Genomic DNA, 288,358 nt, shown 5'->3' on the forward strand with positions numbered 1-288,358 from the left:
GAATATAAAAGTTCATTTTTATGGACAGTGGTTTAGGATCAGGCACCAAGTTTTCAGCAACTACAAGCAGTGCCCTCTCGTGACTGAATGCTGGAAATACACAGTCAAGCTTCCAGCCACAGTTGCTCAGCAGGGCTCTGCACTAGAGAAGATAAAACGTTAATGCCCTTGCCGCAAAACAGGTAAGATGGTCTAAGCATTTTTTCCATGCCAATTCTCATGCTTTAAAAAAAATCAAATAATGATCTTACTGCAAATGAAAACTTCAGATAAAAAGAAAAACCTATTCTCTAAAAATATCCTTTGCAAGTATTTAAGACATATTTACACTAAGATGAAGATTTTAAAAATATTTAAACTGACCTCATGCCCTTAGCAATTGCCAAGTTTCCTGGAAATGTTAAGCAACTATTTAAAAAAGTCATTTAAAAAGGAACAACCCTTTAAGTACACTAAACAAGCTAGTCCAACATTGTATTCATCATTGCTTCTGACACTCACAAAAATCTGAGCCCCAAAGAAATAAAGAGATTCATCAGAATGACAATTTTAATTAATAGAGACAGCATACGGTACATTCCTTTCCAGCAGCAGCTCGTTTCTCTAACATTACTGGGGGGTGGGGGGGGGAGAGGGAAATAAGGCTAGTCCAGGGCAACCTGATACAACCGTTTCCCTAATCAATTCTTTGAGATAGCATCTGTAAGTTTAAGAAACCATTGGTGCACAAAACATGGGATGTTTATTTAGCAAAATATCAAGAGCACGGTGAAACATGCTTTGTTACAATGGTAAAAATACACTCAGCCTTCAAGGCTGCCTTTTACACCAAGTCAGTTCTGAAACCATAAAATTCTCATTTGCAGCATGTTGTGCCTTAACATTATATTAAACAGGCTATCATTAGAGACGTGGTTACCAAGTTCATCTACTCAGCAGAGTATAAAGTGCACAAGAAAAATAAGTGCATTGAAATGAACCAAACAGTTAAGATTATGAGTAATTCCTGTTACACAGTACTTGCTTAAATTGGCAATCTCTCAGCCTATTTAGTAAAACACAGTACTGTTTTCAAGCGCTCAGAACCAGTGTCACAAATATATTAGAAATATCTTAACTGAACATATGTATTTTTTCCTCTTACCATCTCCCACACCAAAAGATGGCAGCATTCTGATGCAGCCTACACTGTTCCCTACAGCAACATGCAAGGCAGCACCTTTAATTAATACCCTTTATCCCCCAGGTTCAAAATAAGCAGTAAGTACTGCAGAGATTTGTTCAGTTTTCCACTGAGTCTCAGTTTCTAAAATTGATTGGTGGAGTAGGGGCTGAGAGTTAAGAATAGGGGCGCAGTTTCTCTCCCCAGTTATAAAAAGGTACTTTATATTTTTACAGGCTGTCAGGAACTGTATTTTCTTTGTTTCCTTACTCATAGATTAAGGCCATTGTTAGCAATGTTTAAGAGCTGAACAATGAAGTAATCCTCTAAATGCTATTAATTTATGGTTAGACCTACCATTAAAAAAAAATACCCAAGAAATGAGAAGGAAGGTTCCCAAATGCACTAAAGAGAAGTTGGGTGCTTAGTCACTGGAATCATTGGGCATCACACTTAAGAGCAGGAGGTGCTTTAAAATGCAGGCTGTTTCGTCAAAAATAGCTTATTCAATTCCCCTACAATATATTCTGAAGTCTAAAAAGTTTATATGACTCCTGTATATAACTTATTTTACAGGTTTGCTGTCACAAGTGAAATAGCTTTCTGCCTGTATAACCCCTTCTAAGAAAGGAAACCAGTTAGGGTTAGTTTCCATAGCATTTTGCATACACTGTCCTATGCAGAAGCACATCACAGAGCAATACTTAGAAGCTTTTTGGATTAAAATGAAGAAAGACTCACTTGTCAAAACCAGTATTTACCCTACAGAAGACATTTCTGTCTTCTTAATAATAAACTGATCATATAACCATATACTGTTTGCAAAACTATGTACTGCTTTGCAATAATATAAAGTAGTACAAAATGCAGGTAGTATTTTACTGCCTGCATTTCAAAACACAGTATTAGTCAGTGTGTGCAATAATACATTTAAATTCCCTCAGTTTTTTGTGTGCAAGTTCTCCACGTACACCACAGCAAGATTTCAAATGTCATCTTTTCCCTTTTCAATCGAAGGCCAAAAGCTTGGCGACAAGAAGCCAGAGAGACTGTTTACATCTACACATTAAAATTCACTTCTACTAATAGAATATGCAGTCCAAAAAAACATGGCCATCAGATGTTTGCAGTTGTGAAAAAGGATGGATTACATTTTGCTATAGGATTATTCATCCAGAAAACTTTAAAATGGTTGCCAAGCCCAACTCTCCCCCTCTGGTCATAGTAGCTCAAAGATTGTATCTCTGAGCTAAGAACAGGCAAGAAGTACGTACGCGTATAACTTACATCACCTTATAGGTGATGTGTGTGAAACTGCAGGAAAAGGGTACAAGAGCTGAAGACAGCCCATACAAAAGTTAATGCACAGAGAAAACTACACAGAGGGAAGAAAAGGTCCACATCTTCAAAACTGGTGGTCTTCCTTTTAAACAGGTTTGTGCTTGTTCATTTTGTAAATCCTTTATACTTGCTTCCTGTTTGTAAGAGGGCACTGCTTTTCAATTTCCGTACAGCTGAGAGTCATGTTGGGGCTAGAGGGATGAAGATATTGAACAATGTAACCTTGTAGGTAATGAGTTAGAAGTTTATTTTATATTTGAATTATTCTTGCCTTTTTTGTATTCTTGTCTTTTGCCTGTTTGCTTTACTTAAAAAGTTCACTTATGATATCTGGAGGCTGTGGCCAGACTTCCTCTTCAACATACAGACAAGGGGATGAGTCACCATACCATCTGCTGAGGTTGCATAAATGTTCTCTAGACCACTTTAACAAACACAGACTGGCCTAGCCAAGATGCACTCTTTACAGATTATTCTTTTGGGGTTAATTTTCCCTAAGAGATGCTTCCACAGCATCACTGTCAGCAGACCTGAGCATTAGCAGCTTCTGTCCCCAAGCAGGACAGTACATGGCCAAGGAGGAGCCAATGGACAGTAACCCCTTCCACTGACGCGGACATTTACCGAAACTACCACCTAAAGCCTGTCTGAAGTTTTTCAAGAGCAGTCAAGAGCACTAAGTGGTAGTGAAACTAAAGAATCAGCAGTTTTACTGAGCAGCACAGACTATATTAATGAGGCAAGTGACCATAGAAGCCAGGAGACTACTAGAGGCAAAACAGTGAAACTTACTTTAAAAAGCTTCCTTGCTCCTGAGAGTGAAAAAATTAAGAGCACACTTCATCCAGCAGCCAATGGAAGAGACTAGTTCTCTCAGTACAGCTTTCCAGTCTTTGAGCTGACAGGTTTAGTCCTTCAGGTATAATTTTCAAATCTTGCCCCACACTGCCCTGTGGTAAAGTACATCCTCAAGAAGTATTTTAGGTTTTTCAAGAACCACAAAGTAACCACATTTTCTACAATGCAGGATCAGTCTCCATTGCCTTTAAAATAGCAGATCAAACTGGGTTTTCTTGTGTTACATTTTATGACCTTTCCTTCTAGAGACTTGATCCCAATGAGCAAGCTTTCAAAACATCTTGATGTTTCTTGAGTTGAAAATGTATAGCTTATCTATATGCAATTTATAACTTATTTGTACAATCAGATTTTCTGAGTGCACATGTTGCATGTTTGCTAATCAGTGCAGACAGAAGTATTTAACTAAAACTTTTTCATTGCAAACTGGCACCAATAGACTTCCACCTTTTTTTTTTTTTTTTTTTTAAACATTGATAGTTTTCTTAGTTTTTCTGGTTAGTTTTCATTAGCTACTTGGTATCCAGTAAAATTCTGAACTATTTTCACTTCTGGTTTTATCTTTCCATGCAAAGGTCTTGAATATTCATTAGTAATCCCAAAAAATGAGGGGAGTATGTAATATTCTGTATTTCCCCCCCCCCCAGTAGTAGCTTAACATACCATAAAAAAGTCAGTTTTGTTTTACTAAGAACTACAGTCCACTTCAGTAACATTCCCTGAGGCAATCTGTATTTTGTTTTGTCCTCCCAGTGATTTGGATCTATTTGCTGTTCTGTTCCAGTCTGCTTTGTTTCTTTAAAAATATACAATTAGAAAAAGACATCTGTTAACTTGCATTTCTGTTTCAGTAATTATGCTTCCCCTCAATACCCTCTTTTTGCCCCCCTCAAAAAATCCTAAACAGATATGAAGTCTGTGTGCTTGATTTTCACAAGAAAGGAATTATATCTTTAAATGGATATTAATTTCTTTAAAATGTGAATGTGTGACTGAATGTAATGGAGTAGACTAATGGAAAAAATATGCAATGAACAATTTAAAACTAAAGCAGTAGTTATTCTCTCCTGAAGGCAGTTAATTTATGGTGCTAGATGGATGGAGGATGCGATGGTGGCAGTGGTGCACAGGTGTTGGGGGGACCAGAAGAAATTCATCATCCTTGGTCCACAGAAATAAACCAAGTGAGAACACATTATCTTTACATTCTTAAAGGACTAAGGAGTTTTCTCCTGATACAATTCCACTTATTTTCAAAAAAGTCTGTATATAATCAATGCACTTAACTTAAAGCTTTAAGTTTTAATAACTTCATTTAAACTTTGTTTATAAAACAAACACACACAAGCACACTTCCTAGAGTGCAAAATGCTTAAATACTTCAATGACAAAACTCCACATGTAGTTTTTGGAACAGTAATCCTTTTTTCTCAGAGTCAACTTCTTCCTTGTCTTCGCATCCATTGCCAGCAACGGCTGCATTACAACTAACCAAGGAGTACAGTAAATGCAACAGCAGAAATCTCTGTACTGTTACTTCAGTTTTCCAGAGACCATTGTTCATTTGTATAAACTCATGGTTGGACTCTGATACATGCACATATAAGCATCACAAAGCAGTCTTCGTGCACAGCCTTGGATTTTCCTGGAATCCAGTGAATGCAGTTCTTCTAGAGACATCTTTAGGTATTCACCAACTTCTGGACATGGAGTAACTTGTGGAATGTTAAAACCATTCTGACCTCCTTTTATACACAAGAGGAAAAACAAAGAAAGAGAAGCAGATTAGTATAGCATGTACATATATTTACTCAATATTGTACTTAATCATTACAATATCACCAATTCTTGAAAATGCCTTCTAAGAAATTTGCACCTGTCATTCTACACTACTGCAGGGTAAATTTCTGAAAACTAGCATTCAGCAAAAACTGCAGTTGCCAGAGTACCTTGTAGTATCTAAAAAATTCAAAGCAGTTAAGTCTAGTATAAGTCTTAGCCTTTAAATAATTACTTCATTATGTGTTCTAAATGGCACAAGAACTTCAAAGTATAAAAAAGTAACATGCCAAGGATAATTATTTGCTTTTCTAAAGAAACATAATTTCTCTGAAATATCCAACTGTTTAAGAAAAAACATGGAATGGATTTAGTCTCTTATACAGAAGGTGTGCTCTGCAAGTTTGTACATTCTACGAGGTAAAACAAAACTCCACCAGAACAAGAACTTTGGGTTTTTGTTGTTAACACTAAAGTAAAACATTGAGTGACCTGAATATACACTACACCTCAAACTTTTTAAATAAAGTGACAACTCGTAACAGTTGATGATTATTATAGGCCATAAGCATCTGTTCTAAGACAGAATTTGCTCTTGGCCAGTTTCCATGTTAAAAAAAAAAAAAGCAAATTTAAATAGAAACATGGATATCAATGACACTGTTCCCTAGCAGAAACTTATTTTTAGCTTTTAGTATCTCACCAGCTAGAGAGAAATTTGTGACACAAAAACTAATTCCAGAAGGACAGATATCCACCAATTATCTCATATGATCTACATTCTTGAAATCAAGTATAATAGGCTTAAGTCATACATATTTCAAGCACTTCAGAACAAAGCTTGATAACCTTTTGGGTATAGGGAGATGACTGAGACCTTAATCCTGTGGCAGTTTCATCTTTAGCAGGAGGCAAGAATCTTCTCCACACCCCAAAGAAATCACAACACAGAGGGGCTCAAGAATTCTCCATATAAACAACTCATAGTAAGAGTGACACTTGCATCTATTACTGTTTTTCTCAGGCACTAGAATTGAACATAGCGTCCTTATTTCAGTGTTTAATGCAATAGTATCTAAGAGAACACTTGATATCTTGACAGTCCTATTATTACAGGGCAACAGTTTCCCACTGCTAACTCTAGAGATTTAAAGGAGTGGCATTGATTTTGTTATTTCTTTTTATTCCAAAGACAACAGGTTCATTTAAGCAAAGCTACAGAAATAATATTTGCATGCTGATAATTGTGTACATCCACTGAAGTGTAGACTGAAAGTTCCTGAAACTGTATTTAAAATAAAATCTCTGTCAAACTTGCTAGGTATAGAAGAATGCACAAAGAGTACTGCTGGAAAATTCCTGCAGTTACTTTTGTACTTACTGAGGCATCTGGGTAGAATTCAGACCATGCAAATTAGGGGCTCCTACGAAATCAATATACTGAGGAAAGGCTGGGTCAGATTACGCTGTCCCTAGATCAAATACTTAAGTGATGTTAATATCTCCAAATTGGTTAAAAATAGGCACTGAAGTTTAAAATACAAGTAATACAGGTAAAACTTTAAAGGAAAATTAGTAAGAGAATAAATTAATGAGCTACCATCCCGATCTGCCATGCTGTCAAAGAAAAGCCAGGCAGAGTCATCCCTCCCATATTTAACAAAAGCGACGTAGTGGCTTGTTTCTATGCAGAGAACAGCGAACAACTCCATCTTCTGGTATGGGATGCAACCATGTCGCCAATCCCAGTCTGGCAGATCTTTAGGAAGTGACAATGGATTGAATTTATGACTCTGTCTCTTGGGATGAAGATGAACCTACAATTGAAGCAATATTTCAGAAGAAAAAAACCCACACGATTATTTGTTTCAGTAGCAGACAAAGCTAAAGAGAATAGTACTGCCGAATTGAAGATTAACAGCATTAGAGAAGAAACTGCAACAACAGTAGCAAACATTTCTTTTTTCCCTACCAGCACAGTTCAATAATGCCCAGAAGAGTCAAATTTAAGGTCAGAAGAGAGGTCAGACTTAATGCAGCAATTTTCTGCTATGCTCAGACTTCAAAACAAGCCACGAGCATGACAGCTTCATGCAATTTACCAAACAGCTCTAAATGTCAAATGGTTGCATGTCATAAATTTATTGATTCAAACAAGGTAACATGTGTGCAAAATGGTGATTTAAAGCAAGCCACATGGAACACATTCCAAGCTGCTTGCTCTTACTACTTCTCCACTGTATTCTGTGCTAGATAAGGCAGTTGCCATGTCTATAGTAAAAAACTGATGAATGCATTGCAGGATCAAGTGGAAATCGTGATTTGTTGCTGAAGGCTACACTTTACTTGGCAGAGGCAATTATAGCAGCACTGGTGAGAAGGTCTCACTACAACCCTTATATCTTCCTTTTGATTATTACAGTACACACCATTTAGGTTAAACCCTACATGACTAAAAGAGACAACTTACTTGGGTGTTGCAGGTTTTGCAGAACTGCTTGATTTTCCCAGCAGAAATATCAGTATCTTCATAGCATTCTCTGCACTCATACATAGCAAGCCCTCCACATATACGGCACTGTCTGGGAGCTGCATTTTTAAACAGGGCATTAGTCTCCTGATTTGGGGGCTTTTTTTGTTTAAGGAGAAGAGTATAGAAAGGAGTGCAAACTATTACTTAAAATGTGGGTAAAAAATCCTAGATTAAAAAAGCTTAAAAACAGATTGCCCAGTAAAGCAGAAATACCATCATATGACCTAACTTCTCCCCTAAGACAGAACATAGAATAAAATAAATGGTTTAAATAATGAGTGAAAAATAAAACAACAAACATTAAGTTGTATCAACTAAATAAAGCAAGTAAGAATATACTTTTCAAATCAAGTTAGTTCTCTCATCATACTGGTAATAGCTAGCTTAGCTTTTAAGTCTGTCAACCTCAGCAAGCAAATAAATAGCATAAACTGGTGAAATTGCCATAACAGTGTTTCATGCCATAGCTTAGATGATTATTCTAACTAATCAATAATTTATTAACTCTTATCTCAAATATATAACTAGATATTTTGCCTTAGGTAATACAACAAAAGAAATAGAACTAGGCATTAATAAGGCCAATATAAACAAAGATGACATTTATAGTTGAAAACATTATCACTACATGCTTAAAATTCACACAATCTCAGATCTCTTCTGCTTTAAAAAAGTATTTTTCAACTAATGATTAAAAAGAAAAGCTTAGAGACATGCAATGCAAACTGATGAAGACTAATGAAAATGAGTCAACATAAAATCCCTGTTAACCAACCTTGGTGCTAACCCTTGCTTTAAGTTTACTTATCTCCATTTAATGAATCATTTTGCTCAATTTTAACAACTCTGTCTTGAAATAACAAGTATAGTTTTATATGGACACAAAAGTTAAAGAAAAACATAATCAAGCAAATTACATTCTATACATTCTTCCAAATTACAGCTTTCAATTGACATGAGGAAGAGAATAGGAAGTTTACTGGTTATAATAATTCCTCCTCAGTTTAAGCCTCGTACTAGTGAAATAGAAAACGCAGCAGTACTTACTTTCACTGTGTAAGTCACTTTCAGCAACTCACTTTCATTATACATAACATGTTATACTTACTGTCTTCAAGTAAATCTGTTATATTTAATTCCAGAGAGGGAAAAATTTTGTTGAACATTTTGAAGTCTTTCCCAAATCGAGGCATCTGAATAATCAGGCAAGAAGGTGCCTACATAAAATGGCAGAATATAATGTAATGAGATGGATAGTTATCTAAAGTTATAGAGCTTTATAGGAAATGCTATGGCCACCTTCAAGCTACTTAGAATTCATGGCTCACTGACTTTAAAATTAGTGAGACAGTAAGCAAAATAAATTTGGATGTTTGAAACTAACCAAAACACACACCCAGGAGACTATCATCCAATTCTTTGTCAAATGTAATAAAGTCCAGTTGTGCTTGTGCTAAGTTAGAGTTTTTCTGCTTAGCCAAAGGATACATGTCATTAAGGCAACTTTAAACTATTTTTCTAATATAGGCAACCTGTACCACTGACCTACTACTTCATTACCAACATGTCTGCATTCTCTCTTCACACCGAATCCCATTTTCATCCCACTGCCAAATGGGTAAAAATCTAAGTATCATCATTTCTAGAATTAAGCTGTAAGATGCAAAGCAACAGCTGTCACCAACCTCTGCAAACTTCAAGTTGCTGTTAATGAAAGACCATTCCAGTAACTGCTGGATTGTTGGGACTCCAACTTTCTCATTTTTGTCCATGAAAATTTGATAGAAGTAACAGTCTTGTACCTTCTGACCTGCTGATCTAAAAACAAATTAAAAATTCAGATCCTGAAAGTCTACTCTAACAGCTATATTTTACTGGGAGAATAGTATTAGCTACCAGAAAATCTACTATACATCCCCTGCATAGATCTTCTATATCCTACACACTATCCTCTCTACTTTGAAATACACTGAGAAATCCTCAAATGACAATGAAGCATTTAAGCGTGGATTCTCAAAGTGCAATGCACAAAGGTATTACTATTAATTTTTAGCCTATCCACACAGTTATTACAGGGAGAAAAAAAGCAGACTTCTGAATTACACTCAAAGCTATATACATGCACAGTACAGCATGTATCAAAATATATACCAACTTAGGTACTAAAAGCAAAATGAAGGAACAAAAGCCTTGGAGGCCAAGCTTTGCAAAACAAGGATTAAACATATCTAGAAGATAATGCAGAAGTGACAAGTGAAACAGGAGGTATCTTTTCTTTCTTTTACTTCACTCCTTTTAACTCTGATTTCTGTCTCAGCAGCACTTGTTAACTACCTAAAACTATAAGTGTATTCTCACATGAAGACAACAGTACCCCAGCTGTTTTCATTGGCAGGGGGGAGTTGGGGCACTGGGGAGTCCATTAGCCACAATGGTTCTTCAGCTCATTGTACTTCACAGAACTGAAGTGATGAAGTAATAACTGTGCGCGTCACAATATGGCAAGTTATTTTCTAAAGACCTGTCCTATATAGGCTCAATTATACCCTTAAAGCTGTTGAGGTGTTTAGTTTTCATAAAATTAAGTGGCCAACAAACAGACTTCTGTCTAGGCAGAGATGGCAACAGAGTTCTCGATTCATGATATGCCTTGATCTCTCGCCTCTTCAAACTTATTCAAAATTTCTCTACATAAGTACCACAGACAACAGCCACAGTAGACCTAAATTATGTCTGCATAGCGGACTGCAGTACTGCAGAGAGACACTAGTTAGTTCCGAGTGCTGTTTCTGGAGTTCACATTCCCATATCTCTGAGCAGCCCAACAGTTCATGAACACTGCATATATACTACAGCAACACATAATTAATAAAATTCCTTTCATGACTGAAAAACTATAGGGAAATAACTGGTAACATTGCTGATGTCACTGAATGTGTCAGGCACATGGGCAGTGCAGGTATCAGCAAGCAGAACAGCAGTGGGCAACAATCCCCATATCTGTTATAGCTCCATTGCCTGAGTTTAAGCAATTGAACCTTTTTAGCACTACAGTAAGAACAAAGACATATATAAATGCTAGTATCTCTTAGTTTGAATAAAGAAAAAAAAAAGCTCGACTAAGGTAAACCATTCAAATATTTTTTTTTAAGACATGAGGAAACATAAGTTGGAGTCTATCACTTAAAACACTGTTTCAGAAATTTCTGCAGTTTGCCCCAAAATAGCTATAAACTGAGGCCATAATACAAAGTGCTGTAGGGTCCTCTTTCACACACCCCTCTCGAGCATTGCTAATAGGAAAGAACAAGGGCTCTCAGGTAGACAGCACGAGGGTAAGGGATCTTTGTCCAGTCCTTGTGACCATTTTCATGAGCTTTCGCAACAGACAACTAGCAGGACAAAACCACCAACAGTAAGCAAAATTATCAGGTTTATTGATTTAACTTTACTGCATCAAATCTTATTAGCAAGTCAAAGGTGCTCTAAGGTGCTCTAAGGGCTGTCTCAACATGGAAGGCAGCAGCTCCTCCCTCCCCATCAGCCTCCACAGATAGATAAATTCACTTCTAAGAGTTCCACAACAACAAAAAAAATCACCTTATTTTCAACAGGGGCTCAACTCTTAAAATATGGTGAAATAAGATATTCAAAAATTCTTCTGGATCTGGGAAAAAATAAAGTTTTGTTAGCATGTAAAAACAGTCTTTAATACAGATTTAAAAAGGCAATATTATTATAATGATAAGCTTTATGTTAAAATGAAAAATAAGTGTTTTATTTTTACAGCTTCAGTAACACTGTAAGGTTATGACAACCTATGAGCTTTTTCATGACACAAGTCTTCATTTAATCTTTTAGAGTCAAATAGCTCTAATAAAAGATACAGCTTTAATGTGTAACAAAGCTTGCCAGTAAAGGTTAAAAAGATGTTCTGTATTTCAGAGAAATCACTTGGTACCACAGAATTTTTCCAGAAGAAAGAGCACTCAAAATAAAACAGCAGAATGGCAGAGTAGACTTAAGGAGTAGTGACAGTAGCCCTTATAGGAAAATAAGCTGTATTACAAAATTCATCTATACTAGAGACTGAGCGCTGAGAACGTAGCAAACACTAGCTTCCCAGAGGTCTATTCTCCATAACACAATGTTTTCTGGCTTATTTCTCTTTCTGCCACTAACTGCAATAAATATTGGTTTCTAGCATTTAGCATTTACAAAGAGCCTAGTGTTCTCCCAGACAAAAAAGAAATAGCTACATAACACACTGATAATTAATCATATGCAGAAGATCAAAAGGTTGGCATTTAGTTTTTCTAATGTGACTTACACTAGCTTATTTCTTAAAACACTACACAGACATAGTGATGAAATGTGGTGGTGGGAAGTTCATTCCTCGGAGAACAAAGTGACAATCTGAAAGAGGATAAAGTCCCCAACTTTATCAGTGTCTTCATTTCTGAAACGAAGCCTTAGATCTCTCCTACATACTAGAAGGGAGTTTCCTTTTTCAGAGGCAGTGAAAGGTTGTCATTGCAGAAACTGTTAGGCTAGGGTTCCTAAACACACCTAAGGCAGTAGAAAAGAGCTTTTTACTACCCAGTGTTCATTCAGGTCGCTGGTAGGCAGATTATTGCTACAAAGAAATATTTGCATGTTTTATATTAGAATAATATAGAAAAGTATTTAAGTTACTTCACAGTATAATTCTTACAAATCCCAAAGAAAGGAAAACCTCCCAGGTACCTTTTTCTTCTGAAGTGAATCCTGATGCAGCCTCAACTTTTTCAAGTATTTTCCTCAGTTTCATTATTTTTGTAGCACAGACATATCCATATCTAAAATAAATGATTCAATAAGCTATTAACTAGTTTCTAATCAAGTCAGAAGAGGGGAAAAAACCCTAGTCAAACGTTGAAACAAGCTCTCTGATCCCTCTTTAATTGAGAACAGAGCTATGTATTGACTCCCTGTATTCAACCTGACTCATTGTTTTCCAAATGCACCACCACAAATTAAGAGTAGCACTCAGGGTTCTTGCAAAAATTTCAAGAACTTTTTAAAAAACACTTACCAGAAGGATAACTATTTTCTGATTAGTCAGCTACATAATTACTCGTTTTTGCATTTTCACACAAACATGCACTGCTTAATGTATCATTTTCAGAATGACGGGTATTACAGTAGGACTGCAGAAGTCATTTAAAAGTCAGCATTTGAGATACAGAACTGTATTGCTGACCTGAGAAACTGAAGTTTTAGCATTCAATCTTTTCCCCTAAAACTTTAGAGAAAGGGCAGAGAAAGTTTTAAACATGGCAGAAAGGTAGGAAAAGTAAGACTTTGTCTTCCTTGAGATTTCTGCTACTCTGTGTATCCTACTGTCTGTATCACAGAAACCTGAAATACAGTAGGTAGCGTACAGAGATCCTTATGAAGGGTTCAAAAGCCAGCATTTATTCCAAGAATCAGAAGAGAAACTTGATAAATTGTTCATTGACAGTCTACAATTTCAGTTCTACAACCATTAACTGCAAGTTTTTTAAAAAATAAGCTGAAGTAACATAATATGCATTTTTGCCATATTTCCTTTGTTCACTGTGCCTAAAAAAATAAAACTCATGTTAAGTTTAATAAAAATGTTTTGGCTACTTGCATTCCCTATGCAAAAATTAAAGTTTCTTTAAATGCCCTTCCAAATCTAACAACTTCTGCAACTCCACATAAGATAACCCAAGCACTTTTCTTGTCAAAAACATTGAAAGCATGTTCCTCCACAACATCCATATTTACATGACAACTTCTATTTATCAATGCTTTTGTACTCATACCTATACAGATTTTATAATCACTTCATGCTGACTCCATTCACAAATAACAAATGCTAATAAAAATATTTAAACATTAAAAATGAATAATTACTTCTAACCACATTAAGTTTACCACTAACAACTAAAAATACTCTAAAAAATTAACAGTTGAGCAGCAGCAGCTAGGGAAATTCAGATTTGTGAAAAGAACGCATACCCAGCAGGATTTATCATAAAATTTATATTAGACTAGAGACTAGCTTTTTGTCTTTCACTTACATTCTAAGAGGATTCACGATCTCCGTCCGCAACAGCTCTTGAGTCTCACTATAATACTCTACATCATTTTTTTCCTTAGGTCTGAGTAACACTGTGTCTAGAACGGAGCTGAAAGAAAACAGGCTGCAAAGAAAAAAGGAGGTTATTTTGATTCTAAAAGATAGAACCAGATGCCTGAGCAGTGTAAGACAAACCAACTAAAGCCACAGGAAAACCAAAGATTTAAACAAGCTCAGAAAGAGATTATAGACAGAGGACAACACAGTTGTATGAGAGCAAAGGTCCACTAACTCTGTATCCTTTCTCCAGTAGCAGACAAAAGCAAATGTCCAGGCAGGACTAAGAACAAGTATAAGAGATACTTCTGCCACAGTACACTCATCCTGAAACCACTTGCAGCTCTGGGACTCCCTCAGTCAAAAAGCATATAGATACCTAAGACCAGTACAGTTTGGACACTGGGAAGATCGATTAGCACTTCACATTAGCCAGCACATAAACTCATTGAAATTGAAGAAGTTAAATGCCAAAAATTACAATGCTTGACTTTATAAAATGCACAGTAAAGACAGTCATTACAACTAAAGATTATGTTCTGCATTTCTAGCATCCCTCCCTCTCACCCATACGTTGGGATACTACTATACAAATAATGAACTTACCAGAATAAGGTAGAGTCTAAGTAACAGGAGTTGTAATGACCCTGGATACCCTTCTTCTTTCCAATCATTGTCTCTAAACCTTCTTTTTCCATTTTTGGAGGAGTGTTTTCTTCTACCACTTCACTTAAGTATCCTCCAAAGGCTGAAATGTTTTTTGAAAAAAAATACTTTAAAGCCTCAAACTTTATCCTCTTAAGATTTTCCTATTACTTTTTTATGGCTTTTTAAGTTTTTAAGTCCTATTACTTTTTTATGGCTTTTTTATGGCTTTTAAGTGTTGTCTTAGTGAAAAGCATTCCTTCTCTGGACTAGAATGGCATTTATTGTAACAGACACTCTCTCTCTTTAAAAAATAGGGCCTTAAATTCCACTGACAAGGCACATAAGAGTACTTTTGAAACCACGAAGCACTGAAGTAGGCTTTATCTATCACGAACCAAGTTCTCCCATTTAAGTGCTCTGTTTACACCACCTTACAAGTACAGAGAAACTTTTCTTTGCTGTTGACAGGAGCCCAAAAATCTAAAACATTTCAAGTCAATCTAAAACTATTCATGTTTTCCATCACTAACCTCCACAACTGTAGACTTCTCTATTTTAATATTTAGAAAAAAGATCATCTGACATTATAGAAAAATAACTGCCTTTGTCTCTGAAATTCCAATTATGTAATGCTGGAGTTGCACTAGCATTTTTGGCAAAATTGCTTTACCCCTTCTACAGTAAAAGATGTAGAGCATAAGAAACCCTTTAATTCCATAAAATTTAAATATATGAACATTTTCTTGTTTTAAAGTATAAGTAATTCAGAGAAGTATTATGTTCTATACAAACTGATCTACTCAATCTCATTTAAGCAATATCTGTACAGGTTTCCAAGCATTCAATATTAAATACAGAAGGCAGCAATAATTCAAACTAAAACCCATGTCAGTTCCCAACTGATAAATAAGAACAAACTTGATACCTAGAGAGTTGCAGCGTTCAATCTGGTTGGAAACTGGCTGCAGTGAGGCAAACCTGGAATCTGGCCTGCAGCTTTTGAGTTTAACAAAAAGAGCTTTCTTTGGAGCACAAGTGAAGTATCGAGTTCCTTTAAACGTTCCATCTGTACAACCTGCACATTCATCTTCCTGAAAAATGAAAGTGATAATTCATTATTTTTCTCATTATGGAGTTCTAGAAAGAAGATGTTTGATAAAGTAGCTACCCATAAATCATCCTTCAGTTATTCTGAAGTTTGATATACAGTGTTCCTGCAACTTACTATATTAGGTTTCAGCTGAGGTGTTCTTTAGCTTGTTTTATTGAGAAGACTGAGACATTTCTTCACATGTACTTTTCCCTCCATACAAAATAAAAAAACACTTAAATTTTTGCATAAGAGGAAACTTGTAGGGGGTGGGAAAGGACAGTGAGAATTACACCTGGTCAATTTTAAGAATCTAACTAAGCTAGTCAGTTTCCCCAGATCCTCTGTAAAGTTAGAAAAAACATGCACAACTGGACATCATTTAGGGTTTAAATAAAATCATCAAGCTTTGGGCAGAGTGAGTATTTCCAGCATAATTTAGTCTGCACAGAAACACTGCCTGCTTCAAAGCACACAATACATACACCAAGAAAAGGTAATACAACTTAAGTCTGAAAAACAAGTTATTTAACAATTGAGATTTTAGAACAGAAGTGCAATACAGGCAAGTTCAAGGCCCAAATTTAACATGTACAACCCATAAATACAATCTCAGAATGCCTATGTCAAATTATAGTTTGATCTTCATCTTAAAGAGGATCAGGATTCTTTGTACCAACAGAAATCCCAGTCATATCTCACTTACTTTACTAAAGATGTTTGTTGTTTTACATAAAAACCTACACAGCTTCAGCTAGAATTTTACTGAAAGCTATCCCAGAATAAAAAAAATTGTACATCTCTAACTGCATACAAAGGAAATTAATATAATTGATAGCCATTCACAACTGGGGAAGAAATCACCATAAAGTAAATTTCAGTTCGTAACAGCAATTCCTCTTTGTAGCAGCTACAAATTTACAAGTGGCCTATAAAAACACAAAAACATGTCTGTCAGTACCAAGATTACTACCACTGATTACAGAGATCACTGTTACCTCACTGACTCTTTCTGACACAAGTCCATCTTAGAATAAGGCCTGATGCAGCCACAAAAGTTAAAGCTCATTTAAAGTTCTACCTAGGTTATAAGCAGATCATAAGACAATCTGTTTAGACAGACTCTTTCAGACTTTTGCAGAGTATACAGACTCTAATACCCAGGTACAAAACTAAGGACACAGGTAATTAATAAAATTGACTTTTCAGATTATATTTACCAGTTCTAGTCCAGCTAATACTTCGTTTACTCCGGGGGGCTGGCCAATCCAGCGAATTACTCCATAGAAAGGAGGATTTTCTTTAACTTCAGCCAGCGAACCTGCTTCAAGACCATGCGAGTTACTGATAGGACCTGCTGTTGATGGACTGTCCTGGTTAGCTGTAGTATTTACATCACCAATGACTGACTGAACAGATAAAGAGAGAGGACTGTGTCCAATACTACCATTAGTACTCGAGGTTTTTGTCAAACTAAAAGGGAGGGAGTGAAATCTGTTTTCTGTAGACACAGAGTTTGTTAAAGGTGGCTGCAGAGGTGGTGAAGAATGCCCAAATCCTGGAGAAGAATCAGTGAGCGATTTTGCAGGGTCTTCAGCAACTGTTAAAAAAAAAAAGTTAACTAAATTTTTTTCCCCGCTAGCAAAGGGGACACTCAGCTGCCAAACAATAAATGTATCTGCAACTACAAGCCAGATCGAATGTAACAGGTATCCCGGCTAGGATCTAGTAAACAGTGGGGAACATAAATGAAGAAGTTTGCACAGGGCAACACTAGAGACACAGGCTGCCTGACCGAGGCAACACAACTGTAGCCCAGTTGCTTTCACGACAACAGATGGAAACAAACAGCACAGAAAAAGGAGCACTGTTGGACACGGCCAGCACGCTGGAAAACTCTCTAGACATGAGATTTCCCAGGGAAATACTTTCTGTTCCTTCTGGTGAAACAGGGGAACTCTGACCCACCTGCCTTTGAGACAGCAGTTCCTTTTTTTTTTTTTTTTTTTTTTTTTTAAACTCAGTCAAAATCACAGATCTAAGTGAAGATGCAAGCAGCCCTTGTTGAACAGTCATCCTGAAGCAGCATAATTCCACTAGTGGTTACTTAGGAAACCAAGAAGCAAAGAGAATAGTTCTTCTAACACAAGTTGTGAGATACTAGCCAGAAACTACGGGAAGGTTTAGATCAAAATCAGATTTTTCTTTTTATTTTAACCTCATGCCAAAATTTGTGTTTGAACACAAGCTAATAACTCCCAAGGATTATTACTGTAACAGGCAAAATCTAGTGAAAAATCAGTGGTGTGAATCAAGAAAGGACTTGGCTCCCAACTTAGAGATGAGTAATTGCTTGCAGACTTGAGATGAAATTGGAAGAGTGCTTATTCCCCGGCTGATATCACAGGATACTTTGGTTCTAGCACAAGGAATCTGTCAGTACCCATAGAGAATAAAGGATTTAAATAAGTCATGACTAATACAGTGCTTGATAAATGAGATCACAACTAGATGTACTAGCACAAATGTTTATCTTCTCTCATCTCTCTAGATGGTCTGTAATAGACAACTGGGATTTACAGAGCAAGTAGCCTCTACTTCATTACCTTTTCTTCCCATACTGCTTTATAAACTGAAGTTAGTATCTAAAAATTACAATAAAAAACAGAAAAAAACTCTTCAGTTTCACATTCCTTTCTAAAATGGATACTTTCCCTGTTCCTTTTAAATATTATTAAAATAAACTAATTTTTAAGTAAGTTCTAAGATCAACATTTTTTTAGGCAACTAAAACCAATTTAACACCCCCCTTTTTAAGGCTCCTGGGATGACTTATGTTTCTACGGTAAATTAATATTACTACAATCTAGAATTTGCTCCCCTCAGCCACTGAGCGAACTAGCCACACTTTGGCAAAGCTAACCAGCAGAAAGAAACACTACATTGGATCTGGAAGCAAATCAACGTTTACTGATTCTTTGGGCACATATACCTGTGCTTCCACATAAGAATTCTGTTATTCAAAGTTATTTTAAAGAAATGACTTTAAAAAAAAAGCTACTGAAAAAACCCAACATATGATTAGCCATTTTCTTTTCCTCCAGACTGATCAGTTGGCATGGCAGAATATTAAAATTCCCTTAGATCTGTAATATTAACTACAAGACAATCCAAAAGATAATCACACTGTACACTTGGAAAGAAGACTTACATTCCCTGTAGCTAAATAGTGTCCTTTAACTTTTCGTTTGCCTGCAAGACACAGACATCCCCACATAGCTTCACATATGTTTCCAAGAAAGTAATCTACTAAAAGGATAAAACCAACAGGTCTGTCAATTAAGACAGACTATGTTTTCATGGGGTTCCATGATGCAATGTCTTCTGCTAAGAAGCTACATTCCAACAGCTTTTAATTTAAATTCCTTTTTGCTTTATTTAAAGAACAAATACTTTTTTGAAATAAAATGCATGTCTACATAAAAGACTATCATCTCTTATTACCTTCATCAATATACCATGGAGGTTTTGTTTTCATTTGAGGTTGAGAATCAACTGATGAGCCATTTAATGTGTAGAAGACTTCAGATCTGTTTCTATTCCCAGGTTCAGAGGTAGATCCTAGAAAACAAAGCATGTTTTACTGAAGATATATATCTACATTTATAAAAGGCTAGTTAGGGTCATATTTCATAATATAAATCTATTAATGTACTTCGAATCAGACAGAACTGCCTTTCCACAAGACAGCAAGCCTTACATCAAAGCTAACACAGTTCTAAGCTTGCAACAAGGTAGCAGATTATCCTAAAACTAGTTAATTCTCCAAACTGACATTTCAAGTCAGGAATCTGAAAAACAACACAGAAAATACCCTTTAAGTGTTAAATTCTTATTAGTATAAATTATGGGCATAAAGCAGTTTGAAATGCAGTTGAAAGTAAGTATCTTTTTAACTTTGTTGTTAAGACAAAGTGTTTCAGAGTAATCAAACTACAGACCCAATTACACACAGCTGTGTGTGTCAACATGTAACCATAGTTACTTCAGCAAAGACCATCTCTGTCAATGCTCAATGTCAGAATGGAACCAAGGTTTACACAATATTACTGTCATTAGTATTCTATAACCCAAAATAGCCACTAGTAAAAGGAGAACACACTGATGGGGGGGTTATTATTATTGTTTTCTTTCCAGTTCCTTCTTCATGAACATGAAGATATTTTGAGTAGTCTTGACTTCTGCTTGTACTTTAACAGAATCTGAAAACTAACAGGTTCATAATGAAAAAAGGAAGTACTTGCTAATATTCTAAGCTTTCACTACCTCACAGAGAAATTTAACTTGCTATGTTACAGAAGGTATAAAGTGATAGAAAATACAAGGCCACAGTTTTATTCAAACAACAAATCTGTTATCTGACCTGTCTAAAGAAAGCTACTTCTCATACATACCTGCAGCTTTTGGCTTACTGTGGTTGAACAAGCTTTTGTCACCACCACCTCTTGAGGTATAGGCAAGCTTGGGAGGTCTCCTGTCCTGCGACACAGTTTCTAGGACGTGGTATACGAATAAAGTATTAGTTTTTCTCTTCTCTGCCTTACCATGTCAGAGAAATTTTGCTTGAAATTTAACTGGATCTGGTATGGCAAGTTTCAAAAGAGAGTGAGGCAAAATCCTCTCTGGTACATAACCAACACTCTCGAAATAGGAAATGCTTCCATTGCATCAGCAACTACTTTACTTTGAAGTCTACCTAAATTTCTTGAAATGAACAAACTAAATAGACTGACTACAGGTTCTTCAATGTACCTTTATGCTTCCCATACTGGAAACAAAAGCATGAAGTTCTGATTTTTTTCCCCAAACACAATTACAGCAAATGCTCTTTTCCCCAATAACACAGGAGCCCCATGAATTCTCCAGAGAAAAGAGAACCCAAGAATATGCCTCTCAGCTAAAACAAACAGGTGAGAGATACAAAATGAAAATTACAGAAGAACTGAGCATATGTAACATTTAACACTGCATCTTTAGTCTGACTGTATTAAGAAAGCAGAGTTGGCCAGAAGAGAGACAAGGCAATCACTACAGATTACACACGCTACAAAGCTGCACTCAGCATTAGCCCATGATTCCAAACAGAACTCAAACAAAAATTTTACATGAATTTTTCTTCAAAGAAGAATCACAGAATTACTTATTTTATAGCTACCTAAGGACTTTGTTTGGGCCAAACGACCTAGACAAATCTTTATAGCTGTGCCTTTTTCAAAGCACCCATGTGTAACAGAAGAACTGTACTGATTACGAGTTAACACGATTCAATGAGTATTTCTCAATAGAGAATTTGTGCACAGTCTTTTTATAGATTTCTCAGAAACAGTTTTCAAGTGTTTACTCTTTCAAATGCATACTGTCACTAAGCTGCATAGAATGCATAAATAATATTATCAAAATGTTTACATCTCAACCACAGAAGAGAGCTTTCCAATTCAAGATATGTAAATTCACTGAATAAATGTAACAACATTCAAGAGTAAGATTCCTGCTGCAGACACTCACATATTCAGGCACACTGGTATTCCGAATACTATACGATATGCCATTATATACTGTTCTACATTAAATCCTTCCCCCTAGTAATATTGTGTCTGAGAGAAAGAGGAAGCTGAAGAGAAATATCAAAAACATAGGTGAAACTAGTTCAAGTGAATTTAAGATGATATAATCCCACAGCATTCTTTTAGTCATGTAACATGCCTAGGTTGAGATGTTCCAAGCATGTTTTCCAGTCAAGAAAATAGAGAATACCTGGTATAACATCATTAATATGCAAAAGGAGTGTACTTTCAACACTTGCAAAACTGCACAGCTGTATTCCGTTATATCTTCCATCCCAGTTTCCAATAGGATTATCCTAAAAATAATTAAAAGAAATCTCGCATGTTTCCCAAGAAAAAAATTTGCCTCTTACAGAATGCACATATTCAACTCAGAAACGTGTTTGACCAATGGTCAAGAAACAGGAAATGAAAGGTTTAACAGTAACTTTTTCCTTGTAACAAAACTTTGTATTCAGAACAGTCAGGCATTATAATCCTTTAAAAAATGCAAAAATATAAGCCTAAAAAAAACTTCCTACTTCAACAAGCATTCCTCTAATAAAATACATCATTTATATGCAAGTTTGAACAGTTCCAGTGTGTTATCTAACTACTACAACCAAGAAAATGAAAGCATCTAATCTACAAAAAACAAAGAACAAAAAACAACCCACACACCTTCAACTACCAAGAATTTGCAAGTAGTTCATTTTAAAAGTTCTGAGGCTGCTAGAAATAATTTTAAATGGCAATTAAATTTCACATTTTCTAGAAAGATTAGATGTTACTCTTAAAGTTCAGCATCTTTTACAATAAAGTCATACGAACTGAACAGTTCCATGAAGAAAAAAAGCGATTCCAGCCTTTAAAAAAAATAGACAAGACAAAGCCAATCTCACAAGACAAACATTCAACTCTAATACTTGAAGACTGATATCTAACATTGCAAGTAGCTCAGTGGAGGCTCCTCAAAGTAACCAGAGTACTTCTAAGCTGTCAGCATTAAATAGGATACTATTTGCCTGAGGTCAAAAACAATTATCATGGGGTATTTTTGAACACAAGTCTTTATTTCCCATTTTTATGTCAGCCTCCACTGAAGTAGCTTGTGAATAATGTCTCTTCTTCTATATTGCATGTAATTTACTAGCTAACACACATGCAAAAAATGATTAAAGTCAGATTTTCTTACCATGTCCACTCCAACAACGTATCCTAAACTTTCGTTTCCTGGTAAGACATCACAGAATATAACTGTCCCATACTCTATACTCTCTCCTATCTTCAGAGAAACCCTAGAGTTGATCTCCAGAGGAGGAAGTTCTACCTGCATTGTGTCAACTGGAGCTGCATAATCACTTTCCAGTTCATTGTCATCATCTTCCACCAGCTCCAGTTTGTCCAAAGCAACAAAAACCCCACAATCCTCATCACATCTGAAAAGCTGCTTGCCTTGGTACTGTCCATCAGTAAAGCCTTGGCCACGACCTTCTTCCTAAGTGTCAGAGGGAGAAGAAAACCCAGTGTATTTTGTGCAAAATCAGGTTAGTACAAAAACAGTAGCATAATACTTTGTTTTGGAGAAATCACAATAAGAATTTGCCTGACAAATTACCATCAGAGATTAAGTCAGAATTTGTGGCAAAAATACATGTTGTCCATATTAGGTGAACAAATAAGACACCGTTAGATGAGAAAGCAGCTACAGGCAGAAGGCTTTTCCCATCCCCTCTTAGAGAGGCATGCTTTCTTTAGCTGCAGTCTTGCTTCCATCATCTAATATTGCCAGATCGAGGCAAGACTTCTTCATACTAGACATGAATCCTAAGCATGCAAAAATACCTCTGAGATGCCACATAGAGAAGAGATTTTCAGAAGTGCTCAGGCCTGATATTCCCTAAGGTTCTTAGTGGAAACTGCTGAGAATTTGCCTAACATTTAAAGAGTTACTATGAAAAATATAGTGCTAATGCAGGAGTGGCACTCTCCTAAATCTAACCCTGTATGCTTGGAACAGACCAGACATTAACCTTCACAGGAACACACAACAGCCCCATCCTCTAATCTTAGCTAGTTGTCATTTGATCTCCAGGGCCTTACAAAAAGCAGTAAACCTAATCTCTAAACCTACGTTTACAGATGATATCCTGTACATGCATTGTTGCCAGATGTAGGGAAAACCAAAATACTCAACTCCTTTGCTTAAAAGGGATCTGAGAGTCCGAGTACTTGTCATGCTCAAAGGGATGAGAATATTTGTGAAAAGAATAAAGATTACACAGTTTTAAGGAGTGACAATGTTATATAATTTATTATGACTACCTGTCCAAATAAATCTTATAAAATATATATCATGTTCTCTATGAGCAATAAACTTACCAGTAGCTCTACTCCAAAGTATATCCCTGTTAGGGACCTTTCTTGCAACAAGGGTCCTCTGAAGCGAACAACTCCAGGAAATTTCTCTTCTCCTGACCTCAGCTGTACTCTAACAGCTGAGCCAATATCTATTTGGACACCTTTAGTTAACCTGTTTTTGCTCTTAAACAGGCTGTATCTTTCCTCACAGTTAGTAATGGCCAAAAGTAGCTCAGCCAATTTTTCATTTATTTCTGTAACATCCTTCTCATCCACAAACAGGATTGCATGAGGTTGTTCCAGAATCTTTAATCCAACCTGCAGTTTCTTGCCTTTACAAGGAATATTTCTGGAGTGCCCCATAGAAGAACGGTCTTGAAAAAACTGGCCTATGCTACCTTTCGGCACTTTCAAGAGCTTTTGAGTCTGTTTGTCTATGACACTGCATTCTTGGAGAAGCAAGTAAAAGATACGCTCTTCCCAGTAGGAGGAACTTGCTTTTTCTTGACTCCATAAACCCGAATTCATTGTGATTAAAACTTTAAAAGTTGTGTAGATGCTTCCAAGTAGAAGGAAAAAAAAACAAAGCAGATGTTGAATTTTAAAACAAAATTTTAAAAAATTCTACTGGAGGGTCCAGTCTTTAATGGTTCAGTATTCATTTTGAAAAGAACCAAATCCAGAGCAGAAAGCCTAGGATAAACAAAAATAAAGTTAATATTAAGTTGAGGGAACTACAGTTAGATCTAAGTAGAACAACAGCAAATCACTTAAACATAGTGGTGCTATGACCAGCACCACTCATATACAGTAAAAATACTTCAGTGAGATCTGAGACAGTGAATACAGTCTCATAACAGCCAAAATTCTGCAGATCATGCACACATCCATTCCTACTTATTATTGCTATGGGTTTTTTTTTAATTTTCTGTTTCTAGTTCCTTGAAGCAAGGGCCTATGGAAAAACTGTAATGAACTGTAAGGAAATGGAACAATCACATGTAAGTGAAAAGGAAAGAAACTTCATTTCAGAGGAACAGAAAAAAATATTCTCCTTGAGTTTACAAACAGTATTCTATGAAAGCTACCCAGTACAAAGATCTTTTCTCATCTTTAACAACCATTCATTTCTGTCAAAGTGTACAGCATCTCTCATCATAGGCATATCATTTGAGCACACTAAAGTAGAAAACTGTGTCCATGTAATAGAGGATCAGAAAATTGAAAGTTAAGAACCTGTCAGTTCTTTAAATAACAGAAATTGTTTATTGCTAACTTGAATAATCTAAATATGAAAAAAAAATGCATCTGCACTGCAACATCCAATTCTGAAAACAAGTCCAGAAGCTTTCTTTTTTACCATTTTAGAATGATAATTCATTTCAACAATGTAGGAAATGCATCAACTTCTGTTATATAAATACTCTGGAAGAAATTATCTTAGTAAAAATTACAGGTCACAATCAATAAACAAGAACAAGTTGAAAATATTTCATTGCACATGGTAGCAGATATGCAAGAGGGGGAAAAATAAACTTACAGTATACAGCATACTGTATATGAATAAAAATGTGTATGAATAAAAATTTACAGTACTTTAACAGGGTTTGTTCATTTTTCCTTAGATAAGACAGGAAAGGGTACCACACAAACTAAGAATATATGCTCAGCTGAGTTGTCCTGTTACTACCTTGTATTCAGTTAAAGGAAGAGAATTTCAGCAATTACTGATGGTTTTATCTTCAGTATATAAAAAGCAAGTACTCTTTGTCTTTTGCCTCTTCTTGTTACCCTCTTCTCCAAAATCTTTTCTTTGACAGCATTCAGTCATGCTGCAAATCTTTTGCTAGTCTTTCTACTTAGCTTGCCCAACCTTCAGAAGCTATTGGGAAGCAAAGGAAGTCAGTCATATTGTAATTATTTTCATCTCTTGTTTAAAAGAGTATTTAACAAAGTTCTTTCCTCAAAGAAAAGTAGTAACAGCTTCAGAGGATTTAGAATTTAAGAAAAGTTACATTTTTCAACCACTAGGAATTCAAACATTCCTATGCTGAACTGCTAAGCCTCCTACTTACACCCTTGTACAATGTAGCCATTCAAATCCTAAGTATGCAGGCATTTCATCTTCACAGATATTACACATGGGCATCAGTGTCATCACACTAATGCCGCAACAACTTGTTGAAGCTATGTGCTTTGAAGCGTTTGCATTTTCAAAAAAATTCACATCTGAGACACAGCATCTGGACAGTTTCAAACCTCCTTAAGATAAAGTCTGGTAAACAGACTGTCAAACTGTTTTCAAGTTTAAAAGTATTTTCTTCAGTTTTATTTTAGACACACACAATCATCAAGAAAGATAAAGTACATACAGACTGTCCAACATCACTATCAGACTGAAATAATACTCTATACTGGAGTTGAGAAGAACACAACAGATCTATTTATTTTTTCCCTCTGAAGGAGGCACATTTAAGTGACTATAATCTTTCATATGTCTAAGATAGTAAGAATCAAGTTTCATCCACTATTTCCCTCTCCTTGCTTTTTCCCAACACTGGGGGGGGGGGCGGGGAGGAGGAGAAGGGAGTGGCTGTAATATACTGTAAGATACTGTCCTGTTCTTCACAGTTGCCTTTTATGTTCTCACCTTTCAAAAGCACTTAACTTCCCATTTTGCAAGCCTTCCACAAAGTTAATCAACTTCCAACACATTGCAAACTTAAATACCTCTGACATTACAGGGGTCACAGCCTTACCCACTTCACTTGCGGAAACAATTCATTTACATCTGAGAAAGTATGAATGAAGGCAAGCTATTAATAGAGAATCTGTTCAAGAATTTAAACAAAAAAGAAAGATGAATACATCAAGTGAAGCTTTCTTTGTAACTATTAAAAAAAACATAGTCTGCTTGCTGGTCCACTGCTGCAATGTTACATAATCTTAATGTGTTTAAAACTTTTTTTTAAATTGAATTGGTTATACTGCAGGTAAAGTACATTCAGTCCCCTAAATAAAAAATACACCTTTGTCAGATTAAGGCCAGACCCACTGTTAGGCCTCAGTATGAATTAATTTGGAACTAACAAATTATAGTTAGCGGCAAGTTGTGCATTACACTGCACAACATAACAGCAACTATAAAGCCTCCTGCACACCTGCAAGTGCTAACCACCTTCTCGGACCGGCAAGCATTAGTCAGTTCACTTACATTGTTCTACCACACCTACTACCTGAAACATTTTTATGTCCAAAAGATTTGGGGAAACAACAGGCAAAAGGCTTAGAACTATGACTACAACACTGGATATTTTCAAAAGTGTCAGACATAGGCCACGATAAACTGCCCAGCTTCAAAGCTTCCCTAGCTTCCCTTTTTGCCCTGCCTGAGTCACTGCCAACAGGGAGGGTCATCTCACCATGAAGAGGTTTGTTCTGAAACACGAGAACTTGGTATCTACCCTGCAATAGCCTTGTATGAACCAAACAGATGTTTGAACCAGCTATCAGGTTTCAACATGAACATGTAATTCCATAGCCTTGATTCAGAACATAAAGAGGCTAGAATAACCTGTTCAAATTGTTTCTTATAAGCTTTTCCCTTTAAATACTAAGTTTTAAAGGACTGAAGAGTAAAGCAATATTCTTAAATAATCCAAACAAACATTTTCAAAGGGATAAAGGTAAACTATAGCAACAAGTAAATACAGCTGCAGTTTAAGGTATACAGAATTACATCACTGAAACAGAAGTCAAGAGTGGAAAAAACAAATTCTTTCTTTAAGTACAAGTTAAAATATTATCTGTTATAAATGTGTGCACATTAGTATCACATGTTTAAAATGACGCAGTTAAATGCAATTAAAAGCTCTATCAATGCCAATTAATTTTGAGTTTTGCAAAGCTTTAGCATTTTGATAAAAATACTCTAGAGTAAACAATTATCAACTGCCAAAAGATTACTCTGGCATTACTAAATTTTGTTAAGTATATGCAATCAGCGGTTGTTCTGCTGACAACCTTTTTGGCAACGCTACAACAAACTGCAAGTATCCGTATTATGAAACGAAAACCAAACTATATTAACTTTGTTCAGTAACGAACAGCAGTGTTTAATGAAAAGAGTGATGTATCTGATCATTTCCTGACAAGGTAACATGGGACACACAATCTACCTGCAAGCCACAGTGATCAACGCAAAGCTAAGTTTTCGGAAACACTGTTTTTCCCCCTCGGATTTTCAGAATTTCCCGTACTCCTCCAAACGTTTCTGACCAGGAGACGAAAGCTCCGAATCACTTTTTAAGGAAGAAACGGCGGGAGTTACCGCGGCACCGCAGGGGATTCACGGCAGGGCCCGAGCTGCCCCCCACCCCCCACACACACACACACCGCGCGGCGCGGCAGAGCCTCAGCGCGGCCCGCGGGCTGCGGCCGCCCGGTGCGGCGCGGCTCCCGGGCTGGGCCTCTGCCGCCACCCGCGCCCCGGGCGGCCGCCTCGCTCCTACCTGACGCCGCCGAGCAAGGCGCCGGGGCGGCGGAGGCGCCGCGGCCCCTCACTCACCTCCGCATCGCCGGCCCGGCTCTCGGCCCTCCCGTGGGACTCCCCGGACCCACCTCACGCCCCCGCGGCGCCCGGCGCGGCGGCCCGGCCCGCACCCCGCGCCCTCATCGCCGTCACCGCAGCCCGCCGCCTCGGCCTGCGACACGCACCCTGCTGTTCCGCCGAGCCCGCCCCTTTCTGCTCTCGGGCCCGCCCTGCGACCAATCACAAGGCGGGAACGCCGCCGCCTCGCAGCGCTATTGGTGAAGAACGCTTCCGCGTGACGCGTGATAGAGGGGGTTTCTGCTTCATCAGGTTTGCATGAGAGGCGGAGGGGGAGGGGGAAGGGCGGGGAGGTCAGAACGGCGCGGTTGGCGGAGCGCTGCTCGTCGAGAGCGCGGATTGGCTACACAGAGCGCGAAGGCGGAGGGGGGCGGGACCGCAAGGGCTGCGCAGGGGATGATTGGGCGGCGGACGTGTGTTGCTTGCCGCCTATTGGCGGCGGGGCAGCCCTCAGCTGAGGGGGCAGCCGCGGCAGCGCGCGGAGCCGGCGGGGCGCGGGCCGTTAACGGTCGCCGGTGGCGAGCGCAGCGCGGCGGCGTCCTGGGGTGGGGTCCCTGGGCGCTGGCTGGGGGGCTGGGGGGGGGGTGTGGCGGGTCCCCGGGCCCCCCTCTGCTCACAAATACAGCTGCGCGAGTGGGGTGCGCTGGCGCCTGGGAGTTCCGGCGCCGGCTGGAACAGGGCGGGCAGCTGAGTTGCGGGTGACCCGAAGCTCGGGCGTTGGGATGCCGGAGATGCTCGTGATGCCGGTGTCTTGATTGACGGGGCACCCTGTTCTCCGTCCCCACGGCGGGGCGAGGTAGAGCCCCTCAGCGGGAAGGTTGGCTCCGCAGAGGCCCTGCTGTTTCTCGCGGTGCGCGTCCTCGGCAGAGCTGCGGGCTGGGCTGGGCTGGGCTGAGCTGGGCTGAGCTGAGCTGAGCTGACAGAGGAGCCCCGCCGCGTTCAGCAGGCCTTGGAGGTGGTGTGAGAGACCCCCGCTCCGCGAATCTGCAGCCCTCCAAGCACAGCAGCTGTGCAAGGAAGAGAAGGAGGCTTGAGGACTTTACCACAGCATAGTTTGCAGTCAAAAACGTCTCCAAGTTAAAAAACTTTTGACTGAATGAACTTAATTAGCCTCCAGTGCTTCCTGCGGAAGATCGTAACAGTTGTTACTGCAATGCTGTACAAAATGCTATTTCCCCAGTATATAGGTTTGCCAGCTGCTTCCTAAACTCATGGCGTAGCTTTACGTGATGCCTCATGAATTACTCAGTGGTAGAGTTGCCTGGAGAACTTCTAATGAATATTAAGCTTGGTATTACTTCAATACCTAGTTTTGAAGTATTTTTACTCTCAAGAAATGTAATGCTACTGGATATTTAATCTAATACAAGCCAGATGTAGCTCCTTTTTAACTGACCTACTTTTGAATGTGACTGTCATCCAAATGCTGTTCTATTTTATCTACTTAACATCAGTTTTTTATGTGTATAGTGAGCTCGTCTTAAATAACGAATGAGAATGAACTTCAGAATAGAAAAGAGTTGCTCAACAGGAAGGTTATGTTTAAATGCTCTACTCGCACACGAAGCATTTGCAGATGACAACATTTATTTTTAAACGTCTTTTTTTAAAGCACATCATACTTTAAAATACTGGTGAAATAATTTAATAATTATTTCAATTTAAAAACACCAGGGGCTATACTAATGTTGCCATACAAATGAACACTTTGCTATTTTATTAGCATCCTTAATATTTCTATTTTTTACATACTTAAGTCTTTAGCTAAAATAAGGGCTGTTTCAGTTAATCCTACTTCCCATGGGTCTCCAGAATGTAACAGAGACGCAGAACAAGCGGTTGTGGTGCAGCCTTGGACCAGGGCTAGAGAGCCTACTTTGCAGATGAAGTATGGTGCTACCACTATTTTCGAGGCATGACACAGACTTTTGTTACTGGCAGTTAAGTGCAGATGAAAACAACACAGTCTGAATGTCAGTAACCAGGGTTTTGTTGGTTTGCCTAAGGAAAGTATGTGTTTGCATGTATTGTGGAGTCAGTGTTCCTATAAATCATTTAATTTAATCACTGAAGAGTAGAATTCCACTTTAAAGTCATACTTAATTTATAAAGAATAAATATTACTGAAAAGATACTAAGATTTATGTATTACATTTCCTTTGTTTTGTGGAAGGGCGCACAATAAAACACAGTTATACTCTGCTAATCCTCAAGGTGGCTATCTATACAAAGCTGCATTTTCCTCCATTTGTAGAGTTGCCTTTTATGCTGCTTCAAAAGGCATTAGTATGTCTGCTATAAATCCTTTTATCCCAAATTTCATGACTTTTACATTTTGAGTGTAAATAAATTACATCTGGAACTTGACATACAAGTATTAGCCTAAGTATAGCATTATCATGTTCAAGAAGAAATGTTAGCAGGCAGGTTATAAAATACAAAAATATTAGCTAGGAATGACTGCATGTGCTACACCTAGTAACCCAAAACCAAATATTTTAAAAATACTTCTCCATGTTATTATGTATTTAACCCTCCGTTATTTCAGCATACACCATTTAGAAAATCTGCCATTCTATCAACAGAATAGTGCTTGTGAAATTTAACTTGAGTTAATATGCTATTGACCCGTTGGGTTTGCATTGCGGCACTGTGTCACTGACAGACCACAGATGAAAGAAAGGCCAAGGCTGTTGTTTATGCTAAAGCTCCTTCATACTCCTGTAGAAGTATAAAGGAATTGTAAAGTGATAACAGGGCTTTGGCAGTGTAAAATGGGTCTGTTATCTTTCTTTCATGTTGAAAACCCTGTCTATAACATCAATACAAAGAGGTGTTTGCCATTAAACTGCAAATTATTTTTTTTTATACCACACTCTTGATAAAAGAAACATCTTTTTAATAATGGAAGTATGGTAAACAAATTCCACTTTCAAATGACACAACACTCTACAATTAAACATTATGTAGATAACATGGAACAGAGTTTTGTGTTGTGCCAGGATGGTGGAATTTATCACAACATCATCCCAAAAGTGCAGAGTATTCATGGACAGCTGAATTTTTCTGCTACTTCAAATACGGAAATAGCAGCTATTTATCCAGCTGCATTAAAAAAGAGAAGAAAAGTTCTTGTAGAAGCATCAAAGACAGCACTCTAGTACTTTCTAAATATTAGTTATGTGATAGAAGAGGACTTGGATAAATACGTTAGGTATTTCTGCCTCCCCTTGTTTTTCTTCATCATCCAATAAATGATGAGATAAAAAAAATAAGTATTAGTTACATAGTTTGTGGCCTCAGAGGAAAAATCAGCACAGACTCTACCAGGTCACTTGAAGCTATATTTATCAGGGCAGAAGCTTAAGAGTATTTTGTAAAAGACATACTGCAACCACAACTGAGACATGATATTCTATAACTAGCATAAGGAACACTTCAGTATCTTCTGTCTTTCACCATGATAAGAACTTGCTACATCCACTACAATGGTAAAAATCTGTCAGTATACTGCAGTTTGTGTGTAGCACTGCTTTTTCTCATAATTTTTCAAGATGATACGAGCTTTGTATGGTTAAATGTCTATAATTAAATATTGTGTTTATTTGGGTTTATGTAATCTGTCTGACTGGTAAAATGTTAATTGCCCAAGTCAGATTAATGTTATTGTAGGCCCCAGAGAAAATAGGCAAAAAAAAAAAGTAGTTATTAGGAAGCAGAATTATCTATCTGAACAATTTTTTGAACATTGCTGTGGATTTTTCATCAGGGTATAAATCAAATATAGAGTATAACTGAACTGAAAATCAAATATAAATCAAGACAGGATATTTTACATTATTGATGCTGTCTGTTCTGGCCCTTTAACCAATCAAAAGCATATACATGATCTTTTGATATAGGCATCCTTACATAACATCACAAGATTAGCTCATGTGGTGGTTGATTACCAAGTGTTAGAGATAAATTTTCAGGTTACTCTTCCTAAAACAGACTTTTCTAAAGCGAGTACTTCCATCCCAAATTGGTAAGGAGGACCTAGCAGAACTCCTGTGGCCACCATTTTTGTGCACTGCAGTGTTAGGGTTTCAACCTTGACTAGCTCCAGTGTTACAGCAGAATACTCTTTCCATATCCCTCAGTGAATGCATTTTAGTACTGTGCATTTTTTATGTGTACCAGATAAAGCCAGGGCTTCCCATTGGTGGAAGTGACAGAACATGCTTTTCCATTAAAATTTACCATAGTTTTCTGAGTAGACAGAAATGAATTGACGGTGTAAGAGCACTTCTTCATCCCTCAGAATGTTACGCTGCCTTTGTTAAAATTCTCCTTTTCTACTATTTAATCCTTTACACATGCTGTATTTGACTGTTGAAAATGAAACTGAGGCTATAAAGAGAAAGATATTCGTTCTGCATTTTGCTAGCAAGCATCGCTGTATGTTGTTGACTTTTTTGAATGTGCTAATCCAGTAGACATTTAGAATAGTAAAACGCTGCCAGACTAACAACAGTTGGTCCCAGTGAAGGGCCAGGGGGCTGTGTGGACCAAACCTGGGCACATGAGAGGAGGCGGAGGGGCAGCAGCCTCATAAACCCGCTATGGGGTGACCCAGCATGGGATGACTCTTGGGAATAAGTTTAACAACAGTCCCGCGGATGTTTCCTACAGCCTGCTCAGGAACCGGCCGTAGCTGTAACAGCTGGTTCTACTGAGGCAGGCAGAATTCTTGCAGGGCACCTTTGATCTGCAAATTAAATTTATATCTGTCAGTTGTAGTCGTAATAAGAGATTTCTCATTTTTTACTCATTCAGGTTAATTTAACTAGGAATTACTTCTAAAATAGTTGACCACAAAGGTTCTGCTTAACGTACTGAAAATATACTTTCCTCTTTCCTTCAGCTGTATCAAGAGCAGGACAATAGCACTAAGCATCACAAAATAATATATTGCTTTTTGGCTACACATAAATCAGCAAATTCAAAATAAAAGGCTTGGATACATCTGTGAACTGTCAGCATGAATGAAATCCCCCTTGGTATTTGTTCACAATTGTAACCAAAAACATAAATCTAACTTTAAAGGAATGAGACTTGAGCCAGAAACTCATGCCTTGTCTATACATAAAAGGGTTGGCTAGTATAGCTACACCTTAGAGCTGTGTTGGCAAACACAGATTTGTGGAGACACATCTTACACTAGCAGAAGAATTCTTTTCTGGTATAACTTAAAGCCGTTTCCTGAATGGAACATGCTATTCTGGCTAGGGGACTCTGCCAGTACAACGGCATCGACATAAGCGGGGCTTGCCAGTATGGCTGTGGCCACAGAGAAGTGGTTTTTCATCGTTCTGACTGCTATTTTGGCAAAACTTCTACATTTAGACCGAGTCCAAGTTAAAATTGGCATTGTTTTATGCTGAATAAAACAGAAGAGAGACATTGCCAGTTTATGGCCCCAATTTTACATTAGTTGAAATAGTTTGTTTTAAAGGAATGTGTGGGGCAGGATCCATGTGGTCCTTTGGATGTTTTCCTCTCACATTTGTGCTGCATTAAAATCTCTTGTTTTTTCAGTGAGTGAGCTTTGGCAACCGAGAAACTTACATTGCTTTAAAAGATAATGTCCGTATTATTTACTCCAGAAATAACTATCTTGATACTTTAAGCAGTTTTCCAAAGTAAAGTCAACTGCAAACCGAAGCCTCTGGGCATTGGACATGTGGATTAACATGTCATTTTTCTTCACTTTGTCTTCAGTTCAATAAAGGATTTAAGCCTGGGATTAATTTTAGGCACACACATAAGTCCATTTCAAGTTTAGTAGTCATGTCGGATATAATAATGCTCCTTTCTGAACTTTAATTAAGCAGATATTTTAAATTAATCATATGCTTAAGCACAGTGTAGAATCAGGATTTCTGTCAAAAATGTAAGTTTATATAGAATGAGGCTACTTATTGTGGTACTATCTGCATTTTTTTTCCTGAACTGCATGGTAAGTCTGTCTTTTAAAGATGTCCTACCGGGTCTATTTTTGCACAGAAATACATTTACATATTTAGTTCTTTTCTTTCCTCATCTCTCCTTTGCTAATTTTATTATTTTGGTTTCCGACATTCATGTGGAGCAGTTTTCATCGATTCTGTAATTGCTGTTGAGCTCTCTCCTCTGCCGCGTTTTGTGTTCGCACATGTATTACTGACGCTCGCTCGCTGCATTGCTGACACCAGGCCGTATCTTGCTTGCAGACGGAACAAGAACTGTTCACGGCACATTGGAAATTTCGTGTGTAACCAGTCACTGCTGAAACAGCGAGCCAATTGGATGAGGAAGTCTGATTTAATCAAGACTTCTTCCTTCCTTTTTGTAAAACGGTATGCGCCTCTTACAAGAAAACACAGGCGTATTTTTCTGCATTTTGAAAATGAAAAGCAAGCCTTCCGTGAACCGATATAGACTATAAATGCGCCACAACTAAAATCTCTTCCCAAGTTCCCAGGTGAGCATTTTGCATACTGCAGTTTCTGATGTTACTTATAACTCAGTAAAGTGGTTGGAATGGCATTTATCCTGAAAAAGAACAGGCTGAATATTTCTCCAAAATATAACTGTATAATTTGTTGCAGTTTTCTTTGTATTGTTCTGGATATTTTTAAAGTGTAGAAATGAACTGTACCTTAGTTAAAACAGCTTACAATGACTTTTAGATGTGAAAATGAAACAAAATTTTGATATGAGGTATAGACACTTTTCAGAAGCAAATGCGCAACAGCTTGTACGTCATACCACTCACTTCTGCATCCTTCTATTTACAGTCATGTTGTATTTCTGTGGTAAATTATGTTTTTAAGCAGTATTTATACATAGATAAATTATGTATATTATTTATAATATAAATTATATATATCCAGTTTTGTATCTACAAATGAATAACACATTTATAAAGATATGTATCTTGACATAAATATAATTTTGCTTATGTAGTTGTACCAACTCACAACCTACAGAAAAGTTATTTAAATTATTTGGCCATTTTCGGATGCCTTATTTAATCTAGTATAATTGAGATAATCTTCATTTATCATTTAAAGAAAAGGTATTTTCAAGTTTATATCCATGGGATAAACTGTCATGATTATTAAAAGGTCTGAGCAGCTGGAAATTAACTGTCCATTCTTAACATCCAAAGAGCAGGTGTTAAGGAAGGCTAGAAGAACAGGGAGAACTTCCACATCCTGGGAGACCTAGTACAAAGTCCAAATATAAGGGCTCCATGAGGCTCCTTCTAAGGAGCAGGGGGACTCGTATGTGTTGCTTGTCCAAGCCCCGCAAAGGAAAAGATGTTTGTTACAGGAAAGTAATTTGCACTTCCATTTTGCTGCAGGGAAAAGCCTATTTACTTAATAATCTCTCCTCCAGCATTATCTTTACATATGTGCAAAGAAGACTAGAACATTTAAAGGTTACTTTATGTTACTTGATTTTTCTCCCCTGTTGTCTGACTTGTGAGCAGTTTCTCTGTCGTGCTAACTAACTGAACACAGCACTCTAGCAAAGTTTTTAAGGTGCTCTTAAAACTTTTTCAAATGCTAGTATATCATAATCATGTTATAATTAGTTACTTTTAAAAAATCCACTCCAGGGAGACAAAAATATGGCAAAAAGGCTAATCCAATCTATGGGCCATATTGTATTATTCATTTTATGAACATGTGGTAAAATAGCAGTCCTAACATAAGACAGACATACCAATCTGTTACACACCCAGTATATGGGTGAAAAAAGACAAGTAAAGGGAGAATGCTTCTGCATAATAATTAGAAAACTCGGTTTTCCTTCTACCTAGCCATTGTGAGATTCAGTTATTTTGTTCTCACAGATCAGAGACAAGTCTCTGGAGGGAAAATGAAACAGAAATATGACAAAAGTATTATTTCAGAGTCCACCGTGTTTTGCCCTACGGGCCAACATAGTGGTTAGGAACAGATGCCAAATTCTGGAGTCTTAAGAAGAGCAAATTCTAGTAATACAAGAGAATCAGACTACTAGTCATACAAATTAGCTGCAAGATTTGAGTTCATCCATACTACTACTTCAAGGTTAAAGGCAAAATACAAGGAGCAAGTATTTGTCACCACTGAAGTTTCTGACAAAAATCTCACTGATAAAAATGGAGTCCGAGTTCTCCATCTAATCTTATTTGCATAACTTCTTATTATGGTTTCCACATTTTATTTTAATCTGACAATGAGATTTCAAACACTTTCAGTGGCAATAATACTACTTCTTTACTAATAGCTATGTGTGTATTTCTATTTATTACTCTCTTTTTTATTAAATAAACTATAGATGACTTGAAATTTGTTCACAGAGATCAATGAGTAAGTCTGTAAAAAGCAAAATTACCGGACTGGATCGTCTCAAGGCCTGCTATTAAGAAATGTCATACTTACTGTATTCTTTCAGTGATAGCTTTGCAATGGACCAGGACCCACACTATACAGCAGAAAGAGAGCTGTTGGAAGCTGTAAGCAGGATTACTCCATTCTCTGCCACAACTCCATCTGATGAAGAACAAAATCAACCCAGAGCTGAAGTTTCATGTCAAGTGAGCAAAGAAAACCCAGGAAAAGATAACCTTCAAGGTTGATGCTATCCTTTCATTCCATGTCACATGTAGCTATTGGTGCTATTGACCTTTTACATAAAAACTTTTGCTTTGTTTATTGCAGCAATACTCCAGATTTATACTGCTATTCCTCCACTGAACATAAGCCTTGATTAAACCTGTAATAATAATATAGTAATAGTAAAACTGGTGCATATCCTCCTATACATAAATGTAGCGTTTTCCTTTACAATCCTTGCTCCTAAAATGTGCTCCAGATTTAGTTCACACACCAGGGACCAAAACAGTGGCCATCAGATGGTCTGTCTTGTGAATGTGCTTTCTGTACATCACAAAATCTGAATTTCTTGGCAGTATTAGCAAAGGCACCAAGAACTGGATTGTAACTAAACTCAGGCAGTGGTCTATAACATCCCTTCGGAAGAAGCTACACTGAACTTTTACTATGCCTAAAACTGCTCTCATCTGTTATTAAGAAAAAATGTTAAATATAATCCATAATATATACATTTTTTTCAAGAACCGCCCCCCTGCAAAGCTGTCCTAAACAGCACATGACTGATAAGAAATAGATGCTTTGCAGAGATTCAGCCAAACCCCAATGCGGCCACCAAAGGAATTTTATGATGCACTTACAGCTCTATTTCTGTATCAAGCAGTTATCTTCCCATTCATTTATGATCATTCACTTCCATTGTCTGAATGTCACACACGTTGCAGACAATGACTTCAGCTGGCTGCACAGATACAGCCAGATACAGTCAGATTCAGCTGACAGATACATCATTTCAGGAAATGGAGGCTGATGTGCCCACTGAAATACAAATATTCCATTCATATTACCCGCTTTGCTATCCTAGATGCCACCTGATGAAAACTGTTGTCACTAGATTTCAAAGACAGAGAAAACAGCCTTGTGAAAAGCTACACTAAATTCTCCTATACGCAAACTCTTCAATCTCTTGTCCTCCATTTACACACACACACACACACATATATATACTCATATATATACGTATGTATATATGCATGTGAGTGTGCATGTGTGTGTGTGCATAGAGAGAGGTATATAATAAGTATCTCTGTGGTGTCAGCTCCACTATAAAAGAAAAAGAGGAAGTGAGATTTCCCCCTTTGGCTCTGCTGCTTATCTGAGTTTCTCCTTTAGGGTTAGGATATGCACATTTTCTCATCTCTCACCTGTTACTGCACAGCTCCAATCAGGAAAGGATTTGAATATGTGTCTGAGTTTGCAGTTGTATTATATTATCTCCTCCTCTTAGCAACCTAGAAGCCTGCATGTCTAATTCAGAAGACTGCCTGAGTCAGGGTTTCCTAGGGCTACTTCTGGGATGGTGAAGCTTACATCTTGTTCAGGCTGTGCCTGAGGTTACAACCTAGACACGTGAAACTTCTTGTCAGTATTTTTGCCTACTTCAGGCAATTGCCATCATGTAGGTAGGTTTATATTCTGCAGCCAATTTAGTCTCTTTCAAATTTCAGAGCACTATAGTCTTCTCAGTTAGAAAATCTGAAGCTGTCCTCATTAGCAGTGGAATGACTTCCCAGTTTTCAGGTATTGCTGTCATAGCATTAGAAATTCTAGGCCCTACTTTCACAATAAATATGTAAGAGTTTTCTTTCCAGATGCAAAGGTTACAATCTGAAATATTAAATATATTGTTTTCAGATTCCAGTGCATTGCTGAGTTCCAATTCTTCAATGACCACTAAAGAGCTTCAGGAATATTGGAGAAATGAAAAACGCCAATGCAGACAAGTCAATCTCCTTTTTGAAATCCCATCAACCAGAATTGTAGAGCACCACTTATCTAAATACGTGGTAAGCAAAAATGAATATGTAAGAAGATCATTAATTTTTACTCACTTTACAAGGGTCTGCACAGCATGGCTCACTAGATGAAAGTCTCACCAAAGGCTGGGTTTTGCAAGCCTTGATCATAAGGAGTAGAACCTATTCTCAGAGTAAGATACTGTTCATATGGGCATTACTGATACAATCTTTCCGTGAAAAAACATTGCAGCGATAGAAAAGTGATATCAAGTAAAATAGCAGTTTGAGTATCCTTAACACCCAGAGGCTTGTCAACACTAAGCAAATTCACGCAGGTATAAAAGCAGCAACGTAGTTACACTGGTTCTAAGCTAGGCTGGTATAACAGGCGGGTTGTATTTGTATAATTTCCATATCAAAGTTGTGCGTTAGCACAAATGCAAAATGCTTTGATGTAGACAAAGTCTAAGACTCATCCTCCAGCTCGATCTCCTTTGGGATGGTTCCTTGTCCCTACCTAGAGCTGCACATTTCTATCAGATTTTTTATGCTGAAACATAATCATGAGGGACAGGAAGAACAGAATAGGTTAGATTCTTATATATTTCCTCACAGTACTGAGACTTGGGTTTTGTTTGATTTTGCTCATGGACTTCTGGTGGACTCATCTAGAGAAAGTTACCCCGTGTCTCTTTGCTTCTGTACTCCTTTTGGTGAAATTCAGATAGGGATGTTTTCCTCCTTTGCAAAGCCTTGAGAACCTTAGATGAAAAATACTGAGAATTATACTGGCATTGCTCATACTGGGCGCCTAAACTCAGTAGGATTTGAAGCAAGTAAACATTTCATAAACTGTCCTAACATCTTGTTGCATGCTATACACAGCTAATTAGATGTTGCCATTCTTACATGCACTGAATAGTTGTTGAATAAATAAAGTTTTTTTCAGTAAAACTGTATGAGGGCAAGGGTCTTACTTGTAGCATACAGTAGTTAAACTTTGTCACAAGTTAAATGCCTAGGCAAAAAGCTTTACATTACAACAAAATTATGCTGATCTGAATATTAATTTGATGAAATGGTATTTCTTCTCCTTCTCTTGAACATTCCACAAATAAAAGTATTTACTTAGCTGTCCTTCATAAAATGGTAGCTTAGAAAATTTCTCTTGTATTTTTGGATATGCACTAGGAATATATACACTTTTCAGCAGAGAGCAGGGCAAAGTATAGGAAAATGTCATAGTGCATACAAATAAAAAGCAATCAGTGAAGTCAGCTCAAATATACATATCTCTAAAGGAATGGTTTGTGAAGATTAAAACTAAGAATTTCTCTCAAGTTAAAAAAAAAAAAAAAAGAAGAAGAAGAAGAAGAAGAATACCAGAAAGATACCCGTGCTAGTATTAGTTTACATGTTCCAATACCAGCAAACAAAGCAGGTGACATAAGTAAGCCAGTTCCTGTTTAATTCACTGGGAACACAGTGAAGCTGACTGAACATCATCATCATGCAAAGGACATTAAGGTCAATAGCCCATGTCCTTAGCTGGTGTACAATGACACAGCAGCTAAGATGACCGCAGTGAGGTTTCACTGGTTTACATACGTTAAGGTTTTGACCTGGCAAAGAGATTTCCTCCACATTACTGTTCTTGGATCAGGACTAAAAGGGAATCTATTTGTACAACACATAACACTCAATTTTATTTTGTAATTATTTTTCTAACATCACATTTATTAAAGTCATTTCCTTTCTGAGGCCAGTGAAGAGCTGAGAACTTACTCTTGAATACTGTTAGAGTGGGAGAGTGTTGCTGCTAACTGTTAGTGAAGGATTTTGGACAGAAAACACATATTTTCTTCAGAAATGTCACTTTATTTTGCGTTAATTTCATGCCAAGTAAGCTTGAGTAACAGGACAATGATTTAGAGGGGAATAAGTCTTTGGAGCGATTCCATCTGATTTTTGTTTACATTGACCATTCCTGCCAATTATTCCCTCTTCTTTCACCCCCAAGTCCTGAGAATTGTCTGATAAAAACAGCATTTCTGAGTATTATAACTAATGTAAAATACACTACACTCAATATTAAATCTGGGAAATCTATTCTCTTCACTGAAGATGATTGATTGCCGCAGCCATGGCTGTTACAAACCTAGTGCAGTTACAGAAATACTCTGCAAGGGATTTTGTGTGCTTCAGTCTTTGCTAGCTCCCCAGTCTAGCACCTTGCAGGACAGAATCAGTTGGTGCTTTGCTTATCTACAAACTTATTTATATATGCCAAGGTAAAGTCTGGTGATAATAGTCCAAAACAGGAGCAGGTAGGAATTAAATATTTGGTGGATACAGTTCTCAAAGGTCTCCCCTGGGCTGAGAATGCACCATACTCCTAACCAGCGATTAATGCAGCAGCACCACTACAAGCCATAGCAGTATACAAGATTACTCATGCAAGATTGGTGCAGGAAGGTTTCAGCAGTAGAATATGAAAGCATGAAGTCTTTTTGAAGCAGTAACAAATTCCAGCTGCTCTGAGGCTGGAACGGTCATTCTAATGCTTCTTTTTCTGTTTTGTTGCGTTAGATGTATAAAATTATCATTCTGCAAACAGGAAGTTTTGACCACAACAAATCTGTAATTGAACGGCGCTATTCAGATTTTGAGAAACTGCATAGAAATCTTCTGGAGGACTTCAGTGAAGAAATGGAAGATGTGAGCTTCCCTAAAAAAATTCTGACCAGGAACTTCACAGAAGAAATAATCAATGAGAGGAAATTAGCCTTTAAGGACTATCTGAGACTTCTGTATTCTATGAAATATATCCGAAGATCAAAAAAATTTATTGACTTTTTAACAAGGCCAGAGCTTAAGGAAGCATATGGTTGCCTGCGGGGTGGCCAGTACACCAAAGCTTTGGAAATTCTGTTAGACGTCATCGGTCTGCAGGAAAGGCTAACGAGAGGCAACCCTGTCTCGGTTGTCCCAACTCTGTGTGCTATCGTGGTGTGCCACAAGGACCTGGAAAACCCAGCAAGTGCCTTTGAATACGGAGAGAAGGCTCTGCTGCGCCTTCGGGTACACACCAGTCACAGGTATTACATTCCACTGTTAGAAACAATGATCACTCTGGCATACGAACTTGGCAAGGATTTTCTGTCTTTGCAACAGAAACTGGAAGAATGGAAAGCAAAAAAACATCCAATAAAGACTTTTACCCTGAAAGAACTTGCAGTTCGGGAGTATGTACAGTGAACACAAGGAAGGATTTGGATTTCATTAAAGAGTAAAGCCATCAGCTCCTCATCCTGAACACAAACTCCTGACAGAGTAGGAACTGGAAATCACCTGTTTGGATAACATAACTTTGTGCTTAGCAAAATTTAAATAAAATATCTTTCATGTTCAAAACGGACACTAATGTTTATGTTGGACAATATTGTACTTGCTCTATAGATAGAAGAAACATCTAAGCTTATCAAAACTTTTGGAAAGAAATTTGTAACAAAAAATTCTTCATAATTTGCTTATTTTGATAGTATATTGAACATAGCCGATTTCATGTGTATCTTCAGAACAGAAAAATATAATGAATAAAATACTTTCTGCAGAATCACAGGCATTGCTTGCTTATGTGGAAATTACTTCCTTTCAAGAAAAGAAATATCAGTCCACACAATCTAAAGGATGCATCTTCAGAAACAGTGTAATTTTTACTCCTCCAACTGAAGCACTGTCAGGGAGCACTGCTGGTTCTGAGGATGATGGGACAGTTCCTATTCCCCCTGAAGTCAACTGGTCTGAGGGGATGGTTTTAGGGGAAGGTTTACAGTCAACTTCAGTAGGAGCAAGAAATACAAGCGATGATGATTCCATTAGAGACGAGGGAATATGCTTCATTTCCTTTTTGTAAATGATACAGTTTAATGACTTGTATTGAAGCCACATTCTTGTTTGATTTTTAAATGCAGCTCTGACCTGAGTAGAAAATTCATACTGCATGCAATATATACATCATGAAAAGGAACCACAGAAGGATGCTGTGGAGGGGAACATCTGGCTAATATAATGGTAGTATTTAATTCTAATTATCAAGCTGTGAGACACATGGTTAACAGACAATCTGTGCTGAGCTTGTACTTCTTGGTTGTCTTTCAGAGGTTTATGTAAAGTGGGTGTTGCCTTAGGTTTACAGCCTGGTACACACAACGGAGATACCATCTTGCAGGCGCTGCAATGACACAGCTGATTCTTGCAGGGACCCCATCCACAGATATGAATACTGAGCTTTTCTTGGCCCTAAAGCTTCTAGGAAAGTTTCCTAATTGCTGGAAAAGTCTGTATTTACCTGCTGCCTGGAATTCTCAGCTCTATTATCTCTCCCACATCAGTGTTTTAGCAATCCTATAAATTAATTCCTCAAAATATTGTAATTAACAAGGTCGTGCTTACATTGGTCATTACTCTCCACAGAGCACAGTCCACTGGGTACTTCCAGGCCTGTCGATCAGATACGAGTACTGCATTCACTGCTGTGACTCTGTCTGTAAATTAAGAATAACTGTATTAATTTACCTCACAGACACATAAAAGAATCAGCTAATTAAAAATGCATTCGATCTCAAAAACTTTGCTGTGTAATGTTACAAGAAGGACAGCTTAGAGAGAATACAAAATAATAGAAGGGTCTAGAATGGAAGGTTAATATTTTAAGTAGTAATTAACAGCTTGGCATTATGCTCTAAATATGTGGATTATTTATTTATCTGACATACATTATTATTTTTTCTAGTTATACCAAAAGTAAGAGAATTAAGAGTATTTAGTTAAGAGACTTGAGGACTAATCTTCCCAACCATAGCATGTTGCAGGACAAAGGTAACATCTTCTTAGAGGATCATGAATGAATCAGTAACAAAGCAGTAGAGAAGAAAGCATGTCTGCAGACTGCATCCCAGGCTCAGGCAAATGGGAGTTAAGGCAGAAAGGAAGTATGGCCATTACCCTGTTCCATCTCCACAGCAATTTACGGTGAAAGATTGAAATAACAGGGAAAAACAATATCACTCCTTTTGCCCTCTCCCTTTACCATGTACCATGTCTCTGACATGTTGGATGCTCCTCAGCTTCCTACGGGACTGGGCTTGAACAGCTCATTGTATCCACAGACCTTCATCCTACAACTGACTACAAGATTACAGGGGTCTGTAAGTACATGCCCTCTAGAGAAGACAAGCACCAGGAAACTGGCATGTCAGGGACAAGAAGTAGCAGATCTCAGTTGACCTTTACTTATGGTAATGCTATAACTTTCCATCACTGAAGGATTAACTGATCCAGTGCTAACCAATTTTTGTTGGCATGGCTGTGCACATTAGGAATGTAAGGAGGAGCAATTTGGCTAACAGTAAAATTTATTTCAGTCAGAAGGCCCTAAAGTAAACAGTTCCCAAAAAGCACTCTTTCACTGGTATAAGCCAAGTTTCTTCTGAGAATACATTTCCTTACAAAGTACTGGCAGAGATATGTCAGCAAAATGCTCGTACAGTAGGTCACTTTGTCCCTATGCATCAGCAAGTGCTTCAGAACACAGAGACACATCAGTTTCCTTGTATTATGGGGAAAAAAGTGGACTAAACAAATACAGGAATGGTGTGAAAAAAAAGCAATGTGTCTGTTGGGTAATTCCCCCATACTAAACATCTTTACTGGAGAGCCTTTTCAATGATGCATCTATGGCAACCACTCAGCCATAGTTTCTTAGCATTCCTCAGAACCAAAGTCATTCATCTTGAGAACTGTTCAAGGAGAACGTATCAGCTGCCTCACTCAGAGGGCTGATTTCATTTTCTGCTGCACTGAGATTTCCAGACAAGCTGCTTCACATACGAATCCACACAGCCAACAGTGTATGTGAGCAAAGGGTCAAGTGCAGTGTCCATAAAAGGCTTCAAATCAACTTGCCATTTCATTACTATTGGAATATATAAAATAAAAGTCTCTCCACATGCAACAACTCAGCTCCCTCTCAAATCACATATGTATCCCCTTCCTGAAAACGGCTGAGCCTGTGAACCTCTGATCACTGCAGATGCTGTTTATTAACCAGTTCAGAGCTGGTACTGAAAATGAAGACTTGAGAAGGCTGGTACAGTGATGGCACTGGACAGGGACTCAAGGGGCTGTATTCCCCTTGCAGCTCTGCCACAGGCTTCATCTGACCTCTGCACAAGTCACTCCAGCCTCTGTGCCCTATTTCCTCAGCCAGGACTTCCCCAGTAGCGTTTCCTCATTCAGCTTTTTACCACAGTGATCATTGAATAGAAAAGCCATGAAACAAGACAAAATGACATTTAACTAAAAGCCAGAGGCATTCCTGCTCCCGTACTGACCCTACCATCTTTCACTTGGAATGACAGTCTGAAAGGTCCAGGTTCCCCTGCCTGTACATGTGACATTATTTTCCACAGCTGAAAACCTGTAACTGGGTACAGCAGATTTCCTGCAGAGAGTCTATGAAAATTAACCTCTTTCTGCACAAATATTGCCCTGTGCAGGTGTACAGTAGTGGCTGCAGAGCCCCCATTCATGAGCTGAATCTGCCCCAGCTTTTTCATTAGATGTATGGAAACTAAACAGTTGTTCTCCACTTGCTACAGCATCTTGTGTTTACTCTGGGTAATGTTTTTGGAAAGGCTCACAAAAGAACATGTTTAACATTTTCTTTCGAATCTCCCTGGCTTGCCTATCTGTTGCCCTCTCCCTCAACTCTTCTTTCTCCAGCAGCTTCTTTGCAACCAGTTAGGTCCTCCTGGCTTCTGCAGCGGGGCTTGCCAGCCCGGCTGTGCTGTCCCCGGCGCACACATCCCCCCGACACACCGCTTGCCAGGCCAGCAGCGGTGAATGCTACAGCATCAGTGAAGCTAATTTGGAAGAAAACTCTGGCATTACCGCAAATGTGTAAATAAAATACTGCGAAATGAGTGAGCAGGTAGTTCCTGCTTCCAGCCAGCCATTTTACTTCTACTTTTTGTTGGTACACAATATCTAAGCGATAAAAGCCACTAAATTCATTTCAGTAAGAAAAACTCTGTCTCACAAAACAACATGTGCTTTCTACAAAGATTTTCATCAGCCTAATTAAATACATGGAAACGAACCGTTGCTGGCATTTCTGCTGTTCACATTACCAACGTTGTCACTCCATCTCCACACCCCCAGGCAGTTCGATTCAGCACACAAAGTCTGGGGACCAAAGCTGTGTTCTTGCCAATGTCACAGGCCTACTGAGTGACCTTGGTTAAGTCTAATGATATCTCAGATTTCTTTTAAATACTAGTCCCTAGAGTGCTTTGCCCTCTTTTATAAAGCTATGTTTTGTCCCTATGTTCCAAAACTCCTTAGAAACAACATGAGTACCATTTTCCCTACTTCACAGCGGTGAGAATTGCGGTGTAAATAAGAGAAGCAACCTGCTCTAATACAATGGTCTGGAGATGACATTAATTGTTTGGAGAAATAGTTAATCCTTACCAGCTTCACAGATCTGCAAAACAGAGCCTTGGCATGGGTGCATGCTTTTAAATTCATCTTGCATGGTCAAATAAAACACAGCTTGATTTTTGCCTCATTTCAGATTCCTGGGACAATTGCATGTGATGTCAATTGTAGAAAAAAATGGTTGAGTTAATCTGACTAATTAAAACATTCAAAGAAGTAATAAGTGGTTGAATGGGGAAAATATTTTTTATCCTCTATTTTATACAAATGACAAAAGAGAAAGTATAGTGTTAGGGGTTTTAGAACATATTAAAAAAAAATCCCCAGGTTTCAATATCATTTTCCACAAGAAGGAACAGAAAAATATTTTGAAATACATTTTTCCATTTTTAAGCAATTCTTCTTGGAACTCTGGTATTTCTTTCCCCTGCTCCTGTATTTTAAATTACCCTAAATATTAACAATCTGTTATTATCTACTTTGTTCAACCTTCAGCTGAGATACACATCACACTACGCATCAGAGCACAACAGATAACAATCCAGATATATATTCACATTCAAAATCTTCTTTAAAAAAAAGTCAAAAAAAGAAAATGTTGCCCGGCCAATATCTGCCTAGCATGTCTGACAAACCACAGCCTGCATGCTCACCAGCTAGAAGAAAATTTAAATAAAATCTGGGCAAAAATCTCCAAGAGTCCATGGAGAGCTGTACTACAATCTATTGAGCTTTGCCCCATTTCCATATCAATTATTATATCATTTGGGGCATTAAGTAGATAATACTGTTTACACAACTTTCTAAAATAACTAAAGAAGCCCATGAGGATGCCTAGTTACTTATGAAACATATGCAGACAAGATGGTCTCTGTGCAAGGCAGCATCTTGTTTACAGGGAATCCTGTGATCTTTATCACATCCTTGTTATTAACTCTTGTTATCTGCTGCATCACTGGAGGATAATATTTGCTTTCCTGCATCTTAATAAGGCTAAATATATTTATTGAATTCAACAGATTTGTACAAGCAGCATGGGAGTCCAGTTCAGGACATAAGTTGAAATCTAGAAAGGTTTTGTGGCTCAGACAGCAGCTGAGCAAATCAAGACAAGAATGTTTATTTTCTGATTAGATCAAAGGCAGGGGCAAGATGTGTTGAAAAACTAAACACAGTTGTAATGGTGTAAAATACCGACTGTCAACTCCCATCTGGATGAGGTGAGAACCCCAAAGAACCAACCTGTTTACATTAAGATCACATTACAACATATGTTCATCACACTTTGTGAGTATATATTTGCTGTATATACAGATACACAAGACACTAATTTTCATGTCAGACCGGGGAGAGCTGAGAGTAACTACACTAAAATAAATTAGGTCTAAACGAAAATGAGAGCAGAATGAGGTCTACTGTGTGTATAAACATGCGCACAATCTCGGTACATGATGGATGGATAGGTGGACAGATGGATGGATGGAGCAGACAGATTTGGATGTTTTGATGCTTAATATATGTTTGCCAAGTGCTTTAAGAGATTTAGATGAAAGCTACTATTATAAGGGCTACACAGCTAGATATATATACACAGTACTTAAACCTACTACCTCATTTTATTAGAAGTAGGAATACATCTATAAGTCTATGACTATGTAGGCAAGGAAAATACCAAAGAGAAACAGACTGGCTGGACATTTGTATAGTAATTTCTCTAAAGTAATATCGTTTGAATACTGTTTCATTACATCCAATATGCAGGTAGACTTTAACAGTGATATCTGAAAGGAGATCCTGAAGAATTTTCCTGAAAATACAGAGTTTTAACTCCTACCACTTTTCTTAATTACTAGCATTTCTTAAAATATTTGCCTTCACTGTGACAAATAGCTACAGGACCACTAGATGGAGCTGCAGCATTTGCAGGAACTCAGAGGCCCAGCAAGCTGAAATGAATGGAAAATAAACTTTTTTTTTAACAACAAAAAGGATTAAAGTATTTGAAATTAAAAAAAACTACTTTAAAGTCTAACATTTAAATTTTAATATGTTTAATATAAATATATATTAATTTCTTTAGCAATTTCTTTGCGAGTTTCAAACTGTAGCACCTAGCTTTCTAGTTGTCCTTCAGGATAATTTAACTACCGCTTTATCAGGCAGCTATATGAGCTGGCTAGAAAGCTGAAAGAGAAAATGTTCTTGCAGGCTTTTAAGACCTGGTGAGTTCAAAGCCAGAGCCAGTGCAGTGTCTCAGTTCCTACAGTACCTTTTCCTTCTGATCAAAAGAAACCAAGTAAAACTTGCAACTCTTAAAAGAACTATCAAATAATGGGAGGAGGGAAGGAAAAATAACTGAACCCATAATGCGTTCTGAGCAGCTGGGGAAAGTTTATTGACTCCATTTTAGAGAGCTGCGCTCCCAAGTGTGAAAATGAGGGCTGAGCAAGTTTTGAGACTGACTATTTTAAAATATTTTAAAGCTCCATTAATTATATAAAAACAAAAATACACTCCAAACACCACACACAAACACACAAATGATTTGAGCTTTGTTTCGTTGCTGATAACCCTGAAAGGGAAGGCACGATGACTAAATTCAGACTGAATCACTAGTCACATCTTTTGTCTGTACTTTAAGTAAAAAAACATAGAAATGCTTTTGTGCTCAGCCACTGAAAAACAAGGTAGATTTGGCTAGCATGGGCCTGAGTTTCCACAAGTTGTGCTAGTGATTTTTATCAAGCGGCTGGACCGGGCCGGGTTGGGGGGCTGCCTTCTCCCCACGCTGCGTGCCAGCTGCGCACAAGAGTTTGAAAGCAGCCTCCCCTTGCATCAAGATTTTTTTTTCAAAAGGTTTCTGAAGAGGCTGCCAGCTTTCAAAAGTGCTTAGGAAACAGCTTGAGGGAACTGGGCAGGCCAGCAGCAGCAAAAAGCAGGAGGACTATGCCAAACTCTTTAAAAGCATACTCTGGGGAGGTGAAGGCTTTGAAGGGGGTCTCCTTCCTATTCAGTTTCTTCCAGAAATCCTGAAAGGAAGAGAAAAAGAGACAGACAGGCAGACAGAAGGAAAGAAAGAAGGAGAGAGGGAGAGATACAATCTCAGAAGACGAGACATGGATTTGGTTGTTACTGTCACTGCACCTCACCTCCAGGAACAGGAGCTTAGTGTGTGCTGAGTTGGCCGGGGTGGGGGGACTTCTGTGAATTCAGTAATAATATACAGTGCTTTTATAGTGCTTCGTATGTTTAGAACATTTTATAAATGCTAGGCCAGATTAATCCAGGCTTTAAATCTGCATAAACCTTGGCAGAGGGCTCTGGTGCCCCTGAGATTATAAAGTCTGCTACGAAACTCAGTTGTGATGATCTACAGAGGAGACTCAAAGAGGGCACAGCCAGGAAGAAAAGTTCGTCATTTGGGAACCATGAAGAGAGAAAAGAAATCTGGGAAGAAGTAAACAAATGCCTGGGCAAGGAAGGAGGAACTCAATCGCATAGCAGATGGCTGCCTTTTTAGGGCTCGTGTTAGAAACCTTTGGGAAAGGAAGGACATAAATTTCCGGCCGTTTCATCTCCTCTGGAGAACAAAGGGTTGCGTTTTAAGGAACAAAACAAAAATCCAGAGACTGAAAGGAAGAATAGGGGTTTGGGTTTTGTACTTATATTTTGCTTATCCTAAGGAGAGAGGAGATAGCAGTGAGGACACTTGCTTGTAAGTAAGCACACACAAAAGCATAAATTATGTAGTCTTCACAAGCAGCAGTGAACCCAGCTAACTTGTTCTTCAACATGTTCCATGTTCATCCTCAGAGCAACTGTAAGAGGCTTGATTTGTACTGTATCACCAGAACGTATTTAAAATGTACTTACATTTTAAATGTATTTAAAATTATGATTTGCCCTGCTGTGAGGCAGCTTAGTGAAAACTGACCTCATTTGCCAAATAAATCTCTTGTGTAGGAAAGAAATTCATTCCACTTGGGGAAAACAGTGCACTCTGCAATACCCTGTGTCCCCTGTCGCTCTCCCCAAACCCTTTGATACCTAAGTTAAGAGGCAGAGCCTCAAGATAGCATGCATCTGATCCCAACATGTTTTGCGCATTTCTGCCACTCTGCAGCACGCCATTGAGTCTAACAATAGAGAAGAGGAGGGAGAAGTAAGGACAATAAACAAACAAAAGAAGGAATGCTGAGGCTGAGAACAATTATGTAACTAATCACAGCCATCAGAGGAAGCATATGGTACAGTTGGGCAACTTATTTGTATGTCAATTCAGGCAGACATCTTTCTGCTGAATGTGTTTATAGTTACTGGTTTGCATCTCTCTCTCTCACCATGTGGCTCCACATACCTTTGCTCTGCTGCTTCTTCTTTGCTTCCTCCTGTCCCATTCCCTCCGCCTCGGACACTGCAATTATATTTGCAGTAAAACAGATTATAGCTCCTGTGGCTGGATTTAGTAGCTATGGAAAGGCCTCTAAATCGGAAACAAAATACGTGAGAGACCATCTCTCACCTCACTCTTACTACGTTTGGAAATGAACGTTAGGTGGATTTGCCACAGCATGAAGTGTCACTGGCAGCAGGACGTTCTCCAGAGGTGCCCTGGACTTTGTATTGACGTCTTGCATTGGTCTTTTCTTGCACCCAGACAGGGACTCTGTGAGTTGGGAATTTTTCACTGAGCATTGTAGCCCAAATGTACACAGCCTCCACATTTTGTCTTCCTATTTTGGTAAAATTCTTAATTTAATGAATGCACCTTAGCCTTAGAGATCCAAATACCTCAGCCTGAGATCAGGTTTTCAGGCATACTCACTAACTTACGGTCCTTCCTGCCATACTGCAATACAGCTGGGGTACCCATATTTTCAGCTACACCCTGAGGCCATTAAGTGTTAGAAGGCATTTAGCATTTCTCATGGAATCACAAAAAATGCATCTTAATTGCATAATCAAATAATAGTGGTTACAAGCACTTCTGTCTTCTTGTATAGTTTTATTTAAAAATCTGACTTTTCTCTAAGGATATTTTTTTCTTTTTTATAACAAATGCCAGGTTTCAAATACTGTCTTTCCTAATCGCATGGATTTAAAACTTCTGTTCCTTTTGTTTACTCCCACTTAAGGCTTTCCTACCTGTTCCAGACAACCCTCAAGCATCTGCCCTGGTGACATAGTTGCCATGATCCAAGGCATGATCCTAATATACTGATGAGCTTTGTTTCACTGCTCACAAGCAATGGAGATGGACCTCTGCCAGCCTGACTACTGTCTTTGGTACAGGCAGGGCTCTACAAATGTGCATGACTGCTAGTAAGAGCAGCGAGCTACATTCTGTTCCCTGCTGGGGTCCTCGGCTATGTAGCTAATTCAGACCTCCAACCATCACCTGGCGGCTCATGCTGCAATCTGCTCTGATTTCTTCAGCTGGGTTGATACAGCCTCAGGCCCTACAGTTCTCTTCCACGAGGGAGCAATGATGGTGATCAAAACTGCTTCCCTAAAGAAAGGTTTTATTTATATAGAACAAAAGGCTTAAAAGAAAGTCTTACAACAATGAAAGAGGTTATATGCTAGTCTGTTTTTCATAACAATCTTAAATCTGAGGAAAGATCTAGCTCTTTTAGCCTCCCTGCTCAGAGTCTCTCCCTGTGTCATCCTGTCCCTCCTGACAGCTTCTGGGAACAATCTTCTTTTTTGTATTCCTGAGAAACCAGCTGGAGTTAGTTTTTATCTCTAGGCCTCTTTCTCTGGCAAAATGAGATTTGTATCACTTCGGATCCATGATTCAGGTCCCTCAAAGCTCTCTATTTATCCCTCCACTGTCTTTCTTTCTAGTGCATGATCAAGGCCATGTACCAGAACAGATTGTGTGGCTTTCCCGCTTGCTTATCAGAAACAGCATGTTAGAACAACATGCACATACAGGGAGATCTGATAACCCATCTATATATTACTTCACCTCCAGGCCATTTACTGTATTCATGCTGTTCATTGTGGTCAGTATTGTTGGAGTGGTGGCATCCATCACATAGAATCATCCGTACTCCAAGTCTGTTAAAATGAAATACCTTGATCCACTTTCTCCTCTCTGTTACTCTGGTGTAACAAAGTGGAACTTGGCCTCCTGCCTGTTGTAAGTTTGAACTGTAAGCAAATGTTTCTACCTCCTATTTACCAGTTTTTCAAATGAATCTTTTAGGAATTTGTATGTAGTTCAGAGGTAATTTTGCCTTGATCAGAAACTACTCTGGGGATGCTTGCATAAAAGGTGCTATAGAAATATACTATATTGCATCATATCCAAATCAAGTTCAACACAGTTAAAAATTAGCTATGGTAGTAAAAAATACTGCAGGGACAAGGCTAGTACAGAGTCTTCTCTGGCAGAGAATGGCTAAATAATTATGGCCTCCATACTTACACAGGTTAAGGAAAGGGCATTCAAGGGCAATGCAAATCTGATGCTTTGAGATATGAGCTCTGACCTGCAGAAATCAAGAACTGATTTGTAAGTAGTGGATGACTAAGCTGTAGACTACAGAATGCTTGAAAGCTGTGGGTAGGAGGGTGTATTTATTCACTTTTTCACTACCTCATTGTTAATAATGCAAGGCACGTGATGAGGGCAGCATGCTACGTGAATCAATGCTCAGAACCACTGAGACAAATCTTATTTTCCCGCAGAATGAAGAAGAAACAGCACATTGAGGTCAGAGTTAGGCAGTTGGGTATACATGAATAATTGCAAGCCTTGCAGTTCACGTACGCCATCTTCACAAACATATATTGATTCACCACAGAATGCCTCCAAAAGGAAAAGAATTCTTAAGATTTTTCAGCATTCTCCCATGAGAACATTTTTTTCAATCCATTGTGCGACCATTTCAACCTTATTTTTATTTCCAACAATTTTCATTGAATCACAGAATTCCTCTCTGACACAGCTCACCTTTTAGAGATATTTTCCAATTGATCTAGTCCATTCATTCTACCTAAGAACTGCTTTGCCCGTTTTTTTTTTTTTTTTTTTTTTTTTAAAAAAAAAGGATGCATGTAAAATGTAGCATCATTAACAATTCTTTAATATATACAAGCAAATCTGGCAACTTTAAATCATGTTACTTCTTTGAAACATGCCACAGACTGTCTTTTCCACTTTCTACTTAGTGAATCTTCATAGGATTTTTAATACTCTTTCTACTTTTGCCATGATCAAAGGAATTGCTCTCCGTTTGCTTGTTCCTCTGATAAGTGATAAAAGATGTCAGTGAGACTAATGAGAACTGCCTCCAGCTTCCTTCATAAAGCCCTGTAGAAAAGAAATCACAATGCATCGTCAAACCTGCTAGTCTTTTAGGAAATAAAGTGTGGAAAAATACTAGGCACAAAGACAACAGGGGGATGGGAGTGGAGGAGGAAGGAAAGAAAGCTTTTACAAAAGAAACAAAACAGAATAACGATGAGTAAGTAGAAATATTATTCCCATCAAGAACCTGTGCTGGGGTAAATCGAGAAACAGCTGCACAGTCAAACTGCGTATGAAAATGTGGAGTTTCATTGCTTTGTGTAATACCATTTGCTTTCTTTTTCTGCCGCATTACAGGTGCTGAAAAGGTAACAAGTTTTTTTCTTTTTTTCCCTATGAAACAGCCGTGCTGAGATCAGAATCCAAATCCAGATTAGGCCTTTACCCCTGAGTGCTGAATAACACCACTTCACCTTCTCAGAACAAAACCCTCTTCACCTTCAAAGTTAATTTTGCCCGGTAGCGCTACGGCCCTCCTTGCAGCGGGGCTGAAGGCAGCCAGCACCTCCTCAGGCCCTAAGCTCAGGGATGTGGTGCCAGTTACTCGCACTGCACATGGCTAGAATAAACCCCATGGATCAAAAGAAGAGACATGTGGCTGTCTTGAGACCGGTCCGAAATGAGTGAAAAGATTATCATTTCTGCTATGAAGAGCTGCCCAAGTTTCTGAGTGAATTCCTCTTTCCAGTTGCTGTTTCTAGTTTGCTTCTGCAGGTTTTCTGACTGGTATCTCATCATCAGGGGCTGCTTGCTTATGTTTTCTCTAACCCAAATAGTGATCAAATGCATATTAGGCAAATACCTCGCTGAGGTAGGGCAGGCAGTTTCAGTTCTTTGAATTAAACAACAAAAATAAAGGTGCATGTAAATCGTACACCAGGCTCATTTCCTCCAGCCACCACCACACACCCACCATCCTCCCTCACGACAACATGCTCTTCTTTTTCAGGACGAGGACTGGACATGCCAAAAGGGCACAGCGGTACGGCGTTTGCTGTGACTAACCCGTGCTACGACACGGGCTTGGTCAGTCCGGTGTTCAACCATGCTGCATTGGCCCCGCGGGTTTTTAGCCACGTCTTTGAAGGCTCAAAAGACGACCAGCCTGGCAGAGTTTTCTTATTAGTTTGAGTTCATAGAAAATGGAGATTTTCCACCTTTCTAAACACCTTTTTCTGCTGTTTAGAGCGAACAGGAAAAGAGTTAACAGAAAAAGTAGAAAACTGTGATTTCCTTCTTTCTTGTTTTACATTAATGCTTTTCTGTTGTTTTCCTAAAGAGAGACTGATTATCTCACGTAAGTAACTTTTAAAACATGCTGATTTATGGTAAGCATAGCTATTTTATTGTATCTGCAAAACTATACACATTTATTACAGCAAATACAGAGTGTAATAATCTGCAAAAATGCATATCAATATTTATAACATAGAATACAAATTTCTGTGAGGTTCCCCTCACATATGAAGTTATCAAAATACATTTTGCACCTAAAACTAGTTGCTTTCATCAAGAAAGGCCTTTCAAAGGGAATTGCGGTGGTTGTTTCTAACTATCATGTCATTCAAGAGTTTAAAACTAGTAAGCTTCATCTTAAATCTCATTTTTAATCATAGGTGGTAGAGGAAAAGAGGCGTTCTGCTTTGTCAGAGACTCAGGTCTCTGAGTGCCCGATACGGTATAATGGATATATTTAAATACAAAGCAAAAGTTTTAATATTACTCTCTCTTTGGGAAGATAACTGAAGAATACATAATAAAAACAAAAATATCTCAAGATTTTTCTATCTATTGTAGTCACTGAGTGAAATTAAGAGAATAAATGGAATTTACAGAACTATTTTCTCTGCACTGCTAACAAGAGTAGTGAGTGAAATTAAGAGAATAAATGGAATTTACAGAACTATTTTCTCTGCACTGCTAACAAGAGTAGTGGCTCACTGGCCTGACTTGAAAACTTTGATAGCAAAACATGGTTCTGGATTTCTTTCTTTCTTTAAACTTTGAATGATTTAATACATAGAATAAATTGGACTTAATATAGGCTTAAAACTTAATTTTAAATGGTTTTATTCAAGAAAGGTCTTTTAAACTTAAATTAAAAACCCAATTTACTTTTTTCGCCATTGATTTTTATCCATCCTGCTGTTCCTCTTCATTAAGGGAAGATCGACTGTGATGCCTCAACAGAACAGAGCTCTGATCTTTCTCCCGGGGCTCTGTTTCCCCTTTATACTAATATTAAATATGAAGGGTCTACGGAATCTTAAATAAGAAAGAGAAATGAGTTTCTAGGCTGGCGAGGGGAGGGATTAAGCCAGGGAAGCAGCCTGCGGGAGAGAGGAGCTCCATAAGCAGGCAGACACCCCGGGGCAGCTTCCACTGCCATTAGCTTCACCGGGCTGAACCACCAATTAGCACCAGCCCTGGCTTTGGTCCATGCCTCCAAAGCCACAGTAGCACATATTCGCAGGCCTATGTTCCTCTTGTAAAACAGTACTATTTGTAATAAATGAAGCACAAGGTAAACTGCCAAATAACAATAGACTGGCTTTTGGCTTTGTTTTTGATTGTGGAACTGTTATCTCATGAGAAAGCGAGTCAGAGAGTACATGTACATTTTACCATGGGACTAAACTGATGTTTGAGCCTACATTTCCATCGTGATCGTATTCACTGGAAGAATCAGTGGTCAGGGAAGATACAGTTTGTGACACAGTTCTCTGCTCCTTATTTACAGCTCACAAACGCTGCTCTTACGGCTTTCCCTAGTGCAAAATACCTGTGGAGAAACAGTGGCCCTTGGATTCAAAACAACAGATCTTTTATGTTTTCTCACCTGAGCTGGCCATTTCATGCATTTTACTAAAGAAACAGGATGGTTTTTCAGAACAATAGAGCACATTTTTGGCCAATCTTTACAAATCTCAAAGTTAAGAATGGTTGAGGGCATTTAGCAGGGACTTGCCAGAAGAGTTCAACACTTGTAAAAGGGTTTTATCAAGAAAAGCTGATTAAACTAACCAATCCTGCTACAGGAATAATTTCTCAGGGGAAAACAGAATGATTTCTCAGAGATTCAAAAAGTACACCTGTACTAGAGTGAATGAGGACTTAAAGGTTTTTCACCTCAAAAGATCGAAAATAGAAGCTCTAAGCTGTTGAAAAACAGGTTCTTCTTCCATCTTTATCATTGTGGGAAAACATACTGATTCTGTTCTAGGGCCATCTCAAGAAGATTCAAGTTTTCACTTGATATTTTTCTTTATTTTATCTAGCAAAATTTTCCAGGGCATATCAAACGAGCCCTGATGCTGTTTGATGAAAATGTATGTATAATTTCCATACATATAGAGCAAAATGCCAGAGATGCATCAGAGAGGAAAGAGAATCTCTAAATGAAGAAAGGAAATGGCAAAAGCAGGAATATTGTTCTGCAGAGAATGAAGGGAGACCAAGTTACCAAACTGACTTGCTAAGCATGCTAAGCCTGTCAAGCACTCAGAGAGACAACTATGTGCTTCTACCGCTCGCAAGGTGACCTTGTGTTAGCCCCCTGACTTCCAGCCCCTCCACATCGCCACAGTTCTCCAGTACTTGAAAATATACAATCTCAAAAACTTGCTACAAAAAGGGAGAACCCAACCCTCAATATCTAATAGAAGATGCTGAAATAGCTGCTTTGTTCTGTGCCGGCTGAACTGATATTCCCACTGCCATCTATCAGCACTCTCTTCCCCCACGAGCAGTTTCCCTTGAATCTGCCAGAAGAACAACTCTTCTCCTGGCCACCTTGACTAGCAGCCTTCCACTGGGACAGAAAAGCATATGAGAAACTGGAATGCAGTAGAATTTAAAAATGGGAGGTAATGTGAAAAACAGATGGAAGAAGAAATGAAAGAAAAGGATAATGAAAAGAAAAAAGAGTAAAGAAATGTAGTCAAACAAATCTAGAGAAGTTTAAAATTGTGGAGGAGGAGGAAGAGAGGAAGGAAGGAAAGGATTTAAGGAAAGGATTATTCTTATAATGAAATGTTGTCATAGAATTAAACTTTAACAAATAAAGTGCTCAAAAATTAAAAAAAAAAAATAAATAAAAGGAAAATAGAAAGGTAGTTGTAGAAACAACCAAAAGAAAAAAGTAGAAAAAAAGAGAAAACAAATGAGAAGGCTAACTGAAGATGCACAAGTTGCAGTTACTGTAGCTTGCTAAGGTGGAATTGGAAACAGTCTTCCAAAGCTGCACTGTCAATCAGAAATGTAAAACTTTCTCCTTTTTCCTATTTTTTTCAGCAAGAAAACTATTACTCTTTGCATTTTAATTTTGTTCCAGATTGACTGGAAAATTCCTTCCCACTTCCTCACAAACTGCAAGAATTTTCTTCTTGAAAGTAAAATTTACAAGTAATAAGTCTATTTAACTCCATATCAAAAGATTTTAGACAATTCTAGTAATAACATTGACTTTCCTTTGTTATAAGAAAGCAAAAAAATCTCAGAATTTTGCTCACAAATTGCTCAAAGTTTATAAGAAGAGACGGGAGTTTTCAAAAAGCTCTTTTTGTTATCCTCACATAGGCAATCTGAAGTCAGCCTAGCGGCTGCATTTTAGATCTGTGGCGGAAAAGAGATACCAGATCTCTGTACCACCTGCCTAGTGCATTTTTGTTACTCTTTATTCAGGTAACAGCTCCTTCCTTCAGTAATTTCTATGGAAACCATTCCAAAACTCTATTCCAGAAACTATATTACACTGAGAGAAACACGTTAAGAAATTGCTGCAGTGACATGTATAAGTGCATTTCTATCGAAATCAGTTGATTTTATTTTTGAGGTCTCACTTCTGGGAAACATCTAAGTCAAGGTACCATTTTATATTTGATCATTTATTATGTTATTTCTTTCACTTAGTAGGCTTTTCAGTATGCGTATAAGATGAGGGATTTTCCTGTGCTATTTCTGGGATATAGAGACAGGGAATTTAAGTAAAAATACTAGCGGTGAGGGCTTGTAATAGGAATGTCACAGAAATGCTTATTTTTGTGATAAGTTCCATTTCAGAGCTATTAGCCAGACCTCTTGTAATAAATTTAGGTTTTCCTAAACAGGAAACCTCAGGAAAATTCATCTGAAGGAACTGAAGTTGTAAACTAATGTTCCCTAGCATCTTTACACAGACAAGTACTTGAGGGCTTAACACGCCACATTGCAGTACAGTTTGGAGATCCTAAGGATATAGCTTGGGGATACTACAGCTTATTGGGTCATCATTTTTTAACAACATGGTTCAAGTTGGAAGACCCATACTGCTTTTAGTATCTTCAACACCTTAGTTTCACTTAAGTTTCACTCATTTTTAAATATTTATATGAAGAAATACTACAGTATCTATTTTACTAGCTTCCCAAACTCACTAAGAAGTTTAGAATTCTTTGAGGGCATGGAAGAGTTCCAGCTCTAATTTTCAGTTTATGTGGAAACCTTATCGCTTCCTAGAAAAATTAAGAATCTTGGTAAGAGTAAAAATGAGGATAATTTATAACCACTACAGGTCTCCCAGGTTTATAAACAAAAAACTTCTTTCTGTTGTGAAAGAAGTCAATTGAATCTGAAACAAAACCCAGCAGGGATTCCTTTACTTATACTGTCTATATGTATTCATCTTACCAGCTCCTGTTTATATCTTCAGAGGTCTGGGAGACAAAAGTATGGTGAGTCAATCAGTGCATTAAAATGATATAATTGTACAAAGTATTATCATATTAAAAACTCGCTTGCCCTTGCTGAATTGTATCTTTATGTAAAAAAAAAAAAAAAAAAAAAAAAAAAGGAAAATCTTGACCAGATTCAATCTTTATGTAAATAGGCATATTCACTTCACTGGACTAGTATATATGTATAAGCAGATGCAAGAAGCAGCCTGTGATAGTTCTTCATTTCAAATTTTTAAATTTCAGTGTGTAACATCCTATAAATTAAAAAAAAAAAAAAAAAGACTGTGGCATAGATACCAGAGCTACAAAGTATAGGAGCCAGACAGATATTTAGGTCAACATTTTCTTTTCTTCTTCAGGTGGCACGCTAGGCATTCAGCCTGCAGCTAGAAATACCCTTGACTCACACAGGATGCACGAGGAGAGAGCATTAGCTGACACATGGTACTATCACCCTAATACTGGGGAGACTGTAATCTGCCACTTTTGTGGTAAATTGGCTCCAAAATATCCAATACCTCTTTCACATCTACAGCATTTATAATCTGATATTTGAAAATAAACATTCCCTACATTTTATTTAAATTATGCTGACCCTAACTGAGGTCTCTTTTTGTTGTATTTAGCACTTTTCAGATCAACAGCAGAGTTCTTACCGGTTCCAACAGGGTGAGAATGATACTCAGCAAGGTTTCCAGAGGGAAGCTTTTCTCTGGTTCGTAGAACATTAGTCTCAGCTGTAAGAGCTAGGATTTATTTCCCGCTCTCCATCACCCTTAGAACATGACCAAAAAGGATTTAAGTCCATCACAATATACTACCTTATTGCACAGAAGCTCTAGAGAAGAGAAACACCTGCAGAACAACAAGGCAAACGTTTGGCCTAGAAGTTGCAACTTGTCCATTTATGCTTAAACACAAACTCCTCCAGAAATATTAATGCCCTGCATCTGGTAAAGGAAGGTATTTTGAGCAATTTGGAGCAGAGAGACCATTATGGCTTTAAGCTCATTATATTAAATAAAACATACTTTTTAAATTTATAAATAAATTTAATGTGCTCACAGAAGAGAGCAAATTATTAAATATTGAGAACAGATGGGGAGACATCAGACCATGGCTACTTGTATTTCCTGCATTTTACAGCTGGTTTGCAAGTATTAAGCATGCAAAGCTTTAAGCCCCTCAGATCAAGTGATCGCAGTGGACCAAATCCTGTGTCCTTTATGCAGGCTGAATTCTTTCTGCCTCTGATTCAAACAGTGGTTTAGCTGAAAGCTACACCTTCTTGAAAGCGCTTTCACTTAGGACTGATTTTAAAACCTCTCTAAGATGGTTTAGGAACTAACTCAGCTTTACTAACTCCCCCAGATCTTTTGCCTTCTCCTGTACATCAAGGATACTGTCTGTACCATTCCTAAACTTACCTACAATCCCTCACCTTTTCCTAGAGGAATTGGTATTTACAGCAGGTCCCTTCCTCTTCCTCTTCAGCATTTTCAACCTTAGAAAATATGAAAGGTATCTTTATTTCCTTGGAGAAGAAAAACAGGCGCTGTTTAGTACTAAGAGTATTTTCTCCTTGTTTAGGCTGTTGTAAACACAGTTCATGTAGAAACAAAAACAAAAACAAATCAAAAACCTCCCCAAGAACAAACTGCTAGTGTCATTATATTTAAAACAAAAAATCGAGTTGATAGATGCAGCCAAATGCCATGAGAGAGCTCCTTTTAACCTGAAACTCTGCCTGTGGGCCACATCATCCTACGAACCCTTTGATACAAGATAGGAACTAATGCTAGGGGCGGATCCAGACTGCACACAGGTACCTGCTGATCTGCCAACTCGTGGGTTTTAAAAGTCTCCTAGCCTGCTCCTGGCACCTCTTGTCAGTCACTGACAGGAAGATGTTCTTCTGTAAAGGGCGATTTGCACAGCGGGGGACCTGCAAAGCAGCTGCCGCAGGTACTGTAAAGAAAATATAAGAAGCAAATCATGTAAAAATGAGATGAAAGAAAAGAACACGAGAGGGAGGGGAGAAATTTGCTCTCATAAAAAATGGGGCATAGAGCAAAGGGGGCAGAAAAGAAGAAAGATATGGAAATGTAAAAACCTCAGAGTGGACTGGATGAAAGATGTCAAATGCCACCGAGCAAAGAACGGTCTGATCACCCGCAGGAGGTCCTGACGTGCCTGAAGGCTGTGCAGCAGTGAGCTACTTCTGTGTCCCGCTTCGTGGCCAGCCTGGGCCGTAGCAGATCATCCTCTCGCTTCTCATGGGCTACGGTGTATGTCCTGGTGCTCCTGGCAAGGCGGCAGAGGCCAGGGCGCTGCGGTCCTGCCTGCTTACAACGCGCCGGAGGGCTTTCTATGGCCAGGAGAGGGACCACCTGCACATCTGCAGCCTTCCCCCAGAGGCAGGGCTGAACCACTTAAACGTACCAAAGGGATTACATTAGCCTCAGTTTGTCACAAATGGGAAGGAGAAAACAATGTAGTACATTCAGTCTTTACAAGCCACAAACCTAAAACCAACGAGAGGATAGGTTTAGGTTTTCTGCTTTATAGAGCAATATTAGAATTTGGCTGGAATATGGCTTCTCTCTTCCATTCCCAAACCTATTTCTTTTTCTGCAGCTAGCTATCAATTTCTTCAGTATTTATATCGCTTTCCTGCCTCTGTCTCCTCCTTCCTTAGATCTGCCAGCACAAAAAAGTCTTCTCATAAGGAAAATGAAACCTGAGAAATCTATCCTAACAAAGTCTTCATGAAACATTGCTTCTTTCTAAAGGCTTTAACAATAAAAAAAGGTATCTTTGTCATGCCAATATAAGCAGAAGATGAACAGAATAAATCAAATAATAAAAAATACACACAGACACAAACAGCTGAGTAATCATACATTAAAAAAAAAAAAAAAAAAAAAGTAAGTTAAGATCATTTAGTCTACAGGCTTGTAAAAGGTTTTCCTGCTCCGGCTAGCTGAGATGCTTGTAGCTATGACTTGTAGGGTGCCTGGGAATTTAATCAAAGCATATTTTCTGTGGATAAAGCAATCATCTCACCAGCTCCAGGGAAAGCAGGTGCTGGCATGTGTGCTCTGCAGTACACTGAAACGGACAGTTAGACAACACAGCCTAACTTCATGCTTGAGATAATTATGTTTTGCAATGATGATGAAGATGAGTGGGATGATGCCCTTGAGTAATGCCTTGAGAGGAGGGAAGGTCTCAGAAGAGGCAATCAAAAGGCACGCCAGTCTGCTACAAGGAGCCCCCCCCCCCCCAAAAAAAAGGGGGGAATGAAATGGCAGTTGCACATCTCTCGGTTGCAACTACCTCTCCCTACCTGCATAAGCACTCGAGATTGTTTTTACTTTTCTCTACTGAGTGAAAAAAGTGCCTCTCTCCTGCAAACTGCCAGAAATATAATTAAATATGAGAACAACTAGTATCCAAAAGCATGACTTGATTAAGGGGAGGCTGAAGGTAAACCAGATCTTCAAATCTAACAATACATAGGTCTTGCCGTATTTAAGACCTAGGTCCAGCCATGACATCTACAGCTGCAAAATCTGAAATTCTGGCCCAGTTCAGGCCCCTAACTCCAGGCACGCCAAGTTTCAGGCAGATTCAAAAGAGAATTTTACAGCTTTTTTTATTAATTTAAGTAAAGAACAAATTGCTAAGAATCAGAAGAGAAATCAGTGTGCATGAACGTGATATCTGAAGAACCCTTACTGACCGAGTTAGAGAGCCTGTCCTTTTTTTTTGCTTGGCTATTCCAAGCTGTCTCCAGAAATGTGTACTAACAGTATAAACTTCAAAATATGTAATTTCATAGTACTGCAGCTGTGTGCCAGCTCCTTAAACAGTTCACCTAAATAGTTAAAGTGCTCCAATTCTCTAAATTAGCTGGGAAAGATATTTCATAGCAATATGGAATTAATATTGACCAACTTGTTAAAATAAGTCATAATTACAATTAAGAGCATGCACATGAGTGACCATGGGAAAACCAGGCCTTTTAAAAGTATTTTTGGAGGTAAAATTACATACTGATCCCCAGAGATAATGGGATAACACTTCGAGTTTGCAGGCGGTAGTACGGGGTTTTTGAACCATGAAAAATGAGCACATCAGAAGCTAAGTGAAAAAGCTAGTAAGTTATAGGTGAAGCTGGATATTTTTCTGGATAGGAGATGGAAAAATTCACTGATTAAACTGAAAGTTTAGTGAAAATAGCAATATCAATATTCTTACAAAATTCTGAGTAGAACTATATCTGAGTCTTACATCCTGTATAACATCCTGTCTTTGAGTTTGAGACTGCAATTTCTACTGTCATACAAGACAATATAATTTCCTTTTAGTACAGGAAATGTAGCTTGACTGACAATTTGGACCACAAGTGCAAAGACAAGGCACGTCCAAGCCATCAAAAGCTCTTATAGAAAGGAAACAGAAACAGATACCCTGTTTCTCCTATTTGCATTTATTTTGCAGTAAACAAGTGACTGTAAAAGGCACACAGATTCTAATACAGGCAGTGCTGAGCGGTTGGACTATCTGTTAGCAGGGAGGGGCATGCTGGAACTGAAGTGTGTCTTTAAAATAAGGTTGATTGCTAAGCTCTATGAAATGCCTTAAACTTAAGCATTTAAAACTGACTCAAAGGGAAACAAGAATTTTTTGTCATTTATCACCAGTTGTAGTTGTGACAAAAAAGAAAGGAAAAAAAGAGAAAGAAGGTGGTTCCACAGTGGTATAAGGCCAACACGCTCGATACCTCATGGCAGTGCAGACCTCAGGAGCAGAGCATGCTCGTAAGGCACCCTGGCTGATAACGCCTCTTTGCAAGGGCAGCGGACCTTCCCAAGTACAAAATACAGCGGCTGGGGGACAAAGGATGTTGACCCATTTCAGGTCAGATCCTCTACTGCTGTATGTTGACCTAGAGCTGCTGATTAAATTGTTTGCAGCTCTTTCTATCACTAAATAAGAGAAACATTTGAGAAGATTGAGGTTAGCCACTAAAAGCAGCAGTGGTTAGCCCACAAAATCAATGAATAGTTTAATTATGTTTTGTAATGTTTTGAACTGAGAGGAAGAAAGGTCAATACAAGCCTGTAAAATGGAAAACCTTAAAGAATATAGTTCTCAGTTAATTCTCTAGCATCAGGCACCTTCTTTCATCACTCTTCCCATTCCTTCTTTCCCTAACTCCTGGGAACAATTATGAGACATTATAAACATCTATACTTATCAGAATCATAGAAAATATATCTGTTGTTTCACATAGAGTTTAGCCATAGACAGAAATGTCATGTCAGCTTTTCAGCTCTGACAAATCTGCCTTCAGAGATAGCAGTTTTCACCAAAATGCCTATGTGGCTTGGAAAAGATTTCCAGAAAATATGAAGCCATTTTTCCTCCACTTTGCCAATTACATGAATCACCCTGTCCTTACCTCATCTAATTTAGAAAGGTACAAGTAACTAAGCATAATTTACAGTTTTAATATGAATGACAATTTAGCCAAAATTTCTTTTTCCGTAATCTAAATGTCAGCACAGATTATGAAACACACAAGACCCTCTGCAGAGTCCATTAGTCTCCAGTTGCAACTCAGACTTATCCTCAGGTGTTCCAGTTTTACACTATTCTACATTGACATGGATCAGTACTACAGCAATAGCAGAACCAAAGCTACCTTTCTCACCAGCATAGTAACTTAAACACCAGTGCAGATAAAATACCACAGAAAGCATTTTTTAAAGATGTTTTGCATTAGACTTTCGCTACTGGTAGTTATCTTGCTGGAAGGCCGTGTTACAGAGAAGATCATTGTAGCTGGTGCCTTGGTACCCTTGCCTGCTTCATGCCTGCTTCCCATCTTCTTCCAGGCATTTGTATGAGATTATATCTGAAAACCTGTCCCCCTTAAGTCAATGGCAAAATTCCTATTGACTTCAATGGGGCCAGGATTTCTCCCTATGAATGTCTTAGTGAAGTCCCTTGATTTCATTCCAGGTTACAAAGTGCTTGGAACACAGCAGTTCTCCGCTAATTAACAACTGTATGACAGTGGTGGACCTCTCTGGAGCAAGGCTCCTGTAGTCTTCTGTCCTTAATTCCTTCCTTAAGATGTCGGCCAAATTGTAAGGTATTCAACCTCCAGTACTCTGAGCTCAGATAACATGAGTACTTCGAATGGATAGCCTACAGGATTACTCATGCTTAAAAATAAAATGTTAGCTTGAATGATGAACTGTTAGGATCATGTTATCTAGAATAGCTAGATTAGATTAGCTAGATTTCATTAGGGTGTATTTGATAGCTTTCTACTGAAAGAATTGAGAATACTGTTACCATGAATAAACTCTACTATAAACTAACAGAAATCAATAAAAATAATGAGAGGAACAACCTTTGTCTTACAATTTATCATTCCACTGCTACAGGAGTTCAAAAAAGAGTTGAATAAGCCTGAACAGTCACTTGAAAAATAGACCAGCATGAAAGTAGACAAAAGGGACAGAAAAGCAGAATAAACATAGGAAACCACTCAAAGAGGAACCGTATCGGAAGACCCCCTACCAAGTTTCAATAAACGCGTACAAGTCCAACTCCAGATTACAAATGGTGTCACAGACTGTGAAGGGCCCAGTCCCTTTGTGTACAAAAATCCATGGCCATGGAGATCCACACTTCTTTCACAGGCCTTTTGAGAAATGTGACTCTGAGGCATCTCATTTGAACCACCCAGCCAGGGAGCATTAGCTCTCTCCAAAACCGCACTACATGGATGAGTGAAATATCAAAATTTACGACTTCTGCTCTCGCCTCTCTGCAGTTATCCTAAACCTCACATTGAAAATAACAAAGTAAAGGTTAAAACAAGTATTTGTAAAACTTTCTTCCTCTGCTCCTTGTTAGGCTATGTGGATTAAAAGTTCTTTCAAGCAGGCACTGTTTATTTTTAATGATTTGTCCAGAGCCCGTAACAACCTGGCTCTAGGAATTTCAATGCTTCTGCTCCTATTAACCAAATAGATATACTACTGCTGAATGTTGCAAACGTGATTTTAGGCCAAAGTCTATGACTTCACAGGCTAAAAAAGCAGAAACATGGCTTATTTTGCCTTTCTCTTTGTCAAAGTATGAGGATGTGTACACTGGAAAAGAGGCATTTTCAAAGAACGCTTTCATACAGAGCTGAATTAACCAAAGCAGTGATGCAATGACTCCATTCAAAACTCAGTAGTGTAGAGAAAAATTTTAATGGAAAATCACTACCCCTGAACCTCTGTCAAAGCAGGGCTCCTCCAGGTGCTTGCATGCATCTCTCTCTCTCTCTCTCTCTCTCTCTCTCTCTCTCTCTCTCTCTCTCTACCTCCCTCTCCCACTGTACGTGTTCACCAGGGCATGGGCTGCACTAACATACTGCCATCCACTCTACAAGCTAGACATGTAGGACTGCACTCAAAAAAATCCGCTTGTTGATCTGCATACTGGTCTTGTAATAGCTCATTAATTTTAAGCTTCACTTCCTTGCTTGATCTGCGTCAATTGTCAGTGAAAAACATAGAAAAGGAAAAGGAGCCATTTATATTCCTCATGCTTTCAAGACAGAACATAAACTCCAGAAGAAAGTAATGAGAAGTCCAGAATGGCTCTTCTGGATATCCTGATTTAAAACATCCTGATTTCTGGGGCCTACCTATTTTTGAATGCTTGGGGTTAGTAACATTTTAAATTCACTCTGAGACCTTTAGTAAAACATACAAGATGTATTTAGGTGCTATGACTTATGAGTAGCTGTAACAGCTGGAAATGCTGGAAATGGAATGCATAGTATACTAATAGTGATGCAAAATCAAAATTGCATCCAAGTACATTTCATACAAAGGGAAGAGACACTCAAGTAATGTTAAAACTAAATTTTCAGGTAGGCTGTATGTTTGCAATTTATGAATGCGTCTGAGCAGAGAACACTAATGCTTCTATAGGAAATACATGTAATCTACAAATTCATTGGCTGGAGAAAACCAGCATCTGAAAATGCAGGTGTTCGTAAGTGACTGTCCATTTGCCCATTTGGAAGGGTTAAGGTTGAAATACATAAGAAATTCTGTTTGTAAGACTCGTACTGAATCTGGTAATAGAATATCCTTAACTTTTACTATATATTGCAGAGAATAGTCCTGAACCCTGGGAAGAAGCAGGTAACATCTTCAGACAATTCCTAGCTCTGGATTTAACAAGGTGTATTTGTGATACACTACCTAAGAGAGATTTTCCTTTGTTGCTGTATCAGATAAAAAGCCAAAATGTGACTGATTAACATGTGAGGCATTTTGCCTTCATAAGAATCAAAGTCAGTGTAAATCTGAAGAAGACAAATGCCCCAAATGCTGATCAATCTGTTTTTTGTGTTTTCTCTGATGCAAAAATAAGGGTAAAATACACTATAATCGCATTTTTGTTTGGCAGGCTACCAGGAAATACTTAGCAGATATCATGATTAGCTTTACCTGTCTACACAGATCTTTTTCTACAAAGTTTAGCAACATCTGTAGCTGAAAGACTTTGAAGCTGGCCATAAAGACTTTGTAGTAACATTTGCCCAAAACGCTCAGTGACATTCTCCTCTGCATGGTGCTGGACTCAGATCATAGGTCAGGATGATCTGAACAACCAATATTGTGATTAGTATATTTACAGCATATTTCACAGAAAACCTGGGATTCTTTATTAAGCATTCAATTTCTGTGTGTGACTAGGCCAAGATATGTCAAGGTAAAAAAACTAAGGGGTTAAAACATTTGTGGATGTTTTGCATGACAGAAGAAAGAGATGTTTGTTCAGTGAGTTCTAAGATGTTTCAAGATTGTCTCAAAATCTACCCTCAGGATGAAAAAAAAATACAAAATTGAGTTATTTTTCGTTAAGAAAAACAGAACAGATATGTCCTCATTGCTCTCTTTACTGCTAGCCTTGGAAAAAAGATGAGGCAATAAATTCAGCGTTAACATCAACTGTAACTGCCTCTTCCAACTGCAAAAGCTTTGTCTCTGGCTGTTTAAGACTAATATGTAGAGTCAGCTCGTGGTGTCCTCCTGAACAATACCGCCAAAATACTGGGACATTATGGGGAGCACGGATTAATATGCTGTGTAAGAGAAAATATTTCTCACTTTTTTCAAAGCACTAGAAATGAAGGGTTTGTGGGAAATGGTCCTTTAACCTCTCAGTGCTAATGTGCCAGTCCAGCAAGGCTGAGCTTGTGTTAAGCTTAAGGGGGTATGAAAATTTAGTAGATGCTTAGCATTTTCCTGTATCAGAATATCTGCCCATTTTTATGCCCTTCTCAGTTCTTCCAGCTTATTTTGAGGTTGTTGTTCAAAACTTTCCCAGATTTGCTGATGCTCACTAATAGATGCAAGAAGATGCAAAGATATTTAAACATTTTTTGTAATTTTAGTTACTTTTATTACTTAAGTTACTTTATTTTTTTTCCATAAATAAATAAATCATAAACGACTTTGGAATGTACCTGTATATTATTGGCTATGATTTTGCAGTCCTCTGAGGAACAGATGTAGGATTCGCTAGGATCCTAGACAATTCCTCCTCTTTTCACAGTCCTGACTACAAGATAGTGCCACAGATTCCTTCATTTTCTAAATCCTACTACAGCAATTGCAGAAGTATGCTCATCCAAGGACAGGATATGCAGACAGCATTTTTGGACTCTGAACCTAGCTCTGCAGCTAATTTTGAAATCTCATACTACTTGCTTAAAGTACTGTCCCCACGTACAAAATCAACCATACATAGAAGTGCTTTCAGCATCAGGTTTTCCACCTCACTTTAACAACCTACAGAATGTTTTCAATAAGCTCCTCCAAAGTAACACAAAAACTTTTGGAGGACTAATTAATTTCTAAGAGCACTGAGGATCTCAAAAAACAGGCACCAGTCGAGCCCCACATATCTGTAGAAGTCTCAGTAAATTTCATTACTGGTAAAATCTTAGACCAGACAGATAATCTTACTTGCCTTTCGGCATCCAGCCGTTAGAGGTGAGAGGTGATAACGCTGCTCTGGCTGAGCTTTTGTCTTGTAAAAAGGATATTTAACATGACACACTGTTTCAAGCCTCACATTAATAAATGGTGCAATTCATTTCAATCAGAATTATTGCCATAAGCACCATAAAGTGTAATTAATATCTTCTAGTATGCCTTGTCGCATAATAGTTTTTATTCAACATGAAGGATCATTAGGAATTATATCATTCTGAAGAGAATGCCACATCACAAACTCCTTGAGCTAAATTCTAGTTTGAGGATTTTCCACCATAAGAAAATCAGAAGTAAAATATTTATTACAATGTTTTAAAATACCAAGATATGTTAAAATGAGTGGTGCTATTTATCTCAGTACGGTGAATACCTTTAAAAAGGTTTTGTGTTGCTCAGAGCCAGATTTCTGAAGCTGACAAATGAGCAGGACACATTTCTACTTTGGAAAACAGTGCTGTCAATTTTTCTAATACAAACAATGTTTTTTTTTTTTTTCACTTCATACAGAAACACTAATTTCCTTCCAATTCTTGTTTATTATCTATATTGTGATACTGTCAGCAACTGCCTAAGAGTACCAGCATATTTTTCTGTCCTGAGAGGTTATAACTGGGGGGAACACCGCAGGCACTGGGAGTCTGCAAGACGAGGTGCTTGCCCTTGGAGCGACGTGCCATGGGGACGTGCCATTTGCTCTCCCCACCCGCTGTCCGTGACACCAGTGTCACCACCGCCTGCCTAGCAATGGCCACATCCGCACCAGTGCAGGACTGCAAAGTGCAATTAAATTCTCTGCCGTCATGCCAGCATATGTATACCTACAGATTCTCGGTGTCCTGCGTAAAGCTTTTTCCGTGGATATAGTCAAGGAACATAGCGTATTTTTGCTACACACACTGTAAAAATAATATCTTAGGAAGTCAGTGCCAACTGAAATCGATGGAAATTGTACTCACCACAGAGGATTTTTCCAGTGGGAAGAGCTCGAGCGGCTGGTGTGTGATTTTCTAAGTTTGATACAACACTAGGTGGCAGTAGCTGTTTTAGAAGCTTTTCTTTCTTTCTTTCTTTCTTTCTTTCTTTCTTTCTTTCTTTCTTTCTTTCTTTCTTTCTTTAATTTTGGTCCATAAATAGAAGTGAGGAAGCACACATACTAAAATCAGTGCTGATTCCACTGCCGGTTGATAAGGCGCAGGAGTGTAGAGACACAACGCCAGGCAGCAACGTATAGCTTGAGAACCAAGAGAAAGATACATCCAAACCCAGACTGATAGCTGGTCCCAAGATTTTCTTGAGAAGTCTCTGGGAAGGACAACAAAACCTGCTAAGGAGTCATACAGCCTGTCATGGGAAGGTTTCTTCTAAGGCATTCCCAGAAGTAACTTGTCATTTCTTTTCCTTCTAAGGCCAGTTACTACATTATCAAAAGATTATGGGCTCTTTTCTCACAGGTGGGAAAAATGCTGAAGGTTCACCTTTTTCTCTTTCCTCATTTGGAGATAAATTATGTTAGGACATGAGGAGGTACGTACATTAATCCTGAACTGAGAGGTCCACTTTCTAAGTTGCATGCAATAAAATTTTTCACAAATAGCTATCCAGAAAAGGAGTATGACATAGTCACATCACATAATTTAAATAAATATCTAACAATAAATAATAAAACAATTCTTTACACTTTTGGAATTTCAGCCCACCATATTCTTCAAACACTAAAAAGAGTGTCTTCAAACAGCAATACCTTGTGAAACGGTGTATATAGAAATAATTTTAAAATGACTGAATTTTCAGTATACAAAAAGAATAAAAATAAAATAGGTCAGATCTAAAAACTCAGGAGTGTTCTAAAAATGTAATAAATCTCATGGTTTCCTGTGCTTGATTTTTCCTGATCCTGTAAAAGTACATGTAATCAAGTTTCTCTCCATATCCAGCTTTATAAAATGAGGCACTTACTTTTTTATGAAAACTAAGGTTTTCACCTTATCACTTGTCTTAAGGAACTGAAGCTTTTAAAAAAAACTATTGTGAGGTTTGCATTTATGTTGCAAGATTAAATAGCAATGCTGCAGTTCAAGACCTGCTGGAATGCTGCTCTCTGAGCTGACACGTATCAGCTGTTCAGTGGGACACAGCAATATGCTATACCCATTTTGGGTAGGAAGAGAAGCAAGTAGTGGCTAGGTGTGCAAAGGGGATTCAACCATTATCCATGTTGAAATCTGATCAAGATTCCCCTACCTTTATAAAAATATGAGGAGATTTTTAATGACAACAAGCCATTGGGAATCTGATGTTTCATCACACAAAAGCACAGTGCACCTTCAGCAGCAGAGTTCTTCCTCGGGTCATACCGGGACATTGGCTGTGAGCAAGCATGAGCTTTGAACTAACACTGTCTTCAGGGCTGTTTGAGCACTGCCTCTAAATAATGAAACCTGCTGCAGGTAGGGCAAAGTAGCTCTGGCTAAAAGATGAGCCGTCTCTCCAGAATATTTCACTTCTGAAACTACTTCCATGTCCTGAGAGAATTGAGCAGCTAGGAGAGCACTGAAGATCACAGCATCCCACTAAAGAACAACAGCACTACTGGATTTCTAGGAAATGCAGAATTTCTGGCCAGAGTTCATACAGCGTTTTCATTTCTCTGATCCCAGTGTTATTTGTCATCAGACCAGATATTTGAACTAATCTATCCTAATCTAGTTCTTGCATTCTTCTGTTCTCAAAGAAAAAAGAAAACAACACATTGATTTTTTTGTCTTCAGACTGACAATGACACTGTGCAGACTAGTAGTGATACAGTTATGAACTCCAGCTGTCTTTGGTAAGGAAAAGCCATTAACATTGGCTTTCCCTTTATCCTCTTCTTTTATATCTATTCGCTTGTTAGTTGAACTTTCTTTGCACCTCTTCAAACCCACTGTAATAATTCATACAGATTGCAAAAGACATGCTAGAAGAAAAGGCAGCAAACCCACTTATTTGTAGTTACCTCAGTTGTTGAGCCTAGCCAATAAACTGCTGACTGATTATGGCAAATATTTCTGCCTATAGGAGACACACAGTGGGCTGATGCTTAGTTCACGTAAGCTTCTGTTGCCTATAGGAGACGTGCAGTGAGCTGATGCTTCTGTGGCCACCAGTCTTCTGGCATGCCAGCTGAAACAGTGTGGAATGCCCCAGCTCGGGCCACACAGCAGGGCTGCACCATGTCTCGGGGCCCAGGGATGCCTCCCACCTCATTCGGGCCCGTCTCACAGATGTCACCAGTATCACCTTGGAAATGCACTGTGAGCTACTCTTCCAGCTGCTGCAGCTGCAGATGGGAAGTGGAAGTATATAGCCACACTTCCAGGCCTTAAGCATCACACCTAGTATATCTTAAAGGAGATAAGGAAAGAGGCAGAAAATATCAAATGTGCATGCACACACAGTGCAGGAAAGAAATGGCATATCTTAGGGACTACTCTGATTTCTACTGACAGCTCTATTCTGCTCAAAGGAATAACCAGATCCAGGTTTCCCTCTGTTTCGGGCTTACCTTTACTGTGCTCATCGTGGTCCCCCTCCTCTATGGGGCTGGCAAGGTGCACTGTACTCCAGGGATCCAGCTGCCAGCCGCAGAATGGAGCCATCGATGCCTTTTCATGAGCAACCCTGTAGTATATCACCCTGCTTCAGCATGAGGTCCTCTCTTAGTTCCTGTATTAGTCTGTACGATTTCAATACACATCAATGGAGAAATCTGAGGGAGCAGAATCTGGATATTCAAAACACTTCGTCTTTGCTTCTCCATCACATCTAGAGAGGCACTACTTGCTACATACAGATGCTTTTATCTCCTAAACCCAAATGGCAATTTTATCCTTTCATATGTTCTCAGTTTGGATTCTCCTGTCCCAGAGCAGTGCTAAGCCAGCCTCTGCGAAAAGACCCTCTCCACAGCCCCTCCTCCCTTTGAAGGCAACGTACGCAGTGCACATAGCAAAGTGCACAGTCAAACAAATCAATATTGTCATTGCTTTTTTTACTCCCTGCCCATCTACTTCTACCTGCTTTCCTTTGTCTTAAAAATGGCAGCTTTTGGCAAATGGACTTTTTGTTCTTTCTTTGAGCTAGACCTGAGGCTACTAGTCCACAGTCAGAGCTCCTACACGCTGCAGTGCTGCAGATGACAAGAAGCAGTGAGCAGAAGCACGTCTACCAGCAGGCACACACGCCTGAAGCCAGCCTTTTAACACCACCTGGCATCTAACATTGAGCAGAGCTTCATCGTAGGAGATAAGGATGTAGCTGATGCAGGTCCGTAGCAAGGGGGTACATTCCAGCCATGTGGAGGATGTCTCCTATAAATAAAATAAACTGTATGGGTCAAATATTTATTTGTGGAAATGCTGGCTATTTTAGAAGGAAAAAAACGAAACTATTACCCTGAGATAAGCAACACAAAGTATATTTGTATTTCCTCCAGGTTTTATTTATTGTTCATTGGTATATACAACACTTTCCTTTTTAAAGATACTTTATAAGCCACATACTCTCCATGTGTATTTTTGTGGAACTGCTATTGGAGCTGGATGAAACTGCATTTGCAGTCAAGGCAGAAATCAACTCTCTATATAATCATGCCTAATTTGTTGGAGCACTGAGTATTTAAATAAGATTATTATAATGTTTACAGCTCCCACAACCCCCAAATTGCATGATAATTGTCATGTCATATGCAGACTCTGCATTAAGACTGATAGGACCATTGTGTATCTCATTAGTGAAACATTTGTGAATTTGAAGAAATGAAGAATTCGAAAGAAATCAGAGGAGCAGACTGTTACTGCCACATGCACTGTGCGGTTTAAAGTAAACCCACTCCACTGCATTTCTGCTAGCGTGCAGTCTTTCTGCCATTTGAGCTCCTGGAGGAAGGCTTCACCTGACATGTTCACCTGCTCAGGTGCTAAGTGGCACCAGAGTAAATAAGGGCTGGTGAAAGTCGAAACACTCCACAAATGAATATTATTTTACTATTACGAATTTATTCAAGTTTATTCCTGTCGTCAGGGAAAAAAAGTGAGGATTGTGAGGTGCTTATTAAAGAAAGTGGCTCCTAACTACCCGGACAACGTTCTCTGTACAGCCTGAGCTTCAGCTCTGCTCCCTCTGCAGAGGCAGCTCTTGGTGGAGCTCAGCAGCTGACCAGCCTGCCAGGGAGCAAATGCTGCCAAGGGAAATGCTCCTCGCCCATGCGACAGCACCTCTCCCAGCGCGGCAATGCTTCGTGAGCGAGTTTGAAGATGTCACTGTACCATCCTTAAGACTAGTACTCTCTGCTTAAGGGGCGGAGGAGGGAGGGAAAAGCAGTGACGGGACAATGTTCTTGTCTGTCCCCAACCTCTAATTCCCGTGGTTAGAAAACGCACGCAGTCACTAGGAATCCAGTGGTGATGCCACTGCCAAAAATCTCATGTAGAGATCTGGGAGAAATGCTGCACCATTTTTTGTTTCTCAAAGGCAGATCCCGTTCCACCTGCAATTAGCGGCACTCCCCGAGCTGCGTGGCTGGTGGTGGCTCCACGGTCTATTCTTTCAACTGAGTAACAGTGAATTAGTGGGGAGCAAAGATGAAGGCAATGTAGTGATCAAAGAGGCATTTTTGCAAGAAGGCATGTGCGGTTGGTGGCTAAATGAAACACCAGGTCAGCGGTTCCTTTTGAACAGGAAGCAGATCCTTCTTTTGCTTACGGAAAGGAAAGCCTGACGGAAGCCTTGGAAACCCGTCCCGCGGGAACGTCCTCCCGGAGGAGCTGCGGCGTGCTAGGCGCAGCGGGCCGGAGCGGCGGCGAGCGGCTCGGGCTCTGCAGCTGGCGAGGAGATGGGCTCGGGCAGACCTCTGCGCGGGGGCCCCGTCTGCAGCAGCGACGCGATGCCGTAACGACTGCGGAGGCCGGAGAGCAGAGGAACAGGTGGTCGGCAGCAACTGCCAACGCACCATCTTGACCTCATCAATAGCCAATAAAGCAATGGAGCAGAAACAAGTTACAGATGGCAAATAACTAAATAAAAAGACATTGAGCTGCCAAAAGGAGCTGTTCTGGGGAGTAAATTGGCCCTAATACCACCGATTCTGGCTAACAAAAAGAAATGAAATTGTTTTTGCATAATTTGCTCTAAATATTCATCACACGAGTAGGTTCATACAGCCCAGCACTCAAAAGAGAAACAAAGTATTTAGACAGTCTGTGCTTATAAATAATGTAAATATTATTTATAAAGATGTAAAGACATTTTAATTTCAAGGAAGCCTAGTCAGAGACTCAGAAAAACAAATAGTCATCCACTTCTAATGGAAGATTGTTCTAAAACAAAATGGAGAAATGGTAAATTCAAAATCAGATTTGAATTAAAAGATTGAAAAATCAAGAGTACAAGAATGTTAGGCAACTGTACGGGTTTTTTTAGAATTGGAAAAATTTCTGTTCAAATACATAAGCCAAAGACTGAAAATTTAAAAATAATCTGTGGGACAGAGCAGTAAAATACACAAGCACATAATATCTATTGTGATATATTACAGGAAAAATGTGCAAGATAAACGATACAACAGCTTAGGCACCCAAGTCTCTCATGAGCCATGCCAGACACTCAGCATGAGTGTGGTGGACAGTCACACTCAGGGAGCCCAGAAGCTCCAAAACACAATGAGAAGACATCTGGTTAGTAACAGCCATTTCCAAAGGGACATTGTTATGATGGTACTGCCTTGCTAGAATTTATTTAAAAGACAGAGGAAGGCATTACATGCTGCATTTTTGTTGCACAAGATAGGAAAAAGAGTGGAGAGCTGCAGGATTTTGTACATTGCCAGTGCCTCAAGGTAGCTACATCAAACAGCAAATGGAAGCAATGTCCAACAGAACTTCAAGATGCTAAGACACAAATACAAGATTTGGGAAAGCATCTGTAATTCTAAACTCTAGTCTAATACAGGTCTTCAGAATTAATAACAAGTCTCCAGAAGTGCTTGATGCGTGGAAAAGGGGGTGCTGAAAATCTGTCCAGCCTGGCACGCTTACTGGGATACTCTTTCCTTTTAAAATCTCTCAAATAATAGATGTATTAAACCTTTCTGCTAACATTAGTTTTCTTGTTTTGTGCTGGTTTTACCACTCTCCGCTTTGGCGGGGGTGTGACAAATGCACAGCCCCGCTAACCGCCGTAAGAGTCCATCCCCGCATGAAGGCACCCCGCCGCTGCTCGGTGAGCTCGCCGGCACCCTTGCAGCCCCGGGCTCAGGCCAGCGCAGCGGCCGTGCAGACCGAGCGCCCGGCTGCGACACGCAGCAGCACACAAACACCTCGCTGCAGCGTGTGCTCTCTGCTTCCAAGATGCCTCTAGGTATCACACGTTACCATGCTCAAAAATTCACTGATTTTCTTTTAAAAACAGGTAACTGTTTGTTAAAGGTTACCATTAAACTTTAAGTTTCAGCAAAGACATTTAAAACACAATATGTTGTAGAAGCTCATATAAACTGCACCTGTAAGTGACATCTATGCAATGCTCTTGTACATAGGAGGCTCAAAGCTATTTCTTGCCAGCAGCAGTGATCCACAGACTTAGATGTTGTTAAAAAGCTTACAATATCAGCAGGGCAACTGCTGCCTCCATTAGAAACATGATACTAAGATGCTGATTAATACCAGGAGGGGGCTTTAATCAGCCAAAGCCATATGCTATTTAACTTAAGATGAAAGTGCAAATGATAATCATTATTTCAGAAAGGATGTATTTAAAAGAAGAGCAGAACAGCAAGTGGCATCTTTTTATCATTAGAGCTTCTTCATGCAGCCCCCTTTTTTCTAACGCTTTATAAGCTTTTATGAACATCTGGATCATTTCTTCATTATATAGGCTTCCAATATCATTATGTTTGATGCAGGGGTTTTAGTGGAGCTATGCTAAACTTCTAAATATACAATTAATTCCTATTAATTACAGTTTTCAAACTGGTAAAATTATCCATCATTAACTTAATCACTTGTATTTTATCTTAAAATTGTATTCAGTCTTTTATAATCCCTACATCTAAAGCCATTTCTTCCCTAAGCTTTGTGTGATGTTTTGCATGCTGTTTGTATAAAGGTTTGCCAGCCATTTTCAACTGCTTGTAGAACTGAAGCTGTCAGCGGCAGACCATTTTAAAATAGAGCCTAATTCAGCTTAGTTGTTTTACCAAGAAGTGCTTCAGAGAGAAGGGGGGAAAAAAGAGGTGAATTTGGATCTGAAAAGGGCAAGACTTCATTAGACATGATGAAACTTTAGTGCTGTATTCCATATACCAATGGGGAGAAAAAAGCCTTAACAAGAGGAGAGTAAAGCAAGAGAGTTATTCACTGGCTTCCACTCCATGTGGCAGTAATTCAGTATAAATAGAGCCAAATGATTTAGAAGTCTGCACCCACTGTACTTGAAGAATTAGGAGCATCCTTAATATCAAGTTACAAAACATCTGAAGAAAAAAGAAACTTTTTTCAAAGCTTTTTCTGAACACTCTGGCCTCATTTTAGGTTTATTCTGTGACTTAAACTGGAACTTAAATTATATCACCTTCCCTGAATGTCTCCCCCAGCCTCCAAGCCTAGAGTTGGATGGATGTCTCCTTTTCTTTGATATGACACATTTGCAGGATGAAAAGAAAAAGAATCAAGAGGGTTAAAAGCAGCAGAACAGACCTGCTTAGTTCTTGTCAGCCTGCTTTCAGACACTGGAAGTCAGAAATGGTGCAGGGAGCCAGAACTGCTATTAGCACTGATGAGACACAAGTATCAACTTTGTGGGGTATGGTATATCCATATGGGGTAATCCAATTACCATCACTGTCAGACCTTAGTTCTCAGCACCCCTCTTCATTGCAGAAATACCTGGAATGCCTGGCCAGGTTTGACTATTGTTTTCACTTCAGTCAAAGCCTACTTAAACCTTTTCTGGTTTTTCAAATCTTCTTAAGCTCTTTTCTGATGGCTCTTGGGCCCTCCCATCTGCAGTCATGCAGCCTCCATGGAATAACAGAGCGTGGTAAGCTGGAGTTATGGGAGCTCCAATGCAGCATGGAGCCTGTGCAGCACTGCAGGCCAGCCTGCTAACCCAGGCTTCCCTGACAGCACCTTTGGGGTTAAACCTGAGCCCGCAGCAAACTGCCCACCTTCTGCACTCCTGTCCACTCCATAGCTCGGTGCCTTGTTTGTGTGCTCCTTGAGGAATGTAGCCATTGGAAAAGACTATTCTTTAAAGGTTCCTTGCTCCAAGTAGGTATTTTCTAATTCCATCGCACTTCTTCATTTTTGCTATTTTTTTTTCTGCTGGACCTGGAGGAATTAAGTGACACTCATATGCATCTTATTTTTACAGAGAATGTAGAATTACTTCAGTTTTTATAATATAGGGCTATAGAATATCTCCTCTACTTGACTTTATCCAAGAAGAGTTAAATACATCCAGAGCATGGCACCTTCTTATTCTCACAAATAAGACTGTCTTTCTCCTTGTCTTTGTTTTCATAACATTCCTTGACAACACTTTAAGCAGCTTTAACTTAAATTCTTTAAGTTAATCATCTCTTATAATATTATGGAGCTCCAGTCATGCTTCTGCATGTCTACATGTTCTTCTATTCAGGTTAATTGAGGTATTTTTCTGTTTACTCATACTATGGAATATTGAATGGTCATTTTGGGCTCAAGATTCCTTAAAGTAATACCTTTTATTTACAGTACCAGCTGCTTCTCTATCACAGAACCATGTGTTCCTGCTGCGCTTGTCTCCCAGACTCCCATTTTGAGAGGATAACATACTTAAAAATACGATTCCAGTGCCTCAGATTACAAGGAAGCTGCTTCGACATCACTCTATATCTCTTCCATGACATGTTGGAAAAATCTTGCCTCTGTCAAACAAAGCAGCTTGACTGACACTGGAAATTCATGTTCCAAAAGAGAGGCTGAGCAGGAGCTAAGGTTTGTTTTATTCCTTCTGCAGTGAGACAAGCTTGTCGTTGGTTTTGAAAACTTGTGGCAGCATGAGAGACCCAGCAGCAAAGCTGCTCCTGCTGGGGGTGGAATCCTTCAGTCTGTTTTAATCACTGCTCAATTTCCTTTCAGCTCCTACCCCTCCTTCAGCTCTGCTCTCATTTTTGCTCCCCTCCTCTAAACGGAAATTTTCAAAAATAAGGCTCAGGCTTCCGACCCATGGCTCACCTCCAGGTGTGCCACAATATGCGTGCTCGTCACAGGGGCTGCTTTTGCTCTGGAGGGCAAAGCTTTTACCTTTGATCGCTCCAGATGTATTTTCTCCTCCTAATAAACTGAAAATTACAATCATCCCTTTTGAGTCTCTGACAGTTCATTTGCCCATTATTTCTTCAGCAAGGCATATGATGAACACAGTGGTAAAAAGCTGCATAGGCTAAGGCAGTTTTAAACCAAGATGCAGGAACGGTGAAAATGAACTGTCTCTCCACAAGTAAATTAGCTGCCAGGTGCTCCAAGATCAAGACAGCAATATCCTGATCCAACAGGTTTGGAACTTAGGGTTTACTTCCAAAGTGCCTAAATTAGACTAACAGGGATATAAACAACAGCCCAAAGTCAACTCTTTCTAGTTCTGCGTAACATACACACCTCTTATCTGCAAATCAACCCCGACTAAACACGCCAAACAGAATAGTCCCAGTTGCCTAAGGTGACATGGAAGACATTCGTATGGCCACCTTACAGACATACCCTACAGAAGAGACTGCAGCTTATTTAAGAACGTAAGACATGCCCTGCTGGGTTAGGCCTATGGGACACATAGGCTAGTATTCTGCCTCCAGCAAAGGGACCATTAACCTTTTATTTCCTGTCTTTTAACCCATTTTCAATCCATAAATAACCTGTCTGGCAATCTCAAGGGAACTTATTTTCTTCAATAATCTTTTATATGGAACTTTGTAAAAGGCTTTTTGAAAATCCAGGTACTGATGTCTACTACCTCTCCTTTATCCAAATGCTTATCAACACCTCGTTGAACTGCAACGGCTCAGGGAGGCAGGATTTCCCTTTGCAGAAGCCATACTGATTCTTTCCTAGCACATCGTGTTTCTTTGTGGCCTCAGCGATCTTTTTCTTTATGACAGCCTGCCCTCCCACTGGCCTGCTATTCTCAGGATCCCCCCTAAAGCCCACTTTGTATTTCTCTTGCACACCAGTTGAGTAGTCTCAGATGCAGACACTTGGATGGGGTCTGAAGATTCTCATGTGCTTCAGGCTTTGTGTACCGAGAGTGCCGCAGCCAAGGTTTGGACAGGCTCTGAGGATTAGTGCAATCTCTGCTTTCAATAGGCTCAGTCCATTTAAGAGCATCAAAAAGCTGGCTCTTGTACCTTCATCACTGCTCCAAATCAGTCCCTCCTGAAGACTGTGTGTTTTAATGACAAGGATCTACAGAATGAACACCTAGAGCTTTTGAACGATTAAGATGCCTAGCTCCTAATGGTCTCATTGCTTACAGAGAAGAACCTGAGCCTGCTTGCAGGCTAGGGGATCCAGGGCAGATGGCCAGTTCAATCAACAACAGCAAGGATGAACAACTAAGATACTCAGTTTGTAGTAAGAAGCCCTGAGCTGGAGTCCCAGTTCTGCCTATGACAGGCTGTGGGGCCCTGGAAAGTCTTTCTATATCCATTTCACTCTGCAATTATCCTGTCTGTTTAGATTGTGATCTCTGTGTAAGAGTGATTGACATGATACATTTGTACAGTGCCAGTAAAATGGGAGTGGTAGAGCAGGCCAGGTTAGGACCCTGAGGTGCTACCTTAGTAACAACACGCACTCTCATCTTAGGACATTGCTATGTTACAACAGCCACCTGCTTCAGGCCATCTGGTATACATAAACGTCCTTGTGTCTTTTTACATGTAAATATAACTCTTTGAAGGCTCTTCTTATTGTTACCAGTCATTGCTTGTTAAGTGCTGTCAGAGTTTTCAGCACCATATGAAACAGAGAGGTGGATTCAAAGAGCCTTACAGTCCAAGCAGAGAGGCAAACCATTTGGAGACAACATGCAACAGATAAGCCAGGGGTTGTTTCCAATTCAAAAAGTTCTCCGGGAGCTGACTGCATTGGAAGTTGCAGCAGTTTTTCAGGGAACTGGTAAATAACACATTCAGCTAACAGCTAGGTTTTCAAGAATGCGGGGAGGCAGTAGGTTCAGGAAACGCAACCCATAGCACTGGTAAACAAGGACGGAAATACTAAGAAAAGAGAGTGTGAGGTGGGCAAGAGGATCCAAGTGAGGGACCGAGCAGAATCAGAGCTATTCTGTAGGGAGCAACAAAGGAGATCAAAGCCTTTAAGATGAGGCTTTAAAAAAAAAGAAAAAAAAATTGATATAAAGGGAGTAGATTACTGATGGAAAGATTCAAAATAGTGGAGAGGGGAAAGCTGAGGCAGCTGTAAAATTAGGAAGACTGCTTTGGTTGTCATATACTTTCTAGTGTTCAGCATCCCATGTATGTCAGAAAGGACAAAAGCCATTTGAGACACCACCGTTTTCTCTCTTGCACACAGACACAGCACCACCCTGTGATAAGGTACTGCAGAAAGTGGGCCCTGAGCTCCTGATCTAGAGCAGGATGGAAAAGTAATTGGGTAACAGACATCTGTTAGGATGCCAGGATCATCTTCACAAAGGTATGTATCAGATGCCTAGCGCAAATGAGGCTGAATAGGGTTTCTAGCCCAACTGCAATATGTACGATAATAAAAAAAAAAAAAAAAAAAGGAAAAAAGAAAAGAAAAAGAAAACCATCATTACTGGAAGCTGAAGCAGTGTGGCATCCTGTGGAAGATTACGACAGTCCAACTGATCGAGAGACAGACAGAGACACATACTTTGAAGAAATTAATCCACTGGTTCTTCTGCCTTTTCCAGATTCAAATGCCAAACTCACCCTTTACCTGCCAGACCTGTCTCGATTTCCTCTGTCTGGAGAAACCGAACCGAGAGAGGATCATAACAAAGTGAGGTGATTAAGCCTCCTAGAACAAATACAGCTCCTTCTGCACAAGTGCTGAGGGGTAAAACTTTCTTGCTTCCAAAGTCTTTTGAGAGTCCTGAAATTCTTTTCTTCTGTGTTGCATTTTGAAGTTGCTCCCCACGAATATCCTTGTCAGACAATACTAACTCTCCACCTACTGACTGTCAGTAGCTTTCCCAGAGCTGACATTTAAAAGACTCAGAGCTTGAAAGCTAATCTTTCCTCTCAAAAGTTATATTTCCCAGCAAATATTTGGATATCTACCAGACAAATAAAGTGTGCGTGGATGTCTCTTTGTAACAGTTCGACCACAGAGGTAAAGGCTGTATAAGACTGGGGGATTTAATTTGACTGAAAACATACTTGAGACAAAACGCTGTCAATTGCAGCCCAGAGTTAGACTTAACTGGATTTTTTTAAAACTCAAAAATCTGAATTAAAAACTCAGTTTTTGAATGCTCTGGTAAGGGTGATGCTGCTGTCTGCGGGAATCAGCATTCCTATGAGCATCGGATCAAGTCCGTCAGCAATTTAGGATGGCTTACAGCACAGAAAACGGCTACAGTGCCGGAAGGGTGTGATGGCTGCTTTCAGAGACCTGCTAAGTTATCCTTCACCCAGCCTGGGTACAGCTGAGTGTTTTTGTGATAGCATTGACCTGAGCATGCTCAGCCTCTCGGCCGGGTTTTATGGGCTCTACTAAATTCCGCTTCACCTCAGCTTCCCTGCTAGCTGAACCTGAGCTAGCTGAAGTGAACCTGAGAGTCTACAGGATCCCCTCACTGCACTATAATCATATGAAAAGTCCTTGAAAATGTCTTGGAATCTTTCCTAATACATGGTCATTCTTTTTTTTTTTTTTTTTATCAAACTGCTAAATCTAATTGCACTCCAAGTTAAAGTCTAAGTTTTGAACATGACACACTGCAACGAGAAACCTTGGCCATTTCTTTTAGATTCCAAGGAGGAAGATCTTGGATGTTGCTCACCAGCTTAGCGCACGACAGTATTTCAGCTGCTGCTATTGCTATGGACAGTCTGCTCTGTAATGAGTCAGTTCATTACAAAAGCTTTCCTTCTACTTGTGTTACCGCAAGTAAACCTGAAAGTATACAGTTCATTTGGAGAGCTTTGGGAGAGCTTGATACTTGGTAAAGAAGCCACCCAGTATCTCTCTATTCTCACCCACCAGTAAGTTTTGGCTCAGCTCCTGAACCCACTACTGCACAAGAATCTTCCTTTCTCACTTGTACAACCTGTCAAGCCCCACAAGAAGATCGTGGAGACCAATGGTCTTCAGTAGGAATTCTTCCAAAAGCCCTTCAAAGGGCTGTGCAGCCACACATCATTCCCAGGAAAGCTTCTCCACCTCTTGAACTTTCCAAGGCATTTCTTTGATTTTCCTGTGGATATGAATTCCACCAGCTGATTGCAGTAGTTCAAAAAGTACAAATGTATAGAAATTATTTAACAGCTGAGCCTTGAAATGATGCTGGATCTCACCTTCTGTATCTGTGAATCTGTGAATTCTGAATCTGTAAATTAGCATGTCTTGGTAGCTCATACTACTCATAATCAGATGGTTTGAGTATGATCTCTATTCACTGCTGTCCCACCTTAGCCAAGAAAAATGTTTCTTGGCTGTTAAATTTGGACTTTCCTGAGTCTTTTCCACATCTAATCTTCTTCAGCCAAAAAAATCTGTAACTGACAAGGAGATCTGGATGAAAGAAGAGGTCACCTTTTATCCAGATTTTTTTTTTTTTTTTTTTTTTTTTTTTTTTTTTTTGGTCTCTTCACATTATTTTGTTAAAGTAGGATACAGAGAGGGATAAAATACAAGAGATGATTCTCAGGAGTCATAGATAGCTTTCCAGAGAGAAGGTAGGCATGCTCAGCATGCTCTCTACTTACATTGTTATCTTTTCACAAGATGTCCCACATGTAAGAACAAAAACAGATAAGGTGCCAATGTTCCCATGCATTATAACCCACATTTTTCTTTTATGAATCGGCATCCCAAGGCTGCAAAGTTTTGGGGAAGTACTGGGAAGCTCTGTATAATACATTTTTATAAATGGAAAAAGTAATTCCGTGTTTATACTTGTCTCTTCCTCAGAGTCTAAGCCTCAGTAAAGATTATTTCATTATAATTATTCCCAGCTAACAGATGAAAAGACTGCTAAGAACTTTAGTGTTTTGACCAAAGTTACAGAGTTTTTGGCTCCTGTTTGCCTGGATTCCTGTGGATATCCGTTCCTCAACTATCACATGTGTAAGGTTTAGTCATCTCTATTTCCTGATAAATATTTCTGATCCTAATGGACAGGACTTATTTTAGTGGCGTACAGGTCAATACACACAAAGGAAGCCTGGCTGTGTCTGCAAAAATCACCTTTATGAGTCAGTTGTTCAGATGCTCCAATGCAACAGGCACCCACTGCCAGTGGTCTGCTGCCCTGTTAATTATTTAAAATCAATTAATTAAAATTAATATGAAGTCTCAGTCCAATTTCTAGTGGACAAATGGTAATATTAAGCCACTGATATGTTTCAGGCTCAAACCCTCTTCAGCGAGGTAGAGAGCCCACTGGGCACTGCTTCCTCTTCCAGGGCAGTGTAGCCAGTGCACCCGCTCCACAGATAAATCCAGCCGAGCGCACGGGGTTCATCTAACCGCCCTCATCAGCACCAGGAACAGTGAGCATGAAATGTGAATGCAGTGCAAGCAACAGGACAGTTACAACAGTAACACAGCCCTCTACAGCTAAGTTTCTAGTGACTTAAGCAGGTGTTCTGTGACAGAAAAATGTGGGGTTTGTGTCCAGGAAGGGTCATCTCCTTCATCCCAAAGCTGCTTAGCCTCCCTGAGTGACTATCACTTAGATATTGACTCCATTAAAGTGCATGAACTGTAGGTACAAACCGAGTTAAATAATTTCTTGAATTCAACATACAACTTTTGCCAGTGCTGAGACACTTGATACCATAGAATAATCACTATAAATTTCCAAAGTATACTGAGCCTAGTTTTATACTTTCCTCTTCATTTTTTTTCCCAGAATTAATGCTGTATCTTCTCAAAATTAGACATTATTATCAGTTTAAGCACAGTGGGTAGCACATTTATGATTGCTAAGTAAAACCATCGAAAGGACATTCAGTTCTTTCAAAACAACAAGGATTTTTACAGAATTCCTTTCTTGCTTCTACACTTAAAAAAAAATCCACTTTTTCTTAATCTCTTAAACTTGGGCTAAGCAGAGTTTTAAGGTTTGCAAAGCTGTTCTCCAGCTGAGTGTTTCCTTTTAGATATGCACACCTCCTTGTTGGACATTCATTATCAAACCTTGTGTTTGCCTTTTATCTACAAGTCCTCTTCAGTGTTCAGCATAAACTACATGGACACCTTGCAGATTGACATTTCTTCATTCATGCTTTACCTTAAACAGCATGCGAAGACATCAAAGAAGAGGAGTCGACTTTGATGTTACAAAATGAAAAACGCCTCATGATTTGCCAAGACCAGGGGAACTTGTAGTTTGCTCTTTTTCCCTTAAAGAAAAACTACTACTTTCACTACGAATATGTGAAAATCTTTGGCATTTTCACCAAACTTGTATAAACATTTTGTTCCTATTAAACACCACAAGCCACATCTTGTTGCAGTCCAACAGAACGTGGGTCCCAGTGTCTAAACTACAGCAGCTTGGAGGAACGCACCCATATTATTTAAAGAGCAGATATTTTTTTCACATCTATGACTTTTATTCCCTCCAGGTGTCACGACCCCACATGTCACCTCATTAATACTGATAATCACCGGGGCACAGGTCACAGAGAGGGTCTGAAAAAAGCGCAGCTATTCCTATCCTAGAGATGAAAAAATAGTGGAATGAGAGATGCATTTGGTTCAGCCATGACAGCAAATAGCCAGGAATAAAAGCAGTCCCCATTCCTGCATGGGTGCTCTGCTCAGGGGGTCACTCTGGTCATGAAATCAAAGGCGATGGTGCTCAGCACCATAACTGACACGAAAGGTGACAATAACCCCAAGAGGATGCCAGTCACACCTCATCAGAAGATATTCCACATCACCATAGGAAAGAATTGATTTGGTTCATAATTTACGTTCCCATTGCTCTGAATGCTATCAAGGGAGGATTTCTTTGCATGTTTTATTTCATTTTGTTTGAAGCAAAGAACTGCACTGGCCTTATAAGGACAATAGGAATGTGTATAATTAGTCCAAGGCTAGAGAATAGAGCCATTCAAAATGAACATTTGTTATTGATTTCCCAGACTGCAATGGAATTGAGAAGAATATCACGAGAGGAAAAGATATATAATTAAATGTGATTTGCTAGAATGCTGTCTAGCTAGGTCATTGCATATGTATTATTCGATTGCATTGCTTCAATGTACAGTGCACAGTTCCTCTCCCTGGTACAAATCCTTTGATTAACCAGTCTCCCTTCCTTGGCGAAAGGGGCCAGTCCTTTTGTTGTTTTGCTGCCAGCAGGGTTGCTTGTGCTATTTCTTTAAGACTCTTCATCAGATGTGATTTGTCAGGAACATGCCTAGACTGTAAGTCACAATAGAACTCATTTAATAATGTGTATTTGTAACGTGCCTGCTCCAGAAGAAGGGGGATGAAAACTTTGGTCACACTGTTTATCTACAGGAGCTACCTTTTAAGCAAGCGAATGTGAGTAGCCCCTGCACGTACCATAGCGTCAGCTATTTTTCTCGATCAGAATTCTATTGATAATTGGTGCCAACATACAAACATATGTCAAACATTTGCCATAATTGATTCAGCAGGAATGTGTTTAGCCCAGACTTTCTGCTGTAGAGAGACCTCTTATTTTCAGTTTAGCATTTGAAATTTTCCAAAACAAGATGCATAGCTAGTCTGCTTCATTTTTTGCTTAAAGAACAACATAGACTGAGTCAGCCTGACTCTGGCTCAAGTATCATAGGTTTTGTACTTTATCACTGAGCAAGGGCTTTGCATACCCAGAAAGCTGAAAGTGAAAGGGTTACACTTCCTTGAAGGTCCATTTGAATGACTGCGAGAAGAGAGCCAAAATGGTAATCAGATCCCTATGAGCTCATATTGAAAGCAGCCATGCCTATTTCACAGAGCCTTCTGATGTTGCGGGGTCTGTAAAACATTTAATCGGTGGAGTTCCAATAAGTTGGGATTTGTTGTGAGTACTGTAGAGAGCACTCGTCTTAGATAAAATGCTGCTTGGTAATGCTCTTATTGCTACATGAGCCAGAATGTGATCAAATATCCATGGTGATTTAGCCTTGCATCGTCATCCCAGCGAAGGGGATGCAGGATTTTCAAAGCTATATAGCAATGGATTAATGTAACTGTTCCTTACAACTCAGGAAGGTCTGATCCAGCTTCTGTAAAAGTCAAAGTTAAGATTCTCTTTGATTTCACCAGGAGTCTGGACTGTATTTTTGTGTATCCAGTCCCATAACTGCCCTCCACCACCACAGAAGCCTACCAATGTCTCCTATTAGGCTTTTACCCAAATGGCACCTATTTGAACATTGGCCTGTTCTTACAACCCAGTGGAGCACAGACGATTGTAATTCTATCAGACAACTTGTGACTGGTACAGAGAGTTTTAGTAGCTAAATCTTACCTACCTTGCTTTTTCTTAACTCAAACCCATGAAGTTCAGTGGCCTGGAAATTTGAGTTTGGCGTAAACCATGTTGATATCTATCTCTGAAATAAGTGAAGGAGCCTGTTCGCAGAGGTGGCTCTGCAAAAATACACAATGTGATTGTAAAAGCGAAGTAGCATAGCTCAGAATGCTATCATTTCACCCAGCCCAAAGGTAGCAGGGAGCCAAGAGACAATCCTTGTTGTCCTATCTTCGTTAAACAGCAAACAACTGTTATTCAGTTAAGGTTGCACCAAGCAAACCTTTTATTAAGCCTAGCTTTTAAGAAAGCCCTTCTCCACTAATGGATATGATTTGCAGATTAGTTTGAGAGACCCAGAAACCATGCTAAAAATGGACCAAGATGAAAGCGCAAATTACAACAGACAGGTCAATCCAAATGACCTCTTCCAGTTTCTTGGAAAATTCAGACCTGTAGGCTATCACTGGACCTTATAACACTGGAGAAATCTGAAAGGTTGTTTATGTCTCTCAAGTGGTTAAAACAAAGCAGAACATCTGAGCACATTTTATGCTACAGTTTATCTTTGCTGCCACTACTGAGCAACAGACCAAAGAAGTTTATAGGTACCAAGGCTAAAAGATGGTTCAGTGCATGGTTGCATTGCATTCTCCTGCCTACACAAGCAAAGAAAAAGATACAGACGGTCACAGAGGGAGAGAGGCAATACATTTAAAAATGCTTCTTTTTTTTGTGTTATAGCCTAGACCCTGTAACAATAAGATAAGCAAAATCTATTTTCCTGATTAGGAGGGGCTGATGAATGGCGGGTATGCATGAATGTCGAGAAAATAATGCCACTTTAGCTATATACAGTTTGCAGTTAAATGTTTGTTTTATTAAAAAATCGGCTTCATAACTGGTGGCTTTATAATACACTAACTCCTGCTCTGTAATCACTGAGAAACTTGTTGCTGAATATGTTTGCGCTGAATACTTGGTTCCTACTTATATCTCTGTGGAAGCCTGGACTACTATCTGGGCTGCTAGAGCCAACAAAATAAAATAGACATCTACGATCAAAGAGCGTGAAAGTTTCTGGAGGTGGCTCGTGAAATACTCCAGCTTGGGAGCATCTCCCTCGGCTGGCAGGCATTTGCTAGCGAATGGAAGAGGTTTTCCAACAGATATCTTGAATATCAAGGGGGGGGGGGGGAGTGAATTAACGTGGATTTTGAGAGGAATGAAAGTGCCCCAAAATACCATCGTTAGCGCGGGGTGGGGGGGAAGAGGGGAAGGAGATGACAGGTCGGCAGATTTCTGCAGCACCTTTTGTCTGTGTGTGAGACTTAACGTGGTTATTCCTGCCTTTTGGAGCTCCGTCTCTCTCGCTGCGGCCCTCCGCAGACTCAGTGCTCCCGACACTCGTCGTTACTCCGCTCTCCGCTTTCAGCGTTATTCCGGCAAGATCCCCTCCCTGTGAAAGCACGCGCTCTCTCGGCCTTGGAGGGCTGGCTGCTGATCTCTCAGACACGTACACGAGTCTTTCTAGTTTCACTATTGCTATTAGCTGGCCAAGAGTGCCAAGATTAGTGTTTAACAGGAAAAAAACCTCCACTATGTTTTTTTTTTTTAATCACTTACACTGTGGTGATAGAAATATCACAGCGAGCTGGCACCGCGCCGGTCCCCTCTCCACACACCGCTCGCCGCCGGGGCCCGCGCGTCGCAGCGCGGCGGCGCCGGGCGGGAGCCCGCCTGCTCCCCGTGCTCCCGGGCCGAACCGGTGGGCGGGGAGGCACGCCGCTCATAAGCCGTGCTTATCCTTCTCTCTCTCGAACCCGGAAGAAGGCCCGGTCAGTTCACAAACCGGCCTAGGCATCCCCATTAGGCATCACCCTCTTTTCAAAGAAATAATCGTCAGCGGCAGCTGAACGGCCGCTCGGCCTGTAATAACGGCAGCACAGCTCTGCACCAGCACCGGCACGCCTCACGCCGGGGAACCTCCCGGTCTGAAGGTGCTTCTGCGCGGCTACAAGGCCGCGGAAAGGTTACCTCGCCGCGCAGGTTCGGTTTCCGAGGCAGCACGGGGCTGCTGCAGCTTCCCTTCACCGTCATCTCCTTCGAGTCTGTAACAGTTGATTTATATTTCAGGGAAGAGGGCAGGAGGGAGAAAGCTGGGGGGGGAGGGTTGCGTTAAGTGACATTTCCGCAGAATTTGTAATTTTTCTAAAATGTTCAGTAGTATTCCTTAAGCGCATTGGAGAAGACCAAAAAGATTTCAATCTGCAAAAATTGACCTTTTCTGTTAGAATTAAAAACTAGGGACTGTTTAGACCATGAAAAGTTGACGCACGGAGGCCAGGCGGACCTCCGCACTCCCTGGAGCCCTGCCGGCAGCCCCGGGCGCCCAGCCCGAGCACGCTCGGCGGCTGCCCGCCCGCGCTTACACCCCACGCTACCCGGGCTCTTTGCGAGAATACTACCAACAAAAGCAGGAAACTAAACGTGGTGCAGGCAGCAAGGGCAGAGAGACCCACCTGGACGACGCCGGCACGGATCGGCGGCAGACAGCTAACCGCCACCCAGGACGGTGGGCCGGGGGCCCTGGAAAGGGCCGGATCGCCCTTTGCGGCGCGCAAGCCGCGACTGTGCTAAGCGGCACTGGGAAGCAGCTTCTCAATGGTTAGTTTAGCCCCATCCCTTACACACACGCAGCATTAGCTGCTGTCAAAACCAGGATACTACACTGATTTTTCTGCTGGCCTTACCTACTTTGCTGATTTTTACTTAGTGTAGATTTGGGATCTTTAAGAGGCAGCATGAGCTCTGGAAGTTTCAGAAATAAAGCAGTTCATTACTCACCTAATTAGCTGATGTCATGGAGCTGGAAATCCTGGCCAAGAAAACGGGTCTGTTTCCTCCACAGAGACAGATACAAGCATTACATAACAGTGACCCCAACATTTCTGTCAAATCTTTCCAACATCTCTGGAATTTCACAGAAAATAATGATTTTTTTTTCTCAGCACTGCAACTTTACCTAGTACCACTGTACTGTCAGACTCGCCAATTTACCTTTCCCCAAGTATACATGCAGTTGAGGAAGCAAACTAGTTCATGTATCCTTAGACACTTAAAAAGTGCTATTGCACTTTGAACCATCACACCCCATAATCTAAAAATATCATCCGCGGAAAAGCTTTCTTATCTGAGGATCTTAAAAATAGGAAATAGAAGTGTAAATTCCTTCAGCAATAAGTCAAGAGAGCGAGAGAGAGAGAGAGAGAGAAACCACTACTGCAAGCGGCCAATACTGCAAATTACAGCTGACAGCCTTATTGCTAATTGAGTGCTACTATATCAAACAAAGTGATTAAGGACTTAACTGGATCTAATCATCTATCAGTAGAGATATGAAACTCATGGCAATCATGATAAAGTACATGAGCAATTTAGGCTCTTGCAGTAAAGAATAGCTGTGTCACTTGATGTGGTTTATCAACAGCACAGTGGCAGCCCTGACCGCGTGCGCCGTACGCTGCGGTGAGGGCTGTCAGCAGGCAGGCCGCCAAGTCCCCCGCATGCAAAGATGCAGCTCTGTTGGTTCGTAATTCCCTAAAGCAGTCAATTTTTGTGGATTGCAGCACTGGAACAAGTGTAAACTGAGCGTTTAGGTCCCATAAAATGAAAAATGCGGCTGTTAAAAGATCAAAACAGAAACATTTTAGGAAATAGGTGACAATAAAAAGAAGTGTAAGAAAGTTTCGATTTCATCAGCTTAATCACTTGTGAGCAGGAATGAGATCACCATCAGTGCTATTACTTCCTGAAAACTCCGGGTTTCATCCGTGGAATTAAATCTTGAATTAAAATGGAGTTAAATTCAAATTCCAGAGTTCCCTGGAAACTATATGACCTGAAACCAGCCCTATGCTTCTAATTGAGGCAGCTTGGCAATGCAAACCCGGAGCTGACTGTTACAATTAGAGGAAAGAAAGAGTATCTTTTCACACTGAGCATTTTCATCTTTCAATCTTCGTCTGAGCACCTTTACAAGCGAAGAATTCAAACCTGTCACAGTCTTTCAGCTTTAAGGCTTATCACCTGCTGCAGCACTAAGGTTGAGCCAAACCTTTCTCTTGAACATAGCAGAGCAATTCATTGGTTTACTGCCCCAAACGGCCCCTTCTGCCTCCTGCTGGAGTGTGAGAAACTTCTGCTGATTTAGTCTAAAAATAGTTTTCAAAGTGGAAAATGAATTTGTGATGTTTCAGATTATGAAACAGAAAAGGAGATCTGGACGCAGTGAAAGGTCTACATCATAAGCCACTGGAGCTATAAACCAGATAGGAAACAAGCTGATGGACTTAAGAGAAGCTGGATGGGGCCTCCTGAAAAAGAAATCACTGGAAGGCATCAAAGGAGGAAAGTAAAAACTAAGGTCCATACTGGCACGCTGAGTTGGTCAGAGCATGCCATTTGAGGAAAAGCATCTGAATTATAGCTGGCTAAAAAGAAAAGTACGGTTTGTCCCCTGCGGTTTTGAGGTGATGGTCAGACAAATCGAGTCTTTCTTCCCTTTAAGCAACACGGTGGCTTTGCATGACCTTGTCTCTGGTGAGGAAACCCTGTTAGATGGGTACAGAATCCCACAGCAAAATTCCCACCTGAGCTGTCCACACAAAATCCCTTACAACACAGGGACGCCAAAAAAAAGTCACCCCAGCAGCACCCTGGTCAGGAACACGCAGCACATACAGCCCCGGCAGAGCGCGGCTTGCTGCGGAGGTGCTGAGGAGGTGGGGCAGGTCACCGATGCTCAGGTCTCTCTTGTGGGAGGTAATTTCCCCCTCGGGTTGCCGACGCTTTCCTCCAACACCGAGCTGCTGCCAAGAAGCCAAAAGCCGAGCGGAGCACCTGGCCTGCTGTGCGTCCGTCGTTTCTCCCGACGGACGCAGCGCAGGCCGCAGAGACCATGTCTCTGTCACGTGCTCCTCCTGGGAAGTGCTCCTCCTCGGGACGTGCCTCCCGAGTGCAGTCACCGCACGGAAAAGCTGCATGAACTATCGGTTTGCCACAGTCAGTGCGGGTGGGCTATAACATCTGGACGTAGTGGACTCCTGCAGCCGTGCGGCGTGCTTCGTGGTGAGGCTCAGGCACCATGCAACAGCAAACATCCACCTGATATCCCACCACCTAAACGAGGAGGAAGGAGCCCTGGACACGAAGCATATTGTGAAGGCATGAAAAGAAAACAAACAATTCATCTTAAATATTCGTTTCTGTGTTGCTGAGATTCTCCTGACTTTAAGCTGATTCCTTCTAAAAGGCATTCACCTGGCAGAGCAACGCTATGCCTTATTTCAGGGTATCGAGGTATGGCAATTTCCCCAGAAAATCCCGTCATGATTTGTTACTAAGTGTCTAGGAAAGGCAGCAACCAAGACTGTGCAAGGATTTAAAAGATGGGAGAAAAAAATCCAAGACTGAGGAGCTCCTGATGGCTCCATGGTCCCTCCAGTCTGGAGTGGAGGAAAGAGCCATCTATTGAAGACACCACACTGCCAGTCGAGGCCAGACTTGAGCAAACGCTCAGCAATGAGGCATGAGCTCCCACTTCAGGTTCTCTCTGTGTTCAGCATCGGGATGAGCATTAGCGCCCCATACCCAGATCTCCTGCAGTTTTGGCTGAGAGCACGCTATAAAGATTTTCTTAGGCTGGCAATGGCAGAAGGAAATGCACCTCTTTGCAATAAATGAGATTCTTCAGAATCCCTTTGCTTAGGTCATTTTTGCACAGACTTGCAATTAAGACTTGCACTTTCAACTGGAACGGTTGTAATGATCAACTGGAGAGCAGCGAGCACCTCCAATCGCAGCAGAATTGGGGATGAACCACACATTCCAGAGAAAAACTACTCTTCTGAGCAGTTAAGAACTTAAACATTCATCCACTCCCAAGATTTACCACATCAGCACCCTCCAACCCCTGCCTCCCCACGCTGGTTTTCATCTCTAGTAATCTTTTTTCCTCTTATACTAGAAATTCCTATTTCACTACCTTGACAGCAATGTTAACATCAGGTGCTGCATATCATGCCACACTCATGAGTTTTACATTCCTACGACATGGCAGACTTTGATACAATTACAGCTCAGCTACATATCTTAATTTATGTTACAATATTGCTGTAGTGATATCGGAGACAAATGTTTAATTCACGGAACCACAGTCTCAAACTACAGTCACTGAATGCAAACAGCAGACTTCAATATTTTTTTCATCAATTTCTTAGTTCATAAAAATCAATTTTTGCAGAGTTTTTACACTGTACATAAAAGACTGTGGCATCAATTAGCCTTAATTCTTTTTTTTTTCTTTTTTGGAAACCTCTTTGTAGGAAAATCTCATATTTCAGCAATTTGCATTATCCACACAATCTGCTTTGAAGTTCTAAGTTATGGTAAGAAAAGGATCCACTTATCTGCACATAAAAAATGTTCAAAGCTTATAAATTCCCTGAAACAGATGTACATTATCATTGGATTTGCCTTTCTCTCTTTGCTGTTGCATGGCTAATAGAGTTTCATGTGCCCCCTCACATCCTCCCCATTTAGCATCTTTTCTCTACAGAAGCATGCACCCTACTGTGCCAATCCACACTTCAAAGATTTCTGTCTATCTATTAGAAACAAAGCACAAAGTGAGAACATATGGCCCCTTTTAAATTTCCCACATTTAAGTCAATATCGTTTCTTTTCTCCTTTGGCAAAGAAACATAATAAGGTTTATCTTCTCCCTTCCTAAATCTGCTGGCTCTCTCAAACTGCTTGTGCCAATTCAGCAGTTACTTTGCAGTATCAGACTTGGCAGCACATATAAAAACAAAATCTCTAATTTTTTAAATTGCTTTTATTTCTCCAGATCAAGAAGATGCATTTAAATGATGAAAAAGGACAAAATGTAACTGCACACTTTCAGATAAGTGGATTTTAAACCCATGAAAGGGCACAGCAGAGAGTCAACAGCAAAAATTGTCTTGTTCAAGTTCTTTACACGGTGACATCTTTCCAAGTGTTTCCTGTCACCGACTAAAGGGATGGAAGAACATTTCTGACTCTTACGCCTTACTGAGTATGATCGTTCACTTGTTTCTCATTTCCAAAGCATCCATAGAAGCCCAGAGAAAGAGCATTTAGAAAAGCGGTCAGACGATAATGAGACATTGCTGCCTCTCTTGAGGAAAAGGAATGGTTACTTGCCTCAGAACCCCACTGGCTCTTCAGTTTTTTCTGTTGGGGTCACAGATACAGCCAACGTATCTCTCAAGTGCCTGGAAGCAGAATTTTCTGACCATTTCTTTGCAGTGACTCTGTCCTGTATATCCCCGGGGAGGTGGCCAAAGGAACAAGCAGGATGTTCAAGGTGAATTTAGCTGTTCAGAAGAATCTTTTTTGAGCAGGGCCATTAAAAGCAGTATCTATAGGAACAAAGGCTAAGTAGTAAAATACAGTTTATTACCTCTTATTAGAAAGATCAGCAGACATAGACTGCCTACCTAACTCATGAATCAGTTATAAGGAAACTGGGGCCGCAGTGATGATGCTTTTAGCAGAATAAGGAGTGCAAGTCTTGCCCCACTCCTGGAAACACTATGACTTATTTGTTTAATTCATCATCACTAACTACGATGACTAAGATGTATCTGGGACTTATAAGCAGTTGTTTGTAATCTTTAATTTAACTGATTTTAGCACCCATTTATTGGACCAGGAAAATTCTTAGAAAAATCTCTCCCATCCCAGTGCAAACTATGAGTGCCTCAGGGCTCTGATTCTAAGCTAGTGTAAATTGAAGTACCACTGTTTACATCTGCTGATCCAGTTAAGCTGCACAAAGTTTCCATTGAAATCCATGGAAGTCATATGTGCAGAGCCATTGAGGGATATGGCCTTAACAGATGGCATACTCAAACAGCAAGAAGTTGTGATTAAAGACATCAAAAGTAAAAAATATTCCCCAAGAAGGCTGTAAAGAGACAGGAGGAATGTGAGGCCCACAGTGCTCCTTTTCCCTTCACTTCATACTTTTGCACTTACTGGAAACTCCGAGTCTCTTTAATTGAGCTTTTCCTCTCCTCCACTGCTTGCGGGGTGAGAGGGTTAATTGCTTCAGACTGAAACATTACAATTTTCATACTCCTGCTTCCTAACGAAACATCGAGCGCGCGGGAATGCTCTGCGTGTGCACCATACAGGAGTCCATACGGCATTCGGAGCAAGGATGGGGTAAACAGGTCCAGACCCCATGGCCAAGGTATCAGTAAAGGACTGTATCGGCAACTTTAAAAATCAGCACTGTCCAAGTGAGACCCTAATGCTAATTGCCACGGTATTTCACTGTTTATCTTAGTTGAACTAGCATTACCAGTCCTGGTTGTTAACAACCTCAAGTGGCACTTTATTCGTCTATCAACAGTCTTATCCTGTGAACAAGCAAGCGAAGAACTATAAACACCCACTGCAAAGTCACTCTGTAGGGTTTAAGCTAAAGCCCATGGAAAAAGGAAATTCGCAGAACTCCAGTGAGAACAGAGAAGACACAAGCTCCAAAACAGTGTTTTAATCTACAAAGTTTTATTTTTCTTTTTAATCTTGTAAACCATAAAAAGAGCTTATCAATTATCTGAAATTAGTACAAGAAGAAACGACAACTTGTATAGCAAACCATATTCGAAGGCCCAAATTCAAAGACATGCATGGGGTTCTCCTGGCTCTACAGAACTCTGCTTACAAAGCTGAAGACAAATTTGGCCCAGCTTGAGGCTTTGTGAATTTGCCAGTGAAACGCCTAACAATGTGCTATACTTCATGACCAAACAGAATGGGAACGATAAGTGCAAGTAAAAGCACTCAGAGCCAGGAGGATCTGAACCCCGTATCTTCATCCACAAAATACAGGCTCACCAAAACAGTACATCTCTCGGCTGGTAGTAATTACAGGCTGTTTCGTCTATATGGACCAGGCACTCAAAGGAAGACACGAAACCTACTTCATAAGCATGTTGTGAAAAAAAAAAAAAAAAAAAAAAAAAAAAAAGAAAGCGCAGTGCACATAGTTATCAGTTTGTTAAATTAATATTTGCCCATTGAAAAATTTATATAAAGTCCCTTAACATTATGTCTTCAGCATTCTTAAAAGCTTCTGGAACTTCCTACTCTCAGACCCAGAACACCAAACTGACTAGGCAACTGATCTGGTCCAGTCTGACATTTCTTGTGGTATCAAGATTAGCGTCAGTAAATTTCCACGGCGTAGTCAGTGCTTAGCATCTTGAACACCAGGACAGACATCGAAGCACTCGGCCAACCGATGTGTGTTTGTAATCAAACAGAAAAGAAACTCATGCTACCATTCAAAGCATATTCTACAGACTATTAAAAACACCTGCAGAAACACCTCAGCTTCTGAAAAAAAATACCCTCAGATTGGACTCAGGAAACCTGGGCATCATTTTTCATTCCACCACAGCCCTATTGGTGATTTTCTGTAACTTTCTTTCCTTGTGTCTCCACTTCTCCAGCTGCACACTAGATGTTGACCTCTTCTGGAAAGTCTTTCAAGCTCTCCCAGAGAAAAATAGTTTATGATCTATTGTTACAGTTTTGTGAGTGATAAATATACCATAAAAGATTCAAAATAATACTATGAATACAGTACTCCATAAGGTATTTTCTTGTCTCTTGACTGTCTTTTCGCCTTCTGGTAATTAGTTCTTTGCTACCCCTCCTCTTCTCAAATCTTTCTATCCCTCCCTTGCCAGTCTTCCTTCATAGCTCTAACCTTCACAACAATCCATCTGTGTAGTCCTCAAGTCCTTCTATTTTAAAGCAGAGAAATTAAAAGACCTCATCATATAATTTCTGTTATTTTAGCTGAATAGGATTGAATTGTTCAGAATTATATAGAGATATAAAAGTAAATTATAGTGTCATTGAAACCTCATTATTTAATAACTGTAATCCCAACTGCAAATGAGATGGCAGTTCAATGTCTGTTGAATAATTTCAATAGAAAATTATTTACTTTTCTAAGCCTTATCTTTTTAGCCCATTTTCAGCACATTTTAAACGTATACAAGGCAAAAAATTCCAAGATAACTTCTTCATAAGTCAAATCAACCAAACAGCTGTCAAATATGCAGGGAAAATAAATCACTATGCAATAAATTGAGGCTGGTTTTACTGTTAGGTGCATTAGAGAAATCTTCTCACAGAAATTATTTAGAAAATGTATTAAGTAAGTTCAATTTTCATTTCATGTTTCTGCTTTGGTATGTTTTAAAAAAAGTCTGACAACTAACATGGTGCTGAGTATGACTTGGTTCCCAGCGAAACTGTGGATAAATCATGCTTGAAAACATATTTCCAGATTTTGATGAATTACATCAAGGTAATTAAAGGTGAGGCTTGACTAGCTGACACACTTCTAAACACGAACATTCTTGTCTACGCTCCAGGCAAAAAATCATGTTGAATGATTCGGCAAAGTTGTTTTCTAGCATGATGAATTTTCTCAAGGGCAATCTAGGCCCCAAGGGAGTCACTTTCCTGTTAATTGGAATACAAATGAAATCTGTCATTCAATAACTGAGGTACACAACGACATATGGAGAACAGCAAGCATCCATCGTATCGATATATTTATGTGGCAACTTGTAAACTGTTGAGTATACACAGCAGTTATCCCTTACCAAAGATCACACCCGTCAGAATCCATCTTGTGGCATTCAATACCTAGCTTCTGGCAGAGGACACATTTTAGTACAACCACATGTTCCCTTCAGGGTACTTCTCCAAAGCTTTGCTGTGCTCTGCTCTGCTCATGACGACTACAGCAGGAAGGCAACAGTGGAGGTCAGAGTGGCGTTTTCATTTGGTTTGGCCTTACAGGGCTGGTCTGCGAATATGCCAGGAGAACCTCTACTTCAGCATCCGAGGGCAGAACCGGCCCTGCTTTTCAGTAATGACTATGTGGCGTTTCAAGGACATTTGGAAGCGCCTTGAAATCCTCCAGTGATGTAAGTATAAAGCTCAGTAATTGCTGCTGATCTTAATTAACTTACCAGCTTGATCTTTTATGAACTTCTATATAATTTTAGCTACTACAAAACCATCAACATTAAGAAGCAGAAATATAAATACTGAAATCACTGTCTGCACATTATGCAGACTTCAAACCTGCTCTCCTGGAATGAAATTATAGGCACCCTGAAGCCAGTGGGAGTCTGGGAGTCTTGCCAGAAATTTCACTGGCACAAAGATTTTACTCTGCTATCCTTAGCTTTGTTTACTTCATATTAGGTGGTCATAAAGTTGTGAGAAAAGTTTAGACATCCTCGTTTTCAAGACCCTGGCTATCCAAACATTGTAGCTGTAGAGTTGAGCAAAATTTTTCAGCTGAAATTTTCTTCAGCAAAAAGTGCAAGTTTGGGGATCAACTTATTTTTGCTGAATTGCTTGTGTAAGGACAGAAAAAATAAGTGAAAAGGCTGGGTTTTTATTTGAAATGACTTCATGCCATTCCACTTTATTTTTAAATAGTAACAATACGCTCAACTCCAAAAATAAAATAAAATAAAATAAAAATTCTGGGAAATGAAATGTTTTATTTAACCAGAAACTAATCTATTTTATACAGCTACATTTTTGAACAGCCTGACACAAATTTTATTTTATTTTTTTTTAGGTTTTTAGAATTAATACCAAGCTGAAAAATTGGTAACTCAACACAGCTCTAATAACAGGGGACAAGAAATGTAACTTTGAAACTTGACAGTTTAAATATACAACCAAAGCATACCCAGTCCATACCTTACGGCCTGATCCTGTTCCCCAAAATGTTAATGCAAGCTCTTTCATCAGTGGGATCTGTAAGCACTGACAGCAATTGCAATATGCCCCTGAAATCCACAACAAGGAGAAGGAAATATACTTTATGTACTAGTAAAACTTTAATTAGCAGGGGGTTCTCTTGAGACAGTTTTTGCTGTTAAATAAATAGAGCATTTAGTCAAAACCATCTATATTTACTATACAAAATACTGAAAAGCAAACATTTTTAAGAGATACGGAAACTTAGGGTTCTCTGAAAAGAAAACTGTGCTACATGTAATTCACACTTAATGCACGTAACACAAATGCAACACAGTATTTAAATACTGTATGTTCACACATGGCTGGTGTAAAGTTTTAACATGGGGATGCCACGATATTAAAATTCATTTGCATTCCACAGAATCTAAGCAAGGCAGGCTTTGTCTGTTGAATCTCCAAATATAATAAAACAAAACGAATCCACACAAAGTTGTAACCAATGCTCAGCTGTGTCGTATTTCAAAGCTCACTTGCACAGCTAGTAGTGCACGCCCTTCAGCCAGATGGGATTTTGTGATCGCTGCTGTTACCTTTTCTAGCAAAATATCTTTGGGTGAGAGACCACTTAAGCCCCTTCACTGCCCTTTCTTAGCAAAGCCCTTTCTGCTGAGAGCAGTCTGGTCTTGTAGCACATTTTCTAGTTTTCAGCAACGATCTGCACTAAAAAAATTGACCAAGAAAGAAGCCCCGGCCTTTCGGGCACTGCTCTGCTGAAAAGAGAGCAGCTTTAATTACATCGTCAGAACAAATAGCATGGCATCCCGTCCTAGGTGGAATGTACACTCGGGTGTTTGCATGCGGTATAACGTAAGTCACTTGAATACATCAGACTTTGTTAACACTATAATATAAATAAGCTTATTCCTTCTACTAGACATATAAATGCCTTTTTTTTTTTTGCAGTCCATAATTATATATACATTGAAAAGAATGATACACAAGCAGCAAAAAAGGCTTAGACTAGAACAACTCAGTGGTAACTAACCAAATTTGCGGCCTTTTCATATTTTCAGTACAGAAAATTCTGAATATAAATATTTTTGGACTTTAGGAATTTAAAAAATAAACAGAACAGTATAGTTGTCACACAGATCAAACACATTTTTAAAACATTATGTAAGATTTAACAGAACACACTGTTGACAGCTAAAAAAAATAAAATAAAATAAACCAGATTTTTTAAAGAGGACAATAAGTCTAAACAACTGCTGATTCGGAGAGACAAGAGATGGACCTAATTACCAAGAAGCAATGATTCTATTCCAATTCCACAAGAAGGCAAGGCTTTCAACTTTATTTTCTTTAGAAGTCGATGTCTCCATGTTCTTAGAAAGGACAACATCCTTCTAAAAGTTGCAACTGTTCAGCAGCAGGGGAATACCCCATTTTAAACTGATCAAAACCGTAGTCAGAAAAAAAAAATAGCCATAAAGGTCTTATAATAATGTGGGATAGTTACATTTTACAATATATACTATAGACAAAATACCACAACATTTAAAAGAAATTGAAACCAGAAGCACGTATTTTTGATAGCACAATTACGCTCTGAGGCGAGGAGTTCTCTGCTTTAAAGTTCCAAAAGCAACATACGTGTTTTTGAGTCGCTTCCTACCTGCAAAATGGTGATCTGTACAAAACCCAACTGAATGTATTATAAATCTGGGCCCCACAGAAAGTAAAACTTGAATGTTCTGACTCTTCCTTTTCACTGTTCCAATTTGCTTTTGGCCTTCAAATTTCTCAGCAGCCAGTAAGGGCTGGCGAGTCTGGTCTCAGTCTCCTTCATGGAATGGAAGCCCTTTGAAAAGAAACAAGTACAAGAGGCCATAATGACCATGAATGATAGTTTCCGAATGCTGAATTGTCTCCAAAAAGGGAAAAGCACAAATTTGTAGGAACTGGGGAAATTTAAATTGGAGGCACCTAAGAAAATGCCACGACATACGTTTATCATAACATACTTTAAAAGTCACTGTTGTGGCAAAAAATTATAATGTTAATATTCAAACCACAGATTTCTAAAACACAACAAAATGTACCTGAGAGTGTGCATATTTATATATATATATATTTATATTTATACTTTTATATATATTTGCCAACATTTAAAGTGAGAAAGTATATTTTCCTCAATTCTTTTGCAAAACAAAGAATTGCGGATTTAAACAAAACAAAACCCCAGAACAACCCCTCTCCTTCCCAACCTCCCTCCTCCCCCCCCAATGAATTATACTTATGGCCCAAGCACTAAATCCTAGTGATGGTTTTGAAAACCCCATGTCACATCCTCCTCTTTTCAGATGGTTTCCCAAAACAGAATGGAGAGTAAGCAATAGAAAAAACAAAAGTAAAAGAAGTATATTTAAATATTACCCAGTATATAACAGACTGTACTTGTGTCAGTAAAGACTCTCAAAGAAAATAAAGTGTAAGTTGTACAAATGTAGCTCTGTTTACAAGTATAGCTAGTATTTCCTTCTAATTATTAAGATAGTTTGAAAGGATGTGAACACAAACAGGCTACATGAATGCAGTATATTAAATCCCCCTGTAGCACATTACAATCAATAAAAAGAAAATAAAATTTGAATAATACTAGAGGTAGCAGCTGTTTGTTTTTCTGTTATTCTGAGTATCTCTGGAGTCCAAACCTTCGAACATTGCTCCCCTGATAAAAGGCTTGTGTGCGATCAGCCGACATACAGCAGACTAGTAAGCTAGATGTCTGCAATAGTGTTTGAAGTATCTTTTCTACTACAGTGGAAGTAGTACTTGTAAAGAAGTGCGTTGACAACCTGCATTAAATCACAGCTCAAAAAGCTATGGCTGTTTGCTGTTTTACAAGCCACTTAAAAAAAAGAAAGAAAGAAAAAAAAATAAATCAATCCACAAGTTGTTTAAGCAAGCTATGCAATTCCACAACATATAAATAGGGTAAGTTTCAAGAGTTCCATATAATCTCTAAAATATATGCTAGCTGAATATTAATGGAGTATCAATAATATTAATCATAGTAATGCCTTAATTCTGGTGCCACAAGAAAGTGTTTCCTTCATATGGGATGATTCCTGGAGGATGCTGGTGGGATCTGTTTTATGTCTGGTAGAAGTGATGGTAGTGGTGGTGGTGCTCATGGTGGTGGTGGTGTTCATGTCTCTGTATCATTTGTCCAACTTGGCCTTCATATAAAATGACTGTGGGCAGGTCTCTCACATGTTCCTTTTCCACAACTGTCCCGGGAGACTGAAAAGTTTTGCACATTTGGTGATTCTCCTTTGCTCTCTGCTTGTGCTTCTTGTGAACCTGTTGAGACTGCAAGGGGAGGTAAGGAAGATTCTGGCCCACCCGTGCACTTGGGGAAGCCACTGGCATGGGCGCCCCCTGAAAAGGTTTATTTCTTACTGCCCTTCCAGGATGCACAGAAGCAACATTTTTGCCCTGGGCCTTCGGAGACCTTACAAAGTGCTTGTTTGAGTCCTGGCTCCGGAGCCTCTGTTGGATTTCTGCAATCTTGGCGTATGAACTCTCAGCTAAATTGATGTAGCTTGGATCCACCACTTGAGATTTCCTATGATGAGCATGGAAGTTTTCAGGTTCATGAGAACGGGATCTAGTCTGATTCACAACTCTGCTTGGTGGATCATGCTTCTGAGCTGCTGGAGGAGATCCTAGGAAATAACAAGCTGACTTAGTCATCTAGTATTTCAAAGGTTTAATTAGTAGCATGCAGTTGGCAGGGATAGCATCATTGGCAGAGTGAATTTTTCCTAAGGAAATGAATGCAATTATAGCTGTCTAGTTTAATAGACATTTAATAATTCTGATTAGTAAATAACATACACACACACACAAAAGTCTTTAGATTATCTTCTCTTGGTCATCATCCGTCTGATTCTTCAAAATAACTGAGTGGAATAGTAAAATTCAGCAGAGGTCAGGGAAAGGGAGGAAATCCAGATTCCTTGAATTTGGGGGCAGATGTTCAATTTCCAGGTATGTACCCACACTCTTTAATTTTTGGGTCAGCAGTGGCTACAAAACCCAAAGTATGGGCTGGTTCAGCTCAGGAACAACCTGTGCCATCCTAGCTTTACACATAGGCTAAACTTAATAGATTAGACGTAAAAATTGGTCTCCTAGGCTCACCTCCAAGTTTAGCTACATAAACAAATATTTTAAAGCACTCCATTGTGATTTCACCTTTACCAGTAATTATCCTACAGTATTCAGCCCTACTACTTCCAAGAAGTTGCTACAGACCAGTCATACAGGTTCAAAATCCATTGCCCCTGATTTGGAATAAATACGTAAGTGAAGAAAGAAAAGGCCAAAAGGTTGAACCATAAATTACCAAATTACCTGGCCCAAATTTTGATGTGTAGTTTTCTATTCCTGCAAGATCCAAATAGTGGTTTCTCCTTTCAATGTTCTCATCAACACAATGACGATAGCACCCACTTTGCTCTGCATTGTTCTCACTCTGGTGATATCTGTCAGCAGGAAGCAAAGTTACAATTCAGCAGAACTTCTTTAAAATTGTTATCACCATCTGCAAAACAACAACTAATGTGCCCTTTGAAGTGACAAGAGTTGCTCACAAAGCAACAACAAGCACTTGAAATTCTGCATGACCGGATTTGCTAAGTCAATAGGCCTGAACTGACTGTTCTTTCCCCTCGTATAAATTGACCCCGATGATGAAAAGCAAAGGATGCTTTCAAATTCTATCAAACATGCAAAAACAAATGAAAATGCTCCAAGGGTTTATTACATTCTGTCTTAGGGCCAAATCATTCAGCTAGTTCTCAATCTGGACATGCCAAAGAAAACCTGCTGTTTGATACAACTGTTCCCACTGCTATCAGGAAACACTGGGACAAGCCTTAATATCCACATATATCTGCTTCAGAAGGCCAGGTAAGAGTACAGGTGTATTAACTAGAGAGCACCTGAGGAGAAAAAGCATTGGCAGAGTTGCTGGAGGTAACTGCTGCCTTCCGAAATACAATTAAAAAGGTCAGATTAGCCCCTGGCTTCAGCAAGTTGACTCCTTTTCCTGCTCAGCTTTGCAGTTTTATTTATAGCAGAACTATTTCCTGAGAATGAATATCTGAAATACCATTCATTTATGAGGCAGGAAAAAAAATCAGCCAGAGGTTTACAAAATTGTAGCCAATAATGCCAAACAATTTAATTCAGCAATTTAAATGGACTGGCTGCAGATATTAGTGTCTTCAACGGAACAAAAGGGATAAGCAGAAAACTCCTGATTAAATCACTGCCTGTCATTCAGATACTTCAGTCTTCAAGACCATAAAGACATTTGAAAGACTTTCATTTTATATGCTCTGTGCAAATGCACTGAAAGACCAGAATATTGCCCTGTATTTTACACCAGTTGCTAAATACAGGTTCCATTCCATAAAGTGCCAAATATACTGTTTCTAGTCTATTAACACATTTGCAGATTTCCAGAAGCTAATAATCCCACTGAGCTTTGGCACAGGCTGCTCTCCTGGTTTAGGGTCAGAGGGTTTAGGACACTACAGAACTGAGTCCCTAGTGTCTTTGTCAGGCACAGATCTATAGTTTCTTTGATAAAAGTCACCAGGCTTAACCTACATGGAAGATCATGTTTGCTGCACTTTGAAAGGGGTAGATTCTCCTGAATAGAGGAGAGCCCGCCTGGAAAAGCAGTGAAGGTTTAAAGACTCTGCAGTCACCTTTGAATACCAGAAGTGACATGAGGTACTGTCAAAAAGAGGGATTGTCCTGACATTTTTTATTTTTAGGTAGATAGCCAACTCTTGCACCTTTCCTGCCTCAGACACACCTTTATAGGACCATACACTTTAGCAAGCCAACTTAAAGATCTTGGGGCTAAAACCTGGCTACCTGAAGGCTGCCATGCTTGAGTTGCCTACAGAAACCAACGGGAGTCGCACAAGTGTTAAGGACAACGCACAGCTAACCCAGAAAAAGCATCACTGGGTTTGATCTAGCATGATGAAGCAACACTATATACAGTAGTGTCTGTTGAAAGCCGAGTTAACAGAGAACCTGCTCTTCTTTGTTATTGTAATAAATTCCATCTCTCATCAAGACAGAGAAAAACTACACAAGTACTGCCACAGCCCTGCAAGCTAATAACCTTCTTACACACAAGATGACGTTCAATAATGCAAATATAAGCCATGAAGCAATTACACACTGATGAGAGATGTGCCCTACTGTCAAAGAGAACTTAAAGTACTTCTGAGAAATAACGCTTCGGCATCCAGCTCCCGAATGCTTTTTTTTTTGCATATGTATGGGAAGATACAGGCATCATGCACTACATCAAGCACAGGCCGTAAGAATATACATTGTTGTTGCTGGTTTCTGTCTTTCTTTCTTTTTCCAACCGAAAAGATGCCTGTTTAAGTATTTGTGCAGTATATGAAAGCCCTTTCTAAAATTCCCACATTATCCACAAAGTTGCCTGCCAGTGCTCCTCCACCATCCATTTTATAATATATATGCTGGGGAAGACAGCCATAAATCTGCTTACTTGATCTTGATAGCCCTATGGATGAAAATTCTTTCCTGTAGCTTCCAGGGGATGAAAAATCCCACCCACCATCTATCTCCCACTTTACAGATAAAACCACCTCTATCCATTTTATCTTGAATACTAATCACATCTTCCCTAGAATTCCTAAGTGACTGAATTTGCAAAGTGTGTGTACTTCACACAAGTCTTCAGTGCTGCTCTCAAGGGGAAGCCTCTGCATTAACACCTGGAGCTACTGCTGAGCCTTGAACGGGCTTGGCAGTTTGGCCAGAGTGCACGGAGACCCAAACGCACGCACAGGGGCCAGGTTGTGTCCTGGCGACATTTAAGATACAGCAAAACCTGTCAGAGGCTGACAGATGCCTGATAGCGATCAGCCCAGCTCAAGATTCAGGTTTGTCTTAAGAAGCCTCTAACTGAAGGGATGACAAGGACAAACAGGGCTGAGCTCTGCCCCAATATTTGACGCATTTATGGCTGCAAATTTAAGTGGAAACGGCTAACATTCATAAAACAATTACATTTATAAAAACAGGGCTTTAACATGGATTGTGGAAGGAACTTTGAACTGGAAAGGGATTTTTGCTATAAATTATCAAAAAAATCCCAGTCCATTAAATTCAAATAGAGCAAACATTTGCTAATGGGCACAAGAAATCTGAGCACCACATCCAGGCCAGCAAGTAAAAACATGGAATATTCTTCAGGTAGGAAAAAATTTACAAAGAGTTGTTAACAAAGGGTTAGAAATCATTTTATAGTCTGAAATTTGATCTTACTGGGATTCACTCACTAGGATAATTCACTAGCATTTATACTCAATCTAGAAAGGGGAAGCAGTTTTTGCTGTTATTTTTAAGAAAACTGAATGCTTCTCCTCCCGATAAATTTATTAAAATACATACATTTCTTTGGACAAATTCCTCTAAATCCATGAAAGGCCTAAACTTTTTTTTTTTTTTTTTTAATTTGCAGCCAAAGAAACAAATACTGCTAATGATTTAATTCTATTACTGTAGTATCTGTGCAAAAATTTCCCTTTGCCTTAGCATGAAATCTTCAACTAAACAAAACCTATATACTCACACAGAGATGAACTATCTAGACCAACTGACATATGTTGAAATATATCAGAATTACCTGCTTTTGTTTTGTTTTTCTACGCATTAAACCAACAAATTCAAAAAAGGAATAGCACACCTACACTCAACTGAGAGACAAGTATCATTGTCAGCTGTAAAAATTAAAAAAAAAATACTTGAAAGATACATTGCAAATGACTACCACATAATCTGGAGTTCAGTGGAGGTAATATCTAAAACACAGATGGAACTTAGGATAATAGGGTGTTCTCAGGGTACGTGCTCTTGCTAACCTTGCAAATGGCATAGTAACATCCTTCAGAGCAATAAAGCCTATTCCAGATTGGCATCCAAAATAATGTTAGACATTCTGTTAAGGGAGAACTAAACCTCCTTTTCCTTTTTTTTAATCTAATCTCTAGACGGCTGCAAGTATACCTGTAGCTGTGCAAAAAAGAAGTACTGGACTTGTACTTAGTGGGAAATAGATACATTCTGAGTCATAGAGGCAGAATTCCATCAAAGACAACAGATGTATTTTTTCAAGTGGTGAAATGTATTTGGAAACGTTAAAAAAATAAAATAGGAATGATCCAAAATTTCTTTTAAGTTTAACATAAAGGTAGAAGTTCTAAGCAAGCAGCTAATTCCTAGCTGGGTGTTACCTCATGACTAATCCCCTAAGGGAAAAGTTGTCCTAAAGATTCTGAGATAATGGGGAAGCGATGGGATGGGAGTCAGCTGAGGTAGCTGCTCTGCAAAGCCACTGTGAAGTAAGGAAGGAGTTTACATCTCACACCAACGGGATGAGCACACTTCAAAGCGGACACGAACTCCCCTACGGCTGCTCTGCAGGATGGACCCTACGCACGGCACTTGCCGAGATGCTGACTCTGTCTGCTGCTCTGCAAAGGCTGCCTTCCTCCTTCCTTTCCTAGATACTGTAGCCAGTGCCTTTAGGAGAAAAGGCAGCAGAAAAGAGGCAGGTCTGGTTAGGACCTGTTAAACAAGACAGAGACAGTTAATAAAGCTTGGAGCTAATTGCATTAATCAGTGAAGAAGATGGGCTGAAAGGAGGACAGAGATAGGCAGGAACTGGTCTCTAGGAAGATAAAAAGATTTTAGGGCACTCCTAGCTGAAAGGTACACTATTCTGCATTAAACTCCACTAACAGGTACAGTATTTGCAGATGGCATCTAAAAGGACAGTGAGCATCCTCCCAAAGAGCCAAAAGAAGAAGAAAAATTGTAAATACCAGAAACTACAGGTTTGATTTTTTTTTTTAATTTAATAAAAGACCTAAATGCAATTTAAATGTTCTTGTTGCTTCTTTTGTACAGAGCTTCCACCAGTGGAATCTGTTGCCTGTTGCACGGTGAAAAATCATACAATTTCTCTGTTTTAACATAATAAAAAAATAAAGAAAAGAAAAAAATCAGCAGGTGAAGTTTCATCAAAGCTAGCCCTGTCTCTCAGGAGACAGAGTTCTCTGCTCTTACCTGACAGAAGCCCGCTGCTTCTTTTCAGAGCTTCTTACTTCTTCATTGGCTTTGCTTTCAGCTCTGTGCCGGGCACTCTGCAAATCTGCCACCAAGAAAAAGTACATTATTCTCCTATGACTGTTGTTGTTAGTCTGTCTGTCTAACAGGCTACCTTGGCTGCGGGATGTGAGTCAGGGCTAGGCTGCAAGCCATGCGGTAGGTTAGACTGAGCCACATTTGCACTTGGGAGCCCTCGGGAGCCCTTGTTAGTTTGGAGCTCAACACCGTACTAATGCATCATGCAGCTTCCCAGCAGTGCAAATTTGCTTGTAACTGCACTTGACTGAGTGGATGCATATATTAAAACTCAGATACCATATATTAAAACTCAGATACCAAGAGTCTCCTTTTCAATAAGGTGCTCACATTTTTCTACTGAAATATTACTTTAGGTACTTTCACTGTTTGAATTTAGCACTATTTTATCTACTGAAGTGACCATGCTGATACACCTATTACTAGAGAGAACACAACGTGAATAAACCACCACAGTATAAGTCACTTTATAATGGTATATATGGCAGACTCTGCCAGTATTAAAAAATGGTGCATTTTTTATGCATAGACCAACCTTGATAATAGATGCCTCATTGTTAACATAACATTGTAGGCTAACACTGTAGCCTACAGTGCCTTCCATATTTCCTGTGTGTGTCTGGTAACAGGGCTTGGCCCACTATTTTTCCTTAAAATCGATCAGCACACATCAGCCATGATCTTTTCATTACCAAGTATTTACTAACTAACTGAAAGACCTGTCCAGGTTTCATACACTTCAGAATTTGAAGTGAAAGGGGCAAATAATGATTTTTCTCCTCCTACTACTTCACTGCTTACAAATTCAAGATGAGAGCAAGAATTTAAATCAGAGGTATGATTTTTATAGTATTTTATCCTTACTGAGGTTCTAGTTTAGAAATAGCTACAGTGATAAAAGGTTATTTACACGGAACTATTTACTCTCAGCCAGCTGTAGTGATAGCTATGCACAGGCATAAAGCATTTTTACATTGATCCAACTGTTTCCATACAAAGTGAAAGCTTTAACTATACCAGTAAATCTAAAGCAGTACAAACAGAAAAAAAACCCCTTAATCTGCCTTGCAGCACACAAACACAATCACACAACACGTAAGGTGTCGCTGCTGCCGAGAGGAAGCAATCCATCAGGATGGAGACCTTAACTCATTTAAGGGACACTGAAAGAAGGATAGGCAATTTTGCACCTGAGATCTTAAATAGGTTCATGGGGACTAAAAAAACCCACAAAATTACCAGCCTTGACTAATGTATATATTTATTTGTATTGACAAAATACAGAGATGAATCTTTAAGGTCTCCTTAAAGATGTTCAAAATTTTTTCCTAACAGCTGATTGCACACAGCTGATTGCACACACTTACCAGAATGATTTAACAAGATACTCTTTTTCTTCTGGCTGCTGTCAGGTGCCACAGTAAGTTTCACTCGCAGAGTTTTGCTGGAACTAGGAGAATGGTTTACTGATGCATCAACTACCTCATAGATGGTATGAAGCAAGCTGGTAATATCCTATAGTTGGATTAAAACACAAAAAGACACAATATTATGAAAGTGGTATGCAACCTACAGCTTTGATGCATAAAACTGTTTTGGATCTGAGACTATTAAATCCTGAAGCAACCTCCAAACTCACTGAATTTTAAAGGAGCAAAACTTCCTACAACCTTAGAGGAGTAAATCCATTTTCTCTTTTGTTAATCCTCATCTTTCCTAGCTCAGACTGTAATTTAACTGACAGTCAGAAGGAAGGGTTCAAGCAGATAAATATCCTTCAGCATCAAATGATGCATGATTTATGAAATAGGGCAAACCAGACCAAAATAATAACAAATGCACAACTTATTCCATACACTGTGAATTAGCCAAATGGTATTTCTTTCCTTTAGTTTCAAAAGAACTGAGGGATAATTATTCATGCTGCACTAAAAATTGAGTTCATATGACCAAAACAAATACAGCAACCAAAGAAACATGGCACCTTCAGGAAATCTTACTACTACTTGTTATTTTCTTGGAATCATTAAATGGTAGATTGCATAGAGAAAAACTAGTTAGAGATGTGGAAGGATCATAAACCTTAGGTGTGGAATTAAATTAGATCTGAATGTCATTCTGTCATACACATACTGTAGTCTAGCCTGCTTTGCAGAATTCAAATCAATTCTAAACTTACATTTTTAAACAACAGAGATTATCCACTCTGGCCTATGAGAGGATATTCTTCATATGCCTCCTTGAAGGCAACGGGACATGAGCAAATGCTCAAGTGTCCAGTCGTATCAGAAGGAACTTTAGCCAGTTTTGCAAGTCAGTTGTCTCCACTGGCAGTAGGAGGAACACTACACTCCTCATCGCTTAGCAGCTGGAGATGCTAGAAGTTCTCTCCTGCTTAACTAATCCAGGCAGGCTTCAATAACGTATCACTTTAAATTGCCAGGATGAACAGGAAATTTCTTGGCTCACTCTTTCTCCCCAAAGGGATTTCACACAGGTTTATTTCAGGCACCAGCCTAGGGCCAAATTATACTGGTCATAGCAGGCTATAAGCATTCAACATACAACTGAAAAGTTTTCCATGCTGGTCTTCCTGTTCTTTGATCTGTCCTAGGACCTATGCTCTTTCCAGATGCCTGCAAGCACAAAGGAAATATCCAAATCATCCTTTGTTAAGTATAACTGGTTCTTAGGAAGATGAAGTCAGTTCAATAAAGACTGAAAAATTCTAGGATTTTCCTTTGCTCAGAGGTGATGCTCTTAGAGGCAGGCTCAAAGTTTAGCATGCCCTACAGCCCTAGCAGCCAATATGCCATACACTCCTCATTATCTGACCAGCTTTAAAGGGGACACAGAAATACTAATCTCTGTTCACATAGAATATTTTGTCCTTAATAGACATTTAGAGAAATACTGGCCTTACAGCCACCACAAACGGATTTTATAATAATTTTCCAGCTCAACGGGCAGGATAACTAAACCCTAGAGGGCCCAGATTTTGTCTTAATATGTATCCTCTGCAACTTTCTCAAATTCAGTGGAATTTCTCCAGACTTGTGACTTCAAGATCAAATATTCATAAAACACAGAAAAATTTGGAGTCTCTCCATTCTTCCCCTACTGAAATTTTTTTCTACCATTGCTGTAAGAGTCTCTGTATGTAGGCTGTCACTACCATGTCCTGCTGGACAAGTTTTGAACTGTGATTGAACTGTCCTACCTGCAGCTGCTTTCCATCCTCCTGACAAGAACCACTGTCTACAGTCTGCATAAGGAAAGGCTGCTCAGTGACAACCTGGTGGTCCCCTCACAGCTCTTTAACACATTTCACTTCTCTCACTTCCACTCTGATTTGAAACCTAGCCAGACCTCTAAATAGAAAGAGCACTATCTGTCCGCCAGCTTCAAAGACTGGATTCTCACTGTATCTAAAAGAAAAATTCAGCCAAACAAGGACATAAATAGACAAGCAAACAAAACATCCATTGATGGCACCTTCTAGGAGCCTTGTGCTATAATGCTACACACCTTCATAAACCAAATCTTCTCTTTCAGCAGAATACTTACGCACCATGATTATATTTAATGGGACCTCATCCACTCAGCACTTGGATGAAGAGACTCTTCCTGGACAGCCCTTAGCGAGTGCCCTCCCCTTGCACCCTGCTCTCCAAGCCGTGCTTGGCCAACGCTGCAGCTTTCTGCGTGAGACTGCTCTCAAGAGATTGTTATAAATAACTCCTTCCTCAACAAGAATCTAACCCCCTCTCTTTTTTTCAGTTGCACCACATTTGTATGAGCTGACCATCTACTCTCTCTTTACTTCAACAGGCAAAGAGCAGAAGCCTTTACTCCTTATGTTCTTTCAAATAATACTTTTTTTTTTCCTGGTGGTGTGGTCTAACTTGCTAACTTTATAATCTGTCCTTGTATTTTCCTTTTGTTCTGCGTGGGTCTTTCTCAACAAACCACTTGTCTCAGCAGTTTAAAAAGTATTCCCAAATACTGCCAAGGAAGGCCAGATGCAGCACTTGTGTGACATAAGCTTTGCAAGTCAGAAATATGTATGTGTATGCATCACATCAGGACAACTTACATCTCGCAGACAAACAGGCCTGAATTAACCCAAATCAACATCCAGACACCAGGAAGCTGAGGAGACTGCACAAAGATATCAGAACACCTTGTGGTTTTATAATTCTGCTGCTTTTGCACTTTGTTACTTTTCAATGCTCAGCTTCCTCCATGACAATCTGCTCTGCTGCACATTTTGGAACTGAACAAACGTGGTCGTCAGACTGGATGTATACCAAGATCGAGGTTAGGAATATACATAAGTAACCACTTAATGCTTATGCTGATCTTTTAAACACCAGTAGCAACATTTTCATTATAGGATTCATTCACTTGTGGTCCTAAGTCGGGGTTGGAAGTTCAGGGAAACTGACAGCTCTGATTCGGTCACACAAGTCTGCCGAGGTCACTAACCACTTGCCCATCTGTCAAGCTTCTGGCCAAGTAGCTACCCGCTACAGGCAGCTGGAATCTCCTGCTGCTTTCTAGTTATTTCTTCACGATTATAACATCCAAATTCCTGAGGTACTGATCTGGTAGGAACTAAAACAGTCATTCTTCAAGTTTTGAACTGTGATTGAAAGTACCTTCTCACAGCCCATTTCTGGGCAGCTAATATGGTATTGGCCTCTTGCCAAATTAGTAGCACTAGACAACTACAATATACATTACAAAATTTGTGTTTTATAGCCATGGCTATAATTATCCCCAAAGGAATTTTCATCTTCCAGCAGGCCTGCCATGAGGGTGGCGCAATTTATGTTTCCCTTGAAACCTGTCGCACTGAACATTACTTGAATTTAAATTCCTTAAAGAGCTACCTACAACTGTTGAAACAGCTTTACCTTCCACTCACGAGCTTGTATACTAGTGGTTTCACCTTCCTCAAAAAAATTCAGTGTCAACAATCAAGAATAAAAACTATTTAACTTTTTCTTTCTCCTGGTACACCAACCAGCATGTCTCTTTCTTTTAACAAAGAAATCAACTTTTCTGTACTATGCATTACAATTTTACTGGTCACATGATTCTGCAACTGCTTGATATTGCTAAGACTTGCGCAGCTGTTCCTGCACAAAAACTTTCATCTCACATTTCTCAAACTTCCTCCCTTTTTCATGAAAAATAAAGAAGAACATAATTTCCAGTTTCCCATTTTGCCAAAAGTACCATTTTTATTGAAATAGTTTAAATCAGTTTTAGTTAAAAATTATCATTTTTTTAAAAAAAAAGTATTTTAAAGAAGGAAGAGAAATAATAGCACAAAAGATATTTCTCCTTTATAGCAAATTAATTATATTTAGTGGAGAAGTAGCCTGTGTGAGCCCAAATGACTTCTAAAGGGCTTCTGGTGTTCAGAATTTCTACTGGAATAGTTATTTTAATCAAGTAAGAAAACTGAAACTGTGATATTTTTCTTCAAAGAGAAAAACAAAGGCTTTCTGGGTAGCATTCAAGCAGCCAGCACATGCCATACCCTGATTTGTTTGTGTCTTGCTTACTGAAGACTACAGTTCTTTCTAGGGCTGAAGGATTTAACAATGTTAATCTTCATGTTTTTCACATCCTATTTTATCAAAGAGCTAACACAATAAAGTATACTAAAAAGAGCAACTTCAACAGATTGCCAGAAATAATTGCAATAGAAATATCCAGAAATGTGTGGTTAAGGCCAAACACGTATGGTGCACGCCAGAATGTTACAGGTCTCCAGTGGGAGACTGGTGGGAATTCAGAACATCCAGGGACACTAACGGGCCCACAAAAAAGAGAAAGAACAAGTGACATTTAAATATTCATCACTCCTTTCAGAACTCATGTTACTGAGAAAGTCCTCATCCCAGGTATTAATTTTTTGCTTCTAAGAAATATTAATGGTAGAGGAGCACTCCTTTTTTTCCAGCCTTAGCACTGCTTCTCAGCAGAGGACTAGCTGTTAGCAAACTAAGGATTCTCCTGAGGAAACTAAGAGGCTTTTCCAGCTGAATTAATTTAACAGAACAGGACATTTGCACAAAGAGAGAGATAACCAATGAGTTTTAACACTGAGAAGAAACTTTCAATTTGGTTCTTTATAACAAAAAAGTTAGAAGGATTCTTTCTTAATATTTCTCTCTGGTGCAAATTACCAAATCTAATGGCTGCCAACGATGGGCCCTCTGATACGGCAGATAGCCACCCCTATCTGTCAGCTCCATTGCTGATCTTTAATTAATACAGTAGTGACAAGCACAGCAAAGAAAATAAGCTTCAGGAAAGGGGCCAGGCTGATAAATCATAGCCCCAGAAAACCAGTGTCCTTCCCCAAGTCAAAGACTTGGTGCTGAGTTTTGAATGCAGAAATAACCTCAAATCTTCTCAGTCATGAAAGGACATGAGCAAAAAATAATCAAAAAGGGGAAAAAAGAGCAAATGTAAGAAAGAAATTGGGTATTTAAAGCCAGATACATGAAACACTTTCAGTGTTAAAAATAGATGAAGAGAAACATCAATATGGGTTCTTTATCTTTCCCTCACAAAAAGTACAAATGCCGCATTTAGAAGGTTGTTTGTAGTCTCATTTTAACATACAGCAGGATGTTTTTATTGAACCATCAACTTTGTTTGATCGCTTTCATTTTTGAATAATTCTTATTTGGAATCTGAAAGAAGCATCACTTGCTAACTACTCAACAACTAGTCCAGAAGAAATCCCCTTTCCTTTTACTCCTGACAAACAACTTCCTAGAGTGTTTATTCCTGCCCAGCCACTCACCAAAGAAACTAAATTTAACAAGAAAGAACTAATTGCCAAAAAAATAGCTGGTGTCTCTAAAGCATAATTACATTTAGAAAGCTCAACATAAAACCTCATGGATGAAAACACATTAGCTCAATTATCCAAGTTTCAAGACCGATTACAAATATCTGTGTGAAGATAATTACTGTGCAGCTGTCAGTTCTAACAAGGCCTTACAGTACATACAGAATTGTACTCTTAACAGTCTGTGAATGAAGGGAAACATTATTAGCCAACTTTTGTAATACATATAGTAGAGCAGGAAAGTTATTGCCTACCACACTGAAAGGACAATAAAATGGTCTTCTTACATGACAGCAAAAACAGTATTTTAAAAACGGGTGCTAAATGCTAATTTTATCATTTGCCATCCCAATAATTATGCTTTCATAATGGGTGTATCCCTTCAAGAAGCATGATTAGATCTGAATTTCTAATTATAAGGACTAGCGAGTATGTCATATAGACTCTAGGAGGAAATCAAAGCAGTATTAAGTTTTGAAGATGTTGTTATGATCCAGAAGAAATTTCACTAATATGAAATTTGAATGTTTTTGCAGTGATCTGTCATTGTGCAAAACCCAAGGGAAATTTTGTCCAGTAACTAAATCCACATCTTATTTACAATTTTCAAACATTGTAATGAAAAAAGGATTTAGTGCATTTGCAAAAATTCACCCCACCTATATGTATTTTACAAAGTTAATTTAACACTGTGTATTCCTTTAGAAACTCCCTGGACATAAAGCCCAAGCCTTTAAACACACAGTGACTTTGAACCAAATGAAACGCACGGGAGCAAGTCTTTTCCTTTCTCAGTGTCTCACTTCTCCAGCACAAACAAGGACAATAATGCTGACTTCCCCTTGTAAAGCACTTCAAGATCTACAGAGAGAAAACTGACTTAAGAGCGTGACATCCAATTTTATCTCCAACCACAGTTGGAGACAACTGTAGTTAATCCAACTACAAATCCAGGAAACAGTCCAGTAAAATTTTCAAAGAAGGGGTAAAGTTTCACGCTAAGCTTTTCTCACCAGAATACTGGACCTTTGCTCAGACCAGCTGGCTGGTTCTGAAAGTATTTTCATCAGCCCACTACTACTTACAAATCAGCCACTTCCTCGGAGTGGGCTCCACGAAAGAGCTGTCCCTTCCGCCCCCATCCCACAATGTGCCTCGCATACTTTTAATTTAAAGCATGCGTCTCGTTCATTTTAATGGAAACTGTGTTTCATGTGTTTAGTATTCCCCACCGCTTTGCTGGATCTGGAGCAGAACTGCTTAACAGACCACAGGATCAAGGCCACTATTTTGACAGTCACCTCTCAGGGGCTAACAAAATGAGAAATTCTACATCATATGACGAGACTGAAGTTCCTTTTTGTGGCCAAAGTTATCTATGAGCTGCTATCGTTAGTAATCCTTGCACAAACAACTCTGAAATTGCATCTGGATTCAACCAAGGACAGCCAGTGAGATAGGTTATACAAATGGCACCGGAACAGCTTGCAGAGTAAGTGTATAACATAACTAGAAAACTCTGCAATGGTGCATACTATTCGTTTCTATCTTTGGTCACGTGTAAAGAGCTGAAAATTATCAACCTATTTGGTCCCTTGGTTTAAAGAATTTTTTTTGGCATGGGTTCAAGCCTGAACATAGCAAACTCCAGACCTCAGAGCAGTATAATTTTCAATCCCTGCACAGATTTGGTTTCACTTAAGCTGCAGTCTGCTCTTCTAGCAGGGAGAGGTAGAATTTGGCTGTAATATATTTTCTAAGTACAGTCAAATTAAGCTCTTTGGTGTACCACATAATCACAAATAATTATTGTATACATACTTAAAAGCATATTCTTGTTATGTTCAGCACATGGAACTCCCACTGACATTAATAGGAATTCCATGCCTCATGTAAAGGACACCCATGTGTGCGGGTTTGGGGTTTTTTGTTTTTTTTCCTATTCTTGAGAGTCAAGATAATCTTCTAAGCAAGGCTTAGCCTTGGGTCTCAAAAGATAGGTTCCACAAGGTTCTTGTGTGACTTCAAGGAAGTTACTTAATTATTCTGGGCTCAGTTCCCAGTTAACAAAGACAATATATTTCTTTTTCTCCTTCTTGTCCTTTCTCTGTATTTCTCAAAGATGCTCACAACATACATGTCAAAAACCCTGAACAACCATAACATTTGTCAATTTGTTCAAAAATGCCAGAAGAGACTTGCTTCGGTCTTCTAGGAAAACATACCTGCTGTCATTTGATGTCTAACACCACTACACTTTCAGTATTCACCCTACTCCTTTCACTCAGTAATTTTCATAGGATCAGCATAAGAGCCATAGAGAAACTGCCAATTTTCAGGTGACTATCTGAACTCACGGGAGGTAGTAAATATGCTTCTCAAAAAAATCAATGACAGTACAGTGCAGTAACTCTTGGAAAAAGACACTCTTCTAGAAACACTATTCAATCTTGATAGAAATAATTCTGAAAAAAAAGACTGTATTCTAATCTATAAATCTGTACTGATTTGGGCTTCTTATTTACACAGGAAATATAAGTTGAAGACATTCCGACAACACAAGATACACACAGGTATTCTTTTGACAGCCATTCGGTATGGTTCTCCAGCAAGCATCACCAATGTTATGGAGAGAGAAGGCAGAGATCATGGCCTAATATCCACGAAAACAAGAGACTAGTATAGTTAGCACTACTGGAAAGAATTTCAGAAAGCAAACTTGCTATTTGGTTAGCTTCACTCTGAAAAGCAGGACAGGAGCCAGAACAATATACATTTGCAGGGGTTTATTTTGACAATGTGTTTAGTGGCTCAGTTGTTTCAGATATTTTTCTCCCTAGAATGCCAGTACTATTTTTTAAAGGCTAATCACAGATATTAAACAGCAACAGGCTTAAAAAGTGGTATAGTATGTCTGAAAAGAGTAAACTACTGGTGGGATTGTTTCTAGGAGGGAAGGGTCCATGGAAACTGCTGTTTGGGTTGGCAGGATACCTTTACTTCATAGAAGAAAAAATGTTCCTGTTATAAAACACTTCTCGTGTTAGCAACGCTGCACACAAAGGGGCAGCTGTACTTTGCTTACCTCACGGGTGACTCTTCCGTTGTTATCAAAGTCATACAGTGTGAAGGTCCACTCTTGCCTGTTATCTTCCTCTACAGACACATCACATTGCAATTCCTAAGAAACATGCAAAGAGCAGCTGATTACCTAAAGCAAAAGGCCTGTTTGCAGAGGAGACACCGTAGAAGTAGGCTGCCTCCTTCCTCGCTCCCTCGCGGGAGGAAGCCTCAGGACGCGTCCCGGGAGGCCTCGGTCCACCATGCTGAAGGAGCCTCACTGCAAGCACGTGACAACCCTAACACCCTCAGGCTAGACTCCTGGCAATCTGCAAGATACTTTCTACTTCATTGTATGAAACACAAAAAGATACAAGAAAACTAATCTCTGAAGCTGTTGGAATATAATAAGATTTACCACTAAAAAGTGAGAAGAAAACTCTGCTTAACTCAGGAAGAGCAAGATAACCAGTACAGACGCACAATACGAGGTAACATAGCACAGAGCCAGGAGCAGTCACTAGCACCAAGTGGACACGTGGCACAAGCCCCACCAGCGAGCCCTGTCCTTGACTTCCTTCACGCAGGGGCTGGAAGAGTTCACAGGGTCCGGTATCACGCCACTGCAGTTCCCGAAATGGTGAAGGGGCAGGTAAGAATGACCTGGGAGTGGTGCCCAACTCTTATTTTAGCTGGGCTACTGCTAGAGAGAGCGTGATCTGGGGAAAGCCTGAAAGAATCAATTTGTTAACGGAAAAAAAAAGATCCAAAAACTAAACCCAAAAGTTCAGCCAAGAACAAAGGATGCACTTTGCCTGACTCCAGTCACCTGGGTGCAAACTGTTTGCTTTCACTCAAGACGGTGCAATCAGACTCACCCAGAGCCACAACAAGGCAACACAGAGAAGTTACAGTGCAATTAAAATGAAAGCCACTGTATGCAAGTAAAATAAACAGCTCCAAGTAGCTTCAGCATGATAGAGCCCAAAATACCTGGCTGATCTTCTGACTTGAAACCAATTCCCTACAGCAGTTACGGGCACCCCCCCGTCCCCTGCCGAGTTCAAAGGCAGGCTTCTCTTCGTCTTAACAAGCCCGCCTGAAAGCTGCCAAGTGCCCCACACTCCGCTGTGGAAATACAGTTTCATATTACACAAACATTCCCAGCACCTTTAAAAGCCAAATCACATCCACCTCAGATTTAGACCTCTGGTGTCGACACTTGCATTTCTCATTCTTTTTATACATGGCCATAAAATGAAAATGTTTACCAACCTCTTAGCCCCTAGCTGACACAGTTGGAAAACTTTGATTTGTAGAACAAAGGAAAAAATATCAATACTTGGTTTCTTGTCACTTATTAATAGGTCCTATGCTGCCTAACATAACACCTTTACATGAGGATGTGCTTTGCCTCGTTAAGAGCCACGGCAATCTTCCCTGCATTAGTCATGCAGCCTGGTACCAGGTGCTAACCTTTATGGCATGCCAAGAACTACTTGGGCAGAAATGCGGGCTTTGCTGGGACGATGCAGTTCCAGCTCTGCTGGAACCGACCGTGTGGACAGGTGCCCTCCAACAGTCAAACATCAGGGCACTGCTAATTGCAATTTATCATGCCTTTTCTGTGTGCAAATATCTGCTCTGCAAAGTAGAATATAAAATGTGCCTAGAGAAAGAGATCCCTGTGCAAAAAAGGCAGGAACAAAAGTCAACTTCCCCCATCAGGCACACAAGCCCGTAGCAACACCTGAACTGCATACAAGAGAGCTACTGCCTCGTAATGAGCCTTAAAACAGTAAAGAGTAAATTGTACCAGATCACTAAACATTCTCAAGAGAAGGAAATGAAGACTGCAGCCATGCTGCAAGGTGGCTGGATGGTCTTTTAAACAGCACTGGAGGAACGCAAAGCTCATTAATGTGACAGGCTGACAGCCCTGAAAAGCAGAAGTTTGCCATGTCTGCGAGTGCAGAGAGATGAAAATTCTTGCTGTTGCTTGCCAGTACCAGAGTATCTTTCTGTTCACCAAGACAGACAGCCCTCTAGCTGGATGACAGCATGTTTCAATACTCATATTTATTAAATCGCTCCTTATATAAACAAAACCTGCCAACTATGCACAATGTCTGGCAGTTTTATGATGTTTATAAGTCTACAAGGAAATAGACCATCCAACTGATTCCTCTTGGGATTCTTCTCCTCCTCCCACCTGATCAGAGGGATTTCCAGCATGGTAGATCAAGGTTATTTCACTCTGGAGGCACTGGTGGTTAAGTAAGCTCTCACTAACATCTTTTATATTAGGAAGATTTAATCAAGAGCAATCGTCCATGAAAACCAATCTAAAGATTTGATAACTTGGTGGGTGGCATAATAAATTACTTCTGAAAGGATCACAGACAGGGGACGAAAACAAACAGCTTTCTTTATGTTTCAGAGCCTGCTGAGGGATCATCATTGTTTGATCCTATCCGAACTTGGAAATAAAACTCAATAATCACTCCATAAGGAACAATTCCACTGATAGTAAGACACAGACTCGTGACAATTCTGCTCTCTCATTACTCATTACAATCAACACAAGCTACACATATACACCAGAGGGCACTATTTGGGCCACAGGTTATTTATCTACCTTAATTACGTCAGTATAGTGAAACTTGAAAATACAGAGGACTTACTTCAAATTTTAGTTGCTTCTTGGAACCTGTCCGTGCATCACTTTCTTTTTCCACTTTCTTTTCATCTCCACTGCAAACTCCATCTGTCTTCTCCGGAGGCAAAGCCACTGCAAAAAATGTATTTAAGAGAAAAACACTTATAAGGGACTGTGTGATTTCAACAAACTTGTATGAGAGGATCATTAAACTTGATTTGCCTTTGTGTTCACTGCATACCTGGAATTATTTCAGCAGACTATCTACCACCAGCTCTTGGTGCCCAGCCTCTCCTACTAACCTCTGTAGAGTCAGAGAAGGTTCAAAGATAGCATTATGAGAATACATATTAGTAGAACCATTACTGTAAGTTGAATAATTCTGAAAAACATTGAATGCCTGTGTCTTTGGCTTGTAAAGAGGCACTCAGCCTTGTAGGTAAAGAAGCACAATAGCTGAAGAAAAGGAATTCTATATTCTATAGTCATTATACCTATGAAAAATGCAGAGACTTTCAACTCTGCTCTCAATTCTTTTTTTTAAGATATGTATTTTCCATGTCTAAGTGCTTCTGCCAATAACATTATGCCCATATTCCACTAGGCATATCAGTAATCCTGCCTGCCTCTGTAAAATAGAACCAGTTACAAGAATGTAGGCCTTAAAGTCTGCATTTTTATTTTGCAATGTGGCATTTGCATTTATCTAAGACATTTATCCTAATGCTATGTAGGAACCATTTCTTGGTGATGCCTCTGCAAGTAAGATCTCACATGAGATCTCACATGTCAATTTAGTAGAGTCAGATTCCTTACAAAAAGGGAAACATGATCCCTTTCACTTCAGAGTAAGCCATTTCAAACAGGGTTTAGTTTCTGGCTCTGCTGGTATTCAGTGCTACCAAGATGCCTCCCAAGCACTCTGCCAGGAAAGTAAGGCACCACCACACCAGACAAGACAGTTGCATTTGCCATTTTTCAACATTTTCTTGCACAAATAGGAACAAGACGTTTAAAAAAATCTCCCCTTACCATAGCCTTCTACTCTTAGAAATTCCAAAAGCTAAGGTTTCTGCCATAACACTCAGATTGCTACACTGCAATGAATCACATTTTCTAATCTTACTTCTTTGTTTGGATTTAACACATTTTTTTTAATCTATGATACACTACAAAGACCCCAGATAAGCAGTGAAGACAAGGGAGCAATGAAGCAGAAACCTTAACCTTTGGAATTTCCCAACTTTGATACTCATGGGCAGTTTTGATGTTATACCAGTGCCAGCTTCCATAGAGATGCACAATGTACTGTACAAATGCAAATAATCATGTAGGTTATGATGTACATACTCACACATTGATACACTTTGATTTCTACTACAAGCCTTGCTTGGATTCCCTATACCACACACAAGCTAAGGAGGAAGGTCAGGCTCAAGCAAGAAAAAGTTGCAACAGTGCCTTTCCTTGTCCATCTAACTGGGCATTACTGGACAAGCACAGACTGTTTATTAGGAGGTTTTTGTACAGCGCTTACCATAATGAATATAGCCAATATATATTACCTATGATACAGAACTTTGAAGTATATCTGAAGAACAGCCATATATACCTTATATTCCCTTTGTCCATAAATACAGCTCCATGTTCCTGGAAATTCAAAACTAAGACCAAAAAAAGACCCTCATAAAACAAACAAAAAAGATCACATCTGGAAACAGTTTAAATGATCTACCTTTATCCAGCCTCGTAGCTTCATTCTAAAAGCAACTAGAAACGAAAAGGTAAGAAGGGCCTTCGTAAGAAGGACAGTTACACTATCAGAGGTTCTTTGCAACTATTAAATATGCCTCTGGATTTTGAGTGGCTCATTTCTATCAGTGAGCAGTTTCTCACAGGAATGGATCTAACCAAGATAATAGAAATACTTGTTGTCAGGGACTTTCTACAGCTTCACTGTCAATCTCTAGGGACTGTGAAGTGAAAGCTGGGCTAGTATGACCCTTAGCTCTTTGGATTAATGGATAACCAACTGAAAAAAACTTCTATATCTATTATCACACATACTTTTCAACATATAAAGGTACATAACAGCCAAAAAATTTCTACACTGTTCTTTTGTCCATTAATGCTGTAGCTCAGCATCCCAGACAACATTAGGCTGAAAGAACTGAGGAGCAGATTCTGTAAAAGGCAAATATCCCCTGCCCCAATGCTCTTTGCTAGGTTTTTCTGTCCAAGTGAAATATCTCATCAAGTATTCTCTGAATTTCACTTTTGTGCTCTTCTGCTGCAAAGAGTAAGAACAGAGCCACCAGCACCAGGTCACCTTCAGGCTGCAAGAACGGCACTTTAACTGGCACGTTCAGTAAGCTTTCTGAGTGGAGAGCATGCGTGTTCAGATAGGAAGCTTCCACTTTAATGTATTATTTATGTAACAGAGGAAAAAATGTGCTCTGACAAATTACCCTTCTCAAAAAACAAGAGTTCAACTATTGGGGAAGGAGGGGATACATCTTGCAGTACACTCCTTCAGAGAGTTTAAATACTGTATGCCAGAAATTATCCTCTTTGAGCTTCGTTGACCTTTGATCTGAAGAACTCTCTGGCCTTGCTTCTCCAGGGAATTATCCTTTGAAATCAGTTACTCATTTCTGAGCTCAGATGAAATGGGGAAATCTGGTGATCTCATCTCAATGTCAGGTTTCATTCAGGAAAAGAAAAAAAAAAAAAGGCCAAATGAAGAAACTTTAAATGGGAATATGAATATATTAAAATAATACTTACGGGTGATCAAAAAATGTGCCTGTGCATATATGTGTGCCTTATGCAAACCCAATGAAAACTGAAAAATACATACTGGAATACGACTTTTTTTGTCTGAATAGATAAGTACATATGTTTGATATCTTGTTTCCATACTTAGCTTTGATTATTGACATGCTGCTCAACTTCATGAGGGCTACAAACACATGCTGAAGCTACTTATAAATAAAATGAGAATGTCTGCTTGGGACAGTTAAAACTGGCAGCCTGTAAACAGAGATCCACAAGTGAATTGCATGCCAAGGTTCAGATATATTCACAATGTGAACTTCCTTTCAGCTCTGCCAATGATATTAAACTAGACCAGACAAGATTGCTATCTCAAAGGACTGTGGAGAATTAATAGACTTCAGTTTCCAAAGCCTAGGCCATCAGAAATAGGTCCGTGTACAATATATCATCTGTACAAAAATACATACTTACCTCCCCACTCAGATAACAAGTCCTGACAAAGAGAACATACTATATAGACAAATACAAAGAGAAAGCTACCCTTGTTGTTGTGGGAATCCACAACTGGAAAAGAATGTATATTTATTACTTCTCATGGGAATAACCATATGCTCTCAGAAACAATGTTCCACAACAGAATGTTTCATGAATTGAAATACTGCATATGTTTTCTTTATGATGTTCTCTTTTCTTGTTCATTATTAATGATCTTGTATTCACTTCTATAACCTTAAGACACTATAAAAATGCGTCTGGACAATATTTTAAATTGGAAAGACAATAAAGGAAAAATATTAACTTGGAAAAATTGTGAAATACCATTCTTTCATGAAAAACAAACTGACTGGCTTAAGTGTACTAGCAGATGTTTCTCTCTAAGGATTGTTAATTATTACCACCCAATTGCTCATAATTGAGGTGGGGGAGGAAGAGGAGGAGAAAACGATCACCATTTTAAAGGTATTAAGACTCATCCCTGAAGAATTAGGTCTTTTTTCAAAGGTTTATTCATCCTTAAGAAAGAAGTAGGTAATAATTCTAACTGCTTCTTAGGAATCACCCAAAAAAATCACAGAAATGAGGTAAAATTGATTGCTGTACTGAATATACTGAGTCAGTATAGAAAATTATACTTCAGACAGCCAAAGCTTTCTTCACTCACCTCTGTCTTACACCTTAGATGGAGGGGTTGGGGGGGGGGGTCAGAAAGCCAATATAGAGCTGCAGTCAAGATGAAAAGTGAGTGTTTAACTTTCACTGTCATTCAGGTGGCTTGTCATTTCAGGTTTCTCAAAGCCCCATTCAAGCAAAGCACCATACTTTATAGCAAATAATCTTTCTTCTCAAAATATGGACATAGTTTCACTTTTTTTTTTCAGCTGCACCAAGCATTCTAGTTGGTGAGATTAAGAGCATCTTGTAGTCAGAAAACAAAAAAGGATGAAACTCCAATTGCTCCTCAGGCCTAAGTTACAGCTACTTAGTTAAAATTTGCATAGTAGCTACGAGAATTCAGGCTAAAGATGAACTACTTCAGAGCCTCTCTGGTATGGCAGCCATTTAGAAGGGCATCAAAAGGATCACAGCGACCTAGCTCAGAAAGCAGAACTACAGGAGAGGCTATGAATTTCATGTCAGGGTCACTGCTATGTAATTTTTGAGAGAAAGCAAAATAAAGGTAAAATTGGAGAACTGACAAAAATGCCACCTATGAAATTCAACGTCTGGTATACCTGAAACAAAATGCTTTGAAGTGAAATACTAGTTTTCCCCTAAAGCTGGGTAGACTAGATTCCACAGCAATGCTTTAAAAAGACTAGCAGAAGCAATGGGACAACCACATTACATCTACATGGGCAAAAGCAACAAACCACACATCAGAATCCGAGACTTGTGGGGGAGTAGGATAAAAAATGCACAGAAGTAACAAGACAAAGAAACAAAGACATGAGCACTTCTTTAAAAGCTCAGACTGAACTTCAGTAGCAATATTCAAGCTGGTCGAGTTGAACACTGAAGAGCTGGTCCAAACGAGCTCAGCAGTAAAATTCCTATTGATGTCAATGGGGTAAGGGTTTCATTCCAAATTTACAGACCTACTAAACGCAGTAACTCAGAGGCTATGACAACAGAAGGGATAGAAAAAGAACTATGCTTCTTTTCCCGAAGTCTGATGTCTAAATTATCTGGTTCTGTCAACACTCTTCATTGCAAATCAGGTTTGACAAACATGACTGACATTCTTTGCTGACTGCACAATGACAAACAGAGCAATAACAACTGTGCTTCAAAGTCCAAATTGAGAAGTCCTTTAAGCAAACAATTGCATTCACATTCAGATTTCACTTTCAAGTTCTCCAGGAGGCCATGAACACAGAAACATCACCCCCATTAGGCACACATTTCATCTTTATTTCAGAGTTGAATGAAATACATCTCTGAGGGTAACAGCTTTACCTCTATGGAGGTCCTCTTCTCCAGCGCCAAATAACACATGCAGAACAGGACCAACGGGCAAGTGACACTCCCGGCCCATGCCACAAGAGGAAGGACATAGAAAATCAGGCTCATCCTGGGTCAGTGCCAAAAGCATGTTTTCAGCTTTTTCTGGCTGAAAGCTGAAGCTGATGAATTAGACACACCCTTCAGAACGACAAGGCTCAAGCTGCCTTCTCTGAAGCTCACTGCAGGGAAATTAATTGTTCTTTTTAAGCGCAGTGCAAGAAGGCAAAACCAATTTAGCAAGAGCTGTACCAGTGGTGCTTCATATTAGTCTAGGTTAGACATTTCAACCTGAAAACACGGAGCAAAGTCATCTTGTTCCATTTCTCTGTTTCCTGATGGTCACAACACAAATTAAAGATTCAATTATAGACCACAGAATGGAAGGGAAAAAAAAAAAAAAAAAAAAAAGGATTCATAGTGTCACAAGACGTACTGCCAGCTCCCAACCAAGGGAGCTGGTTAAACAGTACACACCAAACGGCGGGGCTGTGACTCAGGTCGTGTGACAGCTCACAACAAACAAAAATAGACAACCAAAATATGCTTGAATCATTCAGGCATCAGATAATGATTCTGACTGACTAGTCACCACTAGGATATTTGAGAATTGCTAAACTGAAATTCACTCAAATGCGATCAGACAACAAATTCTCCCCTGAATAAATATTACTCAGACTCACAGGTCTGTGCAGCAATGCCTCCCTCAAGCTTCGATTCCAATTGCCAGCCCCAATAATGTGACACAAACAAACAGAAGTATTTCCCAACTTTGATACAGAAGCACAACAGATTTCGTTTGGGTTTGGTTTCTTGTTTTGGTCATTGCTTGGGGAGGAGGGGAGTTTCCAAGGAAATATTTCTAGTATCTCTCTACCAAAGAAAGGATTATAGTAACAGTACACATGCAAAGGACAATACAGTCTCCCTTGGCTAGCTAGCCAATATCTCACACGCATTTAAACACTAAACCTGGCCTTCCCATGCACTCCTTTTAACAAGGGAGTTGCTGAATTTTGCCAGATTACAATTCTCTTTCCCAATTAGTTCCCCAACTGGCTGTATTTCATCAACAGCAACTGCCAGATTAAGTGCCTTACTTGACCATCTTCACCCAATACACTTTGATGTTCAGTTCTCAAGCTTCAAAATACCTTTTGGATGAAGATCAGACAGCACTAAACAGAATTACTAATTAATTAAGCAAAGTTAAATTTTAAACACTGTTTGTTGTGTTAGCCAAAAGCCCGAACAGAACAGCCTTTTTTTCCCCTTCCTCATCGCAGATCAAAGGAAATCATTTCTCCCTCCCCTCCCTAAAAAAAGGGGGGGGGGGATCTCCATAAGGTTTGGTCAGAATAGTTCAGGATGATACCTGTAGTAGCAAGATTTGCGTTTGATCAGCAGGCATATCAAAAGCCACATTATCAGAATGCAATCTGCTATAACAATCTATATCATTTAATACAGGAAAACGCTTCCTAAGTCAAAACTGTCACTTTCATATGGACCACTTACAGTATTGTGTGTCCCTAGAGCTCTAAATGGAACTGCAAAGTGCTTAACTCTTTCACTGAAAAGTGACAGATAGAGACACCAAGTGATAATTTGTAACTTAAAGGAAAAGAAGACAGACCTCTCTTCTCTAAAGAAGACAGACCTCTCTTCTCTAAAGATGGCCATACACTGATTTTGATTAGTAATAGGTGACAACTGTGTTGTTTAAATTCCCTTCTCAGTATAAATTGCAGATATGTGCCCTCATACAGAATTTTTTGTCTTTAACTTTCCTTGTCTCTTTGGATTTTTTGCCCTCGAGATTCAGAATGGAAGAGGAGCTAAAAAAAGGGAGGGGGGCTAAGTAATCCTTTATTCAAATGAAAATGGAGTAGGTAATGTTATTAAAAATGAGGACTCTGATATCAAACTCACTCCTATCTGACTTAGATGTTCAATGGGAAAACCGTGTTTCCACCACCTTTGCTATGATAATCGGGCCTCTGAAGATATTTGAACTGTAAGATTCATTTCATCAGAATTGCTTCCCTTGAGAAAGAAAGTCGCTGTGACCCTCACAAAGCTGGCCCGTTACAGAATGCACAGTTGTGGACTTATATTTTAATTATACACTTATATTTTATGTATATATTAATTATATGTATATATATATATATATATATATAAAACGTATATATTAATTATACACTTATAATTTAAGTGTAATGACTCGGTTGCACATCTGGCAACTCTTGTAGTTACGCTTCAGTAGCGAGTTCAGAGCCTACACCTCACTGCCAAAGAGGAGAGGGGGCTGAGTGAGAAGAGAGATTTATCTCCAAGATACTGTACAACTGGAAAGGAACATAGCGACTAACAGGTCTGCATGTCCGTGTGCACACACACACGGGTCCCCTTTCTGTACTTCTACTTGCTAAGCGATGGTACTTGCATTGTGCATCACACACTGGGCAACATCCAGAGAAATAAAATTCTGGAAACACTAGACCCCACCACCAGCTTAAAATCTAGCAACCACACAGGACCTCGTTACAGAAAACTCTTCCATACAGCAAACGCAACTAATTGCTCGCTGTTAATACCCGTACAATGACCTGAAGCGCACAGCCAGCAGTGGAAGTCCCCCGTGCAACAGACCATTCCCAACCCAAAAGAGGAGACAGCTCCATTTTGGAGCATTCTCAAGAGCCTGCACATCGCAGCGCCTCAGTCAGCTCCCCCTTGAGCTACTGCTTTGGTGGAAAACCTTGCAATACTTTTTCCTTCAGCACGTCATTGGGGATTTTTGTTTAAAATGCAGTATCTCAAAATCTGGGCTACAATAACTGCTTGCCCATGGCATAAGGCAGGGGTGCAGGGGCTGGGGCAGCAGGTCAGGGGCTCCACGAGGCTCGCAGGTCCCGCTGACAGCAACTGCCTTCAAACTCTGCCTTACCAAGAACATCCTTCCCCACCCATGACTCCACGCTCCGCAAAGACTCATTAAAATACTAACCAAAAAAGAAAAGAAAAGAAAAAAGGTCTTCAATACCAGGGGTTAGCTTCCTGCTTACAAATCCTTAGGAGGGAATATAATTTGCCCCTAAATAAGTCTTCTGCACACGCAGTCCAGGCTGCCCAGACAGGCCTCGCCAGAGCCCCACTGGCGCTGAGCCCGACTACACCGCATGGCCGCGCTCCCCGGCTCCTCCGCAGCCCCACAACAATTCCTCGTGGGAACTCTCCTACTTCTGGGTATTTTGTTTTATAACTACTATTCCTTCTCTCTCCTTTTGTCACCTTTGCAGCTTTCAATCGCTTTCAGTACAAAGCTGGGCACTTGTATGTCATCTTGCATTGCTGAAAAGACCTGGATTGCTGCATCAGATTTATAAAGCAAGAAAAATCTGATTACTGAGTTTTTTTTTTTTTTTGGGGGGGGGGGGGAGGCTGGGGGTTGGGACTTTCCATCTAATAAGAACAGCTGGACTCCAAGTTCTTTCAAGAGCAGAAATGTTGCTTCAGGTTCATTTCCACAACCCCATAGCGCTGCATTTATTATTTGCTTTTACTCACAAACTAGTTGTGGTTACAAAAAACCCTTCTTCCAAACAAATGACATTTTATCTTTTTCTCCACAGGAGAATAAGGTTGACTGCTACTTGTGCTTTGAGGTTTGGATATGATTGAGATGAAACATCTGTTAAGAAAAAAAAGGTGTGTGTGGGGGGGGACTTTTTTCTGCTAAAAATATCATGTTTTTTTTTTCCAACCAAACTTGAAACATGTGATGAAATTCAACTTTTAAAATATAACCCTGGAGCTACTTGAAACTATAAAAGTCTCCTCAGTATCTGAGGCAAGTCAGAATTTCCACTGTTCAAGCTGGGCTTTTATGAAGAGCAGACTTTAGAGAAAGCTGTAATCTGTCTAGGTAACAAAGGGCACTTGTTCTGCCTGGCGAGGTAAAACTTTGGGTTTCTGTAGCTACTGCAGCAGAAGTGGAGTCGAAGCACACAAAAGCACCCTGACTGATACACACTTTGAATTTGCAATAGCAACTGGCAACAGCAATCTGCTTTTCACTGAAAGTGCCTCTCTGCATCCGGATGTACATGCTTGTGCATTTGTTCGGTTCAGCAAGATGACAGGTTGTTGTGTCTAAAATATCCAGCCCCAAGGTTCGGGGATCACTCTAGCTTTTCAAACTATATCAAACAATGGCTCCTAAATTCAAGCCCAGCTAGACAGTTTCTACTTCTGAATGCATGACAGAGAAGCAAGAAATATTTAAACGTGAGATGCTCAGAGAGGTGAAATCTCTACAGGTAGGAGAGAAAGGGACTTACAGGAGCATGCACAGGGGATCTAAACAAAATCCCACTGCAGAAAGCCGTCACAAACCCAGCAATATGAGCACTCCAAAAACTTGGTTGCCTGGCTGTGTCAAGGTCAAGTCAATCACAAGAGAACCGGTAACTTCTGGAATACTTGGAAGTCACAGCAGGACATATTGTCTACTAAATGCAGCCACTATTCAAGTTTCTTAAAATGAATTTAATGTTTCATGTAAAGGCAATGAATTTGAAATGAATATATTGTCCTCTGAAACAGCAAGGGCCAAAACTTCTTTCAACTACAAGAGCATAAAACTGGAATGATTCCATGAACACCAGCATGAGAGTATTATCTGGCCCCAAATCTTGCCTGGAAATATGCTCTAGTTTTACATGGGTAAAAAAAAAAGTCACAAGAGAGTCAAAGAAGAATGGCATTTTGACTCACTTTTCAAAAACATGTTTAATAAAACCTCCACGAACTGTGGTCAAAGCTACAAGAAAAATAACTGGTAATAATCGTTGCTGGGAAATTAAAAGTAGAAAAGGACCTTTGTTCTTCAAGTAGAATAAATGAAACCACTGGTATTCATCATGCTTCCAGAGAGATTGTTTTCAAACTCCTAACTGACTTGTTCCCATATTTCAGTCTTTGTTCTTGGTGATGGATGTCCTGGGGCAAAGTTCAAGTACTTTTTTTATACTGCTACACACGTACAGTGATGTATCTTTATCTCTATACCTTACACATTATATTGACAGTCTCTCCTAGATGCTCCTGAGCTCCTCAGCTTGCCAAGATGTAACTGATAATAGATCTTGCCTTCAAGCTTTGCTGCTGCTGCAGAGGCAGGAGAGCAGGACACAGAGGCAAACACGGCTGGTCATGTCTAGCCAGCCCGAATGATGATTCGGGTTTGACAGCAGGTCTACTCACAGGGAGCAATTAAGCATTGTGATTGCCACCCAACCTAGACTAGATTAACAGCTTGCTCAGATACATCCACCTGCACTTGCTACAGATCCTCCTCTGATGTTGACAGCCCAAGAGAAATGTCAGCAGCCCAGATCGATTTGGTGAATCCTGATTACTCAGACCCAATCCTTGCCAAGTCTCATATGCTGAGCACAAGACTCATGTCACTCCTTTCTCTCCACTACAGCTTAGGCCTTGGCTCAGCCCTGCTGCTTCCCACCAGCTCCACTCACAGGTGAGCACAGTATGGCCTGTGAGCTGCTGAGCAAGTGCAGAGGCACATGGCAACACCAGGGAGCTATGTGGTATCTCTGCAGTGAGCAAGGAAAATTGATGAGACCTCCCTATGCTGCTTCCTTCTGCCCTTCACTTCTACTGCTCCCTCCAGGCACCCAGATGGTCTTGGTCTCCCGTGCTAGAAGAGGAGCAACTAGAGAGATTGCTAGACCTCAATTTTCAACCAATACCCACCAGAGCCTTTTTGCCCCCCAGCAAATTGGCTCACGCCTGGCTGAGGGTAAAGGAATATTCTTAGCATTAACTGATCCTTTTTTAAAGACAACTCAGACCATCTCAGCTTCTCTATGAAGCAGGAAAAATTGCCAGTCCTGGGTGGAAGTAAACAGTATGGAAAAACAATTTTGTTATAAATATCTGAACATGCATATAATATTATTTTAAAAGCTTTACATCTCTTGAAGTGTTTGCTAAGGATCTACTCTTTGTTTTTTGAAATGCTTGCTCACTTCCCTTTTCACTAACCCAGTTTTCTACCAAAATCTTATTTTATACATTATACAAAATTAGTATTTTTTAAGAATAGATAGGCTTTTAGGATTGGAAAGGCTAGTTGTATGCTATACCTTTAAAACCTCTGTCCATCACCATGCAAAAGACAGAAGAACAGATCCAGATTCAGGAAACTTCAGGCTGTGCTCTCACCTCTGCTGTTGTGTCCTTGAACCAAAAATTCAGCTTCCTTGTGTTTGCTCATAACATCTTTCCAGCACTGTAGAACAAGCTGAATATGGAGAGTAACATGAAACTGTTACTTAAAGCAGTTAGGATCTTCCCAGCCTAATGCAGAGGATAAATAACCCAGAACAAAATTCTCCAACCATAGACAAAACACACCATTTAGCAAAAATACCATTCAGCATATGTAGGAGGTTGTGGGATGTCAGCTAGAGAGGGTGATATCCTACCTACAGAGATCAGGCATGGCATGGGCAGAGAATGCACATCCCATGCGCAACAGCGGTGAGCCCTGATGAGAAAAGTTCATCCTCCGCAGCGACCAAAGAGCTCGCTTTTCATTGCTGCTTCATCATGGCACTCTGTGCCCCACTTGCCAGCATGGGTGGGAGCTGTTAGGCACCATAAAGGTCCATTTGGAAACACCTGGAGACCACTAACTCCTTCCACACAGGCTATGGTCAGCCATGGGATGGCAACAGCCTTTCATCACTACGAAGCTGGCTGCACTTGAAACAGCAGCTCTGTAAGCAAAAGCTTCTGATCCAAATACCAATCCCCCTCAACTGGGACAGCTAATGTTAAGAAACACTTGTACTTTTTTTTTTTTTTTTTTTTTTTAAGTGCCTTATGCCATAAGATTTTCCGCCCACTCATGGCACACAGCCTACCTGCTTCTTATAATTTCCTGGATCTGTGCATGACCACAGGAAAACTTCTGCTAATCCTACCAGTCTCATGTTCTTTGGCGACTTTTATTCTAACTGCCAAACTAAGCAGTTTTCTCTTGGCACTTTCCACTGCTCCCCCCCCCCAACCCATGTTCTTTGGTACTCTTTGCAATTCGCAGGAACCAGATATCGGCTCCTCGCGCAGGTAGGGGCCAGCTGCTGGCCCGATAATGGGGGCTGCTGGCGGCTGGTCAGGCCTGAAGCTGAACACGTTTGTCAGAGTTGGCTCTGCTTCATTGCAAGTAGTAGGAACGGGAAGATCAGAAACTTCCTGACAGCCAAAAAAATGCAGCAAATGATCACCAGCTAGAAGCAACCGCATACCAGAAATTTGCTTTAGATGAGTATATGCTAAGTGTATAGGATTTTCAACAACTCCTTAAAATGCAACATTCCCACGCGATATCCCAGAAGACCAACCACAAGAGCACTTTTAAGGTAGAATTATTAGCCCTCCCTTTGCAGTATCGGTGATGAACAGGAATTTGGTTTAAGAACACAACAGAGATGGCACCTTCAAGTTCTGCTAGGCACCATGATTACTATGTCCATAGCAACTGTAACAGTGCTGAGACAAAGCAACTTGTTTACGTGACGCAATCGATGCGTTTTCTATAATTACACTGAAATTTCTTGTAAATAATACTTAGAAAATTATTTAAGCTTTAGATTATAAAAGCAATAAGAACCATCACAACTGAAGGCATTATCTAGAAAGGCGCAGGTAGTTTGAAAGAATTGCCTTTTGTTATACGTTTGTAATTCAGCCTAGCACAACACTTGAAGTATTACCACTAAGATTAATACACCAAACCACGGTAAAAAATGTTTTACATGCACATAACATTTCCATGACACATTGCAGAAGTCAGCTAAAATTTGTTGAAATGTCTGCTCAAGTTTTCCCATGCTGATAAACTTATAATCTACTTGGGCCCAAGGACCATACCTTGCCACCTTTCTCCAAGTTGATAACCCAGCAGATAATCTTCCAATTACCAATTTTGTAAATAATTGCTTACCATGAACCAAACTCTTTCCTGTGTTTTTCCTGACATGATAGGGAAGGGGAGAGGAAATTATCTCGCAGTGCAAGAGAGCAATCACTGGAGTGCATTGCACCCCAGCTCATCTGGGCCAGGATGGTGGAGGAAGCATGTGCGCCTGTGCGCGTGTCTGTGAAGGTGGCAGCATTGGGTATAATTTCAGCAGCCTTAAACCACTAGTTCATTCTTTACTACTGATTTCCTGTTTGCTTATCAGTTGTTTTTAAAAGCCAAGAATATCTATACTGCTCTTGACAGTGAAACCCTGTTAACCATGCCTCTGTCCCTGCTTGACCACAGAGTCCAAGGATGCTGGATTCCGAGAAGAAAAGAGATGAAGGAACAACAGGATATACTGGTAACACCTTGAAAAAGAAATATCACAAATATAATGAATTACTATAAGTAAATTAATCCTGTTTCCATGATTGCGCACATGCTATCCTAAGTGACTCCAAAGCACAGAACAGTCCCTTTGAAAGTCGAATCTCAATACCCTGGTGTACCAGTGACTGAAATTCTGCTTTGCCGAATACAACATGCCTTACTTGAAGGTTTAGAAATTCCATAATGCCTTGTAAATGTGTGAAAAGAGCTCCAAGTAGCTTTTTTACAGAGATAGATTTTTTTCAGCAGCAGTATGTGCTTTGAACTCTGTTGGAGGGCTCTCTAATATTTATGGGCAAAGAGATGACCTGAATAATTTTGTCCTTTCTGGTACCAGACTAAGGAATGTCTTATACCCAGGGCGTGGAAGGCTGACAGTAATCTAAATGCATGTGGTCTAAGAAAAATGGGTTTGTTGATTCAGGTGAAGCTCTGTTATCACCTTGGGCAGGACCTTTGGATATCTTATACAGATAAGGCACCAGAACGGCCTGGATCTTCTCCAGTCCTCTGCTGAGAGGATAATAACCAAGACATTGCCCCCAGCTGACAAACGAAACTGGGAGGAGATTGTTACCAGCACAAGAGGCAGCTCCTCTAATAGGTACAGCTCTAGACTGGTCTCTCTTTGAGGATTTCTTGTTAGTAGAAACACTTAAGTCAAATTTTCAAAAGAACAGCAACATGAGAAATTATATTATCACAGGCACTAACTGGGGAGAGAATCCTGAGCTTAAGGACTTCACCTTCATTTCCAAACGGCAGCTGAAGCAAGTGGACAGCTTGGTCATGCGGGGCTCCACAGAGTGTCCTTTGGCGAGCCAGGAATCGCCTCCCTTTCCTTGGGCCAATCTGTGTTACTGGGAGACTTTCCTGCCACTGGTTCAGATGTCACAAATGGGGAGAAAACAGGCTACACTAAGATACATCTTCTATATGTCCAAGCTGTAAGAGGGAGGAACCCCAGTTCACTTCAGCATATGGACCTAGGCTAAGAAAGCCCCCTGGCTTGCAGGTTTTACCCACAGGAAGCTCCCAAAAGTAAACTCAGGGGAAAGGAGGTAAAAAAAAAAAAAAAAAGTTCTAGAAAACCAAGAGCAAGTCTCCTGAATGATTCATTAAAAAGCTTGCTTATGCCTTGAAGAGTAGAGGGGTAACATGGATGTCAGCACTGAACACACTAATTTGATAGCACAAACACTTCCTGCCTAGTATTTTGGCTTCCTCACTGAGATGAAATGAAGAATATCTTCCAATATTTGTGCTGTTTCAGACTTATTATAGGACTGCCTAAAGTTATTCAGTTCTGGTGAGCTACTATTCTGTCCAGGGACAAGAAAGAAGAAATTCAAGCTCTTTTATTCTAGACATGAAGAGTGACGAGGCACGTGCCCCATCACATGTCCAGATACTGCTGGACCAGAAAGTTTGTGTTCAGGCACAAAAAAGCGTACACAGCCACAGGGTCCAACTGCACATGATACAAGTGCCACACGATAAGCCAGTGGAAATCTCCAAAACAAAGAAGGAAAGCACTGCTAAACTTGGAGGAAAACTTGCAAAAGAATCCACTGTAGAAACTCCATTCAGTATATTTCACTCAATTTTTGAATTATGAGTGAAAGAAGAAGAAGAAAAACAAAACAAGAGTGAGTAATACAATAACAGAATGAGGTTTCCATTGGTCTCTCTTTTATCTAAGGAAGTCAGTGACCATATAAGAGAAAACCCCAAAATTTCAACTGACAGTGACTCGTCCAGCAGGGAAATCAAAGGCAGGTGCTGGATATAACAGACAATGCTGGTCAAACTGTTTCTTTCTGCACAGCACTGGGTAAACAGAGTAGCCACCACTGAGTCCGAACCTCTTGTCATGCAGCAACACTGAGTCAACAATCCGCTCTCATGGCTTAATGCTTTTGATGTTTACTTTGTTCTTTCTATAGTTCAAAAGAAAGCACTAATGCACCAGTCCTCTTACCAAATACAATCTTAATCCCAGAATCCCGAGCCTTTTGCTGTTGGCCAGTTAAGTCTGTTAAGACGAAAGGATTTGATCAAGCTTTACATAACAACACAGAAGTTAAATCCAGCAAAGAGAGTTCTTTTTATCTGTACTGCTCAGACGGCTAAGAGGGGGGGAAAAGGAGAGGAAAAAAGAAAGTAATGAACTTGGCTATGTAAAACAAAATAAGGAATTCAATTATTTCTCTTATTCTCTTATTGCCACTTTGTCTTTTCAGTGAGAGCCTTCTGAAGAACGCAGATTTATTCTCCAATCAAGGCTCTGAGTGTGAATGCTATAACTCTCTCCTAACCCAGAACTGTGGCACCTGCTGTGCTTTTTTTTTTTTTTCTTTTTTTCTTTTCTTTTTTTTTTGCAAATCTGAGAAATATTTCTTTTTCATCAAGCATGTCTTTGATTAAAAAAAAAAAAAAAAGAAAGAAAGAAAAAAAGCAACAACAAAACCCCCAAAAGCCTTGTCTAAACTAAGTATTGTAGGTCAAAGGACCATGGGGGGAGAGGAGAACAAGTGTGTACTTTGGAAACAGATGGGCAGTTTAGAGGAAAGGCAAGTGAAAAACAACTTCAAATAATTAATATTATGTAACACTTAATTCAAGAACTTTCCTATCTCTCTCCTCCTCTTTTTTTTTTTTGGCTCATTTTTTCCCATCCTAACTTTGTATTTATAAAGACAGAAAATAGTCCAGTGGTTAGATGATTGCCTGGTACTTGGCAGTTCTGGGTTCAAGTCTTTGTCTTGCCACTAATGTCCTTTACAGTCTTAGTCCAATCAACCACGTTTCAGTTTGTCACTACTCCCCATTGGTAAATTCAGTTTATCACATCTTCTGGATCACATACAAATGTAGACACTTTGAGCGTATATGTTATGCATGTACATATGGAAAGACTATGGGTTAGCATAATAAAGGTAGTAAAATTATTTTAGATTGAAAGATTAATATACTTTCTAAGATATTAATTACATTTACATACAGAACATTTCTATACAGAAAAGAGCTATGACATAGTCGTCATGTACTTAAGCCACCAAGAATTCAAGCTGTGCCTCAACAAGGGTCTCCAGGCATGTTTCAGCTTCACCAGGATGTACTTTCTATGCTAATAGTCCTGCAACTATTATCACGATCATCTAACAATATTATGCCTACAACAATAAAGATATATAAGAAATAAAGTCCTGCTCTAACACAATCCTTCTAGTATACTATGTTAATTATAAGCTGATCTTCAATACTCCATTCAAGAAGTGGTTCTGGAAAACTAAAGACATCACCAAAAGATGAGGTCCAGGAATCACGGTATATTCACACACGTCACAGGTAAGGAATTGCAGTGCAGCCAAGGAGAATATTTCAAAATCTATTCCAGCATCCTGACTACAAAAACTTCCAGTTTTCTTATTTCTCCACATTCTAAGCTCACATACATGTTTCATCTGGTATGACCAACATATTATAAATACATACAAGCACTAAGTGATGCTAATACTGTAGCAGCAATGTTGTTGTTGTAGTGATAATTCATGGAAACATATTTTTCAATTCAAAATGAAGTCACTTTTACAGTGGCTGATGCTTAAAATAAATTTCTTTCCAGTAGATCTTTGGGCTTGCTTGCTCAGTCTTGGCAACTCCCAGAGAATGAGATAGCAGCAATTTTGATTCAATAGTGGCGCAATTTCGCAGCCTTTTTAAAGTCCTGATAACAGATTCACAAATGAGAGCAACTGCTTAAGATTTCTGTGCTACAAATCAATGAGTAGTCCCTGAGTGGAATTTGATAGCAGTATTCACGATAATATGGGTAAAGAGGTGCCAAAAAAGTGAATTTTCAATTTCTCGAAGGGAGCAAGAAGTAGCTAATCAGATAGGCTGACCACTCAGAGAAAAGAAAAAGGAGACACTAGTAATTTAATCAGTCCATTAAATAAAAAAGTAGTAACAGTAGTAAAAATAAGGTCAGAACACCATATTATAGGCATGAATATTTTTGGTATCCACAGTGCAGCAACATATACAATTCCCCTAATATACAAGCAGATAGTGACTAGAAGGTTACTGATGCAAAAAGTCACATCCTTGCCTATACTTTGAACATAAATTTACAATTTGATTCTGGCAATTGGATTTTGCCAATATAGAAAAGGGAGGGAACCCTACCCAATATTTATACACTGTGAATATATTCCACACAGCAAACCGTTACAGCAAACAGGCTCTGAACAGTATCTTATGCTTCTGCTAAAGGACGTGCAGCTTGTAATTCCACATTAAGTCTTCATGACTTCTGTAAGTGCTACCTTCAAGTTTCTCTTTTTGCAGGACAAGAGACATTCTTATGGGCTAAATTATTTAAAATGAAAACCAGCAAAAACTTGTTTGAAGTCTGATAGGATCCAAGTCATCTTCAAGACAGCAGTCTCTACCCCAGAAACAAATAACTGAAATATAAGAGGGCAGCACTTTCTAAGCAAAACTTGACATGATTCTTTGCTCTAAATAAATTAGACAAATTGCTTCCATTCCCTCCAAAGCAAATTTAGCACACAGTCCACACAACCACTTGTTCTGCCAGAGAAATCCTCAAAGACTTCCTGAAGCCTCATTTCCTTGTTTGTTGACAAGAATGATGGACAATGTCCTCACTTCAATCTCTTATGTTCATCAGCCCCCACGTGCCCCCTCAAGTTCAATGTGCTTCAAGACAGCATCCATGCTTGAGGTCCCAAAATCCTGTTCCCACCACAACAGTGGTTCAGTTTCCATTGCAACAAGAGCCCTGCCTACAGAGGAAGAGATGAGCTTAGCCTCAGGAAGAAGAAATTATCTGAGGCAATAAGGATTTCTGACATTTTCAACAGAAATGAACTGATTAAGATTTCTGATCTTTATTAGGAATGAATGCAGGAGATTCTAAGCCTGGTGCATGTGCCTTAGAAGGGCCTCCCACAAAATCCAGTGCTACCATCTCCAGTGACCACCACTGCTGGTGACAGTGAGAGTCACCATGGCTACCACTGTTGATGGAAGTATCTGAAAAAAATTGTGAGTCCCTGAATTAATACACTTGGTCTCTATGATACAACTGGGCAACTTTTCTCAGTATTCAGAGGACAGTGGTGAGAGAGGCAGAAACACACCCTACTCCTGTCCTATCCCGTTTCACAGATGTAAGCAACAGACAAGAGCCTCACTGCCCGGGGCATATGCCCAGGTGGACTTTTTCACTGGCTTGTTCTAACATCCCTTAATATTAACCAAGAAGTTTTGCTCTTTAAATACCTTCTAGATGAAAGTGTTCATCACCAATTGTGTCTCGGTAGCCTTCCCCAGACAGATCCTGTAAAAATTAAAAGAATAAAAAACATTAAAGCAAGAAAACTTAACCAAAATTTACTACATACACAGAATTGAGACAAAGATGACACACACAATATCACCAGAATTAACTGTAAGCATCATTTTATTTCCAGGAAATAAGTCCATCACTTTATTACAGGCAGTCAATAGATTTGGTGTTGTTTTAGAATGTGTTGGGCATATTTTATGGAGATTAATAGATTGGAGAGAGGAAAGAAAAAAGTGATATTCAAATCCTTTTATGAAGTAGATTAATATTTAGCATTTTAATGTTCTGTCAATCAAGCAAGATAAAAAAAACTCCAAATGGAAACGATAAAGGAGAAAAAAGCCCTTCCTACCCATAGAGGAATGTTATCACTTGGTTCCACCAACAAACAGAAAACTTTCATATGCCAGAGGTCACCCAAGAAAAGCAGATACCAGCCTCTGAAAAGCTGCCTGATCCTTCAGTCCTGAAATTAATGAAATTTTGTCAGCCTCAGTACATCTAGGGCAATAAAGGAGCAGAGACCATACATAGGCAGATGATCTTATCTCAGACCAAAGAAACATTTCTCTAATGGTGCTGAAGTAGTAATAAAGGGCATCAGGGGGATTTGGAGCTAATCCTACTTACAAAGAGCCTGAAGAGCATTCTCACTCTTATTAGCAGGTACTTCCAGCTGCCCCCCACCAAGCAACACGTGGTCACCTCTCCTTTGCTTCCCCTTCTCCCACTCAGCCCAAACGCTCTAGCACTGCTGCAATGCCGCTGCTCTGACATGACGGTCACTCTCCCCAGGTTCTCCATAAACACCCTCTGCCACTGATAACTATTTATGGTGATAAAGAAGGATATGGTCCTGAAAAGCTCAAATGTTACACTCCTGGCCATTTTAACCTCCCTGCAAAAAACAAAGAATACAGAACCAGTATGCACAGCATTAACTTGTGAATGGGAAGCAGACAGTAGGGAGTTTTGGCATGAAGTAAAAATAAAAGACTAGCCTGTGAAAAAGAATGTGTGGTTGTATTCATTAGCTTTACTTTTAAGCCATTTAATCATGATAAATGCATTTCATCTCTTTTTCTTGAAGCTGACAGGGGCTCCTTTCTAATTTCCACATCTTTCCATGTTATTCTTTGAGATTAGTTAGCAGAAAGTAACTAGACCACAAAAGCAAATCCAACGAATTCTTCGGGGTCAGCTTCTGCAACGGCTTTTTCAAAATCAGATTCCACAAACTCTATCGGTTACCTATGCCAGAGACCCTGAAAATACCATTTTTTCACCAGCAGATACACTGAAACAAAGTTGTAACCTGTGGGCTGACTATCACCGAGAAATGCTGTCACCCTGGTCCAGACAGCTAGTATTTTACATAGCACAATATTGCTCTAAGAGCCATCAGTGTGGATTTAGCTTTCCAAGGAGCAAATCACAAAATCTTTTTCCCCTCTTGAGTTTTTGTTTGAGCAGAAAAAGTCTCTTTTTTGAACACGTGTCAATTAACATCAATCACCACCATTACCTCAAAAATTATGGAAGAAAGGGACATAGTAAAAGAAAAGAATCTATGAAATGCTGGCATAAATTACATTGCTGCAAGAACATGGTGCTTCCAGGGGCTTGTAAAATTTAGTAAATTTTTGTTTGATCAGATTCCCCCATGTCTTCATTTTCTATGAAGCTCTGAGAAAGTACCTCCAACTGCTCTCCAAAGATAATGAGATGCTAGAAGCAACTGCAAGGATATATGGCACCTCTGCTTTCTCCTACAATGCTAGCTACTAAACAACTGCTTTTTACTAAACTCAATATTCCTACTCCCTTCTGCTCTTTCAGAAAGAGACCATAAATATTTACTTTTAACCTTATCAGCAACTACATGATGCGCAACTACAATTCTACTTGTGTCATTCCTCTGAGGAGGATACTATCTAGTTGGTAGCCTCATCTTTCGAAACTTTAGCAAGACGAGCAGTGCACCTGCATATCAAATTTTGCCTATTAAAATGTTGCTATTAATCTCATCCTCTGCAAAACCCACAAGTCATTAATTTTTATGATTTTTCAAAAATGTCACTTAAAAATGAGAACACATTTGCTTATGTAAAATACACCATCAAATAACTCATTGGAAAGGAGTGGAGGAAAAAAGTATAAAACAGCAAGCATTAATATTCTATAAGCTAGGTCCCTTAATTTTCTCACTTTTAATCATTACCTGGGTCTGTAAATATATTTTATATTCTAGTCTAGTTTCAGTCCTTCTCTAGCTCAGTTATGCATTTAAGCAGTAACTTAATACAAGCAAATTTCCAAGAAGAATTTTCTCACTTAAACCAAATGATTATAAATTACCAAATTCTAGAAAGTGCTTTTATGATTTTGGTTGAAGAGCACATGAATTCACAATTCATCCAGAAACTGCTGAGTTTACCTTTTGGACATTTCAGTGACATATCTAGAGAGTCAAGAATTTATCAGGTTCCATTTAAATGTGTCCTTTGGTGTCAGTAAGATTATGACATGTATTATTTTTGATAGACAGACGCATATTTGGGAAAGGTGTGGGCAACTAGCCTAAGAGTTAGTATGAATTTTACAGGCAAAACAGGAAGAAAAAAAGTGAAAACTGTTTCACTGATGTTACTATCACTAAGGCATCTGTCAAAAAAAAATGCAGGAGAGTTACCTGAGTATTTTTAGCACCAGAGACAGATGTCACAACCTGGGTAAATACCAAAAATAAGCCTGCATGAGAAAAGGATTCTGGACAGCTGATGTAAACTCATGCTCAGAAATGAAGAAAGCAAGCCAGGGAAGTCTCCGAGGAAACGGTTCGGATTGCAGCTGGGCACCAGGAGACAGAGGCTGGAGGGGTCGGGAAGCGGCGGCAGGTGCCGGCGCTGGCCGTGGGGCCCTCGCCGGCCGCGCCGCGGGAGCCGGGCCCCGCAGCAAAGGCGGCTGTACATCACCGTCCTGACACGGTGATGCTTTAAATCACGGCCCTGCCTTTGCAGGCTGGAGCACTGAGTCACAAAGCAACCAAAACCAGATGTACCCTGTGAAATACTATACAAATGAGGTCAGCAAGCACTTGAAAGAATAAAGAAAAGAAACATTTATGTAGAAGGATTATTCCAGCACGCCGTTTCTACAGGTTGCCAAACAGGATGCCAGTGATGGTAAGCGACTCTACCTCACTGGGAGTTTCCCAGATAAATAAGCTGGCCTCCATTAACTACAAATCACACAAAACGACTAAAATCCAGGTTCAGACATCTGCTGCAAAACCATGAACTGCCTGGCTTCCGTAGAAAAGGACCTCGTGTCCCATCCTGTGCTGATAGGTGCCACTGCACGCGATTCAGATCGAAGCGGGTGGGGGTGGAGAGCAGATGTAATTAGCCCGACTCCCTCCGAAATGCTGCTGAGTATATACAGTATATATGTAGATGGGGAGGAAAAACAGCCTTGAAGAACTCCCACATCCCAGGGTTTCTTTTCAGCTGGTTGCAAGGCAGTCATCACTCGCTCCCCACCTTCACAGAGCAAACAGGCTCCACTGAATGCTAACTCACTGGCAATTTTATATTTTTAACCCCAACTGACCCTAACAACCCTGCACAGATTTCTCACTGCTACAAGTCTTGGGAAGCTAAGGCCAGATGCTCGCTCCGGGGCTCCCGGCTGCCTTTTCCCCAGCTATCTGAAAAGGCTGCGTGCAAACCCTCACCCCTCCTTCTGCTAACTCGCTCCACACCTTCAAGCCCTTTGCAAGCTCCCTCTCTGCTTCCACGTTGAGGTGAAGCTCCCCATAACCTGCCAGGCTCTGCCCAAGTGCACGTGCTTTCACCTCCCCGCAGGAGGCGTCTCCTGTGCCTACCACTGCCCTTAATCTTTGTCACCATGAGGCCACTTGCCACCAGTCCTGGCTCTGAGTCTTCTTCATGTCGCTCCCCACAACGGCCAAGCATCCAGCATGGAATGGCCAAAGCCACATAGCGAAAACGTGGCATATACTTTAGCAAACGCATTTGGACGAACATGGTGTTGAACACAACTTTGCGCTTAGTAGAAGCACAGTCCATAGATGTATTAAATATATCAAGGGATAACCCTTGATTTAGGCAGATTATCATGCTAACAAGCACATTTTAAAAACAAAGTTTGGGTCTACCCACTCCTAGTATTGCATCACAGTCAATATTGTGTTAATTAAGATTTTTCTAAAAGGTGTTGCTTTTCTCAAGTAGAAACAGGTCACTTTATCTCCTCCTTCATACATCTCGTTAAAATCCTTTGATTTAGCTTTGAGTTGCTCAGTTTTCCACATTTTTGACATGAAACATGTCCCCATTTTCTGTTTTAGTTGAGTCCTTCTCAAAGCATCATACCCACCACTTTCCCAGGTAAAACACATGTAAAATGATGAAGCAAGCTTTTCTCCCTATTTCTGTCCTGCTGAAGAGAACATGTTAAATATTTTTTCTCTCTTTATTCTCATATTGATACAATTAAGATTCCAGTACTTTTTGAGCAAGTAAATTTGAAGAAACATATTTCACAGCAGGACTGCAAGGGATAAGATATGTGGCAACTCTAATGTCTTCCTGGAGTAGATTTTATGGGGGTTTTAAAGTAGCTGCCAACAAGAATGTCATGTCACCTATACACTAACTTTCATTTTTGATGTAGACAAAATGTGATCCCAAGAAAGAGATCTGCGAGGCAGAGGGGTCCCCTTGGTTTGGGACCCAAACAACTGAGGGCTCTGTCAACGCTTCACTCTGACTTCGGGAAACGGCTTCCCAGAGAGGTCTGATTTTCGTACAGCAAGTCTTTAGCCTATTTTGAAAACCAAGAATTCTCCTGAAGATTTTTCAGGAAACCCATCCAAGCCCCAGAAGCATTCATTTCTTTTTTTGTGATTTTTTTTTCTTTTTAATTCTATCCAAATTTGAAGAGAAAGACATTTTAGAAGAGCAATGGATGGGAGGTGCCTAGTCAAATACTCTTTGGGTTTCTGAAATTTCCCATGGATCAGAAACAACCTTTTGTAACTCTGGACAACTCAAGCCTAGCCTTTAATACTAATGAGCCCATACATACCTCAAAAATGGTACCATTTATTTTAGAATAACAAAAGTAAAAACAGATGTTCAGGTATCCGAGATGATCATCATTCCTTACCAATCAGCTTTATAGTCAATTTTAAAATTCAGACAAATCTAAAATACTACTTGTAGTCAAATGTACTTGAAGATGACCTTTTTGATAGGTTAGCAGCTTCCATGTGTGGAAATCTATGCAGTCAAGTATACATAATCACTGCAATCACTGTAGCTACATCCAAAAGTCAAGAACATTTGGGGGGCATGCATAGAAGTGCAGCCCTTGAATTAGTATCTTCTTTCACGGATGTTTGAAGATTCCCCGTAACAAGTCTTTTCAAATGTACTATATGCTTCTGCATTACAGTTATAAGCTATTTAGGACAAGAGATTTCTTTCCTTCCCCATTCATAAAGTAAAGCATGGCCTTACACAAATATAGCATATTCCAAGCCTCACTATAAAGACAACAAAAACAAGACAAATATAATGAACAGTTAAAGCATAGATCATATAAAAAAGACACTCAGTTGTCTTCACAACTATATAGCAACATATTTTTATGCCTTACTATAAGCAGATTTTACTTTCTGTCAGCAAAAAAAATTTCTGGAAGTTTGCATTTCTAGATAACTTAATAAGAACAGAATTCAAGAGGATTCAGCTTTCTGTAAAGAACATGCAAAGCAGCTCACAGTTGGGAAAGAAGTCAAGGTGACTTCAACTAGATCAACATTAAAATATACATAGTAACTGTAATAATGCAGGGTTTTTTAGGCAGAAACAGCAAGCTCAATGTCTGTAATGCTTTTTTTTTTTTTTTTTTTTCTGAAATAAGCATCTGGTGTTTTGTGATCCATTATAGCTAGGTTATTCTTCCTCTACCAAGCATGAAGGCTTCTCTCAGACAAATGTTTTTCTTAATATAATCATAGCATGTAAAGTTGTTAAGAAAACAGATTTCTCCCAAAACTTCTCTCTTGCTGATGATTTTGAACAGACTTACTTGCAGTAGTTTAAGATTATGCTGTCCTTCACTGCCATGATAGCCTTTAAGTCAGAAGGTACTGTCTTCCTAATGCAGATGGCAGAACACAACAGGTGTCCACAACTACTGAAATTCACCCTTTGATCTCGTAGTACAAAGTTTAAACTAAGATACCAGCTCGGAAAAAAAAATGCTGGTGAAACACATAAATAATAAATACATTGAGTTCTACTGCCTCTGCTCTAGCAAAGGAGCATGATAACAATATGGTAAAAGCGTTTGAAATTCCTGCATCTAAACCCCTTGATGTGTCAGAGTTGCAGACCCCTCCAGTCTTGCCTTGCAGAAAATGGCTGTAGAACAATTCCAGCCACTGCCAAAATACTGCAAAGATGAAGAGGAAATGACAAAAAAATTACCCAGACCTCCAATCACAAAGGATTATGGACTATTAGAGGCTTATGGGGCAAAAAGAGATCCCCAGTACCCTTACATCCCTGTTACAGACATTCACAAGGAGTACCTGTGTGATGTGCTGTCAAGGATCTCCCATCTACAGAACAAGACTGATGAGGAAGTGCAAAGTAGAGGGACACTTACACAAGAGCCTTCATGTCGCCTGGATTAGAAAGAAAGGAAATGTGGTACATTTTGTTCCAGGTGGTTTGCAACACAGCTGAATCTCTTTTGTCCTAATCCATCACCTGCACCAGGCTTTCCAAGAGGATAAAACACATACTTTCCATATTATTTTCAAGTATTAATTTTCCAACCTATGAAAAAAACACGCAGTTGCAAGAAATACGCTCTTTGCTGGCAGCTTTTTCATTTCTGCTGCAGTGGGTAAATGAGCATCCTTTTAATTGCAAGTCACTTCAATGTGCATTCAACAAAAGCTAGCAACCTGCTCATTTAACTTTAAACATGAAAGATTCCTATGTGTCATGACACAGAGTAAATATACAGGATGCAAAAGGAAAAATACATAGCAGACAAAAAACATTAATAGCTTAAAGTAATTAGGACCTGCTTAATTTTACTTGTAACTTGCAAAAAAGTGCCAACAGCTAAGATGATCCAAAATGTATTAAAACTGGTAGTCAAAGGACCCATTTAGGAGAGAGTTTGGCTTAAATCATTCCTGTTTCAAGGTGGAATGTTGTTATTTCTATGATGTTTTAACCCTGGATTCTATGGATCTTTAGAAACTCTTGCTAAGTGCTCCAAAGTGACATGTTCCATTAATACTATTATTGGAATTCTGTAACTATTGTGGCTTCTACTTTTCAAGGTAATGTAGTGAGACACAGTTTTTCAAGGACTTCTGTCAAATAAGAGATAATGTAATTGAAAGCAGCTGTATGAATAGACCTATGGATTCAGCAGTTACTTTCCAACTGAAGGGTCTGAAGGGTCCAAGCATTTCCACCTAAAAAAGATCACCAGTCTTTGAAATGAAATGGGACTGGAACAAGAAATGACTGCTTTCTGCTATATTTAAATTCACTTTGAAGCTGCTTCAGAAGGATAGGTGAATTCACTTTACAGATTCAGTTATTTACTTTACTTTGTTCTTCTGGCTATCCTCTAACCTCTTTTGTGATTGCAAAATTAAGTGTCCTGTGTCTCCCAACACCTTTTCTTCAACATAGATTATACCAGTAAACAAGTTTAATACATGTTTAAGATAAGTTTAAGACAACATGTGTGACATCTCACTTCCAGCCTGGACAAGCTCAGTAACTTGTCCAAATTGCATCTTTTGAGCTTCTTCACCCAAGAAGTGGGTGAAGACAGATGGTTAGACAGATAGCGATAGCTATGTAAGAAATCTGATTTTCTGTTCGATTTGCTTTCACAATAGATCTGGTTACCAAGAAGCTCTTTAACAGATAGACATTTTAAGTGCGATCAGGTGATTTTACCCAGATGTATGCCAAGAACCAAGCATGCAAAACAATGGCTACACAGCTCAGCTACAAATTAACTTGGTCATTTAAGATGTGATCACTGAAATCAGTGGTACTCTTTCCATTGGCTTCAGTGATCACCACAGATCTAATGTGCTGCATTTTGAACTTATCTTGCGGTAATACCCAGTGTCTTCCTACACGGCTGAGATTTTCATAAGGCACAAGGGTTTACAGCTCCTCTACAGTGATAATCAATGCTCCTCTATTATGCTTATGGCTCTAAGTCTTTTCCTGCTAATGGATGACGTATATTTATGCAGCTGGAGGAAACCTGGATTCAATAACTGCTCCACCACAGACTCAATGTGTGGTGCAGGGTAAGTCACTTAAATCTCTCCGTGCCCTCATTTTTCAAGTGTAAAACGGAATTCTTGATGCCTACCTTTGCAGAGAGCTCTGACTCCTCAGGATGAAAACACACGCTGCTAAATAACATTACCTTGTTAGGAAGCACAGGTGTGTGACCCCGGACACATATGCTAATGGGGGTCTATAAATCTGTCAACAGGAGGTGCTGACAAAACAGATGGCTCACGTTCCTTTGCAAGCCACCTCTTTGTCCCAAAAGCCCAGGTATGTCGACTACTCGTTCCATACCGGGTCAGGGCTTTCCTGGGCCAGGAAGCCACAGCGCAGAACAATGCCAGCAGGACGAGGGCAACCCACAGAGGTCCCATCTACCCATCCCCTCTGCTCCCTGGCACATAAGACGAGCGTTGCAAGGCTCCGCAGGAGGAGAGAGAAGAGCGGGCAGCCCTGTCCCCACGCGGTACAGCACCAGCGATCGTGCCTGAACGCTGACTGATGCTATGTACATAGGAACAGACACGTGTTTTTTAATTACAGGCAATAAAAAACCACAGACACACACCATTTAAAACCCTGAATTAGATGAACAGTTGCCTGTTGACCCGCAGGGTCAGGAAGATTAGAACCGAGTAAGAAGTTCCCTTCTAAGCATTTTTCACTTGAAAGTTGCCTCCAAATTCAGGCATTTCTGTTCCCCACCTCCAGGGCGGCAAACGGAGCGCCGCGCGTTTTCCTCGGGAACGTTTCTGCAGCAAGGAGGGCCGGAGGACGGAGGGGGCCGCAGCGCGCGCTCGGCCGCCGCGCCGGGGCCCGCAGGCCCCGAGCAGCACATCAAAGCCGCCGGGCTGCGCAGATTTCCCCTTCCCCTCCCCCTGAGTCTTTGAGACTTCGTACTCCAGAATTTAATATCTTTTGCCTCCCTGCCCCCCTCGGCCCCTTTGTCTGCCTCTCTGTTCTCTAAGAGCTAACAGATGTTGATGCCATATAGTTTCAAAGAAAACTTTTGATGCCCACATAACTCATTAGAACTAATATATTCCAAGAATGCTTGTAGCTCAGGAAACACCGGGGTGAAAAAAACAGAGGAGAGGGGGCAAACGGCTACACTGAATAACCCTTGAGAGAAAATAAATAGTTCACTTCAAAGTCATCAGGGAATTCTTTAACAAGCTCTTTCTTCCGCAAAACACAGAACAAATTCAGCTGAGCCTACAAGTCCCAAGGGGAAATAAATAAATAAATAAATAAATAAATGAAGCCGGCCCCCAACTCAAGGGGGGAGCAGCAGGGCGCCCCGGCGAGGCCGCCCGCTTTGCCCGGCGCCGAGCAAGCGCAGCTCTCCCGGGCTCGGAGACCGGCGGCCAGCAGCGCGCCGCGGTTTGCCGCAGGTGCTCCGGCGGCGCCCGCGCAGCCAGCCCGGCGCTCCTCGCCGTCTCGCGGGCTTACACCCGGCCTCCGACCCTTCCCGGCTGGCGGCAGCGGGTCCCCCCACCACCACCCCCGGCCGGGAGCCGGCGCGCAGCTGCGTCCCCCTCCCGCGGCGGCGGCGAGGGGCCCTCGCGGCCCTCCGCAGCCGCAGGATCGGATTGCGCCGCCGCCGCCACGCGCGGCCTGGGGCCCGCTGCGGCCTCCGCCGCGCACGCCTTCCCCGGGCAGCCGGCGGGAGCCGCCTCAGCGCCGGGGCGCCCGGCCGGGCGGTCTGCGACGGCAGCGCCCGAGAGCGCCGCCCTGCCCGCCCGCGGGAAGGGTGGAAGATGAGAAGGAGTGCCGGTGCTCCCTCCCCGCTCGCACGCACTGCCAAAAATCCGGCGCTGCGCTCCACCTACGAAATCTGCCGAAAGTTCCTGCAGCAAACGGGAGGTTTCACACAACACACGGCGACGAGAAAGGACTTTTACAGGGGGAAAGAAGCTAAAAAAAAATAAAAAATAAAAATCTATCCTCACATAGAAGTCCTCATCTAATGGTGATTCAAGTAGAATCTCTCAGCTAATAATTACAATGGAGAGGGTTTTAGAGGATTAAATGGAAGAGTAAAACCGTGTATGAAAACTCTGCAGTCAACTACGCCGGCTCTCTTTTTCGGAATGGCTCAGAGAGAAACCCTGCTTCCATACCATAATACACAGAATTACTGGTTTCTCACTGCTGCTTATTTCCAAGCACCATGCTATGCATGCACTTTCCTCTGCAGAAAAATTTTCCTCGTAGGAGCTTAACAGCTTCCACACTTCAGTTGCGCCTACTGCTACGCACAATGCTTTTCCCAAATAACTGCCCCCCAAAAACAGCGGTGAATAGCTTAGGAAACCAGAAGCAAAGTGTTATAGCAGATCTGTTCAGGACAAAATGTGGTTCTTGGTAAAAATGATTCTTTATTATCTCTCCTGCCTACTTTGTTGTTCAGGGATTGCTCATTTCCTCTAGGGAATAACAAGAAAGGCGTCCTCAAGCCTTGTGGCTTTGCAAGTGAAATGCCATATTGCTGAGATCATCCACCACAATTCAAGGTGGCAGGAAGTTTCAGCAGGAAAGCAGACAGCAGGGCTGCTCAGGTGACCCGCAGCTGATCTGCAGGCTTGGAGACTTCCCCAGGAGCAGAGTGGGACCAGGTGGAAAACGGCAGAAGAAAAGACAGGGGCGAGTACAAGAATGAAAACTATTACCCGCGTCCTTATTGCTAACTGAATGGAGTCAGAAGACTCAGAGATTTGATTCCATAGGTTCAAAATTTCCCTAGACTTTCCAAACAGCGTACCTGTAAGAGCTGGGTGCTAAGCTTCCTCAAAACATCTCAAAACCTCCAGACTCAGGACTATCCAGGGTGCTAACAGCCTTTCACACACAAGACCCCTGTCCGCTGCACTGTGAGAGCCCTCCAGTACTCATCAAAATGCAGGTTCTTAGCTACCGCAATGCATCGCTGGGGCCAGACCAAACCACAAGAGCAGGCACTGCCTTCAGAGCGCGTTGCACATGTTGTTCACATTTCTTACAACTTTCACCAGCACAAGGTTATCACACTATTTTGTTGTATGCGAGAGGAAAGGAGAAAGAGAAAAGAATCCCAAAAGACAATATATAAAATAATCCCTATAGCCTGGTTTTAACTCCGGTTGGATACTATTGTGACTGTGTTGTCACAACAAAATCAGTTGTCCTTTCAGATGAAAAGTTAGCAATAACATAAAGCAACAAAAACTTAATTACTACCATTTACAGTACCTATTGCCAGCAAGAGCTAAAACTTCCCCAGTATAAGACTATACACAACAATAACAGAAGCACTTCAACTGAGATTTCACATACAAAAATAATAGGGTTACAATCTTCCTACTTTCTAGTAGAAAGTACTAACACTTTATTCAGGCAAAGCATCCATCAGCCTTTGTAGAAAGGTTTGGAAACCTGCACTTACAACACTACGCTTGACTTAGAAAGCTGAACTATGGTATTTTGTATGTTCAAGCATTAACTAAAAAGGAAGCAATACATCCAGCTTTCTAGTAACTTTGCTGGACTCTTAGCTGTTTCTGTACATTTACAATTTACATTAAATAAGTCAAGTTATTTTTGCTGGAGTCTGTCAGAGAAAAAAGCCCACAGACAAGCCAGAGCACAAGAGCTTTCATGTGCATCTCCTTTGTATGTCTCAACACTTAGGGTCCAGTAGTATTGACTGCTCTCTGCAACTTGTAATTCCTTTCCAATCTTAAGCAGACAATTTAAAAGCAATTCAAATTCTTCAGATTTTTCCCCAACACTTCTTTTAACTGCCAAAGATACCATCAATGTACTTTCAACCATAAATCTTTGGCCCACAATTTAGAGATAGCACTGATAGGCATCTCAGGACTGTAGACTTAGAATTTAACTAAGAATATCTTTTTTTTAAAAAAAAAAAAAAAAAAAAAAAAAAAAAAGAAGCCACCTCCTGGAATCCTGCAATATTTGTAACAGTTGTACATGCAAACAAAGGCTCAGAATGTGACCATCAGTGATATATACATACACATATATAAAAATATATATGTGTGTGTGTGTGTGTATATATATACACACACACACATATATAAAAATATATATGTGTGTATGTGTGTGTATATATATATATATATGTCTTAAAAGCCTATGAGGCTAGATTCATGACCTGCCATGAAGCAGCATTATAGCAATATTCCTCAGTAACTCGCTGAGTGCCCCCTGCACACTGAAGGTCTAGACAGAAATCTTCCAGATGTGTTTATCTTCCTCAGACAGGACTCCTACCGATATACACAGGAACAAGGCTACAGACTGGAGAAGAAAACAACTTCAGTTCCCTGTGGTGGTGGAGATCCTCACTTTGACGCAGCTCCGACATTCACGGCATGGCAAACTCTGGGCACAGGGCCGATGGTATGGTTCATTTCCTGAGCTGGGCAGAATGATGATGGCAATCCAAAGCCCTTAGAAGGGCTTTTAGGTCTGGTTTCCTCTGTGGTGTTAGTTTGAAGGAACGATTTGGAGAAAACGTTTGGTTTTGTGTTCTGTTTTTGGAAGAGTTGTTTTGTTCTTTACATTGCAAGGAAGACAAACTTTTAAAGAAAAAAGGTTAATTCTGCCAAAACTCAAGTTTCTTGACAAGAAAGACAAATGGAAAAATTTAATCCAATCTCACAAAATATGAACTCAGCTCCATAGTTAGCCTGAAACAAAACAATTCATCTTGCAGAAACAAAGCCAACCCTTGGTTTCCAAAGCACTACTGGAACTAATATTCGTAGGAGGTATCTCTCTTCACCTCTTATTACTTGTTTTACTATTTTCACCAACCAATATTACTGCTCTCAGTTCCACAGCTGCAATGTGCCCCAGTAGAGACCACTGACAGTTCCTCCCAGTGCTACAGAGCCCAGAGCCCTCCCGCAGCACAGGGGTCCAGCTCCAGAGGCACCCGGGTGGCACGTTTGCCACCTGCTGTTCCTGGCCGTGGATGGGACCCCCCAAGCACTGGCATCCACAGCAGCTCTCTGTTCCCCTCTAGCGGTGACTGTGCCACAGGGAAAGATGGGTCCACAGGCCCTGGGCAACCACTGGGTCTTTTATCCCAGGTTTCACAAGTGCTTAGGCCCCACAAGACCTAAGCAGATTCAATCTCAGCTACTAGCGATCCAACTACAGGCAAGACATTTGGCAGACTGCAGACAGTGCATGAATTCTACAAGCACTGGCCATGGCATCGGGCTTCACACAACACAGCAGAAGAGGCTGAAACCACCACAGGAAGAGACCAGTCAAACCCCAGCCAGACATCCAGGACACTGGATGTTGTCAAAAGCTGTAAGAGTATCATTTCTGTGCAGTGAGCACATTAATAGGGTCAGGAAGTCCTTGGTGTGCTCCCCTTGGAAGGGCATAGCTCCCCTTTAAACCAATGGCACTGAAGAAAAAGACACATAGCACCTTTACCAAAAATAAAATACAGCACAACGCCCTCGAGTCACGGGCAGCAGGGATCCTGAGTTAGCGCCCCGCAGTTGCAACCACAACACTGCAGCCAACAGGGCCTGATCTCCTCAACCATCTCTGCCAAGTTTGCAGCCCCAGCTGTCTCTCAGGCCACCAAGTGCTTCAGGACCAGCACAAAATGGTTTGACAAAAGTGGCATTACTGGGGGTCAACAGCTACTTTCTCCTTCCATAAAGAGTGGGGAAAAAATGGAAGGAAAAGGGTTGCAGTACTTCAAATTTGTCAGAGGCAGTGACTAGCAGGTGACACAAATGGGAGTTTTAGGACTCTGATCAGGTTACCATACTGTTTTGTTGTTGCTGTTGAAGGCCACTCCATCTTTGTGGTAAGGGTTTAACATCTTATTTAAAGGCCAGCTGAAATCCTTTAAGATGTTCACACAAACTTTAATATTTTCCGTGAGGACAAGACACATTTGGGAGGGATGGCGGAAGGGACAAGGAGCTGAATGCAGATTACATGTAGAGGAGCACTCCTGATCGAGCCCCACGCCCTAGTAAAGGGGCAGCATCATCTTAAAATTCACATTTGCCTGGAAAAGTTTTACCTACCCTTACACAAGCACCTGAAAGACATTAAAGAATAAAGGAAACCTCAGCATTTCCAGTCAGTTTACTTTGCTCCCTGGCCTTTACGGAAGACTGTTGCCTTCCCTTTCTCTTTCAAGCCTGTTGGTTCGTTTAATATGCTGCAGTATGAAAGATGCACAAAGAGGAGTGGTGCAAATAAAGTATTAAATAAAGGAAATGACAGAGACTTTATTGCCGCAAGCTACCCATTTAAATTTTTAAATATAAACTAGAAATACTTCCTCACAGATATTACTGGCATCTCAATTTACATTGCTATTTTAATGCTAATTGGTTTTTAATACCGCTAATTTTGAATAATACTGCTCACAACACTGGCACCATAGAGCAACCACTATTGCCCAGGCTGGCCTGGTAAGACATGAAGCTTTGACTCTGATCCCACTTTTACCCTGCTTTTGCATTTCTGCAACTTATGCAGAGCAACACCGGAGTGGCTGAAAGCAGAATTGTGCCTTTGCTTTTTGCTGGAGCATCGGGGAGCAGTTCAGTTTATAGTTAGCTACAGCACCAAGACTTTTCATCAAAGTAGCTATTTTAACTTAAGTTGAAAACTCTTTACATTTCTCCACAAGCAAAATATTAAAAACCCTGCCCTAGAGAAAGATGAAAGGAGCCAATCTCCCCTTTAAATTACGAAGCAAGGCTGGGCCTTGACTCCCTTTTCAATGGGAAGTCAAAACGTCTGACTTCAATCAGTTTGTATAAACCAGCTTTTGTTTTTTCTTTTACCCAAATGACTCCACTCTTAAGGATTTATTGTAACTGGATTGCTTTTCTACCCAGCAGGGAGCTGTAGCACTAGCAAAGCTGTTCCACACAGTAGGTTTTCCGCTGATTGAATTTCTAGACTTTCAGCTCTTCGGAAATGTTTGCTCTTGTACAAGCTGTCAGAGGGAAATTGTGTGCAGTCGATTTTGTCTCAGCTAAAGCCAAGCGGGGTTCCACATGCAGCCAGCCAATGTGGGATTGAAAAAAGGAGGATCAATCAAATTGCTAAGAAAAGAGTCTCAGTCACAAATGAAACAAAAACCAACAAAGAAATGGGCAGGGGGAAGCAAATGAGAGTGAAAACCATTTCTGGAAATAGGTGCACTCAAAGGAACCAATAATATCTAACACACAAGAAAATTCTTATTTAAAATGACTAAAATAAAGGTGGAAGAACCATTTGAGGAAGCTCTTCCATCCAAACACGCACAAAGCCAGCACCATTACGCGCACCAAGCCACCCAGCACACAAACCCTTACCCAGGCAGTCCCCCCGACGGCCACGGCTGCAGCCGCTGGTGCCACGGCCACGCCGCTGCATCGGGTCTGGGTTGCCCGCTCAGCCGGCCCCGCACCGCGAGCGCTGCTGCGGCCCCAGCCTCTCACACCGCGGCAACACGTGCTGGGAAGACGCGGGAAGCGTTCCCAAAGCACCTCGGCTGCCATGCTCATCACGGATGGCTGAGGGTGACTTAGCAGGGTGCAGTTTTCAGCCACGGTGTTCTCAGTGTTTCTTACTGACGTCCTATAATCACCTCCACTTCCTACGTGTGCTGCAGCCGTTATCCACCACATCCATGGCCTGATGGTTCAAGCTGCTGTTCATACTTCATGGTCTGCTATTTAATAATGTAATAAATGATTAGGACAGAAGTGTCCAAAGGGGCCAACACAAACAAACAAGTTTGAAGAAAGAAGGCCGAGATTGAGACATCTGTATTAAAGACTCAACAAAAGGACTTTCAGTATAAGCAACATTGACGATTGGCTGGTCTGGAATAGCTCTTATTTCTAGCCAAACTGCAAGGGCAAATTTTGGTTGTAACTGCAATACATGGCACAGAAATGCTTTGGGGAATAAGCGAACCCCTCCCCACGGCACTGTAACCCCTGAGCAGGACAGCACAGATGAGGATCAGATCGGAAGGCTCTGCCTTGCCATCTCCATCAGGTACACTTGGGCTGCCAGCAGGCACCCCATCCTGAGTCATTACTTGATGTCTGCTCTTGGATGATCCTATGTCAGAAAACTTGAGCCACTTGATTTTTCTTTTAAGAAATAATTACAGCTTGTGGGTCACTTTTTTCAACACACAATAAAAAACACAGATGCCATACAACAGGGCTTTTGTTTCTAATTAGTCAACCTGACTTCAAAAGGCTCTTACATCCTACCACCTCGTATTAGTCAGGACTCATCCTCACAGGCAAGTTCCATGAGTAGTCAGCTAGAGCTGCAGCATCCTGAGTACTCATTAACCCCTTGCAAAAAGGGCCTTCTTAGTACACCCAAAGAACACCCACAACAGTGATCAGGGCTGTAAAAAGTGAACTTTCTATTTCCTGCATGCTGTTCTTCCTCAGAAGATACTTACTACACAGTGACAAAGGGTGACACTTATCATGAAATAAAAAACCATAATGAGGATTTTTGCCACTATACCTCCCCAGTCAGCTGACTTTTATTCCCAGGGGTTTTCTCTCCCAGTCCCCTCCGTGTTTCACACATTAAGTTCAGCTCAGTGATATTCCTGCTGGGCCTCAGCTCAGACACGTGCTCCTGGCTCAGCACACTGACAGCCTGACACTCGCCTTCCTCATCAACAGCACGCCTCACCACAGCCCGGACGATGAAGGAAATTTCCTGGCTCCAAAGCCTTCTAAAAGGGCCACTTGAGTGATGAAGGCATTAGGCCACACTGTTTGCAGCAGATTTAATGAATGTCATTAGCTAAGCAGTCATCTGCTCGTGCTAGGCACAAAGAACTGTAGAGTTTCCTCATTTCTTCTTTACCTTTTAGCAAGCTATAGTTCCTCCTTGACCGTAAAGAAAAACATTACAAATGAAAAAAGAAAGAAAGTTGATAGTAAGTTATTCTCGCTAAACAAGCACAAGGCTGCAAGTGACCTGAAGCTTTGATGCACCTTTACTCCTGACCTACTCAGATTTACTCCAGCTGTCCCATTAGTGGCAGCAGTGCCCTGGCCCACAAACCTGACCCTAGGGCTGTAGCCCTACGACAGTACAATAGCTAAATAAAGTATTTTCTTAAGATAGAAATTAATTCACAATTCCCAACAATGAAACATTATTGCTCTCCAATTAAAGATACATTGGCAATTTGCAATTAAATGAAGATCTGATTTAGAGAGACATAGAGTATAAGATAAACTGTTTCAAATGCGTAACTTTCAGTGTTTTATAAGGAAAAGCAGAACAAAGATTGGCTTGACACTAATGCTTATCCCTGATCAATTGCTCCTTTTCTTAGATCTAATCCACTTTTAGGTCCTAGAAAACTAAAAGACAGCAACTGAAGACAACAACCTGAAGACCACTGTCTGTCAAAGGGTGTCGGGGGGGTACTGTTCTTTGTCACAACCAGCCTTAGAGTACTGCAGACTTTGCTCTATTTGCCTACTTTGGACAAATGCCTGCTTTCCTCTTCCTCTTTTATAAGGAGAAAGTTATGAGAGGGAGAAAGAGGAATGACTGAGTGGAGCAAAATGACACTTGGGTGCTTTGGGAAAGAATGACACTGTTTGGAAGCTCACTGAGCGCCTCCAGCTCTCCCCGTTCAACCTTCTTGCCGTTATTAACTCACCTATGCACCGCACTGGAAAATAAATACCCCTCATAAAAAGTTAAAATAGAAGTCTGAATGTCTGAGTCACTCTACTCTCACATGTGTAATTATACAAAATAAACACTGAAGATCTGCCACTTCTTGCATTTAAGTAAATGAAAGTTTTGCGATTGATTTTAATGGAAGGAGTCCTCATTTGCACTGCACAGCATAGGGCCATCGGCAGATGCACATCCTGGACCATATGTCATGCCTTGCAGCTCTCACTTTAGAGTACAATTATCTTTCATCCCAAGAAAATTGCTGTAAATCCGCCTTTATTTATTTCAACAATTACCTTACAGTTGTTACTGGAAATTACCAACTGTCTTCTTTTGAAGGAGCAAAGTGGTTTCACACAGAACCAGGATGGTAACTACAGAAGGAGTAAGAAATCTCAGGAAAGTCACATATCTTTTTTTTATAAAAAAGACTTTGAGGTTAGGAGACGTTAGAGACGAGGCTTAATTGCACAAGACGACTGGAAAACAGATGCAGAGGGGAAATGAAAGGCATTCAGTCATGGAAACCTTTGCACAAACGCTAAAGCTTACTCAACTGAACAGTTCTTTTGAAACTGATGTGACTACTTAAATGAAAAATTTTAAGAGTTTGCGGGATCAAGCGCTAAAATTAATGCTTAGAAACAATGAAAAAAGATAGATGGTATCTGCAACTGAATGAATAATGACACATGAAATACGGTATCACACCAATACTAACACTAAATGTCCCTCATTAAAAATTAACTTCATAGTGAGACAAAAAAAATGAATGGAAAAATAAGCAGGATTTAAAAGTGAAGGTGGGAAATAAGGCATATATTAATATACTCAGTGAGAGGGGAAATCAGAAAGGCTACAGCAAAAACAAGGCAAAGCAGCAATGACTACATTACAAAAAAGAGGAAGGGACAGGTGTAGAAAAAGAACATGTCCACGTGTCTCTGTCCCTTATCTATTTAGTGCCACATACTACTCAAGGCCTGATCAAAAAACTAATGCCATGCCCATAGCCATGAATTTCAGTGACTTGGGTCTACCTTTTAAAGGCAATCATAATTTTGGAGTTCCAGGGACTGTTCCCCTGAACAGGGGGTCCTTGCAAATGTGCGCACGCACACACACACATTTCGGCAGGATGTGGTCCTTAGCTCACAGCCCTTTTAGGGCTGCACTTGCCTCATACTGTGGCTCCACTATTCAGAGCCCTATTCAAGCAAGACTAAATTGCAGGGAGTGTGATGGCATGAGGTGGGATGGAGAGACACCGATATCCACTGGAGACTGAGGTTAAAGAGAAACTATGGACAAACTCTACCGCTCAGCTGACAGAAGTGAGCTGGGCTGCTGGCAGACACTTCAGAAAACACTAATACTACCCCAATGAAGAAACTTTTTTTTTTTTTTTAAACGTGTAAATGAACTTTCTTCACATCCTGCCCATATGAAGGTAAAGTTAGGTATCAGCACTGAACATACCCATAGAGCTGCTTTGAAACACCTGAGAATTCAAAAGAAAACTCTGTATATAGAACATAATTCTGCAGCTGGTGTCTTTCAGTAAAGCTCTTCTACAACTCTATGCTTTTGAAAGAGACACATTAATTCTCCATCCACACTAGCAGACTTCTGAAAACACCCAGCCTGTAGAGGGGTGCTGCTAAGTGACAGCAGAGGTGCCTTTACCGACCACTGAACAGGTTCAGCACACAAATCGCAGCACAGGCGATCGCTGCCCCAGGACGGGCCGAGGGGTTTCCCATAGGCCTGCAGCATACCAATTTTGCACAGGAGTATGAGGTATCTCCATTTACTTGCACTGAGCTATTTCCAGCCATTTTATTTTGAGTTTCTCAGCTTTTATGGCAAATAAACAACTATATGTACACCAATATTTGCCAGTTGTAACGTGGTAGCGGACTGCCTGTTAACAGCTTAATTTGGCGAGTCTCTTGCACAATGCCTGCAAAGCAAACTCTGTGGCTGCTGCCCTTGTTCTGGGTTGGGTACTACTTTGCATCCTGACTGAATCCTAAATGTGCCCAATAAAGCTCTGTTTATTTTAGCTGGGAATCTTTTCAGAGGCCTGTTTTGATGGGCAGGGTTCCTTCTCCTCTGCTTTGGTGTCTTTTCCATTTAAGAGCAACAAACTTAAAAGACTTCAAAATAAATAAATAAATGGAACAGAAAACTATCATAGCTTCAAGATCTCACTTGCTGGATAGAATTTAGGACAAGAGGCAATACTAACAAATACAGTTTGTACTAGACTTTAAAGCTGAACTGCTCAAGCCAATGATCACATGCATACACAAATTCATGCTGTGAATTCTCTTACGGGTTTGCTGGAGATAACATGCAAAGTCTTGTTTAGAGACCTCTGCGCTTTTTTTTTTTTCCTAATGTATGATCGTTGCATTTATTTTTGTTATGCTCCTGCACCCTCAGCCTGAGCTCTGCACATAGCAATGTGCATTTTGCTCTTCTCCCAGCAACCAAAGGGCATCAGCGAGAACGCCAGCCCCTCAGACGCGGAGCAAGGCAACCTGCTGCGACGACCAGCAGCAGTCGTGCAGCCCTCCGCAGGCAGGACTGCATTGAAGCCTTCTGATAACAGCGTGGGCACGTCACTCTGGACATATTAAACTACACCGACAGAAAACAGTGGCTCCTTTGAAGGGAGTCTGTGTACGCAGACACGGGCTGCATAGCAAGGCAGAGGGAGCTGTCACAAGCCCTCTTGCCTGCCCACGCCAGCAGGAGCAGGATGCAGCCAGGGAAGGATCCCAGTTCAAAGGCCTGAGCCCAAGAGTCAATTCTAAAAGAAAAAGGAAGAATCAGAACAAAGAAATCTGAAGCTGGTTTGTCTGTTTTTGAATTTACACAACTGTAAACAAATTCAGAGGTTTGTTGCTTTAAAATGCTTTTTGTGGTCATGTAACTCAAATCTGAGCTTTGATTTAAGAACTGGAATTTGGCAAGTTTCAAGGCAGCCTACTCACTTTACCATTAAGAAGATTAAAAGAAGAATTCAAAATATTTATGAGTAATAAGTTCTGTATTTGTGTAGCAACTAATCTGGTGCTCATGCACATCTCAATTCAGTACTGCACTTGCTTAACTTTAAGCATCCAAGTAATCTCACTGACTTCCCGCATGCTTCAACACATGCTAAGTGCTTTGTTGAAATGGGGCCATGATCAGATTTAAACAGAGTGTCCCTTAATGAGGATTTACACATTAGCATAAAAGGCCTCCGAAAAAAGCAACTCAGCCTACAGAAAGCTAGCCATTCACCTTAACCAGCAACTTTTTATTTAACTTAGCCTTTAAATAAACCTATGCTACACACAAGGAAGGAATTCAAAGAGTTATTTTAAACAGAACATTTCAAGTTTAGCTAAATGCGGGAAAAATCAGGGCCTGGACTCTCAACTGTATCCCGACTCATCGTGCCTATATGTAGAAGGCACAGCACATAATCCCTTGTATACCACAGCCATTTGCGCATGCAGCCTTAACTCCGAATGTGCTGACTTGCTTTTGAAATCAAATGGGCAGCATCATTATTTTCTGGTCAAATTCTTCTCAGCTATGACCTCTTCCAGATTTAAATCATGTCACTCAGAATGCACACGGGTGCAAAGGGAGTCAAATTTGAACCTGCATGCTACAATAGACTTTAATTACAAGCACCATATACTTTTAAACATTAATCATTCTTGGGAGCAGTAAATGAGCAATTACTTGGCTTTTAAAATACATGATACAGTAGAGAATATAGGAAAAAGCTACCAAAGAAACGCCACCAAGTTTCCCATCACAGGGAACACCAGGATTTTACACTATGAAAATACTTGGTTTGCTTTAAAGCAGACTTAGGTCTTTGTCACAATTATGATTATTCTGTTAGTGCTGTAACCATCTCTCTCCCTCGTGCAGATTCTATCGCAGAGAAACGTAAGTCTTGATTTCACAATAAGTAACTCCAAAGAAATTACTTACCCCACATCTGCCTATAGTAATGCCCATTCATTTAACTATTGGGAGACATGCAAGGAAAGCCACAGAAACTGCAGCTTTTGCTGCAGTACAGATCCAAACTTCCCAACAGCGACAGCGGCGAGCTTCTCTGAGCTGGTTGGAGCGGCCGCTCAGCACAGGCTTGGCTGCAAAGGAAAGCTGTGCTGGACTGAAACGGGGGCTTCAAACTGAGGTACAATGCAAAAAGCTGTGCGGATATTTATTTGGGGCAGTTTATTTTAAACTTAGCCTAATCAATTCAGAATCATTTTAAGCCAAGTAGAGAAGACAGGAGGATCCTTAACGCCCACAACAGAGTCCTCACCATTCAATTCGAATTAAACTAGGGATTTATTTAAACTAACCTTGTGCCACGCATGTGCGTGGACGAGGGGAGCGGGCTCCCCGCAAGGCAGGGCTGCCGGGACTATTCCTGCACCAAAGCAGCACCCCCTCACCATCCCTCCAGCACCTCATCCAAAGTGACCTGTGTGAAATCTGAGAACAGATATAAATCAAAGGGAGAAAAAGTAATAAAAAGCTCCCGGCAGACTTGATGACATGTTGATAATGTTCTCGTCCTGGAGTCAGGGTGACACCAGCCCAAAGATGATATATAGAACTAAGCCCACATACCGACGATTTACTGGCCTAACGACAGTTTTCATTGATCAGAGGCCAACAATTACTGGATCGCATCCCACTGCCTATTTCAGTATCAGGCTCTGGCGCGCAATCAAAACACTAGCCCTGCTTCTCCACAGTTCATGTGCCAACTTTGCAGTGGATGCTCCAGCCAAGCAAGAATGATATGCAAATCTGGCAGGTGTTTGGGGCATACCAGCGCTGCTCAAAAGCCCAAAAATAAAAAAGGAAAGAGCCGACCGGCGAGGGGAGTCCCGGCCGGCTGCACCACGGCCGCGGGCTCCGTACAGTACGCAGGGAGCCGCTCCCAGAAACGGGAGACGGGGCTTTCAGGCGGCAACAGCAAAGCCCAATTATTTTTGCTCGGTATAAACAAAGCACGGTCTTTATATCCCCTCCAGATTGTCTGTGTGAAGGTCTCTCTTGCCACTGAAGCTTATTTCAAAAAGAACAAGAACGTACAAACAAACAGAGCAACTGGTACTGGTACCAATCACATAACATTCCTTTGTTTTTTTTCTTTTGCTTTGTATTTTAATGTAGGGAACCAGTAGAAAGAGATTCCTTTCCCAAGCGTATGGAAAATGGATGTGTCAAACTGAATTAATATCTGCAATGGCACATTCAAATGGCCATGATTAAGCTGCTGGAACGAGATGAATCAATGTGGGAAAGGTGCTGGCAAAGAACTGTTTTTTCCAGTTTATTACTGTCTCTTACAGACAGGCAAGTGCATGTAATTTGTCTTGGTCTATCAGGATTTACCCATCTATACCGCAGTCAGCATAGGGGGATGCTGAAGATTTCTAAAAGCTTCTGACCACCATCTTTGGGACCTAAGAAAATGTTGGGGAAAGACCCCAGGAAATAATTACTCTGTTTAACAGGAATTGTTTAACAAATTCCTGACCGTAAACTCTGGGAAGATATATATTTAGCAATTACACAGGACCACAGCCTACACGAAGACCGACACAGCACAGTGTTTGTACAGTGCTCTTAGGACTAGTGACACAGTTAAACACTTTCCTTCTCTCTTTCACCTCCAATCCCTTTATTTTGTTAATTCTTCCTCAAAAATCAATTTGGCCAAGTTTTTCAGCAGAAACAAGAGCAGCTCATGAGTTCAAAAAGGAGAACACTGTTTAAGAACTCAGGCAATAGAAAAGATCTTCTCAAGACCAGATGTCATTTGAATACCGACTTGACTGCTGTTTCATGAGGCTGCAGAGTTGGGTGACTATCTTTAAACAAAAATAAAGGCATGGGTTCTTTTATTGATTTTTTTTTTTTAAGTAATATATGTAAAAATGGAGCCATTACTAGAAATGCCATCAGTATTTGGGGAGAACAGCAATCACCACCCAGACTCACTGGAAATTCATATACTCATTACTTCCAACCATGTGGTCTTTCCTTCCTTAAAAAAAATAAATTTGCACCAACATCAATAAAATAAATCGGCACAATCTCTCTTTAAAAAAAAAAAAAAAAAAAAAAATCACTACAGAGGTATCAGAATCAGATCCACAGTAATATCTGTGTGGAAGGAGGAGGTGACACTGGTAACCACCTTCCCTCAACAACTAAAATCGAGGGTTATTAACCTGAGGTCAGGAGCTAAAGCAAAGGGACGCTGGCGAGTGCCTCCACCGGACGCGCGGGATGCGCCGCCAGCGCGGCGCGCACGGCCGGGGCCCGGCACGCACCAGGAGGGCTGGCAACCCGCAGGGCGCTTTGACCACATACGCAGAAGCCAGAGAAGGTTTTTCAGAGCGTGTTTTCCCAGCCCAGGGTTTGCCAGCAGACCCTCCTGGTCAGGCATCTGTCTCAGCTTCAACTGCTCTGTGGGGGGAAAAAAATGGCTCTTAGGTTCAGAGAGGCCAAATTACTACCTGAAGAGGCCCCCAAATTGTAACTTCCGTAGGCATGCTTCTAGATACCAGATTTTTGGAGGAAAGAAGAAATAATCTCATATATAAAACTGAAAGATTTATCCATATCACGTACCTCAAGTGCTAAGTCTACCAATCAAGGTTTTTAAAAAAAAAAAAAAAAAGAAAAAAAAAAAGAAATCCTTTTCAGATGCAAGTCTCCCTCAAAACATTTGCTTTACAATTTAAGGGAATACACAGTACCTGTATGCTGTTCACTATATGCTGCATGCCATTCTGCAGTATTGCCAGATGACACTGCATCAACATATTATTTCTTTTCACTAAGATTAACAGGAACAAAAATCACAATCCTATTATTCACAAATCCCACTGCTATTTATCGAATAATATACTTGGCAAAGTAAACTAAGACCTGCTACAGAGCTGGTCCAAAACCACATAAAAGTATTTTCAGACAACTTACTTGAGGAACAGCAGTGCAATTTGTTGGATACTGTGTCAGCTAAAAACTACCCAGACAGCCCTGTTCCCAAACCCTCTTGCTTCGTACGCCTCTCTCCGCCTGACTTCACACTGCCTTCTTGCTGCGGTTACAGGTCACGACGCACCTTCTTCTGAATTCTCTTCAGTCTTCAAACCCCTGTGCTTCCCTCCTCTCGTATTAGTCTCTATCAATAATCTTTGCCATTCATTCACCTCTCATCCCCCTTTTACTTACAATGCTTTCCTACATGTCATCTTTAGAAACACTATGGACTATAAATATCAGACACAGAAAATGCCACCATATAGAGATAGCATCCTGGTAAATAACCAGCCCTCCTTTTTTTGGTTGCTGGGGGTGCCGCATTCCTGGAGGTTTGCCCTCTCTGGCCCTTTTTCAGGGTGCCCTGTCTCTTCTTCATTGTGTTGGACAGATCGTAGATGAATTTGAAGCATAACAGTGGGCTATGTTACTACACTACGTGTCAAAATTTGGTGTACACTAAATTCACTCTATACTTTCAGTGACACATGAAGGATTTACAAGTTTCTCTTAAGCAGCAGAGGATTGTTCGATGCTGTTCCAGGCTATACTGGACACACACCGTTCACACTGCTAAAATTTAAAAGCGCTGGGGCAGCAACAGAGGCTCTGGTGTTGCCTGCAGACCGAGGTAAATATTAAAACATTATGTTTAGTTGTACTCTGTTCAAATCTGGAAGGTTAGATTAACTTTGCAGTCAGGCAAAGGATGTTTATATTGATCAAATGGCAAAAGTTCCATAATGCTTTTTTTTTTTTTCCCTCTCCCCTTCAATTAAAGCCTTTTCTCTTGGCTGATGCAAGGGAAATTTTCCAGGCATTATTTTCAGAGATGGATTACACAGTGAGCATGTGAAAGCACTCCAAAGGCGAGCTGGTAGCCTTCACAATTGGTTCCTGTATTTTTAATTTTGCTAGGCTCTTCCCTTCACCCTCTATCCTGTGTTTCAACTTCTCTTTTCAGATCTTAACCTTTTTACTGAATTAGTGTCTCTTCTTTTTGTATGGTTAGTGGCTTGTATTTATATACAACAAGTCACAATATATCAAAACCTTCCAATCTGCCAAATGTCATAGACCCAAGAAATGTACCTAAACTGAGAAACACAAGAAATGTGCCTGTGGATTGAAACTTTAATTTAAATAATACACCAGTCTGGCTCCTTCAACTTCACGGTATCACTTAGCCGATTCCAGTAATTTACAACAGTATGTGCAAGGCAAACAGCAGGTCTGCATGGAACAGAAGTACACATAAAAACAAAATGAAGGACGGCTGAAACACGGCGTCAAGGTGCACTGTGCAATTAGGATCACTCCAGTTTCTTATTACTGAAGTAAGTGAAGGTTGCATGCAGGGCTGATCTCTGCAAGTGACTGCAAAGTAAAAAGCAATTTTCAAGTATTTATGCTCTGTCCAAGTAACAACAGAATAAAAGGCATTTAAAATCCTTCTTGTTCACAACTTGACAGCATCTGACAGAACAAGTTTCTCCATACTACTATGTTAAAAAATAAAAATCAAAGCAATTTTCCTCTTATTAAGCACCCATGCCACCAACCAGTACACTCGGGAGATCTTCCGGCTCCACCGCACCCTACCTGCCCAAAAGGCATTTCTTCCCTTTATGAGTCTCCCCAGGAAATGGTGGGGCTGCAGCTATATATAGCCATCTCCTGCTGGACTGGTTCCCGCTGTCTTCAAAAGACATATCAGGTGTTGATGCCTATTTTTAAACTGGAGGCCTAAGCTTCCCAAGTGTGGTGACCCGTGAGTTTGGACATTCTGCTTTTAATCAACTGAGTTAATTAACTACAGGTCCCTAAAGCGGAAAAAAGCATCAAAGAGGAAGACCAGGCTACAAAAAGGCAGATGAAGATCTGAGTGATAGGAGCCCCTCCTACTTCAAACACAAATTTTCAGGGAGGGATTTTTTTTCTTTATCTATGCCACAAACATGCAGGCACATGGTCTTCCTTCCTGCAACAGGTTGACATCATATTTTGTTCAAGAAACTCTCACATGCTGATATGGCTAACTCTCAAGGGAAAGGTCACTCAGCATACAAAATCTTGCCCTTAAATTTCAGGCTACTGAGAGAATATTAACAAAATACTGAGATCCATGACTGAATATAAGTAAAACTGCCTTACAGACTTTAACAGAAGCCTGTATAATAAGTAGGACAAATAGCTGTGATAGTGGGCAGTGATGGCAGGTCACTATTTTGAACCACTCAAAAAAAAATGCTTCTCAGTCTGTTCAATGTAAAAAGCAGATACTGAGAGACACTGCTAAGTCACAGTCTTGGCACAAGATGGGAGGTACTATGACTGCTTATCCATGTCTCTGAAACATCCGCAAATACTGAAGACATACAGAACAAGATGATCAATGGACAGAAATCCTCTACCTATGGAGAAGACGGACCCACTGTTGATAGTGGGTGTCATGCACTGGGCCTCTGTTTTCCCTCTCTGACACATGCACACACAAACATACTGTCCGTTAAACGCACACACTTACAGTGCAAGGGAGGACAAGCTTTGCAGTCAGAGGTTCCTACATCTGCCCCTTTTTGGTTCCCCAAGCTTAGCGCTGGCACGTCCTTTTCTGCCATGCCAATTTGCTCTCCAACCTAACGGCCTCCTTTAAAGCAGCAACAAGCAGAGATCAGTGAGCACCTTTGCTTTCTCCTTTTCTTGTCATCTACTCTTCTCCTTTTACACTTCCTCTCTCAGATTTTCACTGCATTATTTATTTTAATAAATTTCTTCTTTCTCAGCCACTGACCATGCTTTTTTTGTTGTTTTCCAAGAGAGAGGATGACAGTTTTGGACACAGTACATACAATGGACTAGAGTCTATCCATGGAAACCTGTTATTTCTCCTCTGGTTAAAATAGCACAACTAACTAAAATTTCAAAGCAGTTAGAAACCGAGCAGCTAATCCTACTTACTAACCTCCTGCTACATATTCAAAAACAGTAACATTCTCAATGTTGTAAGGAAATTCTCAGCCATGGTCTATATATAGGAGTCCCACCCAGTGGAGCCAGCCAGAGGTGAGGTGTCATTCCACTTTGGGCAACACAAACGGCGAGACAGACACTCCTGTTCACATGCCTGACCAGTAACAGTCGATCACGAATCCGATCTCACTTGAGTTTGTTTTTTCAAACTGATAAAGGGAGACTATATGAGCAGCTCAGATGTCGACATCTACATTGCAGATATTTAAAGTTAGCTGAGATGAACCAAGCTCAAGATGTCCCAAGAGGTACAGAATACTCACACAACTGCACAAGGCACTAAGGAGACAACAAGTAACCATAAAGTAAGTGTGGATTCTGTATGTGAGTACACAGACTATAAAATCTGGAAGATTTCCTAAGCCTATTTTATATAAGAGATGACAAAAACTGTTACTAAATTAGTAACAACTTCCTATTTGTAGAAGCTGGAAGCCTTAGGAAAGATGCTTATGGTAATTTATCTGACCAGGTTTTGACCTAAACGTTACTGAGTTGTAAGTAGAGCATTTGAAACTTTTCCAGCTCAGTTATAATCTACAAAATTCTTGATAGCTCAAGTTAATCATTCTAGAATCATTTTCTGTATCACATCATAAGCAGCACATTCATCTTTGTTATTTTTTGTTATAGACAACATTCTTGCCCCCAGTACCCTCTTTTTCGGTAGCCCTCTTCTGTTTTTCCCCCACTTCCTTTCATTTCTGGCCTGTAACAGTAATTTTGTAGGCTTACCAATCACAGTATCATTTTCATGATTGCGTTGACACAGCATGGTGACGTGCTCAAAAAAAAAAGAAGAAAAAAAAAGAAAAGAAAAGAAAACCTCATATCATCTTCAAGAAGGCTTTTCACTGAAGTCAGAGTCTCCCAGACAGCTTTTACTGGTATTATTGTATGCTTAGCTTTAGTTAATAACCTAGTCACTAAGGCACAACATTATGAGGCCATCAACCATATGAGGAGTCAACAAGTCATTTCAGTCAGCCTCATTTCTGAGCAATCAAGTCAGCTGTTTCAACAATATGTTTTCACTTCAGCTTGCTGCTCCTCATCTTCAAGGTAAATTACTTCATTGGGAGCTGATTACAGATAGCAGCATCTGCTGTGATTCAATTAAAGGCAGGAGTCAAATTATCCCTTGCTGTTTTACAAACATCAAGCAGTTGGGGGTTTTTTTGTTGTTGTTGTGTTTTTTTTTTTTTTTTTTTTTTTTTTTTTTTTTTTTTTTTTAGAACTAACAACAACTAAAATTTTCCAAGCATGGAAAATCGTTATACAATTTAGGAAGAAAAACTTTCTAATTAAAACACCCCTATCTGGTTAGATATACAATAAGGTACTACATTATCTTGCCCACCCTGGACTTGCCTTAGATAACAGTGTTCAGAACCTACTCCATTATCTACTGCACTATGTAGAAATTAAAAAACAAAACAAAAACTCAACACCCTTATGTTCTCCCATGATCACCAAAAAAAGCCTCACAACCCCAAGCCCTCACATCCTTCAAACCGCTTTGGCCAGTCATTTGTACAAGCCGTAGGGAACACATCATCAAACCTAGAACCTTGAAAACAAGTGTCCAGTTAGAACTCTTAAGTTTTGCAACCCAATTTTTTCCTGGCCTACAGCCTTTCTCAACAATATAATAATTCATTCATGGATCTGATTTAGAGAAGAACAGTTGCATCTAGCAAAATGAGTCACAAGAAAAGGCTGTAACAGCCACATCTATGCCCCACTCAAAATGTCTTCCCAAACAAAAATTCCATTCAAAAAAATGCAACTGTTTATTTTATAATCCACTTACAAATTGGTTGTGCTTTTATGCCTTGCTTGAGTTTTCTTTTCACTGTGCCAATTATGCAAACAATTAGATGTCCACATTAAAATTAGTAAGCAGAACAACATATACGATACAGGCAAATTCTGGGAAATGCACAGGAAAGTACTTTTAAAAAAAGTATTCACATAAAAGTCAGGCACATTCAGAGACAACTATCAAATTTAAGGGAAATAAAGTTGCAAAGGAACTGTTCTAAGTGGGTATAATCCTGACAGCGCAGCTCAGGTGTCATATGGAGAATTCCTGGTAGATGTTGCACTTACCATAAATCTCTCGCCTTTTTCACTGGTTGTTGCGATTCTCCCATGTGATAAAAAACTGTATGTGAGCAGGTTTGGACAGACAGACCTAGTTAAACCTCAGGAAAGTGAGAACAGGTTTTTAAGGTCCAGACTGCATTTGGTTAGCAGCTTTCTAGAAGCACATATGTAAAGGGATACTGCTGCAAAGGAAGCAGCCTCGCTTCAACTCCCATTAACCCTTGACAGGTATGACTTAAAGCTGAAATCTCACACCTTCCCTGGTTTAGTGCTCAGTGCTCTAAGTGCTCAGATGTGTACACAGATAATTCTCAAATTCCCACGGTTTACAGTTCCCAGCTCCACCTAATGAAGAAACTTCCTCCCAGTGTTTATTTTTCGAGCACGCCAGCAAGCCCTCCCTCCTCTTAAGCCTCTGAATGCCCATTTCAGCAGGCCACCAGCTCATGTCACACTGTAACAAGCGTGAAATCTAACTATAAACCGCACTTGGCCAAATTCATATTAACAGAGACAGAGGAAGCAAGACGGGCGTAAGGGAAACTCAGTTCACAGCTGTGAAGATCATAACCAAAGCGCTACACACGAGAACAAGATAACATTTCCTATCAAATTCCATAGGGATTAAATAATCAAAATCGGTCGGGTAAGGAGGACAGCTACTTCCATTAAACAAACCTGATATATACAAAAAGGAATCTATTTCTTCTAAAATGAACAGAATGTCAGAAAGATGCGGGAGGTATCTTTTATGGCTAAGACAACAGCGAGAGGTATGCTCATTTCTATGAGCATAACACTCACTTCTTTGAGCTGATAACACAATTAAGCAAACTTTGAAAATATTTTTCATTTCGAAAGTGTCCAAAAACCTAAATAATCTCCTACAAAGCAGGAGATATATCCTTTCCTACACAGCTTAATAGACAAGAGCCGTAAGTAAACAGTAGTGGAAAAAAGATCCACAAGCAGTGAAACTACTTGTTCTCCGTCACATTGTGGTTCAACAGTACTGCAAAAGTCCCTCCATCCCACCTTCTGGGCATTGACCCTGAAGCTGTACGCAATCTCAGAAGTATAGTAAAACTTTCTATACAATATTCACTTTGTCACTCATTTTGAATGTACATAGTGCCAGACAGTTTCAGCTCTTATTCAGGGAAAAGTTAAACTTCCATTCTTTCCCAAATCTCCAGACTGGATATTTTACATCTCTCAAGGAGGAGGCAGAAAAGCCAGACTCAGGTCTAACTTCTGTGCTGCTGAAAAAAGCAGAGAACTCTCCATGTGTATGTGCTACTCTAAAAGCAGATGGAAATTGGCTCTTTTTCAGAAAGCACAGATGCAGAGACAGATGAGCATGGAGGGAAAAAGACCAGGCATGGAAGAGGTGGTGAAAAAGGAATTTCTAGAGAGGCTGAGCTGGAAGCTGAATTGGAAAAAGGAAGAATTAGAAAAAGTGAGGAGAGATAAGAGAGGCAAATATCAGTTCTAAGACCTAATCCAGCCAAAAGAAGTATTAGCCTATGGCTTCAGGGGAATTTCTCTTTTTGAAACTGGATTCCGTAAGCCAGCTTCAGCAAGGTGTTTTCATTTCTGTGGCTCATTTTGCAGTGATACGGAGATAACCTGAGACTGTGGTAAGAAATAGCTCTGCACTGAGCATATTCAGCCACACATAGCTTCATGGTAGTTGAGCCAGTGGACAGACCTGCTGCTACACTACTAAGTGCAATGTTTTATTACATGGAGGAGAAGAACAGGAGAAAGTGGAAGGACATGGGAAGCAGGCCTTGTTCTCCTTCCCTGACATTCAGAAGTGTCAGGATGGCATATGAGCCTATGTTGGCCCATTCTGACCACAATTACAGCCACTTGGAGAATATATTCTTTGCCAAATACAATAACCTTCCAATCATCTACACTGCTTGCCATTTTAGGCAATCATGCTAACCACAGTTGCATGCATTTACATGCAGTTAATATATTGGTAGCAGTCTTATCACCAAATTAATGCAAGCTGCTGCTCCAACATGGATATCGCGTTTCTTTGGGACAACGATTAGAACAGAATAACCAGATTTTACATAAAACATAGATCTGCCAAAGGATTCACTTTCCATCAGCCACATGGTGCTATAGGCTTTGACAGAAAATGAGAGCTGACTTGCGATTGCCTATAAATGCTGTGACCTCATCCCAAGGCAATATCTAACAAATACTGATCAATCCATTATGTAAAGATCTCCTATATTTTCCTTTCAGACAGGGCCACAGTGTCCTTCTGTTTAGTGTCTTAGTCATTAATTCTGTTAGTTATTAAAACTTCCCCAAAAAAGGAAGCAAAGACTTATTGGAAAGCAAAGACATAAGTGAAGAGAAGACATTTCAAGACAAACTGAAAAAATAACCCGCAGTCCTCTTTTTGATGCTTAACTTGGGGTATCTGAAAGGAAGGATTAACACAAGGTGAAATATGTAAACCTTCCTGCAAAACTGTTTCTCAGTACTGCCAACTTAAAGGAAATGACTAGCATGCAAAACCAGCCCCCTAGTCTGGCAGGGGAAAAAAATGAAGGTATACAGCCACAGAAGCAGCATCCTGCCTCTTGCCTGGCAGATAATGAAAGAGTTAAAAACCTGAAGCAGAAACAGGAGCCTCACGGGGCTTCAGCCTGCTCGCTGCCGGTGGTCGTCTGCCAAGCCGGCCGAGGGAATGGTGTGGTTTCTCCTTGGTAAAAAGGAAACCAGAATTTGAGTAAAACATGCCACAGTCTCAACAAGTGCTCGCTGCCAGAGGAGCAACATTAAGGAAGAGCTGGCCTCTGACGCGATGGTGTTCAGATGGATGCCTCCCTCCAAAAAGGACCAGGAGGACTGTGACTGATGTGGAAAAACATTAGGAGGATGAGCAGGCTCATCCAGAGTGGCAGCAAATGCTGTCCTTCAACAGGACTGTAAGAGTTGCGAGGACTCTGCGAGGGCTAAGTACCAGGGGCTCCCGCTGTGTAGATAAACCAAGGCTGTGGCTAGGGTTTGCTGAGGGAGTATCTCCTGAAGTTCATCTGGAGTTTCAAATTGGCCTGATCCACGAACTCGAAGCCAAACTCAACACACAAGCACAACGCCGCTTCAGCACGCGTGCAGGGAGGCGGCGCGACGCCCTGGTAAAGCTATACCCCGGAAAGGCGGGCGTCTGTCATCATCTCTCCAGGACAGGACCTCCACGCGGAGGTGCCGGGCACCGTGTGCGGCAAACCAAACCCCTCCCCGGCTGCCCTTCCCGCTCACCGGCTGCCGTCCTGGCACCGCAGGGCGAGCTGCTGCTGCTGCTGCTGCTACCCCGGCAGCCGCTCGCTCCACGAGCGAGAAGAGGACGCAAAGCAAGAGAGAAGCAGAGAAGAAAAGAAAGGTCTAGGGAAAGGCAGGAATCGAGAAAAAGCAGATATAGAATACATTGCACAACCGCAAGGAAAGAAAACAAGTAGTTTGGGGTGAGGGGGGGAGCAGTTAAAGAGTTCAGAACTGCTGAAGATGAGGGTAAACAGTAACACCACGCATCTTGGAGCTTAGACTGATCTTTGCTGTTTGGGCAAGGCTTCGTCAAAAGCTTGGAAGGCAAATAAGCCTTCTTTCTGCTCCTCTACTACAAAAAAAGAACAACGAGTGAACTCAACCACTGACGAGCTAAATTAAAAGACAAGCGTCCTCACGAGGAGACCCTGCCCAGGTGGTCCCCTAATACTTACTAGCATCACTTTGACTTTTTAAAATTTGACTCACTGCTGCGTCTCAGCAGTTTCCCAGATTGGTGCCTCAAATACGTTAAATGGCTCCAGTTCACAGGTCCTCCCTCGTAAGCAAATGATTTCACCACGTACCTTTCTTGAAACAGCAACAGAGCTTACAACACGCTAAACAAAAGCCGTGAGCACTCTCCAGGCTGAAGTGACACGGAACGGCTTCAAGACTCCAGACAGCCAAGGACAGCTCATTATTTGCAAGACTGCAGTTTGAAACTTTTTTTTTTAAGGTGTCTGTCTATTCTGAAATAAAACTAAATTCAAAAGAAACTACTGGTTCCTGTCTAATAATTACAGGACGATACCCCCACAAACAAAAATCACTGGCCAAACAGATTTTAGACATCCCTATGTACACATAGGTACCACTCCATTAATGACCAAGATCGCAGCAGTGGCACGCAGCCTGAAAAGAGAAATAAAATAAAGCCAACAAATTAACAAAGCTTTCAAAATAAAAAACCAGGACAGCCCTTCCACGTCAAGCAAAAAAATTAACTGCACAGTGTCTGCAATTACCGAACAAAGAGTGGCCCAAGGAGAGCACAAAAAGATGCAAACAACTTAATTATAAGGACTTCCTATACAGGCGTCAAATCTTTAGAATAACAAAGAAACTATGAGGGATCAAAGGTCTAGAAGAGAAGTTTTGCCCTGGCCAAGGTGTTTCCTCAGTTCCTCATTTATTCATGTTTTACAGGATTTTTCATAAATGCTCAGTGTCAGCTCAGAAGAGATTTTTTTGTTGAGAATTTCATTGTAATGGAAATTGAAGACCAGTTTGCTCCATTTTAGAAGGGATTTTTTTCTAAATCTCTGAATTTCTATAAAGTGTACGTTATGCTCCAATTCAGCCGAGCTATTGCTCTGCAGATAAGATGGCCAATGGTTTCTGTGCCAGCACACGAGGGACAGCCCGCAGAACACACACCACCTAGCAAAATGCATAATTAACTGCTTAAAAAAAAACCAACAACAACGGTCATATTCAACAGAAACGCTAACGGAGGTATCAAGGAAAGCCCTTCTCCGAAGCATCAGGCAGGTTCGGAACAGCTTGAAGGGGATGTGCTTCTTTGGAGGGGAGCGATCTCTGCCCTCCAGAGGGGGGGACGGCAGTCCCCGGGCCCCCGCCGCTCGCCTCGGGCGGCTGCTGGCGCCCACAGCCTGCCCCACGGCGCGGTCCTGCCCCGACGCAGCGGCGGCCAAGGGCAGCGACCGGCGTTTGGCCCTTCTGAAAGGGCATTTTCACCTGGTAGCGCAGCAGGAGCTTCGCAGGCTGCTACACAGCTCCCAGGTGCGACAAAGCAGCGTATTCACGCCCGGGGTGAAGAAATCGCCGTGTTCATTTGGACATGCCTGTTAAGCCTTAAGAAACTCAGTAAGTTTGAGCAATCGCCAATTTGAAAGCCTCATGTTTGCTAATAATTAATTTTTTTCCTCTCAAATTAACACAAAGGACCTAATCCATATTACAGGCAACTATTCTGTAAAATTTAATTAAAACCCCGAAGCTGGTAAACAAAGCGATAGCATGACACCAGAAACACAGGAGTTAGCTAGGGACGCGCGGGGCTTCGACGTAACCCAAGCCGCAGGTTGCCCACAACGCGCGGTCCGCTGCCTGTCCGCAGTAACCACCTGCTGCATCCTTTCGGGCCGCGTTACGCGGTGCGGGCTCAGCCCCCTCGCTGAAACCCGCAGCGGGAAATGAAGTCGTTCTCTTGATGTACGCTGGCCTTTCACTAAACAAGAAAGTATTTCTATTTCCATTCCCATCCTTGGGGATTTCATATGCCCTGGAGTTTGATGGTTGGGAGTACCACACTAAGTACTAAGCCAGCTCGTAAAAAAGGTTCACGCTTTTCTCGAGGGAACCATTACGGTGTGAGCTCACTATTTTCCCAGATAAATTTCACTGCATTGTTTCTTTTGCAGCAGTTTTAGACCCATGTGAATGCCGTAGCCAGTACCAGATGTGCCGCCGTGCACTTGCAAGAGAGCTCTGAACAAAGAAAAGCCAGGAGAGCGCGAGCGCTGTTTAATGAGAACAGCCCTGGGACAAAGCTTTAATAGTTTAACTAAAATTACATTCAAAACTTAATTAGCAGAAGCTCTGAACTCACAAGCCGTGGCCCATGAGCTCTAATACTCTAATTAGCTAAGACACCCTTTAAAGCCAAGTATAGCTGAAACCTTCTTGAAGGGATGTCACGTGAACCTTTAGATCTGAGGCAACATTTGTGTTGCACATGGAAGTTGAGTATTAGCTCCCTGCAAAGCACTTGGATGTACTATTATTGCTGGTCCCAATTATTTTGGGTAAAAAACAAACCATAAAATGTTCATGGCATATAGTTCTATATACAAGGCAAGGTCGAAGCAGACTTTAAAGTTGGACTTCCATACAATAATGTGAGCCAAAAATGGCTGAGAGTGCTAGATAAGAAATAAAAAAAAAGACATACTCCTATACTTATTTTTTAAAATACACCTAGGTCAATCAAATCACCCCAAAATTATTTTAGATCATTTTTAAACAGTTTTGTTTTAATTTTAAACTCCTCTGCTTGTTCACTTGCTATAAATGAAATCCCTACACAACAAGTTGTTTAAGCCTGAGAATGAGATTCATTTCAAGAATTTTTTTTTAAAAAAAAAAAGTTCTGGCAATTTTTGTGCACTAGAAAAACAAATAATATGAAATATCTTTTGAAATCAAGCTTTAATCTCGCAATGTTTCTATTTTGACAAATCTTTTGTCTGGGAAATAAAATCCTCAGGATTCCAAATCAGCTCGGTGTTGTCCCACTATCTTTATTGTCATTATTTAAGCAAGAGTAATGCTTCAGTATAAATTTTACTTAAATTTGTTCCAGGATATGAACCAACACTGCAGTCAACTCAAGTGATGCATACTGCTTTTCACTGTAAATCTTTTCTTTCCACACAAATTCTGACAAAAGTTCAAGATACTTTTTTATTACATGAACATATATGCATTTCAGTTTAATTATTTTGCATGTGAATTTCCACAGCACACCAATGCATGTCAGGGACATGTGTGTCTCTGACAGACAGCATTTAACTAAACTGCTGAAACCAATTTAGTACGTTATACAGTGGAGAACAGGAAAGAAAAATTTAAATCAGGGACATCAGGACAAGCCATATTTAATAAGGAGAACATCCTGAGAAGAAGCACAAAAGGAAATTTTACCCTTACAGGACAGATCTCCAGACGGTGACATCTATGGTACTTAATTTATCTGCCTTTGAAGGACAAACACAGACACTGCCAGGATTCGGATCTGTTGTGCCAAGGCATTTCAGTGATTGAAACCTGATGCTTCCATGCACCAGCCACATTCTTCCTACTCTGATGCCTTGCTATACAGCTCTTTAGCAGCAAAAACAAGGCATTTCTGAATAACTAAGTAATTTTGGCTGAAATTAGAAGTAGATTCCTACCTATCAAAGTTAGGCTATGCAACATCCTTTGAATAGGAACTCTGATAAACAAACAAAACCTGGAATTTTTTTTATATTCATTTATATAAATGGAGCTTCCTCATTTTAAATAGCTGTCTACATGGCATGGCTGTCTCTAGCCATAGAGGACAGCCTTGAGGACCCAGAGCATCTTTCCTGCTTTTTGTCTTAACTTTTCTAATGCACATGAAATATCCTAGATTAAAATACAGGGTTTTTATTTTTAAACACATGGCAAAGTAGATAAGAGTCAGCCCCTGGCTGTTGCTGGCCTTGTGCAGGCAACCTTCTGGTAAAGCCTGAGTGCCTTGTCTTCCCTGTGCTCTTAATTCAAGATAGCTCATGCAAATACCCTGAACTTTAAAAATAAGCTTTTGGAGGAGTAAAGACCACTGTATCCCACCTGTCAACATGCAGATTTACACACTTACAACACAAAGAATAGCAGCAGACTATACAATGAGCTATAGTAACTACCAACCACACACACACAGGCTGAAAACTGGGGTCCTGGTACTGCATCTGATCAGAGACCCACTGAGTCTCATTTGACACATGAAGCATCAGCTCAGCACACATCCGCTGGTAGGCTATGGGGCATGCATTCACCATTCAGCAAATAAGGCAAAGAGCACGCCATAAACATTAAATATTACACGTCGCAATAACCTTAGCACATCGAGGCAGCTGCTTTACACATGGAGCTGTATAAGACTCATACTGACACAGATGCATAGCTTACAGCTATTAGGATGGTTACTGTCTACAAGAAAAGTCCTTCATTCCAGTTTTATAGCATACATGAGATCCACACAACATCAAGCGAAATCGTAACCAGGATTGCAGAAAACCTACTCCCAACAGGTTGAAAGTAATAAAAAAAATAATAATTGGAGTACATCAAAGTACAGTATTTAGTTCTGCTTGTATGTGAAAAGCACTAAGTTTTCCCTTGAGGATACACAGTTGTGATGTTTGCTCCAGCACTGTGCTGCTCCTGTTAAACCCATACAAAGAGTTCAGGCCTCATGATAACTTTCCGACTGCTGATCCAGTAAGCCGCTTAAAAGACTCTTGATCTCTCAAAGCAAATTTTTTGCTTCCAGTTTCAAGTTACATCCCCTATTTCAAATGACTGAAAATAGGAAGAATCAAGGGAAAAGAAAAATCAAATATGAAGAAAAATTAAAATGAGGCTCTCTACGCAGAAATCAACCAGCAAGAATTCAGCCAGTACATTATACAGATTTTGGTCCATCCTGTTCAAGGTAATATACAGGCAGCAAAATGAGGTTAATCTTTCCCCCTTCCTTTTTAAGCACATGAAGAAAGAAGTCTAGCAGCATCTGCATCACAAAAATGAGTTTTGGTTGCCTCCGCAGTACTGACTGCTCCTCTCTAGTCCAAAGGAAACACTTTGGATCACAGAGGCAGGAAGAAACCAAAGAACACTCATGAGGATCATTGCTGCGGCCTCTGTCCAAATCTCTTCACCCCAAAAGAAGAGATAATGCAATCTAAAGTTGGTTTAGATTCTCCATCAAGTCTTGAGATGCCCATCGCAAGCAAGGGGACACTACTACACAGGAGCCAAGAAGCTTTCCCAGCATCTCTGTGGCTCTCTGTAAGGCTACAAACAAAACTTTTTCTTCTTTCAGAAAATAACTCACATAAGTCATGAAGTTTACCAAAAAGGTATCTAAGGTTTTTGCTTGTTTCTATGTACCTTGTTCAATTGATTTCCCACAGACAGAGATGATCCAATCCTCTGTCATGAGTCTCCAGTTCTCTTGTAGGAGAACAGACCGTCTCATGAACAACACTCTGCAAGCTAAATACAGAGTCATCTATTAGTGGTTTTTATTTCTCATAAGGGCCTGGTAAAAAAAACATTAAGATATCATTCGAGCATCATTAAGAAAGTAGGAATGCACATCTGATCAAGGAGTGAGCCCTCGCTGAGAAAACCACAGAGAAACACAGCAGGGCCTCTTCCATGCACTTGCACTACTGCCAGTGTCAGTCCAGAAAAAGTGTAGCAATTGTAGGGGAACAACAGTTATGTCATACAAGTGAGAACTTACTCAAAAAAATGCTTAAAAAGTTAGATTCTGTAAAATCCTGAGAATTGATTGGAATGCTGCTCTTTAAAAATGAAACAGTATGTGGAGGGTTTAGGGGCAGTTTGAGTCCTCCTTTAGCTGCATAATAATTAATAATGATGACAACTCTCACAGAGTCTAGCTTGATCTTCCAAGGGGGAGCTCTTATTATAGCCCTCAGCTTTAGTCAAGGCTCTGGCAAGTGCAGGGGATCTTTGGAAACCGACAGCCTGTTGATTTCACAAACTGTTGTCCGCAGCCTCCTAGGGGTCCACCAACTACTTCTACAGGATCTATGCCAACATATCAGCCTTAAATTCATGGTATCTAGCCTCTACTCTCATTGGAAAAAATTATTCATCCTAAGTCAAAAAGGGTAGAAAGTCATGTATGTGAGGCGAAACATGCAACAATCTTTCCTGAAGAAACTGGAAAAGAAATTACAACATTTCTCATAAAGAAGCTACCAAGTACCTACAAATCAGTAGGGATCCCAGCTGAAGCGTTGATCTTCAGGTAAAAGGCTCATTTAGCAGTGTCTTGTGACACCATAAACGCTAGTATCAAATCCTTGAGGATGATCTTGCTCCTAAGGAGAGGTTCACACCAACCACTTCAACTGCACTGAAAAAATTAGATGGGCAATTTGCTTCCCTCTCCTCCCTAATTCCATTCCCCACTTAATCACTCTAAATCTGTCAAGAGAAAGCCTCCATAAATGACATACAAATTACAAAAATGCAATAATAAATCAGGATGGCAAATAGCATATTACGAGCAGTCAGTGAAAGCAGGGCCTCTTGGCTTGCAGAGTGCTTTACTCTGCAGACCTCCAGGTCTGCAGCCAGGAGGTTGCAGGCCTCTGGAGGATTGGTCTGTCTGTTTTACCCTCTCCCAGCATCATAATATCCCTTCCTCCTTCATGCATTTGCACAGCTTGTAAGATCAGCCAAAATCCTGTATTTATGCTACTTTGGTGACAGTTGGCTATGCTGTATAAACATCCACCTGGGAAGCAGGAGAGCTTAAATTACAGAGTAAGTGGTCTGTCAAAACTGAGTTCTTTCTATCCTGGATGAACTGTTAATGAACTGTCCTGTAACAATGATGCCCTCAAAGCCCCTCTAGTAATTTTATTTAGGTAACTTCGTTTCACTGTAGTAATGATTCTATTCTTTCTCATTGAAAATTATCAGGTGTTACTGTCAACCCTCTCATTCCCGCAGATTATGCATCCAACAGCACTGTCTCCTAATGTTCAAATCTGCTTTGTCATTAATGGAGTTAAGACTTTGCAAAAAATTGAACAAGTTGTATGAATAGTGTTGAAATGTAAAAGCCACAGGCGTGCTGAAACAAGCCTCTCATGTCTGCACGTTCAATCCCAAAGTAAGGGGCTATGTTGGCCTAAATAAGAACAGAATTTAGCTAGTTTCCGCTTTATTTAGAGTGCAGGAAATCAGGAGGTAGCAGTGTTTGGATGCTACCCTCCTGCTCTCAGATGCAAAAGTGATGAGCATCAGAGAATAGCAATAAATAAAAAGCCTATAAATAAAATAGAGGATTGAAGTGAATGGGAACAGCACACATGCATCCAATGACTGTATTTGGCCCATAAAATGGAAAACCAGCATCAGCTATAACCACAACACAAACGGATACAATTTGTCAAGTCCCAATGCAAGAAAGCAAATGGAAACGACAGAGACGGAACACTCCAGCCTCAAAGAGGATCTGTGACAGACATCAAAACATTTACAGAAATTATAGAAAAACATCCTAAAGATAAATGGCTGAGTATAAGTCTGTTAATATAATTAAATCCTCCAGTGCAGGAAAGCTGAAGCACCGGACAAAAGTGGAGATGTGAAAAAAAGATTTATCACCTGTACAATGTTTCTGCTTACAGAATCAAACCATAGTCTAATTAATGGTAACTTCCCTGTGCCATCCCCTTCCTCCTCTACAAGGGCACGCCCACCAAAAAGAACAGATTTACTCCTTCTCCAGGCACCACGCCAATCACATTTAAGCTGTGAACAAATCCAGCAGGTTATCTTGCCAGCTAGATTAACTAGTGATGTCACCTTGATGGTACCAGCCTAATGCCACATGCTTTTATGCAAAATAAGATCTACAAAGCGTGCAGTGTGTGAAATGAATCAATAATTGAGCAAATCTCTCTCTCATGAATAGTCTTCAAGTTTATGCACGAGGTAAAGCATAAGCAGAGTTCTTTGGCAGGTAGAAGAATACGCTGCTGAACCTTATGCAGCCAGAGTAATCACACTATAATGCTGAGCTTCATCTTCTTCCTTCAACTCAAGGCTTTAAAGCAAGACTTGCTCCTGCATTACACTTTTGAAAACCTATAGCTGTCTTGCTGTCACCACTTGATGAGCCCCTGTTGGAGATAAGGATGCCCCTGCAAAACACAGGCAGAACTAGTCCCATTACTGAATCTCTTCTGGGAAACGGAGGCACAACAAGTGCACGCTTCTACAGCTCATGTTACCAAGTGCCTTTCCTGCACTAAACACTCAAGATAAATACTATTTTACTTCAGTAGCATCTAGTAGGTGCCTGCCTTCCTTCAGATCTCAAAATATCTTTGAGTATAGGATGACTGCATTTGTCCACCAGGAATTCTGTCAGTCTGTCAAACATCTAAGACTTTATTAAATGCCACTCAGCTCCAACATGCATAGTAGTGTGGCTTCAAGCCCTCTTTTCAGAGGGCAATCTTATGTGCACTAAAGCTCTCCTCTTTCTTGTGAGGAGGATTCAGATCTGGAAAGAAAGGAATTTGCTGGGATTTGTATTTCTTCACTGTTTTTCTGAAGCTTTCAGTATCTTTATCTTTATCTTTCATGTCTGATCATTTGAATATCACTGTTCTGACAGATGCATCATTTCACTACTTGTGAGGGCTTCTATGACTCCTTCTGGCTTAGAACTGATCATCTTTCTTATTTAAACGCAACATTTCAACTAACAAGTTGTCTAAAAAGACAATCAAGCCTCCTTTTCCTACATTTTCTCATCATTTAGTAGCCTGCAATACTCACGGGCTTCTCTATCAAAATGTCTTTGAGTTACAGCTCCTCATTTAATCCAGCTGTGAGCCACCTAGAAATAAACTCCTTCCTGTTATGATCTTAATCTTTTTTCTGTTGTATTATTTATTTTTTCATTCTTCATACTCTTATTTATTGTTTGTGTTTCAGTAGCACTTGGAGGTCCCAGTGAAACTGTAGACGACGGTTTGCACATTACAGCCACAGGACAAGAGGCACTGTGCCCCGGGAGTTTAAAACTAAAACAAACAAGCAAAGGATAATTATCTTGGTGGGAAGGATGAACAACAGGTCAGATACTGAAGGAAATGAGACTTGTCCAAGCTTACAAGGAAGTCTTTGGAAGATCTGGAGAAATTAAGCCAGATCTCTTGAATCTGAAAAGTTACCTTTGTCCTCTTCGCGATGCACTATTTTCTAGGGCATCAGTGCCTATCTGGACTACTTAATTATGCTGGGGGCTGTCATTTGCCTTTGCAGTCTCCAGAACCTGTTTTTCCAAATGCCAAAGACAGTATTGCAGTAGGCCAAAAGCATCTCAGTTACAAAAACGAGTAAGTGGAGTTAATTGGAATATATGTTCCCTTTTTCCTTACAGCAGCACCCCAAGGTGCCAAATGGGCTAAAGTGACAGTCCACAAAATTTGATATTAAATATCAAACTTAAAAAAGAAAAAAATCACATGCTATAAACAAAGAAAACATTGCTTCTGAGCAAGAATGAGATATTATTTTCCACAAAAATACATTTACAGCTGCATGTCTTATATAAAAAAAAAATCCACAAACCCAAGCCTGCAGCATATAGTGGTTTATGCAACAAATACTTGTGAAATGCCTACTTAAAAAGTTAAACCCCCTGGAGGGCTCGTGAATCTTTTAGTTGTAATGTACCCCTCGAGGATTTTATTTTGTATCCGCCTAGCCTGAAGTTAAAGAGTACTTTTTGAACATGTTTGCTTTACTTGAAGCTAAAATCTGGGTTACTTGGGGGAGGGCAATGGAGAGTCTAATAAATCTTACAACATACTTCTTGGCAAGAAAAGTACTTACTGGTGTCACGAAGAAACAACTTTACTGCTCTCTAAAGAAATATTGATTTCAGAAGTTACTATTATATTCAAGACACATGGAAGCTGCATTAAATCAAGTTGTGAAAAGTACTGGGGTTATACATGTAAAAAAAAGTTAAATCCTGAAACAGATCCTGACATATAAAGAAAAAGGAAAGCATTTCTGAGGCTTCCATAAATTCTGAAAGGAGGAAGTTTAAAACTTGGGTGTTCCATTTAAGTCACATTCCACAGGGAAACAGATTGATTTTACATATATACTTTTACTATTCAAGCTTCAGTACTTTTACTTAAACTCAGAATTTTTATATATATATATATATGTATGTATGTATACACACACACACAAGCACATACATACTGGATACACATACACACATATATATGTATGCAGAGGAAGCAAACACTTAGCTAAATGAATACGAAAAGTCTCTAGTTTCTTTAAAGAATGCCTTCCAGTGCATGTTTTCTTGTTTTCTTATTCACATCTGGGCAACAGCCCTAGCTGTTGGCCCACAACACTCCATTACTTTCTTCCCCAAACATTGTGTCCATAAATGCATCAGCTAATTAATCTAGTCACGATTAATCAAGGCCACCAGCAGGAACTAGTTCCCTATGTGTCTGGGTCTCATCCTACAAGCTGCCCAAGGGGGGGAGGGGAAGGAATAGGAGGCCCAAAAAATCAAATGCAAAGAGAATAAAGGGATTTTATTTTCTACTTGGTGGAAGAAGATCTATTTATCCTCAGAACAGACTCAGCTCAGATGAGAGCAAAGTTTTGTTTGTCCATGCTGCCATGTTGTCCTGCACTTGAGGGACAATCTGAACAGAGAAAACATCCCTGGATTCCTACACCTTCTGTAGGATGATACCTACAAGGACATGAAGTGAGAGCAAACGCCACAACTCTCCTCCTGTGCCATACTGGGTAGACCATTAACAAAAGAATGTTTCTTTGGAAATGCCATTTGTAGCAATACAGCTAGTTAAGAAACAGCAACTTCTAAATTCTTCTTTCTCACATGACTAATTCTGGCCTGAAGAAATTAACTCAGTAAAATAAAGTCAATAATTTCAAAAAGAAAGTGTGGGGGGGGGGTCCTGAGTGAGAGCTAGATTTCCGTACTTGTAGTCCAGACCTACGTACTTGCAACACAGTACTCTTTACCCAGCCTTAGGAAGATATAGCCCAAGTTCGATTGTCACAAATCTTGTCTTGTTATTCCTCTGTGAATTCAAAGTATGTTACTGATATATGGGTAATTAGGCCAAGTTTATACGTTTTCAGAATTTGGCTCTAATGATATCAGTTTCTTTGGTGTTAAAATGCATCCACTTTTAGAGCAGAACTAGAACCGATAGCTGTTGAGAGACGCAGTACATCCTTGCAAATGAGGATCCTCTTCCCCAGTGTGACAGGATTCAAAATTATGTAAAGAACATTTTTAATGTATTCATTTCATGCAGCTATGTTGTGCAGATCCTTTAAAGTGGGAAGAATGTTCCCCACATTGGCCTGTTTTGCTGCACTCCTCTCATCACTCCCAGGGCGCTGTGTCCGGGTGAAAAGGGGCAGGGGAAAAAAAAAGGATTAAAAAAAAAAAAAAGGAAGGGAAAGCCTGCAAGCCTGCCTTAGCCTGCCTTTCAGTTTGTCACATTGCTTCATGTAAAGTGAAGGGTGTTGAAGATTTTCCTCAAGCCTTCCAGAATGTCTTAGTTTTGATGCATCTAAATCGCAAACTGCCTTGCTGGTTACTAACATGAAATTAAGAGTGGCAATTTTGTTAAGAAAGAATTTTGTTAAGAAAGTAGCATATTATTAAAGCTTCAACTTCCAAAGCAAAGTTTACCATGAACATCAATATAATTGTCTTAACACTGCAAATTAGAATGGATATTTAGTGTTACAGTGTAACCCCACAAAAGGTCTATTTCTTTTGATAAAGACACTGATTTATCTCAAAGTGTTCGGGGAGAGCGAGGCAGAAATACTGTAAGAGAAGCTGGCTTGGATCTAGGTTTCAAAAAGGGGGAAAGAAGCAAAAAACAAAACAAAAAAAAAAAAAAAAAAAACAAGCCTTACTCTTAACTCTCTTGCATTCGCCTTCAAAGTTAAAAGGGGGATTAAAAACACCACCAAGTAAAACAAGAAAATACCAGACATACTGAATTTCAAACAGAGTCCAATTTTATCTCCTAATTATTTGAAACACAAGCTGCCAAATGCACCATTATGACAACAGAAACCGGATCCAACTTTGCAACAACAACAACAAAAAAATGTTTATCAGCGAGGTCTAAACCACGGACTCGTTTCGTAAGCTTGGAAGCGGATCCCGGGCTAGCGCGGCGCAGCTCGAGGGAGAACGATAGCCCCTCACTCGTGTTTTTATGTAACGAAACAACAAACCGATCCACGGTCTGCATGCAAAAAATAAACTTAAAAGCCCTCGCAGTCGAAGCCGCCAGCCTGCAGTAACGACTAGTTCTCGTCAGGGCGGCTCCCGGCAGCGGGCGCGCGAGGCAAACCTGGGCAGGAGCGCCGGGAGAGGCGCCGGCGCGGCCCCGGCCCCGCGCAGCCTCCCGGGACGGAGGTTCATCCCCCGCCGAACCTGCTCCGGCTGCCAAGGGTTTCGACGTGGAAACCGAAGCCAAACGGCGTTCGAGAAGTAAAGACGGAAACTTCCTGGCTTAAGCAGCGCGCGCGCGAGCGCGACGCAGACCGACAGGCGAGTTCCGCCCGCCCGCGCGCCCCGCCGCCCGCGCTCCCCCGAACGGCTCCGGAGGCCCGGGACGGAGCAGAGCTCCCGCGGCAGGCTGCGCTCCAGGGCCGGACCCCGAGGCGGGCCGGCGCGACCCCACCTCCCCTCTCCTGGGGCTTCCTTCACCCGGGCCGTCAAACGGGAAGCGGGAGCACCTGCGCGCACACGCCTGCAATAAACACGGGCGAGGAATTCCACATACCCGACTTGCTCCCGACCAATTCCAGCAACAGAATACGTATCTAGCGCATTTAGACTATACAAAGCACTACTGCATCCAATTAAACCTGACCCGTAACTCTCCGACTTCGTTCCCGGGCTGCAAGCGAGGCGCTCCAGGCGCCTGCCGCGCGACGCAGGGCTGCAGGTCGCGGAGCGGGAGACCGAGAGCTCGGCGCTCTCCCGAGGAGCGGCGGCGCGGACAGGGCTCCCGCGGCACGGCCGACGGCCTCGCTCGCCTGGAAGCTGCTTCTCCGAAACACAGAGGCCGTCTCGACGCCTGAAGCCCTACGAGAGCCCCTCTCTCGGCAGGCGCAGGCGCGCTACCCGGGCCAGGTGGGACGAGGTGGGCTTGCACACCACCACCTCCCTTCGGCGTTCCAGCCTCCGCCTGCTTGCCAACACGCCCTCAGCCAGACGACCTATTTTAGGCTTCATTTGGGCTGTAACTCTCCTCCTATGCTTAAGGAGAAAGGTAACCAGCCACCCAAAAGAAAAACACCCAGGAGAAACCAAATAATTAGGAGCACATGCTTTGGTGCAGAACGTGTAGCAAACACTGCTTCCCCTCCAGCACACAAAAAGGGAACATCTTGGCAAAGCTGGGAACAAGACCCTGTATTTAAAGCAATATTTAATCTAATTCATCTCCCATATAAGTTAAATTTTGCATAGAGAGAAGTAACCTATATAAAGATTCTGTATTTTTGTTTATATCCTATCCAGTGTCTTTCTTTGAGCGTATTCAAAAAAGCTGAAAAGAGCAACAAGTCCTCAGGTCACTCTATAAAAGCAAGTGTTTGCTCAGCCACAAAAGTGAGAATCAGACTGCACTATTTCCAAAGCTGGGTTTCCATCTGCATATTATTGATGGCCCAGAGACAAACATTGTCACAACTCTCTCGTTTGAGAGATGCTGCCGTTCCTCTCTCCCTTGTAAAACTGGGCCCGTGGCGTTCTAGAGGATTCAGCATTACAGTAAAAGCAAGCTGTCAGATAATTTAATAAACTGTTAAGCCTATGTATCTTGTGCACGTATATGTATATTCAAGAAAGAGAAAGTACATTTAAAACAAGTATTTCAATAATAAGTGAGTGTTACAAAATAATATTTTTCCTCCTAAATGCTTGGATAAAGAAACTTCTGCTAGTCTCTGAGTTTGGCTTTCACAGCTACATCACCAAGCAATGTCCTACCCAATAAAAATATTTCTGCAAAATTTAATAACTACATCTATAGCACCTTGTCTGAGGTTCAAAAGCCTTGGAAATTAAAATACGGCAAGGACAGAATTTACGACAACTCTGTGAAGTAATGTCTGTGTATACATTCCCTCTTAATATCATGATTAATTTGCTGCTGGGTCTATACTGTAACAAAGTTATTGGTTCTCCCACCAAAACAATGCCCACCCGCCGAAGGCCAGCTCCTGGCCACGTGGCTGCTGGACTGTTCTCTGCCGACCGAGTGATGCTAACCAGAACGAAAATCAATGCTCAGATGTGTTAACAGCTTCAAGCTCTTTGCAACACTCCCTGTAAGCCATAAGCAAATATGATATTGCAAAATGGCTTGTCATCACCCTCTCTCCCTGCCCTTCCCAACACGTATATTCCTCTTGAAGTGATCTTCTCTCTCCAGGAGCACCTTTGAGATACTGAAACCTTACTGCTCTAGTATTTTACTTCCATTCTGTTATAAGAAATAGCAGGGGAAGATGTCCACTCTGGCACACGCAATTCCGTTTACAAACCAAAAATTATTTCTAGCTTGTTGGCTTTTCCTATGTTTTAATATTTCAAGGATAACTGATCTCTATAAAGTACGGATCTCCAATTTACAACTACCTGTTCTCAGCACAATCTGCTAAAGTTACACCTAAAGTAACAGAACTTCTACACTGAATGGTATCACGCACAAAATATCACTCAGAGAGAAGAAGTTCACTAAACTGGATGCACACAATTAATCTACCTTTTCAGTAGAAGAATGTCAGTTAAATGGACTTAACTTGGAAGATTTTCCCATTACACATTTGAGAAAGTTAGAGGTGTAAACTGTGTAGTTTTAACTATTCTGCAAGCAAATTAAACCTGTATCATTTCCCAAGATTATTCCACAATCATAAGGACCTTCATTAGTATGTTTTAATATCAAATTCTCCTTAATTTGCTCCTGTTACTATTCCTAATCATACTTTCTTTTAAGTTCTAAAAAACTTTTTTCAAACCTCAAGCAATATAGGCAGCATTCACATTTGGTCATTGCTTCAATAGTATTTCCAGGCACGTTCATATACGGCAACTGACTCGAACAGGTATTCCAGAATAGCTGCTGTGGGAACAGTGTCAGAACGAAAGTTTGTATAAGCAAGCACATAAATTACTTAGAAATAAAAGGACTTTTGTTTGTATAAGAACAACTATTTAAGAACAGTTCTTCTCATCAATTTCCCTACATACACAAGAAACAGAATTATTTAATCTTTCAATCTTCTTAGTTCAGCAACTCTTAGTTCTTCTATGAATTTCTTCCAGTTTGCCTAGTATCTTTTTTAGGCTTCTTTGGGAGTGAAAGGATTTTCTAAGAGTGATGGAGAACCGTAACTGCATACTGCTTTTGGGAAAAGATCTCTATATGCACTCAAACTTAGCCGGACTTGGGATAGAAAAGATCTCTATATGCATCTACAACAGGCATATATTCACTACGTGTGCTCTTACTTGCAGATCTAGTAGGAGGGAAGAGTAAGAATACTATAAGGCTAAGCCAGTTTCTGAAGAACTGGTGTCCCCTGCAATGCTCCAAAGGAACAGCAAGTGACATTTCAGCTAGGACTGCTGCCTAAACTCATTGAAAGTTCCCACTGATTTTCAATAAGACCCTAATGAGGGGGTCAAAGTCGGCAAAAGGAAAGAGGATTTCTCTAAAGGTCACATTCAAATGCTTCTAAACAAATGATTATTTTCAGTGCTGACCTCTCTGGTATCAACTGGAACTTTGCCTGAGAAAATGGTTTCATGACTCTGCCACTGGTTTGTTTGTACAGTGGTACAGGAAATATGTAAATAGATTAAATTTATGACTAAGTGCCAAGCATCTGAGAGCGCCTGTATACCACTTTCTACATAATTCTCTGCTACACAATTATGACTGCCAGAACCTAACTCTAGAGAAGTCAGCACTAAAATCCCTTTTGAAAACAGACACCACCAGCGTCTGATGGGCTTGCCATCATCTCCAAACCATAGCACATGTTCACACATTATCAGTCTTTGCTTGGGATGAAGCTAGTCTGAAATTACAGTAACGCTTAATGGTAGGACATTTACTTCTCCACAGAGGGCATACTAACTTGAGGTTTCACTTTGAGAGAATTTAATACAGAAAAGACATTATTTTACATAAACAAATTTCTCTTTATATTTGCATCTATACTAGGCCCAGGCAAGCTGTCCTTCTTTGCCAGAGTAGTCAGAGTTTGCCCAGTAAAAGAAAGGATCTGATCCCAGCAGAAAGAAGTATTTTCTAAAATACTTTCTGAAAAAGCAAGACTTACACTACTAATACAGCACAATCATGAATTCTACAGCCACACGGGTAAATCTTAAAATTCAGATCCCTGCTAACTAGAGACAGGCTCAAACCAAAACCACAAATATGGAGAAAGTCTGAATTCAGGTCAGAATTTTGGAGCTCACGCCCCAGCTCTGCTCTTAACAATGGCTTTTCAGAACTCCTCTAGTATTTGCTTCATGCACAGGAAATGAGTTTAATACAGCTTTGGGGATTAGTTTGTTTAACTGGTCAAACCTTTGATTCAAACACTTTGTAACAACTCAAATACCATCCACAGAAACAGAGACGTATTTTCTGATGGGATGCCTCCCTTGCTCGGATGGTTATTCACCTTAATCCTTTTTCGCTGTACAGCTGACTACACTGTGCGTACTACTGCCTGTGGTACATTTCTTGGCCTTCTCCTGTCCGTAGCATCAAAACGATGAGGATAAGTACACTACTGAAGCACAGAAAATGACAAGGCGGATAAAAAGCGTTACATTCTTGCAGAGGAGTTCTTCATTTCTAGACGATACAAAATGGCTCCTGAGAACGAATGTTCTGCTTAGGCATATTGCGTGATGCTACAGTCCTAAACTCCACTCTAAGCATGGCAGCAACTGAGAGTTGCCCAGCCCCTGGAGCTGCTTGAGAGATGACCAAATCATTGAGTCGCACTTTTCCTTTCCAGTTTCCCCAATGCCTCCAGGAAGACAGCAAGCAGGGCTTCTGCACTGTCCCCTCCCGGAAATGGTCATGCTCCTGCATGAGGGACTGCTCCACAGCTTCCCAATCACAAACAGAAGTAGCAGATCTGAGGAGAAATTGGTTAAGCTCCCAGAATATATACGGTATGTGCACGCGGTTAGCCATCAGTATGGCACGCATGGTACAGTTGTGCAGTACGTACTGCACATAATCCCGTTACAGGTCATAGCACGGCACGGCACAGCATGCTAACAGAGGGTGCCCAGCGCCCCACACCCAAGTGCACGCCCCGCTACTCAGATGCCCATCCAGCTTTGTTTCTCCACCACTCCTGAGTTTCTGAACCACATAGCAGCTAAAGGACAAAGCTAGCAGCTCTTAAAAAATGTAAGTATCTAATAGATTAAGTGTTGAGACCTGAAATAACTGGAACGGGGAGGGAAAGAAAGCAACATGGGACAACTGCTGAGGAAGTGCAACGCATTGGCATTAGCTGGACATAAAACTCTAAACAACAACAAACACCCATATCTAACACACAAACTACGATTATTCCAGCCAGACTGATCAAATTCCTCAAAACCACAGAACCATTAGACTAAACCCATCCTTTTATTTCAATATTCAGAGCAGTCATCTTTAAATATATAACAATGGGTTTAAAAAATGCCATTAACTCCTCTGCCAGGCAGAATTCTTCTGTCATCTCTTCATATATGCGAGGATGGGGGATGGGGAAGATGTGTTCACTACCATTACACTGCAACAGGACAATAACATTGTCTTCAGCACCATACACTGAACTATGCTCGTTGTTGTTTAAAAGAACACCATTCTCAGCAGAAAGTTGAGTGGCAACAACTAAAAGCTTGGAGTATCCATCACTGACCATCACTCACCCCTTCTGAACATGAAAAGGTGGGTGATACATCATTGCCAAACACCACAAGGCGGAGGGAAGAGGTGTTAATTAACCTGTAAACCTGCTCCACTTTGTGCTCCAAACAGTACAAAGGCCCAGTGGAATAGGAGGCAGAGTTCACCCTCATTATAAGGCTCTCCATTACAGAGCCAGTGCAAACAAAAGGCTACTGCTTTGACTCACCACTCCACTTCAGCTCATTGTAAACATTTTGACACGCATTTCACTCACGTGCAAACTCTGCTGCTCCAAAAAAAAAAAAAAAAAACCCACGTTCAAGAGAGGGTAATTTCATTACTCAAGTGAGCACCAGAAAAGCTCATCTCCCCCACGAAGCTTCAAGTCTAGTTGGTGCATCTGCAGTGACGATCTTCAGTCAATGATGACTTTTTAACAAGTGTTTTTCTTCCCCCTTCGGTAGCTTTTGTGCAGTCCATCTCAATTAGCAACAGTGGAAGTGCACCTTTTCCCTCATACACATGCTAGTCATATACTCAATTCCTAAATTTTTACTACTCTTGCACTGAGTTTACATGTCTTACCGAAAGCAAGGTAGAGCAATAGGCAGGAAGCCTACAAGCATCATCACTTGAATGCATACGTCCTGTAACAGGGGCCTCCAACAAGGAGCTGAGATCCAGCTCAGGTACTACCGGTCTGCCACTTCCACCGAGCAGCAGGTCAAAGGCTTTGTTACCTCTTGTGCATATGAATCCTAGACTCATTTGTTCCCATTACCAAAGGAACTCAACTCTGCCCTTTGCCTTTTTCAAGGAGCAGGATTTTTGTGCCCCTCTGCTCCCAGCTGAAAACCAGCTCTGCTTGCAGCTGGCTTCCTCTGCTCAGGGGCACAGCTCTAGCCCCTCTGGCACCCAGCTCTCCCTCCTCCTTGGCTTTCGGAGAGCATTTTCACTCCATCTTAGAGGACTGCGCTTTGCTCATTCCTGTTCACTGGGAGGCAGGCTCATATGAGACTGAAGGTCCAGAAAACCCCATGCTGTGTGTCTTGCATAAAATGTATTTTCTATTATGCTAGAAAAAGGCTTGCATGACATTTTTTAAAAAATATATATCTATGAAATTTTGAAAGTAGGAAAAAACATTATAATATGATAAGGTGCAAAAGAATACAAAACAAAAAAAAACAGTGAATAGCATACTTAAGAAGAGTGTGTAACAAACTCTTTCATGAATTCTCTTTATACTTTCAACAACATATGTGCACCATTCTGCTGACACAATTGCTGATGCTATTGAAAAAGTCATCCAAGGAGGCTGACTTTAAAATAAAATTTTATAAGGAGAGGAAATTGAGATTTGTAATGGAACATTTCCTTCTACTTAATCACAGCATCATTAGTGTGACAATAAAAAGACCGCTTGGTCTTTTTAACTGCTTCAGTGATAAAGACATAGCATTTTGACACTGACTGCCACAAAGATATCCAGTTAAAAGATAAAAATCTTAAAACGGCAGTCGCTTTTAAAAAAAAAAACAGAAATAATGCCAACTAACATAAGAGATTCCTGTAGTAATTCTGTGTTTCTAATATTGCTATTAATTTTTAATACTACCATCAGATTCCATTGACTCTAATCACTGAGGAATTCTTAAGTATTTGCAATCATCTGTCAAACAAGGAAGCGTTTCAGCTCTTTGCCCTTAGAATCATGAGGTATAAACTTTCAACTTCCATACAGAAGATATTTTTAAGATGAAGAGCACATTTCCCAGAATAATGATGCTCTAATACCAAACAGCAGCTCAGTTATTTTGTGTTAAGAAACCAAAGCCCTTCTTACACAATTTCAAAGCGGCAGCTGTGACTTTGAAACCAGGAATTCATCCCGGCCACCTGCTTTAAAACTAGCCAAAATAAACGTGGCGGGATGGCAGGAGAGCCCAGGTTCGTTTGCTGATATGGCTTTAGAGCCTGGAGATCACCAACTTCTCCAGGCTCTTGGCTGGTCGAGGACTTTGGGCTCAAGCTGCATCTGAAAGCTGGATTAATAATTAAGCGCGAGGCTGTGGTGTCCTTGCCTGGGGAGCGAAGCTTCCCGGCACGGCGGAGCTGTCCTGCTCACGCAGCGCCACTCGCAGTCCGACGGCCTATGCTGAGCGCAGACCCTCCTGTTCAGCCATCTGCCATACGCAAAGGACCGTGCTCTGGTTTGTAAGGTATTGATTGCCTTCTTTGATTAAGGGTCTTTTTTTAAAAAAATAAATAAATAAATTCCAAACCAACATGCATAGTAGTAATAACAATAAACTAAAAATCTATGACTTTAAAAATTGAGACTACTCATTGTCACTGGTCTGCTTGTCTGCTTGGTCTAGTTTTAATGAAGGCACCAGCATTTCCAAAACCAGCGTCCAGCGCGTCGCTTACCAAGCGGCACTTCAGACCTCCCGGATTCACAGCCACTGCTGGCGCCACACAGGCCACCTCCGGAGATGCTGCAGAGCCCGGCACTGCTCTCATGGAGCCAATGGACTCACCAGGAAAGGGATCTGGCCCCGAGTTCATAGAGGCTGAGTTGCTTCTAATTCTCAGCTCCAAAAAGAAAGTAAATTTTGTACACTAACTTGAAAGCAATCCCCTTCAGAAACCATACTGCAGAGTACCACGTAGGGGTGGGGGGGAAATAAAACTTAAAATGAACAAACTGCTTCCTAAAAGTCTACCTGAATATAGTGTTGCTAAGGAAAGGAAAGGAAAAAAAAGCAGTCAGGTCAGCGCTAAGTGTTCCTGGCTCTCCCTGGTTTCCCCTGCTGCAGGCTCCGCGTCCCTCGCGCGCCCCGCGCAGGGGCAGGCCCCGGGCAAGGGCACCTCCTGCACCGCCAGCGCTGCCGAGCTGGACGCACGCTCCGCTCCCCCAGGCGAGCGGGGGACCCACACCTTCACCGAAACACCTAAAAAGCTGCTGTTTATTCCTTGGATTTTTTCCCCTTTTTCTCCCTATAAATTACTCTTCCTTTTGATGTGTATTCTTGCTTAAAAAAAAAAAAATACACACATCAGGTTAAGATGAAAACTGCCCACACGCCAAGTTTGTGTTTACAAGCTTAAGAGCAAGTTTCATTTGAACACAGGTCAACGCTGCTTTAAGAAAACATCACATACCAGGGAGGAAAAAAAAAGGAAAGAAAGAAAGAAATCACACATGGCAGAACACATCACGAGCAGAGAGGGATTGTGGACTCAGTCTGCGAGGCACCGAGCCAGCCTGAGAAGCCCTTTGAAGTTAGAAAAACATCCTCTGGTCAGAGCACATTTGTGAAACCGTGGGACAGGCGCTTCAAACAACATTCGCCGGGCGATCACCTGCGGCGCGCCGGTGGAGCGGCGCCTGGGCAGCCCCGCAGCACAAGCCCTCCCGCCCGGCCGCGGCCGCGCGCTCCCGCGTCTCGCCCACCCGCGGCACGCCGCCCAGCGAAGCGGCCGCCGGCCTGGCTCGCTTCGCCCCGGGCCAGGCACGCCCCCCCTTCTCCAGGAGGAACGTTCGGGTGAACCCCGCTGGAAACGGGACGCGGGTAACAGGAGGAAGAACCAGCGCTTCGCCTGGGCAAAGGACGCCGAAGGGAGGGCCGCTGCGAACCAGCGTGCGTTAACGCCCGCGAAGGATGCGGCTGCTGCGTCCTTACCTCCTTGGGAAGGAGGATTTTAGCTGTGGATGACTAAGTCCAGGTAACACCTTTGGTCTCTGCTTGCAGACAGACAGACCAAACGTCCGCAGACGGCAGGCTCAGCCGCGTTCGCTCCCTGCGGGCGCTGCTGCGTACTGACCTCAGGACACCGTAACACCACGCGTGGAAGGACCAGGGGGAGAAAGCCTCCCCCGCAGCCGAAGATTAGGAGACCCTTGGACCGTGCCGGAGGGCAGGACGCGAGGAAGCTCGGACCACTGCTGCAGAGCCACAACGCCAGCACCCGGGCTTCCTGCTGCTCCCAGGAGACACGACCTAGCGTCTGCTCCTCATTTACTGGCAAGTCTAGGGGGGTTATCACTGCGCTGCCTTCAGCCCCATCATTCCCGGATGGCAAAATTCGGAGGCGGCCACAAATTACAGATGAGTTTAAACAGCACGTCACGTGCTCATTGACTAAGCAGCGGCACCATCTGCACACTAAAGTTATCCCCACCCCTGCGCAACTTAAACTCACCTTACTTTTGACTTCTGCCACACAGCTCAATTTCATTCAAGTTTTTGAAGTTACATTTAAACAATACAAAAAAAAAAAAATCAAGCTAATAGCTAGAATGGCCCATCTGGGAGAGAGCGGCATGTTAAGGCTGATGAACAAATTCCAGCGAAAACTCCTATGTGGCATCAATGAATACAATGTGGCATCAATGAATACAATGTGGCATCAATGAATACAATGTGGCATCAATGAATACAATGTTGTCCCCTCAACTGGTGTCTTTTCTTTTTTTCTGTTATCTGCCACCATGTTTTAACCCAGGAGTGACTGCTTTTCAACAAAAAGCCCAGTACAATAGCTTAGACAGTGACAGATCTCATTTACTTCTTCATGAAAAAAAAACTCTTCAAACAATGAAAACCACATGGTACCTTAATAAGCTCTACGCAATGCTGCGGGAATAGCTTTCCTCAAAATATGCTTCTTTAACTTTTAACTTTTTTCATCTGCAAAATTACATTCTCATCTATAATTAGCAACATAAGTGGCAATAAATTGTGAAAACTTTTATGAAGCTGTCTAAAAAAAAACGATCACACAAATTGCCTCTGCAGAGGAAAATACATTACCATTACACTATCAACGTAGCTTCCAGACAAAGAGACGATTAGTCTCGCCATTTGAGCCTTCCTCCTCTTCCTCTGATGCAGCAAATAACCTGATACAAAACCTCTGAAAGCAATGAGAGGTTCCCCCTCCATTGCAGCAGGGCTTTGGAATCCTAACTTAAATGTCCAGAAAAATATTGCAGAATTTTTCAAGATGATATAAAAGTTAATTGCCCAAGTGCACCAACTTAGTTAAAAATATACTTCTTGAAGTAGTTTGTTTATATAGTAGTTTATCCCGAAAAGCTTCTTTTACACATGCATGCACACCAGGAACAAGACCTTGCACATTAGCTTTACCTACACGCAAATGCTTTAACTGAGATAACCTGTGAGGTTTACCCTCAAAATAAAATTAAATATTCAGTGCGGCTAAATGAGGCACAGTTTTTCCATGGGAAAATATCAAAGCATTATTTATTTTTCTGTAAGTACTTGTTTTGAAAAGCCCTTCCTCCCCACCTGGGCTTCGGCTAAAAGCCACAATCTACATTTAAACAGTGCGTATGCTTTAGAAAACTATCAACCATCTTTTTCTAAAGCAGAAGCATATGAAATTATTTGATCCACTTTTCATATAGAAAGTCTAAGGCTGACCATAAAGAAATAGGCAGGCTCCCAGTATAAACTTACCAGGATTACATCAAAGGCCTTCCTCTAGGATCAGACGATTGATTTCTTCAATGCTTTTTAGAATTTCTTCCAGGACATTTTGGGTTATTGCCTTAGACCTTGCTCAGCTGGAATGACAGATATTCTGTTTGCTGGACTATGATGTTCTCTCTTTATAGGGGAATAAGTGTCTGTAGCTTATACACACGTACGCTATGTGAACACAGAGAGACTTGGAAAGTTCACAAGCAAAATTATTATTTATTGTTTCAAAAAGAGAGTGGTTTATTACAGAAACACTGATACAGGCTCAACCACAGCATCTTATGCAATACAGAGACTGCTTGTTATTCTGCGAGCTCAGGACTGGGGCAGTCTGTGCTCGGAGAAAATTCCTGCTCCCCCAAACAGGCATTTTTCTTTATATGGCACTTAAAGCATAAGACTTAGTTTTACAGCTACCTAACTCTTTTGAAATTAACCTTTCTAGAATTATAAAAGGCTTTTAAGACAGGACACAAGGAAGAGCCTTAGTCCTTGCCTACCACTAGGAAATCGCTGGGGAATCAGATAGCAAATTCTCTCCGAGGACAGTGCAACATGCTATCCACCATCCTCCTTCCTCCCCCAGTACAAACCCATCACCTCTGTACCACTCATCAGTCACATCAGAGTAGGGATCAAAAGAGCCGAGGCTGCTCCCAAATCCCATTTCTCCTGCAAGACAGCACTTTGTTCTGTCACTTCCCTACTGAGTCTATCCCCTTATTTTATGCCTCACAGCATGTGTGGCTGCACCCCAAGATCAAACACCCATGCATGATTTTCTTTCACAGATCTTGAATCACAGTGTTACACTTTAATAGGAACCTCAATATACTTAATCCCTTTAAAGCTGCCACAGTAATGCTCCCAAATGCATTAAATTCCACCCTAGTCACAAAACACAAAGTATTTCTCCGGATGGACAGTGCACAGACTGTTCTGACCACATACCGATCCATCTATGAGCTAAAGTTACATAGGCTGCATACAGTTGTTAGCTTGAAGCCCAAGGTTACGTGGCTGAAAAATTCAGGCATTTTACAAGTTCTCTGCCATAAATTTTGCTCAGAACATAACTGCTCTCCTCCCATGTTTTAAAGAAGGATCTCTCGTTCTCAAGGAATTCTCACTGCAAGTGATACAGAGGCCAGCGCAACTGAGCATGCATTTAAATGCAGATTCCATTACAACCAAAAATGAGGTTAGTAGTCTAGCAAATGCAGAAGTGCAGTGCCAGGGCAGATGAGTGGCACACATTCACAGTGATCTGTGAATGATGGCTCTCCTCCCTCCAACCCCTTGCTTTCAACATATCTGCAGTATTTTTGGTATCTTTCTATTAACAAAGACAGTCAAATCTCATGCTTCAAGACTTGAGGTCATGGGCATGAATCAGAAAGGGACAACATTTTCCCAAATTTTCAGGACAGAAATGGCACTTTTGGAGACATCTTTTCACAATCTGCTGTATGAGTTTTGGACTTCCACTGCATTCAGACTGACGGCAACTGGAGAAGGAAACTGGGAGAAAATGATCTAACCCTATCAGGGCTTTGAGAAAGAGCAGAAAACCTGCTTGCCTGATGAGTCTTGCTCACAGCAATTTCAGATTTAAGAAGTAACTTTTTCTCATGTCTGTTTGGCAGGGCCCTTGGCTTGAATCGGGATGGGGGGAGGTGTTCCCTTATGCCTGCCAAGTGCAGTCTGGTAGGACCTTTCAGGTATGTTTCTACTGATCTCTTTTTAGTCACTGAGATCTAAGGCTAGGATAACATTTCAGTCTCTCCTGGCCACAGTCTAGTTGTCTGAGGAGCAAAAGGATTTAATCTACCAAAAGTCTTATAGCTTAAAATAACAGGATCATTTATTGCCCTATAATATGCAATAGGCCACAGCACAGGAAGAAAAATCAGTGGTACTCAACTTTACCTCCCAACAAGACACTGTATCATTTCCTTCCTTAAATGATTAGATTCTGTAGGACTAAAACATAAGGCTCTCTCACAAACGATGGGCACATGTCATGTGTATGCTTCTCACATGACCTAGGTATTAAGGAATCCAGCTGGACACTTTCTGGCAGACATAAGCCTGCCTGAATGTCAAGTCACACAACAAGCCAATGGACCTGTCCTTATTAACCAGCGGACATGACCAGCATTAACCAATTGATGACAGCAGTGTGTTTGCAAGAAATCATACAGTATTTTCCAACTTGAGAAAGGACATCTCATACCCTCAAAAGTGTCATTTCTATTCTGCAAGTGCCAAGGGGGGAGGGGGAAAGAGTGCAGTATCTGTGATACAAATAAAATTAGCAGTTTACAAAGGCCAGATACACTGTACAGCTCTACCCCTTGCAAAGGGACCGGGACAGCAGTAGTTGAACCATCCCAGGTTGTTTCCCCCCTCTCTTCAATTACGCAGTAGTAAAAGTATCTGCACCAGCACAGCCCTTTCACCACAGCTAACACCACTGGCATCCCACCACTGCAAGACAAACGTCATGAGATATTCCAATACAAACACACTTTGCTGGCTCAGAAATCAGACACAATGAAGATTTTGCATTTGGAACTTAGTTAATAATTCTTGAATGGAATACAGTCCAACTCAATCTCCCATAGCTGTAGTTACTCTGTAGGAATAAATACGAGCTTAGTTTTGCTGCCAACATTGGCAGATACAACTAAATAAACATACAGGAAAAGTCTATTTGACCATTTCTTCACATAAGATTTTTCAAATAAAAATGACACCTTATTTTGCAGTAAAAGGTATTTATAGCTGTCACAGTCTGAAGACCCCTGATTTTTCAGGAAAGCCAGTATACTTAATATAAACTAGAAAAGCAATTAATTACCAAAAATTACTCCAAGTATTTTCTACATTTCAACATCTATCATTTAATTCTCAACTAGGTTTTGATGCTAACATTCATGAAGCATAACTCATCCATAATATTTTCTATAAAGGCCAACAGCTGCAACAAGCGGAGAAATGTTTCATTTTGATTTAAATATCATCATTGAACAATTATTTCTCAGCTTTGGAAAAACTAACTCTTACAAAGTTTCAGTATTCAAGAGACTTTTCTTTCCTCTGTTCCTAATGCAATTCAAAAGAAACCGTAAAAGTCAACTAAGATCATCTTCTGAAGGGTGCCTACAAATATCCACTTACTAAGCTCCTCCTGAGTCTTATTATAGATCTCACAAAAACCTACAGAGGAACCTTCTGTTAATGAATTCTACTCTGAAGAACATTCCCATATGTCGAGAATCATGTGCAACAAATTTCCCACTCTTGTTATAAGCAAAGTTTAGTGTAAAGCCTGGACTAAATTATTTGCATTTAAAGTCATTAAAGAATAAAAACACACATTAAAGAATGTAACATTATAGAATATAACATGGTACTTTTCATCCTAATTTACAGGAGAAGAAAATGTACTCTGTATCCAAAGCCTTCTCATTCAGAAGAATTAAGGTTGAACTAAGCCATAAGGAACTATTCAGTAGCCCAAGAGACATAGCTTTCTCACGTCACTTAGAGGAGGACTTCACTTAGCTACTAGCCAGAATATGCTTCCTTCTTACAAACATCAACCTAAGTAATCCATTCTAGAGCGAGTAGGAGAAAAAGGGTTGTTACAGATTTAAAAAGTTGCTTTAATTAAATTGTTTGCAGAAACTTCATGGGCCATTCAGCTTTCTAGTCAACTTCCCAAATTAAGTATGCACCACATTAAACCTGAAATATCTCTAAAACAAGACCAGATGAAATACAGATTGTCTTCCACCCACCTCCTCCATATGGCTCAAGTGAAGTCAACTTTTAATTTTGTAACACAAAATATTTAATTTATGCTTTTCTTCATATGTCAATTTAACCTCCAGCACATAGCTTTGAAACCATGTAAGGATGTCTAACACTTTCCATATGGCAACTGAATTGTGGCTTTTAATTGCACCAACTGGTATCATTCAAGGATAATTCCCTTGGAATCCAGCTTGCTACTATAGTATTGGCCAATTCACTAATCTCATCACCATGGCACTAATACGTGCAGAGACTCTTTGAGTGTTAATATTCATATTGTAATTTTCCAAAACCATAGCTGTCAAGATGTACCATGTGCACTACTAATTAAATTATCTTGGTTTGTTGGCACCAAATTTCAACACTACATAAGACTTTGCTTCTCTCTCAATATAAAGTTTCACATTTTAAATACCGTAAACATACATTTTATGCATAAAAATATTTTTCAGTTAAACCAATATCTAGCACTGCTGAGTCTGTTGTTTCTTTTAATCCTCAGAGTCAATACAATTAATTAGCTATACAATACCTACATTAATGTACTTGAAAACACTTGAGTTTAAAAGATCCCTTAAAATAGTCCCACAAGACCCAAGGAAATTTTAATTGATCTCATCACCATATTTAAAAGAAGACAGTCTGTCCAGTGTCACTCTACCCATGAAATGACCCTGAAGTAGCGTTACAATTAAATCTTCTACTTAACAGCCTTCAAGACATAGTGGATACAGATCACTAAAGTCTCTTTTTTGTATTTTATTATTTGCATTTTGGATACAAAAATCTACACAACTATGTCCTTCATGCGGCTACATGCTTTCATATGCATACATGCATGCACATCCACACACTGTTTAAGAGTGGAGGGTTGGGAAAGGTCTTTGGGGAGGAGGGTTTTTTGGTTTTGTTCTTACTTATTAAGAAGGACCCTGCTGGAGGGGCAGTGAAGCTGACACCGGCGCACTCTGCTCTCAGCCACGCAAGGAATGCCCATTAATGTCACTGGCAGTTACAGGCACAGAACAAATGGAGAACAAGCCCCACCTCAGAAGCAATGAGGATGTGCCTCAGCATTTTACACTAGATTATTCCCAGACCAGACACGGAACTCTTAATTAATATCAGTTGCGGTTGAAGAGAAGGATCAACAGCACCAAATGGCCCTTACAATAAATCTGGAAAGCTAAAGTCTTTCCTCTTCTTCCTAAATGATAACTTCCAACTGGGTTCAGTGTGAACTGGTCAAAAATTAATTAAAAACAACAGATTTTTTCCAATCTCAAACTCTGATCTCAATGAGACACGCAAGCAAGAAACTAGTAAAATTTCTTATGGCTTTGAAGATAAAAGTAAATTGAACTAAGCAAACATCATATTTAAAAATTTTCCCCTCTAGCACAGAACCACCTCTCAGTTAAATAAATAAATAAATACAGACATATATATTTGCAAACAACACTGATCTGCAGAAGTGGTTTGCAAAAGTAAACACACTGAATAAATTAAAAGTTGCTCAAGATAATCCACATAGTGTCACAAAACCTGTCCTTTTCTCCAGCTGCAAGTTCACCCATCCATAAAGTAGCAAAAGAAATATATTGCTCTCGGTCTAATGGATTTACAGCCTCAGTGGTTTCAATTTGCTTTGAAAATAGAAGATAACTGAGGACCTCACACCTTTCACAGATGCCACAAAACCCCCTTTTTCTTTCGTTCTGCCCGGCAGAAGGGGCAGGCTGCAGCTCAGCCCTCCACCCCCACCACAGCTAGAACGCTTGGGGCAGAGCAGCCCCTGCTGGGCGGGTGCCCCTGCCTTAAGGAGAGCCCAGCTCGCAGCCCCGGACCAAAAGGCTGCTCACACACCTGCAGCGTGTTCAGATAAACTCCCCTTACGCTTCTTCTTGCCCTCACCCAACAGCATTCGGCAGTCACTGGGCAGTAACTGGGGCCCCACGACCTGCTGGGGTCACCAGCTGAGGGAAGTCCACTCTGACCAAGACACTCTCAGCACAGCAATTCAGGAAGAGAAGAGCTGTCGCTTACTTGAACCCTTGAGGGTCTCACATAAAGGCTTCCCTCTGCTCCACACGTATTTTTTTGAGAGTTATCCATGTAAATTCACTCTTATTTCGGAGTGCACAGACTAAATGTTATATTTTCCTATGTTAGTCATTCATTCCTATTTCTTGAAAGCAGCTATGTGAATCCCTCTGTACTCCAGCATCATCCTCCCTGGAAGACAAAGTGAGGCCAAACATTTCAGTGTTTCAGTGTTGTGGAGGAAAATAGCCTTCTAGCTCCAACCGGCACAGAATTTTTGGCTTTTATAGAGCAATATAAGTCAAATTTAACTATCACTTGCAAGTTCTAATCAAAATGATACACATCTTCAAAGTTTCAGACTTGGAAGCAACTGAGTGCTCTCCTCTCCCATCAAAAGGTCACTGGAAGTACACCAGATTTCATAGAGAAAGGCCCTAAATACTAATGAAACCACCATCAACAAAACTCTAGTTAAGGATTCCTATGAGGAAAATTACTTCTAGCACCATTGTTTTTTTTAAACTCACTGGATGTTTCTCTGAATCCAAATACCATTTTCATCAGTGTTTGATCTAAGTATGTCTGCCATAAATCACAGATGCAGCAATTAAGATCTATTTCAGGAAAAAAATGTTTTAATGAGAAACCAAACTTTCAATCATGACAGAATAAAACTGTACCACTCCATAGAGCCTTGTAAGCTAATTGAATAGTTCAACTGGAATTTTAAAACAGTAAGGGGAATAGCCCTTGGTTGACTCAAGTGCAACAATACTTCACTGTTTGGGAACACCCAGCTGTCCCACTCAATTGCATGCGATTGACCATTAGAAGTAAGTGACCAGTATGATGATTCTACATCTTCAGGTGAATTCAGAACTAGAATCTTAAGCTACAATTCACTGTGCATCTTGGTACAATTACACAAGAGATCAAAGAGAAATCTTAAAAAGGAAACAGTCTTGCAACCTCAGTTATGGAGTCAACAGTTGTGACTCCAAAATCCTTGTCATATGTGTATATACGACACATCTGTTTCCAGTGTAGGATTAGAGATGTATCCTTCCACATTACTAAAAGTTCATATTTTAAAGGAACTGTAATGTAGCTGTCACAGCTTTCCTGTGATAAGATGACAAATAAATTAAAACACTTAGCAGACCATACATGCAAGCAGATACAACTAGCTGGATTAGGCAATAAGTTGTCAATATTTCCAAACATTCTGGAACATCTGTATCAGGCTGACAGCAAAAAACCTCATGGGAACACTGCATTCAAGCACACTTAAACCTATTTACAGTTTTATAATGCAGTATGGGCTAATTTTTATAAAAGTATGGGCTAATTTTTAGCTAATAGCTCACTAATTGCTGAGCTTTCATGGGGAGGACACCTTGAGTCAGAAAAGAAACACTTAGTTCCACTGTCATTCTAGCTGTGCAGATGGCCTGGAATTGAAGAGTTTTGTGAATAGCAAAATACCTTTGTTTTTTTTTGTTTTCTGCAGATAGCCAACTATCTCTGAAGAATAAAATATGTTTCACAAAGCCAAGTCACTGTTTGTGACTTTTAAGTGTTGTATTTTAAACCTATGTTTTTACCCCTGTTTAATTCGGCAAGTTTAGCTTTCTTTCCTAGAGAAATATATATGTGAAAAGTAGAACACATATCTGAGAAGCTTGACTCACAAAAATGGGGATGATGAAAAAGAACTAAAAGCAGACTTTTTGTTCTTCACATCTGTAACATATATATATGTGCCATTTTTTATGGCAGTTTCTCTTTTGACAGATTTTATTCTAACAAAACACAATAAAAATCACTTAAACCAACAATATTTGCAAGTACTTGAACATGCAGCAAAGTGAATATGCTCATCAAACACTTGCAATACCTTATCTCCTTCTTTCACCTTACTTCCAGTGACTCACATACATTTATTCTCCTCTATATACAGCACTGCTGGAATCTAAAGGGTCATCACAAGCTTCTTCCATTCTACATAACTTTCGTGCACTTCAAGACCCCACCTAAGAAGAAGTATGTCTCTGAAAAACCTTCTTCTCGACTCTCAAGCTTATCTTTCCTCCTTCTCCCGGGACAGTCTACTGACAGTAAGGTGACAAGCTGCGGAGCTGCCAGGCGGTGGTGGCACCGCTCTGCCCGTGCTCTCAGCCCCTCACCGCTGCTCGGGAAGCAGATTCCCATCTCCCCGTCTCTCAGGTTACTTTTCCACTGATCCAGATCTAAGGGCTTGATCCAAAACTCACTCAAGTCAATGGGAGTCTTTCAGTAAACATCTATAAGCCCTGGATCGTACCCTGCAACACCATGAGGACCATGTCGGAGAACAGCTCAGTTTGTTTATCTCCCGTCATGCCTTTTTGTTTAAAGAGACAACATGAGAAAGCAGCAGCAGCAAGGCAGCTCGCACGTTTCCTCCAGCCAGCCGTACGCGGGAGACCCGGCGGAGGGAGAAGGCGGGGCGGGGAACGACCAGCGGGCGCTAACAGCCAGGACAAATGACATGTGCAGTAACTTAGGGAGCAAATCAGCCGTGCATTAATAACGAAGAGCAAATACATGAGGCTACACTCTTTGAGGACCTCTCCTTCCCCGAATCCCTGCGCCGAAGCGTCCCAAACGCGCGCGGCCGCCGGCCGCGGGATGCTGGCGGCCTCCCAGCGGCGGGCCGCTCGCTCCCGCGCCCGCGCCCGCGCCGCCCCGCGCCGCGCCCCCTCCGCTCCTCCGCCCCCGGCGCCAGCCCCAACTTTGCTCCGCGGCTCCCAACTTCAGCAAAGCGCCGCACGCAACCGCCCACGGGGCGGCACGGCGGCACGGACAAGCCTTGCTTTGCCGCCGCCGCCCCGGTCCCTGGGAGGGAGAGAGGGATGCAGGGGCGCTGCGGGGTCCCCGGCTGGGGGGCGCGGAGGGGCGGCGGGGCGCGGACCTACCCTGGCGCTGGAGAGCCTGCAAGCGGCGCGCTGCGGGCAGCCGTGCGGGAGCCCCGAGCTGCCGCCGCCGCCGGAGGGTTTCTGCTTCACCATCCAGTCCTCGAGGCCTCTGCGAGCCAGAGAGGCGCTCACGGCGAAGCTGTCACCTAGGGGGACAGGAGACAAGGCAGAGCTGAGCGGCGCGCCGAGCCCACTGCCCGCGCAGCGCCGCGGCGCCGGGGAAGGCGCGGGGGAGCCGGCCGTACCTTCTGGGCTTTCCCGGGGCTTACAGACGGCAGCTGGGCAGGTCCAGGGGAAAGGGTGTGCGAGGGGAAATAATAAAGGAAGAGCGTTAGACACCCGCACGAAATCACAGCAACAAACCGAGTACAATCCGAGGAAGGGGAAAGGGCTGAGGAGTAGCAAGTGAAAGGAACTAACCATGTTTCGAGTGAAGTTTCCCCATTTCTCTGCATTGATCTGCAATTACGATTCATTGGACTGTTTTCAGTAGGGTCGGGTGCTCCTGTTGTTATTTTTGTAGATAGATAAAATCCCAGCGTGTTTAGAAATCCATGTGCTCCGCTTCTCCCTGCCGAAGCACAAGCGACACGAGCTCGGAGCTGCCCTCCCGCCGCACGGCACAGCACCGCACGGCACAGCACCGCACGGCAGCGCTCCGCGCCGCGCCGCACAGCCCAGCCCAGCGCGGCGGCCCGCTCCGCTCCGCTCCGCGCCGCGCCGCGCCGCTCCAGCCCGCCGCCTCTCGCCTCTCTCCCAAAGACAGAGGCGGTTACAAAAGACCTTACTTCACCCACCGGGGAACATGATTGACACCTCATTGAGATTAGACCACTTGCAGGCAGCCTCCGCCTTCCCATTGGGCCGCGGCGGCACATGAAAGGGGCGAGCGAGCCTTTTGGAGGCTCAAAAAAAAAAAAAAAAAAAAAAAGGAAAGAAAGAGAGAAAGAGAAAAGGAGCAGCCGGGGCGCGCTGCACTTCCAGCCAGGCGCGGCGGCGGCGGGGCCCCGCGCGGCTGCCCGCGGAGCTCCGGGCCGCCCCGGGCCGGGCCGCGGAGCTCGCCGCGGAGCGGCCTCTGCGCGGGCCCCGGCAGCCGCGCGCCGCCGCGACTCGCCGCCGCCCGCCCCGCGCAGCGCCGAGGCCGGGGCCGGGGCCGGAGCCGGAGCCGGAGCCGGGCGCCGCGGGCGCTGTTTGCCGCGGGCTCCCGGCGCGGGGCGCGGAGCCCCGCGGCCCTCGCCGGCGGGATCTCCATCCCCGAGCACAGCGGCCGGCAGGTCTGGAAGAGCGGCGGCGCTCCGGGCTGACGGCTTACTCCTGCTCTCTCACCCAAGCGATCCCCCTGAAGTCACCGTTCACGCAGAAACGCGTTTTACGGGGTCAGATCCGGAATCCCTTCTCGGCGCTTCAGAATGTTTGCAGTGGGAGGACAGAGTCTTTACCAGCTTTTTTTCTTTTTTTGCAATTGAATAAATTAGACTTAAAAAGATTCTTCTCTTCTTTTCCTTTTTTTAACATATAGAATAAATTAAAAGGAAACTTGCTTTTTTATACGGAGAATTCTCACAGTCATTAAAAATTTGTTTCCTTCCTTTGCTGGTCATTATTTTCCAGTTTATGAAAATCACATCTCCCTTGAGATCCTTGTAGTTCAACTAGGAGAGATAAAAGGGAACAGGGGAGGAGAGTGTGTAGTAGATTCTGAGCAAGGGAAAAGGAAGGCTTCTGAGAGTTTTAGTCAAGAAACTACTAGTCAAACTATATGGGATTGACCCAGATGGGTCAGGTCCAAAAAATTCAAGGCCACATCTGTGCTCCCAAACTCATAAGTTTCAAGCATAGAGAGAAAGGAGTTAGACTTGGGAGCTCATCTGAAATAAAGATTTGAAGCACATGTAGTAATGCTCCTGTCGGGAATTGGGATGGGGAGAGGAGGGTCAGGCTTGGAGCTCATTTCTAGAAGAAATTCCAGAGTGCATAGATGTGGTGAAGGTCTGGTATGAAATGACTGCACAACACAGCCAGTGTAAAGCCATTAAATGAACCATTTCATGTCAAATTGTTCTTTGGATGACTGCAAAGTCATTTCACACATTATTTCAACTATTTATCTGTCTAGCAAAGAAAACTCATGGGCTGTGAAATGCAGCCATTGCAACAGCATCAATAGCTTGTCAAATAGCTTGTAATGTGCATCTTTGGGGGATCTTTTTCTTTTTATGTATTTTAATAATTTATTTGGCCCATTTTTGATGATGTGCATTTAAAGTGAAATATTTGTTGCTTTGAAGATTGCCTCTTCTTTTTTTGGGGGGGGGGAGGGAGAGATTTAGATCAAGCGGACTCCTTGGGGCATAAGCCTCACCTAGACTATGAAAACTTGTGAAACTTTCTGATGGGTATTAAGCAATTTGAAATTGTAATACCAATTTTATTTTCTTCTCAGCTCACACTATACTGTTGAGTACCCTTTTTAACAACATCAGCAAATGTTTTGTTGGGATATTATCTATCATCTCCCCCATTTACAAGAAATAGAGGACACCTTTCTGGAAGTGCCCCCAAATGGTATGGATTTACTGGGTTTTTGGTGAAACAGTGTCCACCTCATTCAGCCATTGGGAATTAAGACAGCAATTAGAAGTGTCATGAGTTCAAAGGGGTCTGCACCAGCGAGCAGCGACCAGGAGAAGAAGCCACCGCTTCCACCGAGGCCCCTTGTGTCATGCGTGTGGCCGCTAAGGGACCTGCATTCGTAAGACAGTCACTGTTGTGCCTCACTGCTTTTGCTCACACAACACGTGCACAAAAGTTTGGGATGAGCTATAAGGCACTTTCTAATTACAGTCAATAACATATACTGCAACAACAGGATTGTCACAGGAGAGCAGATCTGGTAGAAGACCACCACATTTCACTAACCACCTAGGCATACGATACAATTCATAAGTACAACGCTTGGGCGCAGGAATAGAGCAAGTAAGTGCACAAGCTGGTTACATTACACTGAGTGGAAATCACAACTGCAGCTATTTCTTCCTCCCCACGGGAAAAAGAAAGTTTTAACTATTCTTAAAGGGCCAAATCTTGATGTTCTTAGGAAGTTTTCCTAAGGAAGTTTTCAACAAATTCCAGTTGATTTCAGTAGGATTTAGCATGATATAACAACCAAAACGAGACCTCAAGATTTGGCTAAGTAGAATTACAATGATCCTCAAAACTACGGGGACTCTGAGGCACACAAAGTTTTTGTTTTTTCTTCCATGGAGTCAGAAGTATGTTAAGCAGTGACGTCTAGTAAAATATCAGAGTGAAGTACGCCATTCATAAAATGGTACTGATGATTAAAGGGTCTCTAATTCAACCCAGTGACCCCTGTGGAATTTGTAAAGTTTGAGAGCCGTGACGTAGAGTATTATTCACTGCCCTTTCATTAGTGCTGACTATGCTCTACTCTTTCAGAGGATGGAAAATGTTTTACAACCCTGATATAATATAAATAAGTTGATGATAGGAAATAAACATATCTTACCAAGAAATAAGTGAATAAGATCACCCTGGGAATTAATTTTCGATGTTCAATGGCATAGCAAAATTAATGACAATGCTTGCAATATCAAGAGCTATATCATTTGTTAAACTGAACAGAACCCTCCCTGGACCATTGCAGGTTGTTTTAATGTCCTCACAAAAAGTGGAGTATTTCTGTGCAAAGATATCAGACAAAACTACGTGTCTAGTTTGAGTCTATATTTGCGTATTCGCTATACAGTGCAGGGTTCAAATAAATGCTGGCCTGGTGCAGAGCAGTTAAAGTAAGCCAGCATTAAAACGGTTCAAATGTAATAGGTACCTATAGACTAAATATGGTATAAGCCTGTGTGAAAGAAAATGTCTTAAAACTAATTGCACAGAGGCTGGGGTGGAAATACTACAACACACACAAACGGTGTACCCAGCCTCCGAGCAGTAAATTCAGCCGGAGATCACCCTAAGACACTCATCTGCAAACCTGTCAAGGACAGTCTGAACAGGGGATGGAAACCATCTCCCCTCATCAGCCGCAGGCACGCTCAGTGGCCAGTGGAGAGAGGTGGAGACCGGCACAGCGCAGAGGCCACGTGCCAGCGTCACCGACACTGCGGCCGACCCAGCATGGGGCCCTGCTCAGTGCCAGCCCCTCACCCGGACTGTTTCCTACGGGCAGGAATAGAGGGAGGAGAGCAAACGCATGCAGCAGATGAAAGCATCGTGGTGTTCTGCCTGTCTGGGCAGTGGTTATACGTGGCAGGATGCCTCAGCTGCATCTCCTCCTCCTCTCTCCTGCCACGTCCCCACCAGCCCAAGAAGTCTGGCGTTGGCACCACCAGGTCTCAGGTGGGTGCTGCCCTCTCCCACCCTGCAAGTGGCACACACCTCATGCTAGACCACCTTCAGCAGAAGCGAAGGTCAAACTGAGCTTTTTGGAGTGACACAAAACATACGTAATTCTCCAAAAATTGTGCACACAGAGGCAGTTAGTTGCAGATTGTGCTGCCCCTCCACTTCCATTAAATCTTTGTCATACTTCACAGATGTTTAAAGAAAAGACAGCTCAGTTGTTAAAGGAAAAATATATATAATCTATATATAATCTTGCCTTTCTAAAGACGCCACCAGCATTCACAGCTCCATTATCTGGAAGGGACATTTGGAGTGTATTTAAGCTCTGATGCTTTTGGGGTCACTATGATCGAGCCTGATGCAGGATTTTGAACCCTGTTACTCTCAAAATCACAGAGCGGCACACTACCACACTCAACCTCCATTTCAACCATTTCCTTTTTTTGACATCAACAAAGAGCCCACAGTAAAAAAATCTCTTCAACAATCACATAAATTTCTATCCTGAGGGTCAAGTCCTGGACTTACAGGTAGGCCTGATCCTTTTAACTCCATCTAAATATAGATTTAGATTGGTTTGGTTTGGTTCACCAAACCAAAGTTTGTTTTGGTGACCAAATGAGTGTTTTAATCGCTCATGCCAAGACACACAAACGGGATGCCTGTTTCAAAAGATGTCACAAGACACACTGTTTCAGCTCTTGGAACTCTGTCTTTGGTACCTATTGTTTTGGCAGATTTTTCAGCGCTGTTGCTTCAGGCATTTTTTGCAATTTGGCATGTCAGCACCTACTAGCTTTAGCAACTCTGGAGCCTTGGCTTGTTGCCTCAAAGCTTTGGCATGAGTCTGCACCATGGCATCCTTTCAACTCCAAACCTACCTGCTTTGCAGGTTTTCTTTGTATTTTTTTATTATTTTTTTTCTTTGAGGATGTCAGCAACTGCCCTGACCCTAGGGAGAAAGGAAGACTGATCAGCAAGTTCAAACAGTGTCTGTGCAGCAGAAAGATGTCTATCACAGATGAGCACATTCACTGCATCACCTGCCCAGGGAACAGGCATTCTGTGTCGGAGTGCCAGATATCATTGCACACACTCAAGTATCATGAGGAATTTTTCCAGGCCTCCTTCAAGATTATTTCTATTCTTCTGAGAGCCTTGCCAATCTGTTGATGGGCTGGAAAAATCCCTGGCAAGTTCCACAGTCCCAGACTGTTAAACTTTATGCCTCCACACTCTAGTGGATGTAGTTTCCATCAGGAAAGTATCTTCTCTTTCACCTCTCTTCAGAGCTGAGAAAATGCACCCTGTACAGGTGGCTCTTGGGTTTAACACATGATGATGGTGGGTCACAAGTGCTGATTCAGCAGGTGAGGTGATTCCCAACACGATCACAAGGAGACAGCTGAGTGTCCTTTGATCTGCCCCCATGAAAGTATTTATTCCCTTTCAGGTAGTAGCACATCCTCATTGCACTGTGCTCAAGGAAATGCATCTAGGAAGTCTTCAAATGGAAGAATTCACAGGGATGAGGATACAGCATCATGCCCAACTGATCTTTGTTCTCGCCATCTGGTACCCAGGAAATCCACATCAGTAACTGCCTTTGATGGAGGTCTGAGTTTTGGTAAAACTGGAGGATTTTTCTGTTGTTGTGAACTGCTAATAGCCACCTGTTTTATCCTGCAGCTTTTCTCTCAAAGGACTTTGCATAGCCATTTCAATAATCTGGATTCCAGCTCATCAGAAAGGGGAAAAAGGCAAAAAAGACAACAATGGAGGATGCCTAAGAACAGGCGGTACCATACATCTCTCTATATCATAGGAAGAATAGTTTAGCTGGACCAGGGCTCCTCCCGCAATTGGGAAGAAACAGGCTCTTACAGTACTTTGTAATGGGGGCTGGATCTAGACTCCCCTCTGGCCTGGAAGCAGACTGCAGATCCACCAGAAAGAAGTCAAAGATTGTATAGAGTTACTAAGAATTTTTCTGTCAAAGTGTCCCCACAGAAAACACAGCTCCTTCCCAATAGAAGGGACTTGCAGTTTATTTACAAATCCGAAACACTGTGGGTGTCCTTCATGAAACAGGCAATCCTTGAGCTATTTTAAAGATGTTTTTTTTCCGAGGTTTCTTTCCAGTGGATATTTTGCTGAAGTGAAATTTACTAACAACTATAATAATAAGCAGAGAAAGTAGAAAAATAACTTTAGCTGACATCATGTACAGCGTGCTACACATAAAAAGAAAAGAAACCAAGCAAAAAGTAGTGCCGTGACTTCAGCAATCAGCAGCTTTCCTTTAGCATCCAGGAACTGACAAGTGAGAAAGTTTTAATATAGGAGAGGATTTTTATTTGCATTTCTTAACAATAAGGGTGGTTTATACTCCACCTGGTGTCTTTTCTCACATCATCTTTTATGGGCTTCTCTCAGCGACAAGCACCTTTGTACAAAGGTTCTCCTGGCCCCCCGCGCCCCGGGTCGCCTCCCTCGCAGGCTTCAGCGTCCGAACACAATGGGCGCATTGAAGGGGAGACGGTGGGACACCGCCTTTGATCCGCTCCTCTAACGACTAGTGCATGTTTGTGTCCCAAAACAATGTTCCAGGGCTTTCCTTGGAGGGCTGCTGCTGCCGCCAAATGAAAAGAATACTCATCACAGGGGTGGTGTAATAGTTAAACCGTGCTCAAGAGAGGGAAGTACCGGCGAGTAATGTAAACAGCAGACTGTAAACTCTGCTAGACGCTTTGATGACCGAAGAGAGCCCCGCTCCTGACAGCTGACAGCATAGACCACATAGGTCTGCTCAAAGCACGGCACTCGGGGTCACCGTGCACCATACAATTCCCTGATACTTTTCATATCCATTCTAGAGGATACTCGCTGCACACGGACAAAAGAAATGTGTCTCGCATTAGAGCAAATGGCTACTGTCAGATGAGCCAGCTGAGCTCCTCCACCGCGGCTTGCTCAGGGCTGCCGGGGAGATGTCAAACTACAACCACCTGGATTTTTGCTTTCATTTTCCATTTTGTAACTTGCTGCTGATGTTCTTTCTAAGAAGCGGGTCTGGTAAAAGAGCTGGCATGAGAACAAAATAGCACCAGCTGGACCTTGCACAGAGGCAGAGCACACTGCTTGGGTAAAGTCACTTTGGAAGAAGTGACAACCCAGAGTGACAGCGACAGAGGGGTAGAGGAAGGGGGGGGGGGAAAGAAGCTGCTGGATCAAAGTCCTATTATTTACAGCCACGGCCTAGTAAAGTCTTATACACTTATTTATATTGACACATATTGACACAGCTGTGAACTTAGGAAAGAGTGTAAGAATCAGGATCTGCATCTCTATTTTGTATTTTGGCTCTGCAGCAAGCAGAGTCAAAACCACACATGAAGACACCCAGGCCTGTTTCCAATATGATAGCCTTTGGAAAATTCTTTCATGAAACATGAAAAGCTTTAGGTTCAACATGAACTGGTTCAGCACAGGGCTTCTGTGTTGGTTTTGCTTGATTTTTTTAATAAGCAGAAAGTTTGCTGAAGTTCTATTGCAGGATTTTCTATTGCAGGATTGATACTGTGCTTACAGACTAGTGTAATAAGTATTTAAGGTAATAAATACCTGAAAAGAACAAAAAAAAAAAAAAAGCAAAACTATACTTTAAGCTCTGTGTGAATGATAACAGTTGCAAAGCATTGGTAAACTCACTCAGAACCATGTCTTACTGGGAAAGATGATTTTACTCTGAAAAATATGCCTGGCCCACTATGTCACTGCACAAAGCTGGTAACAGTAACACTTTCCGCAATATTCTGTCATTTTAAAACAAGCTTGGCCATAAAATAATGCCCTCTTCTGAATACGAAAATATGGCAAAATAAACCTTCAGGTCTACTCTTAAGTTGCTTACACATTGACTCTCTGGTTACTATTGATTTCCTCTGCTGATATTCTATTTACACTGAGAAATGGTGTTGATGCAAAGCTTGTAACGCAGCAATCACGTGAGGAAGGATAGAGGTGAGGAGAAGTTGCAGAGACGAGAGCCATCCTCCGTTTCAGAAGATGTGTTCCTGGACTGCTGGTTGCCTGTAGTCTGCAGTCACCTGTGACTCAAAAGGAAAAGATCTAATTGTTAACCCCAGGTCCTCTATAGCTTCGCACAAGGGACAGGGAAAGCAGGGTCCCGGCTCTCTGGTCAGCACTGGTGCAGTTTACTGCGGCTGCTGAATCAGCAGCGGTCGTGTGTCCGACGTGGCCCCGCCAACGTGGAGGCACACAACAGAGCCAGGAGCCCTTTAGCATTACCCGGTACACGCACGCTATGGCAGTGCAACTACATTGGTACAACTGGCACAGCACAAAAAAAACTTGATCTTAAATTGCCCCTGTTATTTACCCATGTTCTCCCACTTTGCTGCATTAACCAGTTTGGTTTTTAAATCCTTTTTTTTTTTCTCCTTACAAAATGCTTTCAGTGGAACCTCAAGACTGCTCATACAGATAAAAAAACGTAACACTGTTCCAAATGAGCTTAAAATCAAAATCCTCTTCACTGTTAAAAGGAAACTACTAAAGTCTTGCCAGGTGGATAGATACAAGATGACCAAAGAAACCCTTTGAGTAATTCATATTTCTTTGATTTTTCTTTCCCTGTTAGCTGTCAGTGCTACAAGACCTTGTATCTATACAGCACATTGCACATTGATCTAGTTGGTATACGTGGCCTCTTAGCTGTATCTCTGCACCATTTTCTTGTGGCATTAATGACATAATTACTGCATTCAGATAGGCTGCAGTAGTGTGAATGAAGTGAAGATAACCCATGGAGATGCACTTAGCTGCTCTGCTCCACACTCTGTGTCCTTTTGCATTGTGTATTTTGAAATACATGAAAATACATGACAGAAACTACAGGAATTCTAGGATTTACATCAAACTAACAAGCCCCCAGTTCTTCCCCTGGCATCCAGTAATTTTACCATGGTGGTTTTGAATGAGTGCCAGACCACGTCTAACTGAGCCATTTCTGCCAGCATTCTGCAAAGGCAGGAGGCATCAGAGCAGGGCTTTCACTTTTGTCTCTCTTCTTTCAGCAGCAGGTCACGTAGGTGAAAGAGCTGTGGCTCACAAACCACCCATCCTGCGCTTCCTCACCACACTGCTTAGTGCTCTGTCTCGTGGCAGCTTCCTGCAATATGTTAAGGGACTCTTTCTCCAGAGGTCTTTTCAGGCAATTATAGGACTACGAGCTGGAACAGTGAGGCTAATGCTGCTTTTATGCAATGACAGCCTGGACTCTTATTTATGCTGCCAAATTTAGATTTTAAAAATCCAAATAAATGCCTGAAAATATATGAGGTAGAATTCATCTCCCTCTATAGTCAATGGATAGAAATAGGTGTTTCATGTGACCTATTTTATGTCTATATTAAGTTGAGATGAATCATTTTCTAAAAGTGCCTATTAGAACATGATTTGTCTCATCTTAATATGGATATTTAAAATAGGTCAGCTGAAATGGCTATTCCCTCTCCTGGCTACAAAGAGAGCCTAGGTGACTAGGTCAGATGTAGATACTGTTGATAGCTAAGTTAGATGAGATGAGGTCTGCTGCCTGTTACCTAGTGTAAGACTCCATTCCTCCCAATCTCACGTGCAGAGATCTTTATTTACTCAAAAATAGTATTCCTGCTTGCTACATGCTGCTGAACATCTAGAAGATCAGAGGAAGCAAATTGCTTCTACGTTGCACTGTTCAAGTGAGCATGTGTAAGCCTAAAAGATGTCACCATGCAGAAGACAGTCAATGTGTGTTACATATGTGTTAAGCCAATTTCTGTACGTGCACTTATGGCTGGTGTGGAAGTTTTTAAGTCATATTTTCTGTTTCTGCAAGAAGGAGAAATGTCATCTTAGAAAACTTCAATTGCATAAAAAAACACTACAGCAGTGAAAGATTTTCTAACTGCTCTGATGTTAGGGCCTGATCTTCCTCTAAGCAACCCTCTTGTGCAGACTGAGATAGCTTGTCTAGCTACCTGACCAGCTAGATCTTCACCACTCCCAATAACCTCCAGCAGAAAAAATGCGTGAAAGAAAAGCTCTGGTATCTCTATTTCCCCAGTACGCCAAACCAGCTAAGGAATGGCCTTAGCTTCCATGAGCTCAAGGGGAAACTGGGCATAACTCCCTAAGGATCGCCTTCTGATTAGTTTTAGTACTTAGCCCGTAAGGGCAGAGTTGTGTCTACAAGCTCTTACAATAGCAGTAAGTACTATAATTAAGTAGTACGATGTTAATGGTGCATGTAAAATTGTGGACAAATAATCCCACAATTACCAAAGGGATCAGTTAGATCCCTTTAGTAGATCCCTTAATTAGCAAGTAAAGTATGAGCTGCACATGCTTTTGCTTTTACTCTAAAGCATGTGATTAGGAGCTGATTCATGTTCGTATTGACTACACACCCATCCTACGTATGTACAGGCAGCAGGAGTGTATTACGCTTTATGTTTCCCAGGTGTTGAAATCTCAGAGGATTTGCAGATTAATTAATCCTAGTTCACCACAGGCAAGCCCGTGCCTTTCAATTTTTTCTGTCCAGGAGTCATATGAGAGGGAGAATATGCATAAGCTTCAGAGACAGAGCACGCGTCTCTCTAGGACACGTGGCCTTTGAGGAAGAAAACCTAGAAGTAACCTACAGTATCACCTTTCAAGCAGGAAATGAAAACATAAAAGTAAGTTTCAAGAGAGGTGAAACCTTTTCTTCCTCTACAACAAACATGTAGCTCTGTAGTTAAAAAGAAAGTGTATCTGTCGTTTATTTGATATTTAATTTAAACGTTCTGATAAGTTTAAGTCCGTTCTGACCTCTTTTCTGTATGAAAATGTTTTCAATAAAAACTATGCATGATGTCCTGTTTGACAGTGCAATCTGCAACAGTAACAAAAGTACCAGGACAAGCACCTGCATGTCGAACTGGCATTTATCAGCTGATTCTGACATAACACTATTTTATACCATGTTCGCATGATATATCACCAATGATACCGAAGCAATACAAATACTGACTGGCTGACAGACAATTATTTTGCTGGAATAAGAATTCTCAAACGTTTCTGAAATGTGATGTTTTTTAGGAGAAAGGAACCATCCAGGAACCACTTCTCTTCATCCTCATGATTTTTGTAGGGCATCTCCATTCTCCTCTGAAAAAAAAATGTGTGCTTATATATGTATATATACATCCTTGAGGCTACTACAGCAATTATAAACCTATAAAATAAGGGTAGAAATCACTTGTTCATTTTTTTGGCTTATTGAAACAATACAGTATTTAGACTAGAGGACTAGGAAGAACACCAGTATCCACCACTAGCATGCCCTTTATACCAGATTTCATCAGATCAGAGAACAGACTCAGATCACTGAGTATCTACAGCATTCAGTGACACAATAAGTATAAATCAGAATAGTGCTGGTCAGAAATGTTTTTTTCATCTCATATCCTACTACATGTCACAGAATCACAGGATAGTGGTGGTGAAAAGAGACTTCTGGAGATGGTCTAGACTAATTCCTCTACTCAACGCAGCGTCAACCAGAGCAAGTTGCTCAGAGGTATGTCCAGTCAGGTTTTGAATATCCCTAAGATACAGACTCCACAACCTCTCTGTGCAACTTGTTCCAGTGTCTGACTACTCTCACAGTAAAAACTATTTATATTATTATTCTACATTCTTATTTTTTATATTACTTATATTGCTACTTTGCAATGAAAAGCTGTTCCAATCTGAAACATAAGAGAGGACAAGGATTACATTTACAAGTAAGTTTTGTATCTTCACTGACATTACTCATCCCTTTCATCTCATAAGGGTAAAGATGACCCAGAAAACCATGACTGAAAGTCCAGGCCCCAGATATAACCAATATAATAATTATATTAATTATTTTATCATATTTTAAAAATTTAAGCTATCACATGAAAAGAATGATTTCCTTCTTTGACTCATCTGGCTCTTTATTTACCTTACTAAATTCATCTTCCCAGTGATTTCAGTGAAGAAGATACCCTTTCATTCCAGAAGCATTTCAATCTCTCTATTCCAGTCCTACTGTAAAGGAAGAACATCTAATTTCTTTGCCAATTTCCTTTCCATGTGGTAGAATACTCCAGGGTGCCTCTGATTATGTGGAACATTTTAGCTAGTTAAAGACAATTAGCTTTATTTTACGTATTTTTATGCTGAAGATATTAACAGATTTCTTTTAGAATGCCAGGACTTTTTCCCACAGGATATGCAAAAAATAATAACACTTTGTTTGCTAATACAGACCTAACAGTCATAATGTACAGCATCCAAACTAACCTTCAACAAGAATTAATGTTCCCATCAGATGCTATAAATAATAGAGACACAGTCCTACAAATAATATAAAATAACATAAAAGAAAACAAAACAAAAGCAATGTTAAGTATGTGTATTCCTCTTTTGGCTTTACAACTGTACAGTCCCTTTGAAGCCATCATATTTCATTTCAGTGGAGTTTGCTGGTCCCAAACTCCTTTATAGAAAAGGAGCTTGCATATCCTTGAGATTTTTTCTACGTATTCAGCATAGATTTCAAGTCTAGAATGAGCATCTGACCTTCAAAAAAAAAATCTTAAATTCAGAATATATAAAACAGGCTGCTTAGCCATTCTTCTTATTTCTAAAGGAGATTAAATGCAGTTGAAGAAACTCTGCCGCATTCAGAAACTGGACCCTTTGCAAGAAAGGGTGACATTTTCTCAAAAAGAAAAAGTCCACAGACTAGGACTTTTCAACTGTTTCAGTATAAAAGAGCCAAATATAAAGAGCAGGAAACCATTCTGTACTTTCCGAATAATGTGAAAAAGACAACCCAAGAGAGCTTTAATACCTGAAATGCTCTTAAACCCTAAAGAAAGACTTTTTGTAACACTATATCAAAAGGGGAAAGGGAAATAGCCCAACACAGTGCTTTCCTTTTCTCAACATGATATGGATGTGGAAAGTATGTTAATTCCTCTATTCTCAAGGGAAAACAAATAGCATAAACAGACAGACAGGAGAGGAAGAGAGCAGTATGTTTAAAATAATAGAGAAACCCACCACTCATTTAAGCTGTTAGCTGTGGGAAGGCTCGGGCTGTGTGTCCTATCACAGGACCTACAGTTTATGCCACGGCTCGTTTCAGACGCATTCTGCACCAACTCCACCGAACGCAAACACAATTAGAGCATTCAGCATCAGACAGTAGGAGATCCCCTTTGATGTTGGGATAAAATGAGGATAGGCATGGTTTTGTCCAAAATGACAACCATCCCAGGTTTACTAATGGGTATCTAATAGAAAAAGAGAACTTTATGATGCTCATTAATTACCAAACTGTCATGTGCTTCTGGCAGAAAGAAAGTAATCCTCTTCTCCAGATTAGACAGCCACCACAAAGGACTTCAAAGAACTTTCAGTCCCCTCCCTTGAGAGCTGCCTTGCATAAACCTCACAGCACTAACCATGCAAATTAAAAGAAGGGAGCAGTTGACAAACCCTCCTGATACATGCGCAGTGTATTCCTGTCGGCAGTTCAGACCCGAGCCCTTATTCTGCTGGCAGATCTGCACGTTTTCTATACATACAAACGCACTCTCAGATTCACACAAAACTTTACGAATTATCGGTAAACAGCATTTTCCATTCTTGCTTTCAAGCCTGGAGATATTTGCACTGAAGATTTTTTGGTGGTGATAAAAATTCCTTTTCAAGAACATGAAAATATAGAAGAAATACAGCTGAAAGTCTATTTCACAGAAATTTTCCTCAGATGTTTTTCTTAATGAGGAGCAGCTAAAGTAAGCCTTGTTCTGGCAATTGGCCACGATGGGTACAAAAGGGCTACAGAGATCATCTAATATGAGAATGGACATGTTAGGGACTATGAAGCACTTTTACAGTGATTCCCCTAGTCTGAAACAGTCAAACATTTGCAGATTCGGGCATTTCTCTTTCAGTACAAATTCCTTCCCTAACTCCTAAATTTCTATAAACTCTTTATATGTTACTTATTTTTTTCCCAGGGACTGAGCTCTACAGACTTCAAAGTATGCAATACATTTCAGGTATTTATGATTGTCACCCAAACGCATGTATTTATGGCTGTTTCCACAAAGGTCTGGAATAGTGATGAAGTCTGGATTGTCTCTCAGGAAGAGAGAGGGAGACCAGGACTTCTGATGTCTGGATGTCAAAGGAATTCTAGATGACAGGATCAGGTTCTTGAACATACTGACGTTGTGGTTTTATACTCACTCATGCAGATTCAAATCACTTTACTGACAAGGTGAAAAATGATGAGGCCCATTCTGATCCGTAACCTGAATATTCTTACTCAAAGCCCTTCCCAAGCAGCATTTGCTTAAAGTTGCATGTCCTGGTCTCACTGGATAGACCAAGTTTTCAGTAGGGGGTCCCAAAAATTATAAATACTTGCTTTTTCCAAACACTTTGACTTTTTTTTAGTAGAAAATAATTGCAAGAAACATACTACTATCCAAAATAGAACCGGCTTTACATTTACCAAGATCACATAGGCCCCTGGAAGTAGTGTTGAGTGACAAATGGTACTAAGAGTTCAGGGAAAAAAATAAACAATCACAGACACCATCAGAACTGTTTATTTGCTCACAACACTTTTCAGATAGCACCTCTTTGGTATGTCATGATAAACTTACTCAAAATCCTGAACTGTTAGAAAAATTTCCTGCTTCCCAAGTGATTTGTGTGGTGCTTCTCAGCTGGATTTTTCAGTAGTAACAACATACCTTGGGGAAAAGGATGTAATTTTCCTTTTGGGTGAGTAATTTAACATCCTTGAAAACTCTAGAGTTGTATCAGATGTGTCATGTGTTTTCATCCCAAACTCCTAACAATTCTAGTTTGGACGTACATAGATACTAACGCTAAATGGCTGGCTGAAATTTGTTGTTCAACATTTTTTGGTGAAAAAATCTTCTTATTGAGTAAAAGAAACCCAAACATTTCTATGGAAAATATTTGTTTACAATATAAAAAGTTAAGAACTTAGAAAATAATGTCAGCAAAAAACTGAAAAAGTTAGAATTTTGTCTGAGAATTCTTTTGTTTTTCAGTTTCCACTGATTTTACTGAGAAACCAAAATATATTTCCTGATTGTCTCTGCTGTTAAGCTCTTAATTGTCTTTTTTGCTCGGTGATGGGAGGATCACTGCTCGCTCAGAAGTCAAATGAAATTTGATCATGATCATTAAAACGTGAGGGTTCTGTTGTGCTACAGAGACTTTCCTGATTGTATCTCTGCAGATTCTTTCCTCCCCAGCAGGGCCTTTCAAATACACGTCTCAATATGAGCTCTTGCCGCTGCTACTTCCATGTATTCTACTGTTTTGTCTAGGATGAAACTATCAGAAATGATTTTAAAGAACTGCTAAGACTGATAAAGTATGGATCAAATACCTTAGTTTGTAAGCTTGCTAGAGATGACCAGGATCTGTAAGCTGAACATTCACAGGACTTTTTCCTTTCCATTCCTTCTTAAAAGGTATCTACTATAGCTGGAAATCAAATGCTCACCCGTACTTGGTGCCTGTAATTCAGCTGATGCAAAAAGCAGGACATAACCTCTGCCACATCATCTTCTGTCAAGAACATCCTCCTCCACCTTCTACCCCAAAAGATATTCACGAAATATACATCCAGTAACATTCTTCTGTGGGTAAGTCACTTCCAGCTCACTTTCATGGGCCTGAATTTCTGAGATAAGTCCTTTTCTTGGAGAAATGAACAAAAGTGAGCTCCAGTGACTGCTTGGCAACAACTTGCTTGGCAATTTATTTTTATTCTACTTTAACCTCCACAAAATTTATCCATAACTTTCACTATAATAAGACTGAAATCCCACTTGGTTTCTAGATAGGTAAGTTTATGCAGATACTCACCAGCATTTTGAAGATGTCCACAGAAATAAGACTTGTTAGACATTTGCTGTGGTGAATGTCAATGGAGAATTCCTGTCTCAAAACACTGTACTTGGCACCAGACAACCAACTCATTTTACTGAATGTGAGCTAATGTCCATTAGTTTTCCTTTTGTTTAGTGACAGTTGAAAGAAAAGACGACCTTGAAAAACTTGGGAATGGGCTGATCCTTGAACGCACAAATAATATCAGGGTTCAATAAAAAAATACAAGGACAATGGGGTTTTACATTGAATTTTCCCATTGCATCTTGAGTACATGAAAGAAGCACTGAAAGACCAAATGAAGGCAGCAAAAAGAAATCCAAACCAAACAGAGAAGTGTTTGGGTCAAAGTCTGAAAATAGTTAAGAGAAAGAGTTTTAGAGCAGAGGGCTGGCTCAAAGAAGGCCCGCAACTCTGAGCAAAGGAGCGGAGTCCTGTTGTTAACCCCAGCTGTGCTTGGGCAAGCAGAGCCCTGTGCACATTCTTTGTAACCAAACAGATTTGTCCCAAAGAAATACTTCGCTCTGCAGTCCAGTTCTCCTCCCAACAGAAACAAGCTAAAATTGGTGAGCCCTTTGGGTCAAAAGGGAACTAGTGGTGTTAGCAAGGAGATCTGAAGTATAAGCACAGAAATTTCAAGTTGCTATTCCTGCTAAACAAAAGTGCAAGCTCTGGCATTTGTTCAGCTTAATGTCAAACTCAGATGAATGGTTCAGAAGATGATGAGAAAGGGCAGGAGGTTTTTTGGCAGCCAGTTGGTCTGATCTAGTACCAATGGTTTTGCAAGATATTTTGCCCCTCTAAAAAACTGAATCATTCTGATCCAGCACCAGCCTTGATATGCTGAACCATCCAGCACTGGGCAGAGCTGACCACAGCACAACTAAGAAACAGAAATCAGGAGGGAAGAGACCCCACTTGAACTGGCAAAGGACTTGAAGAAATTTGCATTTTTGGCATATTCAAATACTTGCAAGGTCTTCCAGGATAAACAGGCAATGAACCAGTTTAGACACACTCAGATGCATCTGGACTTGTACATCAAGATCAGGGGGAAAAAAAGAAAGAAGAAGAAGCAGCAGATGTCATTTCAAGAGTCTGTGGATTTGGCCATAGTTCTATGCAGCTGGAGCATAATCAATACTTTGGGGAAGAGGAAGTCTGATGTGTTACGAGACACTTCTCTGAAATTAGCAAAAGCAATTAATTATTACAAAAAGGGAAAATGGGAACAATGGAAACACTAAATGAAGTCATTAAATCTGTTAACATGAAAAAAGGATGTGGATCCTAAAAAAGAGAATTGATCAAGTCTTCAGATAATCACAGATATATAGAGCTTTGAAGGGTATAGGAGACTTACCGTGAGTTTGTCAGTATGTAAAAATTTCAGCATAGGTTGTATAAGAAAGAGAAAGCCTTTCAGTGCTCAGTAAATTGTCATTTGGCAATTTTAGCATTTATTCCCCTGCCTCCCCCCCACTTAACATGCACGCACAAATAGCATACACACACAAAGACTTTGCTCCTGTGTTTTGCGTACCCATACCCAAAGTTTTTACAGACTGTACAGAGATTCTACTGGTGGAGGGCAAGCATGCAACTGAAGTAGGAGAGCGGTATTTCAATAGCGCTAATGCCTATATTCCACAGCACTGTACCTCCTGATAATGGATTTTAGATCAGTAGGGCATTTTTACTGCTATTTCAGGACAGAAAATTTATGATTTGGATGAATTACATGTTGTTGCTGTAGCTTTTTAGTTTCAGGAATCCAAAGGTGTAACTTCTATGCTGCTGGAAAAGCTGCCACATTATCGCTTTAAACCACAAACAGGTCATGTACGTGGATAGTAATATGCTTTGTGCATTATCACTAGGTTAAGACATTAATAGCATAAGCTATCCCAACCAGAGCAATTATCAGGTAAACTCATCCAAGGAAAACTCCGTAAGACAAAAAACAGATGGCTCCTTATGCCTCCGTTAACTCCTGTTAATCTCTACAGTAAATATACCTGAAAGAACTGGTTCATCAAAAACCCAGAATTCACACAACTGCAGATGTTCCCACTCCATTCACTGGGACAACAGATTTGTTCTTTCAAGAATAGACTATAGTGCTAAAACACTCCCTAAAAGGGTCCCAGATCAGAACAGTATACTGCAGATGAAGCACTCCACTCCAATATGCAGTTCATTTCTGAAAAGCGTGGTTAATGCTTTTTCCATCACAGAAAGAAATCCTCATATTTCAAAAGGAAATAAGGCGCAGGATATGGAACTATGTGTGAGTAACTACTGGTCCTTTTAAGAAAGTGAAACATTCTGGTTTAAAGCTGTAGCTGTTAGAGTCAGCTGATGCTGGCAACCTGACAAACACCTACTCTCTCATCTGTGCGATAGTTTAGACAGTATGTTATTAAAGACTCTGCCCAGGAATTTTCCTAAATAACCAACAATGAATATTCCATAATATTTGAAACAGAGGTAGAATTAGCAGAAAAGAAGGAAAGTGAAAAAAAAAGAAATCACAAAGCAGCCCAAACTCTCCAGGTATGGTACAGATAACTGAAGAGGTTCAAGCAAGATTTTGCTTCATGATGAGTGTGAATGACACTACAAGGGAGAAAAAAAATGAGTATTCTGATTATTCCTGAGTATTCCTGATTAGAGACTGTAGAATTAATAGTGTAAGGCAGGTGAGAAAGAGCAACCTAACTACTAGACCAGCTTAAAGAAGTAAAAAGAACACTGCAGTCTTAAAAAGAAAAACAAACTTTTGAAAAAGAGAATGTTTTGTCTAAGAAATTAAAGTAACATTTGCAACTTGTTTTCAGTGGATATGAGATATCAAAATTAACTAGGTTATTTCGGTGGTTGTTCAGAATCCTTAATTTAAGATCAGATTTTGGTGACGATAAGACTGCTAAACTGAGGAAAAGACTTGTAGGCGATCTTGCTTTAAACCTGTAGAAAGCAATGAGAAATTGCAAAATGCAAAGCAGAATCAGACCAGCTGACCAGTTATGGAAAGAAAACAAGACAACGCTACACTAATCACAAACCCATCAGAACCCATTGTCCATGCTGGGGCAGGACAAAAGTGACAATTCCAAGTAACAGTCTTCAAAATACAATCAAAATGAGTTTGCAGGAGGCAGCATGCACGAGAGTACACAAGAAGAAAACTCCAATCTAATCAGAGTGCAGCCTATTAGAATAGTTAACTAATAGTTTTGCTGAAGCTACAGCAAAAACATGAAGATAAAATCTACGGTGAATGAATTCACATTATATACTCATGAAATGATTCTTACTCTGTGCGCGTATGTGTCAAAAAGAAAATGATATTTGTAATTCTTTCAGAGAGAGCGTCCCTCACTGTGGTAGGGCTGCTATCTCTCCAGAAACTCTCTCAATGGAAGAGAATAAACTGCGTAAGGACCAGAGTCTCTGATGAAACAAAACTTAGGGAAGAAAAGACAAGAAGTCAAAGCACAGAAATAGAGGGAAAAAAACGCACTCCAAACTGAAAAACCAAGAAGAGAAAAGAGAACAAAAAAAATAAAAGAAATATAGTACTATCATAAAGAAAAGGGAGAATAAGATTCAAAATCTTAAGTCCTACATATGAACATAATCTCCATCTACATGTACATATTGTAGATCCAAAGTTTTCATAAACTTTTTTTGTATATATCATAAAAAATATGGTAATCTGCCACAATTGATGAAAGAAAAGAAAAGAAAAAAGAAATGAGTGTGTTTTGCAAGAGCGTGATACTATATTGACTGCAAAATATCCTAAGTGATCCATGGAAAATGCTTTTAAAATTGTTGTAAGGATATAACCTCTAATATTAAAGCTGAGGATAGTGCAAATTCCTATGAAATATCAGGAAGAATAAACTAGAAAAAGTACTGTGAAAAGTTCCTGTACTTTCTGAATGGTACAGATCTAATGGCAAAGCATAGACATAAAAAGGAGGAATCTCTTTTGAAGCCATTTGCTCATCCTGTAACGCGATCACTAAGTAAAGATAGACCTGCAGCAAAAGCAAGGTACCAACCCCGCTTCTTTCAGAAAGGGGAACAAAAAGAGATTTCAGTTCTGAATTTCTAAATCCAAAACAGCACAGAGTGGATGCGCCCCTGAACTGCTAGTCCTAGATCTAGAACAAGCATTTCTATGACAGTGTCAATGGGACACTTGAGCACGTTTTTGTCTTTGAGACACACATTCACACAGCCCAGACCTCAAAAAGCTGCTCCTTTCTACAAAGTATGGCCTTTGTGCTCAAAGTAATCTTCTAAGTTGGTCTTTCTGCTAAACCAAGACCAAAATGTTCAAAGAAGCGGATTTGAATAAGGGCATTTTGGGATAAGTGGTTGTCAGAGGTCTGAGTGCCAGCAAGAACTGCTGAAAAAATTTTATTTCACAGACTAACATTACATAACTCTAAAAAAATTTATTTTTTTAAACCTCTGGAGTCTAAGATTTCTTGGTATTTTACATCAATGCTTTGTGAACCTTTCTGTAATTCTCCTTTTTATCAAGGAACTTATGGGCTACAATAGCAGCTCTCCAATCAAGTCATCTCCATTTCTTTCTTATTTTCAAGGCCTACCCAAATATTTTAGCCATTTCAAATGACAGCAATGATTCACAGAGATCTTATTCTGTAAGCCCTATTTTCACTGCAGGAAGGAAAAAAAAAAAAACATGCTAAGCATAATTAGAGCCTGACACAGCCTTTTACAACCCACAGTATCCATACAAATTGCATTTTCCTTCCACAATGACATCTTGCCCTGCCTACATTTACTGTATTCTTCAAATGTACTAATGTCTTTGAATTCTAAAAAAGTCTAGATATTATTCCAAATAGCATCATGTAGCAAGATACAGAGCCAGATCATTTGCCGCAAAGACTTGTGATGGAAAAAAAAAAAAAAAAGAAAGCCAATTGGAAATACATGGTAAGGAACAGTTGCCTGTACTAAGGAACTGTTTTATGAGACTCTTTCAATGGTCTATGCTACAGCCTTATTCAGGAAGAAGGTCTAAATGAATGTAAAGTCATGTGAAAGGGATTTTTAAAACTGCCTAAGCCAGTTACAAGCCTCGAATGCATTCAGGTGAAGACACTACAGTTGTTCAGACATAGCATGCAAGGGAGCAGACACGTTAGCAGCATCACTGTAGTGACACTGATGGGAATCCAGGTATATACCAGCAGCATCACATGTAGAAGTAGATTATTGAACAAGTGGAAAATAAGAGCTCATAACTGGATAGTGGGTACTTCTCATAGCAGAAATGGTTCTACAGTTTACAAAAAGTGGATTGTTTCCTCAAGTAGTTCACTAACTGGGTGCTTGGAAATATGTTAGACACCCTTAACTTAAATATTAACCATGTAGATGTTTTCATAAAACCACAAAGCATCCAGTTATTGCCAAACACTTACTAAGCTTGTAAGCAATCCAGCAAGTATGCAAAAACCTTGATATCCACAATGCATTACAGCTCCAGATGACTCTCCAGTGTACAGCCTATGACTATGGGAGGATAGTAACAGACGTTGAGAGGATGGTCAGAGCAGAGGTACTCAGTCAGATTACATTCATTGATATAAAGTTAATAAAAAAGGAAAAACAGCTCTATTCAGTTTTTCAGACTGGCTGACTTTATTAAAAAGCGTAAGTCCTTTAAGTAATGCACAATTATAATTTTCCTTTCAGGTTTCTGTTGTCCGTGAAGGCTCTTCTGAGTTTGGAGCGTGTTTATATTTTGAAAATACCCTCAGTGTTAAGGTACAATTGAAACTGAATTTTCTATTAAAAAGTAATCGATATAATAGTTGTTAAGATCTATCTAACAATCTCCCTGCAGGTCAGAATAGTTTGTCTTTTCTTAGAACAGTAAAGATAATAGTAAGGATGCAAAGAAGCAGCGACTGGTCTGGACAAAGCCCACAGCTAAACTGCCCACAAAAAGCTTTAGCTCCTGGTCCATATACACTGATAGCTACTTATATGGATTTCAGCACTGGGAACATAATCTTTAAGATATTTTTTAGAGCAGCATTAGTTCATCGGGATGTTGCCAAGTTTCTCTGGCAACCTAGTCTAGGTTTCTAGTTTTACATTTCAAAGAGGCAAAGAAGGTAGAAATGCTAGTGCACTTTGACAATGAGATCAGAAAAGCAAAAACTGGAGGCTACACCTTGTGCTGTCAAAGAGCTCAGAACGTCAACGGTACAGGAAAGGCCCATGGCACAGCGAGCGAGTACAACAAATACAAAAACAGCTATAAAATACGTCTAGAATTCAATCTCTTCTTGAAACTCCAAGATGAATATCACGAAGGAAACAACCAGATATGGAGAACATCCACTTCAAACCAAAGCTCTCCTTGTGCCTCTAACGCAGGAGTATCAGACTCGGGCGCTCTGAACGTGAGCTGGCCAGCCCCGCCAAAAACACTACAAGCAGCTGCTGAGCAACTGCTCAGCTCTGTGTCATTTGCTGACCACCTTTTCTTTTCCTACTCTAGAGTAAACGCTGTTGACGAGAATAAATATGTAGGACATTGACAAAAAAAAAAAAAAGAAAGAAAAGAAAGGAAGAAAAGAAAAGAAAAGAAAAAAAAAAGACAATAAACCAAAACAAGAATACTGGCTCTGTACCCACAGGGGAGCAGCCCTACAGCCTATTCTTTTGCAGCCAGGCTTGGCTATGAAACAAATTCCTGTGAAGAGAAATTACTGTGACAGAAAAGTGCTGCAAACAGCAGACACAAAGTTCTTCCAAGCTGGGCTGCAAGGAGGGTGTAAGTTATCAGGGTCTGTTCTTTCCGCTTGGGAAATGAAAGACTGGACAAAGGCATCAATTGCTCATCTGGAAAGTCATTAAATCAACTAGAAATCAGCAAAGTGAGCACTGAGCGGATGTAAAATGTTAAGACTGATAATATTCCTCTTGTGATGTAAAGAAGTACAGATTGCAAGATTTGTACTTTCCAAATAAAACTACAAACTACAGTACTAAAAAAACCCCTCCATATTTAGTGAAATATAATAAGATAATAAGCCAGGTAAAATAAAACTCTCTAACTTTTAGACAGTATTTAAATTAGATGTTCCTTTCAAGTGAACACCTATATAATACACCAACATTGCACACATTGGAATAACGAGGGAGTTTTTTTGTTTCATTTTAAGTCAAATACTTCACAAGTGGACTACAGTTAGGAAACGAACGCAGCCTAAATTATTCCTGAAAAATACAAGGCAGACAGAAATATATATGACATTAATATAACATTTTGGGTTCTGCAAACCATAGTGCAGATTTAAGACTAAGGAATTACTATTTTCTTGATGTTTTTCCTCCATGGAGAAATAGGTCGTTTGATGCTTACATTTTTGCAGACCCATGAGTAGCTTAGGGCTTCTCTACCAGCAAAGCAGAGCAGAGCTCAACCATATGTCTAACAAGGTAAGCACGAGCACTACAACGGGGCTTTGCAGGCAGCGCAGGAGCCTTGTTGTGCTAGTCTCGGAACAGAGGGATAACGAAGGGAAGCGGAATCTAGTTTCAATATTTATGAGAACACAAAGCACGCAAAAACAAAAAGGAAATCAAGAAAAAGTGCTAATTCTTTCTGGTAGGCTTACTAAAATCTAATTTTGGCAAACTTATTCAGTTACAGGTCTCTTACAGTTGACACCCCACCAGAAACTGCTATTATTACTTTTAGTGGAAGGAAGAGAGTGGTCTCCTCTGTCCCTCCCCCCGAAGTGTGAGTCAAAGGACACTAGTGCTAGAGAGGTGACATCTGCTCCCTAGTCCCATGTGAGGAGGAAAACAATAGGTTGTAACTGCCATTTAAATTAGAACAACTAAACCTAAACTGGAGGAGGAAAGAGCAGTGCACAACTCCCCTCCCCCTCCCCCCCCCACACACTACCAACTATTTTGAGGAGGGATTTTAATCAACTTGTGAATGAGGTTGAAGAGATTGAAAAGGGGTATTTCCTGCAATAGCGATGATTTGGACTTAATGATAAGCTCCTTCCAGACTGATAATCATGGAATGATTTGACAAGCTTGGTTGGAAGGGACTCTACAGGTCATCTAGTCTGAACACTTGCTCAAAGAAGAGCTAACTTAAAAGTCAGGCCAGGTTGCTGAAGGCCTTGCCCAGTTAAGTTTTGAGCATCTCCAAAGACAGAGATGCCACAGCCTGTTGGGTAGCCTGCTCTAATGCTTAACTGCCCTTGCTGTTATAAATGTTTCTCTTTATATCTACTCTTTGTGTAACTTGCAATGACTGCTTCTCATCCTTGCACTGTGCACCTCTGGGAAGAGTCCCGTGAGGATTAAGAGCATAGGAACTGCTGCACTTTGTCCAGCTAATGAATTAGTATCACATTTATACCACATTTCACATTTAGGAAAGAACAAAGCAGGCATAGAACATCCTTGTTATCCTTCCCGCTTCCAACAAGCCGGAGTCTAGGAACTCCTTGAGTCAGAGTCTGTGACCCAGCAGTGGTGCTCAGTTAGCCATAGGTTGGATCCTTTATGAATCTATTTTGATCTCCACAAAATTCTGTGGCAGTGAATGCTGTAGTTGAATTATGCATCATGTAAAAGCGCTTCCTTCATTTGAACTAAAAAACTACTGTACTGGAAGGTAGAGACACTAAATTGCCCAACTGTGTTAGCTGATTCACGTAACTTCAGCAACAATGGATCTTGAGGATGTTTCAAACCTTCTGGTGCAGGGAAAAGCTGTCCAGATAGCAAACGCTGGCACCTTCCAAGAATTTCTCTGCACCCTGAAATTCACCATGAGAACTACCTCAGTGAAGATACTGCACTAGAAATGGTATAATTTCTAGTAATAGAGTACTAAAAGAGTAATAGAAATAGACTTTTTTGCACTAAATCACAACTCCTTCCCACTTTAAAGATCAAAGACAAACTGCAGAGATATTATCAAGAGAACCAACCACAGCTGTGTTAGTCTAAAACTAAAAATTAAATCTGGTGTTACAATTAGTCACTGTAAATGCCATATGTTTTCTCCTATACTCCTGCCCTAGTCACTATGGACCAGAACATTGAACTCTAAGTAGAAAATCTCTCTTTTTTTATCCTTTTACTCATGCTGACTTTAACTATCATGGCTGCAATCCATTCTGCTTGATGCCACCATCCCCCCATCCCTTTCCAAGCATTTCAGTGTAGTCATAATAGCATGTGAAAGAATAACCATCAGATCTCAGTCAAATAATGTCTTATCAGCCTAACAAATTCTACTTCTATGTGCCAAAAAATTGAGTTTATATTAACTGTTCATTTTCATGTTCTGAACTGACTCTTATGCTCTTTTTCTCTTCTTTTTCTAGACTTTCCAGTAACTATCTGCAAAACTCTCTACTATGATCCCTACCCCCACTTTTATTTTAATGTTGAAGTATTCTATTTACTTGACAAACTCCCACTGTAGTAACAAACTGCCTTTTGAGGAAGCTTAACCTGTTTAAGAATGCTCTTTTGCTGTGAATCTGAATGAAATTCTTGGCAGAACATTGCATACACCCTGGCATACGCCATGCCAGAGTGTTTGCTCCCATATCTGACTCAAAGGCACAGGACTTGAGTTCTGATTTACCCGCTTCAAAAAAAATCAGAATCAGGCCAGCAGTTCCTGCCAAAAGAGCATACAAACTGAAAGGCAGAGAAGATAAAACAGACTCACTCCAAGGGATTCAGAGAATGGAAGTAGCATAAAGCTTTTTAACTTTTTTTTGTATTAGTAGGGAGTGATGCTAGCCTGTGAGGAGTATTCATAGACCCTGTAGAAGCAGTGGGATTTCCAGAGGTATTAGAAGGGAGAGTAGAAACAAGAATGAACTGTTAAAAAAATTAGAATTAAAACTTTAAAATATCTTACCCTGTTTCCAACAGCTTTGTTCACATTTCATGATGCAATCGCATCCATTTGCTTGGAGAAATCACAACTACCCTCCTGGTACTTAAAAGCTACGCTTTGGAGAATGTTTGACCAGGAAGCGACTCCCTAGATTTAGCTGCTGCTATTGTGTTATCAGTTCCTCCAACAAATATCTTCTCCTTGCTAATTGAGCAAACAGGAACTAAGGCGAGAAGTGCTCAAAACTCGCAGTGCAGTCTGGTCCCAAAGGCAGCTGCGAGGTGGGTGGAGGCAGTGCCCCTCGCAGCTTGCACCGAGCTCTTGCAGGTACAGGGGACAGTATTCTGCAGACAGCAAGTCTGGCTCTTGTCTGGTCCTGTTGAGTCTTGACCTCAACAGCTCCCATCCTAAAGAACTCCCCCTCCAATAGGTTTTTTGTCCTTACCCTTTGTATATTTGCTCATAGGATATGGCCACTATATCACCAGCAAAATGGCGATAACTGATAATGCCAGCAAAACGCACTTCCAGGGCTTGGCCTAGCCTCAGTTCATACTGGAAACCTCGGGCCCACGTTAAGAATCTGACTTAGACACACTTTCAGGAGGCAAAGGAAAAAATAATGTCTGCAACAGGTTACACAGCAATAATAAATCAGTTTTAAGATCTCTTTGTTTGATAGTAAAAGAAAGAAAAATAAAAGGTACATTTCAGACAGAGCAGGAAAGAATACCTATAGCTGCTGAAGATGCCTGGAATTTTAGTACAGGCTCAAGCTATTGTTCATAAGTTTGGATGGACTGGACACAAACAAATCACACACGATACAAATTAGACTGCCAAGAGATAACCTAAGCCAGCTCTTCCTAAATATGTGAATGCTCTAAGTCAAAACTGCAGCTGGGCTAATAGCCATTGGGAAAGAAAGCATGAGTCATAGGGTTCAGTAGGCTTAAACAACTCTTCATGTCACAGTGTAGACATAATCCCAGAACCTCACAGTGTAATTCCTGGACAGCTGGAGAAAGACTTTGGAGAGAAATACGATACACTTTCTTTCCAAAAGCCAAGGCCCTACTCCTTTGACATCTCTCTCCAGGCAATGGAAAGAATCACAATCTGATCTCTGATCACACAGTTGGAGCTGTTATAAATAAGCTGTGTCCACACTGCCGGACAAGTGCACTCTACAGTGAGAGTATGCACCCTTGCTGCAAATGAAGATCTAGCTTAGATGTGCTCCACCCTAAGGGAGTGCAGGGCCTGACTGCAGGTGTTGAAGACAGGACTGTGGGACACAGGTTGGAGTTCTCATGCTCTGCCGTGTGGCACAGATTTGTTAGATTAACTAAATAATTATGTCTAATTTTGGTCCATATGATGTTACTTCTTACTCTGTCTGAAAACTGTTTTACTTTTCTCACTTTCACCAAGAAATGAAATTTGCATGGATTATCTCAAAATGGCTGGCCTTGATTTACTCCATGGCAGAACCACGGAGAATGTGTAGACATTACCTCTTCTCATACCCCTTAAATGGCTCCTTTTTCCAGATGCAAAGCACATACTATTTTCAAAGTAGCCTGCATTGCATGACATAAAGCATGCTAAGTTTCATGAAAATCTCAATGTGTATATAAACTAAGAGTTGGATGATACTCATACATTAAAAGCTGATCATTAAAGCTAATTTCTGTTTGTTTCTAGTGATTCTGTTCACCCTGAAGTGTTTTTATGTCATTCATTGAAACTGATTGCAATGAACTCTGTTTGCTAAGCTACAGTACATCTTTCTGCATGAATCTATTGCAGTTTTAGAGGTTTTTTAAAAAACTTTTATGACCACAAGAACAGAAAAATATAATATATATTGTCTCATAGCCATTTGCTTAGTTTCAAAGTGACTCAGAATAACATAAGCCATCAGTCAGTCACCTTACAGTGGAACAAGACACTGTCACCTCATGCTCTCCATATGTGGATACTGCCAGATAAGGTTAACTACTGCTCAACTAGCAGCTTTTTAGATGAAGTATTGTACTGCAGTCCCTGGATTTGTTTTGGTTTGGTTTTCAAACATAGGCATTGTTCCACTGCCAGCCTCAGGCCCCTGGGTATTTTGCCTTTACAATATCCTCCATCAGTTAAGATTTTGATAATCCCATTTTACAGGGCTAAAATGTTGGATTCTTCCAAATATGCCTGATATAAATAAGCCAAGTATTTTGGAGGGGAATCCAGAAGTAGTTAATCAGGCAAAACTTCCATTGATTTCCATGGGAGTCTTGTTGTAAGAACTGAGTCAAGACTTCAAGACTTGGCACATTACCAATCCCAGCAAATGACGGGCGAGAGCTGATGCCTAACGCATGTTCTGGGGAGGAAACAACTTGGCTCAGGGACCATATTTAAAACATCATATACTGTAGTTTAAGCTCTGCAAGAAGTGAGAAGAACAAAGCTTAAGTTAGTCTCTGAACACCCAAGACAGAGTTCAAATACAGTGCAAATATTCTTTACATATCTCAGTGTGCCTTTTACAGTAAGTGTGCCACTAGACAAGAACAACGGATAAAAAATAGGCAGGTTTTGATGCAAAATGAACCTCATTTATGCATAAATGCCTAGAGGAGGAATCATAATATACATTTTTTTCACAAACTATTGATGATTGGATAGTTCATGACTGTAGGATGACAGCATTAGTTAAGAATCTCTCAGAATAAGGAAAACTGAGTACTCTATACAGGTATTCTACCTCTTCTTTATTCCTGAACTTCTCCGATGCTCTATCTTGCATAGCTTTGTGGAGGAGCTTGAAATTTCACATCTTCACATGAAGAAGAGAAATGAGTAATTTTCTTGCAGCCACTTTATGTGCTAACAGCCATAAGTAAATAAGATTTTTTCCATCAGATATTGTTTGCAGTGCATCGTTTTGCCTTATAAAGGCAAAATTTGCAATATATTTCTATTAAAAAAATAAATCTAACAAATTAAGTTGCTCAAGAACTCCAGCTCAATCATCTTGTCTGTTCCATCATAGGTAGCACTTTTCTAACGTGCCTGATGTTGCCGTTCAGCCCAAGGACTGACAGAGAGCTGTCTGTCTGCCAAGATGCTGTAGATTAAGAAACTGCAAAAAATCTCTTTGCAGAGATATTACATATTACAAACATATTATAACCCTCTTCTCACACTCCTGCATACAGGGCATTGCTTCAGTAGAGGAGAAAATTATAGGCCATGTAAACTCAGCTGTTTTTGAGTCTTCTATCAGGAATGTCTTACTTCTCAGGGTACATTCCACAGAGGGGTTATATGACATGCCTTCTTGTAGCATGGACATTAAAGCATGAGATGTGTGCATTAATATGTAGTAGTGTGCTATCACATAGATCTGTGTTCAGAATACTATCAAACATTTTCAGGACAATACAGAGAAAGAGAGACAGAGCTTTCAAAGCCTTGATGACCAGGTGCTGGCAAATGAAAAGCAGGTGTTATTTAGAGCTCTTTCTAGGCAAAAGTCAAAATCTGAATTGCACTCAAAGCAGGAAGATTTTTCTACTTTATTTCTGGTCGGTCTGACTTGCTTCTTTCTTCGGTAAGTGCACTTCTCTTAGAGAAATACCTTTCAGCCTGCATAAGCATTTGTCTAGGAATTAAAAAGCAGTCCTTCAGAAAAGACTTGAATGATGACCTCAGCAAGAGACTAAAGTTATATGCAAATTCTTTATACAAACTCTTTTTGAGTAGGAGGTTGACACTGTAGAGAATTTCATAGCATGTGAACTGGACAAACACATCCAACCCCCACTGCTATGCATCTTGACCATCAAACTGTACTTTCTCTTTAGGTGGGGGACTGAGTCTGTGACAAGCCAAGTAAGCAAGCCACTTCAGCTTATTCAAAACTCCTAATGGCACATGGACTCCTCACATACCACTCGAACATAACAAAGTCTCATAACTCATACATTTTAAACAGTTGATTTTCTTTCCCTTTTAGTAACTAGGAAAACAGAGGGAAACACCTTCTGAGTACTATCAGTATATATCTACTAAGGTCTTATAAGGCTGCAAAACCTTGAACAGTTTCTACTATTTTAATTCCAGTTTCATGACCTAAAGTTATTTTTTAAAATATCTTCAAATGTATAGATATTAATTGAAATGCATTATGACTTCTTTTCCACTCAGAAATGATATGGTCATCTACCATTTTTTCCTCTATAGATTTGAGATAAAAATCCCTCAGTTAAAAATAGTTTCCACCTACATGTGAAAATTCTGTCTCTAATAAAGACATATTTTTCACCATGTCTTTTACAGCTCCAAGCTAGGCTGCTTTCACTCCATATGAACATGCTTCCTCCATGTAAGCTGAAACACTGCTTTCCTGCCTCCTCTAGCACACTGAAATCTTTCAGAAAAAGGAAAAGGGGGAAGAGAAATAGCTAGAGGAACACAGGCATAAAAGAGGAATAGGCAAACTGGAGGGTTACTGTCTCGGGGAGTGAAAGACCTCTTAAAACAGAAGAGTTAGAGATGCTTGACAGCAGGTAGACTGCGTTTGAGACGTACAAATTCTGTGAGTATATGGCAACCATGGTGAACTTTCTAGCTGAAATCACTCCACCTAGAAGCATCTTGGCTGGCATGTTTAGTGAACAGTGATTTTCTTTTTAAGTTAAAAAATTCAAAAGGCAGAGGAAAAGTAATAGTCAAATTGCATGATTTTTAAAATCACTTCATGCTTTTCTTGGAGCTTATGATCTCTAAGCTGCTGCTATCGGCAGCTCTGAAGCACACAGACCAGCCCTAACGCACCACGGAGGCACTTGGTACAGTGCCTGGTGGCTGGCATGAAATGATCAGCGTACTCTGTTGTATGTCGTAACGTGTGAGCACTGATCTTGGGGGAAAAAAGCTGAAAACTATGTTTTCAGTGCTGGCACGATTGCTACCTTCTCGCTACACCTGATCAACATTCACTTATATGCTGAAAATGTTGACCTCGAGGCCATGCTCAAAATTTTTCATGCATAATGAATGAGATCTTTAATTTTCATTCATTTCAGTTGGACTTCCCAGGCTTAGTTCCATTGGGACCTAAATATTTGTCTTTCTGACATTATAGCCATCACAATTCATATAATGTAGTTAGTACAGATTTAAGCAGTATTGCAGAAAAATGTCTCCTTTCAAAGAGAGCTTTGGTTAAGTTGTAGGTGCTCATTCTTTGAACCTCCTCTGTCTCATTAAGCTTGTAAGAACGTAGCCTCATCCTGCAAAGGCTTACTCACACACATAGTCTTCATGTTCCAGGGAATAAATGCCTTCAACATCATGCTTCTAGCTAGGAGTGTTATATGCCAACATTGTCATAAAAAAAAAAAAATTGTAATTCTCCTGGATTTAGACAGTTGAATGGCTCTGCCTCATGAATTGCAAAGAATGAAACAAGAGTAGGCCTGTCTAAAAAGAAAGAAGTACAAACATTAAATTTTCTACAGGCATTATTAACTCAGTCTCCCTGTAGGTCATGTGATATGTAATTTTGGAACATGAAAACAGATGTACAAAAATAAATGCTCCTTCCTCTGATTTTCTTATTAAAATTATGACAGCTGGCAATATGATGGTGCTAAATTTGCTGCTGGAATTTCTTGTTTGCAGGGGAAGGAACTACTCTGAAATTTAAGTACATCTTTAAGAAGATGTGCACTTTCATGACAGCTCCATTATGGGATGTTACAGGCTGCTGCTGCCATTGTCCTTTAGTTCCAACAGCTTGTTACTGAAATTTCTTTTTCAGACTTTGCTACTAACGGTAGAGGTAGCACATATTGGGAGCTGCACATCAGCTTCTCTTCCTTCGATGTGCTTTGCAAAGGAAATTCAATCAAATCTGACCAATACTAAAATCTCTAATACCTAGTTTCTAGACAGGATTACAACAGATCATACAATTCTGCCTATAAAAACACATGCATTCAGCATACAACTGTGCTCCTGAAGACAGCTATGTCCTTAAGAGCATATATACACGTAGTACTTAGATCATTCATTTTTTTTAAAACACTCTTCAGTCAGTTTTACAGCACTACAAAGTGCTGAGTCCTAGCTCATGTGTTTCCCCAAGGATACTGGCCATTTTGCAGAACAGGAATGTAACCTGCTCTGTGCAATAATCATTTTATTAATGTTTTTATGTGAAAGGCCACAGCCACACATCTCCAGTTTCCCAGAGCTAGGCAGCTCTGCTCAGCAGATACTAGCACACCTGCTGAAATAATGGATCTCAACGGCTGGCGACGAGAAGCCCGCGGAGCGGTGCAGAACGCTACATGCTGTACATATGCCAGCTATCAGATGCTGAGTGCTAAAGCCAGATGACTGCATCTCCACGGCAAGAAAAGACATCAGATCCCATGCCTGCAGGCTGAGCCTTTTTCTTTTCTTTTCTTTTTTTATGAGAAAGGAAAAAAAGTCTTTCTCTGGCAGTATCACAATTAACAGGAAACAAGGACCAACAGTAACACAGCGCACGATGCCAGGAGTGCTGATCCTCTTCCAACTTCTGAATCCATTTAGCACGTCCCAGAGGGCCTTGCACAGATGAAACTCTTTGATATGTTTTTAACCTCTGAGAGCTGCACAGGTGCAGCCCATTTGGAAAGCAGGCAGCTCCCATTTTTCCACCAGGGGCAATGTTACTTTGAAATTGTTCCATGAAGTCATTAGACATGAGTTTGTTATTACTGTTTTTAAAAGGCATAATTTATTCATTTTCTGCTTTCAATAGCTTAAGAACGGTCGTGAATTAAAAAGCCATCTCTGAGACCTATTAAGGTGATTCACCAAGACCTAGTTTGCTTTGTTAAACAAATTGACTTAAGTCCTTATAGTTATTACTAAAGGCAAAATAAAATAAAACAATTAAAAAAACCCTCCATGCAGTCAGTATACACGTCCTTTCCAAATTCCCCCACACACTCAGTCTACACATGCTTTTCAAATTCCATGTATGGAGATTAATTAAACCTCTTTGTTAAGCTGTCCAGGAGAAAACACAAATGAAATACATTACTATTATGTGGACAAATTTTTAGGGAGTTTTATGAAAGTAGAAAATCTTGACAATGTAACATCAGAAATTATTGCAATGGTGAGCTTGGAAAACCTTCATATGTTAATATAATCATTAGATCTTTCCATCTAATAAAATAAAATATATGTAGCAGTATGCCTGTTAAATTGCCTGTCAATCTGCTTTTTTTTAAAACAAGGTGTCACTTTTCTTCATTCATAAAATGTTGAAGACAAGCATATTTTATATAAGCATCAAATAAATGAAAGCTAAATAGCTCAGTATTTATTTGTCTATACCTAATTTACTGAATGCATAATTCGCTCACTAAATTAATAGATGTTATAACAAAATAGACTACTGTGATCACTGCATTTGATCTCCTGGGTAACATAGGCCAAAGAACCTCAACCATTAATTTTTGCATCAAAACCATTATTTTTGTTTGATCTACACAACTTCTTTTAAAAAGATATCCAGTCTTAATTCAAAGACTTCAAGTGATGGAGAAACCAACATGTCCCTAGGTAAATTATTCTAAGGATTAATTTACGGCTGCAGTTAAAAATGGGCACATTACTTCAAGTCTGAATTTGTCTTCAAGTCCAGCTTCTAGAGATTAGACATTGTTATATCTTTTTCTGCTTAAAAAGCTAGATTAAAGATGTCAGCGGTAATTGTGCGAATTGATCTACACTAACATATAGCCTTTGGTGTCGACACTAATCAAGGTTAGGGGACTCCAGCAATATCTAGATACACAGCAGGAAGCAAAGGTTCAGTTAATTCAGAATTCTCTTGCCTTTGTTCTTTTGATGAAATTTTAATTCAGTTTGGGTGCAGGTCTTTTTCTTTTATTGTTTAGTGTTTGAGATTATTAAAATGAATGTTGAAAAGAAAGACTCATTGCTAGTTTTGATTAATACGGTGTTATTTACTTGTATATGTTGATACAAGAAAACTCAAACCTTCTTACAGACTGTTAAGTGTTTGTAAAATAGAGTAATTACTGTTGTCAGAACGTATGACTGATAATACTTAGTCTCTTGTCTGTAGGTTTTGCAGTCTAGCAGAAAGGCACGAGGCTCACCCCGAACAGCTGTAGGCCATGGCTGGTGTAAGCTGACAGAGTGTACCTCTTTACATCAGCAGCAGATTTCATCTAAATACAATTAACGTAAATTACTTCTCTTTTTTAAAGGATTTTGGTTTAAATACTCCAAACTTCTTCATAAACAAAATGAAAACATGAAAGATGCTCAGACCTAGATGTGTACTAGGCAACTCTGAGAGATTTGTTTAAAAATTTAAAGATTTGTTAACAAAAGGTGCCACAAAATATAGGGCAAATGGATAAATACTGCTTCTCTCTAAACAAAAAAAAAAAACAGTTTATATAGATTTAAGATTCCAAGTTCCTCTGGCCTACATCCTTTCAAATGACCAAAGTCTGTTTAAAATCTAGAAATAGGAGAACCATCTTGGACAAACTGTGTGTCTCAGAAAAATGCAAACAGAAAAATCAAAATACTGTCATCGCATAATGCATTAATTTTGGGGGGCTTTTTTTGAGAAGAAATCAGCAATGACTGTATAATTAATGTGGAGACATGCATTTAAACAAACAGATTTCAGTCTTGCTGAAATACATGAATGATTGGATTTAGTCCCCAAACACGATGCAGTAATTCTTCCCTGGGCAATCTGGAGTGCAGCTGTGGGGAGCGGTGGAGGGGCAGGAAGCATTCAAGGGGGAACTTGGAGGCATCAGGACCCAGTACGGTGGAAAATCTTGTCAAAAGCAAGTGTTAGTCTTAAGTTTGCCAAAATAGTTACCTGCACTCTTCCTAAAATTGTAAAAAAACAGGTCAGCTACATACTTGTACTATCCACAAAGACAAAATAACCTAGCAATCATGGACTGAGTTCTCATCCCAGCAAAGTATAAAAACAATTTTTCTTTCTCTGCAGCACTCCTGCCTGCTAAGCGTGAAGAACTCTCTCCCCCATACAACACGGCAACTGCAGCCACATACACTCAAACGGGAAGGAGCTGCTAAACTTATTTATCAGGACTGGTATTAAATGCTGTTACACAGGAATCATGAGCATTAATACAAGCTGAACAGTACTCAGTACAAGCCTCTTCTTTATCCAGCCTTCAGTACAACACACTTGAACATAACTTGAACTGAAAGCCTGTCCACACATTAATCATGTACTTCAAAGCCACAGTCAGCATTCCCGGCAATCCAAACATAAACTTCTAAACGCTCGCTCTCAGTGGGAATCAAGGTTTGGGCGGAGGGAGCAGATATGTGGGTAGTAAAAACGGGCTAGGTTGAATGGCAGAGGAACAACTTGTAATTGGGACTTCAAGGGTTGGATAAGCTAAACTGGTGATTCTCTCTTTTTTCTAATACTTGTGTTGATAGTATGTGCACTTCAGAAACCTGGCCCTTAGTTTCCCAGAGCAGGGAGGGAATGTGGAACAACAGCTGCACTTCAAAAGCCACATGGCTTTCCAAGCGTTTTGTTCCCCTTCACACGTTTTTACGCCAGAAGGGAACATATGGCCCACTGTTTGGAAATTTCCCAACCTAAATTTTTGCTTGATTAATTTCATCCAACTACTCCCAGTCACAAGGCCTCATAACACCCCAGTTATTCTCCTTCCTTTACATTTATACCCTTCAAATAGCTGTAGACACTTCTGTGCTTTCTTAATCATCATATAGCTATGCATGCCTAGGTCTTTTCATCTTTTCTCACCATCATCTTTTCGTGCTCTTTAATCAAGTTTGTAGCTCTCTTCTGAATTCTCTCCAACTTCTTGATACTTTTGTCTGATCTCCAAGTGTCCAGAGTAGTACAACCTCTTGTAGGTAGAGTGTCACCTCTCTATTGAGAATCACTTTCTCTGCAGACTCTGCCTACACAACAGCTATCACAGTAGTAGCTGAGCTGTTGTTAGTGTGCTAGAGAACGTGAGCAGTTATCAATATTCCCCTCCAGGCCTGTGGCACTGCATATCCCTGATTTTTTGAACCTTTTACAGCATCCCTCCTCAAGTTCACATTCAAGTTCCCGTCCAGTGCAATTCTCCAAAGGAAACACGTGGCAGTGCAGGGAGCCTGCAGCCACCTGGATGCTTTAACAAAATGATAATGCTAGGCACAGATTCTCATGCAAGCCCTTTGCATGGCAAAGAACTTCCCTGGGTATGGACTGGACAAATGCTCGCACGTGGTACACACGCAGGATACGCCTTGGCCCTTAAATCATACCTGCTATTTACATGGGGAACTAAATCACGGTTTAGTTAAACAGAAAGCCAGCTTGACCCATCCAAAACTCCAGCGAACTAATGGTATGCAGTCTCCTCACGTACCGTTTGAGTGTGATCTAGAGTCTCATAATTTATACATTTTAAACAGTTAGTTTTTCTTCCTCCTCAGTAAATGGGTAACAGGAAACAGACAAAGCTCCTTAACTTTTCTTTAATCTTCCTCACTAGTGAAGTGAATATCAAACGATAATTGTCTGGATGATCTCATTATTGTCAACAAAACTGAAACCTTGAAGTCCACATACACTGAAATGCTGATACATTAAACAAAAAAGGGAACTGTGCTTACATGTTGTTCAATAAATAAATAAGAGCTATGAGAGATTCATGATGAATGAGCACCCTGGGAGGGCTTCAGCTTGTCAGAATTATACAGTGACATTAATCACAGCATAACAGGATTGCTGCAGGCTTCCAGTGCAAAGTCCTCATTATATCTTCAAAACAAAACAAAACAAAAAAATCAAATCCCCACAACTTCCTCAAAGTGGAATCATAACTAACAGCCCTTTTCAGCAGAATACAAAACTCAAAATAAGCTGGCCTTCATTACACAACATGACAGTGGAAACCTAGCAATCTAGTTGGACCATCCAGCCAGGCTGCGTTTCCACATGATCACTGTACACGTATATTAAATTTGCAAAGTGTTCTTCACGGGGTCTCAGCTACGTTAGCAGAGCTAAACTTTCTATCTTTAGAGCACTTGACTGCTCCCACTCCAGTGGGACAAGCAGTATTTATAAAGGCAGTCTTGTTAACAGATTTATGTGTAATTTAGACAATATTCTTATGGGAATTGCACCTCTTTAGCACCTTGACAGTTGCTGCTGGAGGGCAAAATCCTACAGCACTGACTTGGCTTCAGAAATTCAAAAATATGGGTACCAGAAATGACTGTAGTATCTCCAACTGGTTCCAATTTGCCTGGATAACTAGTTTTCAATCTAAGAATTAGATGAATGGGACCTAAGAGTGTTGACCATCTTATGAGTTATGATCCACTAAATTCATCTCCTTCCCCAAACTATACATGTGTGTGTATACCTATATATACATATATATATATGTATATATATATTTATACACACACACACCCCTCAAACACAAGAATTTTAATAGATCTTTCCAAAGACAGTCACAGTAAATTTCTATTTCAGGCCAAGCCAAAAGCCTCCAATCTTTCTTGAGCAGGTTATTTTGCTACTTTTAGAATAAAGTTTGTGTATAAAACTTGTATGTCTTAAATTGTCTACTCAAGTCTATTAAAATCCTAGAAACAGGAACACAAAAATGTAATAATATGAATGACTAATAGAAGAACTTTCAAAACTTCAAAAAGGTTTGTGGTTCAAGTTTCAGTAAAGCCTTGAGCAACAGACTGAATTACTTCTAATTCTTTCCTAAATAGTTTGCTTACCTGCAGCCTGGATCTGCGTAAAGATTTTTGCTGATGAAATTTCCGTAACAGCTGACCAGATTGTAGACCAGGTTAATTGCACTTGGCTTAAGTTCACAGAAGCATCACCTATGCTACACAGCTGACATGCTATTCTGAGGTATTAAGAATTTTGAAAAAACCTAGCGCTATATTTCCAGAGAGAAAACTTCAGAGTCCAAGTAAGTGGATGGATTTTCAGGAGTTCACTACATTTGGTGCTGAGCTGTTTCTAATGTCTTGTATATACTTAAATGTCTAGTGGGATTTGAGTACTATTGAAAATCTGGTCCCAGTTATGGGTACTGAGAACATAAAAAACCTACCCCTGATACAGACAAAGCCTTAAATGTCATTGATCTTTTTCTTTCCCATTGAGCTCTAATCCTGTATCAGCAGAACAAAGAATTAGTAGTGCATGGTTGGGAAGTGAAATTTTCCTCCACACCTGCAGGTCATTTCTCCTGGGCTCCCTCCATTGATAGCCAAAAAGCTATTTGCTTAAAAAACTAATCATGTGGTGCAGCTGAGCTCCTTTTTCTCCCAGAAGAAAGAAATCTGAAGTTAGGTCTCTGTTTCACTAAGAATTCATGCGAGAGCTGGGTTCAATCAATGGGATCAGCTTGCAGAATCAGGGCCATGACTTGCTTACTGTTTGTTTGGTCTAATTAAAAACAGATATCTTAGATGCCATTTTCTTTCTTTCAAGGAAACACATTGTAATTTGAAAGCTTTTGATAAAAAGCATCACATGAATGCAAAGTATTCACAACACAGTAAAAGATTTGCATTTAAGAGAGGAAGGAAATGCACTGATTCAAGAGAGCATTTCTTTCTAGATAATAATTTGGTAAAAGCCACCATTTTGAGGTGGGATGAACTGAAGAAAGGTCATATATAGTCCTTCATGGCAACTGATTCACCTGAGAACCTAACATCCTCTTATCAAAGTCTCCTCTGCAAGGAAGGACAAATTTACTAAACATGAAAGAAAGCCATTAAGAGCAGTAGAGAATGCTCACATCTCTGAGTCAAAAGAATTTGAAGTGCTAAACCCCCTTCTAGTCCATCAACCCACAGGTATGTTCCAGCAATGTTTCTCTTCCCCCAACCACAGTAAAATACAGGCTCAGGGAGGGAAAAAGGATAAGACAGAAATTCTGTCAGCCGCTTGGAAGATAACGTGAATCCTCCTTCCTTACTCAAGCAAGTAGCACAAAAAGTGAAAGTGTACCCACTACTCTCCGCACCCCAAGGCAGAGATTCAGATTTCAGCAAAGATAGCAGTTTCAGTTCTGATGCTGAAGACCTGTGTTCCCTCTAGTCCCATTAAACTTTTTTGCATGCAAGGTCATTCCTAGTTCTTTGGATTTTCATGTCAGATTATATGCTGTGATAACTCTGGCCTCTGTTGTCTCACATTCAGTCACTCATTTTCATGCCTTGGGGCTAAACTCATAGGACAGATGCTAAAGCAATGCATTGCAGGTTCCTGTTGAAGCCATGGGTCTGACTGCATATGAAACATGGTGTGCTAAGCATTTTTCCTTTTTCCTAGAACAGTTACTACTAAGAACGGTTGTATCTCAGAATAAGCGTGAAAGCTACTTCTCTTCACATTTATGGCTCAGAACAGGAAAGCTGATCAGAACATGGGCACAGTGATTCCCAGAGACAATTCCAGACACGTGTCCCCAGCCTGAAAGGGCAAAACTGATCTCCAATAGGTGTGTTTTAAACTGATATGCAACTTGTTAAAGGGATTAGATAAGCGCTCATCTACAGATGGAACTGTGGCTGGTCAGACTGAATGATACTGCTTTAGAAAATACTCAAGTCAGTAACAGTGAGACTGCATTAAAGTAACAATTCATGTGAGCTGTCTGAACAACTTCTGCTCCTTCACAGTTCAAATGATCCAAGGAGCAAAAAAGAGTCTATTTGGTCTTCTTTCTTTCTGTTCTGAAAGGCTTAACCAATTCACAACAGGGCTGCAGTGGACAATAAATTAACAGATTAGACTACCTCCCAAAGAAAAATTACTTTGAGCGTATCTTTTCTCCAATAACTTACAAAAATAGATTTCTTTACTTAGAATATGTCAGAAGAAACAAATCTTCAACTAATGAAAAGAACACCCATCTATGCTTTTTTGCCCTTACTGCTTACCATGAAACCCGAGTTTGATCAACTGAGGCTCATTAAAAATGACAGTAGTCCCCAAAGAAGGATTAGAGCAGGTATGGCCCACAATTCACTGCAGAAGAGGCTTCTGTATCCGCTTCACCCCGGGTTGGACAGCGGGCGAGGGCCAGGCCACCGTGCGTACCCTGAGCACCAGCTCCTGCCCACAGGACCCAGCTTAGCTCATGGTGCAGAGCAGGGGGGCTCCAGCAGTTTTCCAGCTCTAAAGACCTTCCGTTCCCAAGCCCTAATCTTAACCTCTTACTCAGAATGAGAGATGTATACTAATGGTAAGAGATGATTATTATAAAGCTAAAGCTCTCTCAGTAATCAATTAATCATAAAATATTCCCTAGGATATTCAACTAATGAAAAAGAAAAAAAAAAAAAAAAAAGATAACAGAAAGAGAAAATAAGAATCCTTCTCTGAAAAAATCCTAGCTAGTGTTGATTGTGGTTTGCTTGAATAAAGACTGTAAGAACGCTGTAAGAATACATTTTTTAAGTCACGTTGTTTAAGAAATGTTACTTTATTTAAAAAAAAAAAAAATCCCCTGTGTTTCCATATTTATCTTGGATCAATAAATATTTGCCAGACTTCTCTGAAAGAGTTAGTTCCAGAAATAATGACTAGTCTAACTAGACTTTTTCCTGAAAGGAACATAACAAAAAATACCCAGAGACTAAACTGTGCCCTAATTTCATGTTAATATGTGAATAAACAGATGAATCTGCTGCATGCACACCACCGCCCGTACTGCATGCCAAAAGGACCTTGATCACACAGAACATAATTTTATTTGGACAGTGCTGGAAAGATTGACTTTGTCATACACTTTATAAAATGAATGAAGATTTCTTATAAGAATCTGTAAGACTGCATGATCTCCCAAACCCCTACCTTTCCTGTAAAAGAAAAACCAGACCATACTGCTCTTTTTGATTTTTATATGAAAAGTTAACAGTGTTCAATAATAATCATTCTCTAGATGTTGCCTAGATATAAGGAAAAGATCCTAGTCATTCTACTCTGTGAAGTGTGCAAGCTCTTCACTTTTCTCTTCCTCCTATCCACATGTTCAAACTTCTTGCTCTAATTATCTTACTCTTATGATCATTCAAAAGGTAAATAATAAAGGTCTTTTGTGTAGACAAAGACCTTTTAATGCTAGTGTGGTTTGTATTTAAAAGCATGACAACTCCATAAATCAGAAAATAGAGATAATAAACATCCCTGAAGAGTGTTTTAGAAGATAGTGGAATATTTACAAATATAAATTTCAACTCCTGATCTTAAGGCTCTCATGTTACTCTAATTGCAACATAACTGGAGCTCCCTACACATACTAATATTTTTAGGGCTTTGTATAAATAAAATTACTTAAATTAAAATTGCTTCTGCATTCTTCCTGCCAGGAAAAAATATCTTCAGATACAAGGTATATTATATGGATCAGTACAAAACAATCTGACACAATAGTTAAACATTGTCCAAAGACAAATTTTGTATTTGTTCCTCAGAGCTCCTTAACCAAACCTCTAGCAACTACTTAAGATTGTTTAATATATTTCCAGTATGTTCATTTTTCTTTCAATGCAGTCAGCCCAGTGTTCAAACATATACGTCTTCAAAGTGTGTCCCACTCTTACAACTGAATACTCAATCAGCTTTGAGGCAGGTTTGGCAGTCTAGTTACTGCACAGTGGGTCTAAAAGTGGAATTTAGGTGCCTTTACTGGGAGAACTGTTGCTGAAAACTAAAATCAAAGTATGCTGGTCTAAGAGGAATTGCAGGGTTTATCAAAACAAATTCACTCAGCCTTCGGGTACAAGAGAACTGAGGTATCCTGGGCCCCAGCTCAGTACCCCGGGCATTCGTAGACACACAGAAAGAAGAAAAGCAGGGACAAGTAAGCCGTGTACCAAGCCTGAAGTAATCAGAAGTAAAGAATCATGGCAAATGAGGCCAGAAAAGAATCAGAACAGTATTTAGTTCAGCCCTACTCCCAAAGCAGGATGACTTGTACTCTTGTTATTTCTGGGAGGTGTTTATCTAAAGACCTCCAAAGCAGAGCTTTTGGCACCTCACCGTATATTAGCACCTTTTTTTAATCTTAACTTTTAGAAAGATTTTTTTAAACATTAAGCCAGAAGTCATTTGATACAAATTAAGCTCATCATTTCTCTTTCTGTCTGTCACAGATGTAAGAGGTAGACTATTTCTTTCTTCTCAGCAGTTTTTGCACACTAGCAGGGTATGTCTTCTATCAGTCATCTTCTACTAATGAACCCTACTTCTTTCAACCATTCCTCCTAAGTCATTTTTGCCAGACCTCTGATCATTCTTACTGCTTCCCTCTGTATTCCTTTCAATTTGTTCACACCTGTACAACTCTCCAGCCAAGGCTATATGCATGATGTCTAAGAAGAAAAATCAATGAATTTTTTATGCAATATACTCCTATGCAAGACAAACACATTCCTGAGACTTTCAGCTTCTGAACTACTACAGCCCTCAGATATTTCTGTAATAAGTACTGTCTAGTTGATTGTCCCCATTGGTCATTTGCACAGTACTTTGCTTGAGTCTACTAAAAATGTATGGTTTTTTGGAGGAGGAAAATGTGGACATTTTTCCAATCCTGCAAACTCATTTTGAATTTTAACACTCTCCACCAACTTCCTTTCAGCCTCTCACCACACTGTATCCAAAACACATATTCTTTACTTTTTCTTATATTAATTAAGTTATTGATTGAACCACACTGGATCCCAAACAGACAGTTGTAGAATCCCAACGGCCATTTGAAGAAACCATCAGTGATTACTCTTCAAGTCCTATTTTCCAGCTGACTTTGTACTCACCTTAGAGCTCCCTCCTGTGACTTGTGCAGTAAGTCACTTGAGAGCAGACACCTTTCATGCAGCTTTTTGATAGTTCTACAATTGTTAGAAAGTGTTTGAAAAAGGTGATAAATGTTTCTCTACTCATAATGTTTTTCTTTTCTGCTGCCTGTTTTCTATCTGCCTCTATGAAGAAGAATCTTATTGGTTAGTAGTTTTAAGAACCCTTTTTCATAGTAAAAATAGAGCATGGTTTATTGTTTTCCAGACACAGAAAGACAAGGGGCCAGGATTTTTCCTTCAGCAAAATGAGATTTCTTGAAAATAATGGATAAACAACGAGTGGGGACAATGTTGAATTATATTTTAAATGACTCTTCTTTTAGCTAATTTATTTGTATGCTCTTCTCATTCAAGGCCCTGGAACTTCGAATCATCTACTTATGTACCAGACTTCCCAGAGTTTGTTGTACTCGAATTTGTGATTTTTGTTCAGCTTGTGACATATGAGGACTATCTGAAAAGTGAAGTTCCTCCCTGATAATACGTTGATAATACCAAGATCCCCTAGAAGTATTCAAACACTAGAAGTACTCATGTGAGCAATTACAACGCTCCTACGACACATGACTCTCGCCTCTCCTTTTGTCGTCTCTTTTTCTTCTAACCTTAGAAATTCTTAGAACAACAAGCACAACAGAAATCCAGACCTCCTTACTCTGTTTTTCCCTGGAGATTAGAAGGACAAGTGGCAAACTAGTTGATTTGAGACATCTGAGAGGTCGTACATGTGAAAGCCCTACTAACTGAGTTGGGAATTCTTTCCTGCCAAAACTGAGCCTGCCTCGATGTTTGTACATGCTTAGCAAAACACAGCCGCAGTTGCCAAGTTCTGGCCTGCTCCACGTGTGAGGTTTTATGTAAATTCTTTAATAGTTGATTTTGGTTACAGGCTCGTGACTGTTAAAACAAGATGGAGAGGAGAGAGGTCATGGAGCCACTCAGAGCTTGGAAGGAGTTGCTGGTATGTCAGGGTTTGGGGTAAGTCCCACTGATAAATTCGAGATGGCTGGTAAGGCCCATGGGTTCAGGAGGTGTCTGGGGCAGCTGTCTCAGCCTAGCATTTGGGTTTAACCCAGGGCCAGTATGGGCCTCTCTCCTTGCACAGCTCCTGCCTCTTCCATGCTGTTCCTGGGTAGCGGTAGGCACCAGAGCAGCACTCGCTGCCTACTGAACAGGGGCTCTCCGGGGGCGAGCGGAGGAGAGCCTGCTCTCCACCAAGAAACACGGGCAGCCTGAACTGCAACAGCTTAGCACCATAATATATGCCAAACACAAATCAGTCAGAAAAGGTGTGTGACACCAAGCAGCCTTGCAAGGCCCTAATCATATATGAGGCCTCTGAGTGCTGTAATTGTACCAGAAATACAGATGACATTTAACTGAGAGAGCTTAGAGAAACGGCCTATTTGCTAGGAACCCACACCTACTGCCCTTCCATTTACAGCTGACAAAACTCCCAGAACCTCAGTGATCCCAAAGCAACTGCATCAAAAACAGGAAGGGCAGTGCTTCAAAGTCCTGACGTTTCTAAAGCAAAAGGCAAGCCAAAGCAATTCTTCCTTAAACATGAGGAAACAAAGAGAAAGAAGAAAATGGATGCAAACCCTTCCCCCTCTTCTTGCTGCAGGTCCCCTTTAAACAGATTGCTCCCTCCCCCCATTAAAAAAAAAAAAGAAAAAGAAAAAGCTGTTTAAACAAGCAACAGATGTTGTCTAAACTAACTGCATTGTAAGTGCATACTAAAGACATATGTTGTCGTCTTCTACCTAGCCATATGTTCTTCCCACACACATACTTTGGTTCCAGCTTTGGTAGTTTTAGATGTCCTGAAAAAACAGAGTAAGGGTGCATGGAGAGGGTCGTACTCCCGCAAGTTTTCAGAAAACCCACAAGGATTTGTTTAATAGATGACAGACCCTTAAAAGTAAATAATACAAATAAAAAGCACCAGGGAACAGAAATTACCCGTAAAAAATAAAGGGATTTTTAAGTATAGACTGCATCTCTGACTAGAGATTGCCACGTAATCTCGTAAAGCAATGATTTGCTAAAGTACAACATTAGATTAAATTGGCCCTCAAGACTGTTGAACTGATTTATTACAAATTTGTATTTATAGTAACTTGGTCCACTTGTCCTGAACAACAAACTCGCAATTTTGCTTTACGAAGTAATGAATTATACAGTGTTCCCCCTGAATTCCAAATGTAATATTCCTTCCCATCTGATAAAGCTGTATGCTGTCAAACGTATAGCTTAACTGTACCAGAACTATTAGAGCTGTAAAACAGGAGTTGGAAAATATTGACAGTTATGTTTTGGCATGGAAAGCTATTGCTGCTAAGTGTATGCTTGGAGGATTAAGAAAAGATCAAGAGGTAAAAGATCACAGATCTGGGCAGCTGTAAACATCTAACTCCAAAATAGGGACACTCCCATCCTTCACTGTGACTTCAGGAGGACAGCTATAGTGAGCTTTTAAAAAGTGGCTCAGTATCTTTAAATATTTCACTTTTCACATAGCTAAATAAATCTAGTTAGCCTGAAAAATATTTTAAAAAATAATTCAAGCATAACTACATTCTTTTACTATTAATTAACATCATTAGTAGCTTTAAATAATTTTTTCCTCACCCATCCCCTAATTTCCCCTTAGTCAAAACTGTAATTTACATATTCATACCGTTTTCACGTGCTACTTACAGAACATCCTTTGGAGGATTTGGTGACAACATCCTGGCACAGCTTCTTCTGTGCTCTGGCATGGTTATGTCAGTGTAAATCCACTTAACCTGCTCTAGAGTGCCCCTCTCCAGTAAATAGTATTTTTACCAAAAGACTGTAAGAACGTGGTAAGACAACTACATCAATGGCAAGCTATTACTTTTTATCTACACTTCAGTGAAAAAAATTCTTTAGATACTATCTTCAGCCTCTTTCCTTCCCTCACCATCTCCTTCTCCCAGCACTAACTCGCATTTCGGGATACCTAGCCTTTAAAACACAAAAGCAGGTAAAGAATGTTTTTATGGCTACTCTGGTTAAGTATAGAAAGATCATTTTACTTTTATAAGTGCAAAAATAATTCAAAATATTTGGTATTCCAACATACTTCTTCATATACAATGCTTTTAATCTAAGTCTAATCAATTATGCTTTTAATCAAAGTCTAATTAATTATACGGAATATACCCTGCACTTTTCTGTTAATTGCGTTGAGTAGTTGTGGTGGCTCAGGCTTTACCTTTGCTCCCTTGTGAGAAGTGATAGAAAAACAGAAACCCCTACTTGCAGCAGATACACGACTGGTTAGTCAGCCAGCCAGCCACGAAGAAAAGTTATTAATTGAAATGTCCTTTGAAGTATTGTCTGTATTTAACACTATGCTTTAACATACCATTCCCATATTCTGAATGAGAATGTTGTTGTTATGCATCATATATACATATTTAATACATAACATATACATGTATATACATATACAACATACATACATACCAAGGAAAGAAGCTGATCATGAAACTTCAGAGTTCTTGTCCTAATTTCATTTATATAAAGATCAATATTTGACAGTACGAACATGGGTCACACCTGCATTAATATTTAATGCTTAATGCATGTTCATGTCAGATAGCAAAATATGGAATTCCATTTTGATGTATTATCAACAGAGTCTGAGCATATGTATAACTTTCTGTGGTATTTAGAGAAATATTACAGAAATTGAAAATACGATTTTCATTGAGCAAAACTAAGAACTTGAAATGATTAATTCCACTCAAAAGGTCCTCTTCATTTCCAGGCTCAGGTAAAGTCAGATATTTTTTCCTACGTTTTTTCCTTGGCCACATAGCCATTTCTCCTACATCAAGATATATTCCTTAGCTATAAAGTAATATCCAACCTCCTGAATGAATTCCTGTGCCAAGCCCACCATACATCCAGTTTTCAGGTGGTGCCAGGTTCATGTATCTACACTGCACTGAAGAGGTTTCTTCAGATACTTGCATTGGTAGTTCACCATTACATACTCAGGAAGTGAAAATCCAGAACAGATTTTCTCTGACTTCGGATACAGCTGTAACATGTTTTGCTCTTGACCATAGACTTGATGGTCTATGGCTTATCCCTCCTTCCTAAGATTTATAGGTTCTTTTTCTCTCTCTTTTACCATATTTCCTTATGTTCCTTCAAAGACCTATAGGTGAGTGGGCCCAAAGCCAACCTTTAAATCCAAACCCAGCTTTTCTTTAAGAAAGTGTCAGAACTAGAATACGTAAGGATTTCTCAGTTCCCCCTTTCAGTTCTGATCCACTTTTAATTATATGCTGATTTTACATATGTAGAATTAATTAAAAGTCTATGAAAACACTCTGTTAATCACCAGCCATAAATATGATTTTTCTATTTTACCAAAATAGAAAAAATTACTTCATTTTTCTCATGCTCAGGATACCCTTGATTTATTCTTGGATAAATGTCAGTTCTGAGGTCTGATAGCTCCAGAAATAAGCACTGCACTTGTTCTAACTTATAAAACTCTAAATACTTGTCCTTAAAAAAAATCAAATTGTTATTGTATAATGCCTAATTATCATAGCATGTGAGCCAGGTACCTACTGTGGACAGATAGCTGGACAGAGAAAGTGATTTTAGTGTAAATTTAACCAATACTGTTTTCTGTTTCCCAGACCTAGCGGATTAGATCCTTGCCTCTAAGGAAACTGCCAGGAGAGAAATATCTTTTCAGAATCCCTTATAACATTTTGATATATTTTCTACTGAAAAAAATATAATTCCTACAATCATCAATGAAAGTAATTTCTTAAAGGATTTAAGGACAGCCTTTAAGAGAATTTGCATGCAATTCATTGAAGTTTTACAGTCACACATCTAACACAGTTATGCCAAACTTAGGCTAATAAAACACGCATTCCCCCCACTATGGTCCAGCTTTCTCAGCTAGTATGAGTAGCCAAACTAATTTTCTCTTTCCTCATTTGCTTGTAAGTACCTGAGTTCTTTGAAATTCAGTATCTTATCTCTACTAAAACAATGTCTCCTAAAATAACAAAGGCTGCATCTTATGTTTCTGTCTATGAAACACTTCTCATAAAACCACACACTTTGCCTATCTGATCTCCTCTGTGCACTCAGTAGTAGTGTGTCAGCATCCAGGTTTCTGTAAGTTTTCCTGTTCATCAGTGTGAATTTAATAGGTTCCTCTGTCTGCATCATTGCTGAAACCCTTTAAAAGAAAAATTCCCTGATGTTACACAGTAATAGTGGGTGACCAGTATATTCACCTTGCTTACTTCAGAACATCCAGTGATTTCCTCGTCAAAGGCATGCTTTAAATCAGTTCAAAAGCCATTTGAAAGGCACCCTCAAAAGCTGAGTGTCTAAAGAACCACCATTCTTCAGCAGTTAGATCAAGAATGCATGTCAATAAATTAGCCATGCACTATCCTTTCAAGTGGGTATACTTTATGGCACCTCTGATGTCAGAAACACTGCAGTTTGCAAGTGGATGAGTATAAAGTTTACGCTGGTGATAATTCAGTGTTTACTTCCAGATAACAAGTTAGCATAAGGAAACAAAGGTTGCCACAATGCGTAAATGGAATGTGACAGAGATAAAGAATGAGCTTAAGTTACGTGAATTTTCACAAACCCAAACCAGCATTCTACGTTTGTAGCATCCTACTTGACAGCCCTCCCTTCTGGTTTCCAGTCATCCATTTAACCTCACACTGGTTCATGCTAATTTAAAGACAACATTACCTTCAGATCTAGCAACAAGGCAAAACAGTAACTCCTGGGTTATCGCAAGGAAGACTGATGTTTCATATCCTTGCACTGTAAACTTCTACAGTGGCTGCACTGATATGCAAGAATCAGTTGAAATGCGTATGTAGTGCTTAACTGTCACTACATTATGAAAACTAGCAGGCCCTCTTTTAAAACACTTAAATATGGGAGTCTTGACTTTCATACTTCACAACGTAGCACTTGAATCCGAGCTGACAAGGTCAAGTATTCATAATCATCAAACAAAAAGTTGCAATTAGTACCAGTTTTCAGATTCCAACCTACTGAGCAGAGTCTGAGTAAACACTCTTATTCAGTGATTAGTACGTTAATAGAGAAGGTATCATCTGTGGCCTTTAAAAACCTGTGTATAAATGCTTCCATTGAAAAGAAAAAAAGAAGAAAATGGGATGATTAAAATGAAAAAAAAATGGCAAGTTGCTCAGGAGCCTTCCATTAACATAGTAAACATAAATGAGTAACTTCATACTCTTTATTAACTGTCTTGAGTAACAAAAACTATATACAGATTCAAGGGGCCAGACGGCTCTGAAGATGAAAGCACAACTAACAACTCAGAGTAATTTTTATGATGTTCATTAGAGAACTATGAAGGGGAGCAGAAGGAGGAAAGCAAGCTGGTCAAAATGTAGGACATCATATTAAAGTCAGCCAGAACAGTGACACTTCTGTAAGGAAGCTTGCTGATCCTTCCATTTGATAGCTATTTGTTCCTTTTGAAAATTTCACATATATGCCATCTACCCATGACACATGCCAAGGTCCTCAGGGCAGGTCTGACATTTTTGCCGCTTGCTGTCATTCTAGAATGCTAATATGTATTTTTAGGAGTTTGTAGAAGGCTAGGTAATGACTGCAGTCTCAAGAAAGAGCTGTGGCCTCCAGGAGTGTTACTGGTAATGCCTTCTATCCTTATTTTCAGCAACATTCTGCTTATTAACCTTTCATTTTTTTTAAGTTTCAGTGACCTTCAGTAGGCCTCATGGTCTCACTTTTAGGAAATAACTCCCCAGGGAACAGCAGAAAGGGCATGAAATCCAGCTCCACGTCCAAAATTGGGCCAGATCCAGTGCAGACATACGCAAGATCAGTGCACTATAGGAAAAATCTCTTTGGCGGCTCATAGGCTGACTTGAATCTAGCCCTTGTAAACGGGAAGCTATTAATAATCCGTGACCTTGCACAAATACCAAAGCTTTTTATATGAGGATCTCCTTTTAAAGTGCTTTATAAATAGTTAGCTCTGTACACCTTTTCCATGAAGAAGTTTTCCACTCGTTAGAGTGTCTGAGCAATGCTAGCGCTCACAGAGCCATTGATGGCTATGGAGCATGTTGGTAGCTTGGGTGTGGATGGAAGCAAGTCATGCTCAAATGGAGCTTCCTTTGAGACATTTAACTATTCACTAGCAATAGGAAAACAGATGCTTATGTTTCTATACTTGCTATGTTAAAAAGTTCTTTCAAGTTTTGCCTTCAGTGGTAAACTTAAAAACAAAGCAGAACTGTTTCTTCCTGCTTTAAAAATAACACAAAACACTGAAATCTCTTTTGAAGAGAGTAGTCCGGGAATCAGAGAACTAGGGAACAAAGAGTCTAAGTTTCCATCCAAGGAAACCAAAGGAAATTTCTGCTTCCTACAGTAGCACATCAAACATTTTGCAGGATCACTCCCACCATCCTGGAAGCCCTTCACCCTTGGTATTTCTGAAATGAATAATATGAATACTAATACAAAAGCATTAGTCCTTCCTGTTGATGGGAAAGGATGGACTTTATCAGCTAGGCCCATGCAACTATCCTGCAAAAGGACATAACATATTCTTGCATTTGTTTTCTATAACAAAGCATATAGACAATAACATTGCAGAACAGCAAGTGATGGAGATTACAGCTTCTTCAAAAACAACAGTACATATTATAAGAGTCAAGCCACACCATTTAGAAAAGTAACTGCCTTCCTTATAGAGCATTTTATTTACTCTCTACCCCCAACCTACTGTTACCAATAGAAGAAGGAATTCAGATTATATGTGTGTGCTGTCTGAACACAGGTATACTGTCTGGGTGGCATTCAGCTACCATGCTATCCCTTATATTTTCCAGAAAACTGTGGAGCACAGGTGCAGAGGACAGACTCTGCAGCATCAACACTTTCTTTTACTACTGCAAAAGATAAATACCAAATCCCTTAAAAAGAATTATTTGTCAGATGAATTCCTAAAATGGAAACTTTGTGCATGGAATCTGTTCTGGGCAACATTTTGAGAATCAAACAGAAAGCTTTTGAGAAATCTGGTGAGAAAACTGGCTGCAGAGTCTCTAGCTATTTCTAGTACATCCAAGCATCAGTTCGAATATTTGGAGAATATTCCAGAGGCAACAGAGCAGATCATTTTTTCTCATTTGAAAAATCAAACCAATTTTCATTTTTGACTACTTTTCAAGAAAGGAAAAGACAAACTTTACATAGATATTTTACCTCAAATATTAGTTTTCTTTGGAAAATGAAAACTGAAAGTCTTCTCTGCCTTCAGAGGTTAGACTTATTGCACAAGTGCCTCTCACTATAAATTTTTCTCAGGTTAAATTTCAATCCAGTTACTGTAATTAACAAATTTAATCACAAACAACTTAGCACACCACACGTGTAACAGAATCATGTATGTGCTAGAATAAATACACAGGATGCATTCCAAATGTATTGGCTCTAGTCCGGAAGTCAATGGCTGAGGCAAATTTGGATTATCGTACACTTTAAATTAAACATTTGACTAAGTGTTTGGTGAATTGAAGTCATAAATTTTTAAGTTTCTCTCCATGGGGAGTTTACAGCATTGTCCTGGGATATTTAAAAAGAAAAGTTTAAGAGCAGTGATGTTAATAAAGTTACATGGGAATGAGAGGGAAAACAAGAAAAAAACATGAACTTTGCATCACTTGAATATTTGAACTCTTTCTACTGCAGAAATCTACAGCCTGTGAAAAACTCGAATGAAAAATTTGCATTCTATTACAGATTAAGCAAATTCATTTTTCAGGATATTACAATAGAGCCAGGATAGAAGAGACTGAAAGAAACCTATATTCAAGCTCTGTGTTACTAGTAGAAACTTACACTGCTATGTCTCAAACCAAGCTGAAAAAAATATTCATTATTATTTGCCAAAGAAGATAGTGTTTTATTATAGACTTGTCTTCTTTAACTTTTACTTTCCCCTTGGGCTCAAGGAGTTATAGTTTTATTTAGTACATTCTCAGATGTGCAGCACAACACTGCATGACAGTATAGTTCTAATTAAATAACTACAAATGGTAAGCAAGCGTTGCCGTAAAAAGACAGAACCAAATCCAAAGCTTCAAAGAAACTGAAGCTGGAAAACACCTACTGGATGATATGCAATCCCCAAGCAAGGATACAACAAGATTCCCCAGCAACAATGCAGCGCATGAACATTTGCTATTAAATACCTGCCAAGATGAAACGATCATAAAAATGTAGTTCTTTACGTATGGGAACATACATGGAAAAGAACTGGCATCTGCCACTGTTTGCAAGTGTAATCAACTGTTTTTTCTCCTGGTAACTGTGTGCTTTCTGAGATGTACAAATATCAAAAGGTTTCCATTCTAATTTAGTTGTTTGGTAGCATTTGGATTGATCTAATTTACTTTAAGGTTAAGAGTTTGATATGTTGATCTTACTTCAATTGTGATGGAAGTGAAAGCATGAAATTGTTTGCCTACACAGTCACTTTTTAAGAAATTAATAGTCGCTCTTATTCTAGAAAAATAATTCAAATAGTTCTTGTTCATGTTGGATTTCTTACACGTGTAATTTAACCTCTTCTGCACACAATGCTGAACAGCGTGACTGACTGAGAGAAGGTCTAGGAAACGACTTGTGCAGCTAAAGCAAACAGCTGGTGTGCTTACAAGATAAGTGTCGGCTTGCGGAAATAGCAGATAACAATGACACGACTCGCTCCTCCCGACGTGCGGGCACTGTGCAAAGACCTGCTGCTCGTTTTCGCTCAGCCGGGGGAAGGCGCTGCACTGGCCTTCTGTTACGCAGCGAAGCCGCTGATGTCACTTGGCTTTGTACGGGATAGTCTGTTGCCTACCAGTCTATGAGAACATTTTTCCCAGCTAAAAGTAGCACTCTGCTGAGCAGAATTAAATAATTCCACATGAATCATTCCTGCAGGCTGTTATTCTGTTCATATGCGCTGGAATCTATGGTTGGGTGAAGTATTCTATGGAGTAAAATATCACTGGCATCAGAATGTTTTTTGCACTCTTCAGTCTAATTCTCTGGTTCCTTTACTAGTAAATGCCCTTATTTGGAATGGAAAAAGATGTCTTCATTTTTATTTTTCTAAAGCAGTCCCAGGAATCTTGATAGTCCAATTTAGTTTATACAAGAAGTTTAGATCAAAATATGCTTTGCGTCAAAATGTAAAAGTGTCACTTCCAACAGAAAAACAAAATTAAGCACAGGCAAAAAATGTTTTCCTGACTTTTATTTCTATTTTCATTTGAGAGTAATTTATTTTAACACTTCCTGCCAGCTAGCAGAGTGCAGACTTTGTAGCCAAGTCAGGGACAGAAGAGAAAGGGAAGGATTTTTCAGTGTTAAAATTATTTTTTGAAGATCGGCATGAGAGTTACTCTTTTGCTGTTTGCAGGATTTCCAGTTCAGATTTCACCGACGTTTCAGAGGGTCCCCATCCCCGGGGAACAACAGTGAAATGCACTAATTGCATGTGGCACCGCAGCTCAGTGCGTTTATCCTAAATTTTCAGTGCCAGCTACTGTTTCCCCTCATTAATTCCATCACACTGACTGGTGACCACCGATCCGACATGCCTCTGTCTGAGCAGGAATTACTGCTCTTCCCTGAGCGCCCAGTCCCTCATTCCTTACTCACATGGGCAGTTCTGCGGAAACTAGCAGGATTTCTCATGTGCATCAGAGCTGGAAGGATCCACCTGAGCATCCCTTAATAAGCCAACATGAAAAAGGGAGTGTGTCGTAGCTGATCTCATGTCATTGCTTTGCATTTTCAGTTTGGTACAGGGTAACTGTATACATGGAACTCCGTGTAGCCATTAAATAGTGTATGATTGAAAATGATCCAAAAAAAGAAGAGCTATCATAGAAAGATAACAAGCATGAAGCCTACAGAAGGAAGAGAGATTGACAGAAAAGTACAGCACAGCCTATGTTAATTCCTACTATACTGTTGATTACTGCATAAAAAATACTTTAAATATTATCATTGGAATTTTTATTGGAAGAGATGAAATTAGATGGGAGTTCTGCAGAAATGCAGGTCAGTGGAGAATCAGGAATAGCAATCCCAGACAATGCAATTGCAAACTGCTAAGTCAGCTTGCCAACACATTCTTGGAAATAGAAGCCCAAACACTGAAGAACAGTCCTAGTTTGCATAGCCTCATGCAAAAAAAACAGAAGTAGCATTGCCTTAATAGGTCACCTTGGACACCATCCAAACAGAAGAATCCTTCTGCAAGGCAGCACAATTTAGACCATCCCTAAAAGAGCAACAGCCTGCAGAGTGCAGGATGTTTGAACTAAGGCTTCACCCTCAGATTCTTATCTGCTCAGTCACAACTGAGAAAACTCATATCCACCATATGAATATTATTAATAAATACATGTATAAATTCACATACACACACACAAATATGGAAATGTTAAATAATGAGGGAAATGAGCAGCTTTATGGACACTAGTGTATGCATATGGATATTCTGTAATAAAAGAAAAATGTTTAAATTTGCTGAAAATTACATCTTTGGCTTATCTGCTTAAAACACAGGCCCAGGCCTTGCATGAACATTCAGATTATAATGACTATTTTCTATGAGTAAGGATGTTAAGCTATCATTATAAAATCAAATAATATTTGAGCATATGTGGTTAATTCATAGATACTACTAATTCTTTAACTGAACATTCCACTCACCTTTACTTTCCACCCTAAACTATAGTCATGGTCACATTAATGACTATTAATGACAATAATGCTTGTTGTATTCAGCTCTAGACAAAACAATGAACAATGATCCCTATGTGTGCCATAGAGCATCTAAAAGTAGCTGTAATGGAGCTACAGATACTTGGAAACAGAAACCTACGGGAGGACCTTTTCTCATCCCATATGGCTTTGGCTCTGTTACTAACACCTTTCTCTTGTTTTGAACCTCAAAGAATATGTTTCTATAACACAGATTGTGTCCCTTTTCTTCATCTGCATTTTATCTTTCATTAAAACTGTCACTTTTAGTGTATATAGAACACCCAAATATTAGTAGATTCCTGTCTGACTGAGACTGCCAGTGATCTCAGAAGAAGCCCACGGGAACCACGAGTCCAAGGTTACTCAGGTAAGTCTCTGCCTGCTGCTACCCTCATGCCCGACGGTAGAAGGTATTGCTCCCTTTGACACGCTAGGCTCTAGGAATCTGCAGTCACCAAAGCTGCAAAGGCCCTTCAGCGCCAACGAAATATCTGCAAGCCATTTCCCTAACCTGGTGAGCCAGGTCAGTAAGACAATAAAGGAAAAAATGAAAGAAACTAACATAAATAGCTTTTGACATCCAGTGCCATAAATGTAGAATACTTTAAAACTTGGCACCATATAGAAGTTAGCTAATTATAGTGGCGCCATTCGTGATGATATAATTAACTCTATGTCTGCATTTCTATTATAAACTCTTATTTTCAGGGGTTTATGATACAGCTTTAAAAATTTGCTCTGGCCAGAGACTTGGCATGCCAAATCTCAGCCTGGAAGCAACTTTTTTTCCCTCCAAAACTGAAGAATAAAAAACTTATGCCTTGTTTGAAAGCTTATAACAAGGTAACAAAAATGACCACACAGAAATGACGACTTTTATGTATTCAAAAACTTTAGAGTTAAAAAAAATGTCTTATGCTGTTTGATTTAATGATGAAAACTCCTGCCCACCATTCTTTTCTGGAAATGCTACTGTACTGCATAGTCTAAGCTAGGGACACATCCAAAAATTACACACTTCCAACAAGGAGCTGCTGTTTGAACAACTCCTGTACTTAAAACAGCCTGACATCTTCTTATTCCTAATGGGCTCTTCCTTTTTCTTTCCTGTCTCTCTCCTGAAAGCTGTATGGCTGCCAAAAGCTGATCTGATGGGAATGGAATTGAGGTCCCTTTCCTGAGCCTAGCTAACTTAGAAGTGATTCCATACTGAAAATGAACATCCTGAGATATGCACAAGAGACATGTCTTAGTGAGCAGGCAAAACTAAAAAAAAACAAATACTTCAGTTTTTTTACAGAACAGTTTGGGGGTCTAGTGCTAGAGGATATCTATCACTGCAGACATTAACTGCTCTGCAATGGGTTGATTCCCTGTGTGACTTTAGCCACGTCACCTCGTGGCTCTACCTATCTTCCTATTATCTCCCTGATATAAACACATCGAAACTGAGATGTTATGGTAACAGAAGTGCTAGAGAGACAGACAGAGATTTTGCTTCTTATTTGAAGCTGAATAATTAAGAGTTTCCTGTATAGTTAAGAGAAACACCACCGGTCAGATTTTTCTCAGGTGAATTTGAAAAACACAGTTATAATCAAGTAATAAAATACCCCCAAAATATCTTCTGTTTTGTGCTTCATAGAACTCATTCAATACTACAATTATTTGTCTTACATCTACTGGAAATTTAATCTGTATTTGCTTTTTTATATATATTCTTCTGATACAATGCTCTAGCCAAAAATTGGGCTCATCCTTAAAATCCTAATAATCAACTTTGCATTGAAAACTTCCATGTTACTTAAAGAAAGTAGGTTCTCTCCCATTTCCACATTAAGCCTCCACTTCCTGCTTTGCTACTTTGCTGCCCTTCCTTCAGCCTGGAGAAGATGCTGTTGACCCCTTGAGCCCTATCCAAACCCTTTGAGCAGACGATTTGGGTTAAGTGGCTTTTTGCAGGCTCCCACACTGTCCACTCCCCTGTATCTTTGCCTTCACGGAAGAGCTGCATCATTAACTTTTCTGCACTGCTTAGGGGTACAAGAGTAGGGAGGACAAGGCTCATCAATGCAAGACATCCAGACAGAAGTATTTTTTTACTCCCCTTTTTCATGGTAAGTTGTAGATTTTTCCAGTTTCAAAAGCACCTGCATTATCAAAGCAGCGGAAAATACATATGGCCTGAGCAGAAGTCCACGGAAATCAAGGGGTGAGCTTTTACCAACATAACTGTCAAACTGTTAGGCATTTTGGGATCCTTCTGATGGCAGATAAAATTACAACATGGTTTCTTCCTGACAGAAGGGTCGTTCTCTGAGGAGATGGATATTTTCCCTCACAGCTCTGCCTTTTGGTACACTGTTGTTAGTCTGAAACAATCTGAAGAGACATTTTGTTTTCTTAAGGATAATGATTTGTCCTCATCCTGCTTCCCCCCCACACACACATACTTTAACCCCACCCATTTGGATGGTGTCTCTGCTAACTTTGCTTGCATAATTGTATTACACAGCTACAAATTTCCTTGCCTCCCAATACTCTTTGAATACTTTCCAGATGAAAAACTATACTGGTTCTCTCCAGGAGGCTAAATGTTTTCAAAAAGCCAGATGCACTTTCTGTACTAACTCAAGTAGTGGTGGTCTCTCTGCTGTGTCGCTCTGCTGTGTATCCAAGGTCATAAGGTCTTAGAAAAAAGAAAAGGCCATCGCTACAGTATTGAAACACACAAAACATAAGAAGTCTGGAAGTAATGTCATACATATTTCATTCTTGACTAGAAAGGCTAGGGAGTAAATAAAAGAAAAAAAATTCACATGATAACTTACTGTTTATAGTAACTATATAACCCAGTTGAGAGCACGTTCCTAGGAGCGAACCATGCTTGAACATTTGGAAATGTAGTTATTGTGGCTACAGCCCAGGTATCTGGTGACAACATTCGTGATGGAGCTGTTAGAATTCATAAACACACAAACGCAGCCAACAGCTCTGAGTGCACGAGGGACTCTTGCCAAGGGATAGAAGTTTTCCTTCACTTGCTGGTAAGGTTATGGAGGGAGTATAAACTGTGTGTTTGTACATGAATCATTATGATTTCTAAGAATGTCAAGGGGGGCCACATCACAGCTTTTCTTGCTCAGGCTACTAAGATCACATATCTGCCCTGAGCTAGCCTCTGTAGAAGTTAATGTGCCGGGGACGTTCTGAAACCCTACCCAACCCTTTGATTCAGCGCGCCTTCCTAGACGGGCTATCATCACAGGGATCTAAGGTGTCCCCACTACCCCACCAAAGCGAGGGCACACGCTGCGCTGCAACGGTCATTTGTCAAGTCAACGATGTTGATTCAGCCCGCGGGCGCTCGGCCGGGCCGGGCTCCCAAGAGCGGCCAGCGCGAGCCCCCGTGGCAGGCGGCCGAACTTCTGCGGGCGCGAGGCAGGCCCGCGGCAAGGCCCCGGGGAGCCCAGCGCCTGCGCGACTGAGACACAGCTCTCAGTCGCAACGGACTTCCACGAAAATCTACCACGAACGCTTCATGCGAACCTACCGCAGCGTCACCTTGGACACCCACCACCACCCAGTGACGGCTTCCCCTTCGCGGTGCGCTGAGACAGACGTGAACAAAGACGAGTAAAGATGAGGTTCTGTTCTTAATTAGTCAATGTGTATCTGGAGAAACTCCTTTGAATGGAATTATGCCACATGTACTTCAGTGTAAATGAGATCAGAACGTGGTTTTAGGAAGCTACTTGACAATTTGCAAATGAAACAAGGACTAAATTCAGCCTTCAGTAAGAATCAAGCTTCCTAGAATGATAATTAGTTCTGCCGATGACTGAACCTGTATATATAAATAAATATATACACACACACACACACACACACACACACACACACACACACACGTATTATCTCTCTGGAATAATACAGACACATAGCAAGGCAAGAAAAAATCAGCTAAAATAAAAATCCATAGGAAAGATAATCATACCCTTTTTTTGTCTCGATCTTTTTTTCTCCATTGTGATTCTATCTTTGATATCTGTTCCTTTTACAAAAAAGATACTTTGTAAACGCTCTGTTTTAAAATGGAAATGATGAAAGGGTGTTTCTATAAACTTCAATTTGATTTCTACATGAGTTTGCAGTCTAATTCCAAGTGCATCCAAACAACTTAGTATTATATTTTAAATTACACAGAGTTTGAACAGAAACAGCCAGGAAAATTTTCACAATGCATTTTCATCTGAAAATGCCAATTCATGAAAAACTAAAAAGCTCAAAGGAACTTGAGCAGAAGTTTTGAAATAAAAAAAAAAAAAAAAACACATTTTCAAATGAGAGAGTTCCCTTTTCCATTCATATTTTCCAAAAAGTAGTTTAAGCTGAATTTATAACATCGAAAGTCTTGAAATAAAACTGGAACATCTCAATAGACTCAGTCCAAGCTTCAAGGAGCTTTTACATTTGAATAATATTTAGATTGGCTTTTCATCCTAGCTAAAGACAGGAAAAAAATATTAGACCTTGAAAATTCTCATGAACTGGGATAATTATAGTGTACCCAGAAATACTACTATTCTAACTGTTCAGAAAATCAGTGTCACCTTGCCTTACACCACCATCAGCAGGTCTATGCCTGAAGTGTTTTCCTGATAGTTGAACAATAGTAGGAACATTTTAGTAGAAAGTCCTGAACAGAGTTGAATTAATAATTTATTTTTGCTTTCCTAACACTCCAGAAAAACTAGAGAAAATTAATTAGAAACAGGCCTTGTTCAACATAAGATGAAATTAATTTTTTGGATGTTTTTAAAGTTGTTAAATAAAACAGTACGAAATTTCAGAAAAGATGAAAAGATATTTTGATTTTTTAAATTACTGCAGCTTTTTTTTTTACAAACTTAAGTCTGTTTTTAATTAAAATTGTTTTATCCGTGAAAATCTCTGAGCTGTAGTCCTAATTTAGAATTCTCACCCCTATGCTACATATCAAATGTTTACTAAAATCAATGCAATATAAGAGGTTTCCACAGATACATTCACTTTAGCAAAGTGTTTTGATTTTTTTGGAGTGAGATTTTCTTAGGTAACATTTAAAGCTGATACAAGCATCAAATCAGTAAGTTGAAAGATGGAATCAATAAGATGAATGAAATATTATTAAACTTACAAGCTTCATATCAAATGAAATTTCAATCTGAATTATCAGCATTAGTATTTGATTGAATATGCAAGATACTTCATCTGGAGATTTTTAAATACTGAATTTTTAAAATTTTTTCCATTCCATGGAATTCCTCACTGTTGCAAGCTTTGTGGAAAACACCATTTATTTCCCATAGCATGTAAAAATGTGCCCAGTTTTCCCTCTGAAAGTGCCTGTATAATACGGTAGCTGTTTGGCCGTGTGGCCATGCTGACTCGCCACTGACATTGTTAAATTCTGTGTATGTGAACTTGTCAGCATTCGTCTCCTTGGGGAAGTCAATAATTAGTTTTTTTTTCTGAGTGTTTACTTCCCTCTGCCATGGAAAAAAAAATAGGGAAATAGCAAATTTCTTATTTCTTTAAAATCCAGTGCATGGCTGCAGTGGGCATTACCTTCTCCAGCTTTAATTTGATAGCTACTCTATCTGATTTATGCAACCCTCGGTTAAATCACGTCATCTGCACTCATAATCTAGCTGCAAGTCCAGTGACAATGCTTAGGAGCTGAAGTTCTCTACTTAATCCGTGAAGACAGAGAGGGAGAGGAAGGAAAGCAATTCAGAACATCTGAAATAAAGGTCCAAAGCAGCCGAAAACAGTTGGTGGGACTCTATCCCCTTTCTTTTTCCACCCCTGCAGTGTTCATACTCGTGTGTTAGGTATTTTCAAAAACAGATGCTGGGCTGAAAAGCTGACATTGCATTATGAGAACCTGCTTTAGAGTAAGTGTTAGATAGTTGCATTAGTCTGGGCCCGGAGCACGTCAGCAATTTTCTCTGCACCATTGCTTGTATCAAACTCTTTAAATCTTTTAATAATATTTTTGCCATGCCATTTAATTGTATTTGTATTATTTTAACCACAGTTATAATAGCCATACCCTAAATAATACATACTCTGCTGCAAGAAGCAATGGACAAGGTGCCAAGTCAACTTTTAAGCAGTTTAGAAATCAAACTTATTTAAGAAACATGTGGTCTCCAGAGGGTCAGTGAGGTACTGCTCTCACCTCGTTCCGCTTCAGCGTCAGCGCTTCGCTGAGTGACCTTGTCAGTTCAGCAGAAATCTTTAACCTTAAACGTTTACTGTTTATAGGGGTTTCTCACAATTCATTGATTGCTTACGTGCCTCTCAGCAGTATGATCATGCCAATGTTAAGAGAAGGTGAAACGAACAGCGGGGAACGTGACTTAGAGATGGTGCAATGCCACCTTTCGACTTAAGAGCGTTCCCGCCGTGCCCGAGGGCGAGCGTCTTTCAGGCGTCTCTCCACCACGGGCAGCGTCCCCCAGGGCTGCGGGGCGCGGAGCCCGAGCGCGCCCCGGCTCTGCCGCTCACCGCGGCCTGGCCGGACGGTCCTCCCCCTCGGCGGGCAGCGAGGAGCAGTCCTGGCAAACAGCTTTCCCTGTAGGCCTAGAGCTGAGGCTGTAAAATACTAATTATCAACACAGAAAATATGAAAACGATTATTTGCCGTGAAATGACGGGGCTGATTCTCCCCCTACACATTTCTGGCAGCGTAAAGAAACTGCCTCTTGCCTTCGCCCTCTGATCACAGAGTCCTGCCAGGGTCTCTCCTGCCTAACCTCCCTCTCCATCCTCCTCTTCGTAGTCATGTCTGAGATGGGGTTTATGATCACGGAAAAGACGAGAGGAACAGATTTATCCCCTGGCTGGTTTTGGCCACACTATCAGGTTCAAAAAAAATTTTGACAGCACAAACAAGAGAGAACCATACCTCAATTAACAAATCACTTCTAGCACTTGCTATCCAAAAACTACTGCTGGCAGGTAAATTTTCCTTCAGAAAAAGCTCTGTAAAATGTACTCACAATGACTCACAAATGACTAAGCCAACAAGGTTTTATAAAAATTACTCAGATAATCCACTAATTCTCGAGGATGTAATGTTGACTTCTTGGAACCGTTCAGTAGCGTTCTGTAACAGGAATACAGGTTTCTATTGAACTCCCCTCAAACTTTTCTGTGAGGTTTGGAATATTGTAACTGAGTCAAAATTGTTGCCAATTATGTTGTTTATCACTGCACCACGACGTTCCTAATTCAGTAGTATTTTTGAGGAATGTGTTTGGTAGTACCTGACATTTGTTCCCATGCACGCAGTGCCACTAAGCCACCTGATACAAGTCTCTACTGAAAGATGCCGCGTAAATCTCTGAGGAGTTGAAGATGACAAAAGAGACACAAGGAAAAAAACAGGTGCTATATACAGCTTTTTTAAATTGGCTTTCGTACATATTTTTAAAATATTGTCCAAATAACCCTATTTTAACCCTTCCCTTATCTCCAGATTGCATGCTAACCAGAGAATTCTCATCATTTGCAGTTTTTATGAGGATTTTGTAATCACAGCAAAAAAAAAAAAAAAAAAAAGTTATGTCCTGCCTTATTATGAGAAATGAATTCTCCCTACTTACACTTAGAGTGTACTAGAGACAAGTAATCCAAAAGAGTCAGGCATTAGACTCTGCTCTGCTTGTAAGCGAGAGAAAACAGAAGTTGATCTAAATCTACCATCAGCCGTATGGACGCAAAACTGAAGCAGCTCAAGGGAAGCCAGCAGAGATCTCCAGACAGACCCCCACGTCTGACAAGAGCGCTTGGCTCAGCTCGCCAGGACGCCCCGCAGCGGCTGTCGCCCGTGCTCAGCCACACCGGCACAGCAAGCTGTGCTGCGGCGGGAAGCGGAGAACTCCTTGGTGGCACATCTGTTAGGTAGGGATGGCATTCGGTCGAATAGCTTTGCCAAGGGATGACATGCCAAGTCCTTTATACTAAAAGGCTTGTGCTTGATGTTAATCATTCACTCTCTGCCAGTTAGCATGTTTATCCTTCTAGGAAATACTTTGATCTATACTGGCACTTCAAATATAGCAACCAATGTTGCTAGACTGGAAATGAACAAATAAGATCTTGTGCGAATTGCCAAATGGCACAGCAAAATCCAGGATGCACATTACAAAGTGTTGCTTAGCAACTGGAAAAGGCCACGCACTCCATTTTACTATTTTGGTTTGAAATAGAAAATAAATGGCCTTAGAGTTATTTGAAATACATGGAGAGCTAGAACATAATACTGCTCTGGAGAAATCTATTTGCAAGGAGTGTCTGTCATGGGAGACACAGAGAGCTCTGAACTCGAGAGTCAATAAGTAAGTGAAGGAGAAACTGCCTTTCAGATATATTGCCTTTAAAAGTAAACGTAGTTAAAGGTCAGTGCATGCATTCTGTTGTTTAATTAGGATTTTAAACTATTGTTTATTTTAACTTTTCATCTTTACATGCTGAGGTTTTTTGTAAAGATGACAGCTAACTCATCCCCTGTTTGCAGGCCCCCGGACCTTCGCAGGCACCCGGCGCGGCGGGCGAGCAGAGCCGCCGGGAGGCGTCAGGCCCTCCAGCCGCGCGGCGCCGCGTGAGCTTCAGCCAACAGCCTTCCGCCCGGCCCCGCGTGCGTCCGTCGGCTGGGAGCAGCGTGCCCCGCGCGGCGCGGCTCGCCTGGAGGGACCCGAGGTCCAGCGGAGCGCAGGGGGATCGGCGCCGCTCGAGCTGGAGCCGCTCCCCAGGCTCGCCCACCCCGCAGCGGGCAGAAGGCCCTCTGAGGCCACGCGCAGGCGTCCCAGGCCGGATAACCGCCTGCTTCGGTTTCTTTCAAGCCGCCTGGCAGCAGACGCGCACAGTATCCTGGATACTGGGCACGGTTAAGAGCGGGAAGAAAAGGTTCCAGCGCGCCGGCTCCAGAAGGGAGAACCACGCGCGCGAGGATCAGAGGGAGGAAGGCGATCGCTGTGACACCAGGACAACCGATCACCGCCAGCTGCCGAGGGTCGCGCGGCGCGGCACGCTGCGAAGAGCGGCGGGGGCTCCCGGGCCGGGGAGAGGGAGAAACACCCCGCCGTGTCAGCGAGCTGGTCGGGGTTCAGGGCTCCTGCCGTTTCGCTGTTAGCGGGCTCTTAATAACGGGACGACAACGCGCTGCAGGAGGAGGGGAGGAAGACGGGCGAGGTGGCAGGGAAGAGGCAGTGACAGCTTAATAACCCCTGCCTGCCAAAGCGCCAAAAATACCATCCCAAATTCAGTGTTCTCACTTTTGTAATGAGCACGCCGGGGTTCCTGTCTGATTAACAGAACACTTGTTGGCTGACAAGGACAAATGTGCTCGGGGCTTGGGCACGGCTGCTGCGCATCAGTAGCTCGCACTGCGCTAAGGCCGGGGCTCAGCTTGCGGCGGGGCCCTCCGACAAACCCCGGCGTTTCAGCAGCTCGGGACTCGGTCTCAAAGAAAAGCTCGTAAGTCTGGAGCCTGAAGCTGGACAGAGAAGGCTGGTCAGCTGGCTGGTTGGAAAAAGAATTAAAAAGAAATAATACTCTTCGGAAACTGCCGACTTCTGTTACGGGACTGATGGTGGCGTCTCTATTTGCTCTAGTTTCAGTCCTGCCACATTACAGCAAAAACAGATGGCTCTACCTCGAATACTGCAAGCAAACTTGCATTCATGGTTTGTCCCTCTCTTTCCCCATTAACTGTAACTCTAGTGACAGCAATATACACTCACCCAAAGACAGAGGACTCCCTGCTTCGAACTTCAGAAATCCCTTCCAAGGGGAAGGGCTCAAAACAGTCTGAAAACGGTCACGCAGTCGCAAAGATTTCTTGCATTTCTTTGGGAAATAATTTTAGTTTCTTTAAGGTATTATCACTTTAGAATGAACCCTTTCTACGCAAAAACAGGCTTTTTATCCAAGAAGTAACATTTCCCACTGAAACTGACCTCTTTTTTTTTTTTTTTTTTTTTTTTTTGCTCTTAAAGAAATGTTTAAGTGCTCAAATATCTGTCACTCTTGTAACTATTTCACACCCCTGGAGCCCACACAATAGCTGAATGGAAGGAACAAACAATTAGGGCACTCTCAGGTCCCCTGGGCCGTGGGTTCAAAGATGGGCGGCTCAGATAAGCCCTACTTTTAAAATTTAGCTCAATCCCTTACCAGTAAGGTGTGCACGAGTTCAGTCATACCAGTCAAAATTTACTTTTTTTATCCACCTGATGTGAACATGCAAAAACTTGAAGCAGTGTGTAAAATGTTCACTGTTTTGCTATTTATTCTGCCAAGCCAGAATAGTTCTTTAAATCACCATCCAGGGGATAAAAACAGCTATGCTACTTTAAACATTTCATCAAGGTACTATCAGAGTGGAATAACAGCAAAACTAAACATATCATTACATTAAAAATTATTAAAACAATTTCCCCAAACAATCCACATATATTCTGTAAGATCTGCTCTTTCCATTCCATTGGTTGGATTTTTTAATCTATGAGATGACTTTTGCTGCCAGCCTGAGAAGTGCTACTGAGCATATTCAACTTCCCTTAACTGCCGTAAAAGCTGAGATTTCTTGAGACTTGCAGGATCAGGCTCTCAAGCCTTAAGCAAATAAATGTTAGTTTGTTGGATTGTTTGGAATATTTTTTTCAGATTCTTATTTTTTGCAATTGATAATAAATTAAACACATTATATTAACACATTATATTACATTCTGTAAATGCACAGAAAATCTGTTATCTCTACCCTCTTCTATCTCAAATAATATTAAATGCTAGATACGTAGTCCTCAAAATGTGATTAACCAGCCAACAGCATTACATCTTCTTCAATTACTGTAAGAAAACTATTACTTATTCATTTCCTGGACTCACTAATTAGAGTCTCAAATTGTTCTTGCAAATCTCCATAGGTTAGACAAGTCTCTATAGAAATATCTACACTGCAGAGTTCCAGATTGTGTAAGGAAAAAGGATGAGTAGTAGCAATTTTTGCAATTTGTTGAAATGAACAGAGACTGGGATTCAAGAGTCATCAGTCCTCTTCCTAGCATTGCCACTAAGTGACTTCAGACAAGATTTTGTCTCTGCTTCAGTTGGCTCCTTTGTAAAACAGGAATAAGTCTTTCCCGGTGTTGCCGATCACAGATTTTCTGGTACTTACGAACACCGCAGCACTGGGTAGAACTATTAGGGACAACTTCAGGAGAAAGGCTAGTGAACAGAGAACTTGGCATAATGTATGGTATGTCCACCTATACAGCAATACACCTAACTATCTGTTACTGAAGTTAACGTAATAAATCTTTCAGGTGATGTGACACATTAAAAGCCCACTTACCAACATCACCTTGTAGCATGAATGTCTTCATATACTTACGTTAATACATCACAGCAGACATGGAGAGCACCCTCTCCACTTTCTCTCTGCAATCACCATAGCATAGAACAGGTCTTGGAACTTGCTTACTAAGCTCTGTTGAACAGTTTAGTTTGCTCCTACCTCTTCTCGTTGCAGTTCACTGATGTCAGAAACGCAATAGATTGTTGCTGCTGCTTTGTATTGGTTCTGTTTCCAGGTGGCCCAGGACAGTCTGTGTCACCATGCTCTGAGGGTGCTTTAAGGTACACTGAGCTCTGACGTACTCTGATTTGTGAAGAAGCTGCTTGAAGTACTGATGCACTGTCTGAAAAACATAAGAAGCAGAACTGGTTAGATGAACACAAGACACCTTCTTGCATCTGCAACACATAGCTTTTCCCTGGGGCGCTGCTTCCTGAAGTTACTTTCAAAAGATAACAAATGTGTCTTCCGAGTGTCTCATGGATGGCAGGAATTTCCAACATATAATGAAAGTGAGAGTAACTGAAGGCCACTAGGGCACACAATACATTACATTGCTACAGTCCTATGCAACCCAGTTGTGATGTTCCATTGACTTGAACTATATTAGCCATTTCATCATGTTATAACATCTCGCAGAAAAAATACTTTTTATCTGTGCATTCTTACAGATATAAAAGATTGAACTAGACTAAATGTAAAAAGTGTGCATTACAGAGATGCATATAATTGTATGCATAATTATACATTAGAAATACTACCAGGGCATTTACATACATAAAGCTTTTTTTGCTGCACAGAGCTTTCATGCTTCAGATTTTTCCCCTAAATGGCATACCACCACATGCAGCTAAACAATCTGTTGGATCAGTCATACAATTGCAATTTTACACTTTTTTTTTTTTTTACATGTTACCAAAAATATCAGAATCTGCACGTAGCTTTATCCTTTAGAAGTCTTACTCCTCTCTACAGACTTCAGCCCCAGTTGCCACAATAGAGGCTTAGTGCATGTGAAAAGTACTGGCAACAAGAAAGCACAAAATCCACTTAAGCTAGCAAACAAACAGATTGTCTGACATCCAATTTGAACTGTAATTAAATAAAACTCTATTACTTTTATTCACTTGGACAGTGCAAATAATTAATCAAAAGCAAGAAGTAAAAAGCTACCAGAACTTTTCTCTAAGGTAAAGCTTATCTTTAGAGACTTACTTATTAGCAATCAGGTGCTAATGTACCAATCACCATTTTAATTTGTGATGATAATTAAGGTGAATCTGTACTCATTTTAAAGATTTAACTCTCATTGCTAAAGTAAAACTGACTGGTAATATAACATAATGCATATTAAAAATAAGCCTTTTTTTCTAATCGTAGGAAAGATTTTTAAACTGTTGTTAACCTCATCTTTTTCAAATGCTTTAAAGGGCATTTTTAAACAGGTCCTGAATTATACAAACAAACAGATGTTATTTTACCTGCAATAGTATTAACTGTCAACTCTGTCTGTTTGCAGGCTATATTCTCAAAACAACATAATTATCATTATGTTGTTTACTCAGCCAGTAAATACATCAGCAAGCTGTTTATTTTAAGAACACTTCATTAACCTAATGAGGTTCTGGACTGAATGAGATGGCTTATCTGCTTCAGCTAAGTTTTTCTTTTAGTGTTATAGTAGACTATGCACCTAAAATATCAGTGGAATTCAACTCCCAGTTTAAACTAGAATTACACAGTTTACAGGATCAGAGCTAACTTTTAAAACAAGCCTGATAGACTGTTTTCTTGAGAGAGTTTCAACTGAGCAAAACACATGCAGACAATTAGCCTGGTTTTAGAAGCTGGCCAAACCTAGGGAAGAGCTGGAAACGTGTTCCTTAGTGTTTCTCATTAGAGACAGAGTGACTGAAAGGATTTGCTGGTAGAAGGGCTGGTTGGCTGCTGGCCTTTCATCTCCGAGGCCTGGGCATAACGTGCCCCAGACTGCAGGGAGCAGGAGTCAGGGGGTGTCAGCACAGCCTTAACTGCACGTTGATTTTCATAGCAAAGAAATAGTGCATAATTCACACAGCAACATTACTCCCGTGGTGTCTCCGCACCCCTCATTTCCCTGTAATTTTTGTATTCCCCAAACCAGTACAATTTATACAGAAGGATAACTACAACACATTTTCTCAGAGGAACTGTTTTCTGGAGAATTCTTCACTCTAATTATATCTTTTTTTACCTGTATGCTTCAAACATTTCTGTACAGTACAATGTTTCTTCACATACGTTAGTAGAGCCCACATTAGTCAAAGACCATCAATATCCAGTTTCTTACAGATAAAACACCTCAGCTCTTGCATAAGGAATACACAAAGTCTGAATCTATTTTACATATGTGCTAATCATTCTAGAGACAATTTTCTCTTTTTCACAGTAAACATAAGGCTTTTGAATATGCATTCCCCAAAGACGCACTTAAAGCACCTCTGCACGTGGTGTTAAAGCAGAAAATAAGCAAGGTGTCTACTTGTCTTTTACTCCTGTTTAATCTGATGACCACTTCATAGCTAGTGGTCTCACAGAGACCCCAAACTATCCTTCATTATCCTTCATGGTCACACTCTACTTCTCAAATACTTGCCTGCTCAGCTACACCTAATTACCTGCAATGTTGCCTCTCGGAGAAGGAACCACTATCAGTCTCTTTGGATCACTCTTCTCAGTATTTCTACATGAATGATGTAATTACAAATCTCCCAGAACTTATTTTCTTACAATTACAACATCTGGAGCCAGTTAATAACGTAAGAATCACAAAAGAGGGAAAGTTTCTAGCCATTGCGGTTGCTGAAAAAAGTCTGTCTAATGTAACCTGCAAGCCCACAAACCAGAAAAATAAAGTTCTACTTTTATTTATTAAAAATATCATTAATTTTCAGTACTTAGGGATGACAATGCCATATGGCTTAAGCTCTCACGTCAGTGCAATCCTGATGCCTGGACTCACATAATGGATGCACCGCGGGGTGTTTGCTCACCCCAGGAGCATTTTCCCGCACTCAGCAGGATCCACAGGGCAAGGCTGCTGCAGTGGAGCGTGTGCCCAGCATTGCTGCTGCTCTCCTGCTCTGCTTTGCTGTGTGCCGGGCATGTCTCTGCCAACACGCCGCACTGGAGAAGCGCTGCTCCGGAGCACATGCATGGTGCAAACGATGTGGTGGGGAAGAACGAGCTGGACACGGAAAGAAGGAGTCGCACACTCAGCAAGCGCGACTTCAAAGGGCTGTGGTTCTCCAGAGTTTCCAGCCAGCCGCTTCCCACCGCAATGCACCCGTTACAAGTATAATGCTAATGGGTAAATCCACCCAAGCTGCCTCATGTAGTGTGCAGGTGACATTCATTCTACTGTCCAAGATTCATGAGGCTTTATAATTTGCTCAAGGATATATTAAAGGTTTATAACACATGACAAATGCCAGGGGGTACACAGCTACTTATTCATAAATCAATTTTACATTGTAAGGTTACGTATAGAGCTACACTTTGGAGTTAAAGGTTTTTATGGAGATGCATTACAGAAAAACTTCAAGAGACAACAGGCCCTTTTGGTTTATGTACAGGCAGGGTATGAACAAAAAAGGAGCTCTTGGAAAGCTCTGGAAACCTTTAACATGCAGCTTTTCATTATCTTTCCCATTTTTGAAATCTTACTCACTCAATTAAAATGACTGCCACCTTCTCTTCAACTGTTTCTTTCAATCTGATAGGCGGTAACTTTCTGAGCCTGACTTGGGCACAGAGGGTTAGGAAAAACTGCTTCATGTTGTCCTTCCCCTCTCATTCCTCTGTTTCTCTCCTTTTTCATCTTTCTTGTGAATTTAGAGAGCTTCCCACTTCTAAACTCTCACGCTTTCAAAGTGTGACACAGAAGTTTAACACATCTAGCTTAATATTTCACAGAAGAGATTTTCTTTCTGAAATATTCTAGGTCAACTTTACCACCCAACCATGGAGAGCAAATTTTAGGTCCTGATTCTGTTAAGTACCAAGTATCCTCAAATCCTGCTATCAGGGTTAATCCCTTCAGGTGGGATTATGGTTTCCCACCTGAAGCTGATACAATCAGAGGACAAATTCTGGTCCGCTGACGTCAACAGCAGTTGTAAAGAATCCCCAGGGAGGAAATATCAGAAAATGGTAGTGGAAATGGAGAAGAAACGGAGCGGAAGGGCTTCCAGCAGTGCACTGGATGTTGCTCCACTGCAAACAACCCTTATGACAATTTTTGTTTATAATGAACAACGGCTATTTCCTCCGACGGAGAGGCGAGGGTTGGCTGCAGGCGAACGCAGAGGGAGGCCTGGTTAGGGCACAGCTGCTGCCTCCGTGGCCGGAGGAGCGACCTGGTCCAGAGCACAGGACGTGGGGGGCCGCGGGAGCAGGCTGCCCCCGTGCCCAGCCCGCGGCCTCCGCCCCCTCCCCGAGCGCCGCGCTCCGGCTCGCAGCCCGCCACCGCGCTCCCTACCCCGCCGCGCGCTTCTCTAGCCGTCCTGCCTTCCTCCCCAAACCTTAGTGCTCGGCTGCAAATCTTTGTCCCCTAAAATTGGAGCGTTTTTGAAGAAATGGGCAAGAATTTGGCTTATAAACTTTTTAAAGGAGCTAGTAATGTGGAAGACTTTCACGTGCACAAGGAACACGTGTCGATATGATACTGGCAAAATTTCTTACACAAAAACAAACACTCAATGGAGATGTAAATGAAATCTTAACTCTATGCCAGCTCTAGTGCTGCATTCAAGATCATTAGGTGATCTGTTTTATAACGATTTGTGAACGGAACACGGATCTGAGACGCAGCACAGTTCTGCTCCTACCACATCCACCAATTCCATTTATTCCAGAAAACCCAAGACTCAGTATTCAGCATGAAACTGATGTATACTGACACATGTTTATAATTGATGTCACTAATATATTATCAAATCCCAAAAGATGTTCATCAGAATTGTCATAGGCAGTGCCTCTTGCCTCCTGTGGATGCGATGGCTTAAGATTATTGTGGTCCCTCACATTGCGGCGTGCAAAATCACAAACAAGGTCACAGAGACGAAGGAGACAAAAGAAAACTCCCACTGTACAATGATAAAATATTTCAAGCTAGGGAAACTTTCTAGATTATGGAAATGCATTCTTTCTGAATACCTTTTCCCCCTCGAATCCTAGCCATCTTTAGAAGTGAGGTGACAGCTCTTATAAGAGAAATTTTTCTTCTTCTCTGCTGTGATTTGATTTACATCTCCTTTCTGGTGACAGAGAGACTGCCAGATTGTGTAAGCCCAGAGATCTCTACAGCAGGCAGTCCGCTAATGACTCAAAGTTTGGGTGAGATACAGAGGCCCGCACAGAGAGACTAGCACAGAATTAGCCCTCCGCTTCATTAGCCCAGCCGGCGGGCTGCGGGCCCCGCGCTCGCAGCCCGCCGCCCGCGCCACTGATGTGCTGCTGCAAACCATGAGCCTCCAGAGAGGACAACATCTGGAAACCCTAGGAGTGCATTCAGTGATTTGTTTGAATGGCTTACGGTTTTGGTCGGTAAAGTTTGAAAACTTATTTTCTTTTACCGAGAAGTTTCATTTTTTCTCTTTTCAGTATCAGCTGCAAAACTGCCTAAAGTCACAGCCACACGTCAAAAGCCTGACATCCACATTTAATGATCTTATTTTCATTCCAAAAATCTCATCCATTTAACTTCCTCACAGTTTGGTTATTCCTGCAGCATCTGCCCTTCCACATTTTATCAATGTCCCACTGGCTTTCAGTGGAATAACTTCATGGCCACACACATGCTGTAATGCAACTATAATAACCAGTGTACTAGATGGACTTCGCTACTTCAGAAATTCTTCAGCAGAAGCAAAGAAACAATTAAGTAATTCCATTTTTTCTGATTATAGTTTTCCACTTCAGATTACTTTACCTGGGTGTATACCACTTACTGCTATGAATTTAAAAATAAAATAATGAATTTAACAGACCTTTGCCTTAGCAGTAAATCCGTTTTACAGGAGCTGTCACAGTATGGGCATTTTGAGAAAAAGGCTATCATAAGATTCAGCTGAGTAGAACTGTAATAATTAAATTAGGTCAATTGTGCCTAAGCACTATATTATTATTATTTCATAAGAGATGTTTTTAACAGAGGATGAAATACTGACTCAACAGGCCAGACAGCCCTAGCAGAGCTTGAGCTACCTCTAGCCAGCGCTGTATACAACTGAAAAGCAGAGCCTTGTTCCACAGTTCCCATGCTGTACAGCTAGTTCCTAGAGAACAGCTTTCTGTTCAATTATGCTGGTAAATAACAAATCTCTAATTAATATCTTATATTCCTTATCATGATTAAGAACAGTAGGCTAGCATATCGGATACTCAACCAAGACTAGGATTGTGTTGCAGCAGGAGCTTTTGAAGCCGCTTGGAAGAGCCAGTCCTGTCACGTCTTATTGAATTTACATAGACGGACATAGGAAATTAAATTTGATCCTCTTGCCCAGGTCCCACAGCTGAAACACACTGCTCAGGCAGGCAAGCAGAACAACACGGAGCAGGGCAAAAGCATCTGCTAGGAACACTTTCGCTCGCTCTCGGGAACAAAGCTGATGTTGTGCCTCAAGCCCATGAAGTCACTTGAAGTCACATTACCATGAAGCTTATAACGATGGTGTGAACCACTTGCTCCCAGATTTTTAAAGTAGTTTAACACAAAACTTACTTTTCTACTAGTAAAGACAGTTTTCAGCGCTACCTGGAGCAGGAAGCGGAAAGACAGATTACAATTTTGATTGTTTTGTTAAAGAGTGTATGAACTCTTCTTTTCGACCAAAGCCTCTTTCTGGCCTCTAAGACTATCTATATTTGGGACCATATATGGACTCAGACCACTGTTTATACTTCATACAAAGTACAGTTTTGGTCAGTAAGATTTAAAAATAATGGTAAATATTGCACTCCTTTAAAGGATTAATGTACAAAATATTACAGTTGAATTATTGTTGTTAGGTAAATACTTATAACCAAGAAAAAAAAATCCAAAAACTGAATCCAGGTGAACTGTTTTTTTTTTTTAAGAGATTCTTATGACTTCTAAAATATGGACTGTGGAGTTAGCAAACAAGATAAGCAGAGTCTTAGTCAAAAGAGCAGATCATTGTCTGGAGAGCAAAAGTAAGTTATTTTGTTTTCTTTAAAAAATATGTCTAAATCTACCTTGCTCTTTGGAAACTGTGTAACTGTACTCCACTCCATTCAGATAAAATGAATTATATACCGTACTTTGAGATACTTAGTAATATGGCGCCAGGAGATCAGAAAGGGAGAATGAGTGAGAGAGGTACAGAGCAGAGCCAAGGCACGTAAAAAGGATCAATCTATTTCCTGATTTTGCAATTTCAGAAATACTTTAAAATAAAATGCATATGTGTGTATGTATGAGCATGAGTCTGAAGATTATGGAAGTCTTAATTAGTTAGGGCACTTCTCATAAGGTCACCCAAAAGAGACAAAACTAATACACACACACGCGCGCACACACACACACACACACACAAAAAAAAAAAAAAAAAAAAAAAAAAAAACAGCCAGTGTAGGAGCCTGGAGCATTTGCTTTAACTTGTTTAACTTGAAAGTTCCCATCAGAAGTGTATGAAGAAATGTTTCTCATCCCAGAAAGTGTCTCAGAGGGGCTGCAAGTAGGCAAACACTAGGGAGAAGCCTAAAGAGCAAGGAGGAGACACAAGTGACACCAATTGAAGAGAGAAGAATGAAGAAAGAAAAGATATTAAACTCTCAACTATACTTTTGTGGGTCTGCCTTCCTTTTCACAGCAAAGGACGTTTCTTCACAGTGAGAGGTTTAAAGACTTCTTTCAGAAATTCCACATGGTCCTAAGGAGACTGCTCCTTTTAAAATTCTCAAAGGCTGGCTATTTTTCACTTTCCTTCGCTATTTCCATTTTTATCATTCTGCCTTCTGGCTAGAAACATGTACCTGGCAGCGTTTGTTAGTTCCTATGAACACTGAACCTGGGGACCACCTTGTCCTCTACTAATGGAGAGATTTACCAAGGGCCACTGAACATCCGTCTGCAGAGCGTGGCGTAAGATCCAAAGCGAAATCCGACTAATTCAAGCAAACTACAAATATATGGTCCCTGATGTCCGGTGATACTAAAGGACATGTAAAACAACTTCTCTATAAATGTAATGATACCTTCACCTCTTTTACTCTCCTGGGCTATGCAGACATGATCCTGAAGACTAAAGACAGGAAAGCAAACACAGAGGTAGTGTCTACTACCTGAAAGCTCCCCGCTGGATCCTGTCAGCTTCTGTGTGCCATTGTTTATTATGGAGATAGGAATTAGGGCATCATTTTGGCCATGAAATTCATCCAAGTAAATCCAAAAAGAGGAAAAAAAAAAGATTAAAGGATTTCTAACTTTCTTTTCAATTCAGATATTCCACATGCCACAGAAAGAGGCTGTTTCTTTCATAGTTGTTTTCAAAGGCTGACTTTTCCATCTTCTTAATCTGACTTCATTTCACTCACTCAGCCTTCATGTTAGCTTTTAACCCTGCAATGTTTGTCAGATCCTACAGCCATCAGACCCACATTAAAAAGAAAAAAGTCCTTCTACTATCTGATCTACCCATTGAGAAGAAGAAAGGAAAGATTATAGCAGGGGTGTTATGGAGTAGAAGAAAAGAGAACAAATGGATTATTTTGTTTTAGCACGTTTTTATACTATCTATCTCCACATCTGAGGAAAAAGGTCTCTTCCATCCTTTTGGAGTCCCAGCAGTCTTCCTGATTCTCTCAGAAAGAAATCTATCCCAATACAGAGGAATTATGCACCACTTCGATCTTGTATCTCCTTAACTGAGAACTGAAGAAAGGTTTCAGCAGTAACAGGGTCTTCTATAGACCTTGTGTGAAGTGACTTTACATCCCATTAGGGAACTATGCTGCAAACTTCAAATGCATCTACAGCATAAATGGCACTAAGACATTTGCGTTTAAGAAGGAAATCAATAACATAATACTAATGTTTGAAAGTGCTTTAATTAACAAAGCCATTTACTTTTTACGTTTCTTTGCTTGGGAGTTCTCAACTTTAAAGTACTATTTATTTCTTTACGTTAAACTTCTTTCTATACGTAAAAAGAAACGTTATTCTATTTTAATAACTAAATGAGAAATGGTGATATGCTTATAGGGGAGCAAGAGTAGGGGAAAATCATTCCTAGGTTACTGGGTATCCCTTGGAATCCTTCAGCCCTACATAAAACAGAGAGAGAAATGAAGAGCAACGCCTAGGGTGAAAAACAGACTTCCTTCCAGAATTACAAAGAGGATATGAACTGATAAATTGACTAACAAGTAAATGTAAGCAGAAATCTGAGTTTATGCAGCACATAGTAGTCTAAGTATAAACTTGGAAACCGTTCACTTTTTGCAGAAGTGTGGCAAGGGTTGGCTATAGACTGATACAATATAGGATCCATTTTAGCTAAATTATCTTTTCTATTTAAACTCCAGGATAAATCAAATGATCATATCATCTTTACATCTCAGATACTGCAAATAATCTTCCTCCTGTACTCCTTTTTCTCTGCAGCTGATATAAAGTCACCAGATGGGTCATAATGGAAACAATATCTTCCACTTCTTTGTATCTGAGCAAATGACCTCCTTTCAAGATGAATTTTCCAGAAAGCAGATAACTGAATTACCTGAGTGCTGATCACTTCAAAGGGTCTCTTTATAGAGGGCTTAATCAGATTCTGATGCTTTGATCAAGGGAATCCATCAACCTGCTTACTCGATCACAAACTCTACTATTTGCCATGAAAAGATAACTAATCAATTACAGAACATACATCTGCTCTGAGTAACGTTATTGATGACTTGATAGAAGGAATGTGCAGTACAAAGAGCAAACCCCTAGGGAAAGCTGGCAGTGGCGGGGGACCAAGGAATTCAAGCCTGATGGGGGGTGGCCAGCCGAAAAGCAAGTTGCTGGCGATTAAGCAGGAGCATCTGTTGTGCACTCCCTTGGAACGGAGCTTAACAGAAAAAGGAGGGGACTCCTGCTCAGGTTTGCTTAGCCAGTTCCCCAGTGCGGTCTTTCAGTGCTAATTCTGTACTCCTCCAATTCTGTACCCTTGCCAGAGCAAGCTGAGTCAGATGAACCTGAATAGTTCTGCTGGACTCGACTGAGGAACCACCCTACGGAGCCCCAGGGAGGCTCATACACAGGCAGAGATTATTCTGCCATTTGGTGCAGCACGCACAGCTCAGTGTTTACAAAGTTTATGTTATCCTTTCCCAAAGGCCCAGGCTCTTCTAGGCTTTTCCTCAAAGATCTACCTGAAGTGGATGTATTGCTCCTTCATGACTCTAGAGTATCTATTTTTAGTATTTTAACTTTTCAGTAAGCAACAACAGAATAGACAATATTCGAGCAACTCTATTTTCAGTCTGTTCTTTTGTACCCTCCTACATCTTTGCAAACTGCCATAGGTATTTTCCAGAAATGCTATTTCCACATAATCAAATATTTCATACCAGAAATACACTGAGTTTTATCCGACTGCGATGAAAATTATTAAAGAGCGCGTGAAGCAAAACCAAGGAAACTGGATCAATTATTCAACCAAAAAAATCCAAGTCCAAATGTGACTTCGTTGTTAAGAAATGTCACAGAAAGTTGTCAGGCACATCAGCTACAATATACATATTGTTTCCTGTGCTGCATGTTTTTGAGCTAACCCATTCCATCAATGCACACGATAGCAAGCAGGCATCTCAGGTGCAGACCTTGGAGACGTGATATAGATTGCTCTTCTCGCTCTCAGGTAGATTTACTTAGGGCTCAAGTAAATCAATCAACATCCAAATATGGATAAGAGTGTATTTTGTGATATTTTGTGGAGGAAATAAAACAGAGGTGACCTAGAAAGGTATTTGGCAATAATGAAGAATATAGACACAGAATAAACGCTTGTTTGCTGTCTTCTAAAATACAGACAACATGGCATGAAGTAAAAAGGAAAAACATAAAATCAATGAAAGGAAACATTTAACAAAATAGTTATTAAACCTATGGAACTCACTGTAAAATGTCATGTATTGTGTCTGGGATATTAAAGAGATTGAAAAAGGAATTAGATATTTACAAGAATATCATACATAAATATATTATTATGAAAAGGGATACAGTTCCTGATGTGTCTGGTTATAAGCCAACTGAGGTTAAAAAAGAGTTACAAAGACACTTTTCCCTGTGGAAAAAGGTTATTCTGAAAGGATTCAGCCCTATTCCACTAACCATGAGTCTTCCTATTGAGTTCAAAGAGTAGGATCATGTCAGAAGAATATTTCTTGTAAAATCCTGTGCTCTCTGTAACACTAAGTTTGATTAATGTCATATCTGATTTTGTATGCCGATTTTCTTATTGTATTGTGGTATGAGCCATACTGCTGTTGAAATCAACCTCGGTTTCCATTTCTATGCTGCCAACTGTATGTGACATTTGCAAGATATATGTACATCTTGTTTTCTCTGTCTCCAAAAGGTTTCATACAAACACTGTAAAGTATCTGAGATGTATTTTTATATAGCCTGGAGATTCTTACGTTGAAAATATTGCAAGTGAGAAACTGTTCAGGCACACATGAAATCTCTGCCAGAGGAGAAATTTTAACCTGAATTTTCTCAGTCCCACATTATTGGCTTGGTCTATCATTCTTTATATTACATTTCATTAGCTAAATTTGAGAAATTCAAAACATCCTTGTTTAGTGGAGTAATTCTTGTCTGCGTTATGCCCAGCCCACAGTTGTCCTCCTTTCATTGGCAAGTAATGTGATTCACAAGAAAAAGCATATATAATTTTAAGCAAAAAAAAAAAAAAAAAGTGTTTTTGTTTGAACTCTAAAATAGACTTCAAGCTAAAGTTGGAAAGAATCTGAGTAAAAAATTTTGAAAGCTTCAGAACACTGAAAAAAAAGGATTACAAGGGCAGTCATCTTTGCAACCTTATCTATTCTAAATAATCTCATGAACTCTGAATAACCTCAAAGATTCAAATGTTTGTCTATTCAAAACTTCATGTTTTCCCATATCCATTTAAAATGAAAGGGTCTTTTTTTTCCCCATTAAGCTCAGTGGAATTAGGTCAAACTTCAAGATTATATTTTATTACTTTGCCTTTGTTTAATGCTTCAACAGCCAGTCATGAGCTAACTTGATCTCTCTCAACCAAGACAAGAGCTGACTGAGCAGAGGTGAAGAAAGCCCTCAGAACAGAATCGCCTCCCATTCGGGCCTTGAACCATAAGCATTTGTGGGAGACAGAGAAATAAAGCATATGAGGTGCGGACAAAATTTTGCTGAATCGCTCAGGAAAGGGGCTCAGCCAGACCTGAGATCCTGCCACGCAAGGCTGCAAAGTCTTTTGCGGAAGGTAGCGCTCACGAACGTTGGTTACACCAGCTGAAGTCCAATGGCAGTAATAACTGTCCACAGGTTTCTAAACAATCCAGCAATGTATGTGCATCTCTTATTCCCTCTCACATTCTGAATCTATGCTTAGTTGTTTATTGTATTTCATTTTATTTTATTTTCAAGACAGAGGAAATCTATAATCCACCAGCAGAATTAACAACATTAAAAGAAAGGGGGGGGAAAAAGCACAAGTCATTTGAATTCAGTTTTTATGCAGCATGCCAAAATAGGCTGAACTTAAAAGCAATAGCAGTGCACTGAATGAATTGTAAGATTTGTTTTTATCTTTTTTATTGAACAGATTCCTGCAGTTTACTTTTTTGAGCATCTTACGGCATCTTTGGATCAGCCAACAAAGAAATTCCTTTTGGACACAGCAGGTGGTCAAATGAAGATCCTGTTCAAAGTGACATGAAATCAGAAATATTGGCTACATAACAGGTATTGTCTTTTTCTATACCTCTGTTCTTCATTGTCAGTAGTCGCCATAACTGAAGAGAGACACACTCACAAAGAAGTAAGAAATGTTCAAAGTGGGCAACAGATGCTTTATTAGAAGGCAAACCTTTCTCTTTTCTCTATTCATTTTATCCTAACACCAGCAGGTTTCCAAGTGGGAGAAAAAGCAGCTTTGATGCTTTTTTTTTTTTTTTTCAACTGCCAGAATTTTTTAAAGAGGTCCTAATTTCAAATGCTTTAGTGAGTCTGACTTAGTGCTCTTACATTACAAAATATTTAATGCTTTAATAGTAGGATCATTACCAGTTCCTCTTTATATTTGCTGTTTTTTCTGATTATTAATTGGTCAGACAGTCCTGGCTATTGGTACTTACCAAATTCTCCTCCTCCAGAACCCAAATAGTATTCATCTTGGGTGGCAGGAAACTCTGGAGGCCCTTTGACCTCAGTAGCCTGGGAATAGTCCATGGGTTTGTTCCAGTGCCCTATATGAAAACACTTTTTACCTTCACATGTGTATGAAAAGCTTGTGATATGAACACCTTAACGCGACTTATTACACTGGTGCCTACTCAGGCTAACCTCTTATTTGAAGTCAGTTGGAATTTTGCTCGAATACCAAATGCTAAACAGGACTCAAAGAAAAACAACAGCTAGATACCAAGCTGGGGAGAATCAGCCGCATTGCACTGAAACCTGTTGGTATCTCACATCAGTGCTCCAAACGTGAATGTCACAGGGTCAACAAAGCAGCATCCCTAGGGCTCAATTTCACATGGAGAGCACATTACACTGTGTTGAAAGTTTATAGACTTCACTGGAGTTGCTCTGTATAATTTGGGAAAATAGCAGGTCTGGCACATTCTTATATTCCACGCTAATGGACAGGGCTGAATAGGCATAAACAGGGCTTGATGCCTTTTTATGAAACTGCGTAGGAGCCACGAGGACTGGATATGCAACTACACTGTGCGTGTTCTCCCCTTTACGAAAGCACACAAACTGCCTTTCAGCATGAAAGCTTTGTTTACACCACTGAAAGTACCAAAGTAACAACTGACTAACCATGACCCGAAGAGGTGAAAAGGATGAGATGCTAATAACAGTTTGCAATCTGCAGGGAGAATTACTAGCATACAGTTTTGCATAGCACATCCCATTTTATATCACTCTGAAAGTATGTTGTAAATGAACGTTTTAATTAATTAATACCTGGTCAAGTTATATATTCTATCCAATTGCTAATCAACAACACAGGCTCATATATCGCTCTTCATCAGTGTAGCTTAACACAGTTCAAGAATGTAGAAACACTAACAAGTAGAAATGGCATTTTTACTACACGTTTTTTTCCTACAACCTCGACAAAGACTGTTTTCTTCCCTCTGACTTAACCTACAAGGTTGCTTATCACAAGGAGAAGAAGGGATTGAAAGAAGTTGTACTCCAAGGCACATTTCCTCCTGGTCCTGTTCACTAACATGCTCTCATGGTTGTCCTCCAGCTATCACAGCCAGCAAGGCCAATGCTAACTCTGGTTAATATTAAAGGAAAAGAGGTCAATGGCTTTTCAGACAGGTT

At 40.4% G+C, this 288,358-nt stretch overlaps 3 protein-coding genes across 9 annotated transcripts; 1 reads left to right on the top strand and 2 right to left on the bottom strand.

The window, feature by feature from the left end:
• Positions 1–566: 566 nt before the first annotated feature.
• Positions 567–28,185, bottom strand: CYLD (CYLD lysine 63 deubiquitinase). Of its 7 annotated transcripts, none has more exons than XM_062586188.1 (17): positions 28,088–28,185; positions 23,542–24,213; positions 22,355–22,657; positions 21,371–21,476; positions 20,011–20,109; positions 19,061–19,177; positions 16,777–17,156; positions 15,392–15,557; positions 14,425–14,566; positions 13,763–13,885; positions 12,420–12,511; positions 11,274–11,340; positions 9,359–9,491; positions 8,782–8,890; positions 7,611–7,729; positions 6,741–6,957; positions 567–5,106 (listed from the first exon to the last, which is right to left on the bottom strand). In XM_062586188.1, exons 2-17 carry the CDS (start codon positions 24,046–24,048, stop codon positions 4,922–4,924), a joined length of 2,865 nt encoding a protein of 954 aa, XP_062442172.1. In that variant the 5' UTR covers positions 24,049–24,213; positions 28,088–28,185; the 3' UTR covers positions 567–4,921. The 7 variants fall into 7 exon arrangements, with proteins under 7 accessions (XP_062442172.1, XP_062442174.1, XP_062442171.1 ...); XM_062586190.1 differs by having other exon boundaries at positions 22,490–22,657; positions 28,032–28,185; XM_062586187.1 differs by having other exon boundaries at positions 28,032–28,185.
• Positions 28,186–34,531: 6,346 nt separating this feature from the next.
• SNX20 (sorting nexin 20) lies at positions 34,532–42,109 on the top strand. The gene is made up of 4 exons (XM_062586570.1): positions 34,532–34,634; positions 36,602–36,780; positions 38,455–38,606; positions 41,148–42,109. Exons 2-4 carry the CDS (start codon positions 36,615–36,617, stop codon positions 41,814–41,816), a joined length of 987 nt encoding a protein of 328 aa, XP_062442554.1. The 5' UTR covers positions 34,532–34,634; positions 36,602–36,614; the 3' UTR covers positions 41,817–42,109.
• A 59,987-nt stretch (positions 42,110–102,096) lies between these two features.
• NKD1 (NKD inhibitor of WNT signaling pathway 1) lies at positions 102,097–207,601 on the bottom strand. Its single transcript, XM_062586526.1, has 10 exons — positions 207,551–207,601; positions 207,376–207,408; positions 207,131–207,276; positions 140,705–140,762; positions 121,688–121,794; positions 119,029–119,124; positions 110,434–110,581; positions 108,989–109,073; positions 104,213–104,343; positions 102,097–103,521 (listed from the first exon to the last, which is right to left on the bottom strand). The coding sequence occupies exons 1-10, from the start codon at positions 207,573–207,575 to the stop codon at positions 102,947–102,949; spliced, it is 1,404 nt and encodes a 467-aa protein (XP_062442510.1). The 5' UTR covers positions 207,576–207,601; the 3' UTR covers positions 102,097–102,946.
• Between the last annotated feature and the right edge of the window lie 80,757 nt (positions 207,602–288,358).

The sequence above is a fragment of the Rhea pennata genome, chromosome 13 (genome assembly GCF_028389875.1).
Source record: "Rhea pennata isolate bPtePen1 chromosome 13, bPtePen1.pri, whole genome shotgun sequence".
Lineage (NCBI taxonomy): Eukaryota > Metazoa > Chordata > Aves > Rheiformes > Rheidae > Rhea > Rhea pennata.

Bases quoted from the DNA above. Each gene is read 5' to 3' on its own strand.
- CYLD (XM_062586188.1), bottom strand. From the start codon at position 24,048: ATGAATTCGGGTTTATGGAGTCAAGAAAAAGCAAGTTCCTCCTACTGG. The intron at 20,110-21,370 runs GTATTCTCTATT...ACCACGTCCTAG, and splicing joins TATTAATGATGTTATACCAG to AAACTGTGTCGCAGGACAGG. The intron at 17,157-19,060 runs GTAATAAGAGAT...TTTTTTTAACAG, and splicing joins TCCATGGTATATTGATGAAG to TTGCTGAAGACCCTGCAAAA.
- SNX20 (XM_062586570.1), top strand. From the start codon at position 36,615: ATGGACCAGGACCCACACTATACAGCAGAAAGAGAGCTGTTGGAAGCT. The intron at 36,781-38,454 runs GTTGATGCTATC...TATTGTTTTCAG, and splicing joins AGGAAAAGATAACCTTCAAG to ATTCCAGTGCATTGCTGAGT. The intron at 38,607-41,147 runs GTAAGCAAAAAT...TTGTTGCGTTAG, and splicing joins ACCACTTATCTAAATACGTG to ATGTATAAAATTATCATTCT.
- NKD1 (XM_062586526.1), bottom strand. From the start codon at position 207,575: ATGGGGAAACTTCACTCGAAACATG. The intron at 119,125-121,687 runs GTAAGTCCTCTG...CATGTTTCTTAG, and splicing joins AGAAGCAACTAAAATTTGAA to GAATTGCAATGTGATGTGTC. The intron at 103,522-104,212 runs GTAATTTGGTAA...GTTATTTCCTAG, and splicing joins CACATCAAAATTTGGGCCAG to GATCTCCTCCAGCAGCTCAG.